General features: G+C 42.0%; 2 protein-coding genes across 47 annotated transcripts; both read right to left on the reverse strand.

Annotated features, from left to right (window-relative positions):
- Positions 1–2,936: 2,936 nt before the first annotated feature.
- RAP2A (RAP2A, member of RAS oncogene family) lies at positions 2,937–38,361 on the reverse strand. The gene is made up of 2 exons (XM_005287029.3): positions 37,753–38,361; positions 2,937–6,704 (listed from the first exon to the last, which is right to left on the reverse strand). Exons 1-2 carry the CDS (start codon positions 38,064–38,066, stop codon positions 6,467–6,469), a joined length of 552 nt encoding a protein of 183 aa, XP_005287086.2. The 5' UTR covers positions 38,067–38,361; the 3' UTR covers positions 2,937–6,466.
- A 23,970-nt stretch (positions 38,362–62,331) lies between these two features.
- On the reverse strand, positions 62,332–209,106 carry MBNL2 (muscleblind like splicing regulator 2). Of its 46 annotated transcripts, none has more exons than XM_065592737.1 (12): positions 208,966–209,106; positions 194,260–194,341; positions 155,294–156,103; positions 150,629–150,679; positions 113,664–113,828; positions 108,127–108,327; positions 107,199–107,462; positions 97,365–97,418; positions 96,571–96,724; positions 92,800–92,835; positions 91,311–91,405; positions 62,332–65,208 (listed from the first exon to the last, which is right to left on the reverse strand). In XM_065592737.1, exons 3-12 carry the CDS (start codon positions 155,465–155,467, stop codon positions 65,194–65,196), a joined length of 1,209 nt encoding a protein of 402 aa, XP_065448809.1. In that variant the 5' UTR covers positions 155,468–156,103; positions 194,260–194,341; positions 208,966–209,106; the 3' UTR covers positions 62,332–65,193. The 46 variants fall into 46 exon arrangements, with proteins under 46 accessions (XP_065448809.1, XP_065448860.1, XP_065448864.1 ...); XM_065592788.1 differs by lacking the exon at positions 150,629–150,679 and adding an exon at positions 195,530–195,563 and having other exon boundaries at positions 208,966–209,091; XM_065592792.1 differs by lacking the exon at positions 150,629–150,679 and adding an exon at positions 195,530–195,563 and having other exon boundaries at positions 194,260–194,409; positions 208,966–209,091.
- Between the last annotated feature and the right edge of the window lie 79,002 nt (positions 209,107–288,108).

Genomic DNA, 288,108 nt, shown 5'->3' on the forward strand with positions numbered 1-288,108 from the left:
AGAGGGAAGCACCTTTAGGTTCCCTTTGCTTGCTGCAGAAGTGGAGCCCATCTGAATCTCCCGTTCTAGCTTTGCAATTAGATTACATTTACATATTTGTATACTGTACATATACATACACCTATACATAAAAACTGAGATTCTTCTTTACAAGAGCTCAGCCCCCATTCTCTTGCTCATCACTAATTTTGGCAACACCTGAGCCCTTTCTGCTGCAGGCAAGCATGTCACTTCTGAGTCTGTGCTGAGGACAGATGGGTCTTGCAGGGTGCTGTATGGGTGCAGACCCAGTACTTTGGGGTTTGCTCTGTGTTTTTCACTTTCCCCAACACAACAGCTGGGGCAGACTGAAAACTAATCCAATTGTTTAGTTCAGTTTTAATACAAAGCAGGGTCTCTGCTTAAGAGGTTTGCTTTGTAAAAGTGGGATTAGGGTTCACTGTATCACCTCTCTCAGTAGCACAATATGCTCAGTTTACAAGCAGAGAATAGTTTTTCATAACTGTCATATCCACAAACACATCTTTGCAACTCAATGTCAAGCTGGGTTCTGTCTGGCTCAGGTTTGCAACATTAAACCAGAATAGAACCCAGCTCCTATTTCTGAGCTATTTTGGGTCTGCAGGACTAACAGCAGTAAAAACCAAGGAAAAACATACAGGTATAATTGTGAATAGACAGGCAACAGGCCTATTGAATAAAATAATTATGCAACCACTTTTCAGGGTAAACTGTATTTGAAAGATATTCAGACCATAGTGATGAAAACAGAGATGAAACAAAAAGAAAATAAAACTACAATCCTGGCACTTCTTGAAGCTGCTAGTGGTGTCTTCATTCCTCAATTCCAGGAAGAGAAGAAAAACAACCGTGGCACCAAAGGCATGCAGAACCAAAGGAGAAACTCAACTGAGGAGCAATGAGGCTCAAAATCCAGATGTTTTGACAACATAAGGTGTCACATGATATCAGTGAGCATGGACAACAGGGGCTAGAGAGCCCAACAACTCAACGTATCTGCCAATTCATTTCCTCCCGGAGCAGTTACTGGTTGATGCTTTGGATGCATAATACAATGAAGCCTCACATGAGAAACTTAAATAGTATGTTTATTAAAATAGACTCAGAAGTTGCAAAGAGGGATGGCAAGGTATTACTATGTTCTAGGGCAGGGGTCGGCAACCTCGGGCAGGCGGCTCGCCAGGGAAGCGCCCTAGCGGGCCGGGCCAGTTTGTTTACCTGCCGCGTCCGCAGGTTCGGCCGATCGCGGCTCCCACTGGCCGCGGTTTGCCGCCCTAGGCCAATAGGGGTGGCAGGAAGCTGCAACCAGCACATCCCTTGGCCCGCGCCGCTTCCCGCCACCCCCATTGGCCTGGAACAGCAAACTGCAGCCAGCCCGTGGGAGTCGCGATCGGCCAAACCTGTGGACGCGGCAGGTAAACAAACTGGCACGGCCCATCAGGGTGCTTACCCTGGCAAGTCACATGCCAGAGGTTGCCAACCCCTGTTCTAGGGTGTCAGTGTGTGAGCCACACAGCCCACAAAGCCCTGTTAGTACCGTGGGAATTTCTCCTTTACATGCAGTCTGAAAGGGACTGATCTTACATTGGAGAGAGGACATAAAGCAGCATAGCACCTAAAAGGATAGGAGAGATGTTCCTATGGGCCATTTTTAGAATAGTTCAGCACTCTGAAGATGAGCAAGCAGTCACTATACGACCTAAGTGAGGGAAGCCAAGGCTTGCCAAGTGAGTATCTCTGGAAAACAGAAAATGTGACAGATTTTTTTAAATTGAAAAACAGTGTAAAGTTTTCCCAGAAGGAACCAGCAGAACAAGTGAAAAAATTCAAATATCATAATCTAAACAAGTGTTCCTGCATTCCAAAAAAACCACACACAGTGCTATAGCATGTTGTGTTTTTTAGCTATTCAGAACAGTGCAATAAATGTCAGTAACACCCATGTGGCTATTCCTTTATACAACCCCCCTCCCACCCAAGGATTCTACTAAATTAATATAATGTTGCCAGGGGTTGTCCAGTTTTAGCCAAAGATGCACTGGAAATTGGTTTACAGAATGAATGGGCCAGTTATCAGTGACTAGAGCAGCTGAAGGCTGAGTAAATTAACATAATTTGTCAATCTTCACAGTGTTGTCCACAGAATAAAGAGTTCTTACAGAATACCAGCCTCCAACTTTTGGCACCTTAAAACCCACATGACCTGTAAACAAAACACAAACACCCCCACCACCACCCATCAAGTTCAAACACAATACATTATAGTCATGTCAGTAGCACCAAGATGCAACTGCTAATCCACATCAATTATCTAGAACAATCCTGTTAACATTAGCATCATGACTGTTCAAATATAGCTATCATTGCAGAGATGTATAATGAAATACTTGCTAACACAATGTATTTTGTAGAGTAATGCAAGACTAAAAAAATAAAATAAAAGCCCAGTCATCAATAGGACAGCTGACATGATCAATCCTTATGTTAACCCATTGCAAATTTTATACAATAAAAGTAACTATTTCTGGATATTACATCTTCATGGTTGACCAAGTTCAGCTCATTACATCATTTTAGTACACTTTACAGCAATCTTTATTCAACCTTTCAGAATGAGATATGTACATTAATAAGCTTCCAATCCATTGGCCTTTTCCTGTAGCACACTTTGTCTTAATATTTTATCCAGTAGCAGTGTATGTGAGGCTACAGTATATGTGCATATGTGAAAATGGAAATAACAGTATTTGCTTGCATCCATTCAATTTATATCAACAGAACATTTCAACAGGAGAGCGTCTCCGGAACTCTAAATAGGTCTGTTTAGTGCTGTTTAGAAGTAAGTGGTTCTAATTGGCTTTGGATGAGCTATTTGACAAAACCAAACTGTATGATACAAGGAAATCCAAGGCAGGTTTCATTAAATAAATTTATTTGTTAAAATAATTTAACTCCAAATACAACTGCTGAGTTTGCATTGAGTTCTATGTACAATTCTTGTTTTTATTTGAAACATCAAGGTTTAACAACTGACATTGTTACAAAACAATAAATTGTTGCTCCATCTATAGGTTGCCAGTTGTACTAGAGTTCAACAATTAACTGTGAAATATATTTATTCACCTCTGGGAAACCCCAAATCAATACCGTTAAGCCTGGTTCCAAAACCCACTGCAATCATTCTTGAGACCTGATGCACAACAATGCAGATAAAAGCCTCCTGCTGTTGTCAAACATTTGCTTTGTCGCAGAGTTTCACCATTAAAGCCTAACCAGTATTTTGATTCTACACTGGTAAAAAGAAAACCAAACATGCACAACCCACCCCCAACCAAATGGCTGACATCTTTAGGCAACATTCTTTATACACGAAAGCAAATACCAGTAGTTTTCCCACAGAAAAGCGATGGCAACTGTAGCACTGGGGTTAGAGAGAGGCTAGTTACTTGTTGGCCAGAACAGAAAGTCATCAAAAACTGCTTTTGATGCTCTAATAAAAAACCCCATGTGTAATACTTTTGATCTGATGCTGATTTATTAATTTTACCTACTTTTTAAAAGTGGGAGCAAACAGTTACTACCATTATCACAGCCGAAAAGAATGAAAGTTGCAACATAAAAAAAAAATATATATCAATAAAACTTAAAAAATGCTGTCTTTGTAGAAAAGTACAAAACTCTACAAGACCAGCGAAAGAAAACATGGGTCTTTGGATCAAACCATAATATTTTAAGGCATGTTATAAAAAACGTTCATACACTATATAATTGCTAGTCTGATCGGGGTACAAAGTAAGAGGTGACCCAAGACACCACTGACTTTCTCCAGGTGGCCACTCATCTTGAATGTGGCTCATTTAACTACCCTCTTGCTATCCTTATGCTTTCAAAAATATCTTAGCCAAATGCAACTGTCATTGATTCAAGCTCCACTATATTCATAGAAGTGGAAACACAAATAGTGCACAACTACCTCCTTAGAATTATACAATAAAGAGAAGAGCATTTACATTTCCCCCTGCCATGTCCCTGGAATGTTGTGTGTTGATGTGTGTGTTGCTTAGACATTACAAATGTAAAATGGTAAGGAAAAACAGGTCTCGGAAGTATCTTTTTTATTACAATTTTCTGTTTAGAATTTTACTTGTGCAATTTTTCCTAAATTAAAAGCCCATATGTTTTATGTTACACACTTCAACTTAGGCCCTTCATACATATTATTTATACCACTTTATTGGTCGCACAGCAATTTTTTATATAAGATCTTAACATTTTGTAGAACACTGTAAATTGATATCAAATTTGATAATGTTTTTGAGCACTCAGGCAGTAGGTCTCAAATTGACAAGCTGCCTATTTTATTAATAGATTGTATGGTTTCATTAGACCCCTCCTCCATTTAGGTATTTTAGGAAGCGAAGATACCATTGATTCAAGTCTCAAATTTTGCTTATGCACACACACACATGGTTAATATTATGTGAAAAAGGTGCAACAACATCCAAGATTGTGGAAATCAGCTAGTAGGAAAAACCTACATTACAAGGATTTAGAAAAATCTGAATAGTAGGGCCTCACGTTTATCAGACTTAACATCCTTGTTTTCTTGAAAAGCTTTTCAAGGACTAAGGGCAGTGGTGGCAAGTTCTCTTCCATCACTAATGTTTCCGTTAGCTGTCACCCACTGAACAAGATTAAAAATGTTACTATATTATATAAGAAATTTTGTGAAGCTGTTTTATACTTGAGTTTCTCATTTCAAAGATTAAGAGCATTTTTAAAGCAGTTCTGCTGATGGAGGTAAATCTGTCAGAACCAAACTCCAATTACAGCATTTCTAAGGGATACACACACACGCACACACCGAACACATGCACCCATTTTCACTCATTTACACACAAGGAACTACACTGTTACTGCACAAGATTGAGAAACTAATAAAAGCATGGTGGTATTTAGACCACAGGCTCAGTGATATTGCATTTTGATGACCAAATTTTATCTATAAAAGGTCCAGCTCAAGACAATCGCTCCAACATATAAAACTTAGATGTTTTGATTGAAAACTTTTCTATACTTGATTGTAAGACTTCAGAATAGATATTTCTGTGCCATTACTCATGCAAATGATAAATACTTCACTGCTAGGAAAACTAGAATGTCAGAGATCGAGCACCCTTGCAAAACAAAATATTTGCTCCCACTACTTGATACCCTAATAATCAGGGCAATCTTTGAATAGTGTGTCAGGCAATTACACAAAAGCTTTTTCCTTTCTCACCTAAAGTAGAACCATAACCTATATTCCTCCTGTGAGCCAAAATGATTTCACATGGTTATTCAATTAACAAAAGTTGCCAACATTAAAGCTATGAAATAGCAAACTTGATTTCCAAAGGTTAGTTAGGGATCACACCAAAAAAACTTAGCCCTTAAAGGCGAGAAAGAAATTATCTTCTTTAGCAAACTTAAAAATGCAGGATGTTCATACTGTCCCATGAGGTTTCTGCAAAAGGGAACATCTGGATGCAACATGGCTTTGTTTTCCTTACAAGATGGTACTAGTTAATCTATTAAAGTGTTCCTTGTTAGTAAGGCTAAGCGATTTTTTTCATCACAGTTGCTTCCTCCTGGTTCAGTAAAGTGATAAAGATGTTTCCTGCTTTGTAAACAAAGGGTTTGTTTGGCTTTTTGTCTGACCAAAACCTGAAGTGATCCTCCATTCTTGAGCAGCAAAGTGGAAGATTTAAAACATTCCAATGCCATATCGTGTTTTTTCACTAGCTATTAGTTTTTCAGATCTTCTCTCTCTTCTTTCAAGTACTGATGCAGTGCTTTCTATTTCACAAGATGGGATAAAGTGTAGAAATTGCATCAATTTTGGGGGGAAAAAAAAGAACTTTATAGGTCTTGTAGATCATATCTGCCTGTAAAACTGTCAGAAGTTCAGATGAAATTAACATACTTGTTTGTGTAAACTTGGCCACAAGCAAAAGTACAACTCCTGAAATTCAGTATATCGAAACTGAAAGGCTTTTCCCTCCTTTTGTGTTCATCAGTATAGAATATGCTAATTGCACATCATCTTCACAGGTCTTCTCTCTAGCGGTTTCAATTTTCATCACCAGGAATTTTCTAATGTATGAAATAGCTGCTGCTGTCTGACATAATGCAAATACATATAGTTCAACTGAGATCACCCTGTAGATCAACTGTCTATGACGAAATTGTACGTGCACAAGGGGGTATTGGGTGAGACGTTGTAGTTGTTTAACCCCATTATGTTCAGAGACAGTGATTGACTTTCAATGCTCAGCTCTGACTTAAAGTTGTTACTTCACTTATGATTTATTCCAAGTAACCCACAAACCAGGAAATGAGGCAGACAGTTTTACCATCTTACAAAAATTCTGCAAATTAGGTCCAGGTTAGGTAATTTTTAATGCTATTGAATATTACACGCAGAACAGCATGGATCATCTTTGTCTGGCTGAGCTGCATAGTTCATTTGTCTAACGATTTCTGCAAAGAGCTCATCCACCATTGTTTTACTTTTAGCAGAGGTCTCCATAAAAGGACAGCCCCATTCTTCAGCCAGAGCTCTTCCTTCATTTGAAGATACTTCCCTCTCACTCTCCAGGTCCACTTTATTACCAACCAAAATTACTGGCACCTTCTCATACCTATAATTCAAAACAAAAAGAGAATTAAGATTCCTTAAAATAGATGATTTTTCTCACATACACACAGTGCATACCATGAGAAATAGTTCTGTCATTCATCAAAACCTATTTTATAGTTCGAAACGCAACACAAGCTTTTGCTTTTTCCCCTCATTCTAGTTTGTTGCAGCACCCCCCTTCAGAGTTTTCTAATGAATGCTTCTGCCTCTTAATTTTCTCTCCAGTGAGGAACACTTACAACCCTAGCTCTTTTGGTGTGGAACAAAATTTTTTCCCACTCCAACACAGTCCAGATTAGGATTTGGGATTGGCTGGAGGTTCAAGCCTCCCTCCAATTTTTATGAATTTATGTCTACATTGCAGCTGGGAGAACGCCTTCCAGTCCAGGAAGACTCACAATAGCTGAGTTCAAGCTAGCATGCTAAAAATAGCAGTGTGAACATTACGGCTCCAGAGCAGACTCAAGCTAGTCACCCGAGTTCAGACAAAACAAAGAACACACTGTGAAAGAGAGTTACTTAAAGCTGCAGTGTCAAACACTCAAAAGTTAGGAAGTGCAAGAATAAGGATGCACAGACTACTTTAAATTCGGCCCCCTGGTGTGAATGCATTATGATACAGTCTAACTACACAACTGCTAATTATTTTTCCCACAGGACCTGCACCACACTCAGTGGACTGGATGGATGGTGCTCAATGAAAGACAGCTATTCAGTGTTTTTTACCCTCATAATTCAATGTGGGTCCTATGGTTTATTTGCTGTACAGCACCCAAACCCTGCTCTGAATACAGCATTACCCATTTCTGTGTCATTTTTTGTTATGTTTAGTTGCCTCAGAAACGTAAGTGAATTTATTCTCACAACTCCTTGGGTGATGAGTATTAGCCTCATTTTACAGATGAGGAAACACATTCAGAGCAATTTACCTGAGGCCATACAATGATTCATTGAGAGTCAGCATTAGACAAAGAACATCCTGATTCCCAACCCTGCACTCATTCTTCAGATGACACTGCCTTACTGCCAGAGGTATTGAGCATCGACAGCTCCCAATTACATAATTATGAGTGCCTGGCACTTTTGAAAGTCAAGACAGCTGGGGCCTCATGGGGGCTGAGAAAAGGAACACAATTGTGGGGGGCTGTGAAAAGTCTGGTTTAACTGATTTGCTCAGTATCACACAGAAACTCTGCAACAAAGGTAGGAACAGAATCTAGTTCTCCTGTGTTGTGTTCACCTGCCTTAACTAGGCCATCCTTTTACTTCCTACATTCCCCAGCTTCATTCACTTCATACCTTCCAATTACTAGACTCTATAGCGTATAACAGAGATCTTACAGATATCAGCCTTATTCACTACACAAATCTGTGAGCACAGCCCATCATGTGAGCACAGCCCATCACAGCCCATGGAACAAGGTTGGGTCCTGCAGAGAAACAGGGTGATCATGTGATAAGAGACTGTCATAATGCATAGGCACTATGGGGCTGAATTCAGGTTGCCTATGCAAAGTAAATTCTTGCATTACTTAACTTTTGAGGACCATTTTTCAGTGTGACAATTTTTTTTCAAATTGTGAAGTGACATACTAAAAAGAAAAGAAAAGAAAAAGAACGAACAACTGTATTATGTGCAACAAACTAATTTGATGGGAGAAGGAAGAGGCACAGTCCCTTTCCCCTGTCAAATTTCTAAGGCCTGAGGCAAATATTTGAGGGGTTATAGGTTTCAAGAATTTTTTACAATGGAAACTGTGAGAGAAGCATTAATATAGATGTTGCTTCCAGTTCCCTCTATAATGACGATGCACTGAAATGCATATTTTAGGGCAAACATTTACAGTATAATGTGATAAAGGCACAAAGATAGAGCCTTGCTTTACTAGATTAAGTTTAGGACCAAGGATTTTACAGAAGCAACTATGTACATAGTGAAGTCTTTGCAGAACGATATGCTAAAGCCTGTCTCAAAATGGGTGTACTCTCTATCTTGAGATTGAGAGGTACTGACAACTCCTACAGATGTTACATGATCAGGCTCTTTGTAGCCAAATCAAGAGACATTGACACTTATTCAATTTTCACCCTATGTGGACTTTTACTCCTGTCCAGTTATATTCCCACACATCTAAGACAGCAAAACACTGAACTAACCTGTTCTATAGACATCGCTTTGTGCTACAAAGCAAATTAACATGTATTAGGAAATAACACGTTAAAGAATTCCAACTTGGGCAATTAAGTGCTACATAAATTCCTTCTGTAGTTCTAAATGAAAAGTGTTTTTGACTTCTTGTTCTTCATTGCTGGGTAACAGGTCTGTGCACTATTGAACAGTTGTTACCGCACATGACTGTGTTTCAATTTTGCATGAAGTGATCTAGGTTTATAGTTTAAATACCAGTTCACCGAATTTTAAAGACATTTTAGGATCCTTCCAGATGAAAAATGTGGTATAAAATGTAAGAATGTCAGAAATGTTAGCTTATTAGGTGTGCAGCAATTCTCCAAGAAGGGCCCTGTTTTTTGGACTTTCATGTACCCATCATACACACATCCACATCATTTGAAAGCTTAATTTATGTAAGTTTAGATGAAGTATGAGGTGGCACGGCCAAGTGGTGCCACATGCCTGTAGGTGACATTCTCATTGCTTCATGTCATTTTTTGCACAGTTCCAGAAACACTAAAACATGACTATGACTACAATATCTTAAAAGATTTTTATTGGTTTTACATGGGCAATATTTTCCCCCCAGAAATGAAGCTGTTTAGCATGTGGCAAAAAATGCCAAATATCAACATTTTACAAATTCTTGCATGAAATGTTTTCACATTGCATATTCTTATATTTATTACTATATCTCAAGTTGTTATAATAGTTTTCTGTATTTTCAATTGAAATTTCCTGACCAGATCAGTCTCACACTGAAGGCTGTGCAAGAGTAGCAGTAGATTGTGTGCCCATAGTTTGTACCACATAGTAGGTAGATATAAATGTATGTGAATTCCTAATGTAATGCTTCTCCATCTGTAAGCTTTTGTACATACAACGTAGCACCTAGCCTGCCTGGTAGAAGGTTGGAGTTTGTAATTGCCCATGCATAGTGCAGAGTCTGTCACGGAGGCTGTGGAAGTCATCGATTCCATGACTTCTGCAGCGACCAGTGTGGCTGACCCCAGGGCCGCCCAAGCAGTTGGCTCTGGAGCCAGCACCTTAGGTGGCCCCGGGACCAGCCACACTGGCTGGCCACTGGAGTGGCCCCGTGGCCCGCCAGAGCAGCAACCGGTGCGGTTGGCCCCCGAGACCGCCTGAGCAGTGATCCCAGTGGTGGCCAGAGGCGGCAACTGGTGCCGCTAGCCCACCCTGCAGCATTAGACAAGTTTATTTACAGTATAAGTCATGGATAAGGCTAAGTTTTTGTCACAGGTATTTTTAGAAAAAAAGTCACAGGTCATAGGCAGTAATGAAAAAAATCCATGGAGCAGCAGGGATTCCCCCTTGCCACCTGCGGCAGCCAAGAGCAGCGGATTCCCCCTGCTGTCCATTGTGGCCAGAAGCGGTGGGGGAGCTCTCGGTACCCCGCAGCTTCCATGCACCACAGGCAGCAGGGGATCCTGCAGCTCCCAGCCAGCACTGCCTGAAGTCATGGAGGTCTTTGGAAGTCACGGACTCCATGATTTCCATGAGCAAATCGCAGCCTTAGTCATGGACAAGTCACAGGCTGTGAATTTTTGTTTATTTCCCGTGATCTGTCCATGACTTTTACTAAGAATACCCATGACTAAATTGTACCCTTACCCAGACATGCAGTACCAGCCTTTGAAATATTCCAGAAACTAGCTTTTTATTCAGTGACACTTATGCACAGATCAGTATTAGTATTAGAGAGGACAATACACAGCGGGCTTCAATCAAAGTGCTCACTAAACAAAACTGTCAAGTTTGATACTAACAGAGATCTAATTTAGCACAAGTCTGTATACTTGCACAAAGATGAAAAATGATGGTAGTGGCGGTGGTAATGCTAACAACATTCTGTGGGAATTTTACCTCTACAGGAAAGAGAGAGTGTATGAAAACATGGAGGATATGAGCCCCTTAAAGCTTACATCAAAGAGAAAAAGACTCTCCACAAGTTTGAAAAATGCAGTCATGAAAATCAAAAGAATGCAAAAAACTGTGAGGCACCAGTGCTGGAGAGATTTCGGTGATGTTGGCAGCAGGAGCCAGGAGAGATGAATTGTACTAGTGGCCACTGGATTAATTTTTTAGTTTAGATGATGTGCCACCAATACTCTATCATAGGGGCTACTTTCAGAAATACATAAGCAAGTAGAATTTGGCACACGTCAGAGTTGTAGAGAACCCAGGAAAGAACCCAGACTCTTAATCTGGTCAGAGAGCATCATGTTCACCTACATCTATAGCATGCACGTCCTCCAGGAACTGGTCCATTTGCATTGTTAGCTTGAGAAAACACACACAAAAGGAGACAAACTTCATAAAAGGGAAACATTTGGGAGAGCAACCAATCTAAGGGAGGTGGCTCTTCACAACATGTCATGTCAGTTCCTCTGAAGAATATCTATGGAAGACTTGATTGCTAAGGATGCAGTTTATCACTCAACATGCTTTCTTCCTACTTGAGTAAAATGAAATCTTAAGGCAAAACCATCTAGTTACAATGCAACACTACAGTCACCTTATGACACTGCATTTTATCAGCTGACTGAACAGACAATGATCTTATGTACAACAAGAAGGCTCTTCTCCGGTCCAAGCTGCTACAAAGATATAAATCCCTATTTCCCTCAGATGTAGAAACTGCAAGATATTCCAATAGCAAATTACAGTCAAGATTAGAAAAAAAAAAATATATGGTTCTGCAATTCCATTACATGCACAGCAAGGACAAGGAAAGTCTACCATTGTTCTATGCAGCACAATAAAATTAGCTGATGTTATCCAAGCTGCTAGTAATCTAAAGCAGGAACTTAAGTCATCCAAATGTTTTGTCGATGTTCTTCTGGCAAGTGAGCCTGATAAACAGCTTTGAAATGAACAAGTGGTTTTGTGTAATGCCATTTCAAACCTTTGGTCTAAAATAGCCAAAGGAGAGCCTCAGAATATTATCCAAAGCCAGGTGATTGAACTTTACAGAGGTCAGTTACTTTTCTGCCTTAGTTGGTACAGAAGTTTGTCTTTTGGTTAATAAAGAGGCATCTAATTCAGTCAGCAATGAGTATCTCCTTTAGAAGACCATTCAAAGAAGGTGTCTCAATTGTGGAGTGTACAATATTTAACAGTCCCAAAATTATCACACCACTGCATATATACCTTGCTACACTGTGAATTTGGATCTCACAATTTAATTGACATACCCCACCTTCATGGATTCTGCAACAATTATGATGAGATGAAGAAATTCATCACTAGTGCTGCAAAAAAATGAAGTAGAAAGACTCCAGGGAGGTGTGTTCATTCCAAATGGAACTGAACCACTTCATGCTGATGGAAATCTCATCCATGAAGGAGCTGATAATATTAGGGTTACCATTCGTCCGGATTCGTCCGGATATGTCCGGCTTTTTGAGCTAAAAATAGCGTCCAGGGGGAATTTGTAAATGTCCAGACTCTCCCCCCCCCCCCCCCCCAATGCAGAGCGCGCGCGGCTAACAGGGCAGCCGGCCGGATGGTGCCACTTACATGGGGCTCCAACAGCCAGAGAGAGCCCCTCCTCCGCTTCCCCTGCAGCAGAGATCACTCCCTCCCTCCCTGCATTCACAGATCACCTCCAGCAGTCTGGAGCTCCTCCTCCCCTGCTGCCCAGCATGCCGGGATGAGTGGCAGGGTAAGGAGGCCAGGGGGGTTGGAGAAGGGGCAGGGAGGTTCTGGAGGGGGCAGTCAAGAGACGGGGGGACTTTCGGGGGGGGGGGTGGATAAGGTTTTGGACAGTCAGGGTACAGGTAGGGGGTATGGTCCTGGGGGGGCAGTTAGGGTGGGGCTGTTGGGGCAGGGGTGGGGAGAGGGATCGGAGCAGTCAGGGGACAGGGGGGTTTAGATGGGTCGGGAGATCTAGGGGGGGGCTATCAGGGGATGGGGAGTGGTTGGATGGGGCGTGGGAGTCCCAGGGGTCTGTCTGGGGGTGTGGGTGTGGATAAGGGTAGGGGTTAGAGTCCTAGGGGGCCAGTTAGGATGGGGGAGGGTCTCAGGAGGGGGCAATCAGGGGACAAGAGGCAGGGAGGCTTAGGTAGGGGGTGGAGTCCTGGGGGGCAGTTAGGGGCAGGGGTCCCAGGAGGAGGCAGTCAGGGGACAAGGAGCGGGGGGGAGGGTTGGGGATTCTGAGGGGGGTGGGAAGTGGGAGGAAGTGGCAGGGGCGGGGCTAGGGCAGGATGGGGGCGGGGCTAGGGTGGGGCTCCTCCTGTCCTCTTTTTTGCTTGCTGAAATATGGTAACCCTAGATAATATGGACATCAACGTAGAGATCATGGATGGAAAGAATACCTTCCATTCAATGGCTTGAACTACCACTCTAGCACAGTCTGCAGACAGTCCAACATCACAAGAAATAATCACTGAAATTGGAAAGAAAAAAAAGTCACTACTCTCCCTGGGCAATCAGAGTCTCTTATGCAGCATTTGAAAAAACCTAGAACACATCCAGAACTGACTCACCATAAAGAAGAACTTGAGAAAAATCAATTATGCCTGTAGTGAGAACAAACGTCCCTGCACATAACTCCGCTTGCCAAGACAACCAAGTCTGCGGTAATTCTCGACAGAGATCATAATGATGAACAAGAGGATAATGATATTGACTAGAAATGTCACCACTGGTATTACATTTCAATGACACCTGTACAAATTTATTATCAGATTTTGTTTTACCCTGTAGATTGTTGTGGTGGTATTTTGGAGGTCACAAAGAAATCCAATTCTGTGTCTTAAATTTAATGGCTCTCTGTATTATTTCAAGAGAAATGAATGCAAAAATATTTCAGAAGTGGGCACTTTAATGTGTGGATTGTATCAGTTTATTCCCCATTGCTATGGTAATGGTACCACTTGACAGCTCCACATTCTACCTCATCTTAAAAGTAGATATAAGATTTTTTAAAATTTATCAGGTGTGTGTATAGAGAGGGTCCATTAAATTGACCAAATTGGTGGTGGCTGCTGCTTGCTTATATTCCCCCCCCCCCCCACCTAAAAGGTACATCCGGAGATAGAAAACACTGCCCAATGACTGAATCCATGTCTGAAAATTTTTATCCAGCTACTTTTCAGTCTTTGGATCACAGTTGTAACTGACTTGTCAAAAGATGACATGAAGTGAAATTTCTTCACAGAAGGAGATAAGAGTGACATATAGCAAGCCTGATAGTAAAGAGATAATTTTTTTTAAACTCTGAAAATACCCAGTACCAATCAACCACAAAAAAACTGTTACAGAGTTGACCTAATTTTATGTTCTATCATTCACTGCAGACAAATCTGTCAGCTTTTCTAGAATTCATTTTTGTCCATATTTCAAAAAATACTGACGAGATGACATCGAGGTCCCTTCCAGTCCTATGATTCAAAACAGAGCCAAACACATCCAACTAGCTATGCAGAATTTTTTTCTGCATAAAAGTTCAATCTGATCTAGGAACGTATAGGGCCCTACATTAGCATTGATGGGAGTTGAGCTCTGTGACGCCCTTGATGCCACTTGGCAGAGGACACAGAGGGGGTGCACAGAGGGGGTGCACAGAGATCCCCTGCTTGGATAGTTGCATAATAGTTCAAAGTGTAGCATGTGTGGTCTCTCCTGAGAGCGAGCATTCCCGTGGTTGTCATAATCATTGTGAAATGTGTGTACACATAATTTCCGGAATAGATACATATCTCAAATATTATGTTCTTAAGGCAGGTTGCCAGGACATGACATACCTCAGAGATGTTCCTTTCAAGCAGGAGGTAAATTACACCCATCTCCCTGCCTGGCCATTTGTGTATTGTATGCCTTGCACTGTATGCCTATTTGAATACTGGGCCAGCTGCAATTGAGAGATTGCGAAAACTACAAGGGAGGACATTTACAGGAAGAAAAACAGGATGGGGATGTCCTGTTCATGAATAAAGACAAAGGATTTGTCTGGTATATCTTGGAGTGCAAAGACATACTGAATCCTTCACCTAGGAGGAAAACTGATAGTGTGCATATCTCATGAGAGAAGGGTCAACAGTTTCTGGGTATGTCTACACAGTAATAAAAAGCCCATAGCACCAAGTCTCAGAGCCCAGGTCAGCTGACTTGGGCTCATGCTCGCAGGGTCCCATCCCACAGCCTGGGCTCCAGCCCAAGCCGGAATGTCTACACAGCAATTTTACACCCCGCAGCCCAAGCCTGTGAGACCGAGCCAGCTGACCTGGGCAGCTGCAACCGTACCCTTAGTCCTGCTCAATCAATCTCTTTTAGGACTTTCAGCTCCTAAAGAGCATGGGGGATTGGGTGTGGGGGAATCCAAGTCCATGGTACTAGAGCAGTCTTCACAAAACCATTGTCACTCCTGACATAGCTCTCAGCATCAGCCTTACTTCCTGGTGCCACATACAACTCATCCCCCCTTTTCCTCGGCTAGAAGTGTCATTTTAAACTATTCCTCCACTGGGAACGTGCCCTCCCTAGCCCAGTACAATAGAACCTCAGAGTTACAAACATCTTGGGAATGGAGGTTGTTCATAACTCTGAACAAAATGTTATGGTTATTCTTTCAAAAGTTTACAACTGAACATTGTCTTAATACAGCTTTGAAACTTTACTATGCACAAGAAAAATGCTGCTTTTAACCATCTTAATTTAAATGAAACAAGCACAGAAACAGTTTCTTTACTTTGACAAAAAAAATTAAACTTTCCTTTTTATTTTAGTAGTTTACATTTAACACAGTACTGTACTTTGCCCCCTTTTTTTGGTCTCTGATGCTGCCTGATTGCGTACTTCCGGTTTCAAATGAGGTGTGTGGTTGACTGGTCAATTCATAACTCTGGGGTTTGTAACTCTGAAGTTCTACTGTATTGTTCTACCCCCAGCCCTGGTTCAGTGTGGGGTCTGCCCTTTTATTAAGTGCTAAATCCTGGGTCCACTGGAATTAATCCTCTGTAGGGATAGTTAGGAAATTTTAAAAAAAAACAAAAAACAGTTAGCTTCAGTTTGCTTAAGAAAGTAAGATATTTGCTAGTCAGTAGGCAAAAGCCCTAATTAGCAAATAAAGTAAGACTGTGAGAATAAGCCAAGACCAGAAATAGTGTGGGAAGGATGGATGGTTTAAAAGTAACCGATAAAATACAGGACTGCAGTAACAAGGCAAAGAAAAACGGTCTTAAACGAAACAAGCACAAACCTTTCCACTGTTCTGCTGATAAGCAAGGGCAGAGGGAGGGAAGAAAAGAAAAGAAGGTCTTGGGGGAAGGAAAATATCAAGGATAAAATGCTTCAGGCTAGGTTTTTGCTAGAGCTAACAGATTAGCTGAAGGGTATAAAGAGAGCCATGAATCTGAAGGTTCTTTATCAAATCCGGTCTCATCATGCTGGAGCAAGCCAGGATGAGAGGACTATTCTCTGGTACATCTGTGAGTATAACTGATCATACGCTTATGAATGTATGCTACTCTACTGGATGTAGTCAACTGCTTATTATTTAGGCACATTTAAAGCAACTGAATAATTACCATGTGGCCTTTGGATTTAAAGAAAATTTATGGTTATTTAATGTCTGGTGGTGCCCTGTATCATTATTCATAAATAATAATTCAAATACCACTTTTACATCAATGACTGTAGTGTTCATGATAATCAGGAAAGTTTTGTACTTGTAATCCTTCATTAGCGTGTTATTTCAGACTCTAAAGTTTATTCTTTCCTCCGGTTACTATGTGTTCCCTGTACTTTTATCAGGAGCTGTAAAGGACTACAGATATTAGCAGAGACAGTGATACTATAAATAAGGTCTGCAGATAAATACTTTCCCTAACCAAGATCTATCTCCATTTTAGACTTCTGCAACTTTAGTGGCAAGAATCCTATCAAAGCCTAGCTAAGTAAACTAGATTACATGAGATACGCTATCTTAAAAGATTAAATGGTAAATTAAGTTTGCCAAACCCAAACACAGAGTAGTTCATTATAAATTATGCCACTTAGAACGCAATTTAGTAATTTAGCCTATGCCCATCTTGACTGAGGTGAATTTTGCTATAGCTTGAATATGATGGTAGACATCCATAAAAGCAAGATACTCTACTTTTAAATCCAGCAAGATTTTCCTTATATCCATTTCTAGCATTCTGTGGAAGGTTTTAAAATGTAAAATCCTCAAGATGGAGAACACTGTGTGCCCTAGCCTATTTGTCCCACAGAATTCTTCAAATGAGTTCAGACCAAAAATAAGGCATATATTTTTAACAGTAAGAGTAATTAATCATTGGAACAACTTACCACGGGTCGTGGTGGATTCTTCAACACTGGCCATTTTTAAATCAAGATTAGATATTTTTCTAAAAGATATGCTCTAAGAATTATTTTTGGGAAATTCTATGGCTTGTGCTGGACAGGAGGTCAGAGTAGATGTTGATCACAATCGACCCTTCTGGTTTTGGAATCTATAAACTAGCAGAATGCATCCCTGCCTCTATCACTTTGGGAAGCTTAGGCAAAGAAAAACGTTTTCCCCAACTTAAAATTTTCTATATTTTGTAGTGTCACAATTTTAACATTGTGGGCTAGATCCTCATCGTATATAAATCAGCACAGTTCCATTACATTCCACTTAGCTATACAGATTTATACCAACTGAAGATGTCCCCACATTTTAAAACACCTAGATTCCTGCATAGCTTTTAAGTGTCTTAGCTGTCCAAACCATAGAAGTTATTCTAGCTACTCAGGTAACTCCATAAAGAACAGTTGTAAAAAGACATTGTGATGCTAGTAATTCATTCCAGTTTACCAATTAGGTGCATTTAAATTTTCAACAGTCTTGGAAGCTGTTAGATTGCATAAGAATGGAGCAACAATTCATTAAGCAATCCTCACATGGGTGTAATGAAGGAATTTTTAAAGCCATTATATAGGTGGGTAAAACATAGTTGTGGGAGAATTCTGTGCCACTGTGTGGGCGCAGAATTCATGTTGTCCACAGATTTCTTTGCTTCCCCACAGAAAAGGGACTTCTGAGGGGAAGCAAAGGGAACCCCCAAAAGCAGTCACTTGCCCCTCCCCACTTGCACAGGGGGAGAGGAGGGTGGGCATGCATGCATGGGGAGATGTCAATCATCAACAGGAATGTGGGGTTGGGGATGGTAGCAAGAGAATGAGAGAGAGAGAGAGACTGACTGACTGACTGTCCCTCTGGCTTGCTATTGTGGCATGCCAAGCATGGAGGGACAGGGCTTTGGGGTGTTTGGCGTAAGGCAGGCTCTGCCCCTCAGACAGAGCATAATGTAGCAGCCTGCCTGTTTAGTTGTTTTCATTGTTAGTGAATTGTTCCCATTCTTAGTCAATTCCCCCAGGAGCATAAAACAGGTATAAAAGTTTTAAAGCTCTTTTACACTGCAAGAGTGGTGTAACAGTAAAGGAGCTTTATTGTAAATGACAGTATGATGTTATAAATGCTTATGGTACCTTAGTGAGAACTGGTCTAAATTTTTGGACTGAAAAAATTTCCTATCAAAATGTGCTCCATGAACTGTTTGCTACTGACATTTCTGGAGATGGTCAGTAGCCAATATATATTGTGAGTTTGATACCCTAGCCCTCACTTGCTCGTTATTTGCCTATGATGCAATATTGAGCATATGGCTGCATGTATTTGTTGACTAATAACTAGAAATAAAGGATCAAACCTAGCTACATTACTATTACAAAAAGGAGGTTTGGAGATTTCCTCCAATGCTTCCCACTGCCAGTCTCCATCCATTGTATTGAAATTGAAATTGGCATGATTATATTGTGTTATTTTGACAAATAAAATATGCAGAATTTTAAAATATTGTAAGCAGAATTTAATTTTTTTGGTGCAGAATTCCCCCAGGAGTAATTAAGTAGCTTACCCAGAGTCCCACAGCAACTCAATGGCAGAATTACAAAGAAAATTCTGAAGTTCTAATTCGTAGACCCCTGCTCTAGGGAATGAAGCATGATCTAAGCAAGGGATTGGGGACAAAAAAATTCCTTGCATATTAATCCAGGCTCTAAAATGAATTCCTTATGCAGCCTTATGAACATCATATTCTCTATGGGCCTCAGTTTACCCACCTGTAAAGAAAGGTTAATAGTACTTACCTACTTCACAGGATGTTAAATATTTAACGTCTGCAAAGCAATCTAAAGAATAAAAGCACTATACATATGTTAAGTGACGAACAGACCACATTCTTGTAAGAGCAGACTGACAGATGCTACAGACATGGAACACTCAAACTACTGTAGCAATTTTATAAGTGATAAATGTTATAGGCTAGTGATTGTATTGACGCAGTGGGGAAAGTATAGGATTCCTGCAGGAATTATTTCAGATTATTTAATCTTTTTATTACTGACCTTGGCACAGAAGCGGGAATGTGCTAATAAAGTTTGTGGATGATACAAAACTGGGAGGTATTGCCAATATAGAGAAGGACCGCGATATCATACAGGAAGATCTGGATGACTTTGTAAACTGGAGTAATAGTAATAGGATGAAATTTAATAGTGAAAAGTGAAAAGTCATGCATTTAGGGATTAATAAGAATTGTTGTTATAAACTGGGGACGCATCAGTTGGAAGTAACAGAGGAGGAGAAGGACCTTGGAGTATTGGTTGACCACAAGATGACTATGAGCAGTCAATGTGATATAGCCATGAAAAAAGCTAATGTGGTCTTGGGATACATCAGGCGAGGCATTTCCAGTAGAGATAAGGAGGTGTTAGTATTATACAAGGCACTGGTGAGACCTCATCTTGAATACTGTGTGCAGTTCTGGTCTCCCATGTTTAAGGATGAATTCAAACTGGAACAGGTACAGAGAAGGGCTACTAGGATGATCCGAGGAATGGAAAACCTGTCTTCTGAAAGGAGACTCAAAGAGCTTGGCTTGTTTAGCCTAACCAAAAGAAGGCTGAGGGGAGATATGATTGCTCTCTACAAGTATATCAGAGGAATAAATACCGGGGAGGGAGAGGAATTATTTAAGCTCAGTACCAATGTGGACACAAGAACAAATGGATATAAACCGGCCATCAGGAAGTTTAGACTTGAAATTAGATGAAGGTTTCTAACCATCAGAGGAGTAAAGTTCTGGAACAGCCTTCCAAGTGGAGCAGTGGGGGCAAAAGACATATCTGGCTTCAAGACTAAGCTTGTTAAGTTTATGGAGGGGATGGTATGATGGGATAGCCTAATTTTGGCAATTAACTGATCTTCGACTATTAGCGGTAAATATGCCCAATGGCCTGTGATGAGATGTTAGATAGGGTGGGATCTGAGTTACTACAGAGAATTCTTTCCTGGGTGTCCGGCTGGTGAGTCTTGCCCACATGCTCAGGGTTTAGCTGATTGCTATATTTGGGGTCTGGAAGGAATTTTCCTCCAGGGCAGATTGGCAGAGGCCCTGGGGGCTTTTCGCCTTCCTCTGCAGCATGGGGCACGGGTCACTTGCTGGAGGATTCTCTGCACCTTGAAGTCTTTAAACCATGATTTGAGGACTTCAATAGCTCAGACTTAGGTTAGGAGTTTGATACAGAAGTGGGTGGGTGAGATTCTGTGGCCTGCGTTGTGCAGGAGGTCAGACTAGTCGATCATAATGGTCCCTTCTGACCTTAAAAATCTATGATTCTATGAACTAAAGTCACTGGGAGATACTTTCCTTCAGGATTTGCATTAATTAACAAGTCTAGAGAAGTTTCTCTCCCTCCCACGGGAAGTGAATATACTGGTTTGACCTGGTTCAAGAGGCCTAGTAAACAAAAACTATATAAAGTGACAACTCTGTCATAAGTCACCCTCACCCAGTCCACAAACTGACATGAAACTATGAAAAGGCCCCGAAATACTTTGGAGCCTGCCATGGTTCCCATCTGGAAGATGGATCACCACCACGCTTGACCTGCAAGTCAGCTGTTTATTGTTTTCAGATATGTTCTCTGTAATGCTTTTATTCTGAATAAATAGTACTTTGCTTTATGCAAGCTGGCTCATCACTGGTTAAACCTGTCACTGCTCTGCAGAAAATAGGACAGCAGCTGCTGAGCTGAGGTCAGACCTGCTGAAATAACTACTGTGAAGTCCAGCCTAAGTCGGGAGAGAAAGGATCGCAGGATCCTGCCAGAAACCTATGTGGGGCTCCTTCAAGGAGGCTATGAAGGGGTCAGAGGTGCAGTTACCTCAAGAACTGTGACAGACTACTATAAATATTTTTGGAAGGGGCATATACAGCCACTTAATTGTGTGTGGTCCTAAATTAAATATAGGACAAAATCAGTTTTAATCCTTTAATACTAAAATCAGGGTTGATTATAGTCAATATATTTTTGTTTTCAGTTGGGTTGCTGGGCCTAGCTACAAGCAATGCCAGAACTAGCTGCAATTTTGTATGCACATTGTTGGCAAGTGCATAATAAATTAGGGTTACCATGTTTAAACCTTAAAAAAGGAGGACACTCCACAGGGCCCTGGCCCTGGCCCCACCTCAACTCCGCCCCCGCCCCAACTCCACCCCTTCCCCTGAGCGCTCCACATTCCCCCTCCTCCCTCCCAGCTGCCCGAGCGCTACTGGCTTCACGGTTTGCCGGGCAGCCCCCAGATCTCCAGACCCTGCACCCCCGGCCGGGCGCTTCCCCAGCGCAGCCGGAGCCCGGGAGGGGAAGCGCCCGGCTGGGGGCGCAGGGTCTGGAGATCTGGGGGCTGCCCGGCAAACCGTGAAGCCGGTAGCGCTTGGGCAGCTCTGCTTTTCAGCTGCACAGAGCTGAGGTGTCTGGGGGGAGCTGCAGGAGTGAGGTCAGGGCAGAGTGAAATGAGGGATGATTTTGCTGCTACACTGATTGGTGGGGATGATCCTATATGCTGTGGTGCAGCAGGGTGCTATCTGATAGGGATGTGTATTTAATTGTTTTCAGGGGGCCCAGCGTTGGTTTCTAGCACTCTTTTTTATATGATTGAATCCAAATTAACAAATACAAGCTAGATTATTAGTCACTTTAGTGCATGCAGGTGAACTGAGCACCCCAGCGAAACTACAACCCTCAGCGATCACCTCTTCAGCCTCCTGCTTTAAACCCTCATCCTGCAAACCCTGGCACAGCCACTCAACTTCAGATTGGGGGCCCACTCACACGTGTAAAGTTAAGCACATGGGTCAGCCCTGCCTTAAGGAACAAGGATCCCATGTGCTGCTGGCCAATGTCCCAGGTAAATGACAAGAAAACGCAAAGGGCAGAGCTGTGGCTTGGTTGAATAGCTCACAACACTTTTCGAAAGCGCCACAAGCTGCCGATAGATCTGTGCAGCTGGGTTTGCTTGCTGCAGCCCGTGCTGGCAGCCAAAGGGTTACCGCCGGCTCATCCCAGCAGACACTTTGTTGAGCTTTGCAAAATTGTGCCCCGTCCACCGTGTCTCCGAGCTGCCCCTCGGGGGGATGGAGGCAGCGGGAGGTAAGTCCGGGGGCCGGCAAGGGCGTCTCGTTTGCAGGCTGTGGCTGTGCTCAGCGGCCCAGACGCTGGTGCAGCCAGGCTGATTAAGCACCTTCCCGGCGGGCTGCTCCGGGCGCTCTCAGCCTGTGCACAATGGCCAGGCACAGAGCCTGCCAGCCCCGCGCCGCACCCAGCTCTGTCCCGAGAGAGCAGGCTGCTCTTTCTGCTCTTCCCCCCCGCCCCAAGAACACTTTCCCAGACATGTTCAGCTTTTTGGTAATTCCCCCCAGACGGGGATTTGAGTACCAAAAACCCGGACATGTCCGGGAAAAAACGGACGTATGGTAACCCTATAATAAATACAGTGACCATGCATGGAACTTTTCCAACCAAGAGGCAATGGAACAGAAAATTTAGTGATGCATTACACTCACTCCCCAACTGCTTCTATAAGCACTCTTAAGTCACCATGTTTTTGGACAGTCTACAACAGAAAATATGGAAAGGAAAAAAACTCAAATGGTATTGGTGGAGGACTGGATTCAATACACAGCCTCAAACAAGGAATTACTACAAACTTATGTCATTGTGTAATGGCAGCAAAGAGCATGTCTTCAGTAATAAAAAGTAGTAAAGTTACTCCTTACAGAACTTTCAAAGACTATGAACTGCATAATCTGAGACTATTTCCAGTTACCTCAGGACTGGACTCATCTCCCTAAAATTTCTCATTTTTGAGAAAATCACCCACATCTGGGATGACCTCACATGCCACTAAAAACAAGCCAAGCTCAGAACCGGAAACACCACCTTCCTTCCTAAAATTCAACCTTGTTCATACACGTCATAGAAGCACTGACTGGAATTAGAGTCACCACAAGAGACTAACCACTGTCCATCATAGATAGTAAGAGAACAGGGAATACCTACACACTTACTAATGAACTGCTAACACCTCCTCTGACAAGGAGTCCAACAGCCACGCTAACATTCAATGGTCTAGCCAACACTAAATCATTGCTCAATCCTAGTGAGCTTGCAGGTCTTTTCTCAGCAAGCTAGCAAACCACCAAAAAACTACACTATTCCCAATGCCATGTTTTAGTTGCCAGTATTCAAGCTCCCTCTCAGTCAGGCTTCAGGGTAGGCCACGATACAGAGAATACTTTTAGCTCTGGAGGATGAACTCATCCTGTCCACAGGCAGGAGAAATGCATCCATACTCATGATACCAAGGACCACCAAGTACTCCTGTGCCATCTTCAAGACTACACCTTTCCCTGACTCAGACCTAGCCCCTGTAATGCATACATGCATGACCTTTATTTTTAATTAGATGAAATAGCCAGGTCTAAAGTCATACACTCTGGAACAGCTCCAAAAGATACAGTCTAATTGCTTAGCAACAAGGGTCACTGTGAGCACATCAATGCAGCATTCTCATCTTTGCAATTTCTCTCCACTAAATCCCATTCAAGATCTTGATTTGGATATTTAAAACCCTCCATGGGCCTGGCCCTCATTCTTGAGAGATCGCTCTCCTTCTGCAACCATGACCTCCTAGGACAGCTACATTCCACTGGAACCATGAAACTGTTGACCAGTGAACGACATACAGAAGATTAATAAATTGTACCTAGATACTAGAGAACTCAAGAGACAATGACCATAGACCTCACCACATTTAGAACTCAAGGCAAACCTTCTGTTTCACTTGAATTTCTTTCAGTGAGGTCCACAAATCTGCTCTCAGTGAAACACTATGGTTGAAGACTTAAAGGGAGGAAACATAAAAGCAAAGGTTCTCATAGCACCATAAATTTAGCCACTCTTCATACAGAGTATACTTTACTTATATATATATATTTTACAAGAAGTCTATTAAACTACACATTTACAAAGAAAAGCATGAACAGAAGTTGTGTGCGCAATGTGGTTTTATTGCTATAGAATGTTTGGCCAGCAATTTTAAACTTGGGTGTCTAGAATTAGGCACCTAAATAAGTAGCTTGATTTTGGAGTTGCTGAACACCAATAAATACTGCTGAATGCAGGAAGGCTCAGCACCTCTGAAAGATTAACCTGCTCATTTAAATGCCTAACTTTGGGACCTGGGTTTAAAAATTAGGTCTTAAAGATCAGGAAACAATGCAAACATTTAAAAATGTTAACTGGGCAATTTTAATGTCACATTAATACAGTTTTGTGCACTTAGTTGATTGCACAATCAGAATAATTGCAAAGCTAGTCACTACCAATCAAATTTACAAGCCGCAGAAGACCACCTAAAAATTCAGCATTTTTATTTTTTAGTTACATTTTTCAAAAAGTCTCAAGTACATCTTTCAAATTCCTTTGAATTTTTATAATCATGCTCACTTAGGCTCAAATGTTAGCCCATAACCTCACTAGAGCACAGAACCCACAACAGAGGAAGAGTGGTCCAATTACTAGGGTATTAACCGAGGACATGGAGATCTAGGTTTGTTCCCTGCTTTGCCCCAGCCTTTGTGTGACCTACAGCAAGTCACTCAGGGCTTGTCTAAATGGGAGCCTTAGCTCACACCGAGTTGATATGCAGTATGTAAGCCACACTAAGCATGCAAATGGGACAACAATATCCTCTTTCCACTTGCATCATTGTGTACATACAGTGGGAGCTTGGAGTGCACTGAACATTCAGCGTATCAGGCAGGTATTCCACGGTCCTTTGCTCTGCTATGTGCATTCTGGGATTTTTCTCAATGGGGAGTACTATGGGAATGCATAGCAGAAGCCACGGGAGTTTTGGGATTGGGGGAAGGGTGTCAAACACCAAAAAAGTCCCATGATTCCACTCCTTCTCTATCCCATTCTTCCTCTATTTCTGGATGGACTAGCACCATTTTTGAATTGCTGTCAGCCAATATGGGTGCAAGACTGCTACGCACCCCATGGTATCAGCTACAGATGTGCAGACTATTTGTACTTTATAAGAGCTCTCAGCATTGAGTGGCTTGTTTCAGACTGACTGCTGCAGCACCAAGCAGATGTGGCTACAATAGTGGCTTCTCCAGCAGCAGATGAATGAGGACACCACCACCAAAGAATTATTACTATGTGAGTTCTTCTTGAAGCAGCTTCACATAATGCATAATTGTTTCTGGGCTCAGGAAACCAGAATTGATTGATGTAAGAGGATTGTTCTGCAGATTTGCACAGACCAGCAGTTGCGAGAGACTTTCAGGATGGCAAAGGCAGCTTTCTTTGAAATTTGTGCTGAACTGACCCTATTGCTGCGGTGACAGCACACCAGCATGCAATGTCCCATAACCACTGAGAAGCAGTTCATCATTGCTATCTGGAAGCTGACCACCCACAACTGTTACCAGCCCACTGCCAACCAATTCAGTATGCAGAGATTGACAGTGCTGGCCACTGTCATGCAGCTCTGTGCTACCGCACTGGTGAAAGTTAACCAAGGTACTGGTGAACTGGGTTATAAAGCTTGGTAATGCTCAGATTATTGATGGCATGAGATGTAGGGGGCTCCTGAACGGTACTGGGCAACTGATGGAACCCATGTGCGCCTATCAGTTGCCTCTCTCATCAGGCCTTGGAGTTTATAAGCAGAAAGGGGTATTTCTCCAGGTGCTCCTCGGTCTGGCTGACCACTGAAGTAGGTTTACAAACATAAATGCCAGGTGATCTGGAAAGGTCCACCATGCCTGGATCATTCGGAAATCACACCTGCTTAATTTAATGAATAATGGAGTTTGCCCCCAGGATCACTATGGACATCAATGGTGTAGAGATTGCTCTGATCATCCTGGAAGACCCAGCTTATCCTCTGCTTCCCCAGCTAATGAAGCCATTTACAGGATGAAGAAGGGAACTGTTTAACTATTTCCTCCATAGTTGCAGAATGACAGTGGAGCATGTAGTTGAGCATCTCAAAACTAGATAGTGTTGTCTTATGTCTAGAACAAAACTTGCCTTGGATAATAGGTGTGTGTTGTATTTTGTACAATACTGATGAGAGTCAGGGAGAAAGTTTTGACAATAGGAGAGAGGCTGAGGTACAGAGACTTGCTCAGCAGTATGAGCAGCAATCAAGCTGTCCACCAGAAACTAAGCCACCAGGGCAATGCTGTCAGGATTGCTTTTTGTTCGGTGTTTGAATCTAGGGTCTGAAAATGTGCAGCGGTTAACTGCATTGGTGTGTCTCTTTGTATTGTGAGTACTGGAATTGTTTTTTGTGTGTGACAGAAGTGCCATGTTGCTGCACTCTGTAGCTTGTCTGTGCCTTTCTACTTTTGTAAGAACTGACAACCTATGAAAATGTGTTTGTGTATCACGCATGCACTGCAGATTCTTTATGACTAATGGCTTTTATTGCTTAAGTTATGCCAGTACATAACAGCTAAAAGTAAACCAAACAGGGATTGTAAAAACCTGAAAAACTGATTTAAACTGAAACAGTCTGAAATTCAATACAGCGCAGTGGAGGGGGTGATTAGCACACAAGAATGGGGGGTGGCTCCTATATACTGGTGAGTGAATGCTTTTTCTTTACTTCTTGTCTTTCTGTGGTTGAGTGTCAGGAAGTTGCCAAGCACGCTGGATGGTTCGATTATGCTGGGCTCCTACGTAGTGGTGTTACCACCCTATGGTGGGGCTACGGAGTGGGCTCAAGGAACACAGCTACAGGACTACAGCAGGGGAAATAGCATCACATGTTCCAGTACCCTGTATTATCCAGAGTCTGCAGAACATGGTTGAGTTCTGGTAGATGGCACTGCATTGTCTGTGCTTCAGTTTCCCCATCTGTAAAACAGGGATTATAGTACTTCCTTATCTCACAGGAGTGTTGCGAGGCACTCTGATGAGGCATTATAGATAGATAGCCCAGAGTACTATACTATACTATAGATAGATAGCCCAGAATACTTGTCAACTGGGTTTCAGTCATAGAAGGGAAATCAAATGTTAAATCAGAGCCACTCTCAGCAAAGGCTGTGAGCTGCTACAGTCCTTCAGGTTTCTTTTATAAACTTCTTTACACAAAGCAGCTGCACCCAGCTGTGGGCTACACACCAACATGAAGGGGAGAATTAGGATGGGGGTAAACCACTGGATTAGTGCTCATGTCAATCCAAGAGCAAACAACAACAACAACAACATAGGGGAAAAGAAGAGTCATACTTACTACTTCAGTCCAGCTGCCTAGGCTGGAGAGGCAGCTGCAAGGCCCCTTAATGTTTGCAAAGCCTACCTTTAGACTGATGGTTAATTTCTTCCTCCTCTTCCCTACCCATAATTCCTTTAGCAGGCCATAACAAAGCACAACTATTCTGGCTTCATGTGCATTTTGGGCATTGCACCGTATATGAACTCAAAATTTTGGAAAGAACAGTGTTTTTAGATACTTTTCTAAAGCAATTTATTTTAACCTTCCTTACACATTCTTCATCTACAAGTCTATGAATCATGCTTGACTACTTTATTTCAATGCAATGCTGCAATGCAGCATCCAATACAACTGTGACAGAGTGGCCCTGCCATGCATTTCCTTCTATCTCCGTATTAAATACCATGCCCACCCAAGTGGTATATGTGGTATTATTTGAGAGACTCTTTCTCACTACAAGAAGTCTACTTCAAAAACGTGTCCTTTTACAAACAAGGTTTTGGATGCAATATTTCAAAAAGCATCCAAGGCAAGGCAAGACCAAGGCTCATTGGTTATCTTTCTCCTCCCACTGGCACCAAACAGGCTTGTATACTATTCCAGTTTTGGATGTGAGATGTCAAGCCTGCAGTGGAGGCAGGAGAAGGTCTCTGATACACTGATAACATTAGCTGTACATTTGGAAATTTGTTACAATATCAAACCTTTCTATTAAATGAATTTAAAAACAAATGCTATGTAGTTGTCACTAGAGTGGTAAATTCTCAGTTTACATTAGTTTGTTCTGCAGTTAATCATATTTACACAACTAATAGCCAAAAAAAACATGCCATAATTAGAGCCCTCCACGGATACAAAATTTATATCCACGGATGCATATATCTTCAGATATAAAGCGGATATCCATGGAGCTGCAGGGCTCTACCAGGAACTGCAGGAGCAAAAGCAGCAACATGGTGGGCTGCCGCTCACAGGAGCCAGCAGCCAGCCCAAGTAATTCCTCCAACGTGGCTGTATCGCCCCCAGCCCTACCCACTAGGGTGGGAATCAGGCTCACCGGTATCGGTCCCTGGTCGCATTAGTGTGTGCAAGCGGCTCGCACACTCCCGGACAGGAGTCCCTTCCACACACTGGTGTGAACTGGCCAGATTTAACAGAATTACCTAAAGCTCAATGCTTAAATTAACAACTATTTTTGTCATTATTTTATGGCTTGAATACACTGGGATACACTAAAGGAAAAATATTGGTTAATAGGAAAAATACAAAAAAAGTGTTCTCTAGAAACAAATATTCAAATGCATAAGCTTGTTTAAAAAGCTATTACATGAAAGGCCAGCAGACTGTATTGTAAGACCATTTCAAACTTCAAAGTGAAAATGTTCTCATGCTCCTTTAACCAAGTTATACACACTGAAAAAGTCACTCCCACTACAAAACTCATTTAAAACTGTTGTAATAGGATTTTCTCTAGCTCATTAAAATTACACTTTTACAATCTTTAAGCACAGACCCGACCATTAATTCAAAACCTACTTAGCAGCAACACCTGTCTTATAAAGGATTATAATTTAGGAACTGCAGTGTCACATCATTAAATTAGAACTATTTAGAATAAAGAGTATTCAGGTTCTTTTCAACATGGAGAGGACATCTCTCCTTTTTTGGTAGGTAAGTATCTCTGCTCTAAGAGCATTTACACAGATTCCCTCGCAAATATATGCAAGCCTGAGTTACCATGTTCACCCCTGGGAACTTAGTGTCCACGCGCTGGATTGCAGAACTAGATGCTATATAGAGAAAGCACTGCATTTCAGGGGTTGTTTTGCCCCCCCCCTTTTTTTTTTAAATCAGCCCCTTTGCAATGACACTAGCTTTAGGACACCTAAAATCGGGGGGGGGGGGGGGGGGGGGGGGGAATGGTTTAAGAGTCATTCAAGCTTGCAGAAGTTTTGCTACCCACCAACACTTATGCAGGAGTCTGGAGGTATATCATTTGGTTTTTATGCCTCGGCAGAAAAGGAAGAGCTTCTTGTCTAAAATAGTAGCAGCTATGCATACACTGCAGCTCAGAATGAGCCTCCTAGCCAAGGCAGACAGACTCACACTAGAAGGGCTCGAGCTGGCATATGAAAACAGCAACGCAGACATTGCAGCTCGGGCAGTGACTGGGGTTCTCAAGCCCACCTGGCGCACCGTGTCCGAGCTTGTGTGGCTAGTCTGTCTCTCTGCCAGAGTTGTAATATCCATACTATTTCTAGCACACTTGCTCAAGCCCAGCTAGCATGACTCTGACCATCCAGGCGGGGAGGCTCACTCCCAACTGCAGTGTAGACATATCCAGAGAGTTGTGTTACCTTAGTCACCTCAGAACAAAGCTGAACGTCCTTCAAGTTATTAAAACATCTCCCACATGGTTAATAAAAACTTTGCAGAGGGCAATGCTCTGTTGAGATGCTTTCCCTCATAGCAGTATAATTCAGTTCCAGCACTCTGGATACAGTTCCTAGAGTACAGATTTCTTTCTAGAAATCTGAAGTAGATTGATACAGTCCCTGCATGAATTACTATTTATACCAAGGCAATTCAGCACCTCTTTAGTCTATATTTTCACCCCAAAAAAAGAGTATTACGTCATACCCCTTTTGGCTCCACGGAGAAGTTAACCAATTCATCTTTTATCACACCATACTATACCACTATGTAACCAGTTCTGTGAGCATGTCTTTAAGGTACAGAATTATACATTTAAAATCATATTAGCTGGTAATATTTTAACTTGAGCTTCCTCCAATTATTAGGACAACTGAACTGATTGAGGCCTTGTCTTCACATAAAAGTTGCACTGGTGTTAGCGAAATCATTTAAAAAACTGATTTGAGGTAAACTGATGTAAATTCCTAATGAGGGCACTTTTAAACTGATATGCATCTGACTTATGTTGTTTTAAGTCAGTCTGCATAAGCCAGGTGTAAACGGATTTAAGAGTGTCCACATTGGATTTGCACAGATTTAACTGAAATATTGTAAAAAACAATTTAGTTAAACCAGTGCAATTTGCGTGTCTAGACAAGCCCAAAGAAATTTAAGACAATACAACTGCGAAAGAGCATGTGGTTAAGTATCACTTCCACATTGACACAAACTTCCACAGAGCTATATCCCACAATTCCTGGGGCCTGTTTGTTCGGGGCCTGTTTGTTCCAGTCCTTCTACCTGCTCACTTCCCACTCACCTCTTTTGCCCCAGTCCTATCGACTCACTTCCCGCTCACCCCTCTGCACCAAAAGCTACCTGCCAGTCAATATACCCCTGCTCTGCATTTAACCCTTAATTCAAACACAGCCTGTTCCATTTTCCACATAGCTCTGCCAAACAGCATTACAAGATGCGTATTCAGCGTACTGCTAGTTACCCAGAGGTGCACTCCAGGGTTCTTGTTAACATTTAAGTTCAGAAAGGAGCATGATTTTGGGAGAGGCACCCAAAATCCACAATTCCTTGAGATCCTATCAGAGAAGCTGGTGGAGGAGAGGGATCAACTGGACTGGTGTGCACTGCAGGGAGTGCATCAAGACACCTTAAAACCCTCTACTGCAACACTAAGGATGGTGCCCGCAGGTCCAGCAACTCACCCTCCACCTGTCCTTATTACAAGGAGTTTGAATGGGTGCTCATCACTGCCCCAAGCACAGGGCAGAGCCCACAGCCTTGAACAACATGCTTCTGAACAGGGATGAAGTCCCAGGTATGGCCTCCCTCATTTGCATGTCCTGGCACCGAAGGGTCAGGGCAAGCTCCCTATATGGTTCTAAGGTGGTCTGCTTCCACATGCACAAGTTCTGAAGCCACTGGTGGTCGTCTCAGGTCTGCATAACGATGTGATCCCACCATGCTATGCTAATTGTCTTGTACAATGGGATCGGTCGATACATGAGGAATCTGCAGCGATTGCAGCAAGGGACAGGTGTCTCCAGACTGCCATGAATGAGTTCCCCTCCATGTCCTGTGTCCTTCACCATTCAGAAACTGCTGCTGAAATGCCATCTATCATTTGGTAGAACCTCTTGCCTGCTGCATGGACAGTTCAGCCACAAGTAGGGGCAGCTCTTCCACAAACACTGGCTCCAGGGTGGGATTAAAAAAATTAAAATAAAAAAAAATTGGATTTTTAAAAATTTGTTTTGATTAAATGCTTTTTGAGGGAAAAAACCTATCTAGAGATAGTTTTAATTAAGATGAGATATCTTCTAAGCTATAATGTATCATGGAATACGGATTATAAAAATTCTAATTCTATAGTATGAGACAATATATTCCTGTAACGTTTAAGAAGTTTTGTAAATGAGTTCCAATAGTTCATGGATTAGAGACCCAATCTTATGCAGTTCCAGAGGCAACTGTATAGATTATTTAGGTTAACGTTTCTATTTACCCAGTGGGACTCAGTGCTCAGTCTAGAAGATACCATCGGAGAATCTTAGTTTTGCAGTTCTCAAACTGTGGATTTGTGTCTCCAGAGATGAAAGCATTTTTGCTGTTAACAAGCAAGTTAAATAAATATATAGAGGTGAGAAATAACAGACCTCAACCCTATTGTCCCTCTGCAAATTTGTGTACACGGAGTCAATCCCTTACCTCTCTCTAAAAGTGCAAAGTTAAGTTCAATGAATAGAAGATCGTTGGGGGTGGAATAGATCTGGACAAGGAGAAGAAGTCTGGAGATAAATGTGAGAAGGGAGGGACAGGCCGTAGAAACAAAAATGAAACTGTTTGAGAGCAGCATATTCCAGAAGTCTTGAAGTCTGAGTGTAGCTTTCATTGATTTGAGATCTAGATTACCATTCTCTCACTAGAAATGAAAACCTATAATGACAGCAGGTCGTAGAAGAGACCCACTTTGGGAATATTTTAATGAAGTTCCTCTACCTGGGGGTAAGAGAGGCATGTATGCAAAATGCAAACAGTGCAACAAAGAAATGCAAGGCCTGGTTGCCCAAATGAAACAACATCATGAGAAGTGTTCCTTCAATGCAGCTTCCTCCTGAGAAGAGGATGAAAGGAACATGTCTTAACATGCAGGATCTTCAGGCAGGTTGGTAAACTTTTTTAGTTCATACTTCTTTCTTAAGGACTGCCTGTCTTCCTTATGGCCTATTCTTGAATTCTCATGTTTGAGCAAAAAATATAGTTGTTACTCTATGGTACTATCATTTTAGATGCAGTTGTGATAAAAAATAAATAGCTGAAATAGGCAGATCTTCCTTTTACAATTTCACCTTTAAAGTAGTACTGAGTGTCAATGAATGCAATGAGTAATACAAAATGAGCAGTATGGTAATAATAATTAAATAACTGCATTGACTTATGTTGTTTAGGCAAATCCATCCTCAACATACAGGATTCTGAAGACTAGAAATGATGGTGATCTTGAAGGTGGATATAGTTTGAAATTGCAAAATACTTCCGAAACAACCACTTTGCAGCAGCTGTTCTGAAAAAAGTGGGAGGAACCAAGCTAACTCTCCCACAAGATGTGCGACGGAACTCAGTAATGGACTGTTTTGAGCACTATATCAAGAACTGGCCTAATCTGACAACAGTTTGTGAACAAAATCGTGAAAAAATAGATGGCACTGTCACAGCCAAAGTTCTCAACATTGGGCTTAAGAGAAATGTTGAACACATGCTGAGTATCCTGAAGCCTATTTCTATAGCCTTGAACAAAATGCAGGGAAATAGCTGTTTTATTGCTGACGCTGTTGAAATTTGGAAGGAACTGAGTGAGATCTTAAAAAGAGAAATATGCAATACCAGAGTTAAATTACAAGCATTAAAAAAACAACAACAACGAGACAAACACTATCTCCAGCTCATTTTCTTGAGAATATTTTCAATACTCGGTACCAGGGTCAAACCTTAACTGCTGAAGAAGAGGAGTTGACTATGACATTGACATCCAGCAATCATCCCTCCATAATGCCAACTATAATAAACTTCAGAGCCAAGGGTGAACCATTCAAGAAATACATGTTTGCTGATAATGTTTTAAAGAAAGTCACACCAGTGAACTGGTGGAAGTCAGTTAAGCACTTGGATTCAGAGACTGTTGAAGTGATAATCTCACTTTTAACAGTAGTAGCTTCTTCCAGTGTAGAAAAAATATTTTCTTCCTTTGGACTAATTCATTCCAAATTGAGAAATCGTTTGGGACCTCAAAAAGCACGAAAGCTTGTTTTTCCTTTTCCAGATTATGAACAAACAGGAAAATAAAGGTGAAGATGACGGAGTTAGCTGCAGAAGCCAATATTTTAAGTTTCTCATGTTGACCTGGCTGACGTAGTCAAATTTTTTTTTTAATATTTCATTTAAACTATTTTAAACACAGTTTTAACAAAAACAAACCTGATTTTAAAAAAACTTGAATGTTTAGCTAAATTAAAAATATTATATTTTTGCTGTTGAAGAAAAAAATCCAGAATACATAACAGTGTTGTTTTAGTTTAAATAAAACAATTTAAACATCTGTCTGGTGAGGTAAATGAAATAACCAAACAATCATTCATTTTCTGATATATCTGTAAAACTAATCTGAAAAGTTTTCAAAATAAATCAGTTTAAAAATGTATAGTGTGTACCTTCTAAAAATGAAACCTACATCTATCTCTGAGTTGTGAAGAATACGTATTAAGGTTATAACAACCAAAAAGAATGCACTTTTATGTAGAAATCCTTGATTAAATCAAGTCTTCCTGACTAGTGATTTAAATCAAATGCAGCCTGACTGGATGCATGACATGGCCTCAGCTGGAACACACAGAAGTGAGAAGCGTGCAGAGCTGGAAGTGCTTCAACTAAATAAGTTGATGGGCTAAAATCACTTCTGCACAGAGGCCCAGGAAGGACAGAAAATATATCACACGCTGATTCCTAGAGTAGCTCCAAATAGCAAGGCGTTAAGAAATCTGGGATACGTGTCCAGAAACCATAGCATCAGATCCACATAACTGCAACGTCTGTGTGAACATGGCTATAGGGCAAGAGTTGTGAGAGGCTGTGCACTGTGGATACCCAGAGGCAGGCTTGGCTAGCATGTATGTGGGCACAGTCTAGCCAGAACATGGGTACACACTGCAGCATAGGAACATATATAAACTGTGGGAGCTGCATTTTAACACTTTCTCTGTAAGTGCTTTTGAATCATGCAAGTGATATTTCAGCTACTAATGTTAGAATTTATCTAATCCCTCTCAACAAAAGGAACATTTCTTGGCTTGTGCACTCACTAGCTCTTTTTCGTTAACCTATTTTATTTTCTTGAAAACCTATTGGGTGTGTCACTTTCAATCTTTGTTTCATTGAAAACTGCTGTGCTTTTACCTCACTCCTGACTCTTGGTAGCACTGGTCTAGCAGCTTAGCCTTGTCCAAACAAGTAAATTTCTTCAGACAACAATCCAGCTCCTTCTGAAATTAAGTGGATTATTTACGTAATGTAAACAACACACAGTTAATTATGTTTCCAAGCTTGCCCACCCATTTTGTGGGGGAAAATTCTCAGTGCAATAGTATAAATGTTAGCATTCTTAACATTTTTGTATCTCCTACCCAATGACAAAAAGGTAGTATTTGCTTCTCTTTGCTCACTAACACAGAATCCATCAAGGGCCATTGGAAGCTGTGCCCACACAAAGTCTAATATTTCTTGCACACACAAAGTTTCCCATCATTCAGCACATGTGTAAGTGTTTGCAGGGTCAGGACATAAAACCCTAACCCTTGTAAACAGGACTGAGGTTATGGGCTTGTGTACATGGGGAAATTCACCACCACAACTGTACCGATATAATTATATCACTATAATCTCTGTGTGTATGCTCTTATTCCAATGTCTTTTTTGGTTTAGCTTATGTCACTTTCAACATTAAATGTAATGATTTCTGATTTTTTTTAAACTTACTATGGTTACAAGTCTATACTTAAGATTACTAAACCTAAAAAGGTTAAAATACTTAAATGAAAAAATTTAAAAAGGATCCTAAAACTGCAGAAGTTGGCATGGAGACTAATGGTTAGTACAGTAGTAATCAAAATTACTTTTAGCTAGCATTTTTTAACAAAATGCCTTTATTTAAAGTTGGTGTCCCCCCTTATTAACCACAGATCAAGTCCCCATTTAAAGTTGCATGATTGGCAAAGTATTTCCATTAGCAGCTGCAGACCTGCATTAGTTTTAATTTCTGTAAAGCACTGTAGTATTATGACATCTTGATCATACAACTATCCCACAGTGCACCTATTACACATGTGAAAGAGTTACAATAATAGAAGATGTAAGAGTATACGGAAACAGAAAAAAAGGAGAAGCATGTGTGGATCTACTGGTAGCAGTGCTGACTGAAGTCAACTAAGGAAGTTCAAGCTGGATTCTATTCTGCTTCAGTTATCCACAAATTGTACATTTAGGTCTGATTGCAGAATCTCTGTTACAGGTTATAATGTAAGCTACAAAAGTGTCAGTTAAATTTTCCGATCCCAACTGAATTTGGGATCTGACGGTAAGATCAGTTTTTGACCGATTAGCTAAGCAAATCTGATAGGAATTTAATAAATGTGAGAAACCATAATAGCTAATTATTTAAATTTAAAAAATCCTTAAGTGGGGAAACAGTGAATGGCATAATGCAGATAATGTTTAGCTGACTTTCAATAAGGATTATGCTCTTAAATCACTTTGGTCCATGTGAAAATTCCACCCTCAATCTTTAAGTTTCCCTACTACATCCAACGAAATGAAGAGAAAATAATCTTCTATGACGAGTTATAAAGCACGTGTACAGGGAATTATTACCTGGGAATTTAGAAATCTTCATTGAAATGAGAATTGTGTTTTTCCAAAATGTATTTCCCCCCACCCATTATAATATTTACCTCTACCTTAGAAACTCAAATGACAGCTTGCATGGATAATGTAATGAACATACTTACATGATTAAATGTTGTTGCTAAGCCCTGACTACATTAAGAAAGATGGAAATATGGTTGTGGCCCTATTATATTATATTACAAGGGGTTTTCTTCAACATATCTATATATAGAGATAGAGAAAACAAGTGTCTGTGTTGGAGAACCATGATTTAACCTCGGTTAATACTTAGGCTTAAACATGGTTCTTTGACAGTTATTTTCGTCTACACAGGCAGGAATAAACCCAGCTATAAGATGGTTTGGCCACAGGTATGTCCTCATCCACACTGACATCTCAAAAATTTCAGATTGCTGTACTGCCATTAGTGCAGCTCAACTAGTGGTAGCATTAATGTACACTGGTCACTTATATTTCAACCAGTGTCGCCCAACCATTCTCAGACCAGAACTCAAAACAGATGGCCCATATACCCTAATTCACCAAGCACTGCTATTATGACAAAAGCTACAAGGGTGGCAATACAGCCGGGGAGATGCAATGGAAATGACAGGGTAGATGAGGCCTAGGCATCACAGCGTTCCTTAAATAAATACAGAGTTTTTGTACTGAGGAAGGGGTTTGTGCTCTGCTATCTCCAACTGGTGTGGGAAGGTAAGTAAAATCTATGCAGTCATCTGTTGAGCTAAATTTTGTATTTAGTTAAACACATATGTAGTGTGCACACACTGTAGGATCCCTCTTTGCCAATTAATTGATTAGTAAAGTACTTTTAAGAAAGGATTTTGTGGGTGACATTCAAGTACCAGCTACCTCCCTCACAGCCACAGGGTTATACTAAGGACAGTCCCTCGCCTGCACTGGAATTAGCAGCCTGGCACATTTCAGACAGGAAAATTGCAAACTTGTCTGTACCACAAAGCCCCCAGGAGGATCATCATCTCCTGCCGGCCCTGCTCCCATCCTCCACCCTCGGGACCAAGCCGAGCTTCAGCCCACGGCCAGTGCAAGCGGCTGGGTTTGGAGGCCCCGATACCAGAGATGAGTTTCCAGGACACGGGGAACAGCGGCGAGAAAACCCCCGCCCGGCAATTTCTAATTAGCGAGACACCGATTAACGCCCCCGTCCCGCCAGGCCACGGGCAGCCGCAGGGGGCGAGGGGAGGGGGCAGCCGGGCAGGCAGGCAGAGGCTGGCGGAGGGCTGGGTGGGGCAGGGAAGCCGGGCTGGCGGCTGCAGGGCGGGGGCACGGGGCAGGGCGGCTCCCAGGCGGCGGGGAGGGAGGGAGGGGGGTCACCTCTTGACGCGGATGATCTGGTCGCGCATGGGGCGGATGTCCTGGAAGCTCTGCTGGTTGACCAGGCTGTAGACCAGGATGAAGCCCTGGCCGTTCTTGATGTACAGGTCCCGCATGGAGGCGAACTGCTCGGTGCCGGCCGTGTCCAGGATCTCCAGCACCGAGGGCGACGCGTCCACCTCGATCTCCTTGCGGTAGAAATCCTCGATGGTGGGGTCGTACTTCTCGATGAAGGTGCCGGTGACGAACTGCACCGTGAGCGCCGACTTCCCCACCCCGCCCGAGCCCAGCACCACCACCTTGTACTCGCGCATCCTCCCGTCCGGCGCCCGCCCGCCGCCGCCGCCGCCAGCGCGAGCCGCTCACCCCCCGGCCATGGGCGCGCCCCCGCTCTGCCCCCGCCCCGCTCTCGCCCGGGCGGCGGACGCTCCTGCCGCGACAGCTCCTCCTGGGCGGCGCTGCCGGTGGTGGGGCCGCGCGCTCACGGGCGGCGGTGCAGCGAGGCGGAGATCCCGCCCCTTATTCCTCTGTCGCCAAGGAAACAACCCGCCAACCAGCCAACGCGAGCCACGCCGCCACGTGACCCGGAGCAAAGTTGCCCCGCCAATCACAGGGCAAGGGAGCGGCGCACATGAGGCTGCCACCAGCTTCCTCCTCTTCCACTGTAGCTTAGGAAACAGCGACCCGCCTCCAACCCTCCTTCGGACATGCGCTTCCCCAACGGCCAACCGGAGGCCAGGCGTTTGTCACGCGCACGACCGAGTGAGCCAATCAGAGAAGGGCAGGAGAGAATGGCTGGCACGAAGCGCGGTGGCGGTTTTCGCAACGGAAGCTGCTTGCGCTGCGGGCATGGTGGCTGCTCCTTGGCGCTGGTAGCGCGGCACGCGCAGTTCCGCGCACGAGGCGGCTTGCAGGTGTCGGGGCGGGGGCCCCACGCGGCTCCAGGGTCCGCTGGTGCCTGCGCCTGACCCGGGCTCTGCAGGCGGCCCAAGTAGCCAGGGGCTGGGTTGGGTTGCGAAGGTGTGGTACCATAGCCAGCCAAAGGCAGTGCAGCGCCTCTCTATGGCCCGTGTTATTTAACAGGAGGCTGCCAACAACAGTCCTGGCCTGGATCTTGCAGGCTTGTGCGTGAGCGGCCGCCTGTAATGCAAGGGGGCTACGCTACTGTGTGTGTACGTGTTCGCAGGCCTGGGATCGTAGGCGTAAAACACGTTTCTTTGCCTTTGTTTCTAATCACAGTTTAGGGCTAAATCCCACTTTGGATTTAGCAGATGCGCACATTTGGAGGAAGAGAGCTAAGCAGGGAAGAACAAATGAAGGAGATAGCTGGAAAGGAAGAATACTTGCCTTGAACATTCTGGCAAAATTCTCACTTTTGGGTTTTGTTTGCCCTAACAAAAGACAAGTGGAAGGCCCCAGTCTCTGAAATTGTTGATCTGCAAGGTCAGCGGTAGTGGTTGAAGGTGGTGAGCAAGCAGTGCTTAATTTGTACCAGCACCTCAAGGCTTGGAAGTTCATAGCCCTAGTAGCTCCAGGCTTCCTGCATCAGTTATAAATGTAAAAAAATTTCTTGAGCCCCAGTACCTCTTTCATTACAAATTAAGCAGTGGGCTCAAGACTCTCCCACTTGTGATTTAGGAGTTTAAGCCCTGCCCTTAAGAGTCTTCTGGTTGGGTCCTTTTTGACTGCAGTCAGCAAATGAACTCACTTTAGGTGAGGCTCTGCTTTTCATCCTGTCTAGCTTTTAGTCAGCTTTGAGTAGCCTTTTGTGTCTCTACTTTTCAGACAAATCCAATTTTGTTTCCTTGTTAATTTTATTTTTAGGCCTCCATGCCTTGTGGTTGATGCTAAGCAGGGAGTCTTTGGTCTCTGGAGACCTTGGAGAACCCTTGCCTAGTAGTCAGGTGTTCTTGTACTTTCAATGTCTACATGTCTGGTGCTTCATCTCAATGTTTTGCTGTGGCACTTTGATTCCTTTTTTCCTCACACCTTCTTTCTTCTGCGGCTTCAGTTTTGAACTTTGAAGCTTTTTGCTTCAAGGATCTCATTTTGTCTTTTAGGAGGTTGTCATACCCCAATCTCTCAAGAAGGAGGAAGACTGCTCATTTGCATGTAGTGAGGTTCATGTGGCAAAAGGATATCCAACTAATGATCTGTAGCTAATGAGAATGTTCAGTGCATCTTCTGCCTGGGAATTGGACATGGGCACATGGCTGAGTGCTCAGGTCGTGGCTTCCAGTCAGATCAGAATTGAGTAGTCTAAACCATATGCCAAAGCGTGGCTTATACCTCATATGCCAAATTCTGTTCAGATAGCATTCAGAGGCTCTCTGCTACCTTGCATGAGACAGGCCAGGACTCTCCTAGCTCTGAAAGATTTGACCATTTTGAGACCATGCATCATTGTGGAGCAATAAGCAGAGAGGTCGCTAAGTGTAACAGATGGCCAAATAATATGTTTCTGGTCTGAAGAGACCAACAGAAACAAAAAAATCACTGTCACGGAGACGAGCAGTGGCACTTCTACAAGTGTCAGCACTTGTAGTGCTAAAACTGTACTTAACAATCTTGGCTATCATTTCCCGAACGATTCTTGAACAGTGTAGACAAACCTGGCTAGTATTTTGAGGGTGGCTCCAAACAGGTTTGGTGCCTTTATGCCAGCATTGATGCCAATGTCCTGTTGAGCTCGAGCTCCAGTGTACTAATGGAGATCAGATATCAGAGCACCATGGTGTTCCATGGGTTTGCATTGCAATATGGCTGCATAAAAAGACTGCACTTTAACGGCCTCATTTTCAAAAGTGCTGAGCCCCCACCAGCAAGTGTTAGGAAAGTAGTAGTGTTGAAACCCTTTTCTATTTGGCCCTCTCAAAAAATCCACTGTTAGTACAAATGGAAGGAGGACATGTAAGGTAGCATACCCTAGAAGAGAGGGAAACAAAGACAGTTGTTACAACAACTTATTGCTGGCCATGCAGTGTTCAGTTATTTGCATAATGTCTTCTCAGCAAGAACAAGTATTCTCCTTGGTGTTCTGCGCTTGGGGAATGAAGAGTATACCTGTTCTTAGGTCTTCAGCCTCTCCTTACCCTAGCAGGACTCAGTTCTCTCTCCCTTTATAGAAATAAATAAATATAGAGCCTCTTGGGCTCTGTGCCAGTTCTACTGGACTCAGCTGCTCATGCACATTACCTGCACCCTTTTTATTCCTTGTCTCAGGGAGTAGTTGGCAACCAGCAGCAAGGAAAATTTGGGTCAAATTGAGGGGGGAAGAGACTTTTCCTGGCAGAGAGGAGGTGGCACCAGTCAGGACTTCAGGCAGACATCTCTGTCACATCCATACAGGCAGAAAGGCTCTCTCTTCCCCAGCACAGCATCCCTATTAGCCCCTCCAACTTGTTGGAAGATATCTAATCCCGAGGTGCCATCTTGCTGGGATTTGGCTAGTTTCCAAACAGCTAAAAAGGTTTTGTGTGTACTTATTTTGGGCAGTTTTACAGTCTGTCTCACAATTTATTCTTCTTTTTAGAGTTTATGTTTGTAGTGTCACACTTCAAGCCAGAAGACAGTTTCTGCAGTCTGTGGCTAACCACATAGTTTTATGATTCAATACAATTTCTCAACAAATGTTGATTTTTAGCTTCTGCTGACAACATAATGTCACAATTTCTTGCTAGATATTATACCAGTCTGTCTTCATCTAAGATAATGTATCTAGTTCTTATATTTTTCCTCTTATACAAAGTCTTTATCAATTTCTCTGGGCTCATACTGCATACAAGCTTTGTTGTTCATGCAACAAAAATTACACTATTAAAATTAAAGTTGTGACAGAAAACCATAAAAGCAAAGAACTGCATAGCTATGGATGAAAGATTCCCTCTAATATGAGTACAACAGGTTGTATAAAATAAAGGGCCATCTACTTTACAAGAATTGTGCTAGAAAACTCTTATTTTCCACTCAGTTATAATGTAGATTTTTTTTTAGTCAGCAAGGACGGAAAAACACTGCTGAACCGTATTTTTCTGTCCATGCTGGCAATCAAATTTGTCATAATGTGGATTGCCCTGAGCCATACACTAGCAGTTTTTTTTTTTTTTGAAGCATAGATAGGTCTTTAGTTCACATTGTTAGAGGAAACAATGTTTAATTATTTCCCTAACCCTTTTTGTTGAATGCACTGGTATTCTTATTAGATCCAAAAAAAAATTAAGTTTAATCCACAGGTTAAGCTCCTGGAAGAAAAGATGACTGGGTTTTTTCTCTCTCACATACACTTTTTAAAAGGAAGAGCACAAAACAGATGCTTTTATGAACACATTAGGGCACGGTTCTACTTTGTTTTATACTGCCTAAGGCTACAATGAGTTCTGGGTGAGTAGACCCTTGCATCTATGCAGAGCCCCTTCAAAGCAAACGGGGCTTCATGCATGCAAACAAGTCCATCTACCCTGGGTTTATGGCAAAATCAGGATCCAAATTTGCAATGAAGGAATGTAAATTGTTAGCACTAGCACATGCAGATGTCAAAGGACTTTCTAAACAGTAATGAATTAAGCCGCATAACATCCTTTGCAATAGATAAGTATGCCTATTTTACTGTTAGGTAAATTGAGGCACAGAAAGGTTAAGGCCCAGCTCCACAAAAGGGGGAGGAGGATGTTCTCCCTTATAACCGTTAGCCTAGTGGGTACAGTACTCACCCAGGATGTGGAAGATTCCCAGTTTACGTTCTCCCTATGCCTGATGATGAGAAGAGGTTTGAACAGGGATCTGCCACCTCTTAATGAGTGCTTTAACCACTGGACTATGAAATATTCTGATATGGGTCTTCCTCAATCTCTTCTATTGAAGTTGTTCCACTGTAATTAAATGAATAATGAAATCTGAAATAGGCCAGAAAAATTTTGTGACTCTATGGGCTTGCTGGTTAGAGCAATGACCTATATGGCTGTGCCAGGAAAAAACCCAGGTCTCCCAACTCCATGTCATGAACTTTAATCACTGGACCATGCATTCATTGGTTTACTATCTGATTTGGCAAGCTTTGTTGTATAATTTAAGATTGAAGATGGTTTTACTTTAAACAAAGTAAGCTTATTTATTTCTAAATTTCCTAAAATATCACTCTCAGCAAATTTAAATCTGATGTTTTTCATTAGTAAATCCTAATTTTAGAGAATTTAAGATACAAAAAAAAAAAAAAAAGCCAGCTAAATTGTAAAAGGGGACATAAGAAGTGCCAGACTGGATCAGACCCATGGTTAAGGCTATGATGAGGTCACAGATTCTGTGATTTTTAAGAGATGTCCGTGAGTTTGGGATTCAGTCCCAGGGGCGGGGCTTGGGGAGAGAGCCCCACCTTCACCCCCTGCTTCACCTCAGTGGGCCACCCAGCCTGTGGGTCAGTGTCAATGCCTCTGCCTTACATTGTAAAAACTTTGTTAAATTGCTACACATTTTTGTTGTTGCCATGACTATACCCTGATTTTGTACATTTTTCCCATGACTTTTCTGTGAATTTTGCCTAATTTTACCATGACAAATTCATATCCATGCCCATGGTTCATCTAGTCCAGTAACCTGTCTCCAGCAGTGGCCAGCACCAGACACATCACACAAAGGTGTAAGAACCCTTTAGTAAGCAGATATGGGATAATGTTCCTAACTCCTATTAAAGATTGGTGCAAGCCCTGACCATAAGGTTTTTCTCTCGCCCCCCACCCCATACCCTTTTTAGCATTAACTGTTAGAACTTTGGATGTTCTTATTAGCCATGAAAATGTCCAATTCCTTTTTGAGTCTTGCAACGCTCTTGCCAGCAGTGGCATCTAGTGGCATTGTATTTCAGTCAATGTATGTATTGTGTTAAAGTGTTTATACTATTCCTAATTTTATATATTTTTATCATGTCTTAATCATCTCCTGTCTCATGTAAGCAATCTGCATCTTTTCAGTCTCTCTTCATGTGAGAGTTTTCCCATGCCTTTAATCATTCGCAGCTCCTTTCTGACTCCCTCCTGTTCTTCAATATCCTTTTTGATCTCTATGCTCCAGGCATAGTGGGTGTGCCATAGGTAGTTAGCAGTGGGGGAAGGAGTTCTTTTCTTCTCATGGTACTCACTTTTGTTCCTCACTGGTTCTCAGAGGATCCTCTAGAGTGAAGCTTAAACCTGTCACCAATAAAGACTTGCACTGCACCACAATCCCGACTCCTTCATTTGCTTTACTATTTATCTGATTCAATAAATACTTAACTTTTAAACAATTATTTAGAAGTACAATTTCAAATATATGCAGCATAATAGCAGTAGCAGGCACATGAAACTTTTCCCTCAGCAATAATTTAGTGTTCTTGTCAGAAAAACTATTCAGATTTAATCCTATCATTTATTTCACATGGTGCCCAGATTAGTACTGTTGCAAATCAGCAAAGCTTTCTATTATCACCTAATTATTGCTTGCTCTTGATTTTACAGAGTATCCAAGTAATGGATGGAATCACAGAGCTCAAATAACTACAATGGTTTGAAAAAAATACGAACCCTTGATCCAGTCAAATACCCATCTGTGTCAGGTGATAAGGTCATTGTATTTAATTGAAGCCCTCAGTTACATTTAAAAAAGAAATTACCCTTTTTTTTTTTTTTTTAGCTGCACAGGAACATTTGATCATGCCATTTCTCAGAGCTCTAGTAAAATGTAGATAAAAATACAGTGTATTAGCCAGTGACTTGATTTTGTTGTTTTAGTGTTTTTTCAGGGTCTGTTGCTGATATAGCGTGGTGCTTTCAACAAAGCTTTGTTTCTCATACACGCAAGAAAGAACCCTCAGTCATGTTAATAGTTTTAATGAAAAGCTTCCACCCAATATCTAATTGATCTGAGAAATACATATCTATCTGCCAAAGAAGTTAGGTTAAATGTCTGCGTGACCGTGTTCGCTGTGGGGGTATCCTGAGACTGCTCAATCAGGGCAAACTGCAAATAGGGCAGATGATCCCCCAAACAGGTGGTTTATTCGGTAATTAAATTTCACCAAGCCAGTAACCAAACAGCTTCTGTAATACCTTACTGGCTACCAAGAAATACAGTCCTCTGTAAGCAATCCAGCCTTTGGCTCCCAGCCAAGTCTAACAGAGGGGGGCTCACTTAAAACCTTACTCACCCTATATAAAGTTCTACCAATCACAAGAGATCGGACACATTACCTACCAGGACAATGAATATTTCATTCGTTATTAGCTAAATCTAATATTTATTGAAAAAGAAAGGAAAGAGATACTGTGGTTAAACTATCATTGCACATACAGATACAAAGTTCTTAGGTCAGTTTTATAGCAGAGGTAGTGATGCTGCTGATTTGTAAAAGTCCCTCTAGAATCAGATCCAATAGGCAGCCCATGAACAGAGTTTGATCAAATTCTTCCATGAGAATTTGTAGGGATAATCCAGAATAGACCTGGAGACCTCAGTCTTGCAACATAGACTTTCCCTGACAACCTTTAAGCAGATCTGAGATTGTAAAGATCAGACCCACAAGATCCTTTTTAGTTGAAGTTCAGATCATAAGCCTCTTGGCAGCAAATGACCACAGCAGGCATTCCTTGGATGAAGAATAGGTAATGTACATTGTTGCTTTGAAATAAATCTCTATTTCCTAGGCATACACTGATAACTAGTTCTATTCATTAGCATTTGACAATTAATCATTCAAACAATTCGTAGGTAGTTTACTATAAACTTCGAAGAGAAATAAAGACAATGATATTATTACACCACAAGTTCCATTTAAATGTAAATATCCCTTTTTGATCTCTGAATCAATAGAATATAGTGATGAAATATAGACAGGAACAAAAGTTTAGCATCTACAAGCTAATTCGATCACATTGTTAAACTTCTAACAAGGTATAGGTAAACACAGACAAATACAGTTAGTATCTATTTCTGATTCTCTAACAATACAGGCCCTACATTTCAACAATTCTAGTTTATATAACATGGCTTTGCTAACTATCTATAAGGAAAGGCCCTGTTTACCATAGCAATACTATTCTAATGTGTCCTTAAGGGTTATTTTCAAGTCAAGCAGCCTATTGGTTGCTAAACCCTTGCTGGCTCAGCATCACAGTCTGATATTTAGATGCAGCTTCAGGACTGAAGACGTCAGTTTCAAAGTATATAAAGATACATAACAAAATAAACTGAAAATGGCTAATTTGTGACTTCATGGCTTTTTTGCTTCGGATGTTCAAAAGAAATCAATTCAATATAAGATTTATGAGGAAGTGAGACAATGAATAGTCTGGTTTCGTTAGGTTGCCAGAGTCTGAGTATTCACCACAAGTCACACTGCTAATTTTTTTGAGTCAGACTTAAAAGGAAATGTTTAACTCCTTATTTTATAGAACAGGATTAGCAGCAGCAGTGTCGTACATTTCATAAGAATTGGATTTGTAAGCATTGCCAACAGAAGATCACAGATACTGCACCTATTTCCCCTCCTTCAATCAGTTTTTTTTTATCATTTAGTTTTAATGCAGTGAGATCTTTAAAGACTGGAGTAGTTATGTTCTAGGGAAAGTACAACAAGGTGAGCTAAAATAACCACAGTTTAAATTAGCTTTTAAAATAGGTTCCCCCCCCCCCCCCCCCCCCAATAAACAGATAGTTATCCTCATTTCTCAGACATGGTCTACAGACAAACTTGCATAGATTTAATTAAATTGTTTCCTAAAACTGATTTAGTTATTTCAGGACAAGTCTATTTGTGGAAATGCTTCTTTTGGAATAAAAGTGGCTAGCATCAATTTGCCTATTGATCTTTAGCCACTTTATTCCAAAATAAAAGTCTTGCATACAGACTTGCACTGAAATAGTTAAATTAATTTTGATTCACACTGTTACAACCATGAATGAGCTCCCCCTTGTGGATGCTCATCAGGCTGCTATAACAGACCAAACTTGGGGACGGTCTGGAACTAGATGGAATCCAGTCACTGTATCAAGCTCTGGGCTTCTATGCACACTTTCTGGGTGCAGAGCCTTTATCTAGCAACTCTTCCTGGAATATGGGACACTGTAGTCCAATTTGTGACAGGATCCCTGGGGTACAAGCTGGGATTGGGTACCACTGTGCCCGCTTAACTTTCCAGCCTGGGCTGTGTCTCACAATGTTTTGCTAGTGACAAGCAGCAAACCCCTCCAGGTGTTATCACTCAGTACAACAGCATGTGGAGCCCCACACCCAGCTAAATTGCATGACTGCTCCCTGGGACACTCACAAATCACACAGAGAATTCCCCCCCTCCCAAGCTCCCTAACCCTGCATGCCCCCAGACTATATGACTTGCCCCAGTCAGAAGCCTGACCAATGTAAGTTCATTACCTACTCTGACCCTCCCTCAATGAGGAGAGGACATGTACCAGCCTTTGTAAACTGAGCTGAGATTCCCAAGCACTTTAATCAAAACCCACTGTTTTAGGTAAAATATAAAACAGGTTTATTAACTACAGAAAGATAGATTTTAAGTGATTATAGCCACAAAAGATCAGAGACAGTTACCAAAGAAAATAAAAGGTAAGAACACAATCTCAATCTTAAACCTTATTAGACTGCGGTATTTGGATCAAGCAATTTTTCTTATCCCACTAGATACGGCAGGTAAGTTACAGTCCTTAATACACAGGCATTCCCTTTAAGCCTGGGACCAATCTCCTCAGTTCAAGTCTTTGTCTTCCCAGCATTGTTGGTGCTTTCCCCTGTGCATGTGTCTATACGCAAACACATGCATTCAATGAAGGGCAAATAATCTATATTTAACCATGTGATTTTTTTGGGGGAGGAGGGAATAAAAGGCCCAAGATATCCTTAGTTGTAGTATTTCCTCCAAACAGGAAGTCCTGGGGCCAGAACCTCAGCAGGTATAAATTGGCATAGCTCTATTGTCTTCAGTGAATCTACAATTAGTTTATAATCAGTCGAGGGTCTGGCCTCTGGAATTTGTGGGTCAACTGTACAAACATGAGTGTGCGTGTACCCTTCAACCGGTCATGTTCAAATAAATAATAATAAAGGTCCATTTCTGCCCTCGTTTACACATCTGCCTCTCCTTGATTTAAAGTGCATTCCATGAAGTAAATGAGAGAAGATTGTAGTCAGCTCTTATATTGCTCTGTAACTACTGTATAGCTCAAAATGCTTCATAAAAGTACCTTAACTTTCATTAGCTTCATTTTCAGATGGGGAAACTGAGGCACAACAATGTTAAGTGATTTACTCAAGGTCAAGTGAGTCAGTGGTAGAGCAGGGAACAGAACACAGGTCTTCAGATTTATAATCCTGTGTCTATCTACTGAATGATGCTGCCTCCCTAAGTGTGGGACAATGGTTCAGAATGAAAAAACACAAAATAAATTATAGTACAAGAAGCTTTAAATGATGTGGGACAAATTTAGCATAAATAACAAGATCTTAGCATCAAATTCACAATGTCAATAATTTACGGTAATGAAAATAAAGAGTCCTTAAGATGAGGGTGGAGCAGAGACGAATTTTAGTCTAAAGTAAGGGATGCCCTCCACCTGCATCTCCACTGAGGATAGTTGAGAATTTTCAGAGTGTTTTTCCAAAACAGTCCATTAAAGAGTTTAATCTGGTTTAGAACATTGAGATGGAAAGATCAAAAAAGAGGGGAGCTACAGGAAGAAAAATGATGGTTCCTTAAAAAGTTAAAACCAGTAAGAAGAGAGTTTGTTCTTATTAACATCATAGCATGGAAAAAAGGTGACTACACATTCCACTCCTGGGTACTGCACAGAAATTTTTTTCTTTATTTGAAAACATCTGCTGGGGAAAGCAGGAATCAAAGATTCTCCCAATATCAGACCATTATTGCCCAATTACAATGAGGTGGTTGCCTTGGGTGGGAGTGAAGGGAGGAAAAACTGGAATTCAAACATATTCCAACTGAAAGGCAAAATGTAACACAAATGACTGAGTAATTGAAAAAGTTCAAGGATATAAATGATGAACCCAAACATTGCTTGGAAAAAGGCCCTAGTGCAAGTGGAAATCAAACACTGTATGGAAAATGCACAGCAGTGGAACAGGAATACAAAGCAATTCCTCTTCAAGATTTAATAGCTGTACAAGCAGAGCTGGAAGCAGTACTAATCACCAAAAAAGAAAAAAAAAATCGGCCTTTTTTTCCCCTTTAGGGTTTATTTAGAAACAAATACAAAGTACAGCTCTAAATGGATGAAATGTTATACAAGCCGTCTGGAACTTTTCCTAACACTTAAAAGAAAAGAAATGTGTTCCATGGCTATAATGTAACAACTGGGGAGTTGTGAGTACTTAGGGTTTTTGTCTGAAAGCTCTGTGTGGAGGCTGAATGAATAGCTGTAGCAGTGAGACAATAATGAGTGGGTGGAGCTGAAGCAGACAAAGACCTACGACTTGGGAAACACAGTGAGCCAAGAACAGGGAAGATCAGCCGACAGAGGGAATTCTGGGAGGAAGAGACTAAAGTTTATAGACACTGACAAGTCCCAACAAGTGAGGATACTCCTATGAAGAAATAACACAGTTGGGATATTGAATGGATAACGAAAGAACCAAGGTGAGCCAATGTGGAATTTTCTCGATGTTTGTTTTCCGGAACAAAATACAGAAGGGCCATATTGGTATCACGTCCGCAGCAGTTCCCCTCTTCTGAAGTGAAAGATCTAGGGGCTTGAGCAACAGCTAGAGGCACTGAAACTAATGGAGCAATCCAAATGAAGTTTCATGTATTTTAAGGCCAGCAGAGACCATTAGGTCATCTTGCCAGACCTTCTGTATATCATAGGCCATTATATGTCACTCAGATATCCCTGTGTTGAGTTAAATTAAAGCATTTCACTACTCAGGAGACTAAATGTTGTATGTCACTGGCAGAGAACAGGAGAGAGACTGGGGTGCCCCCCCAGTGCCCAAGGCCCCTGCAATAGCAATGAATTGATTGGGTGAGATTTTCCCAGATTCTTCCAGCAGGCAATCCAAACCCCATGCTGCAGAGGAAGGCAAAAACTCCTAAGGTCTGTGCCAGTCTGACCCAGGGGAAAATTCCTTCTCAGACCCAGTTAGGTGATCAGTTTGACCTTGAGCATGTGACTGAACACACCAGCCAGAGAAAGATGATTCTCTATACCATTGCAGAGCACTGGTCCAATGTGACCTAACAGTATTCCAGTGCAAGCGGCTCACTGATATCTGATAGTAAGTTTCAGATGGCCTGACCAGTTCAGTGTACCCCAACTCAGTGGTTATAACCTGTATCTAAAAGGTGTAATGTGAGATATCAATAGAAAGCCAATACCATACTGATTATTAATAGTATAGTGTGGTGTATACATGGAGGACAAAGTCAAAATTATACATTTATTGGAAATTATGTTTTCAGTGTGTGTGTGCAGGTAGGGCTAAAGTTACCCACCCTCAACAAAGGAATGTGGTTCTGCCACCTTGAGGTATTTCCAGCATACATTAAGAGACAATGGGAACGCAATTTACATAGAAGGCAAACAGGACCATCAAGGGGAGGAGATAACCACTCCATGTCACCTTTTTCAGAACTTTGGGGGGTACTCTTCAGAAGGATCCATTTCAATGGTGCAGTGGGCTATAAAAGAGAGGGACAAAGAACCCCAAGTTATCTGTCACTTAAGACAACAAAGGAACCAAGCACTTTGGACTTTGTGGGACAGCCTGGCCAAGGGGGTGGCCAGCCATCTTGCTGGAAGGTAGATTGGTAAGGAAACTACCTTGAACAAAGTCTGTAGCTTGTTTTCATTCTTAGCCTCTAGAAAGTGTTTTTCACTTTTATTTGCTTGTAACCATGTCTAACCCTATCCTTTATACTTCAACTCACTTCAAATCCTATCTCCTTTTGTTCATGAACTTGTTTTACTTTTATTCTAAACCGGCCCAGTGCTGTGTTTGATTTAAAGTGAATGTTAACGCCAGTTAATGTGGCAAGCTGCTGGGTATTGTATCTGCAAAGGAACAAACAAACCTTAGGATCTCGCTGAGTGGTCCAGGAGAGGGCAGGACATTGCAGAGTACATGGTTTTGGAATGGAGGGTTGTTGGGGGTCATCTTGTCTTGAGGCCAGAGTGTGGCTCTGGTGTAACAAAAAGGCTGCTGGAATGAGATTTGCTGAGTCAGAGCTGATTAACCCAGAGACACACAGTGCATGCTCGTATGCTGGCTGGGAGTGTCCAGACAAGGGAGCTCCAGCAGCAGAGTGTTTTGAGGCACTCAGGGATATGGGACAGGCAGTGACACAATCTCTCACCAGTCTGAACTGCACCCCAGAACATGACACCACCCCATCTGGTGTCATGTTTCCAGCTGTGGCCAGTCTCTGATGCTTCAGATGAAATCCCTCCCCCCAAATACATCTGGCCAATTGTGCACTGGAGAAAAAAATTCCTTCCTTACCCCTGCAGGTGACAGGCTGAAGCCCTGAAGCAAGAGATTTGATTGTAGTCGCTGTGGAAGAGTGCCCTATGGCAGAAACAGCCAGAGACACTGCAAACTGAAACAGTCAAGATAAATACAGAGGAGCAAGAAAAGAGATGGAGTGTCGCAATGAGGAAAAACAGAAGACGGTAAAAATCTATGGAAACTTTCAGCCTAGTTGCCAACACTAGATATTCTGCCCTTCGGCAGAGGGTAGATGAAGAGCATGAACAGACAAAGGACAGACTGCAACCCAAGTCATTTGGCTCCTGAACTGCTGAGGTCTGAGTATCACTGAACTAGATGATCATGATGATCCCTTCTGGCCTTAATGTCTGTGAATAAGTGCAAGGACTTAGAAAGAAGTCCATGTGGGAGTGATTTATGTATATGATCTTCTCAGAGACCTCGGGCCTCTGTCCAGGTCCCTGTCCCCACTGATTCCTACCTTTCTTTGGACAGCTTGGCTCCTGCAGGCGCTATGCTAGTAAGGGATCCCGCAACTGCCAGCTGTGCCCATATGCTGAGTAAGTGGGTTTCCAAGTGTGGAAGAAGCAGCAGTATAAACCTCTGCTGATTCTGATCTGCAGTGCTTTGTCCCACAGTTTTGTAAGGAGAATATGGGAGAACATGGATGGCTCCTGCCCTCTTCAAACTGGTAGACCTAAAGCCCCCAGAATATCAGCAAAAAGAATTCCACATAGTCAGAAGATAGGGTAGCATACTGTGGAGGCCACACTCTCCCCTTTTGCAACCCTGCCCCCGTCCCTGCTTCAATTCATGGGCTCAGGCTATTTTCCCAATGCAAAACAGGAGGGGAACGATGGGGCTTGAATTTTAACAAAAGCTATTTTACCTGGGGAAAAGCACCTCGAAGAATGATTGTTGAGGGCACTGTGACATCAGAGATTAAAAAAAAATACATCAAGTCAGTGACATTAGCTCATTTACTACTTAAGGAAGACTATAGCACAAACCTGTACTGACAGGGAGGTGAACTATATGACCTAACATCACAGTCTACTTCCCATTTCTCATTGCTAAATTCTCTACATAGTGCGCTCATAATGATTACAATGTTGTGAAAGTGGATATTAACAGTTATGTTTGCATTAATGAAAATATTGCCTTCTAAGAGAGGGACAGACATTTTCCACTTGAGTGTGTTTCTATATCCATTAAGTTTGGAGAGGCAGGTGGGCAGGCAGTACTTAGGCTGACCCTTCTGGTTTTTGTCAATGACACATTCTGCAGAACAGCAAGGCTCTGAGAAATTTTCAGCTTAAGTGTATTTTGCAGGTTCAGAACTGCAGGCCCAAACACATTATCACAGCTGCAAATATGTTAAAATTGGTCACACAATGTTCTTGCATGGAAGTGCTGTGGAATTCAAGGGACATGACTAATGTATACTTTAAATAACTTCTGAATACATTGTTCTAGATCAGAGGTTCCCAAACTTATTTGGCCTACCGCCCCCTTTTCAGAAAAAAAATTACTCAGCGCCCCCCTTTTCAGAAAAAAAGTACTCAGTGCCCCCCTGGAAATCTACCTTCTTTAAGCGAACAAACAGAAAGATGCAGTGACAAATTTGCATTCTTTTATGTATCTATATTTCTACCTACGTCCTACAATATAGTAAAGAAAGATGTGTTATTAGAATATCGCCCACAACATCAGGTATACAGTGGTTTTTGCGTAAGACGGCAAAAGACAACCAAACTAAAATACTAATGAAACTAATAAACTGGGTTTTGTTCTTTGCTCAGCATTAGATATATGTATTTGATATTAAATTGTCAAATATCAAACTAACTTTATCAAGAAATAATTAATTTAAAAAATAATATGCAATTAAAAATCAGTTAATAGTTTTAATTTAGTTTGCCCTTATTTAAATAATTGTTCCTTATTAACACACGCCTTATTTACCAATTAACACAGATGATTCGATAGATATAAATAAATGTTAACTATTAACAGTTTTTTTACAATTTCATTCCCGTTTTTGTTAATATTGTAATAAAAAATATGACAAATATATTGACTGTACACTTCAAATAGTACTCTACCGACACAAGCCTGCTACAATTTTATTATTATTAAGCACTAGAGACACAGAAACGTACGGTAGATATGTAAGAAAATGTATAAAAATACTCACGTGTAAATTGCTGTTTTATTGAAACAACAATAATACAATTTGCTTTGTATGTGATCCGTAATCCGTAAAGATCGAAGGTATTGAATATGAATAAAAAATTTTAAATACTTATTGCACTATTGTTAACTGCTTTTTACACAACTCAGAAACAATCTAAATTAGATTTCATACATGTCGCCTATTTATAGTATCATATTGTAAACGAGTCATTACACGCACATATTCCTGCCAATGCATGCTGGACTTCCCGACAATGCGCGACACGCTCGCCTGCCAACACTTGCTTGTTAAGAGCTGTTGGCGGACTTGACACCTGATCGGTTATAATTTGTGAATTTATTTGGAAAATAAAGTAATCAGTACAACTTTAACTCTGTTACACAACAGATGAAACATGTACGAACGGTTTTTCAAAATTTTCTTATATTCTCTTGTTTCTTTATGCTTCCACCGCCCCCTTATTTTTATTCAACGCCCCCCAATTGCACCCGAGGCTACTACTGCCCCCCTGGATCGTTCCAGCGCCCCCCAGGGGGCGGTATCGCCCACTTTGGGAACCTCTGTTCTAGATCATTAGACTGGCTCTGGACACTATGCCAGTTCTTAACTTGCCCCCCCCGCCCCAGCCTCAGCTTCCTTGGTTTCTGCCATGGGGATTGGCTGGGCCAGTTGGGAAAAGAGTATCTCCCCAGTTTTGCCTCCTAGAGACAAAAATCTCTCTTTTGGACTCCTCCTGTTGTTCCCAATTCCCCAAGGAAACCTCTAGTGGAACCAATTTGTTTAGTAAATTGGTTAGTTGTGAGATTGCATCCATCTAGGAATAAGCTACTAACACTTCAGAAGGTTTAGACATCAGAGGCCACCCTCAACCCAAACCTGCTGTCCCAAGGAGGTAAATATGGCTCTGGATGAGAAACAGCTGGCTCATACTCAATCTAAATAGGACAGAGGTGATGGTGAAGGGAAGAGATAAGCAACAGGAGGAAGTAGCAGGAAACATTACCTCATCCTGTACTGAGGGTGTCTCCCCACCATCTGACTTGGTGGTCTGCAATTTCAGGGTCCTGAAAAAAATTTCCTTCCTAATTTGTGGATGACCAGATAAAAGCAGTGGTTCCATCTTTGACTGGTCCCGAGACTATGTCCATTTCTTTCACCTTAGATACAATAATCTATGCTTTTATCACCTCAAAGCTTGATTACTGCAAATCATTCTACCCAGGCCAGTCCAAAACAACAACTGGTTCAACATACAGTAACCTGACCACTAAGTGAAGCAAACTGAGAACACACAACACCATGGCTCTACAATATACGCTAGCTGCTGGTCCAATCCTAGAGAAAGGTCACGATCCTGGTTGCGCTCAAAGATTGCCAGCCTCTGTCTTTCTCCGCAGCAGTTCTGTTCCATGTGAATATTATGACTGATGGACTCAAGGTTCAACCTTAAGAGAGCCAGTGTCAGGGTATTCTTGGCTGAGGTCTCCCATATATCAAACATGTTCCATCACTGATCAGGCAGAGCCCAAATTCTGCAAACATCAAATCATAGTATAAAGCCCGTTTTTTTTCTTTGCCTACTCCCCTACCAGTCATATTCCAAACTGGCCCCAACACTGTACTCCTGGAGCAACAATCCAGTCCCAACTACCTATAAGGAAGCCTCTTAAAATAGGGAGGAAGGAAGGAAGAACTGGCTGCTTCTCTTGAAGGATTTGTGATACATGCAATAGTAACAATAATGAAAAAGTAAAGTAAATTTTCTTCATTGCAACATTTTCAAATTTCAAGAATTCAGTTGAATGTAAAATGATCTTTGATTTTACACATTTTGGCTGCCCAATATTTGATACGAAGGGTAACGTTCTGGGAAGGGTAGAAAGAGTGCTGTGTTAAGAAGAAACAGCTCTTGCTTTGTACAAAGAGGTGCTGCTGAAGAGCTCTGACAGAGTCCTTTATTTAAACAGGCATAATTATATTCCACAGGAAACTTGGATTTGAAAGCAGTTCCACTGATAATTACTCTGAAAAAGAAACACATCTGCTGTCTTCACCACAGCTTGTAGGCAGGTCACAAAATTTTTGTTCTTGGACCTATCTCAGATCCCTGGAGGATTGCTCATATTTTAGTACAAAACACAATGTGTGGTGGCTTTTGTTTTGTGCCTCTCACACAGAAAATAGTTCTTCTCACCAGTAGAAAACAGACTAGTCACATGGGGGTAAAGATAAGATACAGAGAGTGGGAGGAAACCTGGAAGAGAATCAATATGGCATTCTTTTAGGTTTCACCACTAACGCCTGCTTAATGGTTCCTGGCCCACTTTGCAACCTTCTCTCTTCAGCTTTCCCATGATCCACAAGAGATGTAACTGAACAATTTGTTGTGAATAATATTCACTGTGAAAGTTGTCAACTTTTTCACTAAATAATTATATGCAGATATTTGTTTCCTTTATTTGACCACCATGAATCTTTAGGCAGTCTGAGACAGACTTTCACCTAGTATATTCCCCTTGTCCAGCAGCTGCTCGAACTTGTTGGCTTTTCTAGGAACACATGAACCCCCATAAGTGAGCTAGATTGAAGTAACATTTTATTTAAAATGCCCATACCATATTCCCACCCTACCCCACCCCACCATTCGTGTGCAATTGCGTATGAGCAATGCAAGGTAATATTTCTAACTAATCTATATGGAAATACTGAAAGGTGCTATATTTTTTGTTGTGAAACTGCAGATAGTCTGGATAGCCTTACAGGAAGTGATCCCTCAGATAGGACAGTATAAGCCTATAAGAAGGTTCCTGCAAGAATGGCATGGCGCGTAGTGTGGAACTGATGAATCCCTTAACAGGGCCGGCTCCAGGCACCAGTTTAGCAAGCAGGTGCTTGGGGTGGCCAAGAGGAAGGGGTGGCACGTCGGACTCTTCGGCAGCGGGTCCCTCATTTCCCTCTCGGAGGGAAGGACCTGCCATCGAATTGCTGCTGAAGAAGAAAGCGGTGCGGCTGAGCTGCTGCCGATCGCGATTGCGTTTTTTTTTTGTTTTTTGTTTTCCTGCTGTTTGGGGCGGCAAAAACCCTGGAGCCGGCCCTGTCCCTTAAATACTGCCAGCAAAGGTATGGCTGGGAATATGAGGGCCTGAAAGAGTATTTGAAGGTTGCTTAAAATGGGATCAGATGGTGTTTCTTACAGGTTGAGAGGATGATTTTTCTTCTTCTGTTTTTCCAATTAATAAAGAATTTATTTTAATCTGAAAGGGATGCAGTTTTAGTTACTTCAGAATAGTTTGCTTGCAAATTAGGTCCTTTATGCGGTGAGTGGAGCGTGTTTGCACAAGTACAAACAGTATAGGATTAAGGGACCGGCATACTTTAAATAACACCAGTGATGGTGAAAGGGTTGAAATATGCTCCTGGAGCATAAAAGCAATAAAACTGCACCATCCAATGAAAACATTACAAAAATTAAAAAAAAGCTGATAACCAGGATGGGTTTTTCATAGCACACGTCCCCAGAAGAACACAGCAACTGAAAGTTGAACTAAGTAGGATGTGAATAGTATTCGTCTGATCCAACTTCCGTTGAAGCCACTAGAACGATTCCCACTGGCTTCAATGGGAGATGGACTGGGCCCTTGTAGAAAGAGGGAAGCACAGAATGGAAGGTTATTACTTTTCCAGCAAAATCTGTGTGGATGCAGTTATATTGGTATAAAGTGTGCCAGTATAGCTTACTCCCATGGGCCGTGGATGTAATAGTCCAGGGGAGGCTAAGCCTCCCTTAAGCAAGCCCTCGCCCCGCCTACGCTGCGCCCTCCTCCAAGCCAGCAGCACCTCGGCTCCCACCGGAGGCCAGCAGGTGGTTGGGGCCGGCGGGCGGCCAGGGGCTGTTGGGCCAGGGCTCCTCCAGTTGTGTGGGAGCTCAGGGCTGGGGGGAAAATGAGGGGGGCTCAGGGCTCCAGCGGGCAGTGGGTGCGGGCTCCGACAGAAGGGTCAGGGCCGGGTGGCTAGCCTCCCTGAAGGGGGGGCTCACGCATCGCCCATGCTTACTCCCATGGAATAGGGAATAAACGATACTTGTATAACTGCATCAACACTAGGGGTCCTGTTGACCAACATATTAGTAAAAAAACCATGGCACTAACAGACATAGTTCTAACAGTATAAAAACTATGTGAAGACCAGGCCTGAGAGACCCCAAGGTGGTGCTATCTGACAAAGACTTACTGTACTGATATCCCCTCTTCACCTATGCATTTCCCATCTGTGTCAGAATGAGAGATAATATCCCAAAGAAAACAAACCTTATAAAAATTTCAGTGTTGCCAACTTTCATATTTTATCATGAGTGTCATGATATATGGTATTTTTCTTAAGCCCCACCTCTTGGAGTCATATGAATGCATGGGGATCTCCGTCTTGTAAGTATGTTTTTGGGCCCTCATGGGTGGGGAGAAAAGCTTTAAAAATGTGACCTGAGTCTTCTAAACATTCAAAAACCAGATGTTAAATAAATAAAACTCAACATTTATGATTTTTTAAAAAATCATGAGGTTTTAAAGCCAATCTGATGATTTTGGGGTGTTAACTCAGGATTTTTGAATGTTTGGGGTTGGCAATACTGTAAAATTCATCATAATTTCTGGCTTTATTGCTGGTTACTTGTGGCTGACAGTGCTAGAAATCAAAACAATTTCTTCATGAGAAAAAACATCTGCATTTGCCTCAAGCTGAAAAGTGGTATCTATTAGTTCTGAATAGCACTGCTAGCTGCTAACTCCAGGCTCACTGACTCTAATGTCTAACACCTATTGAAAAGTCCATTTGCTCTCAGATGAGTAACTGTTTTCATACAAAGGAGAAGAAAACACCTCTGCTTCCCTGCCACACCCTTCCATGAAATGTAAGCAAATGTATTGCTAATGAAAGTACAGAACTAGCTTTGGCTTGGCTCAAGTTCAGCCCATCCCCCCACCTAGGTCCTCAAATGTATGTGAATCCTGACCTATCTATATCACCCTTGCATCACAAGGGTATCTGGTGACCTTGTGCTATTTTGATCCTGTGACTCTATTATCATTCAGGCTAAACTGTACTGGTTTGTGATGTGGACTAAGACTAGGAAAAGCCTCACTAAATTTATTCCCACCTGAAACTAGGATTTGAACTCAGCTCTTCAGAGGTGAAAGGCCACTGTAACCCACTATGTTCATTTTTATAAAACAATGTATTCACTAGTATCTACATAATTCTTCAAGCACCTTTGGTGGAAATATCACAACTACTCAACATGGCACAGACAGTCCTTTCTTGCTTTTAACCTTTCCTTTCTCAGTTTCATGCCACTCATCTTCCTTTCACATTTCAAAACATTTTTATTTCTCTTTTCTTTGACGTAGGAAACATTTTCTTATAACATTTCAAATTAATGTTAGTATCCACTGAAAGATAACACAGCTATGAATTCAATGTTAATCTTTATCAGCCCCACCATTCTGTTTACCAGAAATTTTAATCACTTTGATAGTGTATTCCAGAATGTACCTTCTAACAAAAGCAATACAAATAATGTTGAACCATTAAAAAAAAGTTAGAGCCAAAAATGTAATCTTAACATGGCATTGGAAAATGGACCCAGAAAAGAGGCTTTTCAAAGGAAACAAGGAGCATACTATGCAAATAACCTGATACCAAAAAGATGGAGGCATTTTTAAAAATCCGTTGAGTTTAAACAAGGAAATATCTTCAGCAGAAGACTCATTCAACCCTCTGCACACTACAGTGGTCATAAACAACACTGGGTTACCTTTTGCCTTGGGTGAAACTTGGTGGAAATACCTAATAATTATGACTCCTCATCTCTTTAAAGTGCTTTGTTTCATTTTTGAAACCCCACAATTACCTGAGGTAAGGTAGGTTTACTAGTCAAAACACAGAAGTTGCCTATAGAGTTAAGCTCAGCACAAGAGAGGAAGTTCAGAAGGCATGGGAGCGAGAAGTTCTTCTTAACTGACATGAAAATAAGGCGCCAAGTATCAGGAGGTAGCCATGTTAGTCTGTATCCACAAAAACAATGAGGAATCCGGTGGCACCTTGAAGACTAACAGATTTATTTGGATATAAGCTTTCGTGGGTTAAAAACCTCACTTTTTCAGATGCATGGAGTGAAAATTACAGATACAGGCATAAATATTGAAATATGAAAATATGAAATATGAAAATAATTTTTTTTAAAAATTAAAATCAACATGAACATTTCCTGAGCCTTCTTGGCAGCAGTCAGCTGTCCAAATACTTACCGCAGGATGGGGTCTCGTGTGAAAGTGTAAATAGAACCAGGTGAAGCTGAGACGTTTTAGTAATTCAATTAATCAATTCTGAAATCATCTTCATGCCTTTCTCTTTACTATGTCCCTAGCAGGCCTCTGTCCTTCCATTCCTCCCCTTACCCAAACATACTCTTCCTTGACAAGCATTGAGCTTGAAACACCTGCCATTGGACAGGCTCGCCTGGTGTTTTTCCAGAATCACTGAGACATCAGGTTCCTCTCTAACTAGCTGTCATTGGTGATGGTACAAACTCTCCTTGCCCTGCGGGGTTTTATTTCTTCTGATAGCCATTTAACAAGTGAATGCAGTGTTCACAAAAGGTGTAAAATTGACAACCCTAGAGAACAAAGTTTTATTTGCAATGGAACTGGCACTGCACTTGCTGCGTGCGCTTCCTCACGCTGCCTGGCCAGCACTCCTCATTCATCCTGACCAAGAATGACCATTCTAGGGGGTCAGAAGCCTTCATGCCGATCCTTGGATTCTGACAAAAGGAGTGACAGCCCTTTATTTTGCTATATCTGCTCTTTTTGAATGAAGAATAAGCCTGTCCCTAAGCAAGTTTGTTTCTCTCTACACTGAATGCAATGGGTTCTGCCCTGCTACTGAAGATTCATATGTCAGCATGGTCTTGTAAACAGATCATGGGACTGTGAACCAGGAATTTTAATCCCTGCTCTATCATTCGCTTGCTGTGTAATCTCAGGCCTTGGGCAAATAATCTCTATGAGACTCTGCTTCCCCCTTTGGGAAAATGCAGATACACTCATGTTTACTCACTCTTATAAACGGCTGAGAGATCTATGTAGGAAAAAGGCCACATCATGTATAACTATCATTTTTTCAATACATCTGTGAGCTACATTGCACAGATGACAATTGTGTCATTGTACACAACAGTGTGTATACTGACAGAAGTGGCATAAAGTAATTGTTCTGGTAGAGGTAAACCCCTGGAAGGCCCTCAAGCCCAGATCCACAAAGGGACTTAGGTGGTGCAATGCTCGCCTTTTAGGCACCTAGAAAATCACTGCAACAATGTAGTCCACAAAGCCTGAGCTAAGCCCCTCAGCTCCTGTACATGGGGAATGGGGAAAGACAGGCACCTCAGAACACAATCCACAAAGCCAGCATGCTAGGAGGGGAGCTGTCTAAGCTAGCCAATGGGCTATGTGAAAAAAAGGGTGTGTCCTAAAATACGTCCCTCTCGGAGATAGGCACCTAAGTCCAGGTGACAGGGAGGTGCTATCTCTACTGGTGATCCACAGACAGGAACCCTTCTCCTGGAGTCAGGTGACTTAGATGGCTAAGTTGTTTCTGGTGAAAATGAGCTAGACAAACACCTAACTCCGCCCAAAGCAGCAGGGGAGTGGGTGTTGGGAAGGACCTCCTTTATAACACTTAGCTCAGTGGCTGGGGTGAGGAGGAGGTCCCTTATAGCCTTTAAACCAGTGGATAGGGTACTCACCTGGGATGTGGGTGACCCCCTCTGCCTGACAAGATGGGATTTGCACAGGAATCTACCACCTCTCAGCTGAGTGCTCTAATCACTGGGCTGTGGAATATTCCGATGTGGAGCGCCTGCTGTCGTTCCTGTTGAAGTTGTTCCACTTCAATTAAATAATTCAATATTAATTAGGCCAGTGAGAGAATGAGACATAATCTATAGCCGAGTGGTTACAACAACCATCTGAGAGGCAGCAGACCCCTCTTCAAATCCCTTCTCCTCATCAGGTGGAGGAAGGACTTGATCCAGGGTCTCCCACAAGCCAGGTTAGTACCTTAAGCTCTGGGCTAAAGGTTATAAAGGAGGTTATTTCCCCCACCCCCCAGCTGTTTTGTGTGTGGAGTTGGGTGGCCTCTGAGCACACCTGTTGGATTGGGTCCCTTGGCAAGACTGGCAAGATAAGATAAGATAGTCTATCTTCCCCTGGTTTGTGAATTGCTTTGGGGCTTAGAGGGAGACAGCAGTGTGCATGCCCAGAGGCAGAAACAGAACACCTAACCAACTTCTAATGCAAAACCTTAGGAGTGCATTTTTGAACCTACACGGTTATGTGGCAGTCGAGCCAGATGGGGTTTTCTGGAATGCAGTCATGCCTAAAATGTGACTTAGGTGCCTAAGTCTGGGGGTTAGGTGCTCAAATACCTTTGTGGATCCAAGCCTCAGTGCAGTGGAACTGATGGGTAGGGAACCCACGCCTGGCAGAGAGAAGCATTCTCAGGATTGGGGCAAGGCTAGTAGATCTGCAACTACATACATACACTATGCAAATTCCCTCCTAGAGATGATGTGCACAGCAGTTGTGGATGCTGCTGTAATAGCTCCGGCTGACTAGGGGGAAGGAGGAAAAAAGGAGAATTCCATCCCCCTGCAAGTCATGTTTGCTCATCCTGAGCCAGATCATTTCATTTTAGGATATTTCATCTCTGTTACTTGCCACCATCAAAAAATGGTTTTAAAAAATACCCTGCTCATCTTCTTTTGATTTTTGGCTCTCTTTACTTGTTGCACTAGTTGCTCTTCTCAGTGTTACAACAATGAAAGAATGCTGTGCTGCTGCAATCATTTTAAAATGCTTTTTTTTATTTGAGCGGTTGCACATTGGGTGAATGAATTTAATGTTACAACAAAAATATAATGGATATTTAACAGATTGCTAATGGTTACAGTGAAAGGCATGGAAGAAGGGATTTCTTTAACTGTTATTGAAATATTCAGTATAAGTGCAGTCAATTACATTTTGTATGAAAGAGGCAAATGATAAGGTATTTTGGTGAAGTGCTGTTTCATTTATAGAAAATAAATACTGAGACATCTCAAGTAACTTGAAATCACGTCTCAGCTATAGTATTTACTATCTCAATGTTGGCCCATCTCATGGTTCTTTCTGGGGAGTTTATTTATTTATTTTAATTAAATAAAGCATTTAATGTTCACTCATCATCATTATAGTTTCTTTTTAAAATATATAAAAAGTTTTGGCAAATAATATTTATACAGAAAAATAGTTTTAGATCTTCCCAAATTTGTAATTGTTCTAAAAATTATTTGTTAATAAATAAAATGCAGAATCTGTTGAACATTTATTTGCACATCTGTGTAATTGCCTCCTTATGTTAGCACAAATCTGTTCTTGGAATATCACAAAGTTATAAAGTTGGAAAGTGGATCTCGTATTAAAAATACATTTTCTCTTTTGTTTTGTAGGTTTGTCTGAATGCAAGACCTGATGTATCTGAAGCTTTGTCACGAATGGGCAAAAAATAGTAGTACTGAAGTAATTGTAAAAAACTATAGAATAATTATCATGAAACATAAAAAGTTTGCACAAAACAATGTTTTAAACAGTCCTCTACATAAAATATTTAAACAATCTGGATAATTTACCATTTAGTCTTGTACAATAAGCTACCAAAATGTCTAAATGAACTATTATTAAAAACAAATCAAAACAACTTTGACAGATATAGGCAAGTTGCAATGTCAACTACCTAGTTATAATGACTGAGAAAGTCTACAAATATTAGTGTTTCAATAGTACATAATGGTGATACCTTAACTGCTAAAGTAACAGGAGTTAAGATACATTTTTTTCCACATAATAAAACAAATGCAACATTACAACCACTATGTTAATTTTACAATCAGATTGTGATTTTTTCTCTCTCGTTCGGGTGATCAGATCTACAGCTTTAATATAAATAGATCGCAATTAGACATTTGACAAACAAAATTTAGAACGGAAAATAATTTCCTAGACAACTAATCGTACCGTTAGTGCCTCTAGTGCCTTTCAGAAAAGGCAGTGCTGCCGAAGTTTAAAATAGTTTACAATCAATCTGAAAAGGTTAAGTTAAAATACTGCAGTCACAAACTATGGCCACACAGAAAACTGATGTTGCCAACAATTATACATCATATTCACTTATAACAGCTGTTTTCATTTTTAAACAATAATTTAAAAACTACGTATTTGTGACGTGTGCAACGTACAAAATGTAAAATATGAAATATTTGGTACAGTAGTGCTGGAAACAAATCTTAAACCAAACCTAAATGAAATTTTAATTGTACATATGTAATTACCTTGTAAATCAACAATGTATTTAAAAAAGTAAACATTAAAATCTGTTTCATCCATATATATGTATGTATGTATATATATAATATGTATATAGTTGTATTAAAGATATCTTCATATTTCTGTGACATAAAATATGTTTTTAAAGAAAAAGGTTAAAATAACTAGCTTTTCCCCCCCTCCATGCTGTAATCCGGTTACAACCCTTTAATTCAATTTTAAAAAATGCAAGAACTGTAATGATTTATTAAACTGAAACTCTCCCTACATTTTTAATGTTTAGTTAATAATCTAGATTAAAGTCACTTATCAGGTTCTCAGTGACTGAACTCAATTTTAGTTAAATTAGGATATCTTACAAATCTCCTCATCTACAGCCTTTTTGTTGTTGTTGCTCTTGATAGAAGTTACCTCAACAGCAACTTGGTTCTTTTAGGTAACCTGACTGAGAGTTTAAAAGATCAGTCACTTATTGTGGATTAGATTGTTGGCATCAGCCTCACTTCCTTCAAGTCTGATGTGGCAAAATTTAGGCACTTCTGCAAAGTCTCTTTTAAAAACGTTATAAATATACTCGTAAAATAATATTTTCAAGACTCTGTTGTTTGGGGGTATGAAGTTCATACCGTGCAAAGTTTTAATTTTTTTCTGCTGTCCCATGATTCAATGCAGCTTCTCTATACAAGTCAAATATCAGCTTATGTGTATCTAAAGAATTTGTGCTTTACGTTGGATTTACTATTTAAAATTTTAGATTTACAGGGTGATGACCAGGGTACTGGGTTTTGTTTCACTTCCTTTCTTTGTATTGGAGTCAGGTGACTAAGGTAGTAAACATAGGACTTCTGGTTTTTCTGCTCGGTTACAATAACAATAATTAGGGTTAAAAATCAAACCTGCAACTAGGATATATTTTAGCCAATGTAAATTAATTATTGCTAAACTTGAAAGATTCATAAAATTGTGAATCTTATAATACTAAATTAATGGGGCCATCTGCATTAGCTATAGTTATGGAGATAATAAATATTCCTATGAAGTAAACTGTGTTTATAAAATCTTTAAAAGTAAAATGTTACCCTTTATGTCTTGAAACATCACAGCTGGTATCAGGTAGTTAACTATTTCAGGTTGGAATATATTAAGCATACCATATGTAATATTCATATATAATACAGCAGCACTAGCTTTTTAGAATTTCTGATCTGTCCATAAGAACAAAATCTTTACTTAGCATGCAGGTTGTGGCAATTCTAGAGAGGAGGAGACAGGATAGTATGTACAATAACAATGTTTTGCCATTCTCAATGAGGTCTCTTGACATTCCACTCCATTCCTGCTGATTATTTCAGGATTATCTGTAAAGAAATAAAAATATTATTGGACTTTTTGATGATTTTATCCATTTAAAAGAAGGCCACTACACTACAATTTAGGCTTTGGTCTATTTAAAATTAAGACACAGATTACACAAGGTTTTCACCATCGACCTATGTTGGGTTTAGGCTTCTGCATTTCACAAACTTGTCCTTTCCCTCTCAATTACGACCCTCAAGAGGATGCAATCAGACAAAGGGGATATTACACTTGAAAATATCAGATATATTTCCCCTATTTTTCCAATAAAAAAGCAAGAAAGAAAAATGTCAAAGTGAAAAGCGAAAGTGCAGTTATTGGGCCAATCCTTAGAAGTGCTGAGTGCCCTAAATACTCCTTTAAATCTATGGGAGTTGAGGCTACTCTGCACCTCACAGGAGGAACTCAGGACCTCAGAGGATAGGAATAATTATTTGCTACAATTTTAAGGTTCAAATCCTTCTCCCATTAAAGTCAATGATGGGAATGGGGCGCTTTCCATTGACTTCCACAGGAGCAGAATTGAGCCATGAAATTTGTTGGGCTGGATGCCTCAAACAAGATAAGACACATAGCAACATTTTTCTAATTCTTACTTTTTTTGGCAGGTCAATGAAGTGAAGCACCTTTCCCATGTAATGACTAATCCTGCTAGTGTGACATTTCAGTATACTAGAGCCCAAGAGTGCTGGAACCTGTTCTCTACCAGTCAATCATTTTATTTCCCATACAGCAAAGGTTAACAGTATTATTTTATACCCTGTATAATATACTTCAAACGCCCCTACTGTACAGTATTGGAAAACAAACCAGACTTCCATCACCCAAATAGGCTAGCTAGGCTAGCTACAATGCCCTTTCCTACCGGGTGTAACATCACCACCTGGGGGACATGCTGCAGTATCTCACTATCACCAAGCCTCTACTTCAGAGCTAAAAGTGAAAGGCTGGTAAGCACAGGATATGTGCTGAAATGCCCCTTTTTCCCCCTGTTCATTTGGGTACTCAACACATTTTCAAGCCATATTTGTAGGTCGTATATAACACAGCATTAAATAGTACTCTGCCCATTTACGAATTGAAAGCTTGTGCCATTGTTTACTGTGGTATTTATCTAAAAAAATAAGATGCTTTGAAAATAACCCCAGCAACATACTACCTCTGACATACAGATCACCAAAAAGAAACACACTCGCCCATCATGGACAGCCCTTTATTCCAGCCACATATATGATTACTGATGAGGAGTGCTCCAAGAGCTGCTGGAGCACGTCTATGTCTCTACCAGTTTGCTGCTGTAGGTACAGTATGCAATCAAGATGGTTTAACTATTACAACCATCGTCCTGTGGGTACCCCAGAAACCTCAGCTCACATGTGTGGGACAATGAACACCAAGGTGTTCCATTTCTCAAAGAAGATGACTGTTAATAATACACTGTATTTCCAGGAGTGACATCAGTGTTGTCACGTATCTGCAAGTTGCACCGTTTTCCAGGTAGGAGCTCTGGAAGTGTTGTGGTCTGGAGGTGGATCAGATACTCAAAATTCTGAATTGTTGCTTTTCAAGGTACCTAGTTTGGTCATTCTGTTCAAACCGTCAGTTCTAGAAGGCTGGAATAGCAGCTCCTACTAATGTTACTGAATGATCTACTTCAAGCCTGGATTGTAAAAAATAAATAAATAAAAATCAGTGCTACTCTAAGAGGAAAGAAATGCTCTGTATGACCAACTGGAATCTGCCTGCACCTATGAGCTTTGAACTTATTGGCATGCCAACTTTTGTATCTTTATTATCATTTATATTTATATTTATTATCATTTATATTTTGGTAGGCTCTAGAAGCTTCAGCCACAAACATACATCCGCCACCCCAAAGGACTTAAAATCTAAAAAAAGACAAGACACAATGGGTGGATGAAATAAACAAATGAGTTGGGGAGGGCATAGGGGAGGATGAAGGAACAAAGATCTGATGATTATTAAACATTTGAATTGTGGTAGTGCCCAGAGACAAGCCAGGGTTGGGGCCCCATTGTGCTAGACACTGCACAGAGTAACTGACAGTCTCTGCCCATGGTGGATGTTTTAACATGGATTAACTGTTTGAACAATTTGTAGCCAGTAGTAGCATTAATTGCAATTTCCCACCTGTTTCGCCATTCTCAGATGGCAGTTTTCTGTATACATCACGGTTTTAAGGAGGATCCTGAAGGAGAATAAGGGGATGCCTTTACGAATTTTGACAGGGAGTCTTTCCCCACCCAAGTGGCAGCATGGGGAAAAGGGTGAAGGTATTTGTAGGAGATGTGCGCATGCATGGCCCTGCCGACCCTATGCCAGTTCTTCAGTTCCTTTTTGCCGGCAACTCCGATGGAGGGGCAGGAGGGCGGGAAATGGAATCGACATGAGCAACACATCTCAAAGAACAACAGTTATGAAAGGTCGGTAACCATTTTTCTTCGAGTGCTTGCTCATGTCGATTCCATTCTAGGTGACTCACAAGCAGTATCCTCGGAGGTGGGCTTGGAGTTCACAGCCTAGTGGGTTGCAGTACTGCTCTACCGAAGCCAGCATCAACCCGAGCCTGCTGGGTAAGTGCGTAATGGGATGTGAACGTGTGGATGGACAACCAGGTGGCCACCCGACAGATGTCCTGAATAGGCACTTGGACTAGGAAAGCTGCCGAAGAGGCTTGCGCCCTGGTTGAGTGGGCAGTTACGATTGCCGGAGGTGGCACCTTTGCCTGATCATAACAGCAGCGAATGCAGGCAGTGATCCAAGACGACATTCTTTGAGCGGACACTAGACGACTTTTCATCCTGTTGGCCACAGCAGCAAACAATTGCATTGACTTGCGGAATGGCTTAGTCCTTTCAATGAGTGGTGGCAAGAGGGTGGCCTTGCGTGCACAAGATCAGGTCTGCCATGGCTTGAAACCGAGCCTCAGGGAAGAAGGCTCTGGCCAGAGTAGAGTCAAGGACAGCTCCAATGAACTCTATGCGTTGTACTAGAATTAAGGTCAATTTTTTTCTTGTTTATCAAAGCCCCAGATCGCGACAGATGGAACAAACCAGATCAAGATGCTGCTGCACCTGATCCCCGGACCAGCCCCTTATTAGCCAGTCATCAAGGTATGGATAAATTTGTACACCTTGGTGCCTCAGGTAAGCGGCCACTGGTGCTATGCACTTTGTAAACACTCTCGGGGCTGATGAGAGACCATAGGGCAGCACCATGAATTGAAAATGGCAGTGGCCCAAAACAAAACGGAAGAAGCACCTGTGCCCCAGGAAAATGGAAATATACATCCTTCAAGTCGAGGGCAGTGTACCAGTCTCTCAGATCCAGTGAGGGGATAATGGAGGGCAGAGAGATCATGCAAAACTTTAACTACTTGAGAGACTTGTTGAGACGGCGCAGGTTCAGAATGGGTCTGAGGCCCCCTTTTGCTTTTGGGATTAGGAAATAGCAGGAGTAGAACCCTTTCCCCTTCCAGTCTGAAGGGACCTCCTCTGCTGCCCCCGGGCATAGGAGGTTATCAACCTCCTGAATGAGTTGCTTGTAGAACCCCAGGCCCTTGACGGAGGCAGAGGATGGAATGGCTTTCTAGCCTGCCGAGGGGTGTGCAGGCCCAAGGAACAGAGGGTGGCATGGGAGTCTTTAAGGCCATGGAGCCGTGCATCGATCAGATCGAAAAAAAGCCCTGCACCTTCAAATGGGAGGTCCTAAAGGGTAGTCTGCATCTCCTGGGACAGCCCGGAGGACTGCAATCAGGAGCTGCGCCTCATGACCACCGCAGAGGTGACCACCCTGGCTGCCGAGTCCGTAGCGTCCCAGGCCATCTGGAGGGTGCCTCTTGCCACCGCTTTGCCCTCTTCCTCCAAAGCGGTGAATTCCTGGGCTCGGTCCTGTGGAAGGTCCTCCTTGAACTTGCTGATGGAGTCTGACAGGTTGAAGTTGTACTGCCTAGCAAGGCCTGATGGTTAGACACCCTAACTTGCAGGCTGGCTGTTGAATAAATTTTCCCACCAAACAAGTCCAGCCTCTTGACATATTTATTTTTCGGTGTGCCACTTGCCTGTTCTTGCCTGTCCCTTTCGTTGACGACGGACACGACCAGGGACCCCGCGCTGGAGCGTGGGTATACAGGTATTCAAATCCCTTTGAAGGGACATAGTACTTATTTTCCACCTTCTTGGAGATAGGCGGAATGGAAGAGAGGGGTCTACCACACAGACTTGGCAATTTTAAGGACCTATGAGTGGACGGGCAACGCGACCCGGGCCGGGGTGGAGGAGGGTATGAATTTAAAGAGGTCATCGGACTCCTCCGCTAGCTCCTCAACCTCCAAGTTCAGGTTGGCAGCCACCCTTTTGAGCAGGGCCTGGAAGTCGTCAGGGGGACTACTCGTTTGTGAGAGGCCTGCCACCGCTTTGTCCGGAGACGACAAAGACGACTACACAGCAGGGGGCGGGGTGGCTTCCCCTTGCTCGTCTGGGGATGGCTGCTTGGGCGTCAGGGCCCGTTGTGTGGCCCCCGTGTCGGATTCTGCACCATGCTCTGATTCAGGTGCCAACTGTGCCAGAGGCAGTTAGTTCGATGTGGCCTGAGAGGAATGGTGGGAGTATGGGACTGGCATGACAGGTATACCTCACGGGCTCCAGTACTGCCATTGGGCAGGCCGCTGCCCCTGCTGCCACACTGTCACTGCCAGTGCCCTGCCTGTCTTGGGGGCCATCAGTGATTCGGCTCTCATAGGTGAGGGGCTGAACTCTCCCTCTGGTTTGGACCACTGCCCTTCCGGCGACCAGGGCGGAGTCGTAGATGCCCGAGTCTATCGGCTGACCTTTGTCTGCGACCAATAAGGAGAGGATGAGGACCAATGCCTGCCTGAAGAGCAGTACTGGGGAGCCAGAGACCAGTGTCATGACTGGGAATGATCCCATACCAGGGGGATCGACGCCTGGGAGATCGCCTAGACGATGGTGATCTGCGCCATGGTGAACTCTGACGGGAGGCCTGACGGTACCAGGGTACGCGGATCGGCGTCGTGACTCAGGTGTCCCGTGCCTTGCAGGTGGAGACCTTGGTGTCAGAGATCTATGTCTTCTAACCGGGGCCTGAGGCTGTGGTGCCAGGGCCTGCGGCTGTGGTCATGTGGACCGATGCCTGCGGTCCAGGGATCGGGGATGCTCTGCTGCTTTAGGGGTTGGTCCCATAACCAGCTTGCCTGTAGATGTTGGGGCTTCGGCTGGGTCCATTACCTGAGTTGGCATCTGCGGTGCCAGTCAGTCTACTTGCTCTTTGGCCACCAGGCCCCCTTCGGCCACAGATAACCCTACTAGGAGCCTGGACCCACTGCCACTCCCAGGAGTCGGGTCCCTGGCTGGATTAGGGGGTACGACCGCAGAGGTGCCCCCAAGCAGCTCTGGTGCGGGCACAGGGCCTGACACAGGTCCTTTGCCCAAAGCTCCCTTTTTCTGCGGTGCCAGCAGGCCCTTCGTCTTCGACCACTTCTTGGCACTGGCGAGGGGGAACAGTGCCGGGTGGATTCCGGTGCCGGTGGCGCTGATGCTGAGGTGTTGGGCAAGGAGTCTGATCGAGAGGGCTCCGAGGTAGGATGAAGCACAGCCTCCACGAGGAGGGCTCTCAAGTGGATATCCCATTCCTTCTGAGTTTGAGGATGAAAGTTTTTGCAGATCCTGCACTTATTCTTTCTGTGGGGCTGCACGATAAACATGGCTTAAAGTCCTAGCCGAGGCAAAGTTCCTGCCGAGACTAACTCCTAAACTACTACTCTAATACTTAACTTAAAGATCTAACTAAGTGCCTATCAACTAACAACAAAGGAGACAGAACAATGGACTGTAAGAACTGCTAATGCTCTTGTGATGCAAGACAAGGCCTCCAACCAACCGTCACAGGCAGTAAGAAGGAACCGAGAGGGCATAGGGTCAGCAGCACCTAATATACCAATGCAAGAGCGCGGCATTCCAGGGGGCACTCCAGCCGACCCTACAGATACTGCTAAGGCAAAAAACTCAGACGACTGTGCATATGGGCGTGCACACACTTAGAATGGAATCTACATGAGTAAGCACTCGAAGAAGAAATAGTATTTTTCAATTCACCTCATACAAGTACTGTAGTGCAATCTTTTTATCGTGAAAGTGCAATTTACAAATGTAGATTTTTTTTTGTTACATAATTGCACTCAAAAACAAAACAATGTAAAACTTTAGAGCCTACAAGTCCATTAAGTCCTACTTCTTGTTCAGCTAATCACTAAGACAAACAAGTTTGTTTACATTTATGGGAGACACTACTGCTCACTTCTTATTTACGTCACCTGAAAGTGAGAACAGGTGTTTGCATGGCACTTTTGTAGCCAGCATTGCAAGGTATTTACATGCCAGATATACTAAATATTCATATGCCCCTGCATGCTTTGGCCACCATTCCAGAGGACATGCTTCCATGCTGATGACACTTGTTAAAAAATAATGTGTCATCAGCATAAACTCATGTCCTCTGGAATGGTGGTTGAAGCATGAAGGGACATATGAATATTTAGCCCCTCTGGCACGTAAATATCTTGCAATGCCGGCTACAACAATACCATGCAGATGCCTTTTTTAATTTCAGGTGACAATATAAACAAGAAGCAGGCAGCATTATCTCCTGCAAATGTAAATAAACTTGTCTTAGCAATTGGCTGAAAAAGAAGTAGGACTGAGTGACTTGTAGGCTCTAAAGTTTTTCACTGTTTTATTTTTTAATGTAGTTTTTTTTGTACATAATTCTATATTTGTAAGTTCAACTTTCATGATAAAGAGATTGCACTACAGTACTTCTATTAGGTGAATTGAAAAATACTATTTCTTTCATTTTTTACAGTGCAAATATTTGTAATAAAATTAAATATAAAGTGAGCACTACACTTTGTATTCTGTGTTGTAATTGAAATCAATATATTTGAAAATGTAGAAAACATTTAAATAAATGGTATTCTATATTGTTTAATAGCGCAATTAAACACCATTAATTTGTTTAATCGCTTGACAGCCCTAATAATAATTTATTTCAAGTTCAAGTGTAAATTCTAACTCCTAAATAATACAATGAGATATGTCCATCTATTTTGGAACCTAGGTGTAATCACATAGAATAGTACTTATCTACTCTCCCACTTCTGCCTAATATTGCAATTAAGTATTCACTGTGACTATGTCCACTAATGTGTTTTGTTCCCGGTCCCTTTTCAAGATAATAGATACAGTAATAGCCTGATAGGAGACAGTATCTACACATGGCCAATTCATTCATATCTACAGCAAGCCCAGGAATGTGCTTTCTTGTCTACGTGTGAGTGGGCTTGTTCTAAATTAATTGCAGAAAATGCACATTCTGCCACTGCAGTGATACAAGTCAATGAAAATAGCATTTCTAACAAGAGCAATATATACTGACAGACTGATGGCCTAGTGGTTAAAAGCCTTGTTAAATATTTATGTATGATATGGTATTTACATATGATTTTAGAGGCAACCACTGTCAGGACACACTCCTTTTTTCTCCTCTTTCAATACCTGTGTAAAGTGGTCTAACAGATTTGCCACAAAGAGTCAAATTGTTTGTATCAGTAGGCCACAGTGTAGATTCAAAGCACTGAAATCACGTGAATGATGGTTGTTATTACCCAAGCAATCAATGATGGTTTCAAGCATGCTGGACTTCTCTACAGATTTGCCTCTAAATATCCAGAAATATTTATCCCTTCACATCTTCTATCCTTAAGAATAATTTTTGGAACATAAAGGCCAAAATTAGCTTTCATTGCTATGAGTTCCAGCACAGCACTTTCTAGTTTTTACAAAGCCTCAGGAATAAGGGATTCTCCAAGGTTTCATAATGGTGGTGAAGTCAATCATGCAATACAAGTTTATCTTTTTAAGAATTAACATAACTTGGGCTATGACTGATCCTGAGTCAGTTTCTGCAACGTGTTTCAAAGGAGTGACAGCCAGGTGGGAATTTTTTTTAATCACTGTCTTCAGTTCCCTTGCAGACTAGCAACCATCATACATGGTAGAACTCCAAATTAGCTCATGGTTGCCTCAAAAGAATTAGTAAGAGTTTGACCTTGCTGGTGAATTTTGAGATGAAATAGAAAATCTGAAAGTGTCTTTCAAAATAAATTCCAACTTTTAAAACCTCAGATAACTTTTCTTGAGATCCAGAATAGCAACTTCATGGCTTTTGTTGAGACAGTTCACAACAACATAAAGAGCATCTTCTCTGAACTTGAAATGAACATCATTTAAACAGCCGATATTCATTGCTGTACCGTATAAATTATAATAATTAATAATTTAATTATTAATACAAATTATTACAAATTCTGGCCAACCAGTTTTGATTTGAGGTCTGCTGCCTTGATCTTTACAACTATGTGACATCAGCTGTCTGAATATCCAAACCTGGTACACAGCAAAGCGAGTACAAGATTTCCCATGCTGCACAAATCTGATATACACTGACTCTTGTTCAATTACAAACCGGTCAGTGGATCCATCAGCAAGTGCCATAAAAAACTTGCTTTTTGGATGTATTTGAGACACTCCCCTAAAGAGACTGAGATTATGTCTACAAAGTCTTTCATTCCACAGATGTGAATATATTTTGAGCCAAGATTAAGGCCATCTCTCTAAAACTGAACTCATGTTTCCTGACTGTGTAAGTGGTGTTAACAAGGTGGTAAACATTTGGCTCTCCCCCATTGCACATTGCAGAGCTATCTAGGGAAAGGAGCTTCTTGTAGAAAAAATGACAATTTATGCATTTCACATGAGCAGAAGAGCAGTCACGTACATGTAGGTAAAACATTCTAAAGGTCTTACAGACACTTACAAGAGGACTGCCCTTATCAGAAAGCTTATCACATTTTCTGAAAATTACATGGAACATTTCATTTTTTTGACACACAAACCATGGGGATTTATAGCTTTCAATGAGTTTTGGAAAATGCATCTACATCGAAGTTTCTCATATTCCTATCCCATGTGCTATGTCCTTTACACTTACCCCTCTCCTGGTTCAGGATGATTTTTTTTTTGTATTTTTATTATTATTATTTTTACACCCGAAGTCCAAAAGGGTGAGTAGATGTGTTCCAGACATTGTTTTTTTCAATAACATCGAAATAAAATCTGTGATTATCTAATTTTTAAACAGCCCCACATCTTGTTTTGGCTTTCTAATACCCCTTTTGGACGTCTAGCCAGCAACTCCAGATCAATGTGGCCAAAACTCAGGTTTTGATCTGCCCCTTGAAACCTTCCTCCCCAATCCCAATTTATCTGTTACCATAGATAAACACCATCATTATCCTAGTCACTCAAATATATAATCTGGGCATAATCTTGAACTCTGCCCTATCTCTATATTCAGACAGTCATGCCATATCCAAGTCTTGCCACGCCTACCAACATAATATTTTAAAGAATCAGCTTCTTCTGTCTGTCTAGATTGCCAACGCTCTAGATCAGGCTCTCAGTATCTCATGCCTTCACTACTGTAATCTCCTTTCTGGTCTTGACACCAATTATACACCTCATCTGAAATCCAGGCAAAACCTGCTATGAGGATAATCTTCCTGGGTCACTGTTCTGACCCCTCTTGGCATCCGTCCTTTGGCTCCCCTTCCTACATCATATCAAACACAACCTCCTGGTATTTACATTTTGTTCCATGCAGTCTGTAAGATCTGTCTTACTGAGCTACCAATTCCCACTTTTGCTTTGCCAATGATACCAGACTTGATCACGCATTTGTCCATTTCTCTCTCAATCATCTCTGCACTTTCTACAATGTCACCCTCCCTCCCATGCTTGGGGAAACCAGCTCATCAAAATTCATACTCCTTTTAAATTTCTCCTTAAAACTTACTCTTGCCTTGATTGCTACACATCACTCCTGTGTGCCTGATTAGGCAAGCAGTGAGCTATGACTTCTGTTTGCTGCTCATGTCTGTTCATTTTATTGTTACCACACCCACCTGGTTTGCCTGTTTTGCTGTCTGCTGCATTGCCTCAGACATAAAAACTGTGAGCTCTCTATGTTGGCAACTGTCTTGTTATTTGTCTGTATAGTGCATAGACAAATTGGGCCCTGGTCTTTGCCTGAGGTTCCTAGGTACTAGAGTCGTATAAATTAATATAAATAGTGTTTATACAGTGTGTAAGTTTTGAACTGATTAGCATATTAAGCAGTCTACCCTTGGCAGCAGTCAGTAAATTTGCAATTACATAAAAACTGTAACTGTAAAGTATTAAAGAAAGGTAATCTCACTCCTAAAATCCAGTACAACTGTTGTTTAGCAGTTGCAGCAAATAAAATTAAACTGTAGTTTATTTTACTACAAAGCCTACTCTGGCTTATTTGGAAACTAAAATAGCTGTTGCTTTTCAGACAAAAATAACTGCCTTTGAACTACCTGACTGCAGCCTAAAGGTTGCAAGCTTTATTTTCTTCTCTTAAAATTAGCTCAAACTGTCTTTCAGCAGGTGCTTCTATGTTTGCAAGGTTCTGACAATTATTACACATTTTACTCTGGACTGGCTGGAACATTAGCTTGCCTTGAACCTCACTATAGATGAAAAGCTCATATCCAATCTCTTTCCTCCCCAGTCACCACACATATCTGATTAATTAGAGCATTAACAGACACACACACTCAAAATGAAACTCAGCCTGAGGCATGCTTAGCAGTGCATCTCCTCCTGGCTTTACACTGTTTTCCCAAGGCATTACTTGTTTGGCTGACATCAATCAGGCCCATCCTCCTGCCCTCTGACTGGCATCTCATGTCTACTGCTCTGCTCAGTCCCTTCTCCTCTCCCTGTCTCTGAGTCAGCTCAGTTCTCTTTGCTCCAATTCCACTCTGCCTCTCTGACCACCAACCCCTTTACTTGGCAGCTCAGTGCTGCTGTGCCTAATGTCTGTCCCATTGTCCTGGCTAAGTGGGCAGGAAACATGATACTCTCAATGATTCCGTAAACTCAGGGGTCGTACCCTATGACTGGAGAACTGCTAAGATAATACCTATTTTTAGGAAAGGGGAAAAATGTGATCCGGGAAACTAGAGGCCTGTTTGTCTGACCTCTATTGAATGCAAGGTCTTGGAACAAATTTTGAAAGAGAAGTTAAGAACATAGGGTACGTCTATACTTACCTCCGGGTCCGGCGGTAAGCAATCGATCTTCTGGGATCGATTTATCGCGTCTTTTCTAGACGCGATAAATTGATCCCGGAAGTGCTCGCCGTCAACGCCGGTACTCCTGCTCTGCAAGAGGAGTACGCGGAGTCGACGGGGGAGCCTGTCTGCCACGTGTGGACCCGCGGTAAGTTCGAACTAAGATACTTCGACTTCAGCTACGTGAATAACGTAGCTGAAGTTGCGTATCTTAGTTCGAAGTGGGGGGTTAGTGTGGACCAGCCCATAGAGGTAAATGGTAGTTGGGATAAAACACAACATGGTTTTACAAAAGGTAGATCAGGCCAGACCAACCTGATCTCTTTCTTTGAGAAGATAACTGATTTTTTAGATAAAGGAAATGCAGGTAAAGAGAAGGGCTACTAGAATGATCGGAGGAATGGAATACTTACCTTATGAGAGGAAACTACAGGAGCGTGGCTTGTTTAGCCTAACCAAGCAAAGAGTGAGAGGAGATTTGACTGCTCTCTCTAAAGACATCAGAGGGGTAAATACCATGGAGGAAGAGGAGTTATTTAAGTAAAGCGCTAATGCTGACACAATAATAAATGGTTATAAACTGGCCATCAACAAGTTTAGGCTTGGAATTAGACGAAGGTTTCTAACCATCGGAGGAGCGAAGTTCTGGAATAGCCTTCCAAGGGGAACAGGGGGGCAAAAAAGCCAAGTTCTTTCAAGAATTAGTTTGATTAGTTTATGGAGGGGATGGTATGATGAGATTGCCTACAATTCAATGTAGCCAATCTGCAATTGCTAGTAGCAAAAATCCCCAGTGGATGAAGATGGGGGACTAGATAGGGAGGGCTCTCAGTTACTACAGAGAATACTTTCCCAGATGTCTGTCTGGTGGGTCTTGCTGACATATTCAGGGTTGAATTGATCGTCATATTTGGGGTTGGGGAGGAATTTCCCCACAGGTCAGATTGGCAGAGACCCTGGGATTTTTCACCTGCCTCTGAAGCATGGGGCATGGGCCACTTGCTGGTTTAAACTAGAGTAAATGGTAGAGTCTCTGTAACTTGAAGTCTTTAGATCATGATTTGAGGATTTCAGTAACTCAGCCAGAGGTTGTGTGTCTATTACAGGAAGGGGCATGTGAGGTTCTGTGACTTGCAGTGTGCAGGAGGTCAGACTAAATGATCACAATGGCCCCTTCTAGCCCTCAAGTCTATGAGCCAATTAGTCCCAGGCAATAGGATTTTTCCCAGACTGTATACGTGCATATAAGGTTGATGAAAAAATGTTTGATGTCATATGCAGTATAATTCGAGAAGTATGCAATCATAAAAGCCTACAACCACAATGTTGCTTTTTTGATGGAATATAATAAATGTCTTCAGTATATTTGAAATTTCTGGAAACATATTGAGGTGATAGACCAGTTTTTAGTTAAACATGGATTCCATTCTCTCCCCCTTTTATCATTTGGACAGAAGACTTGAGTATCTGAAATCATTTAATATCAGAGGCAACTATACTTGTAGCAATGGAAAAGGGTCAGGTCTCCATGCCCATGCTATTACTAGCATCCTTTGATTCCATTAGTCACAGGTTGTTGACGACTCACAGTAGAGATCTTATGGAATGGATGGAAGTTGCTCTTCTCTGGATTCACTTCTTTACAGTGGTCCCAGAGGGACCCCACAAGACTCAGTCATGTCATTCTTCCTATTTAATATTTCTATGAAGCCACTAAAGAGAGAATCTGAGACAGCTAATGCTGTCATCTCATCATTATGCTCATGCTTATTATATTAACGAGTATTTATTCACTTCAAATAAACAAAAGTAGCTACATTCTAGGACTAGCCAACCTTGTTCACTCTTATGAATAGTGAATAATGCAGTTCCTTTAAAGCAGAGGTTTTCAAACTGTGGGGCTGCCCAGGGCTGACAGCTGGGGCTCCCACAGTCAGCTGTCCGGCTGACAAAATTGCAGCAGTCACAATCATTTCTATAGCAACAACTACCTTTCCATAGTAACAACTACCTTTCCCACCTTCTGGTTTAGTGTATCGTATCGTATCCTATCCTTACAGCAAGCAGTTGTGCAGTGCTTATTCCACTGGTGAGTCTGATATTTTTTCATATTATGTGGTGAAAAATGAATCAGTACTTATTGCCAAAAGATAGTGTTCTGAAACGAAAGGCAGAAGCTGAAATGGCTGATACAGTCATCATATCAACCACATTGCCAAGAATAAAAAGCCTTATGCAACTGGGGAAAAACTGATTCTCCCAGCTGCAATTGACATTTGCAGGACAATGCTTGGTGGCAGTAAGGCAGAGAAGTTAAAAATGATCCTACTGTCAGACAACACGGTGAGCTGCCGAATCTCTGACATGTCAGAAAATATCAATGCGCAGCTGATCTCTCGATTACAATCCAGTTACAGATATATATAAAAAAAGCTCATTTAATTGCTTACATTTGGTATGTCACAAAACATCAATATTGGAAGATTTTCTGTTCTGCAAGCCAGTTAAGATGCATGCAACTGGATTTGAACTGTTTAACATTTTAAACGACTTAACTTCTCACGAGTTGAAGTGGGAAGCCTGAGTTGGCATTGACACGGATGGAGCCCCTTCTATGAATGGCAGTAGGGAAGTTGAAAGCCAAAGTATTTGACATTGCTCCACATATATCGTGGATTCATATGATACACCACGAAGCCCTTGCAACTTGAAACATGGATCAGGAACTTACTGATGTTCTGAGTTCTGCTATTAAAATCATGAACTTTATCAAGATCCAGCCCACTGAGGCACGTCTCTTTGTAATCCTTTTTACAAAAATCGGAGCGGAGCACAATCCTTTTTTTTTTTTACATGGAAGTCAAGTGACTATCCAGGGGGAAAATGCTGCAATGCATTTTTGAACTGAGAAACTAAGTTCGACTTTTTCTAGTGGATTTGAATTTCAGCAACACAGAGACTGTGTGATCCCTGCTGGCTTGTGCTTTTGGCTTACCTTGCTGATATTTTTGACAAATTGAATTCTCTAAATGTCTCATTGCAAGGAGCGGAAAGTACTATTTTTGACCTGCACCACAAGATACTGACATTCAAGAGAAAGCTAGCTCTATGCAAACCAAAAATCGAAACTGGTTTAAGCATTCCACTCCTGCTAACTGACGCTATCCATGAAACACAATCTGAACTATTGAGTGTTGTGAAGCCAACCAAGAATCACTTGACTACTCTCAGAGTCAGTTTGGATAAATATTTTACCGAAGGAAAAGTAACCCCTGAATGACTGGATTATTGAACCCTTTGTAGCTGAGGCAGTGACCTTGTCCCAGCTCTCAGATGACATTCAGGAGAATCTGATTGAACTTCAGAGTGATAGGATACTGGACATTCAATTTAAAAAACAGTCTTTGGGGGATTTTTGGTTGAAAGTTGGCTCAGAATATTCAGCTTTGTCAAAGTGTGTGATCAAAGCTCTTTTACTGTTTGGTTCATTTTATTTGTGTGAGATTGGATTCTCTTTGCTGGCTGTGCTAAAGACAAAGTACCATTCGAGACTGGGAGTAGAGGACAACCTCAGAGAGTCAGTTTAAAAAAATCTCTCCACATAACTGTCCGCAGAGAATCAGGCACACCCTTCACATTAAAGTATCTGTGTATTTGAAACTTACAGTATAGATAATTTAATTCAAGTTGTGTTAAAGGTCTCTGTTAGGCTTATGAGTAGGCTATCGAGTGTACCTTTTGCATGTGTCTATTTTTGTCTTGGTTGGGACCTCAAAGGGGGAGGAGGGCTCAGCTCAAAAAGTTTGAAACCACTGCTGTAAAGTTTATCATACTACATACAAGAACATTCTAATTTCTGTTAATGAGACTGGTAATAAACAGACTACATAGAAAGGGGAAAGCCGTTATTGTAGCCAGTTTAGAAGCACCCATGTGATGACTATTTTTATGTCCAACTCAATATTAATTTTCATCAGGTTTGATCTACTATTGTAGACTACATTTTCCATCTGCTATTTTTTAGGGCATTTTCTTCTCTCTGCTTTCATTTTCTAAACTGCTGTGATAGGTTTACCCAGATGTGCTGAGGGACCAAAGATGTGAAGGGCAAGTGTGAGATTATTCATCATGGCAGAGTCTATATTTTTCTACATGAGTGCTACTTCAACACACCATTCCTGAGCTCACCCATTCTTTTTATATAAGTCCTGCTTTCTATTTTGTTTCCTTCTTGTATTTCATGTGTGCTGAAAACATTCAGAATGAGAAGGGTACTCCCAATTTCACACCACTAACAGAGAGTGCTGCCTCATCACAAAGGGCACAGGTAACATTTCTCTACACTCCACAGGAAGAACAAACGCTAGTTGTCTCCAAGTTAAAAAAAAAAAACCCAAACCCAGGCTTCAAATTAAGCTTCTCTCCACTGTGAAAGCTCTCTAGTGCAATGTTATGGGTCAGACCACAAATATAATTTGGATTTTCTTGATACCTTTGTGCATTTCCCACACAATTCAGTCACCTTGCACATACTGGAGTAGTATTTTGTATACTGTACTTATGGTTAGTTTTATAAACTTACTGCACATATTAAAATGGACCAAACATGGTCTCTGAGGGAAATTTATCCATGAATGTCCTGACTTTTATTCATTTAAATTGTCATGCCTTTTCTTTGACTTAAACAAGAAAACAGTGAAGCTATGAATTGTGAATGGCTTTATATTCAAATTAACATATAAACCTGGGTTTATTTGAAATAAAACCTCCAACTGAATCTGCAAAGGGGGACCTCTGCAAGATCAGTGCCAAAAATTATAAGTGCATTATTGCTGGGAGAATGTTTCATGGAATGGATCATGTACATATAAATAAGTTATCTAAGTTTATTTCAAGGGTGAATTCTTGAAACAGACAACTGAAATTCTTTTAAATTCCAAACAATACACCTGGAGATCTGTACTGCATTACTTGGCTAAAATTTTAAAGGAAAAACACATACCTGATATGAACTGTGGGTGAATTTCAAGAACTGGCAACTGTTATATCTAAACTCTTTCCCCCCCAAACTTATGAAATCACTTGATCTCAGAAAACTTTGTCCATGTTCCAATAATTAAAAACACACCCAATGGAATTTTACCATACTTGCCAAAAATATCACTTTTGGCATGACACAAACTTGAGAAATTTAATCTTAAAGATACATTTGTTTGGAAAATTATACAAAAGCAGGACAGATAAGAAAACTGCCTCCTCAAATATATGTATACTGTATCCACTACAATGTTATATTTTATGAAACAGTTAAATGCAGAAAAACATTCCAAAGTTAAAAAATAGAGTGTAAAGAGAGGGAAGGATGCCTAGATTTCTGATATAAAAAGGAAATAAAATGCATGCTTTTCTTTGCACATTTCTCAGCCTGTGTGAAGATACTGCCATCTAGCTAGTTTATGGGAGAAAAAGTCAATTTTCAGTCTTTGATGACTTCTCACACATCCCTTCCAAATTGATAATATTTTATAAATTGTAAATACCCATTATAAATATTTGTACACAATAAGATTGCTAAAATTAACTGTCATCTGTAATGACTTTCATGGGGTGATAGTTGAGCAGAAAGGGTTCCACAAAATAATGTTAGTAAAAATAGATAAAGTGAAGACATTTTAAGTGCATTTAGCATTATATTTCAAATATCAAGTCCCTTAATTTCTGTGATGTGATCATTTCTTTTTGTTTAACCAAATCTGCACTAAGAAATAGAGCTACTTATACAGTTTCTGTTAATTAATAAAAAATAATGTTTTCCCGTATACTGGATAGTGTCAACATGTCTAGAAAATGTGTGTGTGAGGGTCTGAAGTCAATGTGAATTTTTCTTTTGACTTTGCCCCCTTGTGTTTGCAAAGTTTTATTTTTATTTTTGAAAGTGAAACTTCCTTACGTGTAAATCAACTTCTCTGAAGATTTCATTTGATTATGTTCATGCTCCTGGGTCTTGCATGTCTATCATGAAATAGGCCATGACCCTGTAATTTTTGAGCCTTTAAGACAAGATACATGTATCTCAGTGACAGGCTACTTGCTGTTATCTGCATACTCGCCATATACATTCCTTTTCCTCTGACTTGAGGAGCAAGACGCAAAAGCGTCCTAAACCACCAAACATAACTTTTGCCCCTAACAAATATGTGGTAGGGTGACCAAAAAGAAAGTTATAAAGAAACATTCGTTTCCTGCTCTCCCACCTTCCTGACAGTCAAATCATCTGTCCAGAGTTGATGAATTGCAGGCAAGTAATTTTTCCCTTCTCCAAGAATACCCAATTGACTGAATTTTTACCCTTGAACAGAACAAAGCTTGAGGGAAGCTTTTCCCAAACAATGCATTCCCCAAATAGTAGAGAAACAAAGAGGCAGTTTCGTGAAGCCAGAAGGGTTGTGAAGGCTTCCTAAATCTCTCCTAGTTTTATAATGTAGCCCTGAGTAGATTCTGTTCATCATGAGCTTTGTAGCATCAATGCTCCCTTCATCAAGGAAGCATCCTACATCAGCACCTTGCCGCAAGCCAAAAAGCCTCTTTCTTCAGTTTTGTAGGCTGGCTCTGCATCAAGGGATAGCTCAGTGGTTTGAGCATTGGCCTGCTAAACTCAGGATTGTGAGTTCAATCCTTGAGGGGGCCACTTTGGGATCTGGGTACTTGCTCCTGCTAGTGAAGGCAGGGGGCTGGACTCAATGACCTTTCAAGGTGCCTTCCAGTTCTATGAGATAGGTGTATCTCCATATATTATTTATTATTAAGCTTCTTTTCTTTAATAAGATCTACTACATACATGGTGACATGGTTTCATTGTGACCTTTTAAAAATGCCTTAAAGGGCAAATCCTGTCCCCATATCTCTGCAGGCTCAGAAGACCCAATGCAGCAGAACCAATTCTACTCTGCTGCGTGGTCTTTGGGAACAGGGTTTCAGTGCACACTCTGTGTGTGCTGCCCAGCCCAGCCCAGCCCAGCTCCCTAGGTGGAGGGTTTAGGGCAGGATGCAGAGGCACTAAGGCTGTGGAGCCTGGCAGATATAAGATCCTGGACAAACCTTATTGAATTAAGAATTTTAGAAGCTCGTTGTATTAAATATGCAATGTTTATGTACTATTGAGCGACTGCATGTATTTCCATGGGGCAGGGAGACCACAGCCCTCCAAGGACTAAGAACATGGGGGCATAATTAGGCAAATTCTCTCAGGTTGTAACACCTGCAGAGAGCTACCACCACACATACTGGAGAGAGGCTCACACATACTGGTCCAAACTGGATTCTCGAGGGACCAACAATTGGATAAACAGCCTGAGTTAAAACTCAGAGCTTTCTTTCTGATCTAACAAATGGACAGAACCTCTGGTCTAAGGGGGAATGCAATCCTTAGGGATGGGTTGGAAGGTCTTTTGCCACTGAGGCCCCATAAGACTTGGGAGCTAGTTCTGAGTAAAAGCTGTAATGAGCTGGTGAGCATGCAGATAGGTTCTTTTATTAGTTTTTAATATGTTGTCTCTGCAATGTTTTCACCTTAAGAATAAATGTGCTTGCTTATAAAGGGCTGTGTGATAACTTAACTGTGGCAATTATACTATTTAACATCTCTGAGAAAAGAAGTGAAGCAAGCCGGCTTAGGAAGTCTTTTGCTGGGGAGGTCACAGTATAGTCAGGGAACTGTACCACCTGGAAATATCCCAGTCAGAAGGGAGAGAGACATGCGTCTCCACTCAAGAAAGGCATGGGCTAGGAAACCAGAGGTCTAGAGTGTGTCCCCTTGGTGGATCATAGAGAGGGAATACAGGTGCAGTTGCCATCAACTGTGACAGAGCCTATTCTAGGACTGTTACTAAATTTGTTCTGTTTTTTTTTTAAAGTCAGCGTCACCAGATTGAATAGCAATAGTTCTCAGCATTGTTTTAGATAGTTCTGGAAGGAGGGGGTCTGTTCTATCTCTTTGTCTGAACTTTCCACGTGTGACTCTGAAAGTACCTCTTCTGTGGATAAAAACATGGTACAGTACAAGGACTATTTTCTTTGGGCTTTCTAGAGTTATTCCATGGAATAGGGAGGAGGAAATTCTCTACTCTCTTACTATTTTTCAGGACCAGTGCAAACCTAGTCTATACCATCACCTAGATAAAGTAGGAACAAACAGAGGAAGATTAACTAGATGAAGCAGGGACATTCCTTCATTCCTTCCTTTTATGAGGAGGGGAGACTGATTTGGTGAATTTTTTTTTCTTTTCGGGACGGGGCTCAGTGCTTTGATATTTCCATTTGCTTCCGGGGCCATGAGACAAAAAGAACAAAAATGGTTTAATCAGGAGATTGGAGCACCTGGGACTGCCCAAAAGGGAGCATCTTAGAGACAAGCCTGGTTTTGATAACGAGGAGAAGGGAAAACCCACAGTTGGAACGTCAGACATGAAAGGCAGGAGAAAAATAAAATAAATGATGCTAATAAGGAAAAGATTAATAAAACTAAGTTTTTAAAAATGCAGTCATTTTATGACGTGGATATGAATTTTTAGCATCGACAAGACTATCTCCATAAGATAGCTATCAAATTTAATAATGTTATGTACTCACACTAAAGGCCACATAAAAATAATCTTTCGCCCCAAGATGTTACTTTAATCCACAAAAAGGGCCATTTTCCTCCTATCTTCCAGCTTTGCAGTTCTTCTGCCCAACATTTTCGACATATATGGGAGTTTAACGGGTTTCCTTAAGAGACAGAGCGGAAAGCATCAAGAGCTCTCTCATAATTCAGCACAGCAACAAGGGTGAGAGCTACCTGCCTTGCCAAACCTTCTCTCAGAGGTAGTGCACATAATGAGTTTAAGCGTTTTCTTGGGGAGCAAGGGAGGTTTACAGAGGACAGTAGCTGCCATGTGCTGCTCCTGAGCTACACACAATAGATTCACTCATGTGGGCTGAGCAAGGGGGCTGCCATGTGATTCTTCAGTCTAACAGAATTTAGGTTTACTGAAAACCTCGTCTTGCACCTCCCCTTTTCCAAGACAGTTCTGTAATTGCTTGTTCCCAATCTCCTGTGTTACAAACCATGAAGGAGAGGGAGGCAGCTGCCTTCCCAAACTTCTCAACTCCAAAATTTCCTGATTAAGCATGTGGCTTAATAAATTGTTTACAAAATTACTTCCACCTAAATTCTGGGGCAACTACTTTAATTTGTTTTTTGAACTTGAATGTAATGTGACTATTTTTATTTTCACTATTATTTTAATTTTACAATTATTTCAATAAAATGAAGGTTCCTGAATGATTTCAGAATTAATACAGCTGCATAATTTCCAATTTGACTCAGAAACTGATTCTTAATTTAGGTCAAACGATGTTGGATAATTCACAAGCCTTGGCCTTGTTAGACAACATGTTGATCCTTCATCTCTTTTTAAATGTAATCTGAAAATGGCTCTTTTCTCTGTTGTATATACCTTTTAAGGCCATAAACAAAGGGAGAGAAATTATGACCAACAATATAATGTCTTTACACAGCTTTTTCTGTAATGTATATTCTATATTGTCTATTTGTTCTGTGAAGCACTTTAGAATACAGTTTTGTATGAAAGATGCTACACAAAATAAAGACATACTGTATTATATTGTAGTGAACTGATATGAGTAAGGCTATTGTCTGAAAGCATTTTGAGTTCTATAATCGATATAATAAGATTTCTGGATTGTCACTCTGTGTGTTGCTCTGAAGCCTAAAATGTCTGTTGAGTCAGCATGAAGCAATGGAAACAGCTACAAGATGGTTGAGAGCTCTTTTTGTTTAGAATATCACGAGGTTCGGCCTGTGACATTGCAGTCTATATCATTTTATAAAAATATGCTAACGAGTGAATATAATGTAACTGGAATATGCTTCATGCAAAAGATCTCTTGTGGCATCATTACAAAGCTTATAATCAACGGAGTGTGATCATCCTATTTGTATAAATGTACCACTTTTGTATCTGAAACTAGAAATATGAAATATAACTCTGAGGGCCTTTTGTAATTATACAAAGTGTGGGCCATTAATGGTGGTTTGGAATCATGATGACTCCCATTAATCACGACCATTGTCTGCAGATGGGTGTGTTTTACCTGTGAGTCTTCCTGTATATGTGTGTGCTGGCAAGTGGGCAATGAAGTCTTGCAGTGACATGTGATCATGTCACCTGAACTGGAATCCGTCTTTAACCTCGTGTCTTTCCATTGAGAAGGAGGGGGTGGAAACCCAGAGAGGGACAAAGGATTCCTGCCTTATGAAAAAGATATATAAAGGGGTGGAGCCATCATGAAGAATCCCCTAACTATCACCTGAGCTGCAACAAGAGCTGTACCAGGGGAAAGAATTGTGCCCAGGCCTGGAAGGTGTCCAGTCTGAGGAAAAAACTTACTGAAGCATCTCTGAGGGTGAGATTATCTGTATTCAGTTTGATTAGACATAGATTTGCGCATTTTTATTTTATTTTGCTTGGTGACTTACTTTGTTCTGTCTGTTACTACTTGGAACCACTTAAATCCTACTTTCTGTATGTAATAAAATCACTTTTTACTTATTAATTGACCCAGAGTATGTATTAATACCTGGGCGAGCAAACAGCTGTGCATATCTCTCTATCAGTGTTATAGAGGGCGAACAATTTATGAGTTTATCCTGTATAAGCTTTATACAGGGTAAAACAGATTTATTTGGGTTTGACCCCATTGGGAGTTGGGCATCTGAGTGCTAAAGACAGGAACACTTCTGTGAGCTGCTTTCAGTGAAGCCTGCAGCTTTGGGGCAAGTAATTCAGACCCTGGGTCTTTGTTGGAGCAGACGGGCGTGTCTGGCTCAGCAAGACAGGGTGCTGGGGTCCTGAGCTGGTAGGGAAGGCAGGGGTAGAAGTGGTAGGGGCACATCAGGTGGCAGCGCCCAGGGGGTTTCTGTGATCCAACCCATCACACGGCCATCATATTACAGTCCAGTTTTTAGGTTCTCAGCAATTTTTGGCCCCCCTCCCCCCCCTTTTTTTTTTTACACTTTACAAATTACACCTGTATGACAGTGCAGGATTTCACCTAGGTTTTTTTTTAAATCATCAAGAACTGGACAGACATTCCATGAGTTCATACTTCACTACAGTGCAGCTGGAATATTAGTTGAAATAAATTACACCAATATAGAAACATACGTAATGCAATGTTCTCAAGTAAAAACAGAGAGAAAATGATGAAATCTTGGAACTGTACATGATTTCTTTACTCTTGCTATCTCTAACATCAAAGAGAAAAAGGACCACTGTGGTGGAAGCTATAGGACATTAAGCAAGCAGCAGTCTCTATGTGGAAATAAACTTAGTGGTTATGTTCCAGTTGAAGGCTCCTGACTAGAGCTGGTCAAAACCTGAAATTTCCATTCCATGGAAAATTCTGACATTTCAAAAAAGTTTCCCTCCCAAGTCAGAACAAAAACTAAAAATTTCCTGTGGAAATTCCAAAAACTTTTTATTTTGGAAAATTCTAAACATTTCCATTTGATTTTTCCAAAATGGAACAAAGCAACTAGCTGCCCTCTACACCAGAGGCAGCCCAGGGAGTCCCCCACCACGGAGCAGTGAGTATTGAAGCCCTTAGAACCTTGGCTCCAGCCAAGGGGCTCGGGCTCCCTCTGTGCAATTATGTGATCACATACTATTTTTTCAACAGGCTGAATGCATAAGGGGGCAACTCAGCCACCAAAGCTGTCTGACTTGGCACGGTGAACAGCACAGCAGGGTTTGTGTAGTCTATGCTTTGGGTCCAATTTACTCATGTTATTTTCAAAAAGAAAGCACACAATTGGCTAGCAGATAGGGTTCATGCAGATTTTCATGCAGTATGTCACTGACACAAAATATGAACCATCATCACATGCTAATTCAATTTCTGTGCCCGACCCAGGATTTTTTAAAAACTGTCAACTGATGTTGGCACCTACTCCTAGTGGCAGTTCCAGGATTCCTGAGCGGGTCAGCAAATTTTTCCCAAGAGGAGTTCAAAAGATTGACCCAGATGATTAAGTACTGCTATGACTTCCTCTTCAGGATCAAGTCTGGCATCACACTCCATTTGGGTGAAAGCACCTAGAGTCAGCAATCTCTTAGAATCATAGAATATCAGGGTTAGACGGGACCTCAGGAGGTCATCTAGTCCAACCCCCTGCTCAAAGCAGGACCAATCCCCAGACAGATTTTTGTCCCAGATCCCTAAATGACCCCCTCAAGGATTGAACTCACAACCCTGGGTTTAGCAGGCCAATGCTCAAACCACTGAACTATCCCTCTCCCCTGCCGCTTCTGGGTGTTTCCAATGACTAATGCAAAGAAGGAAATGAAAAGCCTACTGGTGAAAACAATGGTTCCCATTGATATCCAGGGGAAGAAATGCCCTAGCAATTCCCTTTTTACATTTTTAAACAAGACCCTCATTAAATTTAAGTGTTTCCTTCTTCCAACATAAATGGAAAAGAAAACCAGCGCTGCCTAAGCCAGGGGGGAACCAGGGTATCCTCTTGCCGGGGGACAGATGCCTGGTGTTTTGCTTGTGGAAAAAAGGGGTAGAGATGATGATGCTATGTATGATGATTGTCTCTCCAGCCAGCATGAGTTAAGTTACTCAGCTGGAGGCAGCCCCTGTGGAAATCCATGTGGAAAACATTGCTATTGACTGGAATCTTTGGATGTGCCTACACTGCAGCTCGGAGCATTCTTCTCAGTGCAGGTAGATAGACATGTGCTAGTCCTGCGTGTCCTAGCACAATACAAATTGCAGCGTAGCTGGTATAGCACAGGCGACAGCTTGGGCTGGCCATCCAATACAGCCAGATCCACTGGGTACATACTTGGGCAACTTGCCCAATCCACCACCGGTGCTACCCCAGCTACACTGCTATTTTTAAAGAGCTTTGTCACGCAGAGCTAACACATGTCTCTCTACCTGGAGTGGGGAGTCTGGTTCCAACTGCAGTGTAGACATATCCTTTGTTTTATTTATTCCCTTGCCATCTGTATTTCCACTTGTTTGTGTCTCTGTTTTTTATCACAATGCTTCACAAGAGTTCACTAAGCACTTTTAAACCAATTTCTGTTGCAGAGACTCTGTTGCAATGTTAACTACATGATCTGAGAACCTGAAATCCAGCAAACCTACAGGATTGTCAACCGACTGTTTAGGATAGTACCACGAGGTTATTCATTACCTTACCATACCTTCAAAACAAAAACGAGAAGAAGAGAAAACAGCTGAATTTTAAGCACATCAGTTGCCTGTGACATTTGTCTTCTATTCCCAAACATCATCCTTCAGCATTTTCCTTATTACAATGAGTTAGCTTTCAGAAAGGGATTTACAAAAGAACATTGTGCAGAACAAAAGGATAAAGCCATGATTACACTATCACACTGCAAAATGTAAGCCCTCCTAATACCAAGGAAGATGTTTGTTAGTGTTTCTTTAAGAAAGCACTGTGTATTTCAGAGGTAGTATATTTCCCCTAGAATACTATACATCATGGTAACTTATATTACCAATCTTGAATTGCTTTTAAATGGAGTTCAATTTTCTGGTAGAACACCTTTAAATAATACATTCCGAATATTTTTTAAAATTCTTAACAAAAAATAAAAAAAATTGGCATGTGATTCTGCTCCTCTGCTAGGTTTGTAGGGGAGGCCAGTGGCAACAAGATAACTACGCTGAAGGCCGCTGCTTCTTCCTTTTCTCTTTGTGAGCAAATCTGCCTACTAACTACCTCTTCAGTTTCATCTTACTGCTGCTGTTACTGGTAAACACCCTTTTGAAAAACTTGGGGAAGAGTATACATTTAAGTTCTCCCTGAACACTGCATGACAGTGATGCACTTGGCTATCAATAAAACAGTAAAAGTGACCAATGCACAAAGTGGTGTGCAGGCTGGCACACTGGGGATTGAACTGAGGCCCTCCAAAACTGAAAGCATGAATCTCTACAGATCAAGCTGAAGAGCCCAGCTCACATATGGAGAGCTGCAACAGGCTCATATCCTCAGTAGATCGGGCACAGAGGGGAAAGGTAACACACAGTTACATCAGCAAACTGGGAAAAAAAAAAAAAGATAAAATATTACTTCCTCTAAACTCTTTCTCTTGCATCTTAGGGGTTACTCGTAACAACAGTAGATACAATATTTTCAGAAGGAAATGTCATTTTCAAGTTGGCAGTGTCCCTTTAAATCTAGAGTGGACAGAGGAGTCCAACTTTCCATGTAAATATCCAGAATGCAAATGTGAGTTATTCCTTATGTTACTGGCATTTTTACTTTTTCCTTTTCATCAAGCTTATCTTCAGCTGATTTTACCCACTTGTGGTTTTAGTCAGTTTTCACGAATACAATGAACTAGTCATTTACACACACTGTATGGAGAAAAGGATATTAACACATATGGACATTTGAAAACTGCTGTAACATTTTTTCCTTTTGGCATCCGAAGTTAGTTGTAAATCTTAACAAGAAGTCCACTACTAAAATGATTCTCTCTCAGCTGGGTTAATTACACAATATTAGATACAAGAAACAAACACTGCAACACAAAACATAGCTACATCATTATTTGCAATAAATGTTAACTCTAAATAAGTGCAACCTGCTCACAAACACTTGCTATAAACTATTTAAAAATAAAATTTGATGGGTAAACATGAAAAAAAAATTCTCCATGAGAATTTTTTTTAAAAAAATATCAGCACTCATTTAGAGTTTGGGATTTGTGAAAGAAAGCTTTAAAAGGAGCAAACCTGATTGGCTGTGGCTGTTGCGGCGAAGGGGACACTTGTTGCAGGAGTTGCTGCTGCAGAGACAGTGGCGGACGTAGCGCTGTGCATCATGGGTACTTTCAGGAGGGGAACCATGGAAGCAATGAACAGGAGGGTGTAGCATTATGGTAATAGAAGTGGTATTTTGGCATGGTGAATATCAGAGCAGCAAGCCATCATGGGTTAAACCAGCAGATGGCATGCAATCACAATGCAAAGCAAGAAAGCGTGGCAGAGAAATAAAAAAGGGAAAATAGCTTATTACAAGTACAATTAAAGGAAGTTTGTCAACATAATCAGTGATTCCCAGAAAAAGCAAAATAACTTCTGATTGCTGGTATTATATTTAAGAATTTGACAAATTATTTTAAATTGGGCATCTATCAAAACAGCTTATCACTTTAAGTAAGAATTGTTCAATCAGTTGAAAAACTATTTTAAAGTAACTAAAACACATTAAAACATCCCTTAAGAAGTGAAATTTTTCATTTTTAGAATTGGGAAGGAAAGAAACCATTTATTATTTTTACATATATTAAAAATAATGTATTTTCATTTACCAGTATTATAGGTTAAAAGTATATTTGCAGCCTTGCTTTAAACATACATACAATTCTTATATTTTTGTTTCTGGATTTATGTTCTTTTGCCTCTCTATAACTGTTGGATTTTATTTGAGTTAAATTACCATCTGCTTTGATGCAAAAATCAGTGTTATAATTATTTTCCTGATTTAAATACTAATTTGTTTGATCTAAAAGAGCAAAGCAGATTGAGAACATTTATTTTTTGTTCAGTTTTAATTTAAGGACAAATTTATCAACATGTGCAAAATTCACTCATGTGAGTAGCTGAAACTCAAGTGAGTAGTCCCATTAAAATCAATAGGACTACTCACTTGAATAAGAATTACTCACCTGAGTAACGGTCTGTTGCTAATTTTGCAAGCATAAAATATGTGCATTCAAATGCTGCAAATTTTAAAGTGGATTTGATTTAATTAAGAGGGAATGCGATTCAGACCTTAGGTCTCGAAGTACTTTCAGTTACAAGTATTAAAATAAATGCTTCTGGGAAACTCTGATAAAACTTTCTAACACACAGCAAAAAGGAGAAATAGGCACACCACTATGAAACTTCAAAACACTGATGAAATTAGCTTGCTTTACCAATATTTTATGATTTTAAAAATACTATAAAATATAAAATATATTGAGAGAAATACAATTTTGAAAACTGAAAAGCAGATTGGAATCCATGATTTTATGCATTTGCAGTGTGGTTGTTATAGCAGGTGATGTCACATCTAAACTGCAATTTTAACCTACAAACAAATCTAAGATCCTACAAAGTCAATCAAAAAGCCAAATGAACCTTTAAATCTAGTAATCAAGTCTTGTTTAAGATTTGCAAACAACTGAAGGTACAGTATACAATATAAAAGAGATCAATAAAGAAATTTAGAACCTACCAATACTGGTAGCGGGTGTCATGCACAAAACTGACCCTGCATGTCATGCAATGATAGGTGGAAAAAGTGAATAAAGGGAAGAAACAGGTTAGCTGTTTAGAGTTAACATTCAAACTGAGATTCAAGCATAACCAAGGATAAGCAGAAGTTAGCTGAACACAATCTTAAGGTCATTCATAGTTTTTGTGTTACAAGAGTGACGTTAAATAATTTTATACTAAAATATTATTACAGTATACCAATACATATTTTGTACATCTGTGTGTGTACTGAAGATGGACCAGATTTCATAAACACCTTTCATTTATTTTTTGCAGAAATAAGAATTTTTAAAAAAATTCTTGATTGAATATGGGATTATCTAATGGCTGCTTAAATCCATTCAACAATTCAGACAGCATTATGTTAGCTACAAAGATTAATGTTTATTAATTTTGCTCATACACAGCAGAGGAAAACATTTAATTCAATAAAAATTCTCTTATTATTCAATGGTGATTTTGTTAAATCTACGTTTAAATATTAACATACACATTTTTAATAACAAATTACTAATGTTATTTTTATCAACAAAAATGCTAAAATGGCAGCACTGGAAACAGAACCAATGCAGCATGGCTAGTGACTGTGCAACATTCCACATGATGTCCTGCCAATGTGCCTCAAAAGTACTCTGGGTGGGGGTGGGGAGGCCTCTGTACAGCTGAGTTCAGTTTTTGTGCTCATTCAGCTGTTATCCTTTCTGCTAAAGCGAATGAAAAAGGACAGGGGTTTTTAGGATGGTGAGTACAGTGCGTAGGGGGGAGAAGGTGGAGGGTAGAGGAAGAGGAACAAAGTGGCATGTACATAATACATTATGCTACTACTACATATTCAGCACATAAAATAGATTTAAATTTGCAGAACTCCTGTTTGGTGACGTTAACAACCTTTTATGTATTTATTTATTTAACAGCAAAAATAACTATGAATGACCTTATCATGAAGAATAACCCTCACACACTTTCCCCTCTTTCAGTGGTCATAAAAGTTCTAATAAACAGCATCTGAAGGAAAACACTACCCTCTTGCTTTTCAGATCATAAATAACCATTCACCAAACAATAAAAAGTGCGGATGAAGTAGTCATACTGATTTAGTGTGTGTTTTGTATTAAAAGAGAACTACAGTGCAAAAAAATCTAAGATAAGCAGTGCTATGAAGCCCCAAACCATTAATTAGGAAGTCATTGGTTAGAAAAGGCAGAGAAATTATATAAAACAATGTATCAGTTTTCCATATATTTTATAAGCAAAACCTGGTTCTAACTGTAACATTTCTACCGAACACATAGGACATATTTAAAATTGATACTAGTTCAGGAAATATTGGTTTACCATTTTAAACCAAAGAATTAATTGCATGCACAGTTCTTCATAGGGTGTGCAATATTTATAGCCATAGCCCCACATGGGAAGGTGTAGATGTACTTAGAGCCAAGTTCCAGAACACACAGTTCCTCCTGAACTCCCTGAGAGTGCAACAACTGTAGGAGCAACATGCACTGTCTTCTATGAAAGGCCCATTCTACCGGCCAGTGGAAAGGGTGTGCACCATAGCTCACGTAGGGTGACCAGATGCCCTGATTTTATAGGGACAGTCACGATTTTTGTGACTTTTCCTATATAGGCTCCTATTACCCCTTCCTGCCCGATTTTTCACACTTGCTGTCTGGTCACCTTAAGCTCACGTCCTCATCCCCCACCCCTCTTTACAGATACTAGTGATGCCAGACCTTCTGAATTCTCCTGCTCACTATGAGAACCTCTCCCATTGTGGCCTGGCTCATGTGCTGGGTCTCCTGGAGATGAGAGGCTCTTTGCACCTTTTCTCTTTTTTGTGCACCTGTGCTGGGACTGGACGACAATCTGGCCCCTTAAGAGTTTGGCAAAAAGGCCCACATCCTTTTATATCATGAATTTATAATAAACAAACTGTCACTCAATTCTGAGCTAATTTTGTACTGGTGGTTATGATGACTCCAGGGTTAACCCAAAATGTAAATTGAAGAGAAACAGCACATGGAATAAAGTACTTGAGGAAAGATAAGCATCTAAGTTTGGAAAATATCTGAGTGCTATCTTATTGAAGTATTTTCAAACTAGCTTATTTTTCAGGATTATTTTAATGCATTTTACTGTAATTGTATACAATAGTGATAAGCTCTGAAAGGTAGTGCTTATGAGGAGGAACAATGCACACCCCACCACAAGTTCTTATGGCTGTGATGTGAAGTACATTTGCAGGGGGACTTGGACATTTGTAAGCACTGGATGCTCTTTCATTTCTCAAATTCCTTCAAACCTTCCCACGGATGTTAGCACATTTTCCTGCACATTTCCATTATAGTCACAAGTTACAAAATGGTCATGGGATCTCAATGAAAATTACACAAGATTTTGGGATATTTTCAAAATTAAAGTGAGTCAATATGTAAAACAAGTGCATAAAATAAATGTTTAGAACATAATTTGACAAATATAGGGCCAAATGCTGAGATCTTTACTAAGTTTTTACATACTTCTTATTCAGGCAAACTTTACTGAGTTCATATGATTTTTGTTTTATTTTTAAAAGATTATTGTAAAGCTATGTAATAAGAAATTACAGCATCTTGAATTCTTTCACTTGTTTAATTCATACTATTATTAGATGGTTAAAAATATGATAAAAGATAAGCAAATATATTCAAAAATAGAAAATATATTTACTACAGAAAAGTGTTTTAAATCAGCCTAAAAATTCATGGTTGATATACATACTAATACTGAAACTGCACTTTTTAAGCACTATTCGGGGTATTTACTTTTAGATACTTCTCTTTTTGAATAATATAGAGGATTTTATTGCAAGTTCACTTCATTCATAAATCAGACATTTAAGTAGAATATTCTCCCTTCTTTCACAGTGTTAAAAGAAAGTCTCCACGCCACACGTATGAGCTCAAGATGTTAGGTCTGATGGGGCTGTAGATTTTTCCAAATGACATGGTCTACAGCTCTGAACAACAATGGAATATTCATGTTACTAAAATTCCACTGTAGTTAAATCACTTATATTAAGAATTAAAACACCAGCTATTAACTGCAAAATCTGGGGAGAGTTTTGGATTATAAAATATTCCATTATGAAGACAATGAAACCAGTTTCCCACGTTAAACAGTTCTATGCAGACGGGGACTGTTTTATCCCCATAGTGCATCTGTGCAGGAATTAACTATAATTTGGCTGCTAGCACTGCTGGTCTAGAGGGCAAGGGTACTGTGTAGCAGGAGTATGTCTGGCTGCAGAACTGTAATGGTGGCAGTACAAAATACACCAGAAGAACAGGGATAGATATTACCAATACTTTTCACACTTCCCATCGTATCACAGAAGCATTATGCCTTTTCCAACAAGTTAATGACACTCCTCCTCCCCACCACCAAACACAGTTCTGGTTGATGGACCCAACATGCAACCCACTTAATATAGATATAAAGTACTCTGACATATGCAAAATAAGGACAATAACAGAAAATACTAAAAGCTAGTTAATGACACGATAAAATTACCTCCTGAATCCTAATATTCTGCAGAAGGAATTAAAATAGTGTATTAAAATATTTGTGCATACTTGTCATGAATGTGTAGAGAATGGATTACACATTTAAAAGTATATTCAATGTGATAAGCACTGTCTTATGGGGAGAATGCTTACATAGGATTCTGTTTAGTGCAAATACAACATACCTGTTGGGATAAATGCTGCATGTTGTTGCAACTGTGCATTGGCAAGAGCCTGTTGATAGTGCAAGACACTGGGATTAAAAATGGCACTGGCACCATTACTTTTTTCAAGTGCTTGTCTCTTTGGTAAAGGGTGAAGAACGCCAGGAGGAAAGGCCTGTAAAAAAAGGAGAATTTAATTAAATTTGCAGATTTTTCAAAATATATACATATTTTCTAATATATATATGAATAAAATATTGTAATATACTTTTAAAAAAAGCAGTTAAAGATGCCTTGCCATGCACCTTAACTCAAATAATAGCAATGTAAAATGAGTGAAATTTTGTTGTTGATCGCAAAAGCATGGTACTATTAACATAAAACTGTAGCACCACAACTACTGAAAAGGAAGGCCTTTAAAGCAACAAAAGTGGCATTTCCATTAAATTTGGGCTTAAAATATTCTAGGAAGAAAAAACCACTTGTGTTTCATTATCAAGTATTCTTTCTTAGTTAAATATTTTTCCTATTATTAAATACAGTGAGGGATTACAGTATTTTCAATTATAAAAGCAGTTATATCTAATTTTAACTTCTATGAAAAGGTATTTTAAAATGAAATCATGTTAGGAAAAAAACTAAATTGTTTGCATTTATTGCATATGAGTATGAGATGGATAAATATAATACTGATTTTTTTCTAAATTAATAATATATGATAGTTTTCAGTTGATGTTAAAAAAAAGCAATACAAATTTCATTAGTTGCTTTTCTGAAAAGCTACATGCAAAGCAAAAGGTGAAAGGTCAAAGTACCAGGTCTACAGTTGCTTCGAGAGGCCGCTTCATTGCTTTGGCAGTCGACTGAGTCTTTTAATAACAGGCAGCGAGCACATGATGGCAGTGGGCCAATGGGATTCAAGCGAATTAACATACAGGTAAACAGCAAGCAGAGGTGCATCATGGGAACGGCATTGCATTGTGGATAGGTGAGAAGGAAAAAAATATTCTGAATGCAGTATACAACATACAAAACACTAGGCATGCACAACAACAAAAATGTTTTCTAAAGAAATGAATATTACACCTTGAATTAGTACTGAAGCAAAAATGCATCTACTATACCTTAGTTAAAAGCATATAAGAGAGTAAAATATAGATGTTTGAAATTTAGGAAAGTTAATTAAAACAGCAGCTTGCAGACACCATTAAGCATATTATAACACTTCACAGAAACATATCGGTTTTCAGGATTTTCTTATAAGAATTTCTGATAAGTTAGTTATGTCAAGTTAAAAAGCATAAAATAAATGTTCAACACTAACAATTAAAATATAAAGCACTAATGAGAGTTTTAATGCTTTAATAGAATTACTCACGTGTATGTTTGCTGGATCAGGGCCTTAGTTAATAAAATGTACATTTCAATAGACTTTGGGGTCAAAATATAAACAGTTTTCTTATTTCCAATATATAACAAATTAATGTTATGTCTAATCACTAACTTATCAGTTTAATATTTTTTACTATAGCTGGGACAGTAACTTGGATTATCCTTTTTAACTTATCACATTACACTGAGAAAAAGCCCTACATTTTTAAACAAATATTTTCTCAGATGTCATTCAGGAAAATCTATTCTAACTTTAAAAAGCAACAGAGGGTCCTGTGGCACCTTTAAGACTAACAGAAGTATTGGGAGCATAAGCTTTCGTGGGTAAGAACCTCACTTCTTCAGATGCATGGCTACCCCTCTAATACTATTCTAACTTTAGGAATAGGTGATAGAAAACAATATTATTTGTCAATAAGAGCATGTAATTTATGGTTAGAACAGGAATCACAGTGCATCATTTAAAAATATTTAAATGTAAAACAATATTTAACATGAGCATAGTTTTATTGTCTATATTTGCAGTAAGAGATAAAACATGAGGGCTAATTTGGCTACATTCCAGCAGAAAAATCTAGTTGATCTTTTTCATCTATAACTCTTTTTTAATGGGAATTTTAAAAGAGTTTAATGAAAACATATGGAAAGGAGGGTTTCCTTATAAATCAGAAATCTTTTTTTTGCACTTACAATAGGTAGCTCCTCAAAGTCCATAGGATAAATTAATATTCAGACTGTTTCTATCCTTAACTTCAGATGTATAAAAGTAGAACAATAATTAAAAAGGGAGGACAAGGTACTGAGAGCACCATGTCTAAGACAACTTAGGGTCACAGAACTTAGGCCAATGACAACATGAACATTTTGCAGGATAGCCCTTGCTTCACAATCCATCATCTTGCACAATCCATATTTCTGTCTCTCCAATTATCACCTGGTATCTTTCCTTATATCTTTGCATCCAAAGTCCTTAAGCACGTCCTCTATTCCTGAAGTCTCGACATCTTCTCCTCTAGCTTCTTCCTAGATTCTACACCCTCCACTCTATGAGATCTGCTCTATCAAGGTCATTAATGATCAGGAAAGGAGGGTCCAGTGATCAGAGAACTAGCCTGGGCTGTGGGAGACCCAGATTCAATAAGATCTACCACAAACTTCCTTTGTGACCTTGGGCAAGTCACTTCTGTGGCAGTCCTCACCAGTGGGGTGTAAGTTCTAGTCTGCACCAGCACGTCTGTGTGGAGCCTGCTGATGGGCACTAAACACTCCCTAGTGCGTGTTAATGTAGTACCATTTGAAACGGGACTGTGTTAACACACACCAAGGAACTTTTAGCGTGCACAAACAGTGTTCACCCTGGCCAGTTAGTGCACAACATACTGGTGCAGACTAGAATTTACACCCCACTGGTGAGGACTAACACACCATGCAGATGAACCCTTAGTCTTTCTCTGCTTTGCCTCCCCAACTGTAAAACAGGGATAATAGCACTTCCTTACCTCACAGCACAGTTGTGGGGATAAATATGTTGACAAGTTTGTGAGGCACTCAGATATAGTATAGTATAGATAAAAAAATATACTATAGTAATGGGGGCCATATATGTACAAGAGTAAGATAGATAGGCCAGATCTAAGGGTTTTCTTTTTATTTTCACCCACCTTGACCTGCTATCTTTGAAAAAAGCTGATCACTCCCTCCTCTCTCCCTTCGGTAAAATATCTAACAATGCCCATCCATCTTTTCACAGTATTCTGAGATCACTATGGACGAAAAACTATATGAGTTTGAAATATTATGGCTGGATTCAATTATGGAAGGTGATGAACGCTGTAAACTCCCCTTTAACTGACAACCCCTCTACTATCAAATTTCTGTACCCCTTTTAAGTACTTATAAACTGATCAAATCACCCTCAACCTTCTCTTTGTTAAACCAAATAGATTGAGCTCCCTGAGTCTTTCACTGTAAGGCCGGTTTTTTTAATCCTTTATTTGTTCTCGTGGCTCTCTGAACCTTCTCCAATTTATCAACATTGTTTTTGAATTGTGGACACCAAAACTGGACATAATAGTCTAACAGCAGTCGCACCAGTGCCAAATACAAAGGTAACAGAACCAAGGATTGCAATAGCCCTTTTGGCCACGGTGTCACACTGGAAGTTCACGCTGAGCTGATTCACAACTTTGCATCGGTCTTGCGTACATCTCAACCTGTTTGCGCCATTGCAAACTCCCTTCTTTGAATCCTTTTACGGGCTTTCCCCTCCCCTTCCAGATCAAGTCAAGCTCCTAGTGCTCAATTTCAAGGTTCTATAGTAGCAATGTCTCTACCTATAAGGCAACTCTTGTTTCCTCCTTGTCTCCCCTTCCCACCATGCCTTCGGCTTCATTGTCCACTTCTTCCTCATATCTTCACAACCTTCTTCCCTTTCACTCCTATGCTTGAAGCCTTGTTCACCAAAGAACCTCCCTCTCACTAGTCAAACCCCTTTATAAAACATATTTCTTCCACCAGCCCTTTCCATGATAACCAACCATTGGAGAGGAACAGAAGGAGAGAAGTGAGAGAAAGAAAACAAATAAAATTAACTTGCTGTATAAAGGCTCTATATTTTACCGATCACGTATACTTTATGTATACTATTATGAGGTGTGTTTAAGGTATGGTGAATATTTAATTTAATTTAGATTTTGTGTTCCTCAATGTCTTCTTTCACATTTCTTACCGCACTGAGCACACTTTTAGTGCTCCATAAATACTGTAATGATTATATTAATGGATCACACGGTCTTCAAATTCACTTCACAAAGCACAATAACAACAAAACACTGGTTTTCAGCTATAAGTGGTCTGGGCTGTGGCTATTTCACAGACTGCCCATCTCCTTGCTTCTACCTCAAAAGCTGAGATCAGCTAAGGCAGGGGTGGGAAAACTACGACCCACGGGCCACAACCGGCCCTCCAGCCAATTTAATCCGGCCCTCGAGCTCCCGCTGGGGAGTGGGGTCTGGGGCTTGCCCTGTTCCCACGCTCCAGCCGGGGAGCGGTGTAGGAGGCTGCTCCGCGTGCATGCCAAGGCTCCTGGAAGCAGCAGCATGTTCCCCCTCTGGCTCCTACGTTTAGGGTCAGCCAGGGAGCTCCGCTGTCCCCACCCCAAGCGCCAACCCTCAGCTCCCATTGGCCGGGAATTGCGGCTAATGGGAGCTGCAGGGGTGGCGCCTGCGGACAGGGCAGCGCACAGAGCTGCCTGGCCGCACCTCCGCATAGGAGCCGGAGTGGGGACATGCCACTGCTTCCAGGAACTGCTTGAAGAAAGCGCCGCCTGGAGCTGCACCCCTGACCGCTTCCCGTGCCCCAACCTCCTGCCCCAGCCCTGATCCCCTCCCGCACCCCAACCTCCTGCCCCAGCCAGGAGCCCCCTCCCGTACCCTGAACTCCTCATTTCTGGCTCCTCCCCTGAACCCGGACCCCCAGCCAGAGCCCTCACCCCCCCTGTGCCCCAACCCCTGGCCCCAGCCTGGAGCCTCCTCCTACATCCCAAATCTCTCATCCCCAGTCCCACCCCAGAGCCTGCACCTCCAACCCTCCCCTCCCGCACTCCAACCCCCAGCCAGGAGCCCCCTCCTGCACCCTGAACTCCTCATTTCTGGCCCCCTCCAGAGCCCACACCCCCAGCCAGAGCCATCGCCCCCCTCCTGCACCCCAACCCCAATTTCGTGAGCATTCATGGCCCACCATACAATTTCCATACCCAGATGTGGCCCTCGGGCCAAAAAGTCTGCCCACCCCTGAGCTAAGGCATTTGAGGAAAAGTTACTAGGTTTAAATGTCAGGGGCTAGAGGTAGGGTATTCCTTAAGGAATCTTGAACCCTGGAATTCACTGACCCCCTTGGTCTGGCTGGGATTCTTTTCTGGAGGCACAGCACCGAAGATGCACCCTGGGGGAGTGGGGACAAAGGTGACTTTATCTCACCTTAACTCTATTTTATGGTGGCCCTAGAGTAGTGGTCACCAACTGGTCGATCAAGTTCAACTGGTCGATTCTGGGGACTCTCACAGTCAATCATGATCTCCGGCAGTGCTGCTGGACTGCCACTAAGGCAGGTTCCCTGCCTGCCGCGGCCCCACACAGCTCCCGGAAGTGGCCAGCATGGCCCTGTGGGGGCGGGGAGGAGAAGGGCGGGCAGGGGTCTCAGCATGCTGCTCCTGTCTGAAAGCACCCACCCCTGCAGTGCCCATTGGCCGGGAACGGGGAACTGTGGCCAATGGGAGCTGAGAGGGCCATGCCGGCAGAAAGGGGCAGTGGGCGGAGCCACATCCTCCCCCGCTCAGTCCCCAGGCCAGAGGGGCACATTGTCCCCTTCCAGGAGTGGTGTGGGGACGGGGCGGGCAGGGAGCCTGCCTTAGCTTCGCTGCGCCACCAACCGGGAGCCACCCGAGGTAAGTGCCACCCGGTGGGAGGCCGCCTCCCAACCCCCTCCCGGAGCCAGCACCCCATGCCCCCTCCTGTACCCCGAGCCCCAGCCCTGAGCCCCCTCCCAGGGCCAGCACCCCAAACCCTCTCCAGGATCCCAACCCCGTGCCCCAGCCCTGACCTCCCTCTCAGAGCCAGAACCTCATACCCCTCCTGCACCCCTGCCCCAGCCCTGACCCCCATTACAGAGCCAGCATGCCGCACCCACTCCTGCACCCCAACACTCTGCTCCAGCCTGGAGCCCCCTTCCTGCACCCAAACTCCCTCCCAGAGCTTGCACCGCTCACTCCCTGCTGGATCCCAACCTCCTGTCCCAGGCTCATCCTGGAGCCCCCTCCCACACTGTGAACCCCTTGGCCCCAGCACAGAGCCCAAACCCCCTCCCCAACCCCAACCCCCACCCCCTTCCCAAGCCCGGTGAAAGTGAGTGACGGTGGGGGAGAGTGAGTGATGGGGGGTAGGGAGTGGGTGGAGTGAGCAGCGCAGGGCCTCGGGGAAGGGGCAGGGTAGATTCTGGGTTTCACTTAAATTCAAAAAGTGATCTTAGGCATAAAAAGGTTGGAGACCACTGTCCTAGGGCTATTTTTATGCTGCTAAATAGCCCACACAAGCTAAGATTCTTTGTAGCAGGGTCTGCTCCTGGGACTTCCTTCCTGTCCCAGGCATGCCCTCAGCTCTGGGGCTCATGAAGGGGCCTACACAGGGTTTCACCAATAACACAGTAAGATTTTTTGGCTCTCAAGGACAGTGTTATATCGAGGTAGAGGTGTATATTTTATAAGCAACCACTTTTCCCCATACACTCACATATTATTTATTTGTCTCAATGGAGAATTGATCCCATTTATTTATTTTGAACCATGGTTTCCCTTTGTTTCGGGTTTGCATTAAATAAAAATAAATGGGATGAAAAAAAGCTTATTTTGTCTACTCTTGGGAGTTTAAATATCCAATTAAAGGCCATCTATAACATTTTCCACAGGAATAATACACCAACATGTGGCTTTCAGCCTTCTACTCCTTTGGTGGTATAATGCTAGTCATTCAAAATTGTGTTTCAAAAGACTCTTCCTCTTGATCTCTGTCTTGAATGTGGCTTATTTCAATAAAAGGAAGCATATCTTAGAACTAGTTTGGCTCAGAAAAATACGTTGTTTATGTTTTTATTCGGGCTGTCAAGCAATTAAAAAAATTAATCGTGATTAATCGCACTACTAAACAATAACAGAATACCATTTATTTAAATATTTTTGGATGTTTTCTACATTTTCAAATACATTGATTTCATTACAACACAGATTACAAAATGTACAGTGCTCACTTCATATTTATTTTTGATTACAAGTATTTGCACTGTAAGAAAACAAAAGAAATAGTATTTTTCAATTCACCTAATACAAGTACTGTAGTGCAATCTCTTTATCATGAAAGTTGAACTTACAAATGTAGAATTATGTGCAAAAAAACGTGCATTCAAAAATAAAACAATGTAAAATTTTAGACCCTGCAAGTCCCCTCAGTCCTACTCCTTGTTCAGCCAATTGCTCAGACAAACAAACTTGTTTACATTTGCAGGAGATAACGCTGCCTGCTTCTCGTTTACAATGTCACCTGAAAGTGAGAACAGGCATTCTCATGGTACTGTTGTAGCTGGTGTCGCAAGATATTTATGTGCCAGATATGCTAAAGATTCATATGTCCCTTCATGCTTCAACCACCATTCCAGGGAACATGGGTCCATGTTGATGACTGGTTCTGCTCGATAACAATCCAAAGCAGCGCAGACTGACTCATGTTCATTTTCATTTTCTGAGTCAGATGCCACCAGAAGAAGGTTGATTTCCTTTTTTTGTGATTTGGGTTTTGTAATTTCCGCATTGGAGAGTTGCTCTTTTAAGACTTCTGAAAGCATGCTCCACACGTTGTCCCTCTCAGATTTTGGAAGGCACTTCAGATTCTTAAACCTTGGGTTGAGTGCTGTAGCTATCTTTAGAAATCTCACATTGGTACTTTCTTTGCGTTTTGTGAAATCTGCAGTGAAAGTGTTCTTAAAATGAACAACATGTGCTGGGTCATCATCCAAGACTGCTATAACATGAAACATATGGCAGAATGCGGGTAAAACAGAGCAGGGGACATACAATTCTCCCCCAAGGAGTTCAGTCACAAAAAAATAATGCGTTAATTGAATTTAACGAGTGTCATCAGCATGGAAGCATGTCCTCTGGAATGGTGGCCGAAGCATGAAGGGGCATACGAATGTTTACCATATCTGGCACGTAAATACCTTGCAATGCCAGCGACAAAAGTGCCATGCAAATGCCTGCTCTCACTTTGTGGTGACATTGTAAGTAAGAAGAGGGCAGCATTATTTCCCGTAAATGTAAACAAACTTGTTTGTCTTAGCAATTGGCTGAACAAGGAGTAGGGCTGAATGGACTTATTTATAGGCTCTGAAGTTTCACATTGCTTTGGTTTTGAGTGCAGTTAAGTAACAAAAAAAATCTACATTTCTAAATTGCACTTTCACGACAAAGATATTGCACTACAGAACTTGTATTAGGTGAATTGAAAAATACTATTTTTTTGTTTATCATTTTTACAGTGCAAATATTTGTAATAAAAAATACACATTTTGATTTCAATTACAACACAGAATACAAAATATATGAAAATATAGAAAAACATCCAAAATATTTAATAAATTTCAATTGGTATTCTATTGTTTAACAGTGCGATTAAAACTGCGATTAATCGCAATTAATTTTTTTAATCACAATTCTTTTTTTGAGTTAATCACGTGAGATAACTGCTATTAATCGACAGGCCTAGTTTTTATATCTAGAAGTGATGAATTTTGCGTGATTGAAGGACTGATACTGGATCTGGATAAAATTTATTTTAATTTATTAGCCAAAAATGCAATTTGGGTCAACCTGAAACTATTCATGAATTTGACCTGGTTCATTTTGGCTGGGAAAAAGATTTCAGGGTCAGTTTCAGAAAGAGTGCATGTGTTTGTCCATGTGTCCCTCACAACCTTTAGTCCAGTATTTAGGGCATTTGCAAGGCAGGTGAGAGACCAAGATTTGAACTGCCATTCTGGAGCAGGGATTTCTACACAAGTCTCCTTCCTGGCCAAGTGAGTTCCCTAACCACCAGGCTATAGACTATTGTAGATGGGTTGCTCTCAATCTCTCTTGTTAAAGCTGTTCCACTTTGTATAAATACTTACATTTTCCGTGGGACAAAGTGAGATACTGAACTTGACTCTATAGTCTGGTTATTAAGGCAATTACCTGGGAGATAAGAGACATGGATGCAAATCTTCTCTCTGCCTGATTCAGAGGAGGGAACTGAATTTTTTGGACTCAAATCTAATATTTTTTCTGATTTTTTGGTTTGCTGGGCATTTTGCGTTTCCCCATCACAACCCCAAAAATCAGTCATCTGCCCTGCTCTAATTGTTACAGAAAAAATCTCAGATATTCACTCTTTTTTTATTTCCAGACAAGGCTGGCTCCAGGCACCAGCTTAACAAGCAGGTGCTTGGGGCGGCCAAGGGAGAGGGGCGGCACCTGCGGCAATTCGGGGGCGGCAGGTCCCTCACTCCCTCTAGGAGCGAAGGACCTGCCGCTGAACTGCCAACGCCGATCGCGGCTTTTTTTTTTGCTTCGGGCGGCAGAAATGCTGGAGCCGGCCCTGTTTCCAGATCAGTCCTCAGCTTCTGTGAGCACAGAGAAGGTTTAGCTAAAATTCCTATATTTTAAATAGAGACTGGAAATACTGTATGAGAAAATACTGAATTAGGGAATATTCTCCTCTGTTCTTTTCCTTCTGTTTGGAGATTTAAATTCTTTCACAGTTGCCGCATTTGAAAGAAACTCACTCTTTGTCCCCTAAATGTCTGGTCTCTATTTATTTGCTAAATACAATACCCTGTAATAGTTATATACTGTAATGTATTGTGTTTCTGGTAGGCTTCTTACTCTAAAAGTAACTGTATTGTCTACATCTATTGTATGCACTACCCACAAGTCACATCTGTATAATTATCCTTTCAGTGCCAGGAATTAGGACAATGCTGCTTTGATCCGTGGGCTGACTATACTGCTGTCCCCTGAATAAAACCTTGCATGCTTTATTTGTTCAACTCTATCAATACTGGTGTAGAACTGTTGCTAGTAACAGTATCAGCCATTCTGCAAAAGGACACTGAGGGAAAGACATCTCTAAATATGTTTCAGTAATAGTATAACACTTCTGAAAACAAATCAGATCCTTTAACTTCTTTCGTTTGACCTTACTAGATACAGTTTCATTCTTTTTATTTATAGGCATTATTATGGCATTCCCAGATATACAAGCTGGATGTCTGAAAATATTAATGAATTAAGCTTCACAATTAAGCTCCTTATTTCCATTTTACTAATGGGGAAACTGAGTCACGGGGCAATTAAAAATGACCACTAAGTTCTACCAGTTTTATTTCTCATCAAGATATATTAGGAGGCAAATTTGGCATATCATCATGGAGCAGAGAGCAAAGATAGTACAAAGTGTCTAACTGCTTCACTCTATTCAAAAAAAGGAACCTATTATGCTGAAATAACTGAGGGAGGGAGAAAGTATTTTTCCCTAAAGAAAGTAATACTTTTTAGAATTCCTAACTTTTAAGATGAATGTGTGAAAATCAATAGTTTAAACAACACTACTAATTGGAGAAAAACAACAACTGATAAGTTTATGAAAAATTTAACCATACAGTCTTGCACTTACCATCACTGTAGCAGCTGCAGCAGCTGCTTGAGCTGCCACTGCAGCCTGGTTGGCTTGATGTTGAGCAGCTTTGATTTTGGCCTGCAAATGTGCAGGAGGGTGAAAATATTTGCATTTCTCCCTCATGCAACGCCCCTTTATGTAATCCATACAAACGGTTACAGTGTTGTCATTTGTATCAATCATTGTGCTATCTGCAGGATGTGCAAAGCGGCAGTCAGTCTCTCCCCGCGCGCAGTTTCCTCGCTGGAATTCCCTGCATACCTATGTGCAAAACAACACTAATTACAGCTGATGGACTCAACAATCTTAACTGGGAAAAACAAAACAAAAAACCACATACACAGCTCATTCTTTATTGTGTTTTAGACTTGTCCCACAGTGTTTGCAACAGTTCTTTAAATGTTTGTTAAATATGTTTACCTGCTCTTAATTAAGTTGCAATTAATATAGCTGTGTTGTTTGATAATAAGTTGAACTTACATAGAACTGTGTCATTTCAAAAAATCTATTCTTGCTCACCAACATAAAATCCCTATGAATATTGCTCAGTGTTTGTCAATTAACTGCTCCTGTGGACCCAGTTACTTTCTCTATGAAGAAATTCATAATGACAAAGCTGTAGTTTAAAATCTTTTGTTAACTTCGACGTTGACTAGGCATATTAAATTTGAGCAATCAACTTTAGAACACATTCACTGAATTTTTATCCAAACCATATTAAAAAAAATTACGACACTAAAACAATGGTACCATTTCCACTGAGCGCAAGTGTAAATCCTACAAGAGTACTTATGAGGTCTATATTTTAATAACTAAGGTTTAGGCTCTATTAGAGAGCGCTTCTAAGGACAACAAAGCTCGTCAAAGCTTTTACATATAAATTAGCAGAAAATTATATTTCTAGTCACAATGGTGTCTGTCGTACCTCCAGTTTATCAGTCCTCAAGAGTTTCTGAGTAGCAGTCGAACCAGGAACTGTGACAGGGGGACTTCCAGGAACAATGACAGGCGGTGTGGGTAGTATTTCAGTAGGAACTAATCCAACTCCAGGGGTTACAGGTGTTAAGTAAGGAGCAAAGCTAATAGCTGTGTTCGTTCCTATTGTTGGACCCACTGGAAAGGTGGGCTGCAAAATGAAAACACAGTGAGATGAAAGATAAATAGGTAACCTTACATTGAAACAATTTTTTTAAAAGTTCGCAGATCCTATTTGATGTCTTTTGTACGTTTTCCCTAGTTTTGATTCATTTTCTTAATCAGAATTTAAAAGAGTTGACAACATTACATTTACACTGCATATCTTCTCCTGAACATGGAATACAGCGGTTCTGAAACTGGGGTTTGCGGACACGAGTCATGTCCAGGGCTGACGGCCCCACTGATCAATTCCTCCCCCTCCCTCCCAGTTCCTCCTGCACACCATGGATCAGCTGTTCAGCATCATGCAGGAGGCGCTGGAAAGGAAAGGGAGGAGTGGGAACAGGGCACGCTCGGGAGAGGGAGCAGAAAGAGGAGGGGCAAGGCTGGAGCGGGAAGAGATGGGGTGGGAATGGGGCCTTGGGGGAAGGGGTGGAGTGGGGACAGGGTCTGAGGATGAGCGGAGGTTGAGCATCCCCGGGGAAAATTAGAAGCCATTTGGGGGGGCCGCAACATTTTTTAAATCAAAATGGGGGTCCTCAGGTTGCTAAAGTTTGAGAATCGCTGATGTAATACATTCCAGTAAAGGACAGGAACAGCATTTTGCAGTCATATTATGAGAAAAGGGGTTCTCAGTGCATCTACACAGGTCAGCTATAATTTGAATCTGGATATCTATTGAGATTACTGTTCATATTACATTTCAGGTTTATTTATACATCTCAAATAAAATGCATCCTATTTCTACTGCTTTCTCTTTCTATCTGCTTCCCTGGTAAAACTGAATTTTACAGGTAAAATGTTATTCAGTATATTGAATCCATCTTTGTAATAATAGTATACATTATATAAGCTCTTTCACATGTTACATCTATAACTTTGCATGCCGTATTTTGTATTTGTATACAATTTAAGTTACTGTGCCTATGACATGTAAAAACTGGCCTGTGCAATGTTTATGTTATAATCAACTGCCACCTATGGCAAATGGAGCATTTATTATTGGGCCCAATATTTAGGTTGTGATCTTTTCAGGTTGATGGGCTGTGGTAGTGAGATTAATCTCTCTAAGCTTAACCAATCAAAATCCTTTGAGGGGTGGGAATGATATGGGTCTGAAATTCTGTTTCATAACCATTTAAAGCAATGTAATGCAATGAAGCTGTATCAAGAGGAAGAAGCAATTCTGTGATGCAGAAATCCAATTCAGATGAATCAGGATAGCAGATTTGCTACTGTATATTCCATAGGGTCGGGAGTCAATGCAGTACCATGGTCAGAATTGGAAAGGTCTTTTATAGGCCTGCAGAGTTGATGTTTGCTAGAGGCAAACTATAATTACAAATGTGAAAAGAATGTGCATAGAAATGCAGCAAGTCTCAGACTAGTTTAGGCTCTGGACTGATGCTACTGGAGCAGTTGCAGAGATATAGTTTGTACCTGCACTCGCTACTGGAATCTACCAGGTTCTTGAACCATCCTATGCAACACTTGCCAGGTCAGAAATGCAGGGTCTGTTATGTAGGACTAAAAGTAAAGCTCCAAAATAAGCTGGCAGCTAGAAAATGCCAAGATGTAGCAGAGCTCTGAAGAGACATTTAGAAAATGCGAAGAGGCAGAGATCTCTTTCTCATCAAGGTGGCCTGTATAGGGTCTATTAGAAGGGCAAGCTAGCCATCAACACTGTATGAAACAGCCTTAGGGGAAAGAATAGGACTCAAAGGGGTTTTAACAGTCCTTGGAGAAAGTTACTAGTCAAGAATGAGTCCAGCGTAGTCCCCAAGAAGATGTTGAGAGCAGCAGAAGAACCAACCAGGGTACCCAGCTGCAGGAAAAGATAATCTAGTTATCACTCATGCAAAGAGTTAACACTTAAAAATTTTTTTTTCCCCCACTGCACATTAAAAAAATGTGCTCCTGTCCTAGCTAAATACTATCCATAAATTGTAAATCAAAATAAGGAAATAATTATAAGAAAAAAAAAAAAGGATTCTTGCTATAGCACCTCTATGCTCAGTTATTTCACTCAATAGCTATTATAAACATGCTACTGCAGCGCAATGTTTAATGGAAAAAATAAAATCTTTGCATTAGATATAATTTCAAGAAGAACCCTACAAGCTTCACTGAATTTTTAGGTATTTCTTTTATACTTTTTATTCCGCTACGTTAATGATAATCTACCTCAGCCCACTAGCAGTTTGAGGCAGAGGAAAAGAACTTGCTTTTTACTCTCTGTTGGTAGGTGAAATAATAAAGTTTGAATGATGATTGTATTGATAAGGTGGAGAAATGGAAAGAAACATCTATGTGAAATTTAGGAGATTTCTTTGCTCACATTAGTGACAAGTTTAACCAACATCCTATTACATACAAAATCTCCACTATTTTAAAAGAACATTAAAGGTGCAAAGTCAAAGACAAAATAGCTAGAAAATGTCAATTAAGATTGTTTAATTTTGCCCCAGTGTATATGCAATATGATACATACTTTAATTATACGATCACATACACTATTGCTACCCTATTACTCCTGCCTCATTCAAAGCACAGGACGACAGTGCTCAGGAATGAGGTAGCTGTTCAATATTTCCTCATCATTCAGTGTGTAGCCCTTAGGCTTTATTCACTGCACACCGTCCAAACCATGCACTGAAATAAAGAATTGTTAATTGCTTCATGGACTTTTTAATGGTGCTCATCTCTGTAATATTTGGGCACTTCATAAATATTAATGAATACATCTTCACACCTCTTCTGTGAGAAAGAAAATTATTATTATCCCCATTTTACAGATCGAAGCATGGAGAAATTAAAACCATAATGTCCAGAAGTATCCACTAATTTTGGGTGCCTATCCTGAGAGACTTAAGGCCTGATTTTTCAAAATACTTCGCATTTTTATATCGTTACCATGATGCTAGCAGAGCAGGTGCCAGCTCATGCCCAGACTCCTAGGACTCACTGAACACTGACAAATGCATAGCTGGAAACCAATCTGGCTCATCTGTGGGTTAGGATTGTTAAAATAGGTATTAGATTTATAAGAATGTGTTTAGACTTTATGGAATACTTGTAGGATGCTGTATGTATTAATCTCACTTTTAACATCTGTACCCCATGTTACAGTAAAAGCTGTTTTATCTGGCACTTCACCAACCGGAAAGCTCTATAAACTGGCATTTCTGATCTTCATTGAAATTCCGGTTTATAGTCCGGTTGGTGCAGGTCTGGCAGGGGTTGGGACGCGGGAGAGGGTATGGAGCGCAGGCTCTGGAAAGGAGTTTGAGTACGGGAAGGGGCTCGGAGCACCGGCTTGGGGCGCGGGAGGCCAATGGGAGCTGCGGCGGCGGCACCTGCGGGCGGAGGCAGCGTGGAGAGCCACCTACCCACGCCTCTGCCTAGGAGTAGCCGGGACAGGTTGCCGCTTGCGGGGAGCCGCCCAAGGTGAACATCCCTGGATCCGGCACCCCGAGCCCACTACCGTGCTCCAACCCACTGTCCTGAGCCCCCTCCCGCACCCAAACTCCCTCCCAGAGCCTGCGCCCTGCACCTCCTCCCGCGCCCCGCCCTGCACCCAAACACTCTCTCTATTAGTTAACGGGTATTTTTCACTTACCAGCACCCCCCATCCTCCAACATGCCAGATAAAAGAGCTTTTACTGTATAAAGTTATAGTAGGTGTTTGAATGGTAATCCTTGGTAATTGTGTAAGTCATCAAACAGAAAAGGAACATTAATTAAATGTAGAAATGCTGGCTTCCTACAGAAGGTGTTAGGTCTGGCCCACCAAGAAGGCCCACTGAAACTAAATGAGCAATTGTGAAACATCGAAGAACAAGAACTCTGTCCATTGCTCCTCCCAATACCCATGTAGAGAAGATGTGCAGGTGGACATGTCCCATCAACCTGAACTCTGGGGGGAAGGGAATAAAAATCACTGATAAGAAAGAACTGTACCTATAAGCTGCTTGAACTGTAAGGTGCAAAGACTTCTAAGCATAAACAAAAAGTTCCCCTGGGCTTGGCCTGGGTTAGCCATAAAGTACATATATACCTTGCATATTACAGCAGCTTCTATTACCCTTTCGGAACATAAGACTGCAACTAATTTGTGCATGCACGTTTACCTGCTTTAACCTTATAAATAACTCATTGCTTTTTCCTAGTTAATAAATCCTTAGATAGTTTATTATAGGATTGGCTACAACCATTGTCTTTCGTGAGAGATCTAGGGTGCAACTGACTGGGCATAAGTGACTGGTCCACTGGGAAAACCAAACTTGATAATATAAACGAGGCTTCATTTTCTTACACCACAAGATCTCTCTGCCTGTCCTATTAAATTTCCCTGTCCCCTCAGTGACCCTCCCTGCTGTCCACTCTCCCTGCTCCCCTCATATTGTCTCCTTTCTCTCTTGCGTGTATGAGATTGATATACACACATACACACATGTCTGATCCATGAAGTCAATGAAAGCTGGCTTTGACCCTAAGTGTTCCCACTGGGTCACAATGTGCTTGAGATAAAGCAGTAGCGCCCACTCACCTCTAATCTTTATTGTTTGTTACAAAGATGGCCCTGACCTGTTTGAACAGTACAATAGGACTGATCATTTATACATATACACCAAGCTGGTGTTCATGGCTGCAAGGTGCTTGCTTTGTATCTGGATTTGCAGGAAGTGCCCCAGACTGTCTTATGTATGATTTCAAAAGGTGGAACTTTTGAAGCTTGTGAAGTCCCATATCATCATTTCTCTTTGTCTACGTCATTCTGGGGCACTTCAGACTTCAAGCTAGGAAGCAAGCACAACCCATGAACACATGATCACTTGTTCTGTTCTGGAAGGGACTAAAGAAACAATTTGAGATGAAAGATTTTTTAAAAAAATTATTAAGCTCATAGAAGTGGGGAAAGAAGACACTGCAATACTACTCAAATGGCTATGGTGGTTGTAACTCTTTCCACTCAAGTGGGGATCTTGCACAAAGCCATTGCAAAGCTAATTCAAGGTAGCTGGGTCTCAAAGCCTGAGAGAAAGAAAGTGCGGGGGAATAGGGGGTGGGAGAGGTAGGGAGGAGAGAATGGGTGAGGCCGAGATGGGGAATGGGGGATGTGCCACATCTATGATGACACCTCAGCACGCAAATTTAATTTTGTGCATATTTTCCAGCCTTTCTGTACTTCACACAGTCTCTAAATAGCAATTTATTTTCATTGACAATGAAAGTAGTAAGGTGTTTAGAGGCCATTTTCAGGTCAAACCAATCTCACATCTGAACTTTAATTACCCACCACATCATTTGAAAAAGGATACTTACCATTGGCTGAATTGGTGATCCTGGAAACATGAACTGCATCTGCTGGGCAAGCATTGCTGCTGCAGTTTTCTGTTGGATTAAGTTGTTCCTGCCATTAATTTCTAGTTGAGTTTTTAAATGTGTTGGTGGATGAAGATACTTGCAGTTCTCTCTTGTACAACGACCCTGCAAAAAATCATATCAGTTGCTTTATAGCTTTGAATGGCAGTTTGGTGTCTCAAAACAAAATATTACACCATCAATTAAGCAACAAAAATTGAGTTGCAAGGCATTTCCTTGGAATTAAGTGACTAGATAGGAGGAGATGACAGTTTACAGCTGTGCCTCAGGCCAGTAACTGTAGTTGGTCACTAATGTTATCAACTGAAAATTAAAAAAAACAGGCTAATTTTAGAAAATGATTGATGGTATGTTAATTGGTAAATACAGGACATTGCTACAGAATTAATACCCTGAATATTAGCCAGACTGCTTGAATTTCCTCTCAAGATATCCTGATCATGGCCTCTGATGTTACCACAATATAAATGTTAATAATTAATATTAATAGATTTAACATTTTAATTTAAAATAAAACATAGCTTTTAAACACTGAATATTAAATGTATGTTTGCAGAACTACAAGTCTTAATATTAGTAATTTTCTTTGTGCTTCCACTCCATTGTATTGTTGCTCCTTTTTGACTTGAACAGCTAGTCAAATTTGGGGGTTCCAGTTGGATGTAGGATTTGGTGATAGGTATTTCTTTGATGCAGTTTTGTTTCTTTACAAAGAATATACAAAGTCCTATGTCTCTGAAACAGGAGGAAACAATAGCAGGAAACAGATTTTTTTTCTTCACAATTAGGATTGGAATGATTAGATTTTTATCGGTAAATGTCAATAAATGTCAATTTCACCATACATATACAAATGCTGGAAAAAATATTTCCATAGATCATCACAGAAATTTACAGATAGTCAAAGAAAGAAAAAATGCTGCTTGAGAACTTCTTAGAGTTTGATTTAAGGATATTTATTTTGTATATTTTGGCATATAATGTTGATAATTCGTGTTTCAATGGTTTTAAAGCTTTAACTTTTTGAATCTCAATATCATTAAATAATTATTGTCCAACTCCCCCCATATCTTTGTACAACTGAAAATTTAAAATCAATAAAAAGGGAAAAAAAAGCTTTAAACTAAACATTGATATTATCCGTCAAAATTATAAAAAATAAAAAAAATAAAAAATGAATTCTGCAAGCCTACTCACAGAACCAAGAACACTCTTTTCAGCCTGAAACCCAACCCTAAAACCTCTTCTCAGGTTTCTTCTGGTGTCAGCCACAGTGCTTTCAGCTAACATTTCAGGTTTTCTCTCTCAGATCTGGTTGACACTACAAAGACAGGTTGATGCAAAGTAGCTTAAGTTGACCTAACTATGGAAGTGTCTACACTTAAATTTAGCTCCTGCCATTGTAACTGCCTCACTACGCCGACTTAATAACTCCACCTCCCCCAAGTGGCATAGAGTCAAGGGTCAATGTAGTTATATTGATACAGTGTCAGTGGAAATACTGCATTGCTTATGTCGACTGTTACTGGCTTTCAGGAGCCGCCCCACAATGCCTCACACTGACAATACAATTGATACAAGTGCTCCTGGTGAGGACATGCACCGCTGACACAAGGAGCAAAAAGTAGACACACACAAGCGATGTAATTACTGAGGCGGCTGTATGCTGATGTAAGTTAGGTTGATTTAATTTTGTAGACATGGCCTCAGTTTTTTCCTCTCTTCTGCCTTCCCCCCATACATACACACCCACTTAAAACAATAGTTAATAAATGCTCTGGGATGGGTTTGAATACTCCTTTTGTATTAGGTGGGGGCTTATGCATAGAGTTATGTTAACTGAGATGAGTTTACACCTATCATTCTAAATGGGGTTTTACCTCCCAGAACAAGATTTCACCCAGCTCATAAAAGAACATTTATAATTATTACAGCTTTATGTAGTGTTGTTATTACCATCTCGATCCCAGGATATTAGACAAGGTGGGTGAGGTAATATTTTTTATTGGGCCAACTTCTGTTGGTGAGAGGGATGAGCTTTTGAGCTATACAGAGCTCTTCTTCAGGTCTGGGAAAGTGTTATAGCTAGAACAAGATCAAACAGATAGTTTAGCATAAGTGCTTAGCACAGATTCTAAGGGACCATTCAAGGTGGAGCGGCCAGTTAACACGGCCATAGTGTTTTTGTCTTAGCATTTTCCTGTGTGAGTTCATTCTAGAGCAGGGGTGGCCAACCTGAGCCTGAGGAGCCAGAATTTACCAATTCTGCCAAAGAGCCACAGTAATATGTCAGCAGCCCCCCCATCAGCTCCCCCCCCGCTCCCAGTGCCTCCTGCCCACCAGCAGCCCCATCGATCAGGGCCTTCCCCCCCCCACACCTCCCGATCAGCTGTTTTGTGGCGTGCAGGAGGCTGGGGAGGGGGGGGAGGGAGAGGAGTGAGGGCATAGCAGGCTCAGGGGAGGGGCCAGGAAGGGGTGGACTGGGGGCAGGGCCTGTGGCAGAGCCAGGGGTTGAGCAGTGAGCACCCTCCAGCATATTGGAAAGTTGGCGCTTGTAGCTCCAGCCCCAGAGTCTGTGTCTATACAAGGAGCCGCATATTAACTTCTGAAGAGCCGCATGTGGCTCCGCAGCCACAGGTTGGCCACCCCTGTTCTAGAGCATAGTGATTATATCTCCATTGTTACAATGATCAACACCTCCCTACAACACACCTTTCAAGATCCACTACAACACATGCCTATCACAACATGTGGTGTACCTCATCCACTGCACTAAATGCCCCAATAATAACTATGTAGGTGAAACCATACAATCACTATGCTCTCAAATGAACTCACACAGGAAAATGATAAAAGACAAAAACACCCTATCACCTATGGGTGAACACTTTTCACAAAACAATTTTATATCTGAACTATCAGTCCTCATCCTCAAAGAAAACTTGCACAACACTTTCAAAAGATGAACCTGGGAGCTTAAATTCATAACCGTGCTAGATATTCAAAATCATGGTTTTAATAAACACACTGGATTATAACTATCTGTAACCCACTAACCCCCATTTTTTTGTCCTATGACTACAGGAGTATTAACAGGCCACTCCACCTTGGATTGTGCCTTAAAATATGTGCTAACTACTTATGCTAAACCATCTGTTCCATCTTATATTTGGTTGTGGCACTCTGAGTACCTTTCCCAGACCTAAGGAAGAGCTCTGAGTAGTGGGAAAGCTTGTCTCTCTCACGACAGAAGTTGGTCCAATAAAAGATATTACTGCACTCACCCTGTCTTTTTATTACAGTTGACACTACACTGTGCCAAATTCTGCTCTCAGACGAGTGTAAATCCAAAGTAATTCCACTGAAGTTACCTCAGATTTACACTGGTGTAGCACAGCACACTATTTGGCAGAGAATATTTGGAGACCAAAATTAATAACTATAAGCTGCGTTGATTCAGAAGGCATATAGCTAAAAATATACAGAAAGGATAAATCAACATCAGCCTAAAACAGAAATTGTCTTATTTTCTTTTATCTCCATCCTTTCATATTATAGAACATAGGAGAAATTTTTATGTTACTAAAACAAAAATAATTGAACAGTGTGATATTCTTGTTAAAAACTATGTAGTAGCAAAGTTAAAAAGTCAAGACTGTATTTAGTAATTAAACCAGGCATAATAAACATTGATTTTTAAACATTAATTTTAAAATTATTTTTTGCAGTGACCCAGCCACTCCCAGTCTTTATTCAGACCTAATTTGATGGTGTCAAGTTTGCAAATTAATTTGTGATATATGCCATCATGTGCCAGCAATGCCTCTCTGCCATGTAAACTGGACAAACCAGACAGTCTCTACGCAAACTGTTGAGAATGGGCCACATCTACCATGACTGAATTGGCTTCATTAGCACTGACCCCCTCCTCGGTAAGGCAACTTCTATCTTTTCATGTGCTGTGTATTTATACCTGCCTACTGTATTTTCCACTCCATGCATCTGATGAAGTGGGTTATAGCACATGAAACCTTATGCCCAAATAAATCTGTTCGTTTCTAAGGTGCCACAAGGACTTCTCGTTGTTTTTACCTGTAGATGATTGAGAAATTAGAAAAATAGATAAATTGAGAAATTAGGGGAAAAAAAAAACTTTCCATTGCTTAGTTATAAGGTCCTTATGATTCTTCCCCAGAGACATACACAGCTGGAAAAATCCATTAAAATACAGAGGTAAAGAAGGGACCTTAATAGAGTAATGTAGGTGTTTATCAAAAATCACCACAGGGAATAAATACTAGCCACAGGAATATCTTTCAAGGCCAAGATAAGCTCATTAAGATCCCCATGAAAGAACACATTTTTAACCTTTTACCTCTCTATAAAACCCTTGATAGTTGTGGAATCTTGGAAAGTCAGTATTAACACTATACCTTTGCATGCTATTCAAACTTTGAGACACTACTGCCCTCCTCCTACCTGGGACAGACATTGATTCTCGGCTTACTGTGTCTCTTACTCATAGACTTTACTTCCTTCTCAGCTTCCACTCTCAAGAGTCCCTTGCTAAATTCTTAAAAAGTCTCGAGTACTTTAAATAAAACATTATTGTTCAGAACATTTCCTTACAGATCTGAAAAAACTGACTCCCCTGCCCGAAAAAAAATCTTTCCTGACCAAATCGATCACAGAAATAGAAATGGCTTTTGAATGAGGTGCCTCTGAAGCAGACTCAGAGTAGCACACAGCTATAGAGGGCTTCAAATGATGGTCTTAGAGATTACACTCCCTCTTTTACTTATTTTCCCTTCCCAGATCACAAACAGTACTGCAAAGGCCTGCTTTTTAAGATGTGGTCCATGCAAATTTTGCATCCTATCACTCATGTGCATGAAGAGAGTTGACACGCACAAACTTGATTTGAGCACAAATGGGTTTTGCATGTATAGATTTGATCACTTACACAGGACAACGTTAGTGCACTAAAACTGCATGCATTCAAATGGAAGCCAGGTCAATGTGTCTCTTTAAAAATTCTGTCCCAAGAGTTTAAAATTCCTTATTCTTTCCAAATAAAATTTTATATAAGTAGCCAATTATTACTACTACTGCTACTACAGGTATTTGAGATGTCATCAAGTAATATCTGGGCACACTGTAGGTTTAAAGGAATAAATGCATGCTATCAGCAATCCCAGCAGTACTGAACTGGTTAACTGTAAAGGACATATGTGGAAACCAGTAGGAAAATGTCAAAGGAAATTTCAGAACTGGTAGTTAGTGGAATGCCTGGAATGACAAAGAAAGGCTCTCAGAACTCCCATACAATGCTTTGATAATTGTCACCAGAGTGGTGTCTTCCCACACTTGACCTACTGCAGACTGCAGCTTACCAACCGCAATAGATCCCTTATTCAGCCATATCATGCCACTGGTTTTTAGCAGATTTCCACATTAAGAACAATGGGTAGTTTGCCTAAAAATCAATGGCACAAGACAGCCCAGTGTTCTTACAATGCTTTTTAAATGTAGCGTACTCTGTAAGTGCTTAGAATTATTACTTTAAAATAGGTTAAGTGAAACTAGTGCAGAAATTTAAAAAAAATCTATAGCTGTGTACAGTAAGATTTAAAATCCACACATCCTGTGCACTCTTTTGCCATTCCTGCATTATGTGAAATTTGGGAAGGCAGCAATCTTGTTTAACTACAGTATCAGTCTCCAAAGTAACAGGGCATTAACACTGCACATCAATATATTTATGTTCCAGTTAAAGAGCTGGTACAGGGAGGAGGGTCAAATCACTCCAGGGTTGAAGGTAATGTTGAGATCACAGCTCTGATGCCAATTAAAGCAGTTTCCCTCAAATTATTTGTGATTGGGTGATCAGCCAGTCTCTTTCCCTCCCAATCACAGGATTACATGAAATATTCCAATACAATTCTAGATGAAACAGCTTGTTACATTTAACAATCAAATGACAAATTTAGGTGAAAATAACATTATTTCACAGGATTAAACATACAACTCCTAACCTATGAGATGTGTGTGACATCTCTTCAAGTATACCTAAACTGCAATTAAAAACCCATGGCTGGCCCATGCCAGCAGACTCCAGCTAATGGGACTCAGGCTAAGGGACTGTTTAATTATGGCCACAGACATTCGGGCTCAGCCTCTAGGATCCTGGGAGGTGGGAGTTCAGACTGCAGCCCAAGGCCGAACATCTATACTGCAGTTCAACAGTCTCGTAGCCCAAGCCCCACAAGCCTGAGTCACCTGACATGGGCCAGCTGCAAGTGTCTAACTGCATTGCAGACATACCTTTAGACCAGTGGTTTCCAAACTTTTTTGATCGCGCACCACTACCAGTAAAACAATTTGGGCACGCACCCCCTGCCGCGCCGAAGCAAAAAAAATAAAATAAAATAAAAAACTCGGACTCCCACCCAAACTGCCAAAGCAAACAAACAAACAAACAAACAAAAAAAAGTTGCTTGGACTCCCACCCGAACTGCCGAAGGGGGGGGGGGGGAGAAACGCTCCTCTGCCGCGCACCGCCAAGGATCCTCTTGCGCACCCCACTTTGGAGACCACTGCTTTAGACAGCAAGGCTGTTTAACCTAGGGGTACTTTAGGTATTTGAGGACTTATTCAATAGCACCATGCCTTCTGTGGGGTATAGCCACACACTCCTATTCACACATGCCCACAAACAGCTACCTGCTGGAGTTAAAAACAAGTGGAGAATGCTGGGACAGAGGCATCAATCTAGAAATAAAAAATTACCGCCCCCCAAAAAGTTAATGGTTGTTGTGACTCTTGTGGTGTCATTTAGCCTCAGGAAGCTGGTACAGTAAAAGCGGTGTTATCCAGGCCTGTACCAACCAGAATGCTCTATAAACCGGCATTTCTAATCTTCATAGAAATTCCGGTTTATAGTCCGGTTGGTGCGGGGCCAGCAGGCTCCCTACCTGGCTCTGCATGGTTCCCCAGAAGCAGCAACCTGGCCCTGCTGTTCCTAGGCGGAGGCGTGGCTAGGTGGCTCTGTGCGCTGCCCCTGCCCTGTGTGTTGGCTCTGCAGCTCCCATTGGCCGGGAACCGCAGCCAATGGGAGCTACGGGGGTGCTGCCTGTGGGCAGAGGCAGTGCGCAGAGCCGCCTAACTGAGCCTGTGCCTAGGAACAGCAGGGACAGGTTGCTGCTTCTGGGGAACCACCTGAGGTGAGTGCCCCCGGGATCCGGCACCCTCAAACCCCTCCCATGCCCCAATCCCCTGCGCCGAGCCTCCTCCTGCACCCAAACTCCCTCCCAGAGACTGTGCCCCAGACTCCCTCCCATGCCCAAACTCCCTCCCTCTTAGTTAACCGGAATTTTTCACTTACTGGCACACCCCATTCACCTAACATGCTGGATAAAAAAAAATCTTTTACTGTACATGGACTGAAAAGCTCGACTTGTGCTTGTATCAGCTCTAGGGTTGCCAATTTTGGTTGGATGTACTCCTGGAGATTTCATCACATGACAATCTTTAATTAAAGATTAATCTGTAATTCCTGGAGACTCTAGGCCAATCCTGGAGGGTTGGCAATCCTAATCAGCTCAGATATTTTATGGCAATGGACTTGCTGGCTGACTAGAGGCTACTTGCTTATAGATATTGAATCTTAGATGTGGCACGTTGTTGGACCCCCATTCTTCACTGGCCAGTCAGCGGGTTGGAGAAAGCTAGAGGCCTCTTTGTCAAGTACAGTGACATCACATGGCCAATGGTGACAGTAGCAGCAATGACAGCAGCCTTTGCACGCAAATGAGCCAAACAGGCTAATAAGCCAGAAGTGAAGACCCACAAGCCTTTCCTTCAGTTTTTGAAGCTGGTAGCCTGTTTTCTCCCCTTTGGCACTGAACCCTCCAGAGTTCCTAGGTAAATCAGAATGGGGCACTCGCCTTCTGGCATTACCCAGTGTAGTCTTTTTAGATCACCTTTTGGAAGAACTTCTCCGTTCCAGTAATTCTGAGATAGGAAAATCCCTAGATCAATATAATATCCCCAAATCAGTCAGTCAACAGGTCTGTAGGTGCTTTGTGACATCTGAGGTTTACAGGCCAGTCCACAGGTATTACACCTCGACGATTCTAAAATGTCCCAACTCAAAAATAACTTTAAAGATGCAATGCTACCAGAGTATTGACAATTTTTTCATGAGCAACGGGATTTTGGAGGGTTCTGGAGCTTGTCTCGCGATGCTGCAAAAAGCTCCATCCCCCTCTCAAAGTTCAGCGCTGCCGGAAGCCAGCAAAGTCCCTCCCCTCTGCTCACTGTTCTCACAGCAAGGGAGGCAGGAGGAGGAAACACAGGGCTGCAGCTCTCCAGGCCTGGGAGAGGAAGGTGAAAAGCCCTAGGAGGAGCAGAGGTGAAGCTGGGGACTGAACTGGGGGCGGGGGTGGGGCTAAAGGGGGAAATGGGGGACAGTATTAATTGCTGGGAAGGGGGTGGGTAGATGTGGGGATAAGACCTCCTTCAGCAGGAGCCACCATCACGTTACCCAGTATATTTAGGAGTGCGGGCAACACTAATTATCGCACAAACACACACGATGGGCATGGGTAGTTCAATAACCAAAAGACAGACTGAAAACAGAGAATATATATATATATATATATATATATATATATATATATATATATATATATATATATATATATATATATATATATATATATGTATGTATGTATGTATGTATGTTTTATATATATATATATATATATATATATATATATATATATATATAACAAATCTCATGATTATTGGGGACAACCCCAGCATTTTTGGTGTGTGGGTGTGGGTGTGTGGGGGGGTCCAATTCATGATTTTTGATCCTGTGAGGCAGAAAGCTGGAACTGAAATCACTGGAAAAGACCAATCATACATTCACTCAGCTATGCAAACAGAGGGACTGTTTCCAAGCAGACAAATACTTATAACTTCCTCCCCTTTATATTTTGGTATTCAGCAACTGAACTTGGACCAGCATTTCTGATTAACCAAATCTGGATGAAAGGTTAAAGTTTAAGTTGGTCAAACTAAAAAATTCTTTCCTCCCAAAAATCACAATTTGAGAGTTTAATTTTTATGTGCAGATCTATCTGCCTCATACCCTCTAGCAAGCTCTCCTATCCCCAGTTCTCCTCTTACAACAAGCATAGATAGTAAACAAAACCACAGCCATTCTAGCCAGATGAATAAAACTAAAATCCCCCAGCCTCCCCCCCCCTGCCACCCCTCAAAAAGTTCCCTTATAATTGATTCTGAATACCATCCTGGAAGTTAAGTACATGTGTAAATGTTCCTGGACTTCAAGCTTCAAGGTGACTTGCAAAAGATTTTTTACAAATTTGACTTGTGCCATTTTTTGCTTCTTTATGTCATATAAATAAGCCCTGAATTTCATATGCTTGTGTGTCTGGAGTATCTTTGTTTATCTTTGTGAAAATATAACTGGATTACTCTCAATAGAATTATGCCTGATTTATATTGATCTGAGAACAGAATTGGACTCAATGCCTTTAAAGAAAACGAAAGAGAGACCCCGGAATTATGAGGTTAAATTCAATTAAATAACGACCAATAAGATTATACTAAAATGACAGATGCTAATACTTTGATTCAAAGAGTTGGATTGCCTCAGTTTGCATTCAGTTGCTATCAGTGGATTACCACGAGCGCAAACAAGGCATAAGAGAAAAACACACTGAACAACTAAACTATTTCAAATGTAATATACATAAATTACTATAAAAACTTGGAAAATTGGGGAAACAAATTAATTCCTTATCCACAGGACCATAACAATTCCTTCAAGTTCACCCACTAATATGAGTGTATGTGCCTACGCTCTCATATTTGCATCAAGGACATGTTCACCTTCTTAATCTAAGGTGAAAAAGGAAATGAAAGTAAAACGCTCAAATTAATGTAGATTGTTTTAGTTACTAAAGAGGGAGGAAAAACCATCAGTTACTCATCTGCTGATTTTGGATAATATGCTAAAATTACTGCAAATTGGCATAACAAAAAGAGTTTAATGTATTCCTAAAGTCAGTGAAAGAGCTTTCTGTGAACACAGTGACAGACAAAACTATAAAATAATGAAGAAAAATGAAAATCTCACAAAAAGGAAACTATCATGTCTAAGAAGATACTTAACATGAAAGACTTAATAGGAGTTATTTATTGAAATGGAAAAACAAAATGTTCTACTGAAGAATACATTGGTAATACAGATAGAGAGTTTTTGTCTCTCTCAAGATGCTTTTTTAAACAAAAATATTGGAATGGGTTTCACAGTGTGAGTACAGAGAATGGTTTGACAATTTGCCTTAATATCAAAGGAAGCATACATGATATTAAGGCTACGTCTACACTACGCACCTTTTAGCGACACAGCTGTGTCACTACAGCCAGGCTGCTAAAAGTTGCGCAGTGTAGCCGCTGTTTGTTGGCAGAAGAGAGCTCTCCCGCCGACAAAAAAAAAACCAACCAACTTACATTCCCAATGAGCGGCGGTAGCTTTGTCGGCAGGAGATCTCTCCTGCCGACAAAGCGCTGTTCACACCGGTGCTTTTTGTCGGCAAAACTTTTGTCATTTGGGGTATGTGTGTTTTTTTCACACTTCCGAACGACCAAATTTCGTCGTTCAGGTTCCAGTGGAGACAAAGCCTTAGGTTGCTCTGAAGGAAAAAACTGTAGTAAATACTGCAGATGCCAAAAAAGATGCATATGAAATGGTAAATAAATTTGATGAACAACCTTGAGGTTACTTTCACAAATGTAAGTGTGTATACTTGGAAGGCAAAGAAAAACTAAAACTAGAGCAGTTTAAAATGACAATGTCAGCTTCTTATATAATCATTGACTCAGTTACAGTTTGAGAATCTTAAAAATAAACACGTCTTTCCCCAATGATCTGATCTTTTTCCATTTGGTCAACATTAATTTATTCCCTTCATGTCTAATGTTTCCAGAAACTAGAATAGTTCTGTTTAGTTTATTTCCTTGTTTGCTTACCAGCATCAGCCAAGCCTTGGCAGGAATTTTTACAGCTCTGGAAAAAGTGGACTAAATTTTACACTCTAAGGTACATATGGATCTTCACGGACCACAAAGGCAACTGCACTGGAGCATCTGAAGTATACTAGCAGTCCAGCTTTTGTAAAACTGACAAAGTCAGTAGATGGGAAGTGTGAAAAAACAAATTACTAATATTTTGTATTTCTACCATAGTAGCATCTAGCAGCCTTAATCAGAAGCAAAGTCTCATTGTGCCAGGCACTGTACAAACATACAGAAAGACATGGTCGCTTTCCTGAAATCTAAGATGCTAAGTGACATAGGAAGGTTGGCAGAAATGGAGTGCTGTTTGTAAAAAAAAAACTGGTTAGTCTCCAATTTGTTTTTACTGTTCTCTTTTGGAGTAGGTAACTTGCAGATTCATGCATACACTACAGCAAATAGGTCTAAATACCTTTAAAGCATTTCACTAACGCTAACAGAGAGCACTACATAAATTTACATTAGAAGCTACTTATTAGTAAATATTAACTCTTACCAAAAATATCTATTTTAAACACAGGATAGAACTGTGATCATCTCAGACTGTACTGATTGGTAACTAATGGCACATATTAACTTTTTAGTGACAACCAATGTACTCAGTCACTAAATGTATTATAGTCTGTACTTAAATACAGTCAGACTCAGTAAGAGGTAAAAATTTTGGTAATGACAGAGTGTTCTTTAACTTTTCTATCTATCTAAAAATCAGTCAGAAAGAAGGGAGGCCAGTGAACACAGCTGTAGTTGTCAATTGCAAATCAGTTGGCAAAGAAACATGGAGAGACAGCATAACAGAAAAGAAGAATTTTATAAAAATTCTGACCAGATAAATGAGGAAACAACTTAGTTGATACTCTAGCAAACGAGAGTTCTCTCAAGAATGCAGCAGGAACAGGAATCCATTTCACAAACAGCTGTAAAGCTAATTAGATTACATGAAAGGGTTAGGAGATATATTTTGATAATGAGATGACTGACTTTGATTTGTTCAAAACGGAAAAGGAAGAAAATGCTGTAAATTTTATTACACACAAAGTCTTATTGAAAATGTTACCCTCTTTAAGTGAACTTGAGACTGCGTTTAAATTGGGAGCAATGTTTAATCAAAAAGAAATACTTCCATTTAGAAAAGGCTTACGAGTACGATTTGGTAAATCTGCAAGATATCAATGGACTATGCTAGTGTATTACAGAGGATGTCAACAAACTCATGATATATCATGTGGAATCCTATGGAACGAATATTTACAGTATCAAAATTCTAAAACAAGCTACATAGCAGCTATATGTCTCAAAGTGCAGTATATACAGGGGCAATGCAGGGCACTGGACTGAACTGGTAGTCAGGGGTCCTGGGTTCTATTTCTGACTCTGCCACTGTGGTTCTGTATAACCTTGGGCGAGTAACTAATCCCCGCCTAATCCCCACCCAAGCCCCTGTTTTTTCCTTCTGTCTTTGCCAGTCTTGTCTACTTAGACTGTAAACTCTGAGGCAGGGACTGTCTCTTATTATGGGCGTATGTACGCTGACTTGCGCACTAGAACATGGCTGTTAGCTGGGGCCATTATGCCCCATCGTAACACAAATAACAGACGCAAAGGCTGTTTCTCTTTGCAGTTTTCATCCTTTATTAGCCAAGCACAAGGTTACTTTACTAACAAAAGGAAAAAGCAATATCCTAGTCCAATATTTCAATAGATAGTCTAGGAGAAGTTACATAATTGTAGAGGTTAAAAGTACATTATCTTGTCTCTTTACAAAATGAAGAGTGTTTACCAGCTCTTAATGAGAGTGCTGAAGCTACAGCTGTGTTATTAATAAATCATGCATTTAGCCGAGGGAGCTTGCCAATGCGAGTGGAGTCTGATATGAATTCCCAATTCGGGCTGGAAAGGTGATGAAAAATGCATAGAAATTTCTTAAAGTATAAAAGGACCTACATGTGTCAGACTAGTAATAAAACACTAATCAAGTGGAGCCTGAAAACATAGCCAAAAAAATGTAATTGTACCTCTAGAAAAGACTGATATATATAGAGTCTCTTTTACTCTACATAATTACACAAGCAACAGTGAACAAGGCTATTAAAACAAAAGACAGTTATACCATTATGTCACCTATACAGAACATAAAATGTGAATTTAGCAAATCATATAGCTTTCCAACTAATGTAGCTTATATTAAAAGTACACACTGTAGAACAGGTTAAGATTCCTGCTCTACAAACACAATTCACATGCTATTAACATGTTATTAATGATCTGGATGATGGGATGGATTGCACCCTCATCAAGTTCACAGATGACACTAAGCTGGGAGGAGAGGTAGATATGCTGGAGGGTAGGGATAGGGTCCAGCGTGACCTAGACAAATTGGAGGATTGGGCCAAAAGAAATCTGATAAGGTTCAACAAGGACAAGTGCAGAGTCCAATTGGCAAACTATTAAGCATACAATTTACCAAATAATAAATAAATAAATAATAAAAGAGCCAACAGTTCATTTATATATATATATATATATACACACACACACACATACACCCCGTCTCATAGAGCTGGAAGGGGCCCTGAAAGGTCATCATGTCCAGCCTCCTACCTTCACTAGCAGGACCAAGTACTGATTTTGCCCCAGATCCCTAAGTGGCCCCCTCAAGGACTGAACTCACAACCCTGGGTTTAGCAGGCCACTGCTCAAGCCACTTAGGGAAAGAAGAAAAGCACCCTACTGTGCCAGAACAGAAGAGCGGGTCCAAGAACTAACATGATGAGTACTGTGCTACAGCAGCACCCATTACCCAATTCCATTCTCACACACCTGCATACAGAAGTCATTGACTACCTTGAATGGAAAGAGGGATAGAGATGGCATAAGGAGCACAGGCTGCTACCTTAACCTGAATTTGAGCAGTGGCATCAACAGCCATACTTTTCTTATTCTGAGGTTCTCTTCTTAGTTCTCTCACACGCCATTCCTTCCTCTCTTTCATTTTCTTATCTTTTTCTTTTGGATGCTAAGAAGTGAGGGGAAGGAGACAGAAGCAGAGGGTTAAGGTGAGGACTTCATTGCTCCCACTTAGGCAGAGGAGGCAAAAGAAAAACAAAAACAAAACACAATCTGATGGAAGGGGCTAATAACATCACCTGAGATTGAAAGAACTTTTTGCTGACTGGTTTCTTAACAGGTGGAGCTAGAATGATACTGCCTCTATACTTTTCCTTTTTTAGACTGGGGAAGAGAAGAAAAACAAAGTCATTATGCAGCTACTATAAGATCACAAAGGACTTCAGTTGAAAGCTTTCTTTATGTGCTAGTATAGGTTGAAAACCCCTCCACAAAATTCTAAGTTTGGAGGGCAAGAGAAAGTTTTGTTGAAGAAAAAGAAATTAATGATTGGAGTCTTCACAGGGGTAGTTCTCTTCAAACAACAAAGTGTGAAATATTTGTTTCCATCTTCTACTTGTCTGACATGTACATCATCAGTGATTAGAATTACCACAATACTTCAAAAGTGATTTCATCTGAAGGGCATTCAGGTTAAAAATATAATGTAGTTTAAACTGTCAATCATTAAAACATTCAAGACTATAATTTTTCATAATGTTTTTGAAATTACAGCTATTCTAAAAAAAAAGATTTACGTGGGCAAATCTGTCTTTTCCTCTTGCAGATTTTGCATCAGTGTGCCTTAGGAAAATTGTGATGGATGAGCACCATTCATCAGAAGAAACATTCATAATATACTGTCACCAACCAGCATTTGAGTGGGGTTTAACCAACTCTTTTACCTCATCAGTGGGGAATTCAAACAGTAGTGCAATTCCTTTTTAATTGAAAAGAATTCTTTATATTTTAACACTAATGGACCATTTGATATTCCACACCACACACACACACACACACACACACACACACACACACGATAGCTTTCATCAGTGTGTAGTGCCCAATGATTACTATAGTTGATTTCTTGGCATACCGAGAACTCTCTCAACAGAGTTTCATTATACAATGATCATAAAGAAGCCAGTTTATTTTGCACTCCTACCTAATGTTGATTTCACAGTTCTTCATTAATTGATAATATCTGGCTCTTATATAGTACTTCACATCAGTACATTTCAAAGCCCTGTACAAAAGAGGCCTGTATCATTATCCCCATTTAACACATGGAGGAACTAAAGCACAGAAGTTGATGTGACTTGCCCAAGGTCACCCGGGTCAGTGGCACTGCAGGTAATTGAACCCAGGATTCCCAAGTCTCTGGCCAGTGCTCTATACACTAGGCAACACTACCTTCCATAACTCAGTGTTCAAACTTCTTGATATTAACAGCAGCCACAGGTCTCAATATTTCAGTGGATGAAGAATTTCTAATTAGTTTTAAATGCCAACTCCACATGGAGTGGAGAAACTAGCAATTTTTAGCTATTTTAGGCACTTCAGTAGAAGCTCCATTATAGTGTGCAGCTGTCTGCCATATTCTAAGCCACACGTTATCAGTTTTCCTTATGCTGTATGTCAACACATAATGAAAGAGGAAGAAAGCAAATAAATAAATAAATAAATGAATGGAGATCCATGCCTAGCAGGGTTTTTTTTTTTTCTAGATGTGTTTAAAACTCATATAAGGGAACGGAAAGGGACTAGGAATATTAGGATTGATGATGAATTGATCAATTTTCTGGGTAAAACTAAACAACTTCAGTTACTGAATTCCCTAATATTCAATAGCTATTAACAATTTAATTGAGAACCATTAAGAATGGATTACACTCATTCTTTGCCTTTAAGATTTAAGACCCCAGACAGACTATTTAAAATGACCTAGTGCCCGACAAACTCTATAGATGCAATCAACCACTTGCAAGCATACCTGATATTCTTTGCAAAGATCTGATCCTATATTACTAGAGCATTATCAAATAGTGAAAATATTTCTCCAACACTTCAGATCTGCCTGATAGGAATGCCAGAAAAAAAGCTAGCCCTTTGATGTATTCTGAAATGGTTTTCAAATCTCTCACAGTAGCTGAGAGGATAATCCTGAGACGAAGGAAATCCAATGTCTACAACTTTTCATCAGCATTCTAAAAATCCCCGCAATAAATACGAGGATCGTGGGGCGAAAATATCTATTACTGTATATAGGCACTTATACTGCCTCCACCTAAGCATCTGACTATCTTTGGGAAAGTAAATAACTGGGGAACTTATGCACAAAATTGAAACCATCTCAATTCTTTGGTCGTGTGTCCATTAAGAGGAGATATAACAATGCTATTATTCCTAACTCTCCTCGTCTCTCCTACTATTAAGAAAAATCACAAGTCAGCGTACTAATAAATTTTCTGTGTTTGAAGATGAAATAAAAATACAATCAAGCTTTCACATATAATAAAGGCCCCCAGGTCCCACTGAAGTCAAAAAAGTTGCCAGCTTCCATGGGGAGGAGCAGCAGCAACAAGCACCACAATTAACAGGGGTTTAGGAAGGATATTCAGCTATTACAAATACCTTCTGAATTCCAAGTAGATGAGGCCTAATACACCTCTACCCCGATATAATGCTGTCCTCGGGGGGGCCAAAAATCTTATTGCATTATAGGTGAAACCGCGTTATATCAAACTTACTTTGATCCGCTGGAGTGCGCAGCCCCCTCGCGAGTGCTGCTTTACCGCGTTATATCCAAATTCATGTTATATCGGGTCACACTGTATCAGGGTAGAGGTATATATGTCCAAATGCTGAAGTTGGACTTGTGCAGTTCCGTAATTTGCACAAAGGTCTGATTTTATTTATGATGTCTCAGGCCCGACATGTTGTCAGATGTGAATTCCTATCTGAGATATTCATAACCATAGAAATTAGTCAGGGGCGGAGGGGGTTAGAAAAGAGGTTGTATTTCCACAACTAATAGAGCCAAGTTCTCCTTATTTGCAAGTTTTGCTTGATAAAGGATCATACAATTTGATCATACATTCTGCTGAAGTGGAACTGTAAACAATCATAAGCTTTAGCTGCTGAGAAGTGGCCAGACGCTATGGTGATGGGTACTTAAGAAATATACCTGAAAACAATGCTGCTGTGCAAATCTACAATCCTTAAAGAAATTTTGCTAAGGGCTTGTATACTCTGGGAATTTTTGCACCAATTTAGCTATGCAGATGTTTGTCACTTTTTATATCCATGCAGCTTCACTGGTGTAGCTATACTGTTTAAACAAACCTTGAAATTCTCAAGTGTTCCAGAGATGTCATATCTAAATATTTGACCTAATTTTAAGGATGTAATTTTCAAAATGCCCTGCCTTCTTGCCATACTATGGTTTATAAAAAGATAGGGAGGGTTTAAGAACCAACAATACATAGGAAAATTAAACCGCAAAAAAAAGTGAAAAGGATTTATACATGAAAAATGATAAGAGTATTGTGTCCATAATTAGATAGGTAAGTGCACAAATAGTCTGTATTTGACTTGCAGATGCAAAACTCATGCGAAAATGTTATAGGTATAAATTGTGCTTGGGCCTTTTCACTATCTGTCCAAACTTCCTGGGCACTGATCCTAACGATATATATAAAGGGCTACAGGAAAACTGTAAAGTTTTGCTGATCTGAATGTTCAGTAAGCCATTTGATAAATACAGACAATTCTAGTCTTGTTGAACCCCAACTGACATTACTTATATTCTGTAGTTCTCCTAAAATACCCAGATTTATTGTAAGTTGCATACTTACTTCATTGTAATTCAAGATTACAGACTCTCTGTGCTCAGCAGAAGGTTGCAATTTGAAACACTTCTGTAATTACTAAAACGAGCTGTCATGCTCTACTGAATTTGTCTTTATATTCTCAAGAGTAAACCACAACTTGGACTTCTCACTAGCCGCTGTGCTGCGGGATTGGGGGGAAATCACTCCTCCTGATAAATGATTCAGTAGTCCATTGAAAATTATATACTTCTTTCAGGGAGGGGCGGCTCCAGCATTTCTGCCGCCCCAAACAAAAAAAAGAAGAAAAAAAAAAAAAAAAAAAAAAAGCCGCGATCGCGATCAGCGGCGGCAATTGGGGAAAAAAAAAAAAAAAAGCCGCGATCGGCGGCGGCAGTTCAGCGGCAGGTCCTTCGCTCCTAGAGGGAGTGAGGGACCTGCTGCCCCCAAATTGCCGCAGGTGCCGCCCCTCTCCCTTGGCCACCCCAAGCATCCGAAGAAGTGAGATTTTTACCCACAAAAGCTTATGCCCAAATAAATCTGTTAGTCTTTTAAGGTGCCACCAGACTCCTTGTTGTTTTTGTAGATACAGACTAACACGGCTACCCCCTGATCCTTGATTGTGATATCGCAACTCTGAGCTCCCACTGTTTTTAGTTAGCGAATTTTAAGGCATGTTTTATGAACAAAATATGAGATGGATAGAAAGCCTGCCCCCCACCTAACAGCCCAGGGCCTGGAACAAACATGAAGTAGGTAAGCCTGAAAGGGTAGGATGTGGCCCTTTAGGAAGAAAGGCTGGATTTGGGAAGTTTTGAGAATCTGGGACCATTAGGCACCTGATCCACCCCACTGAAGTCAAAGGGAGCTTTACTATAAACTTTTATGGGCTCAGTATCAAATCTCAGAGATATTTTGGAAGGATGAATGGCAGGATGAGGGTAAACAGGCTGTACATCACAGCTGCAGAGGGATCAATTGCTTTGATTTTTATGCAGTTCAACTTCTTTTTTTTTTTTTTTTAAGATGATCAGACCAACTTGCATGTAACAGTATGGCCACTGATACAACAGGGTGCCCATCAGCCCAGTGGAATAAGATCAGGAGTTAGGAAGTTCTTGTTGACTAGGGCACTAATATAGCAGAGCACTTCAGTTTGTGCTTAAATCCAGCCGTTCTCTCTGTGTGTGAGATATATATCTATATCTTCCTTCTGTATTTTCTACTCCATGCATCTGATGAAGTGAGTTTTAGCCCATGAAAGCTTATGCCCAAATACATTTGTTAGTCTCTAAGGTTACGTCTATACTTACCCGCTGGTTCGGCGGCCAGCAATCGATCTTCTGGGATCGATTTATCACGTCTTGTCTAGACGCGATAAATCGATCCCGGAAGTGCTTGCTGTCGATGCCGGTAATCCTGCTCTGCGAGAGGAGTAGGCGGAGTCGACGGGGGAGCCTGCCTGCTGCGTGTGGACCCGCGGTAAGTACTTTTAAGTTTGAACTAAGATACTTTGACTTCAGCTACATTATTCACGTAGCTGAAGTTGCGTATCTTAGTTCAAACTGGGGGCTTAGTGTGGATCAGGCCTAAGGTGCCACAAGTACTCCTCGTTCTTTATTCAGAAATACTCTATGCAAATTTGTAAGGGAAAGCCTTTGTGAAATAGCAGGTGAGGAGAGAATAAACTGCCAAGCCAAATGAGTAAACAAACAAGTAAAAATATATTTTCTTATATTGACCAGCATGTTATTAGTTTTCAAATGGTACCTCACAAGGCATATTTTGTACCAATACCATTGCAATAGTGTGTAGGGTGTGAAGACACCAGTGCCTAAGGTCGCAGTTACTTTATACTTTTCAAATGATAATTTTTACATTGTTGGGGAAATCTATCAAAAGGAGCCTGTTTCTTCTCTCAAAAGTTGGAGAGGATTATACAAAAAAATTTCTGTAGGTGTTTTAACAAACAAAAACAACCCCCCCCCCCATATTATATTGTGTACACCACAGTTTTTATGAGAATCTCTGAAATGTCACATTTTTGCATAGCTAGAAATGAAGGCCTGTTTCCTAGAGGAACAGACACTAGTATCTTCCAGGGTAAATTAGTATTTTAACGTGTCCTCTAAAAACACTTCAGCTTAGTGCTGTTCTCTGTCACAGTGTGCTGCTGCTAGGCAACAATGCACAGCAGTACTACGCATTTAGCCCCAAGTCTTCAAAAGAGGCTTCTAAATGCTGCGTGTCTCCATTTTGGGGTGCCCAAATTTAATCACTTAGACCAACAGTTGATAGCCTCAGAACATCAAGATCCCTAACTATAGCTTTAGGTGCCTACAGTAACTTTAGATATAGCTTTCTTCTCCAATGAGCTGCAGGAGCATTTAACCACTATGTTTTCAAAGCACTGTATAAATATTTAACTAATTAACCCTTCCATCTCCTTTTGGAAGGAGGAAAGGTAAATAAATATTACCGTCACTTCACACATGGCAAAGCAGAGGCACAAAGAGGTTAAGTGACTTGCTTAAAAATATACAGCAAATAATTCCGAGAACCACCATCAGAATAAAGGTCTTCTTCCAATGTTTCAGCTGAAGGTTGTTTATTTCTCATATATTACTAAGCTGGTTTGTATTATGTCAGGTAGACCACAGACTACCAAGTCATTTCTGAATGACACACTTAAGTGCATAGTGAACACAGACCTGTTTAAATATATACATATGTTGATATAGAAATGATACTGATTAAACCCGGACTAATTTTCAGAAATGGGTACATGGAAGCCATGCCCACAGCCAGATCTTCCATTGAAAAGGTGATATTCCCTATTTTGTTACAGAGCTCTTTGACAGAGGAAATGAATGAGAAACTTTAGCAACTACACACACACATTCAGAGGCGTGCGGGGAGCCTGCTAAACAACGTTGTTGTCAGGTATATTTCTTAAGTACCCATCACCATACCATCTGGCCACTTTTTAGCAACTAAACACACACACATTCAGAGGTGTAGGGGAAGTTTGCTAAAGTTATTCAATTTGTACTGATATGTTCCGCTTGTTCGTTTTGATTTTAGTCTTTTATTGTTGTACACTATTCACATAAGGAATGCAAAATCATGAAGATGTTAAATAAGACAAGTTCTAACAATGACCTCTGTGGGACTTCATTAGACAATTTGATGCACTGCCATTTATCTTTTTTACAGTCGTGCACTCAGCTTTCATTCTGCATGACTGCTACTATCCAAGTTGATCAATTTGAATTAAATTTTCAAGTAAGATTCCCTATGATGTTCAAACGCCCTATTAAAATCTAAAACAAATTTAATCTTCTCTATGCGCTACATACACTAATTTTGTAATTATTTTACAAGAAAAAGGTAATTTGATTTCTCTGGCTTTTCCCTAGTGTTTCCAGAAATTTGATATTTTGCAATGTTTTGATGAATGCCCAGTTAAGTATAAAATTCTGCCCACAGGGTGGCCACCTCCAGTTACAACAGGTACCTACATTGTTCTTACAAAAATATTCCTATTTATTTGAATGCACAACTGTGCTTAAATCCGTCTCTTGAAAAAACGTAGGCAGAAGTCAGCATACTTCCTAAAATGTTTCTACAAAAACAACGAGGTGTCCGGTGGCGCCTTAAAGACTAACAGATTTATTTGGGCATAAGCTTTCGTGGGTAAAAAACCCACTTCTTCAGATGCATGGAGTGAAAGTTACAGATCCAGGCATAGATATACTGGCAAATGAAGAGGAGGGAGTTACCTTACAAGTGGAGAACCAGTGATGACAAGGCCAATTCAATCAGCGTGGATGTGGTCCACTCCCAATAATTGATCAGGAGGTGTCAATACCAAGCGAAGGAAAATTGCTTTTGTAGTGTGCCAGCTACTCCCAGTCCCTATTCAAACCCAAATTAATGGTGTTAAGTTTGCAAACTTGTAAGGTAATTCCCTCTGATAAAATGTTTCTGTTTACTCAGGCTCCTTGTGGTATCCACAGCAATGCAGATACCCAATGTCAACAACTAAAGCACAGCCAAGAACTAGCTGTCCACAAAACTGAGCTATGCTAGCTCAGCAATGCCATGCCCTTCCTTTTGCCTGCTCCATTTACAAACCATCTCAAGAGAAATTATTCTAAGATCTCAAGCTCACTGGGATCAGTAAATTCTGCAAGTTATTGATTAAAACCTTTTATCAAACTGAATTTAAAATAAGTTACTATTGTTCCTCCTTGGTTTCTATGTATTTATCTTATTCTTATGGATAATTTAGTGCCTGTGCTTAAGAACAAAACATGCTCAACAGTGCATGGCTACATATACAGATATCAATTCACTGAACTTCATTTACAATTTAATTAGCTCTTGATAAAATTCCTCATTTCATAGAAAAACCTACTGGCTACCTTTAGACCATTGTTTTTAATGTCCATCACCAATAAGATGTTCAGCTGCTTTAAACTAAATCAAATCACTCAGTGGCGTGTATGACATGGATAACATTTGATCCTCTGAAGTATCCAGGATTTAAAGGTTAATAACTAATTAGAAAGAATAGTCTCACTCCAAAGATCTATTAATAAACTCCTTTGCTCATTAAATACATTGTATATGCTGCAACAGCTGGCATGCTTGAATATCTGATAAAGAAAAAATCTGCTTAAAGAATTGTTGGTGCTTTAGGGAAATTTGGCAAAATGCCACATTTTTATACCAATATTTGTTTTAAAAGACCATCTACTCTCCATTTAGGGTTCATAACAATGAGGGACTTATTCCATTGGCCAATGCCAGGTTTAAGATGGAAAAGAACTATGCAAACATGCTTAGCTTGCTAAGGTGCTCTCCCTCATTCCTGTCGTACAAAATCCTCAAAGTTGTATTCCAGTTTTGATATCATGCTGAATGAATATTGCCTATTACATCAAACTGTGTGATTATTCTTTAATGTGGGTGTGTGATTTACTAAACTGGCATGTTGAAATACTGCCAGGGTTTTTTACATTTGTTTTAGATGACAGCTGAAATCTCTTGAAGTCCTCTGTAAAAGAAATCATACTTCACACTGACTAAATAGATGGAAGTGCATTTAGAAAGAAAAAGAGATTAAAATGATTTTACCACTGGCAAAGGGAAATGGTGGTCAAATTTAGCCTAAAATTGAGATTTAAAATGAAGTAGTATACCTAATGCAAAACGTAGGGTAAAAATATAGTGTAAAGAAACACATATACAAATTAACTAGGCCTGTCAAGCAATTAAAAAATTAAACAACAACAGAATACCATTTATTTTAAATATTTTTGGTTGTTTACGACATTTTCAAATATATTACCGTATATACTCGTTCATTAGCCCGTTCGTTTATAAGCCAACTCTCCACGATGATTAGGTAAAAATAGCAAAAACTGTATGACCCTTTCATAAGCCGACCCTATATTTCAGAGGTTGGCAAACTTTGGCTCCCGGCCCGTCAGGGTAAGCTGCTGGCGGGTCAGGACGTTTTGTTTACTTGGAATGTCTGCAGGCACGGAGCCCCTCAGCTCCCATTGTCCGCGGTTTGCCGCTTCCAGCCAATGGGAGCTGTGGGAAGTGGCGCCATTTCCCACAGCTCCCATTGGCTGGGAACGGCGAACTGTGGCTACAGGGAGCTAAGGAGCTCCATGCCTGCAGACGCTCCAGGTAAACAAAATGACAATGTATTAGATATTCAATTCAATGATTCCATAGAGTTTAAAACCATCAAGTTTTGGTGTAGACCCGTTTATAAGCCAACCCCCGCTCTTTGATGCGTCACTTTTTTACCAAAAATATTTCGCTTATGAACGAGTATATACGGTAATTTCAATTACAAGACAGAATACAAAGTGTACAGTGCTCACTTCATGTTTAATTTTGATTATAAATATTTGCACTGTAAAAAACAAAAGAAATAGTATTTTTCAATTCACCTAATACTATCTCTTTATCATGAAAATTGAATTTACAAATGTAGAATTATGTACAAAAAACCCTGCATTCAAAAATAAAAATGTAACACTTTAGAACCTACAAGTCCACTCAGTCCTACTTATTGTTCAGCCAATTGCTCAGACAAACAGGTTTGTTTACAGTTGCAGGAGATAATGCAGCCAGCTTCTTGTTTTCACTGTCCCCGAAAGTGAAAACAGGCATTCACATGGTACAGTAATAGCTGGCATTGCAAGATATTTACGTGTGATTAATCAACAGCCCTAAAATTAACATTACTCATCTCTGTCGGCAACCCACACAAGGCAGCAATGTCAGTGAATGAAAATCTGAAGGTAATATTTTAGGGCTGTCAAGCAACTAAAAAAATTAATCATGATTAATCGCACGATTAAAAACATTAATTGTGATTAATTGTGCTGTTTAACAACAATAGAATACCATTTATTTTAAATATTTTTGGATGTTTATGACATTTTCAAATATATTCATTTCAATTACAACACAGAATACAAAGTGTATAGTGCTCACTTTATTTTATTACAAATACCGGTATTTGCACTGTAAAAAACAAAAAAAATATTTTTTAATTCACCTCATACAATTACTGTAGTGCAATCTCTTTATCATGAAAGTTGAATTTTCAAATGTAGAATTATGTACAAAAAAACTGCATTCAAATATAAAACAATGTAAAACTTTAGAGCTTACAAGTCCACTCAGTCCTACTTCTTGGTCAGCCAATCACTCAGACAAACAAGGTTGGTTACAATTTGCAGGAGATAATGCTGCCCGCTTCTTGTTTACAATGTCACCTGAAAGTGAGAACAGGCATTCGCATGGCACTTTCGTAGCCAGTGTTGCAAGGTATTTACATGCCAAATATGCTAAACATTCATATGTCCCTTCATGCTTTAACCATCATTCCAGAGGACATGCCTCCATGCTGATGATAATGATGATCTGCCTGATAACGATCCAAAGCGGTGCGGACTGACGCATGTTCATTTTCATCATCTGAGTCCGATGCCACCAGCAGAAGGTTCATTTTCTTTTTTGGTGGTTTGGGTTCTGTAGTTTCCACATCAGAGTGTTGCTCTTTTAAAACTTCTAAAAGCATGCACCACACCTCGTCCCTCTCAGATTTTGAACGACACTTCAGATTTTTAAACCTTGGGTCGAGTGCTGTAGCTATTTTTAGAAATCTCACATTGGTACCTTCTTTGCGTTTTGTCAAATCTGCTGTGAAAGTGTTCTTAAAACAAACATGTGCTGGGTCATCATCCAAGATTGCTAGAACATGAAATATATGCAGAATGCAGGTAAAACAGAGCAGGAGACATACCATTCTCCCCCAAGGAGTACAGTCACAAATTTAATTGGCGCATTATTCTTTTTAACAAGCATCATCAGCATGGAAGCATGTCCTCTGGAATGGTGGCCGAAGCATGGGCCATACGAATGTTTAGCATATTTGGCATGTAAATACCTTGCAACGCTGCCTACAAAAGGGCCACGTGAATGCCTGTTCTCCCTTTCAGGTGACATTGTAAATAAGAAGCAGGCAGCAATATCTCCTTCAAATGTAAACAAACTTGTTTGTCTTAGCGATTGGCAGAATAAGCAGGACTGAGTGGACTTGTAGGCACTAAAGCAGGGATCGGCAACTTTTGGCCCGCAGCCCGCCAGAGTAAGCACCCTGGCGGGCCGGGCTGTTTACCTGCCGCATCCGCAGGTTTGGCCGATCGCGGTTCCCACTGGCCACAGTTTGCCGCTCCAGGCCAATGGGGGCTGCGGGAAGCAGCGCAGGACGAAGGATGTGCTGGCCACCAGTTCTCGCTGCCCCCATTGGCCAGAAGCGGCGAACCGCGGCCAGTGGGAACTGCAATCGGCCGAACCTGCAGACGCGGCTGGTAAACAAACCAGCCAGGCCCACCAGGGTAATGTGCCAAAGGTTGCCGATCCCTGCTCTTAAGTTTTACACTGTTTTGTTTTTGAGAGCAGTTATGTAACCAAAAAAAATCTGCATTTGTAAATTACACTTTCACGATAAAGAGATTGCACTTCAGTACTTGTATGAGGTGTATTGAAAAATACTATTTATTTTGTTTATCATTTTTACAGTGCATATATTTGTAATCAAAAATAAAGTGAGCACTCTGCACTTTGTATTCTGTGTTGTAACTGAAATCAATATTTGAAAATGTAGAAAAAACATCCACAAATATTTAATGAATTTCAATTGGTATTATATTGTTATAAGTGCAATTAATCACAATTACTTTTTTAATTTCAATTAATCTTTTGAGTTAATCACATGAGTTAACTGCGATTAATTGACAGCTCTATAATATTTACTAGAAACTAGTCTCCCTTTAGGATGAGGTATGATAAAAAAGGAAAGTGTTAATACAGATTAAGCTGCCTTTTGTTAACCTGCCCAGAGTAGAAAAGCCTAATTTAGCCACCCTTTGATATGGGAGACATCCATCAGAACTACCAATTATGATTTGGCACTAGCAAGTGCAGAGATGGAAGTCTTCTGCCATAAGCACTAGTCAGCCAGCAAGGTTACTTTTGCTTCAGGAGGAATGAAAAGGACAAGCATGGTGCTTGTAGCCTCCATTTATCACAGGTTTCAATAGACTACTATCCTGGGGCTGAATGGGAAGTTGAAGCTGGCTAAAAGTCAGCAGCCTCACTGAAGACTGTAGCTAGAATCTCTCCAACCAAAGACAATACATAGAGTAGTCTCTGTTCCAGATGCAGAGCCAAAAGTTTAATCTCCCGCAATAGAGAGCAAGAAGATGGGTAAAATCACGTGATGAAGAAAAGACTGTATGTTGTTAGAAACTATAGTAGAGAACAGAATTATCAGACATATATAAACATGATTTGTTGGGGAAGAGCCAACAGCTTTTTGTAAAAGGCAGTCTTGCCTCACAAGTCTATCAGAATTCTTTGAGGGCATCAACAAGCATGTGGATAAAGGTGATCCAGTTGATATAGTGTACTTGGACTTTCAGAAAGCCTTTGACAAAAGTCACTTATCAAAGGCTCTTAAGGAAACTAAGTAGTCATTGCATAACAGAGAAGGTCCTCCCTTGGATCAATAACTGGTTGAAAGATAGGAAACAAAGGGTAAGAATACATGGCCAGTTTTCACAATGGAGAGAGGTAAATAGCAGGCAGGCCCCCCCCCCAAAGATCTGTACTGGGACCTGTGCCCCTCAACATGTTAATTTATGATCTGGAAAAGGGAATGAACAGTGAAGTGGCAAAGTTTGTAGATGATAAAAAATATTCAAGATAGTTAAGTCCAAAGTTGACTGTGAAGAGTTACAAAGGGACCTCACAAAACTGGGTGACTGGGCAACAAAATGAGAGATGAAATTCAACATTAATTAGTGCAAAATTAATGCACATTGGAAAAAATAATTCCAAATACACATATAATGTTGGGTTCTAAATTAGCTGTTACCACTCAAGAAAGATCTTGGAGTCACCGTGGATAGTTCTCTGAAAACTTCAGTTCAATGTGCAGTGGAAGTCAAAAAGGTTAACAGAACATTAGGAACTATTAGGAAAGGAATAGATAGTAAGACAGAAAATATCTTAATGCTACTATATAAATCCATGGTGAGCCCACACAAATACTGTGTCCAGTTCTGGTTGTCCCATCTCGTAAAGGATATAGCAGTACCAGAAAGAGTTCAGAGAAGGACAACACAGATGATCAAGGGTATGGAATGGTTTCCATGTGAGGAGAGACTAAAAAGATTACGTCTGTTGACCTTAGAAAAGAGCTAGCTAAGTGGGGGGATATGATAGAGAACTAAAAAATCATGAATGGTGTAGAAAACGTAAATGGACAAGTGTTATTTACCCTTTCCCACAATAGAAAATAAACCGGGGTCACCTGATGATATTAATAGGCAGCAGGTTTAATACAAACAAGTGGAAATACTTTTTCACACACACTGTACAATTAACCTATGGAATTCATTGCCATGGGATGTTGTGATGGCCAAGAGTATAACTGGGCTCAAGAAATAACTGGATTAGTCCATCAATGGCTATTAGAGAAGATGGTCAGGGATGCAACCTTGTACTCAGTGCAACCCTAATCTTCTGACTGTCAGAAGGAGAAGACATGTACATATCACTCCAACTGCCTCGTTCTTTAAACTCCCTTGAAGCTCTGGTACTGGCCATTGTCAGAGACATGATAGACTATTGCTCTGACCCAGTATAGCAGTTCTTATGAACAAACCCTTTTCAAAAGCCTGTACAGGGTGGGGCTTGTCTTCACGTTTAGTATTAAGCAGAGTCAATGTGTAGCAAATCTAAGAAAATAATACCATAGAAATGGCAGCACAAGTGAAGGAGACTAAAAACAGAATTAGAGGCCTCATAATTCCATTTCAATAATTGATCTGTGAGTTAGTCCCATTAGGGATGAAATCCTGGTCCTAATGAATTGAAAGAGACCAATTAGGAAGAAAAGGAGTCGAAGAGGGCTAGCAGTTCTTAAAAGATGCAATACTAGAGGCTCAATATCAAACTATTCTAATGCAGAAAAAAGATAAGAAGAGCCACTGGAGGCCAATGTGGCTGCACAAGGAGCTTCTTAGCTATCTAAAACCCAAAAGGGATATATACAGGACATGGAAGGAGGGGCCTGTCACAAAGGAATCATACATAGGACTGGAATGAGTGTGTAGGGACAAAATCAGAAAAGCCAAGGCAAAGAATGAGTTACAACTGGCAAGGAATGTTAGAAGGAACAAAATGGGGTTCTACAACTATGTCAGACAAAAAGAAAGAGGAGGGAAGGTATGGGTCTGCTGCTCACTGAAGAAGGTGAGCTGATAATGGAAGATGATAGGAAGGCAAAGCTGCTTAAAGCCTTCTTCTCTTCAGTCTTCACACAAAACATAATATTGTTGCGCTGAGTACGTAGCTCAGGTATTAACCTCAAAGAAGTGTTATGGGTGCCAATTCACTTGTGTGTGGGTATCAAGGAGATGTTAAGTGGGCTAATAGACCCATTGCGTTAACTGGAATAAAAAAAATGCCAAGGGGCATTGTAATGGATCAAGCCAATTCACTTGTCTGTTAAGATAGGTCAAAGAAATGTCAGTACTATTGTCTTCACGTATTTGTAACTTGTTGATTTGTTGTATATGTGTATATATATGTGTAGCTTATGCTTAATTAACCCTAGATCCAGAGGTTTGTATTAGCAATTTGTTTGATGTGTAGACTTCCTGAAAACTAATGGATGGTATCTGTATTGTTTTCACGTATCTATCCCTATTAGAATGTAATGGCAGGCACTTGCATAATTATATCACTGTAACCGAATTATTTGAGTATGCATAGGAAGTAGAATGATAATTTCAAAGCAAGTTGTCCTTGATGTGGTGCCCTGAGGTCAAAGACCCAAAATGCATTCTTCATCAAAGGAAGAGCCCCTGCTGTGAGTGCAAGTATTTGCTGGCTGCTTTTTGGGGAAGACCGCTATAAAAGTGTGTCCTGGGAACAATCCTTCATCTCTGAGCCATCTGAACACTGACAGGGTGGTTCCAGATGCAAGACGGAGGTCCCCAAAAGCCATTTGGGGAAATCCTGAAGAGCTGATGGAAAACTAGCAGACATTACATCTCTGCATTGACTACAAACTCTGATTCACCTGTAATGTATTTTACCTGCTTTAACCTCTCAATAACTCTCATTTTCTTTTCTTAGTTAGTAAGTCTTTAGTTAGTTTACTAAAGGAATTGGCTGTCAGCGTTCTCTTTGGTGAGATCTGGAATATATTTTGACCTGGAAGTAACCTAATGTGTGATGATTTTGGGCTTTAATAACCTTTCATCACAAAGTCTGGTGCGTCTGCATGGAGTGCTAAAGGGACTGCCTGTGACTCCATGGTGAGGCAAGCATAATATCCAGAAGTGCACTTTTGTTACTGGCTTGGTGAAATCTAATTATAGAATGTACCGGTAATTTGGGGGTATCTGCCCTATTTTCTGACAATCTGAGCTGAGATTGGCACTCTCAGCTGTGACCCACTTCAGACAGCGTGACAAACATGTGATTGGACGACCAGCAAAGTTATCATAGTCAATAAAGGGGATGGGATGCAGATCAGGAAAAGTAAAGAACACGTCAGAGAACTTCCAACTAATTAGAATGAATTCAAGTCAATGGGGTCTGATGCTATTCACCTTAGGATGCTGAAAGAATTAGCTGAAGAAATCTCAGAGCCACTGGAAGTGATGCTTGCAAACTCATGGATGACAGGAGATGTCCCAGAAGACTGGAGAAGGGCTAATGTAGTGCCCATGACAGGTTTCCCCCCCAGCCTCCAGGAATACCACCTGATATACTGGGGTACCACTGCGCCCACCTGACCCACCAGCCTGGATTCCCTTAACACTGTACTGCAATGCAGCCTGTCAAGCCCTTCCCCAGGCTTCAGGCTGCACTTTACCAGCACACTTACAGGTAGGGATACCCCCAGCTGCAGAAACACACAGACACTGAGATCAGCTCTGCATGGGAAGGCTCAGCTAAAGAACTGCCCAGTTACTCAAGTGCCCCCCGCCCCCTGAGTGTAAAGCCAAAATTATACAGTTTTGCGCTGCACAGAAAACTGTACAGCATAAACTCATAAAATTCATCCTCTCCCCCAATGTCGAGAGAGAGCGATGCACAGCTTTTTGCCCCCCAGTTATGAATTCCGCAAACTGGTTTTAGAGAAAACAAAAACAAGTTTACTAACTACCATAGATAGATGTTAAGTGATTATAAGTGACAGCAAACAGATCAAAGCAGATTACCTTAGTGAATAAACAAAAACCGCAAACTGAGCTTAACACACTAGATAGATAGGATATAAATTAACAAATTCTGATCCAGAGTGATAAACAGGCTGGCAGATTCTTAAGGCACAAGTTGCCTTGACTTTCCCAAGTTTTCATACAGAGGCTAAAAATCCTTCTAGCCAGTTCAGTCTTTGCCCCTCAGGTGTTTCCAGGTGTGCTGTTGCAGGGAGAGAGAGGTACCCCCATGATGTCATTGTCCCCCTTTTATATCTTCTTCCCACTTGCTGGAAAAGCTCTTTTGCTGTGACCTGAGTCAAACAGTTCCCACTGTCTAATGTTATCTCTGAGAGGTTTCTATTGTACAGTTGCTGGGGTAATCCTTGTGTGCTTTTGTGCATTTCCTCAATAAGCCATTAACATTGTTTGGCCTTTTTACTGTTGTATCTGAAAGGCTGCTTGAGGGGATTTTCAACCTCACAACATGTTTCAGTAACACATACATAGCCAAACTTCATAACTTCACATACCACGATAGCACATACAATTCAACGAGATATTAATATCCAGCAGATCAAGACTTTTAGAATGATACCTCACAAGACATACTTTGTACAAAACATCCTAATTACATGACATTGGTGAATATTGGGCTGAAACAGTGCCCATCTTTAAAATGGGGGGAAATGAGGAGCCGGGGAATTATATACCAGTCAGCCTGAACTTGATCCCGGGGGAGCTACTAGAGCAATGTATATAATTCAATTTGCAAATACTTGGAGGATGAAGGGGTGATCACGAGCAGCCAGCATGGATTTACTAAGAACAAATCATGCTAAACCAGCTTGATTTCCTTTTTTGACAAGGTAACTGGTTCGGTGAATAGGGCGAATTCGGTGGACATAATATACCCAGACTATAGCAAGGCTTTAGACGCAGTCCCACATGACATTCTGATAAGCAACCTGGAGAAATGTGGCCTCGGTGGAACTACCATTAAGTGGATACATAATTGGTTAAACAACTGCAAAGAGTAGTTATTAATGGAATGATGTCAGATTGAAAGGGAGTCTCAAGTGGGGTTCCACAGGGACCTGTTCTGGGTCCAGTGTTATTTAATATCTTTATTAATGACCTGGATGTAGGTGTAGAGAGCATACTGTTCAAATGTGTAGATAACACAAAGCAAAAGGGGGGTTGCCAATACTTTGGAAGATGGAGCTAAATTTCAAAGGGATCTTGATAAGTTGGAGACCTGGGCTGTAGACAACAAAATGAAATTCAACAAAGACGAATGTAAGGTGCTATGCTTAGGGAAGAAAAAACAAACACACAAATACAGAATGGGGGAGAATTGGCTTGGCAGGAGCACTGCTCAGAAGGAGCTGGAAGTTGTAGGGGACCACAACATTAACGTGAGTCAATAACGCGATACTGTTGCAAACAAAGCGAATGCAATTTTAGGTTGCATTAACAGAGGCATAGCATGCAGGTCACAGGAGGCGATAGTATTTCTTTACTCGGCGCTGGTTAGGCCTGAGCTGGAATACTGTGTCCAATTTTAGTCACCAATGTATAGAAAGGATGTAGAGAAACTGGAAAGGATCCAGAGGCAAGTGACAAAGATGATCAAAGGGATGGAATGCAAGCCGTATGAGCTAAGGCTGAAGGAACTGGGTATGTTTAGTTTGGAAAAGAGGAGATGAAGGGGGGATATGACAGTGGTCTTCAAATACTTGAAAGGGTGCCATAAAAAGACAGAAAGTTTGCTCTTTCTTGCTACAGAGGGCAAGATAAGAGGCAATGTGGTCAAACTACAGCATAGTAGATTTAGATAAATCTCAGGAAAAACTTCCTAATTATAAGAACAATAGGTCAATGGAACAAACTGCCTAGGGATGTTGTGGAAGCTCCTTCACTGGAGGTTTTCAAAAAGAGGTTGGATAGCTGTCTGTCTTGGATGGTTTAGACACAACAAATACTGCATCTTGGCAGGGCGTTAGACTAGATGACCCTTGTGGTCTCTTCTAACCCTGTGATTCTATGAAATCAATGGCAAAACTCCAATTGACTTTAATGGGACCAGGATTTCACTTGAATAGCGTAGCTGAAGTTGCGTATTTTAGGTCGACTTACCTGGCTGTGAGGACGGTGGCGAGTCGACCGCTGCCGCGCCGCCGTCAACTCCGCTTCCGCCTCTTGCCGCGGTGGATTTTCGGAGTCGACGGCAGAGCCATCGGGGATCGATTTTATCGCGTCTTCACTAGACGCGGTAAGTCGATCCCCAATAGATCGATTGCTACCCGCCGATCCGGCGGGTAGTGAAGACATGCCCTAAGAGTCCGTTAGTGTGACATTCCTTTTTGCCTTTCTGCAACAGAAGCAGGAGCTTTAACAAAGCTGCTGGGCAGCGCTTATTATTAAGATGGTTATTAATTTATATAGTACATTCTATGGGACAGTGAGCATCCTAATATGGATTTGTATAGAGGGCAGCAAGGCCCAGATTCTGACAGGGGACTCAGTGCTACTATAACAAATAATAATAATTTGCAACTAAAATACTGCAAAGCTAGAGATGGATTTGGAGATAAGTTTCATTGGGCTGGAATTTGTTCCCCCCCCAAAAAAGTTCCCCTCACCATGGACACACTTATTTGTCTCCCAGATGAACTATATACTAGGCCTCTCTGCCCCATCACGCTTATCATAGAGTATAGTTTTGCTGTTCTGCACTACCATGCATGCTTTCTGCCTTGCGGGTTCCCTGGAAAGAGTGTACAGGAAGTAGTATTGGCAACTCCAAGCATTTAAACTAAATGAGTCAGGCCGTCCAAATATCATGAGATTATTTTTAATCCAAAGAGATTTTAAAGAAGATGACATTCTGGGACTTTTTATTTGCCTTCTGTTTTTTAATCTTAATGGTTCACATTTTCAAGCTTTTCTCCAAAACAATGAGGGCCAGGAGCTATTTTTTTTTTTTTAACGAAAGCTGAGATTTTCACATAATCGCATGAATTTAGGGGCGGAGATTTTGCCACAAATCTCACAATATTTGATGTTGTTCTTAACTCATGCAAGTTGGCATCACTGGGAAGAGGTTCTTGGAAGATGATGGAGAAACACAGGAGCAACCCTCACACAATTTCTTTCTCACTCCCTGCACTAAAGTTGCCAAGAACACCCATGCAAATCAACTGCCAGCCACAACTCCGCAGAACATTTTTCCTGACACTCATGTTCATCTCTGCACTATTGTAGTAGGTACCCTGGGAAGTCTGCCCTGGATTTAAGCAAATGGTATGTCTAGAGACTATTTGCAATTTAGAGAGGGGTTGTTCCATATAACTGGCAGGGGTCCCCTACAATCCTCTTCAGTGCTCTAGAAAAAGGGGTATGAGAAATTAGTTAGTCTTACTCCCAATGATTGGAAGATCAGAGCTAGAATTAATGCAATTTTAAAATAAATGCCTGCAGTACACTCCTCTCTGTAGCATTTCTGTTCACCACATTTTTCCGATTGTCCTCTCTGTCGCCTCACCCCACAGTGCTTTAGCAATGTGCCAGATGAAAGCCTCCTAAGACAATGTTGCACGGTGGCCACTTACCTTTTGAGAGTTTGCTAACATTTTTTAACTCTGCTTACTTTGCCTTCCTGTATCAAAGTTAGCTGTGGAACAATGCCCATTTTGGGAGCTGGACAAGGAAAGAGGGTGAGGGCTCTTCCCTTGTTTTCCATTTTTGCATGTGACCATGCATGAATCTATTCCGCGTGGCACTGGACACCACTGGTCAGCAGACATATGGAAAGCAAGAGTAAAATATAACTGTACCTCTCCTTGAGTTCCTGCTCTGTTCCTGGCACCTAACAGCCTGGGGTTTTCAGTGCTGCATCCCAGAGCCTTCAAGGCAATTAATAACTCCTTTCCCTCTTTCTGGAATGGGTTTCCACTACAGACTGCTTCCTTTAAAAACAAGGGCTATGTCATCCTTTAAAAACAAGGGCTATGTTTTTACACTGAGATCGCTAACTCACTAAATATCCTAGTGGAGACAAGGCACATGTAGATTTTACCTTGCTGTAGCTAGTCAAAATCAATCCCATATCCCCCAACCTCTGGATGACCTCAAATGGGTGGGTAAAAACAACCTGTGTTTTGTCTCCATTAAGCTTTTATATCAGGATTGCTACTTTTTTTTTTTTTTTGCATTGATGACACAGCCTCAAAAGAGCAGCAGTTAAAGTAGAAGAGCTGCTGCTTGACAGCCCAGGCAGACACACACCCCCACTGGCCAAGAGAAAGGGGGAGAGAATACCTGTTGGAAAAATAAGGCGGGAGGGAAGAAATGAAGAGAGAGAGCCTGTAGGCACAGTGAGTGACCTAAGGAGGCAGGGAGTGTGGGGGAGGAGTGAGCAGCAGGCAATTGATCGGGTGTTCAAAAAGCTAGTGGTGAAATGAGTCAGAGAATGGGATTGATTTTTGCCTACACTGTTCCCACATATTTGTTGTAGCAAAGCTAAGGCTGGTGCAGCAACAATTGCTAAGGAATGCTAAGCAGCTGGGCATGCAGGAGGCCCCCAATGCATGTAACCTGATGCAGAGCTGCCAAGTTCTGTGCTCCTTCTTATGACATTTTATGCAAATGGCATAGCTGAAAATAATTTTCATATAACCATACACTGAAGCACATGGTAACAGTCCTTGTCCTCAGCAGTAGCAGGTGTAGGACATGGAGTTGCACAATCCTTGCTGACTGTGGCTGGGGCAGGCAGGTGTTTGAGGTTATCTGGGAATCTTGCTGGGGTGGGGTGCATGAAAGGAAGCTGGGAATAACTGCTGAGGCTCCTGGAAGTACAGGGTTCCTACAGTGCTGGCACTTCTGAGGATTCCTAGGGGCAGGAGGTGCTGGATTTCAGGGATCTACTGGGAGGCAGAGGATGCTGAGGCTCCCGGGGACAGCATGGTACAGTTGGCTGAGGCAGGAAGGAAGCATGGGGCTGGTAGTGGGTTCCTCCCCTTGCACTGCTGTCACCATGTACAGCCCGCTACCACCTTCCCCTTAGGGTTGTCAACTCTGACTGAAGCTATTCCGGGAGATTCTTTCCTCTCCCCTCCCTCCAGCGTGACGTAATGTCATTTTCTTAAAATATCCTCTTAAAATCTCAATTGCTTTCAAGAGTCACCCGGAGATGAATGCTGATTCCAGGAGACTCCAGGCCAATCCTGGAGGGTTGGCAACCCTACTTTCCTTCCAGCCACTGCCACTTCTTGGCTGCTCCTTCCTGGGCCTGATTTAGCTGAGGGAGCAGCAAGGGAGGACATGCCCGAGTGTTTGCTCAGCTGTCTCCACAGCAGACTCTAGCAGCAAGAAGGGGGAACTGCAGACAAATGCCTGCTGTCTCAGCCAGATGTGTAAGGGTGGACAACTGAGATGCAGGCAGGTCTGACAGGCCTGCCAATTGCATGACAGCCATGCGAGATGTGTGACACTTGGCAGTTTGCTTATATGTACTCTGCTGATAGGGTGATTGCTGAACACTGGTGCCTGATTGGCTAAAGGTTTTCAAAAGCAACAGCTGATTCTGTGAATCTCAATTTTCAAGTGTCCGATTTGACACATCTTCAAGGCAATTTTCAGAAAGTGCTGACCACCTATCCTCTGAAAAATAAAGGCCCCTTCAAAGTGTCTTTGGTTGTTCACTCAAAAATCGGAGCACCTAAATTCATCAGTAATGTATTTAAAGCTTGGCTATATCTGGCACATCGCCAGCTTGTCACATTACCACATGCAATGGATAATTAACATCTAAGTCAAATTAAGGTGCCCAAAGTTTTAAAATCTGACAGCTCTCTGGCACTTGAAGTGGGTGCCAGCAGGAGTCAGGGTGGCCTCATATGCTCTCAGCGGTGATGCTGCAGCAGCCAGCCAGGTAGAAACTGTTCACAAAAGAGACCGAGGCTTTTTCTACACACTGAAATTGCACAAGTTTAACTTAAACCAGTTTTTAAACATTTACTTAAACCAGTGCAAAACCCTGGTTAGACACACTCAGATCAGTTTAAGGGTAGCTTATTTTGATTTAGTTTACCCCTGTTCCTAATCAACTTAAGATAAATCAAAGTAAACCAGGTTTACATTGGTTGAAGTGTGTCCACACACCAGTTTTAACTGAGTCCATTTTAAATCACACCTTTAGTTAAATCGGCACAGTCCTGCATGTAGACAAGCCCAGATATTTGTTGGTGGCACTTACCATGGAAAAGGAAACTTTCTTCTGTGGGAACAGTCTATTCTGTGGAAGAGGCTGGAAAATAAAGAAATGGACGACTCTGCACCAAAAAAGTAAGAATAAGGCAGCTGACTAAGCAGAGGCTAAGAGAGTACCTCTGGGCAGCAACTGGGGGGGGAGGGGGTCTTGGCTGACTCAGATTGAAAATGAGAATATAAGAGGCTACATCTGGCTTAGGGCAGGGATGTCCAATCTTCAGCCCAGCAGAGCATTTCATAAGGCCTGTGGCCTGCTTCAACACAATATACTAACAGCCGATTCATTAGCATTTTGTCATCATGTTTACATCATTTTAGTTTACACAAGTCTGCAAGTAAACAGTACTATACAAAGAAACAACCTATCTAAATACATACAAAACAAACTGAACTTAAAACATAAATCAGTAAAAGTGGAGGAATGGCTCAGTGGTTTGAGCACTGGCCTGCTAAACCCAGGGTTGTGAGTTCAATTCTTGAGGGGGCCATTCAAGGATCTGGAGCAAAAATCTGTCTGGGGATTAGCCCTGCTTTAAGCAGGGGGTTGGACTAGATGACCTGAGGTCCCTTCTAACCCTGATTTCTATGATTAACTAAAATATGTAGAATCTGTTTGGCCCACACAAGGTTGTGCTTAGGTATGGCCCTCTTGTGTAGTATGGTTAGGCACCACTGCCTGCGGGAGTCTTGACAGGTCAGAGAAGCCACACCATGAAAGAGTGCCCAGAAAGCGTTATTTAGCCAAGTCTTCTTCAGCACACATGCAGCTTAACTTTTACTTTTCCGCACTACCATCCACCTTCTCCCACTGGCCCAGCTAAACACCAAGCACCGCTGAAATCCACTTTATGCTTCCTGATGCTATCATACTCCCCAAAGCCCAGAAAAAAGGTTCAAGTCACTCCCACCTCCCTTCACCCCAATCAAGGACACAGTCAGACAGTTAAGTGGCAGTCTATTGGTATGTGCAAAGTTACTCTCTACAGACAGGGCCGGCTCCAGGCACCAGCCAACCAAGCACATGCTTGGGGCGGCACCTGGTAAGGGGCAGCCAATCTTGGGGTGGCGGGGGGGCAGCGTGGCGTGGCATTCCGCGGGGGGGGGGGGGGCGCTGCGGCGGCACGGCGCTCGGCGGGGGGTGCTCCGGCAGCGCAGCGCGCGGCGCTCAGGGAGGGGTTCCGGCGGCGCGGCGTTTGGCGGGGGGGGCGGCGCGGCGCTCAGGTGAGGGGGGTTCCGGCGGCGCGGCGCTCGGGTGAGGGGGGTTCCGGCGGCGCGGCGCTTGGCGGGGGGGGCGGCGCGGGGCTCGGGGGGGGGGTGGGCTCCGGCGGCGCGGCGCTCGGCGGGGGGGGGGCGCTCGGCGGCACGGCGCTTTTTTTTGCTGCTTGGGCCAGCAAAAAAGTTAGAGCCAGCCCTGTCTACAGAGAGCCAGTTTGATCTGGATAGTACTTTCTGTTCCTTGGCACTAAAACATCCAGCCAAGGACCGACAGCTTCAGTGAGCCAGGACTTCCAATGGCATGTTCCATCCAGCCCTAGAGAAAAGGAACCTGAGTTGATAGTAGATGAGGGATGAAATATTATGTCCTCACACTATCTTGGCAGCCCTTCAAAGGAAGACCAACTCCTGTAACCAATGGGTCTCAGCCGGGGGGTTGGAGGGAAAGGCTCTCTACCACCTTTCTTCATCCAACCACCACAGCATTTTGGACTGGCACTTGTTCCATCCAGAAAAAAACCCCAAACAATCATCTCTTTTCTCAGCACCCTTGCCAGGATCATGAGGCAGCTAGTTTTAGGGACTGGGACATGGCAGTCATTCCTAGTGGTCAGAGAAGGAGTCATGTACCAGAAAACAGAGCCAGAGGCTAGATACCAAAGCTAAGGGTCAAGCCAGATAAGAACACAAAAAGGCCATACTGGGTCAGACCAAAGGTCCATCTAGCCCAGTATCCTGTCTTCAAACAGTTGCCAATGCCAGTGCCCCAGAGGGAATGAACAGAACAGGTAATCATCAAGTGATCCATCCCCTGTCACCCATTCCCAGCTTCTGGCAAACAGAGGCTAGGGACCCCATCCCTGTCCATCCTGGCTAATAGCCACTGATGGACCTATCCTCCATGAACTTATCTGGTTCTGTTTTGATCCCTGTTATAGACTTGGCCTTCACAACATCCTCTGGCAGGATGACTGGGCAGGTTGACTGGGCAGGTTGGCTGGGCATTGAGTGAAGAAATACTTCCTTTAGTTTGTTTTAAATCTGCTCTTTATTAATTTCATTTGGTGACCCCTAGTTCTTGTGTTATGAGAAGGAGTAAATAACACTTCCTTATTTACTTTCTCCACACCAGTCATGATTTTATAGACCTCTATCATATCCTCCTTAGCTGTCTCTTTTCCAAGCTGAAAAGTCCCAGTCTTATTAATCACTCCTCATATGGCAGCTGTTCCATACCCCTAATCATTTTGTTGCCCTTTTCCAATTCCAATATATCTTTTTTGAGATGAGGCGACCACATCTGCACACAGTATTCAAGATATGGGTTTATATAGAGACAATATGATATTTTGTCTTATTATCTATCCCTTTCTTAATGATTCCCAACATTCTGTTTGCTTTTTTGACTGTCGATGAACACTGAATGGATGTTTTCAGAGAACTATCCACAGTGACTCCAAGATCTCTTTTTTGAGATTCGGAGCCAAAGGTCAAAATCAGAGTCAGAGGCTGAATGCCAGATCTGAAGGTCAGAGTCAGAATCAGAGACTCCAGCCAAAGGTCAGAGCCAGAGTCAATGTCGTAGGACAGGGATCAGGAACACAGCAGCAAAGCAGGACTCAGGCAAGAAGGCAGGGTCCAATGTAGCAGCCAGTCAGGGCCTCACCCAGTTGCCTCTTTCTGGCTTAAGTAGTACAGCCAGACCAACTGGTGGGTCCAAGCACTCTCCCAATCAAGACTCCTGGGGGTGGTGCCTCTGGTGGGGCTAGGGTTCCATGAGCCACTCAGCCCAGCAACCTGGCAGAGAGTGGCTGGGATACGTGGGTTGCTTAGAGACCTGTGGGGCCTCACACCTATCTCTGCAGAATTGCCAGGGCAAATCCCTCCCCAGAAGGCTTGACCCAGACAAAGAAATGCTGTCTTTTTCTGCAGAGAGGTTTGAAATGAAATTAACCAACTTCAGCCAGGTGTCTTGCTCCTGCCTAAGAACAGCTGACCTCACCCAATAACTAGTAACCCCAAGCCAGTGCAAAACAGAGAATCAGAGTAGGGCGGTCCGTTCCTTGAGCACTGCAGTGAAGTCAAAGACTACGATAACTGACTTCAGATGGGGGAAAATCCAAAGCTGCCTTGCCCAACAGAGCCAATTACCTGTTCATACAAAACCTAGACAGGCCTCCCTCTCATGGTAAGCCCAGTGAGTTGATCTCTTGCTTTGGTGATAGCAGCAACAATTGTTTGTCCTCTACAAAATCAGTCCCCCTTTCCCTCAATCATTCTCACTCCCACTACAGCCAGATATGGGTCAGTGTATTGCACCAGCCCTGTCTTTGAGTGGCGTAAATGCACGCGGAAGTTAATGGATAAAATAGGCAAAATCTCAGCCAACTAAAAAAAAAGAGAAAACAGTAAGTGGCCCCATTGCCTGCTCACCACTTGTTCTTTCCCACCACATTTCACTTATTTTTTCCTGCATTCAAACTCACATTTTTGATAAACTCTACACTTTTCCTTATTCTTTAAATAACTGTTGTCTTCAACACCAGAAAGCCTCAGATGTTCTCACAGGCGCCTCTCCAGCACCCACCTGTCATTAAAGAGAAACCTGGACCAGCTTCTGGCAGCTTACGAGTACCCTGAACATGCCTATCATTCAAGTTGTATTTCTCCCTCCTGTCCAACTGATTGTTTTTATATGCTAAAAATATGCATATATACTTAAACATAAAAAGCTTTTGTCTCAAAGTCCCGTAAGTTTATGCCTCGTTTGTTTAACAATGCTAAAGTAAGTTGTAAGATATGAGAAGTTAGGAAACATGATTGTCTACCAATGTTAACTCTTAAGAGTGTACTTGTAAGCTTCCACTCTATTCTTAACTTACTTCATAGTCTATATTGTAGAAACAGCAGTACATATGACTAGTAATGTTATGGACTCAGCTTAGACCTCCCAATACCTAGAGTAGGCATGATACGGTGAGTTAAAGTTGAAGTAAAGGCCATAACTCTGTTTTCTTTCTTCTGTGGATCTAAATTAAACCCTTTAATTTATTGTAATTTGCTTTATCATCAATGGCACAATGGCCTAAGTTTTAAACCAGACATTTGTTTTCATTTGACATGGAACAATGATAATGCATGAAAGGTACTCGTGTGAACACAATGGTCATATCAGATGTCAATAATCGGGCATTCCATAGTCTTACACAGTTTGGAGGTGTAAACAACAGACATTTACATCTGACAGGAAAACACTGAAACACAAATTATTTTAAAGCTTGAATAAACAAAACTTAAGACAAACAAGGTCTGGAACACATGCAGTACTCCTAGAACAAATTGTTTCGAATGTCTGAACATTAAGATGAAATTATTATTTATATTTTTGATGTAAAGTATTAGTATTTTCATTAACACATGCAACTTTCTTCCTTACCTTTAGGGAATCAAAGCAGGCAATAACTCTTCCATTTTCAATCTGGCAACTTTTGGGGGGATGTGCAAATTTGCATTCCTCATCAGAGCGTGAACAAGTTCCTCTCTGAAACTGTCGGCACACTTCTAATGTCAGCCATTTTGTATCTCTTACAGGAGCAACATTCAAAGCCATGATGGAAACTGATTTTTGTTTTGTGAATAACTATTAAGTGAATTATGCCAAGCCAATCTACAACAATTCCAAAAACTATAGTTGAGAGAGAGAGACGCTCTGTACTTTTTTTCTATCGGCAATGAAGTAATAAATTGCTTAATGGAGCCCAATACACACAAAGCAGAATGAGCAAAGACAATTTATCAGCAAGCAGTCACTCATCAATCAATATGTCCCACTTGTAGACTTTTGGCTGCAAAAAAATCATGCTCAGTAGCATCTCTGGCTGTAAAATATCTGAGTCTCTTGATTGGATCGCTGACACAACTGTTTTAAATAAAGTTACTTCAGTGCAATGGCACTCCTTGATATAATATTAATTCTTTGCAGGCTGCTTGCTGGTATTGATTACACAGGAAAAGCAATCCAGTCAGCTTATTCACGTCCTGGCAGTAATTCTTTCTTCAGCTTTTTTAATATGGAAGCCAGTTTCACATCAAGAAATTGGCAAACCAAGACAGTTGAGGTGTCTTCTGTGACATATAAGGTCAGGGCGATGTCTAGCTGGCAGAGATCATATTTTGAAAACACATTCAGGCGTCGCAGTCCTCTCTCATAAAAGTGACTTCACAAAGGCACTTTTTAATAATTGACCTGACAAAACAAATAAAATATCAGTTTATATTCAACCTTTTAAAAATCAACATTTTGAAAAACAACCACCACATTTTTATCATGGACACTGAAAATGTGCAGTTAATGCAGTAAACTAGTGCAGACTTAAATTAAACAAAATATTAAAAATCAGCCTCTTTCATGAAGTTATTCATGACAAGGGAATAACCAATTGAAACAGGTATTGCAGCAATATTCTAGGCAACAATCCAAAAATTGGGAATGACTCAAACAGATGAATGTAGAAGATACAATAATTAGGCATGCTGCTTCTGAAACAATTCAATCTAATGTGCTTAGATTCCAAAATAATGTATTAGAGCCACCATTTCTAATTAATTTATCAGTTAGTCCTTTAGATTGCATTATTGAGTGTTGTAAACAGCTACTTATTATTTGTTCTGTTTATAAAAAATGAAGATGGTAGAATTTTGTATGAATTTCTTGTCTCTTGGGGAAAAAAGTGGTTTTGTCTTTATAACAGGAAAACCCGTTTCTAATAGAAAGAATGTTAATTGGATTTTTTAAAACTACAGACCATTTCTAAAAGGTTTCATGTAAGGTTGCAGTAAGCTTCTAATTGTTTAAATGTTCTCTAAGCATTTACTTTTATTGTGAACCTAAACTGTTTCTTAATTAAAATGTATTCATGTTTTTTTAATAAAGTATAATTGAAGGCCAAAGAGTTTGACACAAATATACATCACAATACATTACTACAAAAAATAAGCTTTATCTGTAGACAAGATGACTGTAGACATGATTTCTGCTCTAACTGTTCTTTAAAAACATACAAACTTGGTTGAATAATTAAGTGTTTTATGCAGATTCTACCAGAGCAAAGAAGTGATTACTTTTATTGAATAATGAAGCTATTTTGTAAGCTAAGTAGAATCAACAAAGTCATTTCTATTAAAAGTACATTGAGAAAATAATAATCATATTCTATAGTACACAGTTCTATAAGAAGCTCCATCCATGCTTATAGAAAAACTGTATTATATGACAATATTTAATAGTGTATATTATAATGTAATTAAACACAGCATATGTACAAGGGGGTATAGTTAAGGTTACACATGCAAACTTAACTTTGGTATTTCCTGACTTTGAGTGCCTAACCAATATTGACCAACATTTTTAAAAATGTCTAAAGTTTGGCTTCTAAATCCATATTTAGGCAACTAAGTAAGTGTCCTGATTTTCAGAAGTACGGAGCATCCAAGCAGCTCCCACTGACACAGACTCAGGTGGGACTTAGAATGTGGAACAACTTGGTGAGGGGGCATTTAAAAGAGAAACTGTCCTTTGTAAGAAGGGCAGGGGAAGAGTTGTTTGGGAAGCTGGGGGTTGTGGGGGGAGTGAAAGACAGAGGAAGAACAGAGGAAGATTCATAAACTAAAAGATTCCAAGGCCAGAGGACATCATTGTGATCATCTGGTCTGACTTCCTGTATAACACATGCCATAGACTTCCCCCAAATATTCCAGATCTTTTAGAAAAACATCCAATCTTGATTTAAAAATTGTCAGTGATGGAGAATGTACCATAACCCTTGGTAAATTGTTCCAATGGTTAATTACCCTCACTGTCGAAAAAAATACACCTTATTTCCAGTCTAAATTTGTCTAGCTCCAAATTCCAGCCATTAGATCCTGTCATACCTTTCTCTGCTAGATTGAAGAGCCCATTATTAAATATCTGTTCCTCATGTAATCAAGTCACCCTTTAATTTTCTCTTTGTTAAACTAAATAGAACAAGCTGTTTGAGTCTATCACTATAAGGCAGGTTTTCTAATCCTTTAATCATTGTTGTGGCTCTTCTCTGAACCCTCTGCAATATATCAGCATTCTTCTTGAACTGTGGCACCAGAACTGGACATACTATTCCAGCAGCAGTCGCACCAGCACCACATACAGAGGTAAAATAAACTCTCTACTCCTACTCAAGATTCACTTATTTACACATCCTAGGATCATATTAACTCTTTTGGTCACAGCATCACACTGGGAGCTCATGTTCAGCTGATTAATCACCTCAACTGCCAAATCTCTTTCAGAGTCACTGCTTCTCAGAAGAGAGTTCCCCATTCTGTAAGTATGCCTACATTCTTTGTTCCCAGATGTATACATTTACACTTAGCCGTATTAAAATGCTTATTGTTTGCTTGTGCTATTTACCAAGCGATCCAGATCTCTCTGAATCAGTGATCTGTATTCCTTCATTATTTACCACTTCCCCAATTTTTGTGTCATCTTCAAACTTTATCAGTGATCATTTTATGTTTTCTTTCAGGTCACTGATAACAATTTTAAAAAGCATAGGGCCAAGAACCGATCCCCATGGAACCCCACTGGAAACACACCCATTTCATGATGATTCCTCATTTATAATTACTTTTGAAGACCTATCAGTTAAGTCAGCTTTTAATCCATTTAATGTGTGCCACGTTAACATTACATCATTCTAGATTTTTAATCAAACTGTCATGTGGTACCAAGTTAAATGCCTTACAGAAGTCTAAGTATATTTCATCAACATTATTAGCTTCATCAACCAAACTTGTAAACTTTAAAAAAGACATTAAGTTAGTTTGACAGGATGTATTTTCCATAAACCCAGGTTGATTGCATTACTTATATCACCCTTCTTTAATTCAGTCTCACTATTATCTTGCTCGGGATTTATGTCAGTCTGACGGGCCTATAATTGCACCTGTAATCCGGTTTACCCTTTTAAAATAGTGGCATAACATTAGCTTTCTTATCGTCTTCTGGAAATTTCCCAGTGCTCCAAAACTTATTAAAAATCAGCTTTAATGGTCCACCAAGCTTCTCAGCCAACTCTTTTAAAAAACTCTTGGATACAAGTTATCAGGATCTGCTGATTTTAAAATGCCTAACTTTAGTAGCTGCTATTTTACCATTCTCCTGAGATGCTGATGGAGATGTTATAATATATGACATGAGTGTTATAATATATGACATGACTAGGTCATCTGTTTTCTTCCCCAAATACAAAACAAAAATATTTATTGAACAATTCTGCCACTTGTGCATTATTTTTGATAATGCTACCATTTTCACATATTAATGAACTAACACCATTGTTAAGATTCTTTATGTTCCTAATATACTTAATTCTGCTGGCCATAGAGTTCTCCTTGTGTGTCTATGCTTCCCTTATCAATTTTCTATAATTCATACATTCTGATTTATATTCATAACTCTAAACTTCCCATTTCTTCCATCTGTTAGACATTTAACATTTATTTATTTATTTTACAGCTTCACTTCCCTCTAAATCAGGTCAGTTTTTTAATCAGTATGGTCTTCTTCCTTGATTGTGGCTTTTTGAGTATCTAATTAAGCAGGGATCGGCAACCTTTGGCATGTGGCTCGCCAGGGTAAGCCCCCTGGCGGGCTGTGCCGGTTTGTTTACCTGCCACGTCCGCAGGTTCGGCCGATCGCGGCTCCCACTGGCCGCGGTTCGCCGCTCCAGGCCAATGGGGGCGGCGGGAAGCGGCGGCCAGCACATCCCTCAGCCCGTGCTGCTATTGTAGCACCATTTTGCTCAGTTGTAAATGACTACCAAGGTACAAGGTAGTTGTGACTCAAGCCCTACAGTTGACATTTGGTATGGATCAGTTTAGGTGTGGTTATAATACTGAGGGCTGGGTGGGATAGAAATAACTAATGCTTTTTTATTTCTTAGTTCTCTAAGTATAACTGGAAAATTGTTTTAATTTTGAAACCACTGTTTCCTTTGATGACCTGTGTTGGGACTATAAGATCCTCCTGTGCTGGGGGCTATTAATTGTGCCTATAAGTTTGAAGGATCAGGTCCTTAGTTCACAACCAGGCCAATAGAATGTACTCATGACCACCGCTACTGAAGCACAAGCACAGCATATCTATGAAGCCTCAGCTTTTTCGTTACCCAGGCTGTCACTTTGATACAGCAAAGCTGTTGGGCCAAAGGAGCTCATATTTTATATTTAGCTTGACAGTGTAAATAGCGAAGTGCTTAAAAAAGCCTGTACATTCCAGCTAAGAGCTCTACCAAGGCCTGTTAATCTACAAGTGTAAGGCCTGATCCTGTCATATGCTGAATACCTGCAACTCATTGAGTTTAGTAGCTCAGCTCTTCTCATAGTTGGAACTTTTGGGGGGTTACTAATTAAACATCTCTGCTTTTTTTATTTAAACAGTTTATTTTATTTATTTAAAAGATAAAGGGAAAATTCTAAATTAAATACATCATCAAAAAGCAATAATATAATACCTACCTTGAGGAGGGAGGGAAGGTCTTGAGGTTTAAAACATAACACTGGGGAGTCAAAATATCTGGGATCTAGTCCAAGCTCTACCACAGCATTTATCTCCTCTGTGCCTTGGTTTTTCCATCTGCCTAATGGGGATAACATTCCAAGGGGTGGCACGAGGCTAAATTATTTAGTGTCTACAAATTAACTTTCATGGGTTTATTTCATTACTCTGTGGCAACCTATGTTCATGGGCATATTTTGGTTGTATGGCATATTTCAATCCCACAAAACCCAAAGGCATGAGATGGACCTAAAATGAAGTAAACGACAATAAAAGTGGGATGAACCTTGAAATAACGTGGATTCCTTATCTTTATCATGTCTAAAGTTTTCTGCAACTTCACTGCCAAGATTTCCTATTTTGAATGTCAATGAATGGGTATTATTGTTTATTTAACATTTATATTATGGTGTGTGTGGGTGTGTGTTACAAGTAGAGGATACAGTGATTGTAATAGAAATTGCAGGCAGTGAAGTAATTTTGCCCACAAAGTTGGGAAGAAACAAAGACCCTCCCCTACAAAACCACAGTGTCCCAGCCCCATGGAGTTCTCTATTGGTGATTGTTGTACTACTTTGGTTAGCTTCCTTCCTGTGTCTGGCTACTCGAGGTCGCCTGTGGGCACTGCAGCTGGGGAATAGCCAGAGCACAGGACTGCCCCAGCCATGTACCCTCTCCCATCCTCAACACACTAATAGTAGTCCCTGAACTGGGAGCTCTTCTAGGGGTTTCAGAGGCCACACTTCACCTGTTGGGAGAACCCCTTCACAGAGGGTACACTATGCGGAAGAAACTTGTGGCTGCAGCACACCTGTGAATTCCGCAATCTGTCAGCTTTATCCCATTCCATATATCCTTTATTTCTTTCCCCTCACTCACTTCTGCCTCTCAACTAAACTCCATAGATTTTCCTACTTCTCCCTCAGTCTTTTACTCTGTCCTCCCTTCCTGTCAAAATTCTCTCTCTCAATTCTCCCCATATGCTACTTCTCTTCTACACTTCCTACAATAGCATTTTACACCTATTTTGCACAGATGTAAATGACTACACAAGGTGCAAGGCAGGGGAGATACAGGCCCTAAATCTAATTCCAATTAGAATGAATGAATGAATGGCTACAAAACACAGGCCCAGCAAAAACCTTACCATTCCGGTCCTCACTAGCATGTTCTTTTCCTCTAGAAAGAAATGCTCATTCTGAACAACTGCAGATTCATTTATTTAATATTTATATTACATAGGGTTACCATATTTTAAGTGTCCAAAAAGAGGACACTGCATGAGCCCTGGCCCCGCCCCAACTCCGCCCCTTCCCCTTCCCCTGCCCCGCCCCAACTCCGCCCCCTCCCCTGGACGCTTCGCCCCCTGCCCCTGCCCCTCCCCCTCCCCTGCTTCCCGCGAACATTTGATTCGCGGGAAGCCTGAAGCAGCAGGCAAGCTGGGGCGGGGGGGGGGGGGGGCGAGGAGTATTATGTATTATGATTCAATTTTAATTACATGGTTACATTGTTTTATCCACGGGTATCCTGCCACATTTGCTTATTTTTGAATGCTTTTGACTTTGTAACTGTTAAGTTCTTTTAATGTAGTTTTTTTGTATGTAATTTCCTATGTTTTTAAAAAAGCAAACTGAAAAAACAAATTCTATCATATGGAACGGTACTGATCACTGTCTGGGTCATTAGCAGGGTTGGAACCTATAGACCCACAGCACAGACCTCTGCAATTTGAATTAACAGACTAACTGGTAGCAATAGTTACTCTCTGAGGGCTGGTCTACACTGGAGGGAGGAGGGGGGGAATCGATCTAAGATACCCAACTTCAGCTACGAGAATAGCATAGCTGAAGTCGACGTATCTTAGATCGACTTACCTCCCATCCTCATGGCGCGGGATCGATGGCTGCGGCTCCCCCGTCAACTCCGCTTCTGCCTCTCGCCCTGGTGGAGTTCCGGAGTCGACGGGGAGCGCATTCAGGGATCGATTTATCACGTCTAGACGAGACGCCATAAATCTATCCCCGATAGATCGATTGCTACCTGCCGATCCGGCGGGTAGTGAAGACGTACCCTGAGTGTACTAGTCATTAGAGGGGGATGAGATGCAAACTTTGGCAATGGGTTTCACTGCCATTCACTAGACTGGATGAAATTTAATGGCCTCTGATACACAGGAGGTCAGAATAAATGATCTAATCATCCTTCTGGCCTTATTTTAGACAGCAGAGGAACGCTGGATCTCAGGAATTGACGATCTGGAGGTGAGTGTGCATTATTGTTAAAGACCCTTCTTCTCCGAGCATATCTCCCCATCCCCCAGCCAGCTCCTATACCTCTCTCTGCATCAGGGAAGATAACTTCCTACTCTTCCTGGTTGCCTGGGCAACATCAGGGGGAGCAGTGAGAGCAACGGAGAGACTATCCCCACTCACAGTTCCTGTGTTGGTGCCACAGCAACCCCTAGCATCAGGGAGCAGCGATTGCAGGGAAAGTCCTACTCAGAACTTGCAGCCCTGGGCAGCAGCATACTCAATGCAGACAGCATCTTTGGAGAACTTAGCTGTGAAACTAACAAACCTCAGCAAATTCTGAAAGGTGATTTTCAGAGGCGAATAACCTCGGCCAAATGTAGGGGGATTTTCATGGGGACAACAAAAGGCATGCAACTGACCCCAGGGTGTCCCCCTTGCCAAATTTCAAACTTGAAGGTGTTAGAAACCTTCAGGGACTTGTCTGGCTTTAAGATTAAGTTAGATAAGTTTATGGAGGGAATGGTTTAATGGTAAAACATAGTTGTCAAGGAAAACCAAGCAATGGTAGGTAAATAGCATAATGGCTAAAAGGGGTCAGGATGGAGACTCTTGCCTATATGCTCGGGGTCTTACTGATCGCCATATTTGGGGTCGGGAAGGAATTTTCCTCCAGGGCAGATTGGCTGAGCCTCTGGAGGTTTTTCGCCTTCCTCCGCAGCATGGGGCAGGGATCTCTAGCAGGAGGGTCTCTGCCGATTGAGGTCACTAATAACAGGATTGGGGACTTCAGCAGCAGAGTCCAGGGAAGGGGCGGGGACGGTTTTATGGCCTGCAGCGTGCAGGGGGTCAGACCAGATGATCATAATGGTCCCTTCTGACCTTAAAGTCTATGAGTCTATGAGTCTATGAGAAACCATTTTTACTGGAACTTTTAATGGAAACTTTTAGACCAAATAGTTTAAAGTTTGTCAAAGCTATAAGCAACTGAAAACAGGATCTTGTAATAAAAAGTTTTAGGCAACCCTAACTATAGGCATCACTTAATAGCACTGCCTACAAATCTGAGAACATGACAGCACCCTTGCCTTGAAGAGATTACAGCCAGAACAAACAAACAGATGAAAACTTAAGATCCTAGGTTGTTCTGAGCCTCGATATTTAGTGAGCTCTAGGGGCTTGCTTAGGGAAAGATACATTACTCTTAAATTTGACATTCCTTTCAATCTACAGTTAAGAGTAATTTGCTGAAGCAGTGACTCCTGCTAGAGATAACAGGATAAATATAGGCAGCATGCGAAGAAATACAATCTCTCTCAGAAGTCCCAGGATAACCCTAGAGACTCAGACATGGTGAGTCTCTAGCTAATGTGTACATTCTTACAGGTGCCTCCCCAGACTACTGAACAGTAGTCTAAATATTGGGAAATGTGATGGTGCATGGTCCTTCCTGAATACTTTTTCAAAGCATTACTACTGGGATTTGGTCTTTAGGGAGGAATCTTGTTTCATTCAGCACAACATGTTTCAAGTAAGAGATCCCAAGCTCAACTGTTTTAGGAAAATGAAGTGGAGGCTTTTTCCTTGAATCATTGGTGGTATATTATCAGTTATATATTAGCACACACACAACCTCAGTTGTGAAACAGCTAGGGATGCTACATATAAATATACCTGACCCAAAAAAACAAAACATGGAAAGTTAAGCCCCTTAATGGTACATGCCCTCTACTCCTCCGCTCACAAGCAACACTTTACCATAACCCCCACACAGCACAAAGCAGGCACTGCAACCTTAACTCTGCACCCCCTTTCACACTTCTGCACACACACTTTTACCAAATTGTTTTCTCCTCACCACTAGTAGTTGTGGCCATTTGGTGTAGTAGTAGGTTCTTTCGAGAGAGATAGATTGGTAAGGATTTGTGCAGAAAAAGGATTAAAGGGGATGATGAAAAGCTAGTACAGAAATAAAAGGTTTGATATTGTGATCCGTCCAAAGCCACTATTATGGCTAAAACCCATATAGCAGGAACACAGTAATATTTCAGAATACACATAGGCTGAACACTTTTTCCAGCATGCTTCTATTACTAGCGCTATCCTGTTTGTAACGATTACTCGGTAGAACAACACTCTTACATCTATAACAGAAGTGCTAATGTAGTATAATAAAAGCACCAATAAAATAAGAAGATAGAAGCTCTAGGTTGTGGGCGCTGTGTGCTGGGCCAAGCGGCCTGCTAGGCTAGGCTGAGAGTTTACTAATGAAGCTCTAGCCTGCTATCTTTTGATCCACAATCCCTTTAGGTTCCCTGGAGAAGGAGAAGGAGCTAACTCAAGGAGAACAGGGGTTTAAAAAGCCAGCTCCTAAGCAACGAGAGGAGCTAGCAAACAGTAGGGTGACCAGATGTCCCGATGTTAGAGGGACAGTACTGATATTTGGGGTTTTGTCTTATACAAGCACCTATTACCCCCCACCCCCGTCCCAATTTTTCACACCTGCTATCTGGTCATCCTAGCCAACAGAGGGGATTTTTACAGTGGAGTTTAGAGAGGAAGTGCAAGAGGCAGATATGCCTAATCAACATACTCCAAACTTAGGCTAATAGCCTCCCATCCCCACGCTCCTCCCAAAAACAAATAAAAAACAGAGTAAAAATAATGCAGGCAGAAGTCCAGCAACAGAGCGGAGGCTATCCAGCTTATTTTATATAGTGCAAACAGTCCATTACCCTCAGAGAAACAGTACAAGCTCTTGAGACTGGAGTGGCTGAACTAGAAAAGCTAAGGGGGGGGGGGGAGGAGAGAGAGAGAGAGAGAGAGAGAGAGAGAAGACTTTCAGGGAGACAATACAGCGGTTCCATCCCCAGTCTGATGACCTCTGTGCTACTGAGGAGGATGAAAGTCTCGGGGAAGGAGATGTCATGGTATGCTCTTGCACTGAGGTTACCCCTTCAGGGAACCCTGTTATTAGGAAGAGCCAGGTAATAATTTAATTACTATTAGTAAAATAGTTGGGTTGCAATGACTGGGAGAACTGCCTGGTAAACTGCCTGCTGGGTGCAAAGGATGAGGATCTCACAAAAAATCTAGATGGATTTGCATGCAATGCTGGGGAGGAGTCAGTGGTCATGGTACATGTAGGTACCCATGACATAGGAACAGGTAGGAGAGAGGTCCCAAAGGCCAAATTTAGACTACTAGGTAAGAGATTAACGTTCAGAACCTCCATGGTAGTATTCTCCAAAATGCTTCCAGTTTCATGGGCAGGATCAAGAAGATGGGCAGAACTGCATGGTCTCAATGTGTGGATGAGACAATGGAGTAGGGAGGAGAGTTTTAGGTTTATTAGGAACTACCTATTATATTATATTTAATTTTACATGCCAGCAGTTTGGTTCTGTTTTGGTTTAGGTGGAACTCATCCTTCCTATATAGGCTCCTCCTTCCCTTTTCCCAGGGGTTGACCTTTTGGGGAAGGAGGAGCCTATTCAGGAAGGATGAGCTCCACCTAAACCAAAATAGAACCAAACTGCTGGCATGTAAAATTAAAAAGGTTGTAGAGAATTTTTTAAACTAAGGGCTGGAGGAAAGATGACAGGTGTGGAGGAGCACACGGTTTGGGCAGAGACATCCCTTAGGGATGAATTTATTAATGAATAAACTCTATATGGTAGTAAAGAGGATAGGAAAGAAGTTGGAAAAGGACAGATAGTGAGGAACAGTCAAATATAAAACAGTCCCATTTAAATATAATAGATAAGGGCAAGCAACTAATTATTGACCAAATGTACAAGTGTTTCTATACAAATGCCAGAAGTCTAAATACTAAGATGGGACAACTAGAGGCCTAGCTTTAAATGAGGATATTGATATAATAGGCATCACAGACACTTTGTAGAATGAGGATAATCAACAGGAGGTGGTAATACCAGGGTACAAAATATATAGGAATGATCGAGTAGGTTGCATTGGTGGGGGAATGCCACTATATGTGAAAGAAAGCATAAAGTCAAAGAAAGTAAAAATCTTCAATGAATCAAGTTGTACCATAGAATCTTTATGGCGAGAAACTCCACCTTTGAACAATTAAAGCATAGCTAGATAAATATACTACTGTCCACCTGACCAGGATAACGACAGCAACTGTGAAATGCTCTGGGAGATTAGAGAGGCTACAAAGTCAGAAAACACAATAATATTGAGGGTTTTCAACTATTCTCATATTGACAGGGTATTTGTCACCTCGCGGGGGGGGGGGAAATATAGAAATTTTATCTCTACACACATTAAATGATTGCTTCATGAAGCAGCTTGTCCTGTCATCCACAAGGGGAGAGGCAATTCCTGATTTAGCCCTAAGTAGAACATAGAAGCTGGTCCAAAAAGAGAATATAGTTGAACTGCTTGGTAATAGCAACCATAATGGAATTAAATGTAACATCCGGGGGGGGGGGAAGGGGTAAATGAAAAAGAAACTAACTAGAATAGCATTTAACTTCAAAAAGGGAAACTACACAAAAATGAGGAAGCTAGTTAAATGGAAATTAAAAGGGACAGTTACAGGGGTGAAATGCCTGCAAACTGCATGGAGACGATTTAAAAACATATATTCCAATTGTAAATAAACAAACAGTAAGAGAACCAAAAAAAATGCCACTATATATCTAAATCCATAGTTTGTCTAAACCTTGAATGCTCTGTGCAGTTCTGGTCGCCTCATCTCAAAAGATATACTAGAATTGGAAAAGATACAGAGATGGGCAATTAAAATTATTAGAAGCATGGAAGAGTTTCCATATGAAGAGAGATTAAAAAGACTGGGATTGTTCAAGTTTAGAAAAAAGACAATTAAGGGACAATATGATAGAAGTCTATAAAATCATGAATGGTATAGTGAAAGTGAATAGGGAAGTGTTCTTTACCCCTTCATATAACACAAGAAGCAGGGGTCATCCAATGAAATTAATAGGCAGCAGGTTTAAAACAAAGATATACTTCTTCACACAATGCACAGTTAACCTGTGGAACTTGTTGCCATGGGATGTTGTGAAGGGTTCAGAAAAGAATTAGATAAATTAATGGAGGATCAATCACTGGCTGTTAGCCAAGATGGTCACAGATGTAACCCCAAGCTCTGAGTGTCCCTAAACCTTCAACTGCCAGAAGTTGGGATTGGACGACATAGGATGGATCACTGTAAACTCACTGTTCTGTCCATTCCCTCTGAAGCAACTGGTAGTGACCACTGCTAGAAGACAGGATACTAGGGCCAGATGGACCTCTGATCTGATCTGGTATGGCCATTCTTATGTTATGTTCTTATGCTTGCTTGTGTACACAACAGGCAGAATATGACAGAGGGACTGTTTGCCGTATTTACTGCTGTAACTTGCCAGACAGATTCCCTAAATAAATCTGATATGCCCAGCTGGAATTCCCTAAGTAAATCTGAACTGGGAAACAAACAACTATTGGGTGTGACCTCTCACAAATAAGTAGAACCTATACACAATGCTTGGTAAAGATTTAGTTTTTAAAGGAAACTGTAAAGGACACTTTTTCTTGGTGATCATTAGATTTTTGTTTGTAGCTGCATGGCTAATTTTCATTTCAAACCCTTCAGGATATCACTAGGGGTAAAGGAATACTATTGGGTAGCTTAGACCCAAAAGGTAGTTTTGTTTTGTTGTTTGGTTTGTCATTGAAGTTTAACAAAATCTAACCTGTTTTCTGGAATTTTATTTTTAAAACTTCATTATTCTTTATCATTTACATTGTGGTAACATTCGCAGGACTAACCAGAATGGGGCTCTCTAAACCAGTGCATAAAAAAAACCCCAACACCCAACAACCTCCCTATGACATTAAGATTAATTTCTTTTCCTGCAGGGTTCAGTTTCATTTCTCAAACATAAAACAATTCAACATAAGCTCCACATACAAACCAAGTCCTCCCCTACTCTCTACAGAGCTCCCTTCCCAGGAACTCTGCTCAGGAGCTAAGGAGAAAGAATCTCCCTGTTCCTTTACCTGAACTCAGGCTGTTCTTTCTATCCCAGCGGGCCTGGTTCAGAATCTCACCTTTATACCCTGTGATCCTAGGACCTATTCCCTTCACCAGGGCAGGTGGCCTGAGCCTAGGTCCTAGGACTATGTGCAGCTGACCCTCAAGCCCCTTTAAAAGGTCAGCTCACCCTGTGATAGGCCCCATTGTGCAAGGCTCTTTGCTAACACATTAAGACAGTGTCCCTGTCTCAGAAATTTACAGTCCGAAATACAAGAACAGATTATAAAAATAAATAATCATGGTCATTGGCACACTTGTTAGTTACATGTTTCGTTGTATTATGTTTTTTACAAATATAAAATATCAAAGAACAGTGTTTTGTTTGAGTTAAACAACTGAAACACTTAGCATTGTGTTAGAACATGGAGATCAGAAAACTAAACGATGAATGCTGTGGGTCAGTGTAAATGGTGAATTCTCTGTAACTTGAAGTCTTTAAATCATGATGTGAGGACTTCAGTAACTCGGCCAGAGGTTAGGGGTCTATTAAAGGAGTGGGTGGGTGAGGTTCTGTGGCCTGCAATGTGCAGGTCAGACTAGATGATCATAATGGTCCGTTCTGGCCATAAAGTCTGAGTCTATGAACCCGGGGTATTGTCCTAACAAAGCCAAACAAATGAAATGTTGATTTTGTGTCTTCCTAAAGAACCAATCTCTAACATCTACAGGATGTATCCCACACTTTCTGGTATTTGTAAAAGAGAATGTATAATAGTTTAATATAAACATTTTTGTATGACTGGACAATTAAAAACTGGATTAAGTAGCATAATAACTGACTGCTGTTTAAGTCATTATGCAGTTATAAAAATAATGACTTCAGGTGTGGAATAAGTACTAATGTGCAGATGAACTGTGAAGGAAAAGGTAAAAACACCTTATGCTACTGGGACTGATCTTGCTAAAAACATATAAGACATAAAAAATGCAGCTGACCGGTTTAAAAAAAAACAAAAACAAAGCCTCTCATAAAGTCCCACCAGCTCTTTGATGGAAAATAAGAATGGAATATGGCTCTACTGCCACTGCAATATTTTTAGAAAAACATCAAATTTAAATAATAGAAAACAGTCACATATTACTTTCTTCCACAAATTAAAACTAAAATCTATTTAGTCTTTCATCTAGTTTTGTTAGTATATAATCACCCTTGAGATTGTGCCTGAATAAATCTGAGTGAGCTGTTCAAAGAGAAAGAAAATGATAATCCACCTGTTTAGAGGGGCAGTACAGTGGTATGAGTAAGTGATTGGGAGCCAATAATTCCCTAATTCTAATCCCAGTTCTTTTGCTAATTTGCCTTGTGCCTTAGTCAAATCACTTAACCTCTCTATCAGTTTCTTCATCTGCAAAATGGTAATTATTATTTACAGTACCTATCCTAGAAAGGCATTATAAATTAGTTTAATGTCTGTTATGCAACCTGAAGATGTTCACTATTATATAAATTACCACTAAAATAAGAAATTTTAAAAGAGTTAAATCTTTATTTTAATTTCACTAGTATAAAGTCCCTGGGATGGGTGATTCAGACTTGTATTTATCAATGTGACCTACAAATATCAGTTTCCTTAAATGAGTCATATCTTCCTTGCCAAGGTTACTAATCTGATATGTTGACCCTTTTGCTACTATAACTAAGGCTCGGGTTTTTTACTATGCCCCAAGCTATTTACAGTAGAGCAATGAGCTTATTAAGAAAATCTATTGGGTTTATACTTTAAAGCTGGCTTTACAGTATAACAACACATGCCCGATGTCCTTTGGGGAAAGAGGAAAGAACGTATCCCACCAACTGTGTAATAACGAGGTTTATGATAATACACTGGCATAATTCAAATGAATGTACGCACAACTTTTCAAGCACTTCATTGTATTTCTTTGCTAAAGGACTATGTGTAACAAAGCTTCAGAAAACATTTCAAGAGTCTGCACAGCTGACTTGGAGACAAGGATATTTTGCAGCACTGATGTCTTTACAAGTATTGTTGTTGAAAAGGACTCATACTTGTTCCATTTTAGCTACAATTCAATGCAACACCAGACAATTGTTTTCACGGTTTCTTTCAAATATTTTTTATATTTACAGTCATTTCCCTGATACACCAGTATACCTTTTACCCCTTTTCTGATTTTGTATCATTCCGCTTTATCACTTCACCATTTTTTTTTGTAAGTTAAAGGAAAGCCAGCTTTTCAGTCACTATGTGTAGATTTCATCTGTAAAATCCAGCAGAAGAGTTGTGGACAATCCTTGCCAGTGATAACTTATCTCTGGCCCTCTCTTGGACACCAATGCTTTGCTTTTGGCAAACTGTCTTGAGTAAATTCCCAAAGTAGGGTACGTTAGGAGGGCCCACGCACATCAAATTACAAAAGTTGGTCATTCTGCTATACTAACAACATACTTTATATTTCTCAGGAATGTACAAACATTTCTAGAGAAGTGTTCCTAATCAGCCAGATTCTGGAATATGTTCTGACCCTTTTATACCACCAGCCTAGCTCAGAGGGGCTACAGCAGAGGTGAAAGCAGCCCCAAGATGACCCCAACAAAAGCATTTTCCCAACAGCTCTGCTGCCTCCCCAGTTCAGCCCACACTATAGTGGGTTCTCTAGGGAGGGTTGAGGTATAACTAGAATGCATTGCTCTCTGGCTATTCTTACCCAGAATAATGTCCCGTAAGGAGCTGTTACAAGATGGCACAATGTAGAACAGTCCTTAGACTGCTCTAAGTTTCATCAAGGACCTGCCTCCTACTCCAATTCTATGCTGAGTGCAGGAATGTAGCAATGGAGAATCTGTTTCAATAGGTTTGTATGACAAATGATGTGAATTCCATTTTGTATGTTAACATCCATTTTAATTTATGACATTCATTTTGTGTAATGTGCTGAACTCATGTCTAATCTTAGCCAATGCAAGGTTATTATGATGTATTCCAGTAGGCTCACCTACCCTGGAAAGGTGCTTGACACTTCACTCAAAGATGATCCCAGAGAAGCCATCAAGCCAACAATCTAGGGCCACTGACTCTGTCAATCAACTATTGGCCCATCCCCATGGAACAATGGACTCTCTCCACAAGAGCCTGGGGAAAGAGGACGAGACCAGCATATCAGTGGAGCACACAGCAAAAAGGAACAGACTATATTTAAGAATGAGTTGCTTCTCTGTGAAGGGGGCCATTCACCACCACATGCAAGAAGACTGGGCTGGAGAGAGAGATGGCAGGATGGCCTCTGCCTAGCCTGAAACACTAACAAGACCTCAGACGTACAGAAGGGATGAGATTAAGTTAGTAGAGGGTGCATCTCAGGACTTATGTAACTTTGCAAAATAACTAATCTCTCTAGTACTTTTTAAGAGTAAAATGACTGTGGTTAACAAATTCCTTTACTAAGCCTGTGTTTCCTGCTTGCCTCTCATGTTGTCCCAAAAGGTGTCAGACTAGAAGCTGGAGCAACCACAGCTAGATGAAACCCTGGAGGCCTGTGTGCAAGCAATAGGGGATGGGGGAGAGGGGGGTTCTGAGGAGTCTGGATTGCGGAGTCCTAAATCGTGAGGAAGGGCTCAGACAAGAGGTCTGAACCCTGGAGTCTGGAGAGTTAGCAACAGGGACTAGACTCAGTCCAGACCCTGCTGGTTTAGAAGCACATGGGATCCAGCAGTTGGGTCCACTTACAACACAGACCGGTGACCTTCTGGAAGGGGGATTGGGCCAAGTTATATCATCCCCTTCTTGCTTTTGGTTATGAGGAATCATTTTTGTTTTAATTAGAAAAATCTAAACAATAGATGCACCAGCCCCTCACCCTGCCTCTTTGCAAGACCATATAGAGCACACATGCAACTCTCCAACTTGTCCATTCACATTGATGCAGAATGGATGAGCTGGAGTTGGATCAAACCCCAAAATGGGATGTACACCAGTCCATCTTCCTATTCATCATCATCATGATTTTCAAGGCAAATCCCAGAGGGATATAGGTTACTTTTATATCGAGCATCACCCAGATCATTCTCCTAGCAGGGTTTTCTATCTATGTCCTTCACTGGCAATCTTATCACGTCACTGAAGCTTTTGGCAACCAAGTGATCACTGACTAACTCCTTGGTAAATATGGTTTGTAATTCGCTAGTCTTCCATCCTAATAATAGGTCTGTATCAAGAAAGCTGCCAAAACAAAACCAGTACGATGGAGATGGTTACTGGATTCAGCCACAAAATACAGGTTCTGAAAAACGTAGGGCTGCCAGGGGCCTCAAGAGGTCATCTAGTCCACCCCCGGTGCTTAGGCAGGCTTAAGTATATGTAGACCATCTCTGACAAGTGTTGGTCGAAGCTGTTCTTAAAAACCTCCAAGAACAGGGATTTCACAGCCTCCCTTGGTAACATGTTCCAGTGCTTAACCATCCTTATAGTTAGAAAGTTTTTCATAATATTAAACGAAAGCTCCTTTGCTGTAAACTAAACTGATTACTTCTTGCCCTACCATTGGTAGATGTAGAAAAAAATTGATAACTTATCTTTAACAACCTTTTACATATTTGAAGACCTATATCCCCTCTCTGCCATCTATTTTCTAAATTTAACGTGTCAGTTCTTTCCATCTTTCCTCGTATGTCATGTTTTCTAAACCTCTTGTAATTTTTGTTGCGCTCCTCTGAACTTGCTCCAATTTGTTCACATCTTTCTTAAAGCGTGATGCCCAAAACTGCTCATTTCTGATCTTGTCCTGCCATTTAATATGGAACACTTGATGGTGACCACAAAACCTGAATCCTCCACTCTTCAGCCTTCCTCAGTGCATACATTTCACTGTCACACGATAAAGATGGCAAAACCATGGTTCACAACTTTCTTGGTGAGTTATCACAGGTGTGTAACACAATCCCATGCTCTCCTCCCCAGATCACTACAGATGACACCCCAGACAAAGACGGAAGTAGAGGTTTTATTTCAGGTTCCAGGACCTGTTAACCCTGGGAACAGGTGCTGTCACTTCGACGATCTGGAGAATCTGTCTGTACAGTTGGTGAATTCTGTCTGTGTTCTGTGTTTAGGAACTCTGTATCTCTCTTTACCAGACTGCAGCCTCTCTTTTGGATGTGTGGTTCTTTATCTTCTTTATTATCCTGTGACCATGTTGGACCAAAATTGGAAAAGTGAGTGGCAAAGGAATGACAAAACAGGGTTATTGCCCTAGGCACCTGACCACTGAAAGGTAATCAGTCGAGACAAAAGACTGGCTCCCAACCAGGAGAATTGGTCTGTCAGGGGAGAGGTCACCTAGCAACAAAGTCACCTGGTAGGACTCTGTGGTCACCTGTTCAGGTGAAACGGAATTACCCAGAGGGTCTCGAAGGTCACAAAAGGCAGAAAGTCTCTGTTTGCTTTCCCTCTTTGACCACTTTTCACCAGTTTAAGATGAGGGAAGCTGCTGCTAGAGCCAGATGAGGCAAGAGAGGCAAAGGAGTGGAGACCCTGCCTCCCTGAATACAGATGACCCCCCAAGGAAAGAGCGAACTAGAGTAAGGGAAATGTATGTAGCGTTTATTATGTTTGTAAAGATCTGTGTAAGTCTCACATGATTAAGTAAAGAGCAATAATGTGTTAGAATTCTGAGTTAAGCGTCTATGTGTTACATGCTACACTTATCACTTGGTCCCCTGAAGAGTTAACCCAGATGGCTCACACCTTCGGGGGATGTTCTCTGAGAAGGTGTGTTTAAGCTAGGTGGCGGGGGGTGGGGGTATCAGCACTGGCCCTGGAGGCCAAAGGCAGGTAGGCTCTGGGGCTCCATTTCTGTGAAGGAGCAGCAGACTGACAGTTGACGCTCAGGAAATGTGCCAGAGATGCCAATAGAGGAAAATATGCTACAGCCTGCTGAGACCTCGGGATCCAGAGATTTGGATTCCACCACAGTAATCTGATGGCATTTAGTCAAATCCCATTCCACAGACAGCCATCTATCTGAAGCTCAGAGAGAATATGCTTCCCTTCAAAAACTGTGCAAGACAGAGATTTTGGCCAAGTTATAAATGTGCTATTGCAGTCACTGCAGATGATGACTTCCATAGTCATTTAGTGCACATTTAGTTCTCTCAGATTTTTAGGTCATGACCTTTTTATTGTGATGTGGAACACTGCTATTGAACTTCCCTCACATTTGAACTAATACAAGAAGGCACAGGAGATGGCTTGTTTCTTACTTGTTAATTTGATTTTTCAAATACATCTATGCCAGTCTAGATATGCCACCTTTGTTTTGTTGTGTTGGAGGAGTTGGGGCTGTATGGAAATTCTGTTTTAATCCCCTTTTTCTTTTCAGAAAAGTAATGTTTTGTACTTTGCCGGTGTCATTAATCACAGAGGGAGCAAAGGACCTGCACAATTAAACCCTAACAATTTATTCAGTTTATAGTAATGATGTCAAAATAGCACAGATTTTATTTTCTGTCCCCATTTGCAAGATCCTAGGCATGTGCTCAGGGCTGCTAGCCTGTCCCTCCACTCATGCTGCCACAGCTACCCTCTATTTTTAATAGGCTAACTCCAACAAAGCTAGCACAGATCTGTCTCCCTGACTAGGGAATTACACTACCAGCTCAAAGTGTAGACATACCCTCCGATGGTAGAGGGGGACTTGCAGAAACCAAATTAAAAACAGACAAGATGTTGCCTTTTCAGATTTTGAAACAAAAATGATACTGTAAAAGTGATTAATGTACTAAATCTTCAATTTTATTTTTGTTAGAGTAAAATATTAAAAGAGAATAGACTCAAAACAAAAAAACTGAAGAAGTATATTAAGACTATTTTGGTCATGGCTTTTTAAAATATTTTACAAGCTCTTAAACCAGGTATGACGCGCCTTCAAGTCAACGGGCTTTCAAGCCACTTAACATTTTAAATAAATAGAAATACCTCCCCACCTGACATTCACTGAGTTAAACCATATAGAATGGAGACAATGAATACAAAACTTTTCCCCTCTATCTTTTTTCATTACCCTTTTCACATAGTGACTAGAGCTGGTCAAAACTCAGGGCCATCGGTTCCTCAGGAAGTATTGACATTTTTAAATTTGACAAAATTGATTCATTCCTGCAAAACGTTTCGATTTTCCAGCAACATATTTTTGACCAACTCTAATAATGACCATAGAGATTCAACTCTGCTTCTGCAGATAAAGGCGCAGCTGTGCACCTTTAGGAGTTTATGCACGATTCCGACACCAAAAAGGCCAAACTAGCAAATCAAAAGATGGCTTTGGGCAAGCAGAGTTGCCAGTCATATTTTAATATAAAATCAGAATTTAAAAAAATAGGAGAATAACTACAGTTATGTTGTTTACTTAAAGAAAAACTAAACTTGCTTACTGCTTTACTCCTATATAGGTCCCGTAATCTATATTACATTAAATTTATATTGGACAATTCTTATTCATCTCTCCTAATTCCTATACTAAACTCAAATCTAAAAACTAAATTTGACCATGCACAAATCTCCCCTTGATGCACCACAGACTATTTTTAAGCCAAAGTATTAGGCTGTTCCTAGCACTTTTTTCCTCCGAACAGGTTTTGTGTTTCAAGGTCTTATTTCTTTCAGGCAGGTATGGCAAAATTCTTGTCTAAAGAATGAATACTAAAAAAATCAATCGGGGATATGTTCTGTCAATTTTTAAATATCAGAAAGCAAAGAGGTGTGACTGCTGTGATTATGCTTAAGTATGGTTCTACCCTGAAAAGTGACTTAGTCAAAATGATATTGTGGGTTTTTATATTCATTGTGTCTCACTGATTTACATGTAAAATTTGCTTAGCTTGCAAGTAAAAAGATTATATCTTTTCTACCTGTCAGCCCCACAAACACACACTGAGCTCTCTCAGTCAATCTGGGTTCTTTCCATTTCATATATCATTCCCAGGATTAAAGGTTTTGCCCACGTTTACAATATTTGGTTCTAACAGAAAAACCTACTTTATTACCCTCACCACCAGGATGTGCAGTTTCTAGAAATCCTGAAGACTCATTTAAAAGCCTTTATACTCATCAAGTAATCCATCTGCCCAAGGCTTCAGATAGTAGTAAAGATGGTACCAGCTGAGGGCAACGGGACACAACTGCCTATCCATGCTACTCTAAAAAGTCATTATACTCTGAAAAGTTGGGGGCCGACAGAGTCAGACACTTAGGCTTGCACAATTCAGAGGAACCAAACAGCGGAGGTACCAGTGGTAAAGCTGCGTCTGACAGTATCGGCCTGGAACAATGTTTCTCCTTGCCCTCTTTGTCACGTCTGGATAGTATCAAAGCTTGGTCGGAGCCGTGTTTGCTCTTGGAAAAGCTCTGCAACTTTCTAGCTCTACCAGCACTGCAGGAGTCCTTTGCCTCTATGGCACCAAGCCAAGAGGTCAAAGCTTCTGGGACAGTCGACCTACTGGAAGACAGGTCTTTTAGGAGGCAGGACCCTGAACCATTAGGGGGGAAAGAAGCCCAGAGATGACAGGTTATATGATATGGCATACAAAAGTCTGATAAACGCCTGGAGTACCAGGAAGGAGGGGAGGAGCAGGATAGGGAGTGAGTGGATAGAATGGTTGCCAATTTCCTCCAACATGACCAAAGAAACAGGGATCAGGCTGGGGCACTGTTAAAATAGCTGATCTCTCTGACAGCCACCAGGTTCCTGTACCAACCCCAGTGACAATGGATTCTCTTCCATGCTACCATATCCTACAGCCAATGCAGTCACTAAAAACTCAGGGGTTGGGTGGGCTCTGAACAAGTCTATGAACTGGAATCATTTAATATACCCTGTGCACTACACCCCTGTAAAGCAGCATACAAAAGTCAACACATTCAACCAGGAGGAGGAAGAACAGGTGGCACAGTTCTGACATCCAGTCCACTACCAGTGAGACTGTGGAGCTTGGACTTCAGTTAACTGGCACTGTTTTGAACACAGTTATACTTGATTTCACTTGGCACACTTGTAAATAGTTTTTGAGGCCAGGCAGCTAATATGCCTGCAATGGTTTTCTGGGTATTTTAATACCTTTGGTTTGGTTAATAAATTAGTCTGATTGTACAATACATTGGTGTGTGAGTGCTTGGAAAAAGAAGGGAAAAAATCAGGAAATTGTATTCAAAGCTTTTAATAAAAGTTTAAAACTCTTATAATCACATAAAACCAACAAATCAGAAGTTACCAAATATAATGATATGTATACAGCATTACAGTCCCCCATAACAGCATTGCATTTCCATATCCACTGCACCTGGCAATACAAGGATGTAGGTGCACAAGGCATCCCTTATTTCCCTTGCTCTCCTGGACCCAGTCCCAACAATGACAGATGCACTTTCTGGTGGCCTGTATTGGGCCTGCAAACCAGCAGTGTTTTGAGCCCACTCATTATGAGAACTCTCACAGACATTGTACAGGACACAGCATACCATACAGCACTGGCCACACTGGCTTCCAAATGAGTTGGCAGATAGTGCCATCTTGTCTTCAGCCAATCAAATGTGCACTCCACAACCACTCAGTGTGTAATTAAATCTTCTGCCAGATGCTCTGAGATCTGAGTACTGTTTCATGAGCCACAGCAGTAGAGAGTAGATAGGGACCCATAAAACAACAGCGGGTACAGACACCCTGATAGCCATACCATGTAGCGGTAATACAATCCCTGTTTGTCCACCCACGTAAATATCACATCTTCTCAGCACTCTGCCATCATGCATCTTGCCAGTACATCCCATGTTGGTGTTTATGAATCTGTCTGTGGTTGACCAATGCCTGCAGAACAATGGACAAGTGCTTTTTGCAGCTGACGTATTCATCTCCTCCTTGAGGCAGGCCAAAACATGGACATGTGAGTGCCATCAGTAGCCCCAGTGCAGTTTCTCTCAAAGCCAAATATTATTTCAGGTACATTGGCTGTGTCCATTACCTGTGGATAGACTACAGAATTCATCGTCTCACGAACCTCCACCACTACAGTACTGAGAGTGGACTTGCCAGCACCAAACTGGTTTGTGAAAGACCTATAATAGTCAGGGGTAGCCAGCTTCCAGATAGCAACAGCAACCTACTTTGGCACTGGTATAGAACCATAGAAATGGAGAGCAGGAAGGGACCTTAAGAAGTCTTCAAGTCCAGCCACCTGTGCGGTGGCAGGTCCAAGTAAACCTAAACCATCCCCGACAAGTGTTTGTCTAAATAGGTTTTTTAAAACTTCCAATGATGGGGATTCCACAACCTCCCTTGGAGTTCTAGTCCAGAGCGTCACTACCCTTATAGTTAGAAAGTTTTCCTAATATCTAAACTAAATCTCCCTTGTTGCAGATTAAGCCCATTACTTCTTGTGCTACCTTCAGTGGACATAGAGAACAATTAAGCATAGCACTCTTTATAGCAGCCCTTAACATGTTTGGAGACTGTTATCAGGTCTCCCCTCAGTTTTCGTTTCTCATGACTAAACATCCCAGTTTGTTTGTTTTTTAACTTTCCTCAGAGGGCAGGTTTTCTAAACCTTTTATCATTTTTGTTGCTCTCCTCTAGACTCTCTCCAATTTGTCCACATTTTTCCTAAAGTGTGTTGTCCAGAACTGGCTGGGCCTCACATGTGCCAAGTAGAGTGGGATAATTACCTCTCATCTTTAACATATGACACTCCTATTAATACATCCCAGAATGATATCAGTGTTTTTCACATTTGCATCACACTGTTGACTCATTCAGTTGCTGATCCACTATCACCCTCAGATCCTTTTCAGCAGTAATACCACCTAGCCAGTTATCCCCTATTTTGTAGCTGTATGTTTGATTTTTCCTTTCAGAGTGAAGTATTTTGCACTTGTCTTTACTGAATTTCATCTTGTTGAATTCAGACCAATTCTCCAATTTGTCAGGGTCATTTTGAATTCTAACCCTATCCTCCAAAGTGCTTGCAACTCCTCCCATCTTGGTGTCATCTGCAAATGTTATAAGCATGCTCTCCACTCCATTATCCAAGTCATAAATGAAAATAGTGAACAATATCAGACCCAGGACTGACCCCTGGCAGGACTCCACTAGATAGCCCACCCCCTCCAATTAGACAGCAAACTGCTGATAACTACTCTGAGTATGGCCTTTCAACCAGTTGTGCACCCACTTGATAGTAATTTCATCTAGACCACATTTCCCTAATTTGTTCATGAGAATGTCATGTGAGATAGTCGAAAGCCTTACTAAAATCAAGATATATCACATCTACAGCTTCCCCTTATCCACTAGGCCAGTAACCCTGTCAAAGAAGAAAATTAGGTTGGTTTGGCATGATTCGTTCTTATATGTTCTCCCTCTTTTGCGTGTCCTGGGGCCAGAGGATCAGATGGAGAGGGGCGAATTCCTCACAGAGCTCCATAAAGGTCTGCTTCCTCATGCGGAAGTTCTGGACCATTGCCGCTCATCCCAGGTCTCCACGACAATGTATTCCCACTATGTTGTTCTAGTTATTTTGCATCAGAAGTGGCAGTCTGCCACGGGGAATCCATAGCAAAGGCAGCTAGAGTTGTGCGTAGGCTGTCATGAATATACTTCCCCTCTGAGACTCACTGCGGTCTTCCAAGAGCCAAAAACCGCTGCTGAAATGTCAGTCACTGTCTTGTAGAAAAATTTACCCTTCCTCAAACAGTTCAGTCACAAGCACGAGCAGCTTCATGCCAAGGCCCCAGATGGAGCATGAAGAGCCTAAATTTGTTAGTGGACTAAAACCAGTTTCCACGCAGAGGCTCAACAAGTTCTCCTCCAACACCACTGTAATACAATTCCTAGAGTGGCTCCAGCCGGAATCCTATCCCCAAACCCGTGTAACTGCAGAACCTGCATGGCCTTGATACACAGGTAAGGATAGTGTGAGTCTGACAGTACAGACATTCGGAGCTGTGGATGGCAAGCATATGTCTGCAAGCACATGAGCCAGGACACGGGTATACACTGCAGTGTTGACATACCCTTTAAGATGTATGCTGTTCCTCCTTGCCACTTTAGGATTGATTATGCCCAATATCAAGTTGCCTGCTTGACTTGATGGTGGTGTTGCCACTTCAAAGAGCTGCTACTGTGGACACACTCTGTGCAGGGAGCAGAAGCCTTTGAAAGTGATGTGGGTTCACTTCACAGTCAGAGTAATGAGCATTACATTAGGTTTTTGGTGGTTGTTTTTTTTTTTTTTTTTTTTTAAATGCTGGCTATCCAGATTCTGCAGCACAGACACAGCACTTTCAGAGGCTTCCCACTGCCTGCACAGAATGGAGCCACCATGGCAATAAAGTGTTCTGTAAAGAAGTTAAGGCCACAGAACAGTCTGGGTTCAGAAAGTGCCAAGTAGCAGCAGAGGGACTTAAAAGACACAGAAAGAACTGGAAAAATTAAATGTGATCTGAAATGCTTTTTAATTTGAAGTGACATACAGTCCTGGGAGACAGTAGCACACATTGCTTCTAGAACAAAACTCTATGCGTGCTCAGTGCATCCATTAGAAAAGCAGTACTGCAGCACAGCCAATCCACACAAAACCACCTTCTTACTCCCTTGCATGCACATTTCCTGCCCTTCCATATAAAGACCTCTTGAGTCTGCCCAATAGTCCCGTGGCTATTACCACACTAGTTGATACTGCAGATCTGTACCCTGCTAATCCAGCAAAGAACTTGTTTTCTATTTTATTTGAGGAAATGGGGTGTGGATGTCACCCCAACCTAACCCACAGACACACAAATTAGAGGGCACAGCATGGAGGTCTTGCCCTGATGACTGGAGACTGGCGGATGTCCCCAACCTCATTCATGGGAAGAGGGCTAAGGGGCAAGTAGGATGGCCACGGCTGCCCAGAGGATTCAAGGGGCCCGGGGCAAAGAAATTTCGGGGGCCCCTTCCATAAAAAAAAGTTGCAATACTATAGAATACTATATTCTCGTGGGGGCCCCTGTGGGGCCCGGGCAAATTGCCCCACTTGCCCCCCCCCCCGGGCAGCCCTGAGGCTAGCTAGAATAGAAACAATAGGATCACCATCCTCACAGCCCTTACTGAGCACTGTGCTAGCTAGCAATGAGTGCTGCTGTCAAAGAAATCCCAGGAAAATTCTTTCAACCTTTCACATAAATAAAATACAAACTAGTGTTGAAGTCCTAAATCATTAACAGAACACATGTGTACACTTAAGTTACAAAAGGGGGCAGGGCCTGATGGTCAGAGAATCCAGAAATGCAGAGTTACAGCTGTTTGTTTACAAACTGTGGCATTTAGTGTTAAATATTTACATATTTGTTATAAACAGCTAATAATAATGCTGTAAATTATTTAAGTTGTATGACAATCACAAAGCATTAAAAACTAAGCTTGTGTGTCCCTCTGACTCTTCACAGACCAGATCTGCCATATCGTCACCACTTCAGCATCAGGAGAGCTCTCTAGTAGAGATCTGCTGGAAACTTTAAACCAGAAAACAAATAAAATGAACTCCACTCTGGAAAGCAAATTCTGATAATAAAGTGGAAGCCATCAGGAAGCCATCACTTAAGTTCTCGACAGCTGACAAACTGCAAAGTCCAGAAAACTGCATATGACAAGTACAAAAAAAAAAAAAAAAAAAAAAGGACACAAAATGACAGACTCAGAAAATTAAAGACACTTGTGAAAAATAGACTGTGGACCCCACGGCATATACAATAACTCATGAAGCAAGTAACTGAAAATCTCAAAACCCCCAGAATCTATAGGGAAATATTTTGCACACCTAGGAAGAAACACTGGAGAAAATAAAATCCATTCTTTGCTGGGTCTAGATATTGACGATGATCTTCTATACTGTCTGTTAATAGTAGTAATCAGAATCTACAAAAAATAAAAATAAGTTTGCTACCCAAAGTTCTGTAATTGCCATTCTCACTGAATCCTGAAAGATGGAGAGAAGCCTAGCTGCATCCTGTAAAACTTTTAAAACACAGTGAACACTTTAATTTTTTCCTGATACAGATCTTGTAACAGAAATACTGTCTACAGTATAGACGGTTTTATTAACATATAGACCTCTGCATCTATCTTGTCTCAATTTATGAGCAATGTAATATATAACAAGCCTTTTCTCTTTCAGGATGTGTCTTCCACACAGATATGTCTAAAAATTATTGATGAAAAAAGGAAATGAACACAGAATCTAATGAGGAACCATCCGTCCCTATATCCTACTCTGCTTTCTATGTAGGAACTATACTGTTATAACTTTTCTGTCTTCTTTCCTATTTGACATAAACACATCTTCCTTCCCCTCACCTATTTACACATTACTCATTCAAACAGTGGACAGACTATTCCCTTACTTCCTACTTCATTACTGAGTGCTGTTATTTTTTTGGATTCTTCACTTATTGTTCTAGGATGTAGGTAAGTAAAGACTGAGATGTACTTCTGTAAGTATTACCTAATTTAGGGTTACCATACGTCCGGATTTTCCCGGACATGTCCGGCTTTTTGGGCTCCAAATCCCCGTCCGGGGGGAAATCCCAAAAAGCCGGACATGTCCGGGAAAATCGGGACATGCGGGCGGCGGTGCTGGGCCGGGGGCACCGAGCGCCAGGGGTGCCGGGGGCACCGAGCGCCGGATGGGGCCGGGGACCAGGGGCCGGCGGCGCCGAGCGCCAGGGGCGCCGAGCGGCGGGGGGGCCGGGGGCGCCGAGCGCCGGGGGCCGGCGGGGCCGAGCGCCAGGAGACAGCGGAGCCGAGCGCCGGGGGTGCCGGGGACCGGGGGCACCGAGCGCCGGGGGCTGGCGGACCCGGGAACCAGGGGGGCTGGGGCCGGCGGGGCCGAGCGCCGGCGGTGCCGGGGACTGGGGGGTGCCGAGCGCCGGGGGCCAGCGGGGCTGAGCGCCGGTGGGGCCGAGCGCCGGGGGTGCCGGGGACCGGGGTCACCGAGCGCCGGCGGGGCCGAGTGCCGGTGGGACCGGGGGCTGGCGGGGCCGAGCGCCGGCAGAGCCGGGGGGTGCTCGGCCGGGGGGCCGGGGGCCGGGCCGGGCAGGTGCTGAGCGGGCCGGCGGGACTGGGGGGTGCTGAGCGGGCCGGGGGGTGCTCGACCGGGGGCCGGCGGAGCCAGGGGGTGCTCGGCCGGGGGTCCGGGGTCCGGGCCGGGGGGGTGCTGAGCGGGCCGGGGGGCCGGCGGGGCTTGGGGGTGCTGAGCGGGCCGGGGGGTGCTCGGCCGGGGGTCCGGGGGCCAGGCCGGGGGGTGCTGAGCGGGCCAGGGGTGTTCGGCCGGGGGCCCGGGGGCCGGCGGAGCCAGGGGGTGCTCGGCCGGGGGGCCGGGGACCGGCAGTGCTGGGCGGGCCAGGGATGCTCGGCTGGGGGCCGGGCCCGGGGCCGGCACCCCAGGGCCCGAGCCGACCCAGGCTGGAAACGCCGGGGGGGCCAGCCTGGGCCGCGCCTCCTCCCCCCAAACCCTCCTTACCTGCTTCAGGCTTCCCGCGAATCAAATGTTCGCGGGAAGCAGGGGAGGGGGCGGAGTTGGGGCGGGGACTTTGGGGAAGGGCGGAGTTGGGGCGGGGGGCGTGGCTGGGGGTGGGGGCGGGGGCGGGGCCCCGTGGAGTGTCCTCCTTTTGGAGGTTCAAAATATGGTAACCCTAACCTAATTTGAATTTTGCAGTGTCATTCATATCTACTTTCCTGGTACAGAAGAAATAGTAGAAAGTAGAGAGTATATCTTAAGTTAATTGCCAGCTTTATATTTCAAAATAATAATAATAAAAAGAGATACATTTAAAAACAAAAATATCTGATTGTTTTCCTTGTACCTCTAGGACTGGAGCTCAACTGTTTTTCTCCTCTAACAGTTGATGATATCACAAACATACTAGGCCCTGTGTACTCTGTGAAAAGCTGGATTCAAATGTGCAGGAAGCACACCTGATTTCTGCACAGCACAACGCTACTGCTGAAGCATATATACTACATGTATCCTAAAACTAAGTTCCTTACAAATTAATAATTTGATTTTCATTCAAAACAAACACTGCATAAGCTCATACAAAAGTAGATATCCATCAGTAAATACAACTTGACATTACTGAAAAAAATTGACTAAACTTGGTTTCACCATAGCCATGGTATATAAAAAAGTGACTACATACTATTTCTAATCAATCCCCCCTAATCAATCAAGAATGGCCAGATTTTGCCATTCTTACCCATACCAAGTCATAAGTTACTCCACAAGTAGTCCCACTAAAATCCATGGGGCTACTCATGGAGAAATTTTTACTACTAAACACGAGTAAGGTTATTAGAATCTAGCCCCAAATAAATGTAATATCCAGTATTTACATGTTCATTACAAATAATTTCAATTTTTTTCTCCCAGCTATACCATAAGACTAAAAGCCCACCTGAAAGTATAACAGGTCTGTTTTGTGTGGGAAGAATCTAAAAGGGAAGGTTCATACATGTATCCTTAAGGAGAATTGTTTGTTTTTTAAACACACACAAAAACAAACTCTGTATGTGAAGAAAAATCCTGTTCATGAATCTTAAATTATATTTTGTAGTTTAGAAGAGATGGAACTATTTATTTAATTTTTCACAAATAGTTTTCCTCTAGGTTGCTTGATGCATACTCCATGAAGGTAGACAGAAATACTACATTTAAAATTTAGGTAGCAATTGGAAACATTGTTGACATAATACCAATCTGTGACATTAGCAGAAGTCTTAATGACTCTCTATCCTTTTATTTTTAATAATAGATTTGTTAAAATTATTTAAAGAAACATATTATTACATTAACTCAGATGAGTTAAGCATTTAAAAGTTACAAGTTTGGAACATAACAATCCAAAATTAGTGTCAACTGCTTCATCCAGCATTTAGTTGGGTATTTTCAGACATGAACCAACTCCTGCCCATCAAAAAAAAAAAAAAAGTATAAGTTGACCATGAAGAATTGGGAGATGACATCAGAAGTTTTGAGCTAGTGTCCTGTACTTCTCCTTGAAGGTATAAACGGTACATCTATAAGAATCTATATAATGTTGCCCTTTAAAAATAGTTTACCTTGTTACTAGTGCAATTATTCAAAACCTCTTCTGAAAATCACACTATTGCTAATGTTTATAGGCAGTAAGAATGTTTTTAAATTCGTTTTCTTCTTTAAACACATTGATATTTACTGTTCATCAACTCAATCTTAATTATTTCACATCTGTGGGTAACAGTGCTTTGAGTAGTAATGCTTAGATAATATGATAATAGGCATTAGAGAAACAATAAGAGAAATTCTCACTGCTTTACCTGATGTCATTACAATTATTTTTTTGCTTGTTCTTTTAAAATTATACTACATCTTGTATACACAGGAAATTCTGCAGTACTGCAATGTTTTTGAAGACAGGGTTAATTCCTGTTGCTATCTATGGGTTTGATCATGGGAGGTACTGAGTAACATCAGCACCCACAGAAGTCAATGGAAGTGGAAGAAGCTTCGCACCTCACAGGATTAGACCCTATATTTGCATACCTCTCTTGCAATGTTCTGGTGAAATTTACTATAAACTCTTGCTTTCATGGTCTAACAATACAGTACAAACTCCCCATTCCATGTAAAATTTAATAGACTTTTGTCCCAAATACCTCCTTTCCTTCTCATTGCCAAGACCATTTAACATAAATCTTCTCCATTGCTTCCTCCTGCTAGTTTTCAGGAAGAAAGTTGATATTGTGCAGCATAGTGAAAGCATTGCTTTAAAAGCCAGTCTGCTCATTAAATTATTCTGCTGGCTGTGTGTTCTCATTAAAAATGTATAAAGATCAGATAATTGCAGTAAGTATTATTAACCTTGATTTTCCTGTTTTAGATTAAGGTTCTACTTTTAAACCTAAAACAAAGACCTGGAAATGGCAGGGAAATGTTCAACTAAACGACAATATCTAAAACTCTTTAGAAGCTTGCCTTAAGAACACAGGGAATCACTGTGTATTGAAAAAATACTTACAGTATTATACAAGTCATAGTGGAATGACAATCATGTTTTTAGTTCAGACCTTATACTGGCAATGGCTTAGAACAGACATGTTCCAATTCCATCTGAATCTTCAAACATATCTACTGTAAACTTTATTGATTTTTAGCTTAACCAATTGCCTTTATTAAACCAAGCAACCACTATCAGATGAAAACCCAGCAAAGAATCCAATTCGGCTAACAGTATTTTTTGAAACATACCAATACATTTCCTTTTTTTAATGGTGTTATTTTGAATGAAATATACATATACTTGTGTTCTATTTCTCAAGAGAACAATTTACATTTTAAAAATTAATTCACTCATACAAGATCATATAAAATTCACATTTCACCTCCAAGGACTACATATGCCCGGAGAAACCTTGTTTCCTTGACTCCCAAGCAACACATATGGTATGCAGCATACTGCAGCAAACTCTTTAAACATTCAATAAAAGACAATGATCCTCTTACCTTGTTTAGCTCTGTCTATTCGACACATTTACAATGTGAACGGAAACGTATGATATGATCAAATGACCACATCTTTTCCATTGCATCATTATGATAAGTAGTTTTCATGTAAAATAATTATCACCCTATTTTTTTGTACTCTGAAAGCCTTATGCCTTATCTGGGGATTTTCTCTCAGATGATGAAGCAAAGACACAGCCTGAACTCTGTTGCTGAAAGACTGCAGCCCTTCCTTCTAACAAATCCCTCCCAGCATATGGTACCCAATCACACACAAGTTCGTCAGTTCTACTGGTCTTAAACTGGTTGTAATAGGATGATTGACAAGGCAACACAGCACTTCTAAAGTGTAAAAACAATGCATCCATACTGATGTACAAGAAATTTCCCTCTCATAGGAAAGCAGTGTTACCAAGGAGATAAAGTGACACCTATATGAAACAAACCACCACTACCATACTTGCAGTCAACATTTGCTATGGTATGGTTTTAAAAAGCTTATGTTAACACGAAAATGTATTGTAGAAAATAAACAGAATTGTAGAAGTGAAGCAATGCTTCATCTGTTTTGTTACTGAGATTTATTCATGCACTGTATTCCAAATAATTTAGCCTTCAAGTTTTTTAAAAAAATACAACAAAAAACATCTATGCTGAAACATAAATATGTTTACATCTCAATACTGCATAACATTATTGTTTAGTGTCTGTGATATCTATGTGGTTTCTTTCACAAGAGATCAGACTTTTGTGTACAGTTATGGAACACTTACAATAAAAATGCAATCAATAATATATTATCATTTTAATATACTTGGCAGGCATAGGGTCAGGGTCAGCAGTACCCAAACTACATTCAGTTTGATTAGAATGCACGTGCTGTCCATTTGCAGTGAGGTTGAAGCATGTCATTTCTGAAGACTCTTAGCAATCGTCAAGTCAAAATTTTAACACTTTGACTGCTGGACCTTCTACATTAGAGGTGGGCAAACTACAGCCCGTGGGCCACATCTGCCCCGTGGGACCCTCCTGCCCGGCCCCTGAGCTCCTGCCCTGGTAGGCTAGCCCCTCCCCTGCTGATCCCCCTCCCCACAGCCTCCGCTCCCTGAGCCGCCAGGGCAACGCTCTGGGCTGCGGGCTCTTGTTGACCCGGTGCTCTGTGCTGCGCAGTGGCATGGCTGGCTCCAGCCGCGCGGCACGGCTGCCTGTCCTGGTGCTCTGGGCGGCACGGCTGTAGTGCCACTGGTGCTACAGGCAGCGAGATAAGGGGGCAGGGAGCAGGGGGGCATTGGATAGAGGGCAGGGGAGTTCGGGGTGGGGGTCAGGGGGTGGGGGTGTGGATAGGAGATGGGGCGGTCAGAGGGGGGAACATGGGGGTTGAATGGTGGCAGGAGTATCAGGGGGGCAGTCAGGAATGAGAGGAGCGGTTGGATGGGGCAGCGGGGGGCAGTCAGTGGCAAGGGAACTGGGGGCTGTCAGGGGACAAGGAGGGGTGGATAGGGCAGGGGTCCGGGGGGGGCCGTCAGGGGACAGGGAATGGAGGGGTTGGATGGGGCAGTAGTCCCGGGGGGGCCGTCAGGGGGCAAGAAGCAGCGGGGGGTCGGATGGGGGCCACGGCCAGGTCATGCCAGGCTGTTTGGGAAAGCATAGCCTCCCCTAACCGGCCCTCCATACAATTTCGGAAACCCAATGTGGCCCTCAGGTCAAAAAGTTTGCGTGCATGAAGCAATAGAGATGCTAAATCATGTACCGGCTTCCTCACTTTGAAACACAAATGCTGCTAGAATGCCATTATGTTCTACTGCAACAGAATACCTCAGCAAAATGGGACAGTGAATGAAGGGTTATGTTTTTAAAAAAAGGAACATGAACTTTCAATTAAATTAAAAGCTAAACATGTAAAAATATAAGAAATCTACAGTAGCGCTGCGCTGTAAACAAATGTGTCTCCTTTTTAGAAAAATACATTAACCCAAATATATTTAAAACTGTATAAAAAAAGCTTAAATATATGAATAGACAAGGCAAAAACAAAGCTCTCATTCATTTAAAAGTTGTAACCCAAGGCCCCTTTGTTTATTATTGACTGTTTTGCATATCTGAAATGAAGCATTTCCAAAACCCATTCTTCTTCTTCTACTTTTTTTCAGGCCTGGTCACCTCTCCTCTTAATTACTGCACTCTCCTCCTCTCTGGCCTCCATAAAATGCAAATTGCCCTATTCTTGCCCCGCATAGCTGCTGTGACTATCTTCTTTACCCACCAATCTGACCACAACTCCACCCCTTCTTCCCTTTGTCTCCCTACTCTGGCTTCCCCTCCACCAGTGCAGCAAGTTCAAGCTTCTTATCCCAGCCTTCTGGCATCTCTCTGCTCCGTTTCCTACCAGTCCACCCTGGTCTCTTTTCTGAAACAGCCCCTACATTCAGTCAATGACGAAAGCTTTGAAGTCCTGTTAATTCTCTTTCCCCATATGCATCTCCCCATGTTCTTTCACAATAACCCCTGCAACTAGCACATCCTTCCCAAACTGGTTCACAGGCCATATATTCTCTCCACATCCAGGTACCTCCTTGAGACCCACCTCCGCAACCAGTTGAATCCAACAAGTTTGTGAAGTTACTGGAGATAGCCTATGTTATAGATGGAGCTAGCAGCACCGCCTATTACATGACCATGTTTTCAGATTCTTGTAACAGTGCCAAACTTTAACAAGTTGAGCTGAAATTCTCCATCCTGAGCATCTGCCTCAGGCTGTAGTGGGTTGTTTTGTCCCCCCACCCCCACCCCGTTTGTTTGGTTTCATTTGTTTGTTTTTTGAAATGTTTTGGCCAAAATGGGTCAGCCATTTCTAAGAACAAATTTAGAGGAAAACATGTTTTGCCATGTTAAAAAAATCCTTACGCCATTTTGTTGAGAAGGTCTAGCGTCCCTATACTTTGGACAAAGACATTTGGCGGGCAACTGACCTTTGTACCACGGATGTATCTTTTGCTGTTGCAAAGAACACCTGCCCAAATTTGCATGCTACATCTTCTGTATGTGACTGTACTGCACACGTGCCATCTCCATAGCTCAATTCAGCATGTTCCAGTCTGGGGATACAGGCGCTCAGAACTTTCCCTGCAATTGCTGTTCAGGGCTAGGGTGAAGAGACCCTCCCTTCTGTACTCTCATTGACTCTCTTGCTGGCACCTAGGCAATGTGAAGGAAGAAGGTGCCTGTGAATACTGAGGGAACAAGAGCCAAAGCAGATATGGTGGAATGAAGGAGTCAAGTGGGTCAAGCAGCCATGGGCGGGGTGGGGGGAGAGGGAGCCTGAGGACTGGGGAATGAAAGATGGAGGGGAAGAACTGAGATCCTGAGTGTGGTGTGGTGTGGTGGGGGGGGGGGGGGGAGGGCAGGGCAGTATAGAGCTGCCTGGGCAAAGAGATTGCAACAAGGACCCAGGGAAGGGGCAAAGGGCTGGGATTTAGACAGACCCAGAAGGGAGGTGGGAACTGCAACTGGCTAGGCAATAAGACTGGGAGTAGGTGGGAAGAGACTGTGTCAAGAAGCCTGAGGAGCGGAAACTGGGACTGGGTTACAAAGGAGAATACACCTGGGATAAGGACTGGGGTGGGGAAGAACAAGTGAAAAACAAACTTGTGTTCTGAAGTTTCACTTAATAACTGAAAACATTATAATGTTGATAAGAACACTTATATTTTTAAAATATGGGATTAAATTCTTAGCTGATGTAAATCGGTATAGTTCCACTATCAATTTATACCAGGTTGGGATCTGGCCCCATATTTCTGAAATATAGATTGCGTCCATTTACTTCAGCTGAAAATCTTGCTCATGATTATTAAACTGGTTTCAGAGTAGCAGCCGTGTTAGTCTGTATCCGCAAAAAGAAGAACAGGAGTACTTGTGGCACCTTAGAGACTAACAAATTTATTAGAGCATAAGCTTTCGTGGACTACAGCCCACTTCTTCGGATGCATATTGTGAGTGTTCCTTTAAGTATGGAACTGCATATTCAACATAACTGACTAAAACTTAGTCATTGTATTTGTGCACTCTCTTTATCTTCCAAACTGTTCGACAACTCTCTGGTTTGCTACAAAATTAATTGTAAAAGGAGAATTTTTGCAGGACAACTAATTTCTCACTGAAGAAGTTAATGTAAGATAGATAATACACAACAAACCCTTTAAAATAACAAATGTAGGGTCTATTAATAGATTTATACGAGAGCTGTGATTTGGAAAACAATTCTCATTTTCTTTGAGACAACTGAAAATGCTGTTTACAATTCAATAAACCATCAGTCTGAAAATTAATCCTTAAGAGTTATTAAAATTGAGAGCAAACATGAATTATATTTCTTTATTCATTTCAGAAAAGACCCTTCCAACCACAGTCCTGTTTTCTTTAGTGCTATGCCATCTAGTTAAATGCAAAACAAAAATTCTTAGCTAGCTTCAGCTGTTGCACATTATGCAGCAACACAGTTTTATGACTCACAATGAATCACACAGAAGTACAAATACTATTTAAGACAGCCATGTAAACAGTAAGTCAGTGAGCCAGGGCTTGACAAATGCATTTACCAATGGTGAGTAGAAAAGTTCCCTCATTAGCTGGCACATTATCCCAATGTTTGTATAGTACCCTGCACAATGAGGAACAATCTGGTTGAGGACTCTGAGTGCTACTCTAACACAAATAATGCATAACCAAAACTTTCTTAAAAATAACCAAAAAAAAACCCATGTTTGTAGCCTGTAAGGTTGAGAAGAAAACCTTTCAAATGTGTACTGAATGTAAATCAATCATTGTAGCACTTGTCTACAGAGGGGGTTTAGTCCATGCTAATTTGAGTTTGTGCTGATTGAAAATGCTTGCATCCACACAATGCAAACCTTTAAAGTGCACTAACTTCCTACTCAGTGCAAATTCTGGAGTCTTCTTTCAAACTATACTAAATTTGATGTGAATTGAGTTAGTGCAGATTTACTTTTCATGTGCACATTATTCTTCTTCCTCACTACTTTGGCAGTACTCCAACGGCTATCCTACACTGCTTTTGTGGGTGTCCGTGACTGACTTGTTTATATGTGTAGCCTCCACTACTCCAGAGTCAAGTTGACCAGATGTATAAAAACTGGCATGGGACCAGAATTGGCCCATCTGCTCCAGGATTCAAATATGTCAGCATAACAGCATTATAGTGATATTATTCCAGCAGTCTTACAATATACCTCGAGCAGTCTCTTGGAGCCATGGTGAGATCCTTAATCTCCTCGCTATCTGAGAACAAGAAACTGTGCAGGCAACTCTTGTGACCGACCACCACAATAAGAAACGTTTTGTGGGGATCTCAAAGCTGATGCCTGAGAAGGGTCACAGCTAGAATGCCTACCAGTGCCGTATAAAGAGTGAACGCTCGAAAAACCATAAGGGATAACAAAAAGCCTAGTGGCGTGCGTGTAACTAGTCTATGTTATAGGCAATTGGGCAGGAGTTTTTGTTGGAACACCACAACAGAACCCTGGGCCCTTGTGAACAGTGGTATTCCACCACTTCCACCACCGAGGACACTAGGCCCCTTGCAGATGACGAGTGGGACAGTGAAGAGATCTCCCCGAACAGCCAAGCTCTCTTCGGAACTCACAGCCGCCCAATTCCCAGACCCAAATCCAGCCCAGGACACAGGAGGAAGATCCTATTGAGGGGACCTATCTTCAATTTATTATTATGCTATAGTGCTGTTAACTTCAGTGCCAGGTGCCTCGTGGCCGCTGCCATTATTGATAGATGTGAGCTAGAAACCTTCCCAAATCTCCATTCCCTCCCTCCCTCACCCAACGCTATTCGCCTTCATACTGCCCCAACCCCTCCCGCAACACAATTTCAAAATGGCGGCTGGACCAGCCAGGCAATCAGCTTTTATCTTGTGCTGAAGCCCTGTTGTCCATTATCTGTTTTCAAACCCATCCACTCCCATCTATTAATTTCTTTCTCCCTCCCCACATCGTTCCTTCCTGGCAAATGCTGCATCACGTCCCCCCACTCCTAACTCCATTCACATGCTCAAAACTTGCAAGGTGCAGGCTCAGACAGCCTCTACTTCCCCTCCCCTGCCTTCCCACAGAACATTCCATAATGATACTATTTAGTTGTGTGAAATTCAAATGTTTATTGAGACAGCTGTTACAGGAAAAAAAGTTTAGTTAGTATTCACAGCTTACATGAAGTATACTAGGTGTGGGCATTCAGGCTACTGCTCCCTGCTCAGGTACAAACAACCTGTTACAGGGATTTGTACAGGAAAAGACATTTAGGTTAGGAGTAGCATAGCCAGGCAGCTCTTAATGGCTTTTCATCAGGTTACATATTTCATGGGGGTGAGGGGGAAAGACCTGGGAGCAGTAAAGGTTTCAAATAATCAGTGCAGAACCCAGGCTATTTTCTCTGAACTTTCTGAATGTCTGCAGGGGACATTAAACAGAATAGAAGACTGAGAAATTGCTCAACTTTAATACGGACATTCTGTGGGAGAGCTGCACCACCCTTGGCATAGCTTACAACTCCTTCTGCTCCTGCAGCTTTATGGAGGGGTGGGGTGGGGGAGACCATCTAGGTAACTTCACAGCATCTCTCACTGGTCTGCCTTTTTTACCTTTCTGAATAAGACCATTCTCTGCCTCTCTGTCATTGGGAATCAGGACAATCTAACAGGGATACAGAGGGGACTACTATCCTGCCCCCCATTAACCTCTCAGACCCCATATAATAACTGGAGACCCAAACCAGGAACATCTCAATCTTGCCCCCATTCACACGCCACTTACCGTCTGAGGTTTCCCCAAATCTGGGATGAGCCTCAGGGAATGGAATTCAGAAACAGAGGACTAAAAATGCTATGATTACTTCTATGAAAATAGTTGTAATATGAACAATAACCACTTGCTTTTTTCTCTACTCCCCCAGGACCTCCAGCAGCAACAGCCTCCAGGACAGGGCCTTTATCAGCAGCTGAACAGCTGTCCAACCTGAAGGGGAAGAAACAGAAGTCTAAGAGTGAGATGTTTGGAGCCCTTCTTACAGGCTCACAAAAAACCTAGAGAACTACAGAGAGGCAGTTTATGCTGCTATTTATACCTGTGCTGGCTGGGTTTGCAGCATTGGTATTCTACACTCTGTCATAAGTGCAGACCTACCAATAGATAAGAGATGACTCTGCACAAACAACAGGAATGTTTTGCACCAAAGAAGTAAAGTAAAAGCTACAAAGACCAAGGAAGTAGAGTCAATATAACATGTCAGCAGTACAAGCAGCAGACCTGGGACAGCTACATCTGTGATGACAGTATGGCCCACATAGTTTATACTAAGGCTATGTCTACACTAGAGACCTTACAATGGGATAACTTTATCAGTGCAGCTGTCCTGCTGTAAGGTCTCTCATGTAGCCACTCTATGCCGATGGAGAAGAACTCTCCCATCAACGTAATTAAACCACTCCCCAACGAGCGGTAGTAGCTATGTCCCGCTGACATAGCACTGTGCACACTACCACTTATGCCAGTGAAATTTATGTCGCTGAGGGGGGGTGTTTTTTCCATAAGTGGTAGTGTAGATGTGGCCTAAGATTTAATTCCACTGCTACCAAAACGTATATTATGAAAAATTGTATCTTAGAGTCAAAGTTCATGCAATACTTCATTCACTACCTGTTAGGATTACAAGAGAGATTTACCCCCTCAACAGAGTTCTCCAAATGGATGGGCTCTATTTCCTAACCCTTTCCTTCCCTACATTATGTGTTCTACCTCCTCTATATTTTCTGCTTCTTCCACTCTCCCTAAAAATAAATTTAATTAATTAAATAGAATTCCTCATCAATGGCCGGGGCCATTAATTTGCATATCCCCTTCTAACAACCTGATAGCTACCTCTGAGAAAAAAGCACTTTGATAGTTATAAGATACAGGACTTTCACAGGTCATACCCTGGACCTGTTCTTCAGTGTAGATGTCAATACTGAGAACACTAAATCCCACCCCCTCCGCTGGACACTGTCAGACCATCACCTCATTACGGCCCCCTCCCTAAGACTACCCCAGGAACTAAGGACCATCACAAACCTCACCAGCTTCTGCTCCAAGTGTAAGGTGCATTTCTCTAATACAAATAATAAAAACATGTACATGTTGCTGTGTATTTTTTTAAATACCTACCGAAACAAGACACTCCACTGCACACACTCCTCCCCTAGGAAGAGGATGAGAGAAGAAACATATGATGGGTGTTAGTCATGTTGTTTAATGCACTACTGGAAGGCATTCAGATACTATGGTGATGAGTGATATACAAGAACATATATAGAATAGTAAAGTTGAGATGCAACAGACATCATTGTCAAGAACATTCTGACAATACTGCTTTTATATCATCTCAGCAGAGTCACAAGGTTATTAAGAGTGCCTACCAGAGAAAACCTCTCAAGAAAAGGTCATTAGCTCAACTTGAAAACAAATATTAAGTGTTGCTAGTGAGAAGAGCAACATCAAGAAGCTAATCAAGACACTAACTATTGTAACCCAATGAATCGGGCTGAAAGTGAAGGCTACACAGGAAGTCTAACTTGTTTAGAATGCAACCAACCACCTCCTTAGCTGAAAGCTCTAAAGAACATATCACACTGATGCTGTGCACTCTTCAACTCCTAGTACCAATCTGTCTTAATGTTTAAGACAGTCAATGTGCTGGGACCAGTTTACATGAGAAGTCACCTATCTACTGAGCTGCACTCCTCTGGGACAATCCTGCTGCCAAAGGTGAAGCTCTTGAAAGACACAAATAAGGCATGCTGGGTCAGGAACACTCAACCATGGAAAATCTACTGAAGTGAATAAGGCAGAGTCTAAGCATGACAGTTTTCAGAGTACACTACAAGACTCAACATTTTGCAAAAGCTTTTCTGCAATAAGGAAAGATGAAGGATTACATATGCACATACACCAAACCACCATAGCAAACAAAAAACTGCTAAAGTTGGGAGAGACAAAATTCACAGCTTTATCTTGATCACATATATATATGGTGCTTAGGTGTTTCTAGGGTGCCCTTCACAATATCTAACATCAACAGATCAGAATCAGACCTCTATGACTTACCACGGGAAGCATGTAAAAATTACACACACATCTAAGTGGTTTCACTAAGATACTACATGACGCTCTTGTGAAAAAGATATTATAAAAGTAGCTAATAAGAAGAGTGCGAAAGTTTTATTTTTATATACTCTAGAAAAAAATACACACAAGCACAATTTAAACAGATATCAGGGGGATGTGGAGAGTAGGCGCAGCTGGGGGTCTACCAATGTTGAAAAAACAGTTTCCACGTTATTTTCATCTCTGCTATTGACTACTGCATTCACATCTTCTCTGAGCACTTCAGCATCAAAAAGCTATCAACAAACTGGAAACAATTCAGAGAAGAGTAGTAAAAATGATTATGGTGTTGTAGGAATCATTTAAAGAAAGATTTAAGTGGGGTTCTACTCTGATAAGCTACAGATTTAATACCTATGTGCAAGGCTCTGAGTTTTTCTAGGCAGGTTAGTTTGGACCCAAATTCTGCTGCAAGGTCTCTTGATTCTGAAACACTCTAGTAGTGTCCCAACAGGCACTGACAGACTTTCCTCAGCGAGCAGAGAGGTTGGCTTAGAAGCAGTTAATATACACAATCAAGGTATTAATGAATGAGGCCATGGTGGCAGTTAATGAGAGAACATGTCTAACCTAAAATAAAATCAGACTGTACATGTGATGATGGCAGACCACATGCCAACTTATGCCAAGGTCCTCTCCACTGAACACGACAAATACGTTGTTGGAACCAATGTGGCTCATCTGTGTCTTGGTATAATTCTAATACCTATTTTAACTATAAGGGTATGGCTACACTACGGGATTAATCCGAATTTATATAATTCGAATTTTGGAAACAGATTGTATAAAGTCGAATGTATGCGGCCACACTAAACACATTAATTCGGTGGTGTGCGTCCATGTACCGGGGCTAGCGTCGATTTCTGGAGCACTGCACTGTGGGTAGCTATCCCATAGCTATCCCATAGTTCCCGCAGTCTCCTCCACCCACTGGAATTCTGGGTTGAGATCCCAAAGCCTGATGGGGCCAAAAACATTGTCGTGAGTGGTTCTGGGTATATCCTCCCCCCTCTCCAGGGAAGCAACGGCAGACAACCGTTTCGCACCTTTTTCCTGGGTGAATAGTGCAGACGCCATACCACGGCAAGCATGGAGCCCGCTCAGCTCAAGACAGCAGTCATGAACATTGTAAACACCTCGCGCGTTATCGTGCAGTTTATGCTGAACCAGAACCTGCAAAACCAGGTGGCGAGGAGTAGGCTACGGCAGCGCAGCAGCGAAAGTGATGAGGATATGGACATGGAATTCTATCAAACCGCGGGACCTGGTGCTTTGGAGATCATGCTGTTAATGGGGCAGGTTATAGCTGTGGAACGCCGATTCTGGGCCCGGGAAACAAGCACAGACTGGTGGGACCGCATAGTGTTGCAGGTGTGGGACGATTCCCAGTGGCTGCGAAACTTTCGCATGCGTAAGGGCACTTTCATGGAACTTTGTGACTTGCCTTCCCCTGCCCTGAAGCGCCAGAATACCAAGATGAGAGCAGCCCTCACAGTTGAGAAGCGAGTGGCGATAGCCCTGTGGAAGCTTGCAATGCCAGACAGCTACCGGTCAGTCGGGAATCAATTTGGAGTGGGCAAATCTACTGTGGGGGCTGCTGTGATGCAAGTAGCCAAAGCAATCACTGAGGTGCTGCTACGAAAGGTAGTGACTCTGGGAAATGTGCAGGTCATAGTGGATGGCTTTGCTGCAATGGGATTCCCTAACTGTGCTGGGGCGATAGATGGAACCTATATCCCTATCTTGGCACCGGAGCACCAGGGTACCCAGTACATAAACTGCAAGGGGTACTTTTCAATGGTGCTGCAAGCACTTGTGGATCACAAGGGACATTTCACCAACATCAATGTGGGCTGGCCGGGAAGTGTTCATGACGCTCGTGTCTTCAGGAACACTAATCTGTTTAAACAGCTGCAGCAAGGGACTTACTTCCTGGACCAGAAAATGACCGTTGGGGATGCTGAAATGCCAATAGTTATTCTTGGGGACCCAGCCTACCCCTTAATGCCATGGCTCATGAAGCCATACACAGGCAGCCTGGACAGGAGTCAGGAGCTGTTCAACTACAGGCTGAGCAAGTGCAGAATGGTGGTAGAATGTGCATTTGGCCGTTTAAAAGGTCGCTGGCGATCGTTATTGACTCGCTCAGACCTCAGCCAAACCAATCTCCCCATTGTTATTTCTGCTTGCTGTGTGCTCCACAATCTCTGTGAAAGTAAGGGGGAGACCTTTACGGCGGGGTGGGAGGCTGAGGCAAATCGCCTGGCTGCTGATTACGCGCAGCCAGACACCACGGCGATTAGAAGAGTACACCAGGAAGCGCTGTGCATCAGAGAAGCTTTGAAAACCAGTTTCATGACTGGCCAGGCTAGTGTGAAATTTCTGTTTGTTTCTCCTTCATGAAAACCCACCCACTTTATTGACTCATTCTCTGTAAGGGACCCACCCTCCCCCTTCCCCCAGCTTGCTTTCAAAGGAAATAAAGTCACTATCGTTTAAAAATCATGTATTCTTTATTAATTGATTATAAACATAGGGAGAGAATCGACAAGGTAATCTGGGTGAGGTTTGGGAGGAGGATAGGAGGGAAGTAAAAGGCCGCTGAAAAAATTCAATGTAATGACAGCCTTTTGATTGGGCTGTCCACTGGGGTGGAGTGGGAGGGTGCACAGAGCCTCCCCCCCTCCCGTGTTCTTACACGTCTGGGTGAGGAGGCTATGGAACATGGTGAGGGGGGAGGGAGGTTATACAGCGGCTGCAGCGGCAATCTGTTATCCTGCTGCTGTTCCTGAAGCTCCACCAGACGCCGGAGCATGTTTGTTTGCTCACGCAGCAGCCCCAGAGTTGCAGCCTGCCACCTCTCATCTCGAGCGTCCCTCATGATCTCATGTTCACTGGCATCTTTCTTAAATTGAGATACCGTATCCTTCCACTCATTCAAATGAGCTCTTTCATTGCGGGTGCATTCCATTATTTCCGTGAACATCTCGTCTTGCGTCCTCTTCCTCCGCCACCTTATCTGAGATAGCCTTCGGAACGGAGGAGGGAGGCTTGAAAAATTTGCACCTGCTGGAGGGAGGTTTGAAAAAAAGGAGAGAAGTTTTTTAAATGATACATTTTACAGAACAATGCTTATATTCTTTCATAGTGAACAACACTATTCACATTACATAGCACATGTGATTCCAGTACAAGGTCGCATTTTCCATCTTAATATTGAGTGCCTGTGGCTTTGGTGTTAGAGATCACAGACGCAGGTCCGGGCAACAGAATTCAGCTTGCATGCGGACATGGTAAGCCATTGTCTTTTGGCTTCTGCGCCCTCCTTTCCCACATACCAAGCAAAGCCCGTTGACTGCTGCGGTTTTCCTGCTAACCTTCAGCAGCAGCAAACAAACTAACCCCCCCCCCCCCCCCGAATCCAATTCTCTGGAATGATCGCTTCATCCCTCCCCCCACCGCGTGGCTGGTATCAGGGAAGATCCCTGCAGAAACCAAACTAACCCCCCCACCCCCTCTCCCGCCATGAATTACCTGGGATGATCGCTGTACCCCTCCCCCCACCGCATGGCTGGTAACAGGGAATATCCCTGCTAGCCAAACGCGAAAAGCTCAGGGCCAATTCCCCCCCCCCCCCCCCGGCGCTTGGCTAACTGCAGGGAAGGATTTCTTTTCAGCCACAGGCAAACAACCCAGTAGGAACGGCCACATCTGTCCCCTTAATTAAATTCCCATATTTCAGCCAGGTTACCATGAGCGATATCACTCTCCTGAGGATTACACAGCGAGATAAAGAACGGATGTTGCTTGAATGCCAGCAAACACCAGGACCATATGCTGCCAGGCTTTATCATGCAATGATACCAAATTACTTGCTGCAAGCATGGCATGGTCAAGTGTCCTACCATGGAGGACGGAATAAGGCTGCACTGCCCAGAAACCTTGTGGCAAGGCTTTGGGAGTACCTCCAGGAGAGCTTCATGGAGATGTCCCTGGAGGATTTCCGCTCCATCCCCAGACACGTTAAAAGACTTTTCCAGTAGCTGTACTGGCCGCGAATGCATCCCAAGTCCTCAGGGCAAAGTAATCATTAAAAAACGCTTGCTTTAAACGCAAGTTTTATATTTTAAAAGGTAAACTCACCTGAGGTCCCTTCCATGGGGTCATGGTCTTGGATATTGGCTTGGGAGGGTACTTCAGTCAGGCTGAGAAAAAGATCCTGGCTGTTGGGGAGAACGGAGTGCTGGGTGCTCTCCGCAAGCTCGTCCTCCTCCTCTTCCCCGTCCGCAGAATCCTAGGTGTAGCTGATGAGACTATCTCCGACCCGGAATCCACGGTCACAGGTGGGGTAGTGGTGGCGGCCCTCCCTAGAATTGCATGCAGCTCGGCATAGAAGCGGCATGTCCGCGGCTCTGACCCGTAGCGACCATTTGCCTCCTTTGTTTTTTGATAGGCTTGTCTTAGCTCCTTGACTTTCACGCGGCACTGATCTGAGTCCCTATTGTGGCCTCTCTCCATCATGCCCTTGGAGATTTTTTCAAAAGTTTTGGCATTTCGTCTTTTCAAACGAAGTTCTGCTAGCACTGAATCCTCTCCCCATATAGCGATCAGATCCAGTATCTCCCGTACGGTCCATGCTGGTGCTCTTTTTCGATTATCGGCCTGCATGGTTACCTGTGCTGATGAGCTGAGCTATCTGTGGTCACCTGTGCTCTCCACGCTGGGCAAACAGGAAATGAAATTCAAATGTTCGTGGGGCTTTTCCTGTCTACCTGGCCAGTGCATCCGAGTTCAGATTGCTGTCCAGAGCGGTCACAATGGTGCACTGTGGGACAGCTCTCGGAGGCCAATATCATTGAATTGCGGCCACACTAACCCTAATTCAAAATGACAATATCGATTTTGGCGCTACTCCACTCATCGGGGTGGAGTACAGAAATCGATTTAAAGAGCCCTTTATTTCGAAATAAATGGCTTCGTTGTGTGGATGGGTGCAGGGTTAATTCGATTTAACACCGCTAAATCCGAATTAAAGTCACAGTGTAGACTAGGCCTAAGAATGCATTTAATGCTTAGGACTTTATGGAATGCTTGTAAATTGCTGCATGTATTAATCTCACTTCTAACATCTGTATCCCATATTATAAGGTAATATTTGAGTGTTTGAATTGTGACCCCCAGTAACTATAAATCACCAGACAGGAAAGAAATATTAACTACTGTGAAATGCTGATCTCCAACAGAAGGTGTCATGTGCTTCTCCACAAGGAAGGAACATTGACACCAGATGTACTAGAGTGGAACATTAAAGAGGACAAAAGACTTTGTTGTTTATTCCCCCCCCTCCAGTGAAGAGGAGTCTTAGGGCTTGGCTACACTTGCAAATTACAGCAGAATAAAGGAGCCCCGGGCACACTAGCTCACTACCCATCCACACTAGCAAGGCACGTAGACTCCGCAGCTACAGCGCTGCTGGTACTCCACCTCGGCGAGTGGAATAATGTTTGCTGCACCCCTGCTGGAGCACTGCAGCACCAGTGTGGACGAGGTGTTGCATTACTGCGCTCTGATCAATCTCCGGAAACGTCCCATAATCCCTTTAAGTCAAGTGGCCACTCTTCTCATTGTTTTGAACTCGCTGTAGGAATGCGGATATGCCGTCTGAAAGCTCCGTTTCTGACAGACGGCTGCTTATCTGCTCCGAGACAGATAAGTGTGCTCCGAGACAGATTAGCGTGGAATGCTGTGTGTGAGAGAGGCGGGGGGGAGGAGGCTCCTGCTGTCTGAAGTTACAAGACAGCATGCTGACATGCTCTCAGCCCCCCAAAAACCCATTCTCTCTCCCCCCACATGCACACAACATACTCCCTGTCACACTCCACCCCACCCCACCCTCACTTGAAAAACACATTGCATCACTTGCATGCTGGGATAGCTGCCCATAATGCACCGCTCCCAATGCCACTACAAGTGGCCACGCAAGTGCGCAAGCAGCTATCAGTGTGGACAGACTGCAGCACTTTCCCTACTGCGCTCTCCGAAAGCGGGTTTAATTCACAGCGCTCCACATCTGCAAGTGTAGCCATGGCCTTAGAAATGAATTCCTCCCAACAGCTGAGTTTGCAGCACTAAGCAGAGAGGGGGCAAGGAGGCCATGGTGAATAAAAATCAATTATTTAAAAAAAATAGATTTCTTTTATTTCAATCGGATTTTTTTGATAAAATGCTTTTTGAGGAAAAAACCTATCTAAAGATAGTTTTAATTAAGATACATTATAGCTTAAAGATATCTCATCACAGAATAGGGATTATAAATTCTAATGCTATAGTATGAGACAATATATTCATGTAATGTTTAAGAAAAATTTTGTAAATGAGTTATAATAGTTCATGGATTAGGGACCCAACTTTATGGGGCTCCAGGGGCTTCTGTATAGATTATTTTGGTTAAATCTTTCTATCTACCCAATGGGACTCGATATCTTCTAGACTGAGCACTATCAGAGATGCTTAGTTTTGTAGCTCTCAAACTGTGGATTTGTGTCTCCAGAGATAACATGCTTGGTAACAGCAAAAAAGTTTTAAAATAAATAATATATAGAGGTGAGAAATAACAGACCTCAACCCTATTGTCCCTCTGCAAATTCGTGTACACAAAGTCAATCCCTTACATCTTTCTAAAGTGAAAAGTTTCAAAAATTTCAATGAATAGAAGATCGTTGGGGGTGGAATAGATCTGGACAAGGAGAAGTCTGGAGATAAATGTGAGAAGGGAGGGACAGGCAGTAGAAACAAAAATGAAACTGTTTGAGCAGCATATTCCAGAAGGCTTGAGGTCTTTCTGAATGTAGCCTTCATTGATTTGAGATCTACCATACCATTCTCTCACTACAAGGGAAAACCTATAATGGCAGCAGGCCATAAAAGAGACTCAGTTTGGGAATATTTTAATGAAGTTCCTCTACCTGTGGGTAAGACAGGCATGCACACAATATGCAAACAGCACAACAAAGAAATGTAAGGCCTGGTTGCCCAAATAAAACAACATCATGAGAAGTGTTCCTTCTCAGGAGGAAGCTGCGTTGAAGATGATGAAAGGAACATATCTGAACATGCAGGATCTTCAGGTTGGTAAACATTTTTATTTCATATTTCTTTCTTAAGGACTGCCTGTCGTCCTTCTGGACTATTCTTGAATTCTCATATTTGAGCAAAAAATACAGTTGTTACTCTATGGTACTATCATTTTAGATGCAGTTGTGATAAAAAATAAATAGCTGAAATAGGCAGATCTTCCTTTTACAATTTCACCTTTAAAGTAGTACTGCATGTCACTGAATGCAATAAGTAATAATTAAATAAGTGCATTGACTTATTTTGCTTAGGAGAATCCATCCTCAACATGCAGGATTCTGAAGACTATCCACCTTCAAGATCACCATCATTTTCTGCAGTTTCAGAGTTATCTGCCAATGATAGTGTTTCAGTCACATCATGTATGTCACATAGCCACAGTATATCACCTGTAGCAAAAAGAAAAAAAAAATCTCCATCATCCAGAAACAACCATAGATAAGTTTGTGATAAGAACCAACAGATTACAAAAAGAGGTAATTGATGAAAAAATTGCCCGGTTAGTTTATGCAACAAACTCTCCTTTCCATATGATTGAGAACCCACACTTTATTAACATGGTTCAGTCATTAAGAACAGGATACAGACCAACCAACAGAGCGGATGTTGCAGGCAAATTGCTGGATAAAGTGTATGAAAGAGAAATTGAGCAGTGTGCAAAAGGTCTAGAACAGGGGTAGGCAACCTATGGCACACGTGCCGAAGGCGGCATGCGAGCTGATTTTCAGTGGCACTCACACTGCCCAGGTCCTGGCCATCGGTCTGGGGGGCTCTGCATTTTAATTTAATTTTAAATGAAGCTTCTTAAACATTTTAAAAATCTTATTTACTTTACATACAACAATAGTTTAGTTATGTATTATAGTCTTGTAGAAAGAGACCTTCTAAAAACGTTAAATTGTATTACTGGCACACGAAACCTTAAATTAGAGTGAATAAATGAAGACTCGGCACACCACTTCTGAAAGGTTGCCGACCCCTGGTCTAGAGGGTAATTGTTAACCTGAGTCTTGATGGGTGGAGCAATGTCCACAATGATCCTGTTGTATGTGCTTGTGTGACAACAGAAGAAGGGAATGTCTTCCTTACAGAAACAATTGATACATCAGGAAATGCACACAGCCGAATGCACACTGCTACAAGAAGTAGCAGTAAAAGCTATAACAAACCGTGAAAAAAAAATCAAATGTCTAGTATGCAGCTTGGTCACAGACAATGCTGCAAATGTATCCAAGATGTAAAGAAATTATTTAGAAGAGAGTCCCGAGCTAATAACATACGGTTGCTGTGCTCATTTGATGCACCTCCGCGCCAAAGACTTCAGTGTTCCAGAAATAAAGGCTAACGCTGTTGAAATTACAAAATACTTCCGAAACAACCACTTTGCAGCAGCTGTTCTGAAAAATGTGGGAGGAACCAGCTAATTCCCACAAAACATGTGATAGAACTCAGTAGTGGACTGTTTTGAGCACTATATCAAGAACTGGCCTAATCTGATGACAGTTTGTGAACAAAATCATGAAAAAATAGATGGCACTGTCATAGCCAAAGCTCTCAACACTGGCCTTAAGAGAAATGTTAAACACATGCCGAGTACCCTGAAGCCTATTTCTGTAGCCTTGAACAAAATGCAGGGAAATAGCTGTTTTATTGCTGATGCTGTTGAAATTTAGAAGGAACTGAGTGAGATCTTAAAAAAGAGAAATATGCAATGACAGAGTTAAATTATAAGCATTAAAAAAAATAAATGAGACAAGCACTATCTCCAGCTCATTTTCTTGCAAATATTCTCAATACTCTGTGCCAGGGTCAAACCTTAACTGATGAAGAAGAGGAGTTGGCTATGACATGGACATCTAGCAATCATCCCTCCATAATGCCAACTATAATAAACAGAACTAAGGGTGAACCATTCAAGAAATATATGTTTGCTGATGATGTTTTAAAGAAAGTCACACCAGTGAACTGCTGGAAGTCACTTAAGCACTTGGATTCAGAGACTGTTGAAGTGATAATCTCACATTTAACAGCAGTAGCTTTCTCTGCCAGCGTAGAAAGAATATTTTCTTCCTTTGAACTAATTCATTCCAAATTTACAGCCCACACAACTCCATTCTAGAGACTATCCAATCAGCAGAGCAGTACAAAAAAGTTACAGAAAGAGGGTGGATGTAGTAGTAGACAGGAATTTCGTCTAAGATTTACCAATAAGTAGACTCAGCATTACAGGCTTCATTCTATAAAAGCCAAATGTTAAGAAGATAATGAATCATATGTCACTTCTAGCACTTTAATCCCCAAAATTTCAGATTGTGACAGATTGTCCCAATTGTCTGCTTGACTTTAAAAATAGGTGAAGAAATAAAAAAAAGACTGTGATGATGAAGAGAGGAATTAAACTTCAGAAGGAAAACTATGTTGAGATTACACACATAATAGCACAGCTGGGCCTACAAATGGCTGCACACGCAGCCATTCCACTCATGAGGAGACCAATGCTAATATAGCAAAACAAGCAGGCTGCCAGACCATTCTGTGGCCCTGAAGCTGCAAGCTGTTCAACATAGGCAGACCCATGCACCTGTGCAGAGCTGCAGTGAAATCAAGGGGTCAGGCCACCTATAGCTACATACAGGATCAGGGTCTACATAATCAGTAGTAAGAAGAACAGGAGGACTTGTGGCACCTTAGAGACTAACAAATTTATTAGAGCATAAGCTTTCGTGGACTACAGCCCACTTCTTCGGATGCATATAGAATGGAACATATATTGAGGAGATATATATACACACATACAGAGAGCATAAACAGGTGGGAGTTGTCTTACCACCTCTGAGAGGCCAATTAATTAAGAGAAAAAAAACTTTTGAAGTGATAATCAAGCTAGCCCAGCACAGACAGACAGATAACAAGTGTGAGAATACCCACAAGGGGAGACAGATTCAATGTTTGTAATGGCCCAACCATTCCCAGTCCTTATTCAAACCGGAGTTGATTGTGTCTAGTTTGCATATCAATTCTAGCTCAGCAGTTTCTCGTTGGAGTCTGTTTTTGAAGTTTTTCTGTTGTAATATAGCCACCCGCAGGTCTGTCACTGAATGACCAGACAGGTTAAAGTGTTCTCCCACTGGTTTTTGAGTATTTTGATTCCTGATGTCAGATTTGTGTCCATTAATTCTTTTGCGTAGAGACTGTCCGGTTTGGCCAATGTACATGGCAGAGGGGCATTGCTGGCACATGATGGCATATATCACATTGGTAGATGTGCAGGTGAACGAGCCCCTGATGGTATGGCTGAAATCAGTAGTGAGTGCCAGTGGCTGAAGCACAATAGTCTTGTATACCAGTAGCCTGGAATAATAGAAGCAAACCAAGGCATTCATGGTAATCATCGAAGAGGAAGAGAACGGCTTTTGTCCCACTAGGTGCTCTCTTATCCTTCAAACACATGCCAACCTGGCACTGAACAATACTAAGAAAAACTGAGTTTTTCAAGCACCAATGCCAGCACATGCGAGCTGAACGGCAGACTGTGTGCAGATATTTTTACCACCACGCCGGACGCCCAGTCTACACTATAGTTTCCAAAATTGGCAGTGGTGATGCTGAACATTTTTTTTCTCTCCAGTGTCAACACATTTTAAGAGCAGGTGTAAAAGAGGTTTTCTACCAGCCTGGCACAGCAATGCTAGAGACCATTCTTCAAGGGCAGTATCCCCTGGATGACACTTCAGTGTTCAAATACACATTGAGTGTCAGAAAACCCAATGCAAGAACCATAGGTAATGAGGATCAAAAGGATTTTTTTAATCCACACACCATGGTATGAACAGTGTTTTAAAGTTACAAGCTGAGTCATATATATTTAAGAAAAAAATTACATTCTACTAATTATAATTCTGTATTACTTTCAAAATACAGCAATTTGAAACGACTACCATAAACAGTCTCACTAGTTAGATTATCCCTGCATGGTTTCACACTACAGTTAAACAAAGTATATCTCAAGGTAGGTCATGCTGTTTCAAATATATGTATGCATTATTATTGATGTTATTTGTACTTGTGGTCAGGAACAGAACAGGTCTAAAACCGACAGACAAAACATCTCAAAACAGAAACTGACTGAAAATAAAGATTTTTTTTAAAAAATGAAAAGACACCTTCTAATCAACATTATCTATCTACAGACTTTCTGCACATAATTGGCAAAAGAGGAGGGTACTTAAGTGTTTTCCCCACTGTTTCTCAGGGTGTGACTACAAACTAGCATTTTTATTCAAACTTCCCACTGTTTCGCTCCCACCAGCACAGCTCTACCAGAGGTACAGTAGCCGTAAAGGAAGAGCTAGTACAGACAGGCCACTGATGTTTTAGCCACAGTATTGTCTAACCCTAATTACGCCAAGTCTAGATGAGTTAAGACGTGCCAGTGGCTTCTGAAAAGAACTCTGCATAAGCCCACCTAGCCACTGCCAGCAGCAGAACTGCAATGGTGAGAAATTTGAAGAAAAATGCTAATGTAAACAAGGCCTTAATCAGAGATCTTCTCTTCCAGAAGAAACAAAAACATTAGTTCTGTTCACTGCTACTTTTACCATGCGCAGTGTGCCAAATGCTGAGTTAACAGAACTATCAATTGCCACTGAACCACATATAACAGGGAGTAAGCACAGTTCTCCCCATTTGGAGGAAGAGCATGAAGCTCCTGACTAACTAAAAGAGAACTTCCAGTCTCAATGGTTACACCTCTGGGGCAGCCCAAGTTCTTAGAACAGAAGTGGGAAACACACCAAAGTTTAAGGATAAGTACTTGCCCATGTCAACAAAGCAGGGCAACTTAGCGCTCTTCAGCCGTAACTCCTCACTGGGGTGGGGACGCGCTGGAGAAGGGCCCTGGGTCAACCTCCCTCCCGACACGAGTTTCCTGCACAGGTGCAGAGCTGACACACGCTTGCCTTGTTGTCATTCGGAAGCCCAGCAAGCCCGACAGCGTCTCCCCGTCTGGAGCGTGGGAGCCGCAGGAGGCAAAGCGGAGCCTGGGGTGGGTGGGGTTTCGCAGCGCTACCTGAGCCCCAGCGCCTCGTCAGAGCCAGAGCGACAAACAAGCGCAGGCACCCAAACGAAGCGAACAAAAAGCCGCCCCGGCACCCGGGCACCAGTTCAGCCCCGCGGCGCGCTGCGGGCCCGTCTGCCGGTGCCCTCGTCCCCAGCCCCTGGGCGCCTCGCTGCCCCCGCGCACGGCACCCACCCGTGCCTCCCCCTGGCCATGCCCCACTAATGCAGCCCGCGGCGCCTCTGACCTGCTGGCGGCGGCACCTCGGCGGGGCCCTGGCTGTGTCCGCCCGGCGACCGCAGAGCTAGCTGTCGCCTCTCTCCCGCCGCGGCTCGCTGCTCGGGCGGGGGCGGCTCCACACACGCCAGCGACGCGCCTCCAGGCTGGGCCGGGCCTGGCCACCCCGCCCTGTGCGCGGAGGGGAGGGTGCAGCTCCCCCGGTGACTCCGCCTCCCTCCCCCAAAGCGACACTGCAGCTCCTGCCCTGCACCCCTCAAACATCCCGCCCACCCCCCAGGGACTCGCACAGGCTGCATCCGCCCCGCCTCGAGAGTGTGCTCCCCAGCGCCCCCCCAGGACGTGCTTCCCCACCGCCCCGCCTCCAGGGGGCACTCCCCAGCGCCCTGCCACCGCCCCTGCATACCCTGGTGCGGGGCTCCCACCCAACCTGACCCAAACCTCGCGGGGGCGGGGAGGGGAAGGACCACGACACAGCCCCCTTCAACTATTTCTCACCTGCGCTCTTCCCTGGGTCTGTAGTTCCGACCTCACTGGCCACTCATCATCCATCCTGTGCCTACAGTACCCAAGCACACCCTTCACCACTTGGGCCCTGATCCTGGAAACACACACGTGCTTACCTTTACTATCCTGAGTAGTCCCACTGAAACCGGGATCGGTGGCAGTATGGGGGCCAAGTTGAGCAAGAAGTGGGAAGTACTCCCAGTATGTAGTAACTACAGGGATTGAGACCAAGCAAGACTGTAAAATCCACCCAATGACAAACACCCTTTTATTCTTCTTCTTTAAAATGGGGGAAAAAGTGAAGTCACTGCAAAGAGGAACTTACTGTTAAAATAGCAATAAGCCTCTCCAGGGTATGTCAGTAGGGTTTTGGCATGCAGGTTCTGCCACCTGTGAAATGCACCAATAGGCTATTCATGCACACTGTCATAAGGCTTATTGCTATTAGAGTATGGTTCATTAATTTTGCCTCTTGCTTTCTTAAAATAACCCATCTTTCTCTAAAGCAGTTTTGTGCAAAATATTCTTCCATTTTGAAAAATTATATGTAGTAAATTTGAGAAAACAGGGCAAATATGAAATACTTTTACTCTTTATTTGTTTAATCAGATTGCTACCACTAAGACCAGATACTTAGAATGGGGAATGCTAGTAGTGTCATTAATATTTTACCTAGTGGTAAAAAGCAGTTTTGAAGGCACCGGTTTTGAAGGGTTTGTAGGAGACACCATAGTGATATCCTCCACAGTTTGTGCACCATGCAACCAACCCTCTTGTGTAGACATTCTTACAAATAACTTTAAGAGTTCCATACAAGAGGGTTGTACTGATTTTACTAACTTGGGCATAAGATGTATGTAGACCAGTAGACCAAACCTTCACCACAAAAAGATGTTGGCAAAAGGCCAGCTGCCACAGCCCTTGCAGTCTCCTCAGCATCATATCCCAGATCACAACAAGGTCTATGTTAGTGCAGGCATGCAGTCTCTTCCCGCCACCCTTGCCTCAAAATATAAGTGAACCTTCCTCATTAAGAACTATTTATTTACATGCTAGAGGCAAGTTGGTATAAGTCAGCACAGATTCATTGAAGTCATTGGAGCTATGCAGATTTACACAGTTGAGGTGTAACTGCCATTTTCAACATACTAGGGTTGACCAGGCTATCAGATAACTTGATGATTGAAGAGATTTTTCTCAAATCAAGCATGGAAAGCTTCAGCTCAGAATGAGATTCTTCCAGAAACTATGAGCCTCTGCACACAGTAGATTATATTGGACTCCATTCAGCTTTCATTACCAGCAAGTACTATTAGTAATTTTAATAATTTCTTTCTTCAGCAAAAAACCCACACATGGAACTAAATGTAAGGCTGGCAGAATAAAGGCTTAGCAAACCGTCAACTGCTGATAATTCTGTGGAATACCACAGAACTAGGAAACAAGACTGCACACTCCTTTTGTCCATGTTTCTGAGATGCCATTTTTCATAAGTTATATGCATGAAGCATTAAACTTGCTTACAAGCCAGGAGGGTGGGTGGGTGAGGTCCAACCCATCTGTTCTTGATGCATTTCTGGCAATAATTCTAAAAATATATTTGCAAAAAAATTATTCGGAGTGACTGATTTCTTGAATTTTGGTATAAGAATTTTTCAAAACATAAAACTAGATTTGACATTCATCATTTAACATATAGAGAAATCTGCTTCTTGCATTTTGATTAATAGATTTTAAACCCCAAAGGGACCATTTAAGATAATCTGATCTGCATAACCAAGGCAAAAGAACCTCACCCACGGAACTCATCATCAAGCCGATTATGTCTGGTTGAGCCACAGGATATCTTTTAGAAAGATAATAATAACATATGGAGATATACTTATCTCATAGAACTAGAAGGGACCCTGAAAGGTCATGGAATTGAGTCCAGTCCCCTGCCTTCACTAGCAGGACCTGATTTTGCCCCAGATCCCTAAGTAGCCCCCTCAAGGATTGAGCTTACAACCCTGGGTTTAGTAGGCCAATGCTCAAGCCACTGAGCTATCCCAGCTATTAGTTGTAAGGGAAAAGCATTAAACCACTGCTATAGTTACCAAGACACTCACCAACGACTTCGTCTGCCCAATCAGCTCATGAGCATGCGTGTCACACTTTGGACTTCAGAGTCACTTCAGAATCCACAAAGAGAAATAGCATGTGTAAGCAAGGTCTGAATGAACTCTCCACTGACAGCTAGTTAGGGAGGGGGAGAGACTTCAGGAGCAAACTGTATGTACATGAACACACCTACGTTGCGTAGGGATCTAGCAGACAGGAGATGTGTAGTTCCAAGTGATCAGCTTTGGCTGGTGTTGGGTTACAAATCACTTTAGTATGGAATGCAGGGGTAGTGAAATGTTGTTATCAATGTTATCTTCATTGTTTGACTAATGGGGAGCAGAACTGTGCTGAGCTTGTCCCAATTGAGGGGTCACCCTCACCTGAAAGGAACTTGCTAAGCCAGGGGCTTGAATGCTAGACCCCTGTGAAAGTAAGAGGGGAGGGGCAGGTGTCCTAGTCAGGAGGTGTGGACTTTCCATAAAGGATTAACCTGTTCTTCTCCACTGTTCAATGATAGAGCTAAATGGGCTTCATTAGGAGCCTTTTGTTTTGTTAAAGTGCTCAAATGAGAGCCGGGTAGTGTGTCTGCCCAGCCTGCAAAGAGCTGAAAATCTCTAAGAGACTGACGTGCAGAGATCACAGCAGAGAGGCAGGTGGCAGTAGAAGGTGACTGACAGTCAGCTGGTGAATGAGCAGCTGACAAGGCAACAAGTGGCTGGAGGAGTGGCCAGGCAGTGAGGAGCCTCGGCTAGCGAGGTGGCCAGTGGAGAGGAACCGTGGCTAGCAGGGCGGCCAGCCAGAATAAGGGCTCAGATGACAGAGCAATCAAGGTGCCTTCTTCCCTTGATGGGAGGGAACTCATACGGATTCATCTCTGAACCCTGGGTCCTCACTGACCAAGGACAACCACTGTGAGTGGGGTACGGTGAGGGAGCAGAGAAAAGCAATATGTGCTAAGCCTCCCCCTAGCATGGAGATAAGCGCCGAAGTCTGAACTGCAGGGAGACACTGATCTCTCTGCTTGTGATCCACAAACTGAGAGAAGATAGGCATTTAGCTGCCTCAGTTACATGCGGGGGAGGATTCAGGTAGATGGCCTTTAAGCATTCCTAACTCCACAAAACAACTGGTGTTGGGAAGGGGGAAAAAAGAGAACTTCCTTTGTAACTGTTAGTCTAGTGGCTAGCATACTCATCCCCCCTTCAAGTCCCTCCTTTGTCTGATGAAAAGGGACTTCCTTCTCAGGTGAATGCCCTAAGCTATAGTCATTCTCTTTCTTTCAGTGGCCCAATTAATATTTAATTATTCAATTAAAGTGGAACAACTGAAGTCTCTCTTCAGGAGAGACTGAAGAAGCCCCACATCAGATTATCCCATGGTTCAGTGGTTAGAGCACTAACCTGCGAGGTGGCCAATTCCTGTTCAAATCCTTTCTCCCTCTTGGGGGTGAGGGGGGAGACAAAACCAATGACTTTTCACATGGTGGGTGAGTATCCTAACCAGTAGGCTGAAGGTTATAAGAAAGGTCTTTCTCTTTCCCCCTACAACCCCAGCTGTTTGGAGTTGGGGCCTGATCTGGGTGGCAGCCTGTAAAAGGTCCAGACTCACCCCTGTGGCGCCTCCTGCTGGTCATCCAGGGAATTAGCTCACTTGCCCCTGGAGTGCCCTCTGCAGGCCAGCGATCTGCCTTGTCCTCTTCTCTGGCCCCTGTGTCCCTCCCAGGACCCTGGTGCCCCTTGCTCTGGGTGCTGCCCCCTGGCAATACCCACACAGGCTAGGTCTCCCCTCCCAGGGGAACCCCCCCACTATCCCCACCTCACCTCAGGATAAGGCTACTGCCAGTCACCAACTAGCCCCCACTCTCTGGGGCAGACTACAGTATAGGCCACGCATCATCGGCAAGGTTGGGTTTGGACCTGCTGCCTTGGCCTAGCCCTGGGCTGCCCTCTGCAACCCCTTGGCCTACTCCTAGGCTGCAGCCTGGGGCTTTCCAGGCTGGAGCTCCCCAGCTCCTCAGCCTTTCCCCAGCCCTGCTCCACTACAGGTACACTGTATCTAGCCCCCTGCAGCCAGGCCCTTCTCTCTCTCTAAAGGCAGAGAGAGACTCTTCTGAGCATCTGGCTCCCAGCCTTCTTATACAGGCCAGCTGTGGCCTGATTGGGGCGTGGCCCAGCTGTGGCTACTTCTCCAATCAGCCCAGTAGCTTTTCCCTAGCCCTCTGCCAGGGCTGTTTTAAACCCTTCCAGGCAGGAGTGGGGTAACCACCTCACTACACAGCCTCTGAGCATACTTACTGCGTTAGGCACCGACATGTGACTTAGGCACCCAAACACCTATCTTCCCCGGTTAGAGATTCACTTTGGGGCTTAGGCAGAAGGTGCCCAGACCCCTAAAGTGAGGTTGTGGTGCACATGCCCAGAGGCAAAAACGTAAATGCCAAGTAAGTCTAGGTGCCTACAGGGTTAGGCAACAGTTGAGTGGGAGTTTTGTGGATCGCAGTGGTGCCTAAAAATGGGAGTTAGTATATTATTATTCGGATCTAAAATTCTTGACATCACTTTACAAGATTTTCTATGCATGTGGATCATTCTTATATAAAAATGCCCAATGGGAAGGTCAGGGATGAATTGTGTTCATTGCTGATTTTAATGGATTTAAACTTATGATTTATAACAGTAACATTATTGTTTGACTTCTGACTCCTAGTTATAAAAACCTTCACTGTAAAGACATTTTTTCAAACTGAATAAGTCATTGCAAAAGTAGATGGATGAGTGTTTGCTTGGAAATGGCGCCTGTTTCAAACTGGAATAATGGGGGGGTGAGGGGGGAATCAAGTCCACAAGAGTTCAATTTTCAACATTTTCAGGAAGGGAGAAGAGACTTACCTGATTAAATCTTTTCCTGGGGCTGACTAGCAAGTTGTGATTATGAAAGTGACCCTGACTGCATCAGACTAACATACAGTAACAGAAGTTGAGCGAACTGTGGCAACACTTTTTTTGCTAAGGGAAAATTTATTGAGCTAGAAATTCTCAGCTAGATGAAAATTGTCTTAAGAAGGTTGTTATAAAGGGCATTTCCTTCCAGCTGCACAAAGAGCATCACTTGACTTAACTAATGTTATCACTCATGGAAAAAAAAATACATATGCTTCTCTCTAATTTACCTTTTTGTCGTAAAATCAAATCACAACTCTCATCCACAAAGCTATGGAAATAAAGCAATTTTCTTTACATTTCTTATATGATGAATTGGGCCAAATTCATCCCAGGTGTAATTTCAGTGGGTGTTGCACCTGGAAAGTCTCTGAACCATTATGTTGTCACATAAACGTATAGTATTGCATAGTTCTGTAATTTAACAAAACATTATAGACTATCACATTTCTGTGACTATCATGCACCATCACAATGCAACAAGTTTGTAAGTGTCAGTATTTGGTTCTCTCAAAGCTGCTTTGGCACATTGCAGTCGATTGAGAACATAACGCTTTTTAGGTATATCTGCACAGTCTGCTAAACCATTTGACAAATCTCTAAAGAATGTATTTTATTTCCTGTTATTTCTTTAGCCCAAATCCTGCAGTTCTTACTCAGGCAAACTCCCAATGAAGCTAATTTGTAAGGAAGGACAAAGGTCTGCAGGATTTGGCCCTCGATCTCTTATTATGCCCTTACCATTAAACTAGCAATAATATATTTAAAGGTAGCCAGATGAGGTCTCATTTTATGTTGAATAGATTCATAGATTCATAGATTCTAGGACTGGAAGGGACCTCGAGAGGTCATCGAGTCCAGTCCCCTGCCCTCATAGCAGGACCAAATACTGTCTAGACCATCCCTGATAGACATTTATCTAACCAACTCTTAAATATCTCCAGAGATGGAGATTCCACAACCTCCCTAGGCAATTTATTCCAGTGTTTAACCACCCTGACAGTTAGGAACTTTTTCCTAATGTCCAACCTAGACCTCCCTTGCTGCAGTTTAAGCCCATTGCTTCTTGTTCTATCCTTAGAGGCTAAGGTGAACAAGTTTTCTCCCTCCTCCTTATGACACCTTTTAGATACCTGAAAACTGCTATCATGTCCCCTCTCAGTCTTCTCTTTTCCAAACTAAACAAACCCAATTCTTTCAGCCTTCCTTCATAGGTCATGTTCTCAAGACCTTTAATCATTCTTGTTGCTCTTCTCTGGACCCCCTCCAATTTCTCCACGAAATAGGCATGCTAAGGTGTAAAGGATGATTCATGTAGAGAGTTTACAGAAACACTGAGTAATGAAGAAAACGTATTGTGTATAAGGCAGTAGGAGGGATAGCTGAACTACTTCTGCCAATGAACTTTTATAATAAATTGACAAACGATTATACTGAGTAATGGAACTTATTGGTGTCTTAGTTTTGGGTTTCAGTTTCTCACTACCAAAAACAAAAGTGAAAAACTGACAAACGTCTGCCTCCAACAAAACCCATGTACTACCACAAGTCTCCTTAAATATTCAATAACAGCTCTTTGCTGTATATTCAATACTTCACAGCACTTCAAAGATGCAGAGTGCTACATAAGTGCTAAGAATTCAATATGTTTCAGCAATTTTTAATAGATTATGGATAAAGGGATGCTATCAAGTTAAAAATTACACCACTATGGATTTCCTTACTTTGCATTATTGACCTCTTAAATTAAAATAGTCTAAGCTTTGTTCTCAGCCTACCCCTACAGGTCCTACCACCCCCATCCTTCAAGTCTTCTTCTCTCAGTTAGCCTCTTCCTGCCTGATGCCCAGCATGGGGTTTGTGCACCCCATCACAAAGTAGCAATGTAAGTCTAGCTCACTGTACCTCTTATAAGGAAGGATTCATATTTTCCTCATAATTGCTTCTTAACCAAATAATGCCAGTCAGTCACAGCTTTATAGTTTTTGTCCCTTAATAATGGTGTCTTTTAGGATTTCCTAGCCTTGCTTTTACTGGTACATTTTAATATTTTCCCCATGGTAGCTATGACAAATGTAGGGGAGCTCATTGGTGAATATTGACCTTTACCTCAGAACATGTATAGGATTTCTGAGATGGGGGATTGGAATGTCAAGGGAGAAAAAACAGTTTCAGCGCACATCCCTACAGACATAAGCCTTTAATGCTGATCGGATATAAATTCCAAACAGTGGAGCAACCTTCCCAGGGACTTTCTCTTAGATGGCGGGCTAGGAGAAAGGAAGACTTCACACCTAGGTCCTGTAACAAAGATGACTGAGCACTAAAGTAATTGAGGCCAGAGAGCACAAGGAAAGTGGAAGGAAAGATGGGATTGAGATAGGATGACCAGACATCAAATGTGAAAAATCGGGACGGGGGTGGGGGGTAATAGAAGCCTATATAAGAAAAAGACCCAAAAATCGGGACTGTCCCTATAAAATCGGGACATCTGGTCACCCTAGATTGAGAATAGCTTCCCTGAAAAGCAAGAGGAGTCTGGGGGACACCCTCTGTGGAAGGAAGACAAAAAAGACTGGGTCCTAATTGCTCCTTGGCTTCCTAAAAGAATATACACTGGGCCTATTCTGTTCCTGTAACTCAAGAGGGAAGCCCATCTAACTTATCTTGTAGTGAAGCATAAAACTAAATGAGACATAACATGCATGTGGGCTGCTTGTTTTGAAATCACTTTCTCTAATGCTTTTTCCCATTTGCTAATAAATATACTCATTTTAAGAAAGATGTTCATCACTGTATAGCATTAGTCTCAGGCTTCTAAAGGTGTCAAGGCTGCTTCCCCACTTTGAACTTTAGGGTACAAATGTGGGGGCCTGCATGAAGACTTCTAAGCTTAGCTACCAGCTTAGATCTGGTCCGCTGCCACCATTCCCAAAGCTAATTCCCTTCCCTGGGTAGCCTTGAGAAACCTTTCACCAATTCCCTGGTGAATACAGATCCAAACCCCTTGGATCTTAAAACAAGGAGAAATTAACCATTCCCCTCATTCCTCCCACCAACTCCTTGTGGATCAAGATCCAAACCCCTTGGATCTTAAAACAAGGAGAAATCAATCAGGTTCTTTAAAAGAAGGCTTTTAATTAAAGAAAAAAGGTAAAAATCATCTCTGTAAAATCAGTATGGAAAATAACTTTACAGGGTAATCAAACTTAAAGAGCTCAGAGGACCTCCCTCTAGCCTCAGGTTCGAAGTATAGCAAACAAAGATAAACACTCTAGTAAAAGGTACATTTACAAGTTGAGAAAACAAAGGAAAACTAACACGCCTTGCCTGGCTATTTACTTACAAGTTTGAAATAGGAGAGACTTATTTAGAAAGATGTGGAGAACCTGGATTGATGTCTGGTCCCTCTCAGTCCCAAGAGCGAACGACTTCCCAAACAAAGAGCACAAACAAAAGCCTTCCCCCCCCCCCCCAGATTTGAAAGTATCTTGTCCCCTTATTGGTCCTTTGGGTCAGGTGTCAGCCAGGTTACCCGAGCTTCTTAACCCTTTACAGGTAAAAGGATTTTGGAGTCTCTGGCCAGGAGTGATTTTATAGTACTGTACACAGGAGAGCTGTTACCCTTCCCTTTATAGTTATGACAAAAGGGAAGAGAGGCAGGTGTCCAGTTAAACCTGCACAGAAATAGGTGGTCAACACAGAAGGGGTGTTGTGCCCAGATCCTACTCTAAGAGTGGGAGAATTGAGAAATTCCCCGCCAAGACAGGTAAGGGAACAAGTCCAAACACCTGAAGGGTGCTCTCAGAGACCAGAAAGGGGACAGAGGTGCAATCAGCCCTGTAACTGTGACAGTACCTTACTTGGTAGATTTCTGAATTATCCAACATTTGCTTTTCCAAAATCTGCTGCATTTTTGTGAACTCATTCCTTACTATGCTGACTTCAAGCAGTTCATGGTCGCTGGCTCCAAGCTTCCATATAGTCTCAATCATTTCTTCCCTATTAGTAAGAAGTAGATCATAGATGTCTTGTTTTCTACTTGCTAGATCGTAAAGCTGTTTTCTACATAGTTCTTCAGGAACTTCTGATATGTGTTTTGCTATATTTGCTATTTAGGTAGCAGGACAACTAAACTCTTACGTTTTCTTTGGTGGTCCATGGTGCCTGTTGAAGATGAACAGAGTAATTTCTTCTTTGAATATTTTCTCCACCAAATTTTTGGCAAGTTATTGCTCACGGGCATTGGAAACAGTGGGCATATACCTCTCACACTCCCTCATCCCTCCTTCCTCTTTAGCAGCTTTTGGGTCTCTTATGAGGGTGCTGTTTTTGGAGATGTGCTGCGAAGATGGTGTTGCCAGGAGGGCTTTGGGATGCTATTTGAGGAAGGACTGCTAGGCAGAGATGGCGTTCACCTTTCGAGGAGGGGAAAGACCCTATTTGGACACAGACTGGCTAACATAGTGAGGAGGGCTTTAAACTAGGTTCGACGGAGACAGGTGAGCAAAGCCCACAGGTAAGTGGGGAACATGGAGACCGGGGAGATGGGTCGGAAACGAGAGGGAGTGTGGGCTATATTGGCAGAGAGAAAGGAGGGTCAGGACAAAACTGGGAGGAAAGATCAAACCAGTATCTTAGATGCCTGTATACAAATGCGAGAAGTATGGGGAATAAGCAGGAAGAACTGGAAGTGCTAATAAATAAATACAACTATGACATTGTTGGCATCACTGAAACTTGGTGGGATAATACACATGATTGGAATGTTGGTGTGAATGGGTACAGCTTGCTCAGGAAGGATAGACAGGGGAAAAAGGGAGGAGGTGTTGCCTTATATATTAAAAATGTACACACTTGGACTGAGGTAGAGATGGACATAGGAGACGGAAGTGTTGAGAGTCTCTGGGTAAAAAACAAGGGAGATGTCATGCTAGGAGTCTACTACAGGCCACCTAACCAGGTGGAAGAGGTGGATGAGGCTTTTTTTAAGCAACTAACAAAATCATCCAAAGCCCAAGATTTGGTGGTGATGGGGGACTTCAACTGTCCGGATATATGTTGGGAAAATAACACAGCGCGGCACAGACTATCCAACAAATTCTTGGACTGCATTGCAGACAACTTTTTATTTCAGAAGGTTGAAAAAGCTACTAGGGGGGAAGCTGTTCTAGACTTGATTTTTAACAAATAGGGAGGAACTCGTTGAGAATTTGAAAGTAGAAGGCAGCCTGGGTGAAAGTGATCATGAAATCCTAGAGTTTGCAATTCTAAGGAAGGGTAGAAGGGAGAACAGCAAAATAGAGACAATGGATTTCAGGAAGGCAGATTTTGGTAAGCTCAGAGAGCTGATAGGTAAGGTCCCATGGGAATCAAGACTGAGGGGAAAAACAACTGAGGAGAGTTGGCAGTTTTTCAAAGGGACACTATTAAGGGCCCAAAAGCAAGCTATTCCGCTGGTTAGGAAAGATAGAAAATGTGGCAAAAGACCACCTTGGCTTAACCACGAGATCTTGCATGATCTAAAAAATAAAAAGGAGTCATATAAAAAATGGAAACTAGGACAGATTACAAAGGATGAATATAGGCAAACAACACAGGAATGCAGGGGCAAGATTAGAAAGGCAAAGGCACAAAATGAGCTCAAACTAGCTACAGGAATAAAGGGAAACAAGAAGACTTTTTATCAATACATTAGAAGCAAGAGGAAGACCAAAGACAGGGTAGGCCCACTGCTTAGTGAAGAGGGAGAAACAGTAACAGGAAACTTGGAAATGGCAGAGATGCTTAATGACTTCTTTGTTTCGGTCTTCACCGAGAAGTCTGAAGGAATGCCTAACATTATGAATGCTAATGGGAAGGGGGTAGGTTTAGCAGATAAAATAAAAAAAGAACAAGTTAAAAATCGCTTAGAAAAGTTAGATGCCTGCAAGTCACCAGGGCCTGATGAAATGCATCCTAGAATACTCAAGGAGCTAATAGAGAAGGTATCTGAGCCTCTAGCTATTATCTTTGGAAAATCATGGGAGACGGGAGAGATTCCAGAAGACTGGAAAAGGGCAAATATAGTGCCCATCTATAAAAAGGGAAATAAAAACAACCCAGGAAACTACAGACCAGTTAGTTTAACTTCTGTGCCAGGGAAGATAATGGAGCAAGTAATTAAGGAAATCATCTGCAAACACTTGGAAGGTGGTAAGGTGATAGGGAACAGCCAGCATGGATTTGTGAAGAACAAATCATGTCAAACCAATCTGATAGCTTTCTTTGATAGGATAACGAGCCTTGTGGATAAGGGTGAAGCTGTGGATGTGGTATACCTAGACTTTAGTAAGGCATTTGATACGGTCTCGCATGATATTCTTATCGATAAACTAGGCAAATACAATTTAGATGGGGCTACTATAAGGTGGGTGCATAACTGGCTGGATAACCGTACTCAGAGAGTTGTTATTAATGGTTCCCAATCCTGCTGGAAAGGCATAACGAGTGAGGTACCGCAGGGGTCTGTTTTGGGACCGTCTCTGTTCAATATCTTCATCAACGACTTAGATATTGGTATAGAAAGTACGCTTATTAAGTTTGCGGATGATACCAAACTGGGAGGGATTGCAACTGCTTTGGAGGACAGGGTCATAATTCAAAATGATCTGGACAAATTGGAGAAATGGTCTGAGTTAAACAGGATGAAGTTTAACAAAGACAAATGCAAAGTGCTCCACTTAGGAAGAAAAAATCAGTTTCACGCATACAGAATGGGAAGAGACTGTCTAGGAAGGAGTACGGCAGAAAGGGATCTAGGGGTTATAGTGGACCACAAGCTAAATATGAGTCAACAGTGTGATGCTGTTGCAAAAAAAGCAAACATGATTCTGGGATGTATTAACAGGTGTGTTGTGAGCAAGACATGAGAAGTCATTCTTCCGCTCTACTCTGCTCTGGTTTGGCCTCAGCTGGAGTATTGTGTCCAGTTCTGAGCACCGCATTTTAAAAAAGATGTGGAGAAATTGGAAAGGGTCCAGAGAAGAGCAACAAGAATGATTAAAGGTCTTGAGAACATGACCTATGAAGGAAGGTTGAAAGAATTGGGTTTGTTTCGTTTGGAAAAGAGAAGACTGAGAGGGGACATGATAGCAGTTTTCAGGTATTTAAAAGGGTGTCATAAGGAGGAGGGAAAAAGCTTGTTCACCTTAGCCTCTAAGGATAGAACAAGAAGCAATGGGTTTAAACTGCAGCAAGGGAGGTCTAGGTTGGACATTAGGAAAAAGTTCCTAACTGTCAGGGTGGTTAAACACTGGAATAAATTGCCTAGGGAGGTTGTGGAATCTCCATCTCTGGAGATATTTAAGAGTAGGTTAGATAAATGTCTATCAGGGATGGTCTAGACAGTATTTGGTCCTGCCATGCGGGCAGGGGACTGGACTCGATGACCTCTCGAGGTCCCTTCCAGTCCTAGAATCTATGAATCTATGAATCTATGTTTTCATAGATTCAAAGTCAGTCATAGAATTAAGGCCAGAAGGGACCATCAGAGCATAGATTCCAAAGCCAGAAGGGACCCTTGGGATCATCTAGTCTGACCACTTGTCTAACACAGGCCCTAGTCAGTGTTTCCCCCCCAAAAATCCTAGATTGTATCTTTTTAAATCAAGACTGGATATTTTACTAAAATCACCATTGATGGAGAATCCACCATAGAAACTGACTAGGTAGTGAGGCACACATGGTAGCTGTAGAAGAACCCTGGAACAACAAGTTAGGACACATAACTTTTTAAATATGGAAATTCCTCAAGAGAAACAGGAAGCTGAAAGTCTTTTACCAGGGCATTCTTTGAATTGTTTCCTGGTGTTTTTGACATGGCTAGACAGTTAATGATTATTTAATACTATATACACAATATTACTCTTATGTTTAAAATCCTTTAAAAGGTATATTTAGGTCATTCTTTTAGTTACTATAGTAATCTTAAAGACCTTTGCAGTCACTAGCTAATTTGTGTAAGGGACTAACTGTTGCTTCTAAGCACTTTGGATTATGATATTGCTAAAGAACATACTTTATATGTTTCAGAGTAGAAGCCGTGTTAGTTTGTATCTGCAAAAAGAACAGTATTCTTCCCCTCCTTTTATACTCACTTGACTGGTGATCTATTAGATTTATGTCTTCACCCCAGACGATGAAAGCAATGTGGTAATATTGGTACCAATGTTGAATACAGAGCTAAATTTGCTGGACCAATGGATACCCAGACTTACCCCCCTGTAAATCAGGACTAGCCCCAGTGAAGTCAATAATGATATTTCAGTTTCAGGGCCGGCTCCAGCATTTCTGCCGCCCCAAGCAAAAAAAAACCACGATCGCAATCGCGATCAGCAGCGGCAATTGGAAAAAAAAAAAAAGCCGCAATCGGCGGCGGCAGTTCAGCGGCAGGTCCTTCGCTCCTAGAGGGAGTGAGGGACCTGCCGCTCCCGAATTGCCGCAGGTGCCGCCCCTCTCCCTTGGCCGCCCCAAGCACCTGCTTGTTAAGCTGGTGCCTGGAGCCGGCCTTGTTCAGGTTTACTCCAGTGCAAGTGAGAGCAGAATTCTGGAACTGCTGTCTGTTTTGTTAAGGCGCTATAAGGGCACTCTTCAGTTCCTTTTTTTCTTCAGTGGAGGGAAAACAACAACATTAAAAATACCTCTCAGCCACACAGCGGGTCCAAGTAGGAGTGAGAAACTTTGGTGAGGAGAGGTGGGGAAGCTTGCTTAGCTGTTGCTCACAGTGTTCACTGAGATCAGCTAAATATTTACACACTGCTTTGAAAACTTAGCCCAATATGTTTAATGAAAAGTGAATACCGTGGGTTTTTTTAAAGAGAATTGCATGCTTATGTAAGATGACAGTCTTAAAGACTGAAATCCTCTGTTTATCCAAAATCAACAAAAAACAATACTGCACCATCATAAACACTGCAAGTATCTCCACATTGTCTCATCAGTCTGTCTCAATCTTACCTGGAGAATCCACTTTATGGCTGAGAAGTTATTAGTGTCTCAGTTCCGTCAGTTATTTGCCTCTTGTTCCCTTCAATTATTTATTGAGCCTGGTACAATTGTGATGGTAGGTGTTGCAATGCAAACTTCAGTCTACAAGGAACTAGACTGAAACCAGCTATTAACTTCTTTCAGGAAATGGTCATCTGGTACCAATGGCTTTCAGTCACCACTGACCTGGGTTGGATTTGAACAGAGACCTAGAGACAATCTTTATCTTAGTTTAATGTGCTTAATTTTTTCTTCTTTGGAGACTCTGGATATTCTTTAATACCAAAATTCTATTTACCTTGGGCACAAATCCAAACTTTTGCATGAAAAGCTTAATTTTAAATAATTCCTAAACTTTCATCTGCTGGGCTGTTCAAGTTTATAGGGTTTGAGTGCATTTAAGCACTCAAAGAATTGGGGAGGTTGTGGAAAGAGCTTCAGCCACACAGTCTCTCCTCCTTTCATATAGGGTTGCCAACTTTCTAATTGCACAAAACTGAACACCCTTGCCCTACGCCTTCCCCGACCCTTCCCTGAGGCCCTGCCGCTGCCCCACCCCTTCTCCGAGCCCCTGCCCCCACTCACTCCAGCCCCCCTCCCTCTGTCGCTCGCTCTCCCTCACCCTCACTCACTTTCACTGGGCTGGGGCAGGGGGTTGGGATGTGGGAGGGGGTGAGGGCTCCGGCTGGTGGTGTGGGCTCCAGGTGGCCAAAAATTAGGGGTTCAGGGTGTGGGAGGGTGCTCCAGGCTGAGGCAGGGGGTTGGGGTGCAGGAGAAGGTGAGGGCTCCTGCTAGGGGTGCGGGTTCTGGGATGGGGCAGGGGATGAGGGATTTGGGGTGCGGGAGGGAGCTCAGGGCTGGGGTAAGGGGTTGGGGTGCAGGAGGCAGTGTGTGGGGTGCAGGCTCTGGAAGGGGACTCAGGGTTGGGGCAAAGGGTTGGGTGCAGGAGGGGGTCAGGGGTGCGAGCTCTGGGAGGGAGTTAGGGTGTGGGAGGAGGTTCTGACCTGGGGCGGGGGTTCAGGGTGTGGGAAGGGGTTCAGGGTGCGGGCTCCAGCCTGGCGGCACTTACCTCAGGTGGCTCCTGGTCAGCGGTGCAGTGGGATAAGGCAGGCTCCCTGCCTGCCCTGGCTCCGCGTGGCTCCCGGAAGTGGCTACCACGTCTGGCTCCTAGACACAGATGGCTCTGCACAGTGGGCAGTCCCCGGCCAATGGGAGCTGCGGAGCCGGTGCTTGGGGCAGGGCAGAGCACAGAGCCTCCCTGGCTGCCCCTGCACCTAGGAGCCGGACATGGCAGCTGTTTCTGGGAGGCATGCAGAGCCAGGGCAGGCAGGGAGCCTGCCTTATTCCCACAGGGCCACCGACCAGACTTTTAAGGGCCCGGTTAGTGGTGCTGATCGGAGCCACCAGGGTCCCTTTTCAACTGGGAGTTCTGATTGAAAACCAGCCGGGCAACCTTACTTTTATATACTCTACTGAAAAAGAAGTTAAAAAAATATTATAGCTATTTGCAAAGCAAAGCAATCACATTTCAGTGGCAGAATGGACACCACTCACTACTCTACTATCTTCACAGAGGTGTTGGTAGCTTAACTAGTTTTTCTTTTTTCAGTTGTATATGTGCTATAATCAGAACAGAAGTAAAATTTACATCTGTACAATTCATGCTAATTTCCAGAGTAAACGGTTGAAACAAAATGTTCAGTACTGTCTACAGCATTGTGGGACATTCCTTTTAAGCTTCCTTTCGTTTTATAAAAAGGAAACAAAATGCAAATATAATGTCATTGTATTTACATAATGAGTTGTATTAAGTCTTGTACTATTAAAGAAAATGCTGAGCAAATCGCCAAATATAATTGCAAAATGAATTAATTTTCTTTGCAAGCATGTAACAGCTATAGCCCTCAATCTTGAAAGCTTACACCTGTGTAGAGACCCTTCAAGGGCAGCGGAGCACCACGCAGATGTAAGTGTCCACCCACATGGACTCCGTGCAGGATCAGAGTCTATATTCAGGTATCTAGGATGAAGGTTGTAATAGGATGCTCGGAAGGCCAGGCCGCCTAATGGTTGGTGCACCCGACTTCTGGCCCCTTGTTTCCCTGGTCAAGGTATCTCAGTCTTTTAGGCAGTGGGGTAGTGGGACCCAGGCCCTCCCTCTCCACCAGATCCAGCCCAGGGCCCTATGTGAGTCAAACCCTGGACAGAGAGCCCTTCCAGCAGGGAGTCTAAATCCATTGCCCTGGACTACTTTCTACCACTGTCCCTTCAGTTTGGGGCATGGTCCCTATAGTCCAATTCATTGAGGTGGCTTACCTCCCATAGTGCCCTCAACCTCCTGCCCCAACCCTGAGCCCCCGCCTGCATCCTAACTCCTGGCCAGACTCTACAACCCAACCCCCAGCCTGCTCCTGCACCCCCCTCAGACGGCCCCAGGCCCCTGCCCTCCATGACTCCTGCACCCCTTCACACACCCCTTCACACACACCCAGCCCTGACTCCTGCACCCCCTCACACACACCCAGCTCCTGTCCACCCTAACTCCTGCACCACCCCACATCCCCAATTGCACCCCTCGCACCAAACAGGAGCTGCCCCAGGTAAGTGCTGCACACCTCAACCCCCAGCCCTGAGCCCCCTCCCGCATCCTAACTCCTGGCCAGACCCTGCACCCCAACCTCCAGCCTGCTCCCACACCCTAACATCCTCCAAGACCCTGCACCCCCAGCCCTGAGCCCCCTCCCAAACCCTAAGTCTTGGCCAGACCCCAAACCCCAATGTTTTTTTTACATTTTTTTTTATAAAGCGCTCTTATCCAAAGCGCTTTACAATGGCTAGCTAACGGTACAAACAATATTTGGAAAGATCATTAAGTGGTCCGCCGAGACCCTCCGCGATTTTCAAGTGGTCTGTGGAAAATAAGTTAGACTACAAAAACAATCAAGGTACCTCATTTTATTTTAATTTACTTCCTATTACTTATAGGAGGAAGATGAAGAAGAAAAGAATGAAAAACGGGGGTAGAGGGGGGGAGATAAGAGAGAAGGTTATTTTTCTTGGCTGGGTCCCAAGAAGAGGCCCCAAAAATGAAGCTGAGCACAGGGCCCCACTAACGCTAAATCCACCACTGCAATGGGAGCTGCGGGCAGCCATGCCTGTGGACAGTCAATGTAAACAAACAGTCTCGTGGCTCACCAGTGGATTACCCTGATGGGCTGCATGCGGACCACAGGCCACATGTTGCCCACAACTGGTCTAGATGTTGTACCACTTCAGGGATGCATGCCGTCTAACTTTAAACTACTGCTTTAAATAGTTCCATGGTCACATAATATGATTGGCTGTTTATACAACATGAAGCTGCTGAAGCAGTACATTCAGAGAAGAAGAGTTGCTGAGGTAACTAATCCTTCTTTTGATTTTATATATCAGGAGCGTAAAGCAAAGAACTGGGAAAGTGACAATGCAAGGGACTTGGGCAGTTAATAGATCCACGTGTGGGGAGAAACACCTGAGACAAATTGCAAGTGGTAGGAATCAGATGACAGCTGACAGAAGTGACAGGTGACAGCTCAAACACACCAGAAGTAATTCCAGAGGAAAGTTTCTCTGCAAATAGAAATTTTAAAAAAAGTTGATTCTGAAAGCTACACTCTGACTCAGAACTGATTGCAGCACCACCGCTCTTACCTTATTAAAAATGCAAACTGGCTGTAAATATTTAAAAAAGAAAAATGCAGGAGAGAAAGATCAGAGAAGAGTGAAGTGTCATTTCAATTTATCACTTAGGGGACTTTTGGGTGGGAAGGTGGATGTCAGGGGCAAATGGATGGACTCTCAGCTGCTGCCATTCAAGAGTTTCTACAGGTGTATTTTATCTTTTTCCTCTCTCAAATGTCATAACTGAATTTCAACCTTGATAACAAGTCCTTGGAGGTTAGTGAGGTCTTGTTCTTTGATTTGCTTCTTGTAAAGAAGTGTGACCAAAAAGAATCAAGCTTCAAATGAACAAGCCCTATTTTTAATTCTCAGCTGTTATGAAGAATTTAATAGGATAAAAGTAATGATGCTAGTTGGCACTGCTTCCTAAATAGTACTGGATACTGAGGGCAGCACGTGAACATAACCACAGAGCTGTGTATGCTGCTGACACTTAGTTTTGAGCTATTTAAATGAAGTATATGTCAAATTATAATTCTTACAGCGAGCCATGCTAGCTGGATTATCTCTTCTTGTAATCAAGGGTGACTGAAAAAGCAAGTGGCTATTTAGTAATCAGAATTAAGGTGTTTCTGCCCCAGTTTTACATCAGAGGAAGTGTCAAACAGTTGTTGAAAATCAATACAAAATGACTGTGTTCAAAGTTATAGTTGCTGTAGCGCAGTTTCTCAACAACTGGTCTGTGACTGGTGCTGGTCCCGGAGGTCTCCCTGACACAGTTTAGGAAGGCAGCAAGCCAGTCCCTGGTATCAAAAAGGTTGAGAAACACTGCATAGTGTATAGGAAGTCACTAGTATCCTTTTAACTAATTTATGAACCTTCTAGTGGACCTGTGTTTCAGAAGCCACCAGAATCATGCCTGATCAGCGGTGTATAAATGTAGCTAGGCCTTGGCTGTTTTGTATGTTTAACAAACATGGTTATTTGGATCCCACCATAGCAATGTGATTCCTTCATATTACAGATGTTGTATAAAAAGCACAAGAGACAATAGTTGCACTCTAACAAAGTGTATGTAACAGCAGGGTTCCCCAAGAATCTGTACTGGGACCTGTGCTGTTCAATATATTTATTAACAATCTGGAAAAAGGGGTGAACAGTGAAGTTGCAAAGGTTGCAGATAATACAAAGTTATTAAAGGTAGCTAAGTCCAAAACTGACTGTGAAGAGTTACAAAGGGATCTCACAACACTGGGTGACTGGGCAACAAAATGGCAGATGAAATTCAACGTTAAGTGCAAAGTAATGCACAGTGGAAAAAATAATCTGAACTATACATATACAGTAACTCCTCACTTAAAGTCGTCCCGGTTAACGTTGTTTTGTTGTTACGTTGCTGATCCATTAGAGAACATGCTCGTTTAAAGTTGTGCAATGCTCCCTTATAATGTTGTTTGGGAGCCGCCTGTTTTGCAGAAAGAGCTAACAGAAAGAGCAGCCGATTGGAGCTAGCTGGTGGGGGCTTGGAACCAGGGTGGACCGGCAGCCCCCTATCAGCTTCCCGCTCCCCTAAGTTCCCTGTGAGGCAGCCGCCCAGCAGGCTAGCAATTGCCAGCAGTTCAGCTGTCCCTCCCCTCACTGCTGTGTGCTGCTCCTGCCGTCTGCGGAGCTGCTCCCGGGAGCCTTCTGCTTGCTGTGCAAGGGCGGGGGGAAAGAGGGGTGCTAATGTCAGGGTGTCCCCCTTCACCCCGCTCCTTTACCTCATCTCCACAGAGCAGGGTGGGGACATGCCAGGGCTCAGGATGGAGGGACCTTGCTGGCAGCAGCTGCTGTCACAACTTGCTGATCTACTTAAAAAGGCAGTGTACTTAGAGTGGGTCACCATATTTAAAGGAGTAATGTGCGTCTCTCTCTCTCTCACACACACACGGTGTGTATCTCTATCTCTCTCTGCCATGCTGTCTCCCCTCTAGGGTGACCAGATGTCCCGATTTTATTAGGACAGTCCCGATTTTTGGGTCTTTTTTTTATATAGGCTCCTATTACCCCCCACCCCCGTCCCGATTTTTCACATTTGCTATCTGGTCACCCTACTCCCCTCCCTCCATTCGTACTGCCTTGTAGAGTGTGAGGCTACATTAACAACAATGTGTTAACCCTTGAGGGCTCAGCCGAGCTAGTTCATCATTTAGCAATAAGGCATTCCCTGGGAAATACCCCACCATCTTCCACCCTCTGACTTCACCATCTCAACCAAGCTTCACAATCATCATTGCTGAGTACAGTATTAAATTGTTTGTTTAAAACTTATACTGTGTATATGTGTGCATATATATATAAAATATAGTCTTTTGTCTGGTGAAAAAAAATTCCTTGGAACCTAACCCCCCATTTACATTAATTCTTATGGGGAAATTAGATTCGCTTAACATCATTTCGCTTAAAGTAGCATTTTTCAGGAACAAAACTACAACATTAAGCAAGGAGTTACTGTACAATAATGAGTTGTAATAGCTAATTTAGAACCTCAGCAAGATCTTGGAGTCGGTGTGAATACTTCTCTGAAAACATCCACTCATTGTACAGCCGTGGTCAAAAAGGCTAACGCTATGTTAAGAACTATTAGGAAAGGGATAGAACACAAGACAGAAAATATCTCAAAAAGGATATAGGGGCCCCCGGTATACATCTCCCCCTTATCCGTTGTTTCGGATATCCATCGCTCATCAATAGGGGAATGTGTTCCGATTGAGGTTGGTCCTGATCCGCATATCCATTGTTTGCACAGATTGGGACCAATGTAAATTGGAACATGTTCCCCTATAGTACAGTACAGTACTGTACTTGCATCTGCCAACCACGTTCAAGGCTTAGTACCGACGGAGGACGTTCTCCTGCTGATTAAGGAGACGGCAGGTGAAAGAAAGCCCAGTGTAAAGGAGTTTTGGAAGTCCTACAATATCTTGAATGGCGTTGAAAATATTGAAGCGTCATGGGGAGAGGTCACTTTGCAATGTATGAACGATGTTTGGTGCCGTGCATGGCCAGATGCTGTCCTCAGCTTTGTGGGATTTGATGCCGTTCCTGCTCTCTAGCAAGAAGTTGTCAAGTTGGCGAAGGATGTCGGTTTCGAAGAGGTGGAGGAGGATCTGTCTGAGCAACTGACAAATGAGGAACTGATTGAGCTGGACCAACAACGGATATCCAAAGAAAGCAAGGACGATGATGACAATGACCTACGGCAGGAAGCCAGGAGCCTAACGACAAAGAATTTCTCCCATTTCTTTGTATTGCTGGATGAGATAACGTAAATCATACCGAGCGGTGATCCTTTTAGTTGACGGTCTACCAAAGTCTCCAGGGCTCTCAATGATGCAGTGGCTTGCTACAGGGAGATCTATCATTCAAAGATTCATGCAGGAGAGCAGACGCCAATAAAATCCTTTTTAAAGACTTCTGCAACCAACAAGCCAGCCACGGAAAAGCCAGCCCAAGAAAACCCAGCCACTACCCCATCTACGTTTAGCATAATTGATACTGTTTTATACTGTATTACTGTACTGTATTTACTGTATTAAAATCCTCTATGTGTTTGAACGGTGTTAGTAGGGTTCTACATTACGTTATTTAATGTTTTATGTGTAAAATGTGTACTCTATAACCTGTCATTGTAAAAAGGTACACTGTTTAGGTACACTGTTTAAGTGAAAAGAGCATTGTCATAGGCGAGTGTGGTGAAATTGTGAATGCATTCCCCCTTATTCCATTATTTCTTATGGGGGAAAATTCCTCGGTATACGTCGTTTCAGTATCCCTTGCCCTTTTCAAGAATGCAACCCCAATATATACAGGGGACCCCCTGCATAGAGGAACTGGAAAAGGTTCAAAGAAGGGCAACAAAGATGATCACAGGTATGGAATAGCTTCCATATAAAGAGAGATTAAAAAGAATAGGGCTGTTTAGCTTAGAAAAGAGATGACTAAGTAGGAGTATGCTAGAAGGCTATAAAATCATAAATGGTGTAGAAAAAAGTATTATTTACCCTTTCACAACAATACAAAAACCAGGAGTCACCCAGTGAAATTAATAGGCAGCAGGTTTCATGCAAACAAAGAGGAAGTACTTTTTCACACAACGCACAACTAACATTTTGGAATTCATTGCCATGGGATATTGTGATGGCCAAAAATATAAATAGGTTAAAAAAATAACTGGATGAGTTCATGGAGGAGAGTTCCATCAATGGCTATTAGCCCAGATGGTCAGGGACACAACCCCATGCTCAGGGTGACCCTAAACCTTGGACTACTAGAAGCTGGGAGTCGAAGACAGGGATGGATCACTCCATAATTGCCCTGTTCTATATACTCCCCATGAAGCTCTGGAATTTCAGAGACAGGATACCTGGCAAGATGGACCATGGTCTGACCCAGTATGGCAGGTCTTATGTATAGTAAAAATGGGCCCATTTACTATTAGCCCTAATACTTTCTTTTCTGCCTCCCTCTTTCCCCCCAACCCATCTTCCTTCCTCTCTGGTATAGATATAAGCCTGCTTTCTTATTCTGTGCTGTTTTTCAATCTAGTTCTTTAGCTGAAGCGTGTCTAATCTAAAACTTCTTCACATTGGCCCCAACTCAGCAACTGGATTCAGATGGGAAGGCCCTTGGGTCCCATAGAGTCCCAGTGAACTCAAGGATTCCATTTGCATGGATCCATTTGCAGGGTTGGGGCAGTTGAGTGCTATAAGATTGTGGAATTGTCTCACAAGGAAAGTAGTGAAAGCTCCATCAGTTGGGACCCTCAAGATATTCAATGTGAGGCTAGACTAGACAATGTACTGTAAAGAACAATCCTGCCTGTGCCGGGAAATGGACCAGATGACCTAATAAAGGTCTCTTCTATTTCTAACTGCTGTGATAACATCAGTGATTCAGGCAGTTCTGGGCCAAGAATCTTTACTTGCTATCCGTCAATTTAGTTGTCAGAGTGGTATCCTTTCCAAGTCTGAGCAGACAGGATAATTCTTCATTCTTGTTGATGGCAGCAGCCATAAATAGCAATAGACATTAATCACCACCCATTTGGTGAACGACTGCAGAAAGTACCATTAAATGGAAAGAGAATGAATATGAGATGACTTCTCATCTTTAAAGTTTCATTTTATGCCAAAGGGTGGCCTGGAAAGGAAGAGAAATTTGCCTTGTGCCCTATTTTGTTTCTCTATGATATATAAAGCAGGCCTAAAAATTATGTTTACTTATTTTTTACATTAGAAATCCAGGTCCTATCTTGAAGACTATGGTGACTAGAGAAGTAGTAAAATGATGATATATGAGCCACATATGGAAGCTGAGCAGTAGAGAGGAACAAATTTTTAGTCAGACTTTAAAACTGGGTTTTATTTGTTTTTATTAGCACTTACAAAAGGGTCAGAAAGAAAGGGACAATCTGGGAAAAGAGTGTAGGTACTACAGAATATAAAATATTGCTTACGTCTCTATTACAACACAAGGAAAGAGTATTTAGACTAACTTTTGCTGGAGTGCAGACCAGATATTCTAGGCATATATCTTGTATAATCTGATTCTTTCTTCTCTAAAGAATTTTCAGTCCTACCTTCACCTTTAAATAACCCTTAAAGAATTCTGCGTTAATAGTTATTCTCTTTAGATCTGCTGTATATAAAATCATGTGTTTGATATTAAAAAAGCAGAGAATATATTGCCTGGAAAGGGCATGTGTGAGAAATGAATTCTGTTATCCCACAGAAGATTGACAGTGATCCAATTTTGACCTGTCTCAGTATAAACAAATTGCTGCTAAACTAAATCTGCAATTCCAAAACTAAATTGTATGATTTATTGCATTGTGTGTTACGATCACATCATCTGTGCTTCCAATGCTAATGACTCTTCTTATGCTTATTGTTGTTAGCCTCATGTGGCCAGAAATATACACCTGACATTTGATGTATTGTTACAAGCCAACTCAATTTAATTTTGTAATTTAGGACAAAATAATTTAGTGCTTCGGCTCTGCCTTTCAACAAAATGCAACTTCAAAATGTGGATGAAATTACTTGCAATCCTGCATTTATTAAATTCCAGCAAGATTAATTATACTATATAATATTAGAGCCAAATGCTCTTTGGAAAAAGTATCTGTGGATACCAGATACAGCAATTGTTGTGGGAAGCTCCTTTGTCCCAACCATAATTTACCCTTCTCAAGTTAAAATATGACCTTGGTTTAAAAAACCCTATTATAAGTTACAGCTGGGTGAATATTGTGATTGAATCTGAGCTGGATCACCAGTTTGTACTAGGAGAACAAACTTTTTCACAGAACATGTTTGAAAGCCTGTCAAGGGTTTGTCTATAGCCATCACAAGTGACATGCATGGCTCTGAAGTAGACTTGATAGACAAAGGGTGAAAGAAGCAAAAAGAAGTGAAGTGGCTTGTCCAAAGTCACACAACAGGTCAAAAACAGAGCCAGGAGGAGAATCCATGTTTCCTGGCTTCCCGTCTAGTGCCTATCCAATGCAACAGGGTGCCTCAACACCAAAGTGAAATATCTCAAGTTGATTCCCTTTGGTACTATTAAAGCCTCAAATTATGTACAAACTCACTTCTAGAGATAAAGGGTGGTTCCTCTGAACCCTTCTCGTGGGCTTGAAAAGTTAAGGCCAATTTCTTCAAAATTAGGTACTTACATTTATTTCATATTTAGGTATCAAAATACAAAATCAGTGATAGCTGTGGGTGCTCAGCACCTTTGAAGAAAGTCAGGCCTTCTTGGGCAGAATTCAACCCTGAACTTCCCCCAGGCAGTGCCATCCAGCACTAAGCTGTGTCTATCTGGCAGAACTAATTCACACAGTACAAATTTTTTTTCACATGCCAAAACCCTCCAAAACAATTATTACTTTGGAAGGAAGCACCCTGTGTCTGGTGTGCCTTTCCTATTCCTATGTTCCTGATCCAGATTCCTCTGCTGGAGAAGGCAGCCATTAGAACAGGAAATGCTCTGCCTCATGCTCTGTCTGCAGCTTAGTCACCTCAAGATACAACATGACCTGAGAAGAGAGACTGGGACCAGGGTGGTGGTTGACATGCCTGTTTTCCCACCTTCCCCTGGTTCCTAGTTTTGGGCTCCTAGCAGTAGGCAGAAGACCAGTAACAATCAGCCACAAAGCATACTTTTAACTGCTGTTCTCTTGCAGCACTCCAGCTATTGCATATAGCAGGGCATTGTGTCCTCTTCTAATGTAGGGCCCAGATCCCAAATTAATCCTCTCTTATGGGGAGGAAAAAGAAGAACTGAGAGGAAATTTGCCTCTGTCACCAACCCGTGAATTTCACAAATGTAAATCAATAGCTGTTACATTAATGGGAATATCTCATACCCAGATGCTAGGGTAAGAGATTACAAAAGACTGATATCGGGGGGGTGGTTATCCATATTGTTGTCCATACTATTCAGACCTTTTCATTTCTTGTTCCATAAGAACAGTAAACAGCAGCAAAAATAAAAGAACTACTGTCTAGTTTCACTTGAGAATGATTTAATGTCAAACAATGATTACGGAGAAGTTGGAAGTGACTCACTCTGCACTCCTGGGGAGTTTGCACTTACATTCAGCATAATAACTTTTCCCTGACATCAAGATCTTTCAGGCTTGAGCACTATATTAAATAATCGTAAAGAAGATGTTAGGAAAATAATACAGTGTGTGGTTTTTAAGTGTAAATTGGATTATGCCAAGCTGCTTTAAATAAAATTGTAGTCATGCTGCATTTCTATTACAAAATGAGTGGAGAAAGCCATGTGATGCTGTTGGTGTATAGCACACAGCATGAAAACAAATGATGGCACTCAGGCCTTTTTAGCTCCTTTGAATAAACTCAATTCCTTTGAAAAAGTAAAATTACTTTAACTGGATTCAGTTTTACTGTAAAAATATATAATATATTTTTAGATTATAAATGTATTCAACACAGAGGCCCCTGGAGAAAGTCTGGCAACGATATTCACTTCCTCCACTTTAAGTTCATTCTCTTGTCTCTCAACTCTGACCTCTTTCTTTCTAAAGGGCTTTAATTCTCCTCCCTTATCAACTGTTGCTGTCAGTCCCCATCAGCTCTGCTCTATCAGTTCCCTTCTTATGCCGCTGCTTCCTAGCCGCTCCCTCCACCTTCTCCTCCTTGCCCTCTGCCAGGAGCTTATTCAGAAACAAAAGTGATAGCGAGTTCCTTTTTCTCCATTTCCTCTCCCCCCCTTCATTCTTGTTTGACTATGGAGGCCTTTGTGAGACTATTTAATTTGTCCTCTTTCCACACGTCTGTCCTGTCTCCTGCCTTCCCTAGCTCCCTTACAAGTTATCCCTCTTTTTTCCTCATATTTGATGGCCTCCCTCATTCCCTTTGCCTTCAAGCATGGCCCTTTCCTCTGATCTTGCGCAGGGGAGTATCTCAGTCTAGTTACTATCATTCTTGCCATCCAGAGAGGTAAAGTTTGAGATTACTATTTTATAATCTTCTCTCCACTCTTCTCTCTCCCAATAGACCTAATATAGGGTTAAAATCCTTCTCATGTTATGTTTTGTTCCGACTGCTAAGGCTAACCAATACTTTATTTTAAGAAGATTTTGGGTCCCTGTATTCACCATTGGTCATAAGCTCCTGAAGGGAAGAACAATAGATACTATACCCAGCTGCACCTGCTGCACAGGCACCATTGATACAGAGGGTGCTCTGACCAGGGCCAGTCTAAGGCCTTGGCTACACTTACCCGGTAGTTCGGCGGCGAGCGATCAAACTTCTGGGTTCGACTTATCGCGTCTAGTCTGGACGCGATAAGTCGAACCCGGAAGTGCTCGCCGTCGACTGCGGTACTCCAGCTCGGCGAGAGGAGTACCGCGGAGTCGACGGGGGAGCCTGCCTGCCGAGTGTGGACCAAGGTAAGTTCGAACTAAGGTACTTCGAACTTCAGCTACGTTATTCACGTAGCTGAAGTTGCGTACCTTAGTTCGAATTAGGGGGGTAGTGTAGACCTGGCCTAAGAGTTGGAGACTCACAGAATTCTACTCCAGTTGAGTGAACCCCTTCAGACTCTCCACAAGATTCCCCTTCTGGCCAGGCACTACATAGAAGTTGTCTTTCAGTCTGGTGCCTCCCACTGACAATCACTCTGTTGCTGCAGTGGTCTCTCTTCCCAGAACTCAGCCCTCCAGCCAGGTTACAATTTAGTTCACCCTCCCTCTAGCAGTGCAAATCTTGCCCTTCTTTCAGGATGTACCACCAGAACCTGCTCTACCCCAGTGGCTGTTTTATTACTCCCCAGCTGCTTGTCAGGCTGGGATCCTAGGGATTATTCTGCCCCCGTCTTCCTCCTCACCTCTTCTCTATTCCCAGAGAGTGACTGCAGACTCTCTCTCTCCCCTGGCAGTCCAGTCTGCTCTCAATTTTCTAGCTTCATAATCACCCAGCCTGTACTCAGCTGGGTTTTATCATCAGGTCAGCCTGGCTTTCTCTGTCACAGGTGCTATCAGGTATGTTCTTTGGTCTCTTAGGCCCGCATTAACCCATTCAGAGCCTCTGTGGGGTATCCACAACATCACACAGATGTAAAGGCATGACGTCTCGCTCATCTAGAGGTGCACTCAGGTGTAGCCAGCCCTGCAACCAGGACATGTCTGTCAAGAATTTGTAAGCTAGAACAAATGGTGTCAGCAATTTAACTGTATGAATCTCTACTTCTAGGAGTTCATGGGAGTATTAGCTGCTAAAATCATGCTAGCTTTAAAGAGTGTGCATGTGGGGGTAGGGGCAGGGGAGGAGAGCGAGGCAGTGAATTATAATAACCTATGTTACAGTTAGCGTGACTCTTGCTAACACATAGCTGTGATCTCATTTGTTTTTTTACAGCCTTTTGCTACTGAACATCAGCTCCATAAAACTTCAATAGGTTCACAAAACTTAATGTGCCCCTCAGCTGTAATTCTTCTCAGAAAATCAGAGACCATTAGAGTCCTATTCAGTTACTAACATCATAGCATGTCCTGTTTATATTTTCAAGGACAGCTAAAATAGACCAGTGAAATTGAGTACAAAAAGTAAAAAAAACTGAAGTCCAATGTTTTCTCCATTTAGCTACAACAACATCCCAAAAAAGTCCTGACTGGAAAGAAATTGCTACGTCAGCAGCAGCACAAGACACAGACTTTACTGGGAGAAAGAACCACAACAGGGATCAAATATTGGGTTTAAATTTTATGAAACTGTCTTAATAAATTCACATATTTAATGATCAATGAACAAAAATAATTAGCAATTTAATAAGCTAGGTGACAAACCACACATACAAGATTCAACAGTTCTTGACTTCAGAGAAACATTAACAGAACAGTACAAAAGCTTTTTGAAAAAAATTTAAAAAGCACTGGGCTCCAACTAGTCATTAGAAATAAAAATGCTCACTGCCTAAGACCAGCATCTCTGGCTACCTAATAGCACCATCAACCAACAGCTGTAACTTCCGACACTTTCACCCAAGACCATTCACCAGCAGCCAGGACCAACTTGTCTGCACTGAATGGGGAATAGGAAATAAGAGTGTGAGTGACTGCCTTCCTGCTTGGGGTGGTCAAGGAAAAGGCATGCCTACTGTGCCCTTTTCTTGTAGCACAGTTTCCTACCCTGTCTCCCCCATGGATTGGGGAAACAAAACAGAGAGGTTGAAGGGAGTGGCCTCTTCACCTTCTAGCTCCCGACCCGGACAATGGGACTATCCAATTCCACAGCCAGTAGCTCATTATGCAAGTCCAGAACTAGGAATGAGTTGGGCCATGGGATGTAGTGAGAGTTAGGGTGTGTTTTGGGGGGCTGGAGGCAGGTGTACTTGAAACACCCTGCACCTGAGTCCATTTATGTGAGAAAAGGGTTGGTTGTGGGATGTGAAAGCCCTTTCTGTACAGAACCCAGGGCATTCCCATCAGCCTAGGATTTGAAAAGCAATTAAGTGGAATGAAAGGTGACCACAGTGGACAGGGGTTATTGTTGGATAACACTTTCTTCTGCTCAATACAAGTTGTGGCCAACATGTAAAGCAAAAGTAAGTATATGACATCTTTGTTCACCAACCCTTCAATGGAGCCAATGAACTATTTAATGGTCAATTTTTTAAGTGACATTAAAATTAGCTTGATATGGCTGACATCATTGGCTTATTACTCAAACTCAAAATGGGGTTCAAACTAATCCATCAAGTTTTTGTGAGCTGGCAGCACAGCTATTAAACACACTCACATGTACTCATCAGTTGGAACATTAATGCTGACTAGTTGTTCTAAAAAAGGCATTGCAATGGGATTGCATGTAACAACTGAACCCCACTGACCCCAATGAATGTAAAATATTGCTGGGTTTTTAGCAATACCCGGGGGGGATGCAGAAAAGCATTCAGAGAAAAGCTGCTATGGCAAACTCCTCTTATGAAGCAACAGAGGGTCCTGTGGCACCTTTAAGACTAACAGAAGTATTGGGAGCATAAGCTTTCGTGGGTAAGAACCTCACTTCTTCAGATGCAAGAAGTGAGTGCATCTGAAGAAGTGAGGTTCTTACCCACGAAAGCTTATGCTCCCAATACTTCTGTTAGTCTTAAAGGTGCCACAGGACCCTCTGTTGCTTTTTACAGATTCAGACTAACACGGCTACCCCTCTGATACTCCTCTTATGAAGACTCTAGGAGAACAGGACACAAGATAAATGGTTATTAGCCAAGATGGTCAGGGATGCAACCCCATGCTTTGGGTGTCCCTAAGCTTCTGACTGCCAGAAGCAGGGAGTGAATGACAGGGGCTGGATCACTTTATGATTGCTTTGTTCGGTTCATTCCCTCTGAAGCACCTGACATTGGCCAACTGTCAGGAGAGAAGGACTGGGCTAGATGGACCATTGGTCTGACCCAGTATGGCCAGACTTGTGTTCTTAAGTAAAACTGTCCCAGTAATTCATGAATGAAGTCTGCTTTCATAGCTGTTTGATGTGCTCATTTCATACATTTATCTCCCTCTAATTGCTAGGAGGCAGGGTTTCTCTCATTGGCACTATTATCCTCAGTCACTCCTCCTTTCCTCCACTGGTTGCACACCCTCACTCTTCCTCACTCACTTTGAATAAAGCTATCCTTCAGGGATACCTAACACAAACAATGGTTTGTAACAGCTAGTGAAGTGCAAAAGTAAAGCTCAGTGATTAACATCACAGAACCTAGCATCTAGAAATGTGGCCTTCCCCACTATTTTTGCCTTGGGGGCATGGTCATGTTTGAATGGGAGAAGTAGCATGGACCTTTGTTCAGCATCTCAAGAAGTTATTGATTTCTCACTGCTGAAATAAGCACATTTGTGGTACCACCAATCAGCACATCTTTCAGGACATCAAGTGGAGCTCCCTTCCCCTGCCCATAAATGAAGCTAGCCCGCAGTTTAAAATCTGCCCTGATGCTGGCTGGCATCATTCTGTTGACCAATTAGAGAGCAAAAATAGCTGGTGACCCATGGAGTACAGTTAAGCAGAATTATCTACTGGTAGAATCATTGGTTACTGTGTGTGACACTCTGTACCTCAACATAGCACCCTGGAACCCCCATATTCATATTCATTCACTGTCATATAAATTATTATATGTTTTGTACAAAGTATACCTTGTGAGGTGTCATTTTAAAAGTCTTGATTTGATGAACATGAATATTCAGGTGGGTTGTATGTTCTATCATTATATGTGAAATTATGCAGTATTACTGTGTGTGTTACTGAAATACGTTGTGAGGTTGGGAACACCCACAACCAGCCTTTCAGTTACAACAAAGGAGTAGCCATCAATAGCCAGACAGTCCTTAATGACTCATCAACACACAATCCTCTATCCCAGAGACTTCTTGGAGAAGGTACGTACGTCATGGGGGTGGACTAACACATATCACAGCAAGGATCTTTCTAACAGCTGGAAGAAAGTATAAAAGAGGAAGAGCTATTTTCCCTATTCCAGCATGATGCAAATGTTGTGGGAGCCACTATGGTGGTCATATGTCATCTCAGGATCCCACAATATAGGACAGGTCTCTGTGGGCCAGGTCCACAGTCTGAGGTGGATTTGCACTAGTGGAGCAGTGCAAAGTGGCTAGGTTGTGGCTGAGGCCTTCATCAGGTCTATATAATTGGCGATGAAAAGCTGAGAGTATAGACTGATGGGTCATGATGTTTATGAACTGTCTCTCTGAGATGAAAATGTGTCTACATATTTATGCAGGAGAATTTTTTCAAAAGCACCTAAGTGACTTAAAAGCCTAAGTTCCATTTTCTGATACCAGTGTGTGCTAACTGTTGGTAAATGCTGACTTTTTAATGTTGGGTACTGTATAGAAAGGCTCCCAGTGACTTCAATGAGAACTGGTTTGGAGACAAGAGAATGGACTTTCTCACATACTATGCAATTACAATCTGAACAATAGTCGACAATCTTCCTTTTTTCCTTTGTGCAGTTTTTCACTTTGTAGATGCCCTTGCAGGCTTTTATCTATTCTAGGAGTCCCACAGGACTAGAACATTCATGCTAATTCTGTAGAATGGCTGGATAGTAGTTTCAGGGGACTGTTTGAGAAGCACTTTCAGCCTCTGGCTAAAATGTGAAGTACAAATATACAAGAGGAGGGGAATTAGACTAAGAACAAGGATAAAAAGAATGATCTGAGAGAGAGAAAACAAAGAAGCATCACTTGGATCTCTGCAGCCTTGGCCTATTACATTTTATCCTATATATGGAAATGAAACTCCAACTTAGATATCCACATCAGCTGGAAAACGGGAAGGAGCGGAAGAGGTCTGGATGCTGGTAGCTACAAATAAGCTTTTTTTGGTGAAAGAAATGAAAGCACAAGCAGGACCTCACCACACAATTATTACTTGAATCATAGTTCTTCTTTCTAAGGGTTACATAAAGCCAGGAGATAGATGTCCTCTCTATCTGTATCTTGATTTTAGTAAGGCTTTGATCCAGATCCACAGGACACTTTCATAAGCAAACTAGGGAAATGTGTTCTAGATGAGTAGTTCTCAGTGGGTCATGGTCAAACTGGGAGGGCATATTTGGTAAGGTGAGGGGTCCTGCAGGTAGCTGTCCTGGGTCTGGGTCTGGGTCTGGTACAATTCAAAGTTTTCATTAATGACTTGGATAATGGAAGGGAGAGTATGCTTATACAATCTGCATCTGACACCAAGCTGCAGGGGATTGCAAGCACTTTGGAGGACAGGTTTAGAATTCAAAATGATCTTAATAAATTGGAGAATTGGTCTGAAATCAACAAGATGAAATTAAATAAAAACAAGTGCAAAGTACTTCACTTTGGAAAGAAAAATCAAATACACAAATACAAAGCAGGGAATAACTGGCGAGGTGGCAGTCCTGCTAAAAAAAGGATGAGGGGACCACAAAATTGAATATGAGCCAACAATATGATGCAGTTGCAAAAAAGGCTAATATCCTTCTGGGGTGCATTAACAGGAATGTTGTATGTAAGATATGGGAAGTAACTATCCCACTCTAGTAGGCACTGGTGAGGTCTCAGCTGGAGTACTGTGTCCAGTTCTGGGCACCAAACTTTAGGAAAGATGTGGACAAATAGGAAAGAGACCAGAGGAGGGCAACAAAACTGATTAAAGATTTAGGAAACCTGAGCAATGAAGAAAGGTTAAAAAAAATGTGGGCATGTTTAGTCTTGAGAAAATAAGGCTTGAGGAGGGACTTGATAACAGTCTTCAAATACATTAAGGACTGTTATAAAGAGGACAGTGATCAATTGTGCTTCATGTCCACTGAAGGTAGAACAAAAAAAATAATGGGCTTAATCTGCAGCAAGGTAGATTTAGGTTAGATATTGGGAAAAACTTCCTAACTACAAAGATAATTAAGCACTGGAATAGACTCCCAAGGGAAGTTGTGCAATCCCCAGTCACTGGACATTTGTAAGAACAGTTTCAGAGTAGCAGCCGTGTTAGTCTGTATCCGCAAAAAGAAGAACAGGAGGACTTGTGGCACCTTAGAGACTAACAAATTTATTAGAGCATAAGCTTTCGTGGACTACAGCCCACTTCTTCGGATGTAGTCCACGAATGCTTATGCTCTAATAAATTTGTTAGTCTCTAAGGTGCCACAAGTCCTCCTGTTCTTCTTTTTGTAAGAACAGGTTAGAGTTAGACAAACACTTGTCAGGGATGGTCTAGGTATACTTGGTCCTGCCTCAGCACAGAGTGGATTCAGTAGATGACATCTTGAAGTTCCTTCCTGCCCTACATTTCTATGATGCTATCTTTCCAGGTTTTTGTGAAGTATCTGAACATAGTATCTATATTTGAATGGATCCCTTTAAGTTACTGTAGGATATGTTGCATTTTGTCCCATGTATTCCTATTGAATATTATTTCCTATAATAAAGGCATTTGTGTATTTATCATTCATAAGAATTTCATTTTCTTCTGTGTGTATTTGTCAATTTCCACTGGATATGTATGAATTATAGTGTTGTCCTTTTTTGATCCATGCTGCTAATCAAAGTTCTGGGCCCTGTGGTTGTTCCAGCTGGAAGTAAAAATTGATGGTCTCTGGTATTTTCTTTGATGCAAACTTGTTTATTTAGAAGGAATATACAAAATCCTTTTTCTCTGACTACAGAAAGAATCAAGAACAAAAAGAGTAGTTTCTTATCTTACAGTCCCCAAACCTCTTTAGCTAACAGACCCAATAGCTCTCTCTCTCTCTTTTTCCAGGATCACACTGTGCTTACAGGGTCCTGCTTGGCTTTCTTGCCTCTCCCTCTTTTTCTGTTCTTGTCTGTTCTCAGTTTCTATGTGAGCTCTCTTCCCCCCTCCACCCCCCTACCCAAATTAATACTTAGCCGAAAGCGCCTGCAGAGGTTCACACACATCTTTTGTCTTTGGTGGGGGTTTGTGCTTACAGTTATGTTAATGACAGGTTTGAACTCAACCTTTAAATCTCAATGGGCTTTTAACTCAACCCAAAAAATTAACTTAGAACAGTTCATAAGAATATTAAAATATGGAGCTTATAAAAGTACTAATATATGGAGAGTACTGTAGACAAAGAAATGGCATAGAAATAATTAGTGCTTCTTTTTTCTGTGAGTGGATTATTCATAGCAAACCCCATCACAAATCTTGAAAATGTGGATAAACAAACAACAAACAAACAAAAAGTCTGTTATTACCTTTCTTGGTAGGGGATTGTAACGATGTTGCTCTTGGTGGGACACTTCTGAGAGTATCAATTCAGGACAAATTGCTTTTTTGCACAGACAAACAGCTATTTCCCACCAGGTTAGAGTCCCCCTCCCCCTGGTCATAGCATAATGGGTTAAATACAGAAAACTGCTCAGAGTAATATAGCATACCAACATTGTTATAAGCAGGACTTTCAAGATGATACAGTTTTTGCTGTTCTTCCATTGCTTTTTTGACTTGGACCCTAAGTCTAGCAACCCTCTCCTCAGCAGCCAGCAGCTTCATACGCCCCCTACGAGCCCTTTGCACTCTCTCATTAGCTTCTCTTTCTAATTCAGCATTTCTTTCCTTAGCTTCTTTCTCTCTTTCAGCAGCTTTTCTTTCCAATTCAGCCATTCTTTCCTTGGCTTCTTTTTCTAATTCAGCATTTTTTTTGCTTTTCCAGCAATCGAATGTCTGCTATTTTCTGTTCATGTTCAAGTTGCAGTTTATTGCTGCCTTTTGCATTCTAATTGCTTCTGCAGCTTCTGTAGTAGCAGGTAAGGGCTGTGCTCCTGCCTTCTGATCACTGGCCATTAACAGATCTTTCAGTTTTTGATTTGTAGCTTTCTTTTTAAAGCTTATCCCCTTTTCTGAACACAAATCTTCCAGGGCTTTTTTTGTCAAGGCCCTCATATGCTCTTTGCTCACCCATTGCAACTGCTCTTTAATCAACCAAACTCTCAATACCAAAATTCAAATTTGGATAGCGTGGGGTTCTGATCCAAAGCTTAATTGACCTGGTTCTGTGGATCCTAGCATGACTACGCCACTGTAACAATGCTGCCTTTGGTGGGACACTTCTGAGGGTATCAATTCAGGACAAATTGCTTAGAGCAGGGCAGTTATAGCCCAAGACTGGGGTTTCTCCACTTCTAAGGCAAACCAAACCAGCCAGACAGAGAGGACTTTGGTTTTATCCCACTGGCTAACCATAAGTCATACAAGCAATTCCCTTAGACACTCCAGTTTCCCAGTATCACCACCAGTGCCATTCGTTGTGGGGACGAATGGTTATGAAAACCAATGCCCTAGTAAAAGAAAAAAGGTTCTCCCGATCCCAAAGGACGAAGCCCCAGACCCAGGTCAATATACAAATCAGATCTTACCCACAAATCATGCTGTTGCCAATCCTTTAGAATCTAAAATCTAAAGATTTATTCATAAAAGGAAAAATATATAGATGAGAGCTAAAATTAGTTAAATGGAATCAATTACATACAGTAATGGCAAAGTTCTTAGTTCAGGCTTGTATAAACTGCAGGCACAAATCAAGTCTCTGAAGTACATCCACAGCTTGGATGGGTCATTCAATCCTTTGTTCAGAGCTTCAGTTTGTAGCAAGGTTCCTCCAGAAGTAAGAAGCAGGGTTGAAGACAAAATGGAGGGGTTTTCAGGCCTTTTATATTCTCTGCCCGTGGAAGGACCCTTTTGTTCATACTGTGGAATATCACAGCAGCAAGATCGAGTCTGGAGTCACATGGGCAAGTCACATGTCTATGCATGACTCAGTTTGCAGGCCAAAGCCATTGTTTACATGTTAGTTTGAACGTTCCCAGGAAAGCTCAGATGTGGATTGGCGTCTCCCAAAGTTCATTGTCAGTTAAGTGTTTCTTGATTGGGCATTTGCTGAGAATAGTCCTGTCTCAAGAAGCTGACCAAATGCTTCACTGAGGCTAGTTAGAATCAAAACACAGTGAGATACAAGTACATAGCCAATATTCATAACTTCAACTGCAAAATGGTACACACATAAAGATAGCATAATCATAACCAGCAAATCATAACTTTTCCATAGACACCTCACACGACAACCTTTGTACAATATTTGTTGCAAATATATAACAGTGGTTGCAACAATGATCTATACAGTCATAGTTTACGTCAATAATGTCACAGGGATTAATTACTAAGTAATAACAAAAGCACATAAAGATTTACAAAATTTCTAAGAGGCCTAAAGTACAATAAACTGTAGGATAGGTATCTGAACAATAGTGAACATTATCTAAAGATGTTCAGATATACATTAATGCAGTATTTTTTGTAAATTTCATCAGCATGATTTATGAGTTTTATAAAATACCTTGTACCAGCAGAAAGGATAGAATGAAATAGGGTTCGCAAGAAATTGAACTGCTATTCTTAAAAAAAAAAAAAAAAAAAAAAAATCAAATAAACTTTTCAATATTGCCAACACGGACTAATCCAGGAGCTAAATCGGCCTTCCAAATCACCGGGTCTAAATGGGTATGGAATGACGTGCAAGTTAATGCACTGAGGAAATCCCCACCAACACAAGAAGGTGGGTTGATGCCAAATCCAAGGAATAGGGCATCTCTGTCAGGTGAAGTTGTGAGCCCTGAGTACAACTGGGAGACTAATCTGATCCCTACACAGCATCCAAAATTGTGTCTTTGAAAGCAACAGCCTGCAGCACAGAACAGAAACTGGATACCCGTTAAGAATAATTTTCTCTGCGAATGAAAGAATTTCTGAATATTGGGATTCAAATCCACAGGCTCTGATGAAAAGGCACAGGTAATTGATACTAAGATTGAGGGATTTGAACTTGTTGCAGGAAGTAAATTAAAGCAGACTAAGCTTTTAAAAATAAATAGGATGGCAAGGAAAATAAACCTCAATGAAGGAATATGGAAATATTGGGGATCCCTGAAGGTGTGGAAACTAGGTGGCCAGACGTTTGTTTTGCTGCTTCATGGATGAAGTAAGTGATTAATCCAGAGAATTTTCCAGACTCTTTAAGATTAGAATCATCATAGCCACTACCTACGAAGAAACAAAATAGCAGTAACTCTGTCAGAATTGGTATAATTGTTTGTGAATCTCTGGAAATGCAAAGTTAAAGTCTTAGGCACTAACCACTGCTCTACAGCCCAAATGCTTCTGAAATAAATGTAGTCAAACTTTACTAATTCTGGGTCACTGAGAACGAAAATGATGCTTAAAATTGTTGATTGGCTCTAGTTTTCAAGATATGCTATTGGGTCAGTATATACGACCCTTGACTTGGGAATGGCGGAGGATAAGTGAGTTATAAAGGGAAGGGATCTCAATTTAAACCAGAAATGACTAAAATACATCTTTGACTGGATCTATGAATAAATCTATGACTGGGTTTGGACAGTACTTGCTTTTTAGGCAAAACAATGAATGATGCAATCTGAAGCTGGTATTGCGTCATACATGATATGAATTGCATCATGTTATTCCTAGAAGTCATGGATGATGCAATCATAACGAAGCTTACATCACTCTGCTGAACAAATTGCTCTATATCAGCTCTAGAAATCATACAGTGTCGTGCTCTCTTATTTGTCAGTGTTTGATTTTGAAAAAGGACACATTTCTGTTTAGCCAAAGTGAGCAGAGATGCCTCGTACTTGTGTGAACAGTGCAGATAACTTCTGCTAGGTTTGTGGTGAAGTGACTTTTACATCCCAAAAACGCAGTATAACCACTATGGTTAAGAAAGCCTATCACCTTTATTTTGGCTGCAAAATTGGAGATCAGGACAAGAGGTGGGCCCCACACATATGCTGCAACACTTGTGCAACAAATCTTCGCCAGTGGTTGAACAGGAAAAGGAAATCTACGCCTTTTGCAGTGCCAATGATTTGGAGAGAGCCAACAGATCATACCAGCAATTGTTACTTCTGCATGGTGCCTCCAGTTGGGAATACAAGAGACAAGCCAAGAAACGCCGAGTAGACACTGAATAGGACTAAACTATGTACAGAATAGTTTTTTGCCTTTTGTTTCATAATAAATTTTATTTATATAACCCTTTTGCTGATTTTTAAAGTGTTACATAAACAGGACACGTGAAATATTATCATGTAAAGCAACCATAAACACATGAAAAGACCTAGGTTTACAATTTATAATTAAAACTCTACTATCTACACAATATACATAGACATAAAATGTAAAAACTTAAATATCTTCGAAACAGTAGCCAATCAGTTGTTTTAATTGTCATATTTGAATTCAGCACATCAAAATACATAATAAATAGCACATTTTATCTCTGAAGCAGACGACTTCTCAAAAATTGTAGACCAGTGCTATAAGGACAAGGCATTGTTTGGTCAGTCTGACATCTTTCAGAGTAGCAGCCGTGTTAGTCTTTATCCGCAAAAAGAAGAACAGGAGTACTTGTGGCACCTTAGAGACTAACAAATTTATTAGAGCATAAGCTTTCGTGGACTACAGCCCAATTCTATATGCATCCGAAGAAATGGGCTGTAGTCCACGAAAGCTTATGCTCTAATAAATTTGTTAGTCTCTAAGGTGCCACAAGTACTCCTGTTCTTCTTCTGACATCTTGTTCTTCAAAGACCAAAAAAGACAAAAAACATTTGCTAATGCATGGCTTCAAATGGGACTTTATGTTGCTTTTTTCCTGCACAAATGAGTATAAGTTATGGTGCACAGACATTTTTAACTCTTCAGATGAAATAGACTGAGTAATCATGACATTGTACTGAATATACTAGGCTGTTTCTCCTCTAAATGAATGGAGCTATTTTGAGATGAACACATAAGCAACTGTAAGGAATGGCATCAGAGGCTTGGGCCAGAGGGGGAGAAAGTATTTGCAACAAACAAATGTATCTAGAAGGAACACAAGGAAAGACCTAGGAGCATTAAAATCATGAGATTTCAAGTGATGGTGTGTGGAGGGGGCAGAAATGAAAACAAAAAGAGAGGATAGTATGGTACACAGACTACACTGAGGAATCAGATGACAACAACAAGACTATTGGGGGAGGGATAGCTCAATAGTTTGAGCATTGGCCTGCTAAACCCAGGGTTGTGAGTTCAATCCTTGAGGGGGCCATTTAGGAATCTGGGGCAAAAATCTGTCTGGGGATTAGTCCTGCTTTGAGCAGGGGGTTGGACTAGATGACCTCCTGAGGTCCCTTCCAACCCTGATATTCTATGATCTATGGCTTTTGTGGGAGTACCTAACTGAAAAGAGAGTGACTAGATCCTGGTAACAACAAAAAGATGGGGAATTGGAAGAAAATAAAAATTAATGGAGTTGCCTAAGTGAGCCAGAACCATAGAGGTACAGAGACCCCAACAACATAAAGCGTGAGTCTGGGAATAGTGTGTGTATGGGAGAGGCTATAGAGAAATGCTGTTGATGGGGGTTGTGGTTAATATTGCTGTGCTGGTTGTGAGAAGATCTAGATCAATTCACATTGATCTACATCTAGCCAAGAACTGCGAGCAGAGGTAATGTCTTTTTGAGGCTTCCAGTTTCAATGAGTCATATGCAGATATGATGGGTGGGTGTATTCTGTGCTTTAACATTTGAGAAAGTAGAAGACAGACTGAACAGCCATAATTTTTGCATGGAGAAGTTATTGTCAAACCCAAATATAAAGACATTGCAAATAGAGAGACCCTTTATTCCACTGGGTTTTAAGTTCAAGTTATTCTGTTCCCCTCTCAAACATAAAGCAACAAGTAGATATTTTCAATTTGGATAGTTCCCCTCAATTCAAATAGCGGCCCATCTGACTGAAATGAAGCCCTAACTATAGTAGTATAAATAAGAACAAGTGTTTTCATCTGGTTCTTGGACCTGCATTCTGGCAATACTTGTCTTTAGCTAAACCCCTAAGGAACTAAAGGGTCAGTTCCGGAGGCACCCTACCTTTCTGTGCATGTTGATTTACTAATCATGAATTCCCTTAAAATAATGGTGTTATAGCTGTGTTGGTCCCAGGATATGATAGAGACAAGGTGGGTGAGGTAATATCTTTAATTGGACCAACTTCTGTTGGTGAAAGAGGCAAGCTTTCAAGCTCTGCAGAGCTCTTCCTTCAGACCTGTCTCTTTCAGCAGCCCAAGTTGGTCCAATTAAAGACATTACCTCACCCACCTTTGGGTACGTCTTCACTACCCGCCGTATCGGCGGGTAGCAATCGATTTATCCGGGATCGATATATCGGCTCTCGTTAAGATGCGATATATCAATCCCCGAACGCGCTCACTGTCGACTCCGGAACTCCAACAGAGCGAGCGGCGGTAGCGCAGTCGACAGGGGAGCCGCGGCCGTCGATCCCGCGCCATCTGGACCCCAGGTAATTTGATCCAGGATACTTTGACTTCAGCTACGCTATTCACGTAGCTGAAGTTGCGTATCTACCCCCCCCCCCAGTGTAGACCAGCCCTTTGTCTCTTTAAGATAGTAGACATTAGAGCCCTTTGTCTCTTTAAGATAGTAGACATTAGAGCTGGTCAGAACATTTTTAACTTAATTTTTTTCCCTTGGGAAATGCCATTTCATCAAAATCAAACATTTGCGGAGGTGTCTCTGTTTCAACAACTTTTTCCAATGGAAACATATCTGAGGACCAGGGTGGATTTTCTGGATTATGAGAAAGTCTAAAGTCTGACTTTTTTCATTAAAAAAAGGGACATTTTAACAAAATTTCATTTCAGAAAAACTTTTGAAACATTTGGCTTTCATTCTGATGGGAAACAAAACAAATTTTGACATCTCAAAAGTCTGTAAAACAGAATTGTCAATCTCTGGCCAGGTGTAGCAGATCTCCAAGCAATATCTTAAATACTTTATTATTGAAAACATGGTAAGAAGAATTCATGTGGCACTTCAGATTTTTTTACTACTCACATTTGAATTTGTAATATATTCTAATTTATTGATCTGTTTCTTGCTTGGCACAGGAATACATTTTGGGAGATAGACACATTTAAAATCTCTAGATGTGTCTATCTCTGAATGTCTGTTTTAAACTTTTAAAGTATTTCACATGCAGAGTAATCCAGTGATGAGAGACAAAGCTTTAGTAGTGCTTTTCTGAGATCCAACATGGATTACTGTAATACACATACTTTGCTTTCAGTGCCTAAGTTTAGTTTCTTACTGTCTTTATTACAACTTATTCTCTACTTTCAGAACTTTTTCCTGCAAGACCTTTATTGTATCTCTCTCCCCCTCCTCCAGACTCAGACTCACCTCTGTTCTTTCTTTCTTAGACCTTCTTCTCTCCTAAAGAAACACAACCTACTGTTAGTGGAACAGTCCATTCAAAGATTTATTTGTAAGAAATTTCACATTCAGAAAACTCAAGGGGGGGTGAAATTTCCCAAACTGATCTCAACTGAGCCATCTTGTACAGAACTAGGCATCTGGAAGAGGAGATTAAACAAGATTGGCTATCAAACAGGATAAATAGACATAGGCCCAGATATTGAAAGGTATTTAGGCATTGCTGTGCTCAGTGTTGCAATGCCTAACTGATTTAGGAGCATACATCTCATTTTGCAAATCTCATTGACAATAGATGTGATTTAGGCTTCTAAGTACCTAAATCCCTTTTGAAAGTGAGATTCAAGCTCCTAAATCAGTTTTTGTGTTGCAACACACAATGAACACAGCAATGTCCAAATACCTTTACAAATCTAAGCCATAGTGCATATTTATAATATTGCACATGCAGTGATCACCATTAAAAGTCAGTGTTTGCAAAGTCACAACACAGTCTAAGATAACCAGTCTTCTATTGTATAGCTGGCAAATGTTGCTTTTTAAATAGCTTCTCTTGGACCCTCTACAATTTTATTTAATGTTCATTAGCCTGGCATGAGAAAAAGAAAGAATGCTGAGCACCAAATAAGATACCAGCTAATTGGGTAGACAGATATTGTCAAAGGCAGCAGAATGCAGGCAGGGAATTTGAGACATTTAATAGCTATATTGACACTCCTCTTACATATGAAGAAAGAGCCCTTTTCAAGGACAAAGAAAACCAAATAGTACAAGCTGGTTTAATGGTGTAAAGTATAATGCTTAATAACTGGCAAGCAGCCTAAACCTGCTGTACTTGTCGAAATAGGCATGCACTCAGGACCGGATTAATGAAGAGGCCAATGAGGACATAGCCAGAGGGTCCTAGCCTCTCATGGTATTAAATATCATAATGCTCCATCAAAAATGGAACACGGAAGAAGTTCTAAGCTTTCACCAACACTTAATAATATAAAAACAAAAGACATTGGCTCTCTTCATTGAATTTTCTTCTCATACAGATCACCTCACAAAACATACATGTTTATTTAAAACATTTAATTTAACGTTTTAACTGATAACTTTTACATTTAAAAAAATGCACCAGACCAAGTTAATAATTTTTGATTGGACATTATATCATGATTAGAGACCTCTAGGTCTATATTCCTAGGCTCTATATTACCTCTACAGGAAAGTCTGTGCAATCAATAGGCTTATGAAAGGGAAGGGGTGCGGGGGTATTTTGTTTTAGGGGAAAAAAGCATTTGTTTTTTATTTTTTAGTTGTCAATGTCTTGAAAGGGTCTTGGAAAATTTAATAGCAAGGTGCAGGGCTTCTTGACATCAGTTTGCTTAGTACGTTTTAGAGATAAAGGAGAGTAAAGTTCCTGCAGGGAGAGGGTGACCTCTCCATTTCTTACTCCTCAAGCTTGTGGGAGTGTTTCCCTTTAATTTTTAGCTTCTCTCTTTTTGTGAGAACCCTTTCATATATGTATGTGTGTGTGTGTGTTTGTGTGTGTGTGTGTGTGTGTGTGTGTGTGTGTGAGAGAGAGAGAGAGAAAGAGAGAGAAGAGGAGCTAATGTTTAGCCAGTATATTCTTTTAGGGGCAAGGACCATGACTTTGCGTTGTAGAACAGTTTAAGTACTATAGCCAAAATGTTCAAACTCAGTGCCTAAATTAACCCTCTAAATCCACACTTAGGTTTCTGAATAAAGAAAATCTAATTTTCAAAAATACTTATCATCTGCTGTCCCATATAACTCACTGGGAGTTGCAGGTGCTCAGCATCTTTGAAAATAAGGCTATTTTTATTTAGGTGAGGGTGTGACTTTAGGCATATGTATGAAAAAATTGACCATAGAACATACATTCTCAAATCTCCATAGTTGGTATAAACAACATTGCAGATGTCAAGTGAGTCAGCAATGTAATTTGTTTCATTTTTTATTTTTGTTTTTAACATAGAGGCCTAACCAATAACTATAGTGGGAAAATAAAGTAACGTATAATGGGGACGCTACAGCTATTATAATGGGTGGCCATATTATTCCACTAGAGAGCAAAAAGAGTTCAAAAGAAAATGCTTCAGAATGTTTATTTTCCTGCACAGCCCTATTTTTTAGCGAGTAATGACTGCTCTTTGCTACTTGATAGCACAGGCAGGCAGCACTATGGCAACCAGGCTGCAGAAAGGGCGAGGGGAAATGTTGCTTAGCAACATGAAGCTTGAGACAGGCAAATACTGGTTTAAAGCATAGCTTTAAAATTAAAAAAAAAAAAACCCACAAAGCACAGCTGAAAAAAAAAAAGTCAATTTCTTAGATCAGAAAAAGACAAAGATAAAATATAGATCCATTGAAGCAAGAGTTAGAATGAGATGTAGAAGAGGAAATAAGTGAGAAATAAAGGAAAAAGAAAATGAGATGATAGCTTGGAAAAAAGTTTTAAAAATATTACGTATCAGAAGAGAAGGTATAAATTGACAATCATAGATGGAAGCTTTTATTTTCATGAACCTGCAAACTCAACAGCAAGGATAAACATTATAAATAGAAAACAGCTATGACTGTTCCACATCAAATCCAATACCGCACTACAGTAATTATACTCTGTAGTCTCTCTCCTCTATTGCTTGTGTTTTGGGATAGGATGAAGAGTGGACTTTATTTATCCAGTTTGATCTCCTAAGACCATTATTTAATGCCAGCTGTCCTTACCTAAGTTCGTCCTATAAAGAACTCAGAGGGTATTGTCCATTCTTTAGGAAGATGACAGGAGGAACTCCTGGACATTATTACCAGTACTAATAATTATTTATATAGCACCCACAGTATGATAAGCATTGTACAGGCAAGAAGAGATATGAGAGAAGTATAATATATTTATTTAGATTAAAAATAATTAAAAAGATGCTTACCCAAGCTCAAGGCACCCTAACACATTAATAATATATAAAATCCCAGCAGCATTAAATGAATCATTTTAATGGGAACTCAGCCAGCCAGGCCCTACCAAAACTTCTTTCCACCTCTTTATTATTATGGAAAGCCCACCCTCGGTCCTCTTCAAAAACCCTCCCAAACAGATGTCTTTTGCAGCATGCCTGGAAAAATCATTTAATTCGGGGTATTTCAGAACAAGGAGGGCAGAAAGTTCCAGAGTCTCAGGATCCTCACAGAGAATGCCCAACCAGCAGCTCCCTTGCTTTTATAATGAGATAATCCAGCTTAAATGCCCCCACTATAGCTATGGCAGTACAGCATGGGGACAGAGGGGATCCCTCAGACATTTAGGGCTTTATAGGTCATAACCACACATTAAGCTCCACCCAGAGACCAACAGGCAGACAGTGCAGATCTCTGAGCACAGGTGTCATAAGTTCCCAGTGAGATGCCCTGCTCAACAAGTGAACCACTGTGGTCTGCACCAGTTTCAGTCTCCAAAGAGTTTTGAAGAAGAGCCAGTCAAGGTTTTTTTTTTTTTTTTTGGTCAGAGAAGTTTTCTGTTGGAAAATGCTGATTTGACAGAAACGAGACATTCCATGGGAATGTGTCGAAATGTCAATTTCATCAAACTTTTGAGGGAAACAAGGCAGGCCAGCCTGCCTGATTTCCTGCCAGACAGACTGCTCATCTGCCCAACAGCTGCTGGGGAGCAGTGGTTCTCCACATCCCAGACTCCAAAGCATAGGTTATGAAACAAAATTCTCTCAACATCTCCAGAACTTCAGAGAACAGCACTGGCTGGAAGTCCAGCAGAGAAGAAGGGACTCTTGTTCCCTTAAACCTTGATCTGTTGCCATGGAAGCAGACAGCCCACCCCAAACAAATCAGTCTTATTCACAAAACAACAAGCAATTTCCTCAGATTGGGAGGGACTCAGACCACCTATTGAGCCAACACAGTCTTGATTTACCATACCAACCGCCAGAAACAAATCTGCTGTCCAATATTCTGCAGATGCTTTGGTGGAGGAAAAGAACTTTTTATATTGTGTCTGTACAGGAGGCAAATAAAAGAATTACAAAGATCATTTTTCCTGCAAATAATCAGTCTCGGCTCAAGACTTTTGCCACCAGCACTCCAGCCATTTTCCTTCTCACTTCACTTATTTCAGATCACCCCTTAACCAGAGCGATCTGTGAGAATGAAACTGGTGAAGATAGCACCTAAGGGCCCACCTCATCAGTGGTAGAAGACAAGACGATGATAATACCCTATCAAACCATGAAAGGAGTGAGCTGTTGATGGAACAAGATTCTCCCTCAGAGCTCTCTGGAAGATTTTTAGTTCCATCAATTTCCTGGGTTGAACCATCAAAATAGGTCCCGCACCTCCAACAGGAGAGATGAGCTTTAATCTCAAAGTGCAGGAGATAATGATCGGTCCATGACATAGGATTAAGACCCAAGTGCCTAACCCACAATCCCCATAAAAAAGCCAGCCCCAAAGAGTGACCGGCTGTATCAGCTGGGCCAGTAATTTCCTGGTGGCCAGGAAGTAATGGGCTGCCTCATAAGATTTATATAACTGCAGATTAAAGTTGCCAAGGACTATAAGCAGGCAACATACTGACAAAGGCACGGGGATGGACTATTATTATTTTTCATTTGTACCGAAGAAGCACCTAATCAGTCCCAGTCATGGACCAGGACCCCCATTGTGCTAGGCACTCTACAAACATAGAAAAAGACAATGGTTGACTAGAGATGTATGTATCTCATTAATTCAATGAGTTATTTAATTTTGTATTTGGATGGGGTTAGGAGTGAATAGGTCCCCTGGGATGATGCCTCCCTTGGACTGGGAAGTCTGGTAGCCTATTTTCTAGGGTGTATTTTTACTTCTGCATTTAAAATCTTCAATGTTCTATGCTTCCCCAGTCAGATACATTGAGCAAACTCAGAAATTACTATCTTGTACACATATATAAAGCTGGCCTCCAAACCCACGCTGTGGTTGCAGAGGACAATAGACACAGCAGAAAGAGAATAGTTCCCCTACACGGGGGAGAGGGGGAAGGGACAGGACTTGGGAAGCCTGCCCGGAGGACACACAGAGCTCCTTATGGGGTCATTGCACAAAGCCGTGCAGGCTGTTTGGGGCATTGTGAGGAGGAGTGGAAGGGGCAGTAGATCCATCAGCCATTTCTGCTCACTGAATTGGGTGTCATGAAGGAGTGCCGAAACCTTAAGTTTGCAATGGCAGCTGCAAAGAGGCATTGCTGAATATCTAGGACCTGGGGAGAGAATTCTGTTGTGCCCAGCCGAAGCACATATCCAGTTACTCTAGTTGTGCACTAAAGTGCGCCGAAGAAACAGCAATTCCATTTCACAAAGACTTTCAGAGTTTCAAAATTTGTTTTCAATCACACACCAGAACAAAGCTCAAACCTTCTAAAATATTTTGCAAAATGGAATTTTATAGGGCAGGTTTTCTATTCATCTGTCTGTCCTATCTGGAATTAACCAGAGAGTCCACCTTGGACCTCAGAAACCTTTCCATCGAAAACACGATCAAAATCAAGACATCTCCATGAAACACTCTAGTGTCAAGGCAACAGCATTTCCTGATTAAAAAATGTTTAGTTGAAATGTTCCAATCAGCTCTACTGTGTACTGTGCTAAGGAGTTATCTTTAAAGAATAAATTACATACACATTCACCATACTTTTCATTGAAGAGCTCCCATGCATTTACTTTTTTGGATAGTTCCACATTCCTTCAGTAAATTACAGTGTCATAATTACCAGGGACTCCTAAATAGCATATTCTAAACCCATGTGATTGATATGCTCTGTTTAAACAGACCCTCAGTAAAAGATACTTGAGTGGTGATCTCTTTACTTTGGCCAGTATAATATTACATAATTTTACATTCAAGTTTAGCAGAGGCCATTGCTTCCACAGCAGCTGCTGCTGAATGAAGTGATAATTCACAATGACACAAAGGAACCCAGCTTGTGGATGGCTGATGTACAGTACTGGTTAACAAGACACATACAGTGGTGGTATTAGCAGAAGGACAAAGCTCAACTTTTATCACATTCACAGGGTTGTTTAAAAGCAAAAAGTTGTCAGTATGCAAAAAAGGTCTTTAAATGAATAAAAATGTGAACAGCAGACAATTTCCTGCTGTTTTGATCACAATTAGGATACAAGCTACAAAAAGAAGTCAATCTTGCTTTAATGTGATGGAAGCTGACTCAAGTCACTTTCCCCTCAATACTTTTTCCCTTTGTGTAATGGAACTCCTAAAACTTTTACATTAAAAACATTAATTACTTTGGTTGTGATGCAAGACACAATACACAGAAACATGCTTCACTGTGAAAAGACCACAAGCTGCATTCACAGGCAATCTTAATTCTGGCATTTCCTAACTTTTGAGTGCTTCACTTTGAAACTTTAATAATGTTTGTCTGAGGTATGTTTTTGAATTAACTATTGACTTCACACATACACTCAAAAAGAGCACATGTTTAGTAGATGACATGTGGTGATACTGTCGTATTTTTGCAATAGGGGAAGTTACACTGTGTTGCTTTGCTGTCATCTAGTGAAGAAGATGCAAAAGAAAGATTTTAAAAAATATTGCTGACTGCAAACAACAGTCATGTCATGCATCCCAGTCCTGAGTGTGATGGGTTTGGTCACAGAGACCCCCTTGCGACTGTCACCTGATGTGCTGGAATTACCTCTGAGCCCATTTTCCCGGCCAGCTTGGGACTCCAGAAGCTGCCTTGTTGAGCCAGACACGCTAGCCTGCTGCAACACAGACCCAGGTCTGATCCACACCCCAAAGCTGCAGGCTTTAACCAAAAACTGCTCAGCAAGTCATCTATCTCCAGCACCCAGACTCCCAGCTCCCAATGAGATCCAAACCCCAAATAAATCTTTTTTACTCTGTATAAAGCTTATACCGGGTAAACTCGTAAATTGTCCGCCCTCTATAACACTGATAGATATGCACAGCTGTTTGCTCCCCCCAGGTATTAATTAAAGGTATAACTCTGGGTTAATTAATAAACAAAAGTGATTTTATTATGTATAAAAAGTAGGATTTAAGTGATTTCAAGTAATAACAGACAGAACAAAGTAAGTTACCAAGCAAAATAAAACAAAACACGCAAGTCTAAGCCTAATACATTTAAGAAACTGAATACAGGTAAATCTCACTCTCAGAGATGTTCCAATAAACTTCTTTCACAGACTAGACTCCTTCGTAGTCTGGGCCCAATCCTTTCCCCTGGTACAGTTCTTGTTAGTTCCACCTCAGGTGGTAACTAGGGCTTTTCTCATGACTGCAGCCTTCTTTGTTCTGTTCCACCCCCTTTTATATCTTTGGCAAAAGGCAGGAATCCTTTGTCTCTCTCTGGGTTTCCACATGTATACAGGAAGGCTTACAAGTAAACAGAGCCATTTACCACCAATTGTCCTAGTTAATGGGAGCCATCAAAATTCCAAGCCACCATTAATGGCCCACACTTCGCATAGTTACAATAGGACTTCAGAGTAATACTTCATATTTCTAGTTTCAGATACAAGAATGATACATTCATACAAATATGTTGAACACACTCAGTAGATTATAAGCTTTGTAATGATACCTTACAAGAGACCTTTTGCATAAAGCATATTCCAGTTACATTGTATTTACACTCATAAGCATATTTCCATAAACATATGGAGTGCAACGTCACACTGAGACAAAAATATATTTTTTTCTGTATGGTTCTTCTGTGTCAGTGAGAGAACCTCTCCACTTTCTCATCTATTTAACAGTCCCTACTTTCTGACACTCCCCGGCTTTGCATCTTGTGCAGGTATTTGCACTGGTGAAAAGTGAGCTCTCAGTTTGAGCAAGGATAACTGACTACACTATGTGCAAGGCAATGGATAATCAAATTTGTGTAGCCAAAATCTTTGGGTGGATAAAGTCTGCATGAATGTCTCTTCTGCCTATTCTTTTTGTTCTTTAATTGACTAGAAGTTTTCATTTCTTCCCTTCTCAGAGGGGCTCAGTGGGCTACTTCCGAATGAAATTACATTTAAGTAATGAAGACTGGCAAAGTTAGGAAATCATCTTTGGATTTTAACTCTATAGGCTGAAGAAAACTAAAGACAAGCAATGGGTAGATGGTGCTACCTGCTATGTTTCTAACATGACAGCAACAGTCTGCAGAACAAATATCCTGTTTTCCTAAAGCTAAGAGAGTCATTACAGTCTGTAAGGAAAGATAGGGAAATGAAATAAATAACCCCTCACATCATCCAGGACACTGGGAGTTGTATGCAGGACAAGGGGTGGAGAGTACAGAACAGAAAGTGCCCCAAGAATAGTAACAGCATTTTAGAGGCATTATTGGCCAGCCTCCTATACCGACTTTTGACTCACACGCCTACCTTCAGTGATTTGATTTTATAATGAAAACAGCAGTTTGTCCATAAGATATGCCAGGCACCAAAGGCCTCCTCCAAGGCTACGAGAAGCAGAGCAGACATTTCCCAGGTGGGGCCAGACTCTGGGGGCATCAGGGACTATCCCTCAACAGCACCAGGCAGTAGGAGGGGCAGGGAGAGGCCAGCTAAGGCCCCTTAACCACCTCACCTCTTCACAGCCCCTGGACTCCAGTGATGTCAGCCGTTTGCTTTTTATGATCTGAACTCAATTGATTTGTGTCTGCTGACTATTTGCAGCAGTCTTCCGTTCCCCTCTCCCTCAAAGTCCCACCAGCCTCACTCTCCTTTCTTTGTGTCCTCCTTTCCCTCTGAATGTCCCTGTCGACTGGTGTAATCCCAGGGTGCCCCCCCCCATGGCCTGGGGTGGCTCCCTGCAGGCATCCTGCCTCAGTTTCCCTCTGTGGTCCCTGGAAATAATTTACTGAGAGCCAAAAGTCTTTAAAGTAATATTTCCCCCTCTCCTGGAATCTAATTTATTAAGCACCATGCAACTCCTAAAAGCACCCTTTTAAATTCAGGATTTCACAGCCCTGCTAGGGGCTGTGTCCTTTTAAATCCTGGCACCCCAACCCACAAACTCACTACTTTTCATCAGGGAATCACAACCCTTTCTAGGAACTGTACTCCAGCAGCTTCCTTAGCAGCGTCTTTCCCTAGCTTGGAGCCTCATTTTGTGTCACCCATGTGCAGGGAGTGACCACTCCTTGATCGTTCTGAGGGAGATCTAATTACCCTAAACACCTGGGGGGAAAGGGAGCCTTGCCTATACCTATCCACTCTACAAGGCTCCTGGTCCTGGGCCCTTAAAGGAATAATAACCTGGGGTTTTCCCTATAACTTCCCTCTCCCAGGCACTAACTATTCCCTGGGACCATCTTCCTCCCAGTGGCCACTTTGGGTTATTCTGGACACTTGGAATGGGGTAATAGGCCTCTCATACTACCTTAAATGGTACACTGTTATGGGCCTCTTCTCCTTTCTTCCTCCCCCACCCCACTCTCTTGCTCCTATTTACTCATTCTTCTCCTTCCATTCGTCCTGTCCCTTTAAATAAAAAGGGAAATGGATAAACAAAAATGAAAAGACAAAGTAGCACTAACAAATTGTGTGTGCATCTTCACCCATATCACTTTCCCACGTTCTATCCCTTCTCCCCAGGCTTCATTTGTTGTTTTTTTTGTCAGACCATAAACACTGAGGCCAAGCCTTCTTTCTTACTCCATATTTGTACATTGCCTAGCACAGTTAAAGCAACAACTTAATGGTGCTTTTTGGAAGAGGCTTTATTTCCCTTCTCCAAAGATATCTCAATCAACTGACCAACTTTGCTTTTACCATGAGCTGCCACTGACATAAAAGCATGGGATGCTGCTTTCCTCTTTTAATTATCGTAGGGTAATTCCTTTTTTACATATGCTAATTACCAGTATTTTGATACCTGAAATGCCCTAGCTCCTGGTCTGTCTCCCATTTGTTATCTGCAATAACTGAGATGTTGGGCAGAAAGGTCAGAGTTGGGGAAATATCTGAAACTGAAGTGTAACATTTACTTTTGGAAAGTGAAGCACTGAGCCAAAGAGAACAAGAAGCAATAATTTTTAGTGCTGCTTGACAGGCTAGCAATGCTCCCATCTTCAGAGCAATTGAAAATCTTTAAACCCTCCAAAATATCCCCTGGGCCTATGCAACTCATCTAAAAGTGAGACTTATGGAAGATAGGGAAGACTTTATTGATGGATAATCAATGCAAGAGGAGAAGGGGGATCCAGGTAGCAGTGAAAAAAACCATTTAGTCACATTTTCTAAGTTCTTTTTAATTGTAATGGCCACATGGCAGCAATCACGAGTAATAAAATACAGAATGGAGCAACCATTAGGCATAAAAGTAATTAACAGAGTTCTGAACACACTGAATTTATTACAATGTCAGCCCTTAACAAGTAATAAATATTACTTATGATTAAGGTATAAAATATTCTGGAATCAAACCAACACTTTGTGGTATTTGCCACATAGGCTACTGGACAAGATGGTCTAAGGCAAATCCTATCTCCAACAGTGGTCAGTTCCAGGTACTACAGAGAAAGCGCAAGAAATGCCATGACAGACAATTGAGGAATAATATGCTCAGGATAGAAGTTTCTTCTTAACCTTCATAACCATCGTTCTACAGAACTAAATTTATGTACAAAAGAGTTAGAAAGAATACACTATAATCAAAGGATGAAAGTGTTGAGTCCTGATTTAAAGTTTTCTCTTGCTACCTAGCCTATATCAGCTAGCAGTTTCCAGTAGACATTGTGGTAGAAATGGGATTTGAAGGAAGACAGAGCTAGCGAGGGTGTTCTATGATGAGAGTGAGAAGTTAAGAAGAAAGGTGAGGGTGGGAGAATGGGGACAATGGTGATCATTAGGTATGTGGTGGGGGAGGAGGGATCAGGTTATTGGGGCAGAAGGGGTAAGCAGGTGAGAACCCACAGCGTTAGTGTGAAGGAAAGAGTGAGGGTGGGGAGGAAAAAGGAAGTCGGATCTTGTTGGTCTTCTCTTTGAAAAATAGCCTTCACCATTCCAATCACTGATAGAGCTGTACTGGTGGAGGTCTTATTTTCTTCGTAGACACAGTCCAGTTGCGGCAATGGCCAAAGAAAAATTGTCAGAATTTAGCCACCTGTCCCAAAATATATTTTACAGTCCTCTTCAATCTTTGGAAGCCAAAGGTTCATCATCTCTCAGATTCCAGGGGCCATGTTTAGATACATACTTTACTCCATGAAAATTCATTTACAAGCCATATGTCATAAATGGGTGGAGATGTGGGACCAGATCCTCAAAGGTATTTAGGCATCTAGCTCCCATTGATTTCAGTAGAAGTTGGGCATTTAAATACCTTTGGTGATCTGGGCCATAGTTCCTATTTATTCCTTTTCTTTTTACTTCAGTGGTTTGGAGACTTTCTCTAGGCGGGGCATATGGTGCACATATGGCCATGATATATGCAGAATTAAGAACCATTTACTTACCTGAACATTTAAAATTTACAATGATACTATTAGTCATAAACATTTAAAAAAGGAGTCCTAATGAACTCTGTGGGATTAACCCACAAGAGTAAGGCCAGCAGGATTTGGTCAAACATATATTTACCATGAAGAAGTGTCAAAGAAATTAATGATGCTCAGGGAGATGTGAACTTCATTGCATGACACATCCACGGCCAATAGTAAAAATTTTAAGTGGTTGCCATCTACCTATTCTGGGATTTGGTAATGTAAACCTTTTACGATATACTTGGGCTAGAAAGTTAAATTAAAAACTGTAAAGCTTTCAAAAAAATCACAGAATAGACACAACTCAGCATATTAATTCATATCTTTCAGCTACTAATAGTTCATGTCTGTCACTTTATTCTATGAGGTTATGATTGAAACAAGAAGAGCTACAAATTATAGTAGCAGCCTAAAACTTGTCTGTTGTCATAGATCAGAACAGGGGAGAGTCGCAGGGGGAATGGGTGGCAAAAGAAGGCCCAAGAGCAGAATTTGGTCCAATATATGTATGTTTAGCCAGGCGACTAGGAATCCAAAATACACACAGTAAACCAGATTAATCTAGAATGTAAATCCACTGATGTCAACGGAATTACACCAGGCTGTATTTAGCTCAGTATATGCAACATGAACCTGATTCAGTAAATTCTTGATGGCTGAGGGGCTACTTGTGTGCTTAAAGTTAGGCACATGCTTGAGTACCTTGGTGAATCAGGGCCTAAACAGGCACATTAACATTGCTATGGAACAGTTGAGGAACAACTGCATCTGAAACATGCAGTTTTAAAACTTCATCTGTTTGAGTCTTATTCTCCCACTCCAAATTTGGTTAATATACTTTAATTAACTTCTTTCTTTACTCACCTAATTCAAAATGCCTAACCAGATTTTGTTCAGAGTTTCTAGAAAATTCATTTGACTGAACCCAAGCTTAGAAAATGCCAGTTCCAGTTCCTTATCAGTGAAAACAGGGGGTATAAGGAAAGAGAAACTGCCAATTTTCAGCTTTTGCTATTGCAAAACCATCTTAACAGGATTCACTTCACACACCACTGAAACATATTCACCTCTGGGATGGAAAGTGGTAGTCATTTATCTAAATGCAACAACAGTACACAACAATTTTATAGGATAGGAAGTAAAGCAGAACCTCATATCTATTTGAAACTGCAGGGGAAATGTGCTTCCGGCCTATCATATTGAACTTTATTCAGTATACTGAAGTTAACATATCTCCTTTGGGGAAAATATAATGGGGTCTGAATGACAAAAAGTAGTCAGGACATTGGTTTTGCTTATTATTCTAAAGACAGCACTGTACCCCCCCAGCACCATGCTGGGAACAGAACCACTGTATCATTAACACTATTACTTTTGGCATCTTGGGTTTTCCATAGAGGTCTCCCACCCAGATACTGATAGGCATGACTCAGCTTACCTTGTGAAAACTGAAAAGCTCACAGCAGGGGTGGAATGGCTACAATAGAATGCAACTATGGTGGATGTAAGTAACTGGCAATAGACTACCCCATATCAGATTTATGACATAGTCTCAAACAGTTGCCAAGTATTTGGCATCGTTGCTCTCTCTAACACATACCAAACCAGGAACATAAAATAAATGGTTTATCTAGGGAAGCTAGAGTGAAAAAATAATAAAAGAATAGCTATTGAACATTGTTTTTACATTATCTATTATAGCAGGGACAATCCATTGATAACTTACAGTTTGTTCTCTTCAGCTGAGGAAGGGTACAATTATCTGCTGGGCTCATCTCCCTGAAGTCCCTCTTTCCCCTGGGGTATCAGCTGGTAGATGGGGCCAGGTTGAAGGTCTCGCCTGCATCAGGCTCCGCGGAGCTCCTTTCTTCCCAGGCTGGGAAATGGGTCAACAAGCAGGGTATCCTCTTCTTGTGAAGGGGAATTGTGTGTGTCTGAGTTAGGTTCAACTGTCTGTGCTTCTGTAACCTCTGAGTGGGTGAGAGTTCACTTCATTGCCCTTCTACAGTGCCCTAAAATTCCCAACTCCCATATAAAAGCAGCTGGAGCATTCAGCCTCTAAGGATTTTCAGCAAGGAGTGCACAGCGTCAACATCCGCACATTCAAGTCCCCAGAAGAACAAAAGGAATGAACTTAATTAAGTACCAACTTTATAAAATCTTATGATAAAGAAACAATGAATAATAATAATTTCATTTTTATAACATAACATGGCTACTTTATAATCCACATTATCTTCACAGTTATACATAAGCATAAATAAAGAAAACAAATTAAATCTAAACAGGTCAGTCCCCACAGAAACACACTGAGCGGAAATTAAGAGTTCCCCAAAGCTTAGGTTGAGTTCACCTGAGACTCAGTTAGAGTCTTTGATCACCAAATCTATACAGTCTGCTGAGTCAAAAACATCTTCCCTCCACTTGCTTGTAGAAATTTCAGTTGGAATCCATGAAAACTCTTTCTCCTTCTCTACTGAAATCACTGTTAGCTAGTCAGCTAACCAATTAACCAACCACCCAGATTAAGCATATAGATTAAAAAAAAAAAACCTGTCACAAGAAAAATACAAAACTCAAAATAGCAAAATAATGACTCTTTCCTTATTATCACATTTAAAGAAAAGTTGGTGAATCATACTAGTTGAAACAATTTAACTAAAACAGTCTGGCTAAAGTCAAACAATATTCAAACCATACAATTAAAATAAGAGAAATTATTTTCCCCTCCCAATTTCCCCTTTCTGTAATCAACACTGCCCGGGCTTCCCTGTTAGAGGGTTAACAATATCATTAATCTCATGGGTGGCAGATATAATAGGCCAGGGTAGGCTTTGCCTCTCCGGGTGCTGCCGCGGCTGCCAGACCCGCTGTTGCGGGGTTTGGCAGTGAAGTTTTTGCTTTATTATGCCCCATGCAGGTTCCGAGGTGGCTGAGGAGGCACATACCACCTCCTCAGCCACCCCGGAACCTGCATGGTGCATATCAAAAGCTTTTCTATCAGATACTTTTCCCCGAGGCGGGTTGGGTCCAGGGAGGGAGGTACAGTGCGGCTGTGGTTGGCCCAGGGATCCTCCGGGAGTTGGGTCTCGGGGCTCTGGCCAGCCAGGGGCTCCTCCAGCCGAGGGCAGGGGGTGCTCCGGGCTCCTCCGGGCAGGTGGCGGAGGGGGGGTTGGGGCTTCGGCCAGCCCGGGGCTCTTGCGGCGGGGGTGTGTGCTCCAGGCTTCTCCGGGTGGTGGTGGGGGGTTGTGACTCCAGCTGCGAGGTTGAGAGGATGTGGCAGGCTGTCTGGGGGCTCTGGCTATGGGGAGGGTGCAGCAGAAAGGGCCAAGCCAGTGGTTAGCCTCCCCAAAGGGGGGCTCCACCCGCTGCCCATGATTAACCTCATAGGTGGTGGGGTAACTCCTGCTTTGGGGAGGCTAGCCCACCGGCTCCAACCCTTCTGTCCAAGGCCACAGCCCCCCGCACACCAGAGCCCCCCAAAAGGAAAAGCCCTGAGGGCCCCCCCGACCCAGCCAGATCGGGCCGAACCGCCGTCGGCCCCCCGACCCACTGCCCCCACAGCACCAGACCAAGCCTCTGCCCACCCACACCGAGCGCCGGTCCTGCCCCAGCACCATCAGAGTGGGACCAGCCCCAGCACTGGGCCGAGTCAGCAGCCTCCCTGAGCACCAGGCTAAGCCGCTACCCCCCCACACCTCTGATGGCCCCCTATGCCAGAGTTGGGCTGGGCCAAGCCACCGGCACCCTCCCCGAGCACCAGCTCCTCCCGCCCCCCCACTGAGCCACCGGCTGCAGTAGCACCCAACCGAGCCTCCTCAGTCTGCTGGCCACTGGCTCTCCGCGTCGCTCCTCACTCCCCGGACCCGAGGAGGAGGGATGTAGCGAGCAGTGGGGACCTTCAGGGGTGGGGGGTAGAGTGGAGGAGGCGGTGGGGAGGTCTTGGGGAAGCGGGGGCACCTCGGCCCAGTTGTCTGGGCACCTCGGCCCAGCAGCAGCACCAGGGAAAGCAAAAATGAAGCCTTCCCTGGCCTATTATACACACCGCCCCGACTAACCTGCTCCAAAATGCCCTGGCCTTCCCTGGCTTTATACCCACCACCCATGACTAACCTGCTCCAAAATGCTTCAGAGTTAAGGAACACAAACCTACTTTTGGCTCCTGGGCTCAGTTTCTCCCCATCCACACTGGGCACATGGTCTTTTATAAAGTAGCTGCCCTGACTGCTTGCCCTCATGGAGTAGGATTGGCAGAAGTCCGGTTTTCAACTGGAACGTCCGGTCAAAAAGGGACCCTGGCAGCTCCGGTTGGCACCGCTGACCAGGCCGTTAAAAGTCCAGTCAGTGGCACAGTGAGGGCCTGGGGCTAAGGCAGGCTCCTTGCCTGCCCTGGCTCCGCGTGGCTCCCGGAAGTGGCTGTCAGGTCCCTGTGTCCCCTAGGCGCATGGGTGGCCAGGGAGGCTCTGTGCGCTGCCTCCACCCCAAATGCCGGCTCTGCAGCTCCCATTGGCTGGGAACTGTGACCAATGGGAGCTGTGGGGGTGGTGCCTGCCCTGCGGGAACAAGGACATCACACGGAGCCTCTCTGGCCGCCCATGTGCCTAGGGGTCGGACATGCCAGACACTTCCTGGGAGCTGTGGTAAGCGCCGCCGGGACCCTGCACCCCAACCCCTGCCCCAACCCAGAGCCCCATCCTGCACCCCAAATCCCTCATCCCTGGCCCCACCCCAGAGACCACACCCCGAGCCAGAGCCCTCACCCCACTCCTCCCCAACCTCCTGCCCCAGCCTGGACCTCCCTCCTGCACCCCAAACCCCTCATCTCTGGCCCCATCCCACAGCCCACACCCCAAGCTAGAGCCCTCACCCCCCTGCACTCCAATCCCTTGCCCCAGCCTGGAGCCCCCTCCTGCACCCCAAACCTCTCATCCCTGGCCCCACCCCAGAGTCCACAGCCCCAGCCCTAATCCCCCCTGCACCCCAACTCCCTGCCCCAGCCTGGAGCCCTCTCCCACACACCAAACCCCTCATCCTCAGCCCCACCCCAGAGCCCACACCCCCAGACAGAGCCCTCACCTCTTCCCTCACGCCAACCCCTTGCCTCAGCCTCGTGAAAGTGAGGGTTGGGGGAGAGCAAGCGATGGAAGGAGGGTGGATGGAGCAAGTGGGGGGTGGGGCCTCAGAGAAGGGGTGGGGCAGGGACAGGGCCTCAGGGCGGAGGAACGTGTTCAGTTTTGTGCAATTAGAAAGTTGACAACCCTATCATGGAGTCTGACCCCAGCAACAGGGAACCTATTGGAGCATACCCAAAACTACCACACCCAATTCCAGAAACTTCTGGACATGGAGTTCCAATTGTGCACCTGCTTAGCAACAACAACCCAGACACAACTCACTCCTACCCCCACAATAGATCTCTTAAAGAGATATCTCCCTATTAGACAGGTGGATTACACTTCTCCCACTTTTTCTGCAGCCAGGTTGGCTGTTTTCCACCTCCCACAAAGGCTCATCCCCTCCCCCGCTCTGTGCATGAAGAATTCTGATCCTCTCACTCTCTCTAGTAAGACCTGGGATAGGCCAATCAGGAGGCTTTGGGAGTCCCTCTCTTCTTTCCTCCTCCTTTTACCTTCCACTTTTGAATGAGTTCAATATGCTCTTATCACAACGGGATGGAGAGGCCAGACATCAGAGAATCCAAGATTCTTTGAAAGTCCTTTTGCAGCTTTGGACTACAGTCCCATCATGACAGAGTCAAAGCCAGCTTATTTGTAGCCTTTTCCTTGTTGGAGTCTGTGGTCGAGGAGAAACTCATAAAACAAAGCAAAATATAAAAATAATTGCTTCCCAGTGTTGCCGGCCCAGAGGGGGCAACAGCGGGGTTCGTGTGCGTCGCACCAATAGACACACCAGGATGGAGAAGCAAACCAAGTTTATTCGTGATCTCGAAAAGGCACTCAGGAGACCAGCATGTCTCAAATCAGAAGCGCAACAAATACAAGCAAGTTTCCCATTGTATATTCCAAGCTGCTTTTGTAAGCCTTTTGTTTTGTTTCCCCTCCACCCCTTCCTTCCCGACAGCAGTTACAGTAGGCACTACATTGTGGCGTGTTAGAAAAGTTCTCATCCGCATGTTTATCTTTGGCCTTGCAGGCCCAGAGACATGTAGACTTCCCCCTCCCCCTCTCCCCTTTCCTTATCACTACTGCTTTTGCTAGTTTGAGCGAAACTGCAGCTGTCTGCTAAAAAAGCTGACTGTTACATATTCTGCTTTTAGGCTGTTAGCATTGAGGCTGGTTAAAGTTCACAAGATGGGGTTGCTTTGGCTCACTTAGACCCAGAGCAGGGGGGTTTCATCGACACTTATGGCCTTCCACCCTCCCGAGTTACCTGGTAGCTATGCCTAGTGACACCAACACCAGTGTAATTAATAGATCAGGTGTAGGCTGTTCCCTTTCTTCATTCTATCACATTCTAGATTGGTCTACAAATAATGCCTACAAAGAATGCCATCACTATATAAAACCAAGAGGCCAGCTAAATGTTTCAGTTTGCCAGAAAGTATTCTGTGTGTGTGTTTTAATTCTGCAATCCCATGCCATTCTTAGGCTATGTCTACTCTATGAGCTAGGGGCGTGATTCCCCTGCTCATGTACACATACCTTTGGTAGCTCAATGGGAGATAGTGTATTTATAAATAGTAGAGAAGCAGCACTTGCCTAGGCAGTGGCAGCGGAGCTGTGGCCGAACCATGCCAAGTACGTACCTACTGTTTTCAGGCAGGTTTGTACTCAGCATCTCCCAGCCATGCCTCTGTTGCTGCTGCCCTTGCTAGCGTGGCTACATTACTATTTATAATCATGCTAGCTCTCATCAAGATGCCACAAGTATATATACACATGAACAGGAGAATCACACTCCTAGCTCATAGTGTGTAGACTTAGCCTTTCTAAGTGATCAGTGACTGAGTGAAGTACAATAACAAAGAGCGAGATCCACAAAGGCGACTTAGATTCAGAGTTCAACATTTAACATGTAGGTTTAAAGCTCATCTGTGCAGGAGACTGTCTTGGGAGGGGACGGGGGTTGATCCAAGACCATGGAATAAACTCCCCCAAGAAATAAGGACCATCACAAACTTCACCACCCTCTGCTCCAAGTGTAAGGCACATGTTTTGATCTTGCCTTTTCTAATATAAACACATAGCAACAGGTATATTTAAAAAAACAAATGCCCACCACTAAAACAAGACACAACTGTACATGCGTCTCCTTCTGGGGAGAGGATAAGAGAACAAACAACACTTGACAGATGTTAGTCATGTGGGTTAATGCACTACTGGAAGGCGCTCAGATACCATGGTGATGAGTAGGGCCCTACCAAATTCACGGCCATGAAAAATGCGCCACAGACTGTGAAATCTGGTCTCCCCCCATGAAATCTGGTCTTTTTTGTGCTTTTACCTTATACTATACAGATTTTGCTGGGGAGACCAGCATTTCTCAAATTGGGGGTCCTGACCCAAAAGGGAGTTGCAAGGGGGACCACAAGGTTATTTTAGGGGGGTTGCAGTATTGCCGCCCTTACTTCTGCACTGCCTTCAGAGCTGGGTGGCCAGAGAGTGGCAACTATTGGCTGGGCACCCAGCTCTGAAGGCAGCATCCTGCCAGCAGCAGTGGAGAAGTAAGGGTGGCAATTCCATACCATGCCCTCCTAATGTAACCCTTCTGCCAGGGCCGGGTTCAATATCTAGGGGTTCCTTTCCATTGATACAACACAGAACCGGCTTGACCCCACACCCAGTAACCTGGGAAATTTACACACCACCTCAGGGAGCCTCCAAGAGGCAATACTTCCCCACTCGCAAGCACAGAGTCTGAGTGTAGAAAGGAAGCTTTTAATAAAAGGAGGGAAGTAACTCAGCGTTAATTTGGGAAAACCCCGCAAACAGGGTTCATAAACATAAACCATAAGTAAAAGGCCCACCCCAAGTAGGTTGGGGCTGTATCCTTTTCCCCCCAGGTTCTTAAGTCCAGCAACCCAAGAGACCCTTTCACGTGACTGACCCTTCTCTGCACCCCACTCACAGTTGCTGTCCCGGGTCAGTGCAGACCCAGAGTTCAAAAGTGCATCTGCAGAGTTCACCTCCCACCTTCCCCACCCCGGGGTAAATAGCTGAAATCATGAAATTTACGATTTTTAAAATCTTGTGACTGTGAAATTGACCAAAATGGACTTTGGAATTTGGTAGGGCCCTAGTGATGAGCATGGTATTAAAACCTTACAGGCAGAACATGACTGATATTTCAAAGTGGCTGAAAAAGAGTCAAGACAAATTCAAAAGTCAAGCTATTCAAAATGAAATAATGGAAATCATGGCTCTTAAAGTTGTGAGGGATATTTCTGAGAAAATTTCTGGAAAGTGGTATTCAGTAATGGCAGATGAAACAACAGACTTCTCCAACAAAGAGCAAGTGGTTTTTTTTGCCTGTGAAATGTGGATGAGAACATGAATGTTCATGAAGAGTCCATTGCATTGTACAATGTAGCCTGTACATCAGTGGAGGTAGTTGTATCAGCAATCAAATTTATTCTATTGCATCTAAATCTCAGAGTCAAAAACTGTCACAGACAATTTTATGATGGTGTCTCTACTATGGCAGGCTTAGTATTAGCTGCATCAACAAGATTGCAATAGGAGGAACGACAAGCTATGCATAATTAAGGCTGTGATTTAGTCACAGAGGTCATGGAAGTCACAGAATCCGTGACTTCAGCCAGTGCCGGCTAGGAGCTGCAAGGTCCCTTGCCACCTGTTGAGACAGGGAGCTGTGGGGTACCCTGGAGCTCCCGGCCGCCGCAGGCAGCAGGGGGGACGCCCAGAACTCCTGGCCACCAGCCGAGGGGAACCCTGGAACTCCAGCCCCCCACCCATTGTGTCATGGGTATTTTTAGTAAAAGTCAAGGATAGGTCACGGGCTTCCATGAATTTTTCTTTATTGCCCGTGACCTGTCTGTGACTTTTACTAAAAATATCCATGACAAAATCATTACAGCTGGTCAGGAAGTTTTTCAAAAAAACAACAACATTTTTTGTGGGGAAAATGCTGATTCATCCAAACAAACCTTTTGTGGAACGGTATCAGTTTCAATTACAATTTTGTTGGGAAGGTTTCTGAGGTTCAGGATGCAATTTTTGATCAAAACCCACTGCAAAATAGTCAAAAGCCCAGTGGGATGTGGGAAACCCTGTCCCAAGTCCTGTCCCAAATCAAGCAGAGCAGGGACCAGAACCTGGATCACCCTCATCCCAGATGAGTGCATTGACTATTCAGAGGCAGGTGGGTCTCTCTCTGTTTCCTATTTAGTTATCTAGTTTTTGTTCTGATGCAGAACCTCATTTTTTTTCTCTGCAAAATGGAATTCTTGTTTTCTGGCCAGCCCTAATACTCATTGCCATGGGCATGCCTTCAATTTGGTATGCCAGGATGCTATTAAAAATAATACTAGACCCCTGGATACTCTTGAAACTGTTTACAAAAGTAAAATTTTGTTTAAAAAGTCACCCAAATGAGATGCAATATTTCAGAAAAAAAATATGAAGTGTTAAGTGCATTACCAGGCATCCATGTCTTTTGTCCAGTAAGATAAACTCTCCATGCAGAAGCATTGGCTGCCACTTCTGAGAACCACGTTGCACTGTGTGGAATTTGGGGGGTTACAAAGGATTCAACAAAAGATCCTGAAATGAGAGCTCAAATTGGTGGCACAGCCACTCAAATGGAAATATTTAATTTCCTCTTTGGTACTGAACTCGGTTGAAAAAGTCCTCAATATGGTACACAATCTGTCTAAAACTCTGCAATGGGTCAGACTTTTCAGCAACAGAAGGCCTAAACGACACTTAATTCACTTCAACCCATCCAATATGATGAAAGCTACAACTTATTCTGGGAGCAAATCCACCAGAAAAGTTGGAGATAGTCAGAATGCTGGAGTTTCCAAGAAACTGCAACTAGGGACAGGAGAAACCATCTACCCCAATTCAGCAAAGATTTATATGTACTGATTTATACAGTAGCTGATTTTACAAAGTCCAGTATTCAATTGAGATTTGAACAGAGGGCTATAGAATTACTCAACATCTTGAAACTCCCAAATAGTCCTCATGTAACAGAAACACCAGTTCAAAACGTGCTTCAGGTGTATGGTTCAGATTTCAACCATGATTGATTGATTACTAAGCTTCATCTGTTGCAAGCCATCTGTCAGCTTACAGAGAGATCATTGAAGTTCATTCAGAAATATCTCAGTTCACTCAGCCAAACAGAACACCAGCTGTTTTGCAAAGCGATGAAGTTGATAAAAATGATTTTGGGGGAACCGGCAACTAATGCTGTAAGTTTAAGTGCTGAAAATGAGTGTAATTTTATTTCTATACACCATATTAAAACATGGCGTCAGTCAACAATGGGACAATCATGGCTCAACTGGGGTGTGATTTTACATGAACACAGGGACAAAACCAATGACTAACAGTCAACAGATGTTGCAGAAGAATTCATTTCAAGAAACCCTGTGTGAAGATCATTGTTTGGAACTTTTTCTGATTTGTAAGTTGTTCTTTTTACTCATGTTTAAAAAAGAACTGCTTTAATGGGTAGTTTTGTCCCATGACCAGACTTGCCCAATTTTAGTAAAGTGAAAAAAAACAGCTTCTGTTCCAAACTCACTGTTTTCTTTATTTATTAATGCAATCTCTATATTTGGGGAGGGGGAAGGGCATGCTAAAGCCCTTCTAAGTCCCCATCTGTCTATGCCCATGCAGACTGCTTTTCAGTTTCTGTGGCTCTGTATGACAAAGTGAGTGAAGAATTGTTTGGAAACCACTGTAACTGATGCATGCTTACCTGATTTACTATTACTATACTGATGCATGCTTACCTGATTTACTATTTTTAGCCCTAGATTTCAGACTTGTGACCGATGTTATTAGTAGAGAATATGCAAGTTTTTATTTGGCTGATACAAAGCAGTTATCCATGTAAGAAAGAAGCAATTTAATGGGGGTCTGTATTTCATAAGTAGGATTTTTTCCCCCTCCTACTGGATTTGTTTGACAGTTTTCCACCAATAACCCAAAATAAAATCAATCCAAATATAATTGAGGAATGTGGAAAAATCCCAGTAAAAGACAATTATGAATAACCTGTCCATGGAGGAAGTTTCTCTTAATCTTCATCAGTTAGTGATCGCTCCGAAGCAAGAAGGTTTATATCCTTTATTTATTTTATCTTATCTAACTGTGGATAATCCCATTTGCTCTGATTTATCCAGGGATTCAAGCATATGCACAGCTCTGGAACTGACTTCGGTGGGAATACTCATGTGCTTCAAGTCATGTATGTTCTTAAGTACCTTGCAAAATCAGGACCAAAATCCGTATGTATGTTTTATCCTTTTGAATCCTATTAAATTCTTGGACTTAATGTCTTGTGGCAATGGGCTCCACATCTTACTTATGTGCTGTGTAAAAGAATAATATTTCTTATCAGTTTTAAATGTGTTGCTTCTTATATTCATTGAATGTTGCCTTGTTCATAGACTATAAGGTCAGAAGGGATCTAGTTTGACCTCCTGTACAGCACAGGCTATAGAAATTCTCCAAGTAATTCCTGCTTCAAAGCCGTATGTTCTTTTTTATGAGAAAGGGTAAACAGGATCCTTCTCTATGTAATTTATCACTTGATATTCTTCTGTCAGGTTTCCTCTTATTTATTCTACTCATGCTCCTAACAGGATTCAGGGCACCCAAGAGATGAGTAAAGAGCCCTTTCATGCATTTCCTTATTCAGAATGAAGTTTTGTGTTCAGTGTTAGGAAAAGTTACTTTTCCTGGGATTCTTCATCATCAACACCTGACACAAACAGTATTTTGAGACCTCCTTTTGATTGAATTGTAATTTTAATACAATAATTGTGAGTCATTCTGCTAACTCTCAGAATGTAGAGTCAAGTGACTATAGACTCAGTTGCAGAACTACTCAAAGAGATGTATTTGGAAGTGGAAGTGGAAAATGAGGTATTGAATGTTGACAAATCAGTAGTAACTTTGTGACCACAAAAATTGTAGGATTTTGCATTGTATCAAGAAATCCCATCTGTTTTTGGGTCATGTGTGGAATTAGGATGAGAACCATTGGGCTAATGTATAACTATATTTCAGGGGATGGGGGGAAAGCTGTTTCAAAGAGCTTGGGATAGTATTTTCAATTAATGATCATAATGCAGAAATTTCTAAGGAGAAAATCATTTGACTGTAGGTTTTCAGACTCAAGTTATATCAAGCTTTTTTTCTATATATCACTTATTCACATTAACAGAAGTCTTTTAGGACACTTTAAGACCTTTTAGAAATGAGAAATAGGTAACAAATACACAGTGGTTCAATAGCCCAAACACAGGAGGAACAATTACTTGGTGATGAAAGAGGCCAGTCTAAAGCTGCAGTAATTTTAGATATAACAGAGATGCACTAGTCTCTATTGCAGATGGAACGGCAGTAGATGAGAATTCAGACACCTGTAGGAGGTGCAAGAGTAGCATTGGACCATAATGTACATGTTCAGTAATCATGCAGCCATTTGTGAACTTTGTGCTGAAGTTGTAAAAAGCTAAATCAATTAAAAATAAAATAATTAGGTGCCCTCTGCCCTGTAAACATTAAATGAAATTTTGGAGTTAATCCCAGCAATCATAATACTCTGCAAGTGTAGGCAGTGATTCTACAAGATGCTTAGTCTGTGCAGAGCCCTACTGAATTCACTAACAAGTCAACTAAGCTCTGCGCATGCCCAGGAACATATTTTCGCTTCTAGCTGCTGAAAGGATTTGATTAGGACACTGGAAGGGTGAAACTCTTGCTGAGAGGTTGACATTGATGTCTAGCTTAACAACATATGTGAGTGTGACATTCTTGTGACAGTTCTTTTTGATGGTATTTGGATACCTTCCATCAAACAGATTTTTGGAAACACCCATCATCCACAGTATTAAATATTTAGAATACCTGAAAAATAGATTAAATTAAATGTGTGCTGACACATTCAAAAGGCTTCTCCTTTTCCTCCCTCTGTTTTTCTAGGTGGCACCACGATATAATTAACTTTTTTTATGGTGAGATATTAATATAATTGAAGAAATATTCATTGATGTTTTCTGTTCTTTTAAAAAAATCAAAGTGACCCACCACCAAACGCAAGAGTACAGCACTATCTGCAGGCTTAGCAAACCTGTCAGGGTCACCTCTCATGAAAATGGAGGCTCTGACTCATCTCTTTCTGCCAAGAGGACTCAGTTTATTTAGAGGCATTTATATGGCCATTCTGCTATTTTTTTAACTGAACTTTTATGTTGGTAGCCTGCTGGGTAGTGAGTGCTGTGAATATTTCAGAAAGTAGGTGCATGCTGTGCAAGTAACTCTCTCCGTAAATAATGTCCCAATTAATAAGCTAATTATATAGTAGGTTGATATTTTATTGATGCTCTCTGTTACTACAATGTTGATCATAACACAATAGTTAAGGTTGTATCAACCTTCTCCTCATGGACTCTTGTCTTAGAGGTTTAGAATTAGAGATTCACTCCAAGCTGAAATCTTGACATACAAGAGTTTTACAAGCAGGAGGGGATTTGAATTACAGTATTGTTTAGATTAAATACTTTATAGGATTATAGATTATAGAATATCATGGTTGGAAGGGACCTCAGAAGGTCATCTAGTCCAACCCCCTGCTCAAAGCAGGACCAATCCCCAGACAGATTTTTGCCCCAGATCCCTAAGTGGCCCCCTCAAGGGGCCTACCAAATTCACAGTCCATTTTGGTCAATTTCACAGTGATAGAATTTAAAAAATAGTAAAGTTCATGATTTCACAGTGTTGTAATTGGAGGGGTCCTGACCCAAAAGGGCTTCTGGGGGGTCACAAGGTGACTGTAGGTAGGTCCTGGTACTGCCACCTTTACTTCTGTGCTACTGCTGGCAGTAGCACTGCCTTCAGATTTGGGGAACAGGAAAGCGGCAGCTGCTGGCTGGGAGCCCAGCTCTGAAGGCAGTGCCACCACCAGCAGCAATGCAGAGGTAAGGTTGGCATAGTATGGTATTGCCATCCTTACTTCTGCGCTGCTGCCTTCGGAGCAGAGCCCTCACCAGCAGACACCACTCTCCGGACGCCCACTGCTGAAGGCAGCAGTGCAGAAGTAAGGGTGGCATGGTATGGCTTTGCATTAGTTTTTCATCAGTCCTCTCTGTTATTATTTATAACTAGATACTGTACGTGTTCAGGGCTATTCTAAATTATGCCTGGCTCCCCAAAGGAGCCAATCCAGCACTTGGAAATAGCCAGGGCATAGAAACATTCTAGCCCTCCTCTTTACAAGGTGTGACAGGGTGCAACTCACCACTGCAGCACCTCCTGTTGACTATCTTGGGAATTAGCTCTGTGTCCTCTTCTGGTGGTGTCTCGCGCACCGTCACTTCTGCTCCAGGGACCCACGTCACTCTCAGGACTGCAGCATCCTCTTCATGACACAGCCGTCCAGCTGTGCCACATTCTATGCTCTTCACTTCCGGGGGAAAGTACCGTAGGCCGATGGTTCAGCCCCTTCCCTCAGTGGCAACTGCAGCCCAATGTCTGGCCACTTTCTCGGTGGCGAGGGGTGGGTGAGGGATCTGGGCCCACCTACTACTCCAGTTCAAGGGACCCTGTAGATGACCACCATTTGCTGCGTCCCTTCTGACTCTGCTGTAGATTTCCATGGGCTACTTCCCCACGGCCCCAGCACCCTCTTTGCCCTTGCCTCAGGGTCTCAGCCTGCAGATCATAGAATCATGGGATTGGAAGGGACCTTGAGAGGTCATCTAGTCCAGTCCTCCGCACTCAAGGCAGGACTAAGTATTATCTAGACCATCCCTGACAGGTGTTTGTCCAACCTGCTCTTAAAAATCCCCAATGATGGAGATTCCACAACCTCCCTAGGCAATTTATTTCAGTGCTTAACCACCCTGACAGGAAGTTTTTCCTAATGTCCAACCTAAACTACCCTTGCTGCAATTTAAGCCCATTGCTTCTTGTCCTATCCTCAGAGGTTAAGAAGAACAATTTTTCTCCCTCCTCCCTGTAACAACCTTTTATGTACTTGAAAACTGTTATCATGTCCCCTCTCAGTCTTCTCTTCTCCAGACTAAACAAACCCAATTTTTTCAATCTTATCTGGACTTTCTCCACTTTGTCCACATCTTTCCTGAAATGTGATGCCCAGAACTGGACACAAGACTCCAGTTGAGGAGTAGAGCGGAAGAATTACCTCTTGTGTCTTGCTTACAATACTCCTGCTAATACATCCCAGAATGATGTTTGCTTTTTTTGCAACAGCGTTACACTGTTGACTCATATTTAGCTTGTGATCCACTATGACCCCCCAGACCCTTTTCCACAGTACTCCTTCCTAGGCAATCATTTCCCATTTTGTTTGTGTGCAACTGATTGTTCCTTCCTAAGTGGAGTACTTTGCATTTGTCCTTATTGAATTTCATTCTATTTATTTCAGACCATTTCTCCAGTTTGTCCAGATCGTTTTGAATTTTAATCCTATCCTCTAAAGCACTTGTAACCCCTCCCAGCTTGGTATCATCCTCAAACTTTATAAGTGTACTTTCTATGCCATTATCTAAATCATTGATGAAGATATTGAACAGAACCAGACCCAGGACCGATCCCTGTGGGACCCCTTCCAGCACGACTGATAACTACTCTCTGGGAATGATTTTCCACCCAGTCACGCACCCACCTTATAGTAGCTCCATCTAGGTTGTATTACCCTAGTTTGTTTGAGAAGGTCATGCGAGGCAGTATCAAAAGCCTTACTAAAGTCAAGATATACCACATCTACTGCTTCCCCCCTATCCACAAGGCTTGTTACCCTGTCAGAGAAAGCTATCAGGTTGGTTTGACACTATTTGTTCTTGACAAATTCATGCTCACTATTATTTATCACCTTCTGATCTTCTAGGTGTTGGCAAATTGATTGCTTAATTATTTTTCTGGGTACAGAAGTTAAGCTGACTGGTCTATAATTCCCCGGGTTGTCCTTATTTCCCTTTTTATAGATGGGCACTATATTTGCCCTTTTCCAGTCTTCTGGAATGTCTCCTGTCTTCCATGACTTTTCAAAGATAATTGCTAATGGCTCAGATATCTCCTCAGTCAGCTCCTTGAGTATTCTAGGATGCATTTAATCAGGCCTGGGTGATTTGAAGACATCTATCTTGTCTAAGTAATTTTTGACTTGTTCTTTCCCTATTTTAGACTATGATCCTACCTCATTTTCACTGGCATTCACTATGTTAGACGTCCAATCACTACCAACCTTCTTGGTGAAAACCGAAACAAAGAGGTCATTAAGCACCACTGCCACATTTCCACATTTTCTGTTATTGTCTTTCCCCCCTCATTGAGTAACAGGCCTACTCTGTCCTTGGTCTTCCTCTTGCATCCTACGTATTGTAGAATGTTTTCTTGTTTCCTTTTACGTCCCTAGCTAGTTTGATCTCATTTTGTGCTTTGGCTTTTCCAATTTTGTCCCTACATACTTGTGTTATTTGTTTATATTCATGCTCTGTAATTTGACCACACTTTCTGTAGGACTCTTTTTTGAGTTTTAGATCATTAAAGATCTCCTGGTTAAGCCAGGGAGGTCTCTTGCCATACTTCCTCTCTTTCCTACGCAGTGGGATAGTTTGCTCTTGTGCCCTTAATAATGTCTCTTTGAAAAACTGCCAACTGTCTTCAATTGTTTTTCCCTTTAGACTTGCTTCCCATGGGATTTTACCTACCAACTCCCTGAGTTTGCCAAAGTCTGCTTTCTTGAAATCCATTATCTTTCTTGTGCTTTTCTCCCTCCTACCATTCCTTAGAATCACGAACTCTACCATTTCAGGATCACTTTCACCCAAGTTGCCTGCCACTTTCAAATTCTCAACCAGGAGCTGCCTTTAGCTTCCCTGGTCTCTGCCTGCAACACTGCTCTGTCCAGGGTGCTTGCTGCCTTCAGCCTGCAAGGCAGCCAGTCTTCCCTCCTCAAGTTCCAGGGATTGACTGCTCTGCGGCCCTTCTAATATGGGCCATCCTGGCCCTGATTGGCTGCTCCTTGCAGCTCCTCTCTGATTGGCTGCCTCCTGTGCAGCCTCCCAAAGGCTCTATTAATCCCTTAGAGCCCAGTGTGGGGCAGACGCCCCATCACACAAGGGTCAGAGTAGCATAGAAGCTACCACACTGGCCCTATACCACCCAGAGATTTTTCATGCTGGGGGAATCTTGAGCAGCCAGTACTGCTCAACACACAGCCACTTTGCTCTGGTCCACCTTTGCAAAGCTGGCCCAGTGGGAGCCAGGATTTGGTCCATAAATATCCATAGGGCTATATGCTGACATTAATGTTCTTTATGACAGGTCATATCAGACAGTCATCTTGTCTTAGGTATATATTTATCCTCACTTTTTCCTCATGCTCAGAAGGAGGAAGCCTACAGGAGTCAGAGACAGAAATGTTCGGCATTAACTACAGATGCAGGAACTGGGATAAAAGAGGCATTAGTGCATCCAAGATTTCCAGCTGCAGAAAAGAGCCATCTTATTAGACCTCTATGATCTACTGACAGAGCAGCTTTGGAATAGAAAAAAGGCAAAGCTATTCCCATCCTGTTTTGCACAAAATAATGTGTGCAACATTTTGGTAGGTACAGACTTTTCCAAGACAGTAGCAAGTTACTCAGGCACTTCTTAAGTTAGTCATATGTCAATTTCCAGACGCCTTGCTCAATTTCAGGACACCCATGCTACAACACATACAGACTTCTATTAGTTCACCTGTCACTCCACATCACAACTCTGGATACTCCAGTTTATGGAAGCAATGAATTTCATGTGTTTCAGTTATGCTTCTAGCAAAGAATGACCAAAAGCAAAAGCAGAGACTTTTCATAGCATGGGAAGACCAAAACTGCTAGTCACCATGTAGCCAACCTGCCTAGAGAATATCCTATATCTACTCCTACGTCCTTCATCTTTCAGCTGTCTGTCATCAGTGCAATGAGGTAGATTTGGTAAGCATTAAGTACTTTCTGATTTTTATCAGAATTACTCAAGTGTAAAATAACAAGACAAATTATATGAATTAAAACTTTACCTCGTGATGTTATATAATATTCTGTCAGGAAGTGGAAAGAACATCTATAATGAGACGCACAAGAAAATTTAGAAAATGTTGCCCATTTCAAATACTCTGTCCCTCCCTACAGAATACAGAAAGATCTTTTATTTGGCTCTCTGGGATGTCTAGGTTTTCCCTGTGATGCATCTGACACATCATAGCAGTGCAAAGCAGATGCATCACCATGAAGGAACAGTGGAAAAGCAGAAAGTGGAGAATGGAAATTGAGGAAGGATCACCATGTGAAGGAGCTGTAGAGAAAATGTGATGTTGCATTCTTCACCTGAGCATAATCAGATGGACAAATTATTTTTCCATTTAAGCTCCTAACAATGTTTTGCAAGTGTTGCTGGGGCAACCTGGCTGCCACATATAAAGAAAGAAGGCTGTGAGAGGGAGCCAGGGTAGATGTGTATGGCTGTAAATTGTTGTGGGAAGCCAGAAAAGAAGAGGGGTTTACAGGGAGTCAGAATGTAACAGGGAACTGGTATGGGAGGGGTGCTGTTGCAGTGAGCTATGGAGGCAAAGGGATGTGTTGCAGATAATTAGGAGGGAGCAAGTGTTTCAGCATGAGGGTTCAGATGAATGAATATTTTGAGTGATGGCAAGTGGAGGAGAGGTAAGAACCAGCACTGCTTTTTCTCCTCATTCCAGCATCCAACACCAACACCGCCCCACCACCCACTCATAAAGTCTCCTAGGTGCAATGGGTGCCCAAGCATCTCACTTTAATTTCTCTCCAAGAATTATACAGAGGAATGTTGCACACAAATCACAATATCTGCTATGGAAATTCATGCAATTTGCAGTGTTGAGCAGGAACACTGTTTTTGTTCTGTTCCTTTACACAAATGAACAGGTAGCTTTGCGTTAGGCCAAGTACCAAGGAATTAATAAAATAATGTAAGAGTGAGAAAGCATTCCACAAGAGAAGTGCTGCATGAAATATTATGATGTCCCTGACCAGGTAGCCAGAATCCCTGAGTAGCAATAAGAGAAGAAATTCTTAGAAGCTACTTTTCAACATTGTAAAAGCACTTTTGTTTGAATTTCCTATAATTAGAATTCACTTTGTACCCTCCTTGAGTTTGTCTGGGATAGATGATGTCAGGGGTCACTGGGCAACTCACCGTGGCAGGGGCAGAGCCGACTTGGGCAGAGGCAGGTGGGTGCCAGTGCAAGATCAGCTGGTGAGAGCAGGCCAGAAGCCTTTGCCAAGGGACTGGAGCAGGCCGGATCCGTGAGGCGGGAACAAGAACAGGCTAGAAGCTTGGGCAGTCTGCAGAGGGAGAGTTCCCAGCTGAGTAGTGACATTGCAGAGTGGCTTGCTGCTCTTCCTGAGGAATTAAATAGCTGTTCCTGAAGGTCATCTGACCCAGTCCTTGCTCATGGATGATGGATAAGGGATGACCCATTGCAGGCTCTTGCTGAGGGCTTACCTCACATTACCTGCCTCCCAGATGTCTTTGGGCCAGGCTTGTCAGGATGGGATTAATGGAACTCACAGAGCAGGTTGAGAGCGTGGATATTACTAGCTGGTTCCTATGAGCATTCCTCCAGGCTGTACCCTTCCCAGTCAACAAGGCATAGGAGCTTTCCCCAAAGGATCTTGGGATTTAGGATTTGCCTTATGAGGTATTCCTCCTGTCCTTGCACCATGAACACAGTGGGAGGAGGCTGTGTCCCTTGTGTTTTTTTTTTCCAAGAGGCAGATGTGAAACTCAGAGTGCACTCGCTTCATGGGTGGTGGCTGGAGACAGAAAGCAACCGGGTTCATATGTTGAGTGACCAGAAAGGGGCCAAGATTCCCATAGTCAAGTTTCTAGGAGGGATGAAAAGTGTCCAAGTGTCATGTGGAAAGCCATTAAAGCAAATTGTGAAAATATCCATGATAGACTGTGTGTTTTCTCATAGTAGGAATTATGTCATATGTTTTTTCAGCCTCATAATCCAGTTCCCAAAGAATCCTGTTGATTTCAGTGGGCTTTGGATTGGGCTCTCAGAGTATACCAGCATTGATTACTGAACTACACAACTTGCATTTATAAAATCTGTTTATAATATTTCATATAGATTTAAATTGCAATCTCTTGGATACTTTTCACTATAAACTACCAATAAATGGCTTTTCCTCTTACATTAGAATAAAAATATAATGGGCAAAATTTTAATTCTATTGATTTCTATGTACTGCAGTATATGTAATGGCTTATATATTTCAACAGCCATAAACAAGAGAAAATATTGATGATCTTAGTTTAAGTTTTAAATGTTAAAGTCCTGATTCAGCAAACCACTTAAGCACATGCCTAAGTCCAATGACTTCAAGTTTAAATCTTGAATTTTACTCAGCAATAGCGTTTCCAGCCTAATTAAAGAAACTTTGCAAATTCAATCTACAACCAGTGACTAATTACTAGATCCAGAAAAACTGGTTATATATTACTAATTACTCTGTCACTGAAATAATAATTACCAGTTACTGTTACATCATGCATGAGAATTACACATGGAGACTCTGCTGTGCTGGTTATCAGAACTACCTTGATATTGCCATTCATGTCTAGGAATTGAAATACAAAAATCCTGCAAAAATAGTAAGTAAAGGGATTGAAAGCTAGTACACGAAAGGGTTATTTTTCATTGTAACTGTTTGTGGCACTGATTCTACAACATAAATGCTAAATTTTATATACATGATCAGTCCCATTGAATCTGCTCAGGTCCACAGGATCCTTATCTCAGCCCCCATCTGCACCTTACTGAATGTGCAGTGGTTGAGGGAAGGCTGTGCTGTCTATTTAACTTTCTTTAGCTGGGTACTTTACAAGCTTAGTGTAATGCATATTGCATGTACAAACAAGTGATTTTTCAAAAGTTCATAACTCTGTGTAAGGAAAGACCATTTTTGCCAGAATGCCCAAAAGCATTTCTCCTTAGTGCAGGCTATTCCCCGGCCAAATTTCAACATTCTTCTCCTGGTCAATCCAGCTGCATAGCTGTTCGAAAGAAGGACAGAGGATTTTTTTTTTAAATAATGGAGAATGTGTATTTTTCCCCCCCACTCTTCTCTGAATTCCCCCCTCTGAGGGAAGGGATAGCTCAGTGGTTTGAGCATTGGCCTGCTAAACCCAGGGTTGTGAGTTTAATCTTTGAGGGGGCCACTTGGGGCTCTGGGGCAAAATCAGTACTTGGTCCTGCTAGTGAAGGCAGGGGGCTGGACTCGATGACCTTTCAAGGTCCCTTCCAGTTCTAGGAGATGGGATATCTCCATTAATTATTAATTGTTTATTATTTAATTATAATCAAAAGTGACTGAAACATTTTTTCCTCAAACCAGATTTACTCTATGCTGTCAGTCTGGGGGCCACAATGGCAAGCCCAACGTACTCTCTCACAAAGGGGAGTATCTTGACAGCAGGGAAAGACCATCAGAGCCCTCCAATATCTTGTGCTGATGAACACTGACCTCCTAGGTCTCATGAAATCCTCGCAACCTAATGACACATTTGCAGTTGTTGCTACAATGGATGTTGTTCAGTGTTAAAAATGGAGTTTCAGAGACAGTGTTTATGTCCCAGAAGATCCGCCTCACCATGCGATTCTTGATTGTGCTATCACTCGCCCTTGGCTAGCCATTCAGGCAGTGGAAGTCAATAAAACTGATTTTGCAGCATTTCTGATGACCAAGACTACATGCCTCTGTTAAGAGCTGCACTGACTCTTGCAAGGTATGTTGCCAGAGGAAGGTACCCCACAATAAACTTCTGTGCACCTTGGTCCTGCTACCGACTCAATCCCGACCTTGGAAGTCCTTATCAATGGGCGTCCTTGTAGATGTCTCCAGTTCCCAGGGCCACATAGCCATACTAGTAGCCATGGATCTCCTGTCTAAGATGTCCCACTCTGTGCTTGTCGGAAGATACCCACCATAGAAATGACAGCCTGTTTATATTTAGGTTGTGTCTTCAAGCTCCATGGATTACCCTCCAATATCATATCTGACTATGGATCACAGTTCACCTCCCATTTCTGGCAAGAGTTATTCTGCCTCTTGGATATTGACTTGTACGTCTTCACAGAATATCAGCCCCCAAAAGATGGATAGTCAGAATGCGTGAATCTAATTTTGGAGCAGTATCGGCATTGTTTTATTACTTATCAGCAGGATGACTGGGTTCATCTTTTACCCCTTGCAGAATTTGCTTATAACAACTCTGACCACAAATTCACTCAGCAGAGCCCTTTCTTTTCTAACTACGGCTTTCACTCCCAGTTCCCTCCATCCCTACCAATGATTTCCCATGTCACCATGACATCTGACCTGTTAAACACCTCCACCATGTCCAGGAGGAATTGAAATCCCAGTTGGACACTGCCAACAAGGTGCTTTGCTGACCACCATCATCAGGTGAACCCTCCAGTCACTGTTGGGGACAGTGGGTCTGGAGAGACTTGCATGCACGTGATTTCCCCTGGAAGGGGAAAATCAGAGTGACCTGAGGGCGAGGGCGATGCCACAGAGGGCGATGCCACAAAGCAGGAGCAGAGACTGAGATTGACAGTGACAGAGTACAACTACAGGAAGGAGCGTTGGCCTGGCAGAGCTAATCCCCAGATGCAGCCAGAAGGAGGTTCTCCATTGGTGAGTAGAGCACCCTCTGACATGTGCATTAAACTACTCTATGGACCCAGAATTTTAACCCCATGAAAGAGAAGTTACTAATTGAAAATAAAGGAGCTGCTTTTAAAACAAAAAGAAAAAACTCTCAGCATTTATTCTTCCTGCTATTGCCAGTCTCAAATGTTCAAAAATAATGATTCAGGGTCCAAAATATCATTACATTGGCTTAAATATCATGATTTAAAAAACAACAACAACAACGTTGAGGTTCTTTTTGTTTGCTTTCTGGGTTTTCAGCCATTAGAGTACACTCTGGTCATGTTTTCAAGCTTTCCTCCAGAACAATGAAGGTTAGAATCTTCTTTTAAATGAACGTTGAGATTCTTCCCTAATCACTTGACTTCAGGAGCTGGAGCTTTAAGAGGAACCAGAAGTAATGTGAGATTTGCAATACAATCACAAATGTTGGCAACAATGTCTTCCATTCTTGTTCTTATACCACACTCATTACTGTAGTAGTTGAGCAGCTTCCAGAAGTGTTTTAAGTGACATGACTAGCATTTGTCACACGAGAATCTTTTTGTCTTCAAGTGGAATATCCTGTGAGGGTGTTTTTTTTAATGATGTTTTTATTTATGTTATGTCTGATGTGCCACATGTGCTTATTATTGAAAGAGCAGTTAAAAGAGTGTGCCTTGCAATTGGAATGGAAGCAGTGAGCTTTGAGGCCAATTTTAGATCTGGTGGGGTTTGTTGGCCCAAGAAAGCTCTGTCTTTTGCATAGATGAGCTTTACCTTCATTGTGGAGAGCTCCATTGTGCCCAAGGAAAGGAGTTGTGAACCAGGATCCACATCTAGAAACTTCAGGCTATCTTTTAAAAATCCATTCAGAGTCTTGAAGACAAACTCCATGGAGTGGCTTGTAGATTAAGACACAGATCTTAAATTTGACTTGATATTCTATGGGAAATCATTGTAGAGAGCAGCGGACAGGTTTGAGGTGCTTGCAGCAGTTTGTGTTGCTGAAGAGATACGTTGCTGCATTCTTTACTAGTTTCCCAAGGACGTGTCTACACTAAGGGAACTATATTGGCATAGCTACCTTGCTATAGCTATGCCGTCATTATCCTGTAGTGTAGATGCAGCCTACACCGACTGGAAGGGTTTTTTTCATTGGTGTAGTGTAGGAACACCACTTCCCCAAATGATGGTAACTATGTAATCAAAAAAGCATTCTTCCATAGCCATGGCTGCATCAACATTGGGGATTAAATCAGCATAGCTATGTTGGCCAGGGGTGTAGATTTTTCAAAACCCCGACCGACATAACTGTATCGACCTAAATTTTAAGTGTAGATCAGAGCTCAGAGATGATGGTGTCATGCCCAGGAACATTGCGTTGCAGCTCTGGGAGGTAGTCAAGGTATGTACATACATATTGTATGATTTATTTATATATCACTCAAGACTGATATCCTCCACAATCACTCAGGCCTTGTCTACACTACGAGAGTAGTTCGATTTTACTTGCATCGAATTTTTGTAATCGATATTGCAAAGTCGAACGTGTGTGTCCACACTAAGGACAGTAATTCGACTTTGTGCGTCCACACTAACGGAGAAAGCGTCGACATTCGAAGCGGTGCACTGTGGTCAGCTATCCCACAGTTCCCGCAGTCCCCTCTGCCCATTGGAATTCTGGGTGTAGCCGGCAATGCCTTCTGGGTAACAAAATGAGTCGAGGGTGCTTTTGGGAAACTGTCGTCATCCGTCCATCACTCCCGCCCTCCCTCCCTGAAAGCGCCGGCGGGAAAACAGTTCGCGCGCTTTTCCAGTCATTGACAGCGCGGACGCCACTGTACTCCGAGCATGGAGCCCGCTGCGACCATCGCTGCAGTTGTGGCCGCTCTCAACGTCTCGCAGCTTATCATAAAGGTTTCCCTGAGGCAGATGCAGAAAAGTCAGGCGAGGAGGCTACGGCACCGCGGTGATGTCCTGAAGTCTGAGAGTAGCACAGACCTGTCAGAAAGCAGGCGACCCAGCGCCGAGGACATCACAGTGGCAATGGGTCATGTTGATGCCGTGGAACGGCGATTCTGGGCACGGGAAACAAGCACTGAGTGGTGGGACCGCATAGTGCTGCAGGTCTGGGATGAATCCCAGTGGCTGCGAAACTTTCGCATGCGGAAGGGAACTTTCCTGGAACTTTGTGAGTTGCTGTCCCCTGCCCTGAAGCGCAGTGACACCCGGTTGCGAGCTGCACTGAGTGTACAGAAGCGAGTGGCCATAGCCCTCTGGAAGCTTGCAACGCCAGACAGCTACCGGTCAGTCGCGAACCAGTTTGGGGTGGGCAAATCTACCGTGGGGGTTGTTGTGATGCAAGTAGCGAAGGCAATCGTTGATGTACTGCTGCCAAAGGTAGTGACCCTGGGAAACGTGGAGGCGATCATAGATGGTTTCGCAGCGATGGGATTCCCAAACTGCGGTGGGGCCATAGATGGAACTCACATCCCTATCCTGGCACCGGACCACCAGGCCACCCAGTACATTAACCGAAAGGGCTACTTTTCCATGGTGCTGCAAGCACTGGTGGACCACAGGGGACGTTTTACCAACATCTACGTGGGATGGCCGGGCAAGGTTCATGACGCTCGTGTTTTCAGGAACTCTGGTCTGTTTAGACGGCTGCAACAAGGTATTTACTTCCCGGACCACAAAATAACTGTTGGGGATGTGGAGATGCCTATAGTCATCCTCGGGGACCCAGCCTACCCGCTAATGCCCTGGCGCCCTGGACACTGAAAAAGAACTCTTCAACTACCGGCTGAGCAAGTGCAGAATGGTGGTGGAGTGTGCTTTTGGCCGTCTCAAGGGGAGATGGAGAAGCTTACTGACTCGCTGTGATCTCAGCGAAACCAATATCCCCATTGTTATAGCAGCTTGCTGTGTGCTCCACAATCTCTGTGAGAGCAAGGGGGAGACCTTTATGGCGGGGTGGGAGGTTGAGGAAAATAGCCTGGCTGGTGATTACTCACAGCCAGACAGCCGGGCGATTAGAAGAGACCAGCGGGAAGCGCTGTGCATCCGGGAGGCTTTGAAAGC

This window comes from Chrysemys picta, chromosome 1 (genome assembly GCF_011386835.1).
Source record: "Chrysemys picta bellii isolate R12L10 chromosome 1, ASM1138683v2, whole genome shotgun sequence".
Taxonomy (NCBI): Eukaryota; Metazoa; Chordata; order Testudines; family Emydidae; genus Chrysemys; species Chrysemys picta.

Coding starts and splice junctions, on each gene's coding strand:
- RAP2A (XM_005287029.3), bottom strand. CDS start 38,066: ATGCGCGAGTACAAGGTGGTGGTGCTGGGCTCGGGCGGGGTGGGGAAG. Junction 6,705..37,752: donor CAGATCATCCGCGTCAAGAG/GTGACCCCCCTC, acceptor TTTGAATTATAG/GTATGAGAAGGTGCCAGTAA.
- MBNL2 (XM_065592704.1), bottom strand. CDS start 155,467: ATGGCTTTGAATGTTGCTCCTGTAAGAGATACAAAATGGCTGACATTA. Junction 108,328..113,663: donor GATCACCAATTCAGCCAATG/GTAAGTATCCTT, acceptor TTCATTTTGCAG/CCCACCTTTCCAGTGGGTCC. Junction 96,725..97,364: donor TCGAAGCAACTGTAGACCTG/GTACTTTGACCT, acceptor CTTTTTTTACAG/GCCTTTCCTCCTGGCGTTCT.